Genomic DNA, 288,358 nt, shown 5'->3' with positions numbered 1-288,358 from the left:
AGGATGGTCCATAATTCACACTGCGCTCAAAGTGCTGGGACCGAGACTCCACTGCACGAACTCTGTGCTCAAGAGCTTCTTGAGCGGCTGGACCAAAAATCTGCCCAGGCACCAGTGGTAGTTGACGAAGATTGCTACGGCAAGCCTCTGGAAGTTTAGACTGTGCTAGCCAAACCTGCCACCTAGCCTGTGTAGTAAGCCCAAGAGCCTTTCCACTAGAGAAAGCGATTGAACCCAAGGCTTGTAAGGAAGCCTCAAGTAACTCTGATGCGGTATTATCTGGTGGGTTAGTACTCAAAGCAGAATGAAGTGCTAACAGAAGATGAGCCATGGAATTTCCCACACGACTCAAGCCTGAGACAGTATTATAGATCTTAACCAACAGATCATCTGTGCGTCTACACTCTGGGTTAGGACAGCGAAGATTGTGTCGAAGAGCCTCATCTGGTGACACTATCAGTGAAGAAATGCATGGCTCAACTGGAGGCATGTTACCAAGGCCCTTTTCGTCGGCTTCAGCCATTGCCGCTAGTGTACTAGCCACACGATCAGGTCTGGATAAAGGAGCTGACCAAAACGCAGAAAAAACAACATCTGTGACGTCAGGACAACTTGGCATTAGGAAATCCTCTTGCTGGGAAACTGAGCGACGCAAGAGGTTTGACTGGCCTGGTAGGGGAGGATCTGGATCCAAATTCCGCTTAGCGGGCGCCATCTTGAGTGTGTCCTGCAGAGAGAAAACCACTGAAGAAGGCGCATCCTGAAGACCAGAACCGTCGTCGCTATGGGAACGTTGGAACTGGGAATGTGAGGGTATCGTCTCCTCCATGGGCGTATAATAATACTGTTCCTCCCGGTCTAAGGAGTCAGAGGCCGCAATAGATAAAGTGTCTGGTTCTCCCCTGGAAAACCTGAACCGCGTTCGCAAGCTCAGCTACTTGCTGGGTCAATGTACTTGACTCCAAGGAGGTTTGCAGCTTCTTTGAAGGCCTTCCAGTCCCACTGGCCACACGCTTGCTACCCACATGCGACGCTGCCCCAGCTGATGGAGCAGAATTCTTAAACTCAGGATCTAATTCAGCCAGTTGATGTTGTCTCATCTCCAAGGACATCAAACCACATTCAGGACATGGGTCTACTAAAGCCTCTCAGAGGTGATCAATGCCTAGGCAAGTAGGACATTGAATATGAGCATCCATAAGATCCATTGGACCTGAGCAGAGGGAGCACGAAGCTGCCATAACTTCCAGACCAGTAGTTGAAAAAAACCCTGGTCAACCAATGGGGTTATAATAAAAAGGCGTTACAGTTGCCACGATAAGCCTTGTCAATGTATCACTCTGGTTAACCAATGAGCATACACATAAAGTAGTTGTTTCAGACAATAAACAATACTACACGCAGTCTGACAGAACCCTGGTTAACCACTGAGTTCACGTGAGTACTCACCTCAACACTGCTAGTAGCGATCGGTTCCAAACAAACCCTGGACAACCCGTGGGCATATGGTCCGATGCACGTCGATAATCCAATATTTCTCCCGAGACACAGCTGTAGCGGGGAGCAGTTGCTCACCAAAAACGCTGTGCACGCTCGAGCGAGATCTCTTCGCGAGAATGACAAAGAGACCGTGACATGAACGGAGCGGATATAGCTTCCGACACGTCATCGATCAGGGTCACAGGTGACAAATCAATGCGAGATTCTCGATATGGCTTGCGAGATGCGACTACTTCCACTATGTTCGACCGTCTCTGGCGGTCTGTAACAGTGAAATAGAACGACAAGCCAACATTGCCATTGCATTTACATTGATTTTTTTTAATCAGAGGCAGTAACGTTAGTTGTGCTGTGAGTAGGCTACACAACAGTTTTGTCAGTGGAAAAGTAATTTATATTTTTGTGCGTTTTCTCACATTTTGACATTTTGGATATTTATCGGTGAGGAAACTGACAGACACTAACCATCATTCACACGGCAAAAAATTAAAGAAATAGATATGCTAATACACGCTGACATATTCTTTTATTTATTATGCTGTGAGTAAACCACATATTTGTCAGTGGAAAATTTATATTTTTCTGTGTTTTCTCATTTTAGTGTATATAATCGTGTCCCGCGCAATTTTGGATATATCCGTGTGGAGACTATCATCCACCGACTGACATTCACCCGGCAAAAACTAAATAAAAAAGATAATACAAGCTGACCTATTTCTTCATTTTTAATGCTGTGAGTAAACTACTGTTTTTCAGTGGAAGATTAAAGGGATGGTTCGGAGTAAAATCAACCTAGAGTCCTTTGCACCATGACCTCGAGCCAAACCCCCCCCCCCATCCGCTAATGGATCCTATGATGTATCTCGTAAATGATCCCACTAATAATGCCCAGAATGGTACCAAACTTCTACAGTAGTACAAATAGGTTCTGTACTCATAAAACGAGGCATTGGCAAGTTTGTAAGTACATCAGGAGTTTATTTAAATAACACTTGCCTGATGGCTCCTGCTACTGCTAACCTGGACGTCGAGGTCACTTCCGTGATTTGGGAAAAGCCTGTAAAAGTCCTGGCTTAAAGCGATGCATAAGGATGTAGTGTAACGATGCCCAGTTCTAGGAATGCACTAATATTTTGTTGGTAGTACCAGTTTGCAACAATAATTAGTTAACACTAAGTTGTCAACACTTCGGAAAAAATAATAATTTGTCATTACACTACATCCTTATGCATCGCTTTCTGCCAGGACTTTTATGTGTTTGGGTAGGGTATGCATTTTCATCACTTTCCCGCTGGAACACACCCCCCTACGTCAGACTGAGTGGCAAAAGAGCTGCAGCGTGACTGGAGTTAACAGGGAAACTGAGAAAACGCGAGTAAAACAAACGATTATCAGTTTAAATTAAAGGTTTGACTCGATATAGTGTGCCTAATAACTTATCAAAGATCCAGTGATCCCTGGATATTGACATGCAGCCAGGAATCCTGTTTTCTGACATTTATATGTGCCTGGTTTCGATGCCGGGGAAATACGTAAAGCAAATTTGCCTGTGAAAGCTTTATATAAATACAATATATGTATGTCTAAATCCGGGTGATCACTTATATCAATGTTATATACTGTATCATCATATCATCTAGCCCTAAAACTTGTATAGTTTTTTGTCAGTTTTTATTTAAAAACGTCCAATTATTCAGAATATATGATGGTAAATATTTAATTGATCGAGTTGTCAATACAATTTATAACAATACAATAGGGTATGATTTTACCCCTAAATTCAGCATATTGACACAAATGATAACTGCAAATCCAGCGTTCGCTGCCTGGAGTCCCATTGTTTCAATGAATTACAGTGATCCATTTGCTTCTCTGTTCTGTAGCTTTCAGCAGTCTGTAAATTAATACCTCGGCTTTCTTGTCAGATCTAGTTGTACTGTCAATCTCAAAGCTCTTTCCCATTTTAGATGTGTTTTGTGTGTTTCTCAAAGCATTTACGCTGAAAACCAATGCTGCCGCTCAGTCTTTTTCCCACTTAATGGGCGTAACTGCAGTCACTCCGGCCGACGGTGATGTCACACGCATAACCTCTATTCTCGCATTTATGCTGTGAGTAAACCAGTTTTGTCAGTGGAAGATTAATTCAATTTCTTTTTTCTTTTTCACAGTTCGGCAGACAGACATCCTGTGCAATTTTGTATATTTGACAGTGAGGAGACTGACTGACCATCTTTCACAACATTCATGCCTGAGTACCTTTTGTAAAATAAATGATTTTTCAATAAATACTGTTAATAATTGCATCCTTTTCTTTCATCATTGCTTTATACCAATGTTTTTCCCTTGTCTTATATAACTTTATTAATTTGAGTATAATCAACTTAAATCAATCGGTTTCCTCAAACCATTTGAGTAGCTATATAGTTGTTTAGACTTGATTAGATTTATTAAATGAACTCAAACCAGTTAGTTTAAATTAATGGAATGAACTTAAAATATTAAAGTTACATATACTCAAAATGATTGACTAAACCAACACTAAATTATGAGTGAATGTGACGCAATAAGTTCACAATACTCATATGTATTTGTTTTTAAACTTAAATGGTTTGAAGCAATCAGTTTCCTCAGTCAGTTTGAGTTGAGTTAACTTATTGGGTTTTAGTGCCTTGTTTTGTGTCCTTTTTGTTTATTAGTTCATGATTGTTCCCAGGTGTGTCTTGTTTGCCAATCACCCCTTGTGTATATATACCTCAGTGTTCATGTTCTTTGTCTGGTGTTGTCCTATGTGTGCTCTGTTTACTTTTGTTTATCTCATGGTTGGAATCTTCTGTTTGTTGCATGTATTTACTTTTGTTTTAATAAAATAGTCTCTGCATTTTGATCCTTCTCTCTGTCATTTCTGAACTGCCTCATAACAACAGGTTTGTTGAACGGGGACAGCCTGACTGATGTTTTGGAGAATCGTGGCAGATTTGGCTTCAGCACAGACACAAAAGCAGTAGCAGTGCTGTTGGGTTCAATAAGACTTCACAGGATGACGCTGAAGCCAGCAATACAGCAGCGAGCACAAAATGAGTTTCTCTTCACTTCTGTGTTTTTCTGGAGTTGTTCTTTTTTTTGGTTATGAAGTATAACCAGATTTATTCTCAAATTTCCCAGGAAGATGGAGGTTATTTTAAACTAGCAGGCCTTGAAGTGAAACCTAACTTTAAAGGAATAGTTTACCCCCCCCCCCCCCCCCCCCCAAAAAAAAAAACTCATAATTTTCTCCAACATTCTGTGACACATGAAGTTCATTTGGTTTCAGATTAGCAGTCAGCTCTCTTCCACTTTGTTAACACTTTATTTTGATGGTCCCTTTTGAAAATTCTGTTGACTATAAGTAACTTTGCAACTACTTGTCAACTATATAGAGTAGCTATTAGTAGACTTTCTGCTTAATATCTGCCAACTCTTTATTGTGATGCTCAAAACAACTATACTGACTATAAGTAACTTTGCAACTACATGTCAACTTTATTCTAACCCTAACCCTTCCAGTCTAATACTATGAGAGTAAAAAAACATTGATCTTAATGGAACGGATGAAAACCATGCCCACTAATACAGATGTTGGCTGCAAATGTTGAAAATAAACAGCCTAGCCTAAATGAAGGGATACAGTTTTTAGGGACAGACATGAATAAGTGTAAAACTTATTAAGAAAAAAGAATAAGAAAGAAATAAGCTACTAGTATTGATGGCTTTTGTTCAGTAACGAGATGAGTGATTGTTTATACCGTGTTAGCATATGCTTGCTTTATTAACTTGTCTATATGAACAAAATGGGCACTATTTACCAGTTTGTTTAGTTTAGGCATTTCATTAATTGCTTCAGATTTATTTAAATTAAAATGAATAGCGAACATCAAATGCAGAAACACAGCTGTTCCCTACGAGGCAGTGTAATTACAAACCGCATCACATATCCCTACAAGGTGCCAGAAGACAACAAAAAAGAAAAAGAAAAAGACAACAGCGCAGTTATTTCCGTCGCCAGCAGATGACGCTAGAAGCACATGAGGACGCCTGGGTTTCTTTAGGTCCTTATTCAGTCTTCTGACAGCAGCTTACTGGTTCACCGCGGACGAGAATCAGGTACAGAAAGAGATGACGGAGGAAGAGAGATATGTAAAACTAACAAGATGTATCAGTCATCTGCGACGTTATTTATTCAAAGATGCGTCATTTTTCTTGTCACACTCCTGAATGGTTCATCAATGCTGAGCACTTAGCAAACAAATATCTAATTTTCACATGAAATTATGTCTTTCTCATAAATCACTGCATAGATGAATTTGCATAAGACTCTAAAGTACTGCGTGTACATTGGCATTGTTGGATTTATAAGCGATTAAAGCGGCAGCAAAGATGAATTTGTTTGTCTTGGTTTTAGGATGAAGGAAGTGCTGCGTTTGTAGAAAGTTGTTTATTCAATCCAAGTGCCTCTTTTATGGCAGGCTTTTCATGATAAAAGACAGAATAGGAGAGAACGAAAAGGGAAAGGAAACAGGCAGGAGGAGGAAAGAAATGCTTAAGAAATCATTTCTGCATAGATCCGTGTCAGACGCGACAGGCCTCGGTAGTTATTTGCTGCGAAACAAGGCATGTTTTGTTTAGTGATTCCTGCGTGTCTTATTGGATGTGTACCGCGGATGTACAATGAGCTGCAGCCTTCACATTCAGATTGAAAGGAATTCTTTTCTGCACTTTTCAATTACTGTGCTTGCAGCTCTGAGGCAGAGCCGAACGCCACCGGCCCCGTCCTCCCTCCTCTCGCCCGCCTGCTGAGACTCGTGTCGAAGAACGGAATAAAGGAATCCGTCATACAGAGGCTGAATGAGACATGTCATGCTAAATATTCTCCTAGACATCACGCTAATGAGGAAAGGGGCCGATACGGTGGTCCATACTGTGTAGGTGTTTTTCAAATGGAGTCTTTATTATACAGCTCTCTGGAATACTTGCTTCTCATTGGTCAATATATGTGTAGCCTATAATGGCAGCTAAATCTATTTTAACAAGGCTGAATCTGAATATGCACACTTTCCTACTAGATAATACAGTATAAGCTGCGTAAACTTAGCAACTACTAGGAATGTTCTCAGAACTTTGTCTAACGTTGTGGCAGTTCTGTCAAAGTTATGAACAAACATTATTCCAGTAATGTTAAAGTCCAATTCACACAGCACCGACAAACGCGGATAATCACCAGATTACAGCTCATCACTTCTAAGACATTCCATGACCAAACGAGCACCGATTTCTGCATGTTCAATCAGTGAAAACAAGCTCCGACAGACACCGACAGGGGAAACGCACTGAACCGTCAAAACCCGACGAAGTGTCTCTCAGTGCACTGTCATTTGGCTTTAATATGATATTTGTTCAAAGTTATCTGGTCTTTATTAATCTGGTCTTTTCTGAAATGTTTTAGTTGATGCCACGGGAGAGGAGTTGTGAATGCCAGTTACGCGACTGACACTGGTAGGTCACATGCAAGGGCGTAGATTTGGTTTGAACATTGGGGGGGTTGAAGTTTGGGTATGCCTCCTGATATTGTGATCATGGTATAAATATTGGGGGGGTTGTAATGCATAATTTAAATATTGGGGGGGTTATCTCCCCCCCAACCCCCCCACCCCCCCACAAACTACGCCCCTGGTCACATGACAGCATGATGAATGTAGTATGTCTGGATTGCATTCCTTCTACACATTCATACTATAGCCCAGTGATTCCCAACCCTGGTCCTGGAGAATCCTCAACACTGCACGTTTTTGATGTCTCTCTTATCTGACACACCCATAAGTCTTGGGCTATGTTCGAAATTGCCCCCTATACCCTCATTCACTATTCCCTATTAGTCCACTAATATAGTTCACTTGAGGAAGTGAATGAAAATGAGTGAGTGAATTCAGACACTGTTGTGCTTGCTGTTTAATAATCACTTGAAACTTATCTTTTTTTATCTTTTTATAAATTTATCTTGAACTCTGCGCCAGTTTGTGGAGTGTGACGTGGATCGTGACGTGGTTCTTGACGTTGAGCGTGAACGTGCAGACCCGTGTGGCGCATGAGTGTGGGCTACGGGTTGTTGTGTATGCGATCACCATTATAGTCTTAACTAAACTAGTCTCTCGTGTCAGTGACTTATTGTACCTCATCTACACACTGGCACTGTCATGAAAACTATGTATAAACCTTAATTAAACAATTTAAGAATCAGTTAAAAAGTAATTTATACCTGTATGATATTACACTGTACCCACATTGGACCAATGATTTGGAAAATGGATGGATGAATGAGTCATTTGCCGCGTGACTCTCACAGTGCATTGTGGGTATTCTCTAGCCATTGAGCGTACATCAGTTGTACACTCTTTATTATGGTGCATTGTGAGATTGAATGAGTGCACTCGATAATGTTCACTATGTTTTTGGACAGCACTACAATTGAATTGAATGCCTGAATTGAATGCCTTTATTGTCAGTGCACTGCGGTACAACAAAATTGTTAAGAGCAACTCCTTGTGGTAAAATTAACACACAAGCACAATACAAAACACTAAGTCAAGGTACATACAACTCAACAGAAATAGAAAATAAGCAGTAGAAAGTATATTGCACAATCCCATGTGTATAAACAGTCAATGTATTGCACAGTACCATAAGCAATTTATATTGCACAGTCCGGATACTTAGTTCATTGATGAGTTTAGTACTTTTATGGCACTTGGATAAAAACTGTTCGTAAGTCTAGAGGTGCGGGCCCGAATGGACCTGTAGCACCTCCCAGAAGGCAACAGTGTGAACATGTTTCCTGGGTGAGAACAGTCCTGGATTATGCGTGCTGCACGACACAGACATCTGGCTCTGTATATGTCAGTCAGTGAGGGAAGCTGTGTCCTTATAATGATCTGTGCTGACTTCCTGACTCTCTCCAGAGCCTTTTTATCAGCCACGGTGCAGCTTTTAAACCACACCAGGATGTCGTAGGTGATGATGCTCTCCACAGACCACTTGTAAAAAGACAGCAACAGTTCCTTGGACAGATTGACTCTCCCCAGTGTCCTCAAAAAGTACAGTCGCTGCTGTGCTTCTTTCACAAGGGCCATTATTAACAGACCATGTGAGGTCCTGTGAGATGTTTGTTCCCAGGATTTTAAAATCACTGACTCTCTCCACAATGTCCTCTTTGATGTAAAGAGGGGCAGGTTCCTCCCTCTTCCTCCTAAAATCTATCACCATCTCCTTTGTTTTTGAGGAGTTGAGTGCCAAATTGTTGTCAGAGCACAAGGCAGTGAGTTTTTGGACTTCATCTCTGTATGTAGACTCGCCATTATGATATATCAATCCAACTACAGTAGTGTTGTTAGCAAACTTAATGATAATGTTGCTATCATAGACTGGTGTACAGTCATGGGTGTATAGGGTGTATAGCAGAGGACTCAGTACACAGCCCTGGGGGACCCCAGCGCTGAGGCCCAGGACTGAGGAGTGATGAGACCCCAGCCTGACTGACTGTGGACGGTCTGTTAAAAAGTCCTTAATCCATCTGCAAGTGTGGTGGCTGACACCCAGACTGTGGAGTTTGGACACCATTCTGCTGGGAATGATAGTATTGAATGCCGAGCTAAAATCCAGAAATAGCATTCTCGCATATGTGCCAGGTTGTTCCAGATGTGTTAACACGGTGTGGAGAGCTGTGTTGATGGCATCTCCATTAGTGCTGTGGTTACTGCAGGACCAGGGTTGGGAACCACCACTGCTATAGCCTATAGAACATATTTACCAACCTATTACTTATTCAAAGTATATAATGACAATATACAGTACCATATATCTATTGACCATCTGCTTAGCCTCAAGTGTGTTATTGTACAAAGTGAAGCCCATTTATACTTCTCATGTCCTCTTATTCCTATTGTAAAACTTTTGATAGAAATAGAAGCTCACGAGTCTCCAAAGGACTCACTAAGTGACAAGGAGCTGGACAAAAGATAACTTAAAATAGAGTCATATTGTATTGTAGCTAAAGTTTTAGTTATATTATAGATTAAATTACATTATATTAACTATATTATATTTGTATCAGTAAACAAATATTATTGCTGCATTGTTCATCTTTTTAGGCTGATTGTTTTGTAACTATTAATGGACTGTTTTTTAGCATTAAGCTAATTTACTAATAAAGTCATTTAAAATGAAATCTTTTTTTTTTGGTTTTGTTACATCCATGTGTTTTATTTGGTATAGCTGTGAAATAAGTTAGGTAATGTATGGTCAATGATTCTGCTACAATGTAACCTTATGTGACTTGACAAGGTGAAATTGATATTGATGAGAATGTTCTCACTTAGATGGTGTTCATTCTGCTGCTCCAGTCTAAACTGTTTGATAGAGGAACAGGTGGACCTCAGTGGGCTTCTCTCTGTACAATAATACAGTCGAGGCCTAGCTGACTGGTCAATAGTTGTACGAATAAAAGTGATTTCAAACCCCAGATGGAGGTCCCCTCTGTGTCCTCACCAGTATCACTAACGGCAAACTGCCATTTCCCACAGATTGTGTGTGATTATGCATGTGTCTTGCTGTCTCTTCTTCATGGCAGCTCTTCACAAATGGCAACACTTTGCCTCATTTCCATCTGAGGGAATGAGTTTTCAGCTTTAACCTGTTCCAGTAAGTTTCTCCGACGTTTGGACCGCAGTAATCATTTGAGGAATGAATAAATACATTATGAATTTAATACATCAACCAAGAAATTGGATAGAAATAGACTATATTAATTCACAATTTGATAATCAAAAACAATCAGTTCGTAATAGGGCAGTTAAATAAGCAAATTGGATTTGGAGCAGTAGACAAATTAAAAATTGCATCTGTGTTTTTTTTTTATTTCCTTATTTATCTATGTTTCTATTAATTCATTATTTTTATTTTTCAAAAGATTTGAAGCCACAAACCTTGTATACTTTTAAAAACTTTACTTTTTTTTTTTCATCCTACAAAGTGCTGACTGTATTGTAGAAATAACTTTGTTTCCAAGCGGACTGATAGAAAACTGTCCTTAATTCTGGAATTTGTGTCAGCCAATCAGATTAGAGCTTGCCAGATGAAGAAAGTGCTGTACTTTTAGCAGCCTGTGAACCTGACATTTGAGGCAGAGACTAGCAATGACCCAGAGGGAGAAAGTAGTAGAAGAAAAAATCTCAGAAGGCATGAAGTTCCTCAAAGGAAATAAAAATGATGCTGCTAATAAACTCCCAAAAGCACTGCTAGGATGACTTTTGGTCCTGATATGGCTTAACTTTGCTTTTTAGCTTTATTTCCTGCGATATTGCGCCAGTTCTTCAAGATGCCTTTAACGACAGAGGATGTTCTGCTGGTGCTCTTCCTTTTATAGTCCTCTCTCTCCAAGACCATAATAATGTAATTTAAAGCTCTCCGGTGAAGTGGTACACATCCCACACCTTGGCTCCCTCGCTCTGGATTTCAGCCATTTGGATGGAGGATTGTACGTGAGCCTCTAAATGCACACATTTATAGATTTCAATTTCTACTACAGTCCTTCAAGAGTCAAAGGTGCCTCCATAAGCCTTTAAATCAGGGATGGCGAAGTGGATGGGAGCAGCTGTAGACGTATAATGCTGCTCGGAGGGGACGTTCAGTGACAGACTCCAGACTGCTCTCACTCCGCTGAGCTTCGGACTCTGAGATATAATTATGACAATCTGCCATCTGCTTTGAGCCAGGCTGAAGCCTGCCTGAGACAGCACAGTATGACACAGAGGAATAAGGGTCTCTAAGTGAAGGACCGTTTAGCACTCCATCAAAGGAAGGTGTCAGTAGTATAACTGAGAGATCAGGCAACATGGGTGAACAAGCAGTGGAAGTCTCACTATAGAGGCCAGAGCAAGGTGTTGAAGATGATGAGGATGAAGTCTGTTGTTGAATGGTTTGTGTCAGCTGAGGCTTCTCCCATGGCTGGCAAAGTTTAATACGACAAGAAACCCATTTTACTGATGGATGCATGAGTAAAACAGGGTATTCAGCGAGAATGTATATAGGACGAGAGTTGATTTTATCCATCAGGAATTAATTGGATCATGAAAACTGGGTGGTTGTTTGGAGGGCAGGGGAAAATGAATGAAATGTAAAGGGATTCATGATGTTGTTGTAATGGAAGTAATCTTAAAAGCAACAGCAAGTTATTACATTTTTATAAAAAAAGATTACGAAGAGAAATTTGGAATAATGTGCACCAATGAATAGCTCACAATAAGACCAGGAATGTGCATTAGGAAAATCTATTTTGATTTCATACTGAGTCGCGGACTTTACATTTAGCACTGTAAAGAGCTTTTGTCAAAATGGAAGAAGTGAATTTAAACTTGATTCAATAAAAGTTAGAAAGCTGTAAATGAGTTTTCCAGACATAAAAATACAATGTAGAATCAACTCGGTCCCAATAAAAGTGTCAAAGTGTTACATTTTAGCAAGGACGAAGAGAGGGATGAATCCACTTGAAGCAAAGTTTATTAAAAACCAAAAGCAAAGATAATCCAAACTGAGGCCTAAATCAGAACCAGGAGCATGGACATGGACATGGACAAACATGATTAAAAAATCAGGAACATTACAGCTTTAAAAATACACAAAGACAACATCCAACAAACCAAGACTGAAACACAGGGGTAAATATACACAGGATAAAAAGAGGGTAACGAGGAACACCTGAGATTAATCACTAAGGAAACAAACAAGGTATCAACAGAAACAAAGGCAAACAGGAAAGGGGAAGCATTGCAACAAAGTGAACGGAAAATACACTTCAAACTAAAAGTGCATAAATACAACAAAGGACCACGAGACAGGGATTGTGACACAAATCTTTCAAGCAGGGTTATTATAGTTAACTAAAACAATAAAAAAACATTTGCCGGACTCCCTCGCCACGTTGGCTCCACCTGGGTCAGACATCGCATCGCCTCCGCTGCTCTCTGGTCCTCCACCCCGTTGGCTGTGGCTTTCTCCGCCCTACCTCAGGCTCCACCTCTGCCCTCGGTCGCTCCATCTCGGCCTCAGACCTCCGGATGCCCATCTTTGCCATCTCTCCACCACTTCACCTCGGCTGCGCGTGGGCTTCATCCTCGCCGTCATTGTCTCCAGTCATCCTCATGGTGGCCCTCACCAGCATTCCTCCATGGCTCCTCCCTCCATCATCACCATGGACTTTGTTGTTCGTCCTCCTCCCTGTCGTCCATCCACCTCCAGAGCCTCCTCCTGCCTGCCATGCCATAGCCAGCCCTCTTCGCCATCCCTTAACCAGGACCCTTAAAGGACAATTCCGGTGAAAAATTCCGGTGAAAAAAAACCTAGGGGTAATTAACACATGGTTACCGAGTCGATCGTTCCCTGGGATGCGTTTTCATGAAAATCGAATGTAAAGAGTTTTATCTCTAAAAACAGATTAGCTTATAACACTAGTATATGGGGCACAGAGTAAGTAAAAGTAAATCACTAGTTAATACCACTAACAAGGCTCAAAATAGCCTCACACTAACACAGTAGCATAATGAGGGTCCTTACATACAAACCGAAGCATTGAGAACTTTGTAAGTGTACAGACAGTTTAATAAGAAGATACTTTATAAAGACAGAACATTACGCGTTTACAGGCAGGCGTCATCTTGGAAAACAGTCTCGACTAATCGAGTCACGAACGCCGTGCTAAGTGAGCTGGTCGATAGGAATTACGTTTGTGAAATATAACGTAGCGCGGCGTTCGTGACTCGATTAGTCGAGACTGTTTTCAAAGATGCCTGCTGCCTGTTAACGCGTAATGTACTGTCTTTATAAAGTCTCTTCTTATTAAACTGTCTGTACACTTACAAAGTTCTCAATGCTTCGGTTTGCATGTAGGGACCTTCATTATGCTACCGTGTTAGTGTGAGGCTATTTTGAGCCTTGTTAGTGGTATTAACTAGCGATTTACTTTTACTTACTCTGTGCCCCATATACTAGCGTTATAAGCTAATCTGTTTTTAGAGATAAAACTCTTTACATTCGATTTTCATGAAAACGCATCCCAGGGAACAATCGACTCGGTAACCATGTGTTAATTACCCCTAGGTTCATTTTTCACCGGAATTGTCCTTTAACCATCCCTTTGCCATCCTCTTCGTCTCCTCTTCTCCACAGCACGAGGTCACTGTCACAATCGCATTGGTTATGTTCTCGTCATGTTTCGTCATAGTCTGCCTTCATCACTCATTTGTTGTCACGGACACTAGTTACGTTCAGCTGTGCACTCATCAATCACCCTCATTATCACAGTTCAGTTCAGTGTCCGGTGTCATCAGTTTTGGATGTGTTGTGTTTGCTATGTTTTGTGGAATACCCTGTTGGATTGAGTAAATGTCTGATTGCCTTCATCTTCTTCGGTGGTTACTACAACCTCCACCGTGACAACACAAGGGTCCTATGGACTACTTTCATGTTTTTTTGTGTCCTTCTTGGCTGCCATAATTACTGCAAACTGTCATTGAATGGAAAACACCAAATGAATATACTTCTAAAAGGATTTTATGTACAATGGAAAAAAAAAACAGCAAACCTGTTTGGAACAACATGAGGGTGAATAAAAATAAAATGATTCATATTTTAATGGAGCATTTAAGCAGATACCAGAAAACTTGATTATCTGGTTCAGACACCAGTTACAAGGATAGACTGTTTCTCTTTGCAGCCTGCGCCTCCTTCCCCTTTTCACTCTTCTTCAAACCTCCTGCTTTGTTTTTTCTTCTTCTTCATCTTCAAATGCTGTAGCGTAATGAGGCATGCAGGGTAATTAGTAGCAACAGCAGTCACAACTGCTATACTCTTGTGTTCTTTCACAGATTTTCACTATTATTCATGCGGTCCAAGAGAGGGCACTGGTGACCCATACAGAAACCATCAACCCTCCACAAAGCACAATATGAGCTTAGTACACAAAGATGATGGGAGGTGGGGGGTAGATGGGCTCTGATGCTGATTGACTGACATGTAGAGGGAGAAGAGGGGGTGCTATTGTTGTGCACTAGATAAAAATGTTAGTAGAGATGGAAAATGCCAGTTGATAAGAACATGATGAAATCTGCCGTAATCTGGGCTATTGAAAAAAAGGGGGTTGACTCCCCTCATTGACACACAAAAACCAGAGATTTTTCTTAACCCTGCGAATACCAAATATTAAAACCTGTAAACCAATCAAACATGCTTGTAATGGCCCACATTCCAAGAAAAATGTCTCTTGCAAATATTAGATTTTCAATTTTCTATCGTGTGGGTTCATATGTCTTTCCAGGGAAGTGTGGCAGAATGGATGTCAGAGAACTCAAGAGTGTTGCGTCTGTCCCTCATTCCTCTCACCCTTGTGCAACCGGAGAGAAAGCCTCTACTTAAATTGGCTAACCTCACAGAAGGGGGATTTGCCTTTTACACCTGCATCCGTGCTGCCGAATCCATGGATTCTACTTCAGATCTACTTCAGAGTAGCAAGTCATTTCTGTAAACTGGTTCTTTGAAAAGTTTGTTTCAACGAACCAGTTCAAAACATTATTCAGTGGATTTGTACATCATCACAAAATCCATGACATCACAGCGTGACATATAACATGCACTTAAATGCCTCAATAATGTCATTTGTGGAAACATATTGATATTTATTATAGTTTTTTTTTTTTTTTTTTGTATTAATTGTATTAATAATATTAATTGTATTGTTTATTGTAATTCTGTGGATCAATACATTTAATACATTTTAAAATGCACAAAGTTCTTTAAAATGCATATATATATATATATATATATATATATGTGTGTGTGTGTGTGTGTGTGTGTGTGTGTGTGTGTGTATTTATTTAATGGGTCTTAATGAGATTTAAAGAGTGTGTATATTTAATTCATCTGTCATGTTAGTAAGTGACAGAACTTTGTTCAGTCAGTTGCTGATTTGAGAACCGATAATCTTAATCTGATTCATGAATAAATCCAGTTCAAATGATTAATTGAAAATGAATTCCACAAACATTAATGATAATACGAATATTGATAATAATAATAACCATAATAGAGCACCTATAAGTGATTCGTGATCGAATTGAACATCACTTCTTCAGAGCATATAGTACACTACCATTGAAAAGTATGGATTAATAATGTATAAATAATATGATAAATAATATGAATAATTATTGGGAAAAAAAAAAGTCTCTTACTCACAAAAGCTGCATATATTTGATCAGCATATTAGAATGATTTCTGAAGGATCATGTGACACTGAAGACTAGAGTAATGATGCTGATAATTTAGTTTTGATCACAGGAATAAATTACAGTTTAACATATAATAGAACTGAGTTCTTTAAAAATGTAATAATATTTCATAATATCACTGTTTTTACTTAAGTTTTGATCAAATCAATGCAGTCTTGATGAGCAGAAGAGACTCATCAAAACGTTAAAAAATCCTAATTATTCAAAACTTTTGATCGCTTGTGTATATCCGGCTGCATTTTTGGGTCTGTCTCCAATGGCCTACTTGATGTAGCTTTTCCATGAACCTAGCAGCAATTCTTCACTAAAATCTAATTCCACATCACATACCTGTGAGAATGGCTTTTGTGCCTGGATTTGTGCTTGAAGAGCAACTCTTTCTTTCCCTCTTCCTAAACCCAATCCTGACAGGCTCAACCCAATCCTGACAGGCTCAACCCAACCGCTTTTGACTTTACTAGTCACCGAGTGAATGACCGATATGAAATTGTGTGAACACGAACAGCAAATCCTGTCTCATATCCCACCAGACACTGACTCGTTCTCTCACCTCATAAAGGCCAGCGAGTGGATCAACACCGTGGGCCGGTTACTGACGACTTTAAATCTACATGCTTATTGGCAGATGAGCCTTCATCTCTCTGTTACAGACCTTTGCATTGACATATGTAGCACCTTACTCTGTCACGGGGCTTAAATCACGCTTTGTTGTTTCTCACCCAGGATTAAAACCACAGCCACAGTTTTTTAGATGCCACATGTCACTCTGTCAGCATATCCCATGATTCATTACTCGCAGGAAATGAGGCCTGTGTTCTTTCTGTGGTGTGATCAGCATGATGATGCGATCGGCGTGTGGGGTTGTCACACGATCAAATACACTTCATGAACTATAAGAGGAAAAAGTCAGTCGTTTCATTGAGGTCGTGCTGAGTTTGAAGCGCAAAGCATTGAACCTTTTCATAATGCTACAGAATAAATCACCTTATGTGTACTTTCTGAAAATGGAGATGTCAGAGAAGAGATAGACTGTAGAAAATTCAGTTTTGTGGATGCAGATGGAAAATGCATATAAGCTCTGTTCCAGAAACTAGCGAGCTTCCCAGGGTGCGTTTTATGTCACCGTGATGCTCCAAAAAGGACTGCCTTTTAAAGATACCTTGTTTTGCCGAATTTTTAAGACAGCATTGCATTTATCTTCTGTGATCAAGGCAATCCCAGAATGCATTCTGACATTTTTTCATCCAAGATGGCACGTTATAAAAAATGTTGACATCTTTCAAAGTGTATTTATATTTCATTCAACCAATATAGAATGAATAATTCAATATTTGTTGAATGAAATATACATATCATTTTAAATGTACTGTTTTATGCAGTATCTGTGTGCTATGTGATGCTTTTTAGAGTATTATGGAATATATTATGCAGATTTTTAACTAAATTAAAATCATTTATGAGTCAAGTTTCCTTTGAACTTCTCCAAATAAATACCTCAACCCTGTAAAGCCAGATATGTAAAATAATGGTCAGAAAAATCTAACTTAACAAAAAAGAAAGAAAAAAGGAACAGTTTAATTGTCACAAACACAGGAGGAGACAGACAGGTTTAGGTGCACACAGTGTTTATTAAAAGCGGAGTGGTGGTGGAACAACGGGAACCAGAGGATGGTAACTTGTAGAATGATGATGGTGACTTCGCTGGCGATGACTGAAGTGGATTCTCTGTGCAGGTGACGAGTGAACATGAAGACAGGCGATCTGGATTTGGATCAGGATGATGGACGGACGGACGGGATACAGGACGAGACGATCTCAGGTAAGTGGGCGGGTCCTGGTTATTGAGAGATGATTGAGAGATTGACTGTGACGGTGTGGCTGACTCAGTGACAGTATTGAAACTAATAATTAAAATATATATAAAGGTTTGCATATAGGTTTTTAGTATAGTTTCATATTTGATACATCAGGTTTTTATAGCTCATATAATATAGTAAGAACTTGTAGCTCACACTCAAAGCAAAAAAAAAAAAAATATATATTTAGAGACCCAAAATGAGCAAAAATATGCAAGTTGGTGAAGTTGTTGTTATTTATATGGCCAAAAAGTAAGATAATATTCTGATATATTGTAATGTAAATCAATGAAATCTTAGCAGACTACTTACATAAAATGCATGAGTTGTCAAATAACTACCAAAAATATGTCTTAGTAAGAAGATGTTTAAATGCTTAGTTTTATGATCAAAGGTCTGTAGTTTTTATTGTTGGAGAAAAACATATAATGCAAAGCAATACATTAATGACTGAGAGATGAATGAAGAAGCCTGATGGATCATGTTTGAAACTTACATTTTAACATGATTTTATGCTGTATGGATAATCAAGTAAACGTAAGTTCCTTCAGGGCAGTATCCTTAATTGTTTTTTTAAATATTACTAACAATGTAAATGTTATTTTTACGTTTACTTTATACAAATCAGTACTTTCAGAAAAGTTGAAACTCAAATACAGTTGTTTACAGCACGTGTAAAGTTAGGAATTATTTATGAAGCCAGCAGAGTCGAAAGAGAAAGAAGTGAGGAATATGATTTCAACATCAGATGCTGTAGCCTCCTGTAGGTCTGAACTGATAACTAACATTCTTTCATTCTGACAGAGCTTAGATGATCGCTGACAGTTTAAAGTGTTTCATGCGCTGAACAGGGCTAATGGAGCTCTTCAATATTTATTATTCATGAGTGGCAGTTTCATCATTGACAATTTCTTTTTTATTAAGTGTCTAAATAAGAGAGAAGTAGTTTCATTAGAACAAAAACACTTCAAGGAGTTTTATGATTAATAACGTGCGGATGTTCATTTCTCCCAAACATTAAATGAAAGAATAAAGCATTCCCTTCTGTCCAGACACACAGAAGTACAATTTATTAGGTATTCCATATCTGAGAAAAACAAACAAACAAACAAAAAAAAACTTTCCTCTCCCACCCACACTAAACGCCAACCATAAGGTCCTTTATCATTTTTATGTTATCGCTCATATATTTATCTTAAACAGTAATGACAGTGAAAAACAAAAACCTCCTCAGGCAGAGGTCTAAAGAGATGCTCTGTCGTTTTCTCTCTCACAAACAATGATATTGTCCTCCCTACTTGTGACCACAGATCTCTGGCTGTTTCTATTTATGATGGCCAGCACTCATCTTAAGAACACACACTCCTACACAAATGTCAGAGGGCCAGTGAGCATCTAAATAAAGTGTGCTTTAAAGGGAATAAGCATTAATTATTCCCTTCTCAGCAAGAACTTACTGTAGCTTGTGTGTGCTTGGTCAATATCTCCCTCTCCATCTCCTAAAAACAAAGTGTATTAAATGCAAAGTGTATTTCTTTTCTTTTCTTTTCTTTTCTTTTCTTTTCTTTTCTTTTCTTTTCTTTTCTTTTCTTTTCTTTTCTTTTTTGCTGCTGCAATTTGATTCCCAGGTTGTGTGGGGGGAACAAGGGCAAAAAGGGGGTTTCTTAATGAATTAAAATAAATGAACAAGATTGTACCATTCACACTCCAACTACGCCACCCTGGGTATTTCACCCAACGAATTAAAATGAGCCCCTACAAAAGGCATACACAGGTTCGTATCACCGATAAGAGTCAGAGACATGGTTCATCATACAAAAATAAACTTTATTGACAATTCTTAAAAGAGAACAATATTAAAATGGTTATGGACACTTTGTTCCAATTCAACAGACCACTAAGTGTTTAGGACAACGTCAAGGCCAGGGACGAGGGCTTACCAAGAGGCAGAAAGTCAGGCCACGCCACCCGCACGATCACTGCACTTCACTGTGCACACACACACACACACACACACACACACACACACACACACACACACACACACACACAGGTGTTAATACCAATCACAGCACACGGTGAGGAAGATACCACCACCCAAATAAACCAGTCCTCTGCCCCTGGTGCTCAGGCCCTGCCAACACACACAAAAAGATGTACATATAAAGCTCAATCAACTTAGTCGAATGGAAAACCAAAATAAAGAAAAATAAATGTTGCAGCTAATGAGTCAGAAAATAACCAGTTACTTAGAGCAAAGACAAATGGCAACAAAATACAAACAATTATATTTCAAGGGAAAAATCAATAAAGAAAACACCACAACTTAAACAAAATTACATCTCAAACAAACAAATCTAATGCAACTGGTAAGAGCAAGTAAAATAAAACTAAAGAAACCCACAAAGAAAAATGGTTAGAATTAAAGAAACAGCAATAGACAATTCAGACTTTAGAAATTATCCTAAAAGTCAAAAAGACCATTACAAATCAAAAACAACATAACAATCAGGAAACAAAAACATTCAACACAATTAACTGAAAACCCAAAATATTTTGGAAACAGAACAGCACTGCAGCCGTGAATGAACGCAAAGCACCCTGACTGCAATGCAGACGTATGCGCCTTCACGAACCTATAAACAAAATGAGACTGTTACTCTGCTAGATTCATTCTCTCCTAACCTAATGTATGTACACGTAAAACTAATACGTATCGATCATCGTGAAAATGAGTCAATGCCTTATCAAGAGACAGTGAAACCGTAGATTTCTCTGGCGAGGAACAGAGCAGCATCAGGTTCTCACAACTGAGAAAAGGAATAGATTAGGCAACGTTCTTAAATACAGACCAGCGCTTCGAGAACGCTTCGAACTGTGTCGATGACAACACTTTGTGGAACGCCCTTAGTGTAACGCATCTGAAGTATGAATGAAACTAATCCAATCCTGATTGGTGCTGCGTCATGACGTAACATGTGACGGCATACACGGAGGCTACAAAGGGACGCACAACAGAGTTAGCTTTTGCGATGAAGCAAGTCGCTCCCAGGCAGGGGAAGACATGGCGAAGGTACGCAGTGTCTCGTTCCCTTCTCAGGGAACAGGGGTTACAGATGTAACCCGAGACGTTCCCTTTCGAGGGAGCTCAAACTGCGTTGATGACGACGCTGGTACCACTGTGCCACAACGAACCCTGCCTGTCCCAGTGTGAAGCTGCGCACAGGCACACTTAGGACGAGAGCACTAGAGTGTCTGGCGTAGAAGGAATGTCCAGGCTATAGAATCTGATAAAAGTTTGAGGGGTGGCCCATCCTGCTGCATCGCACACTTCTTGAATCGGGTCCCCTGAAAGGATGGCTCTAGAGGATGCCATGCCTCTGGCTGAATGAGCCTTCACGGTCAAAGGTTAAGGCAAACTGCGCACCTGATAGGCCATAGAGATGGCCTGAATGATCCAGTTACTGATGGTCTGTTTGGATGCGGGAAGCCCCTTCTTGGGAGACCCGAAGCACACCAGCAACTGCTCCGCCATGAAGAAGACCTCTGGACATAAATCTTGAGAGCTCTGACAGGGCAGAGCAAATTAAGTCTTTCTTCATTTGCCGTCACGTGAGGTGGAGGATGAAAAGCCTGCAGAACTGTAGGCCATACCACATTAGATTGCACTTTAGGCACATAGCCCAGCCTTGGATGCAAGATAGCCTTAATGTCGCCTGGAGCAAACTCCACACAACCATGAGATGAAAAGAGCACCTGAAGGTCTAATAAAAAAGCTACCTTGAGGGAAAGGTTCTTGGCCTCAGCCGACTCCAGAGGTTCAAAGAGGACCTCAACCAGCCCTTCGAGAACCACTGCCAGGTCCCATGTGGGAACTCTGGAGCCGTAGGTCTCATCCTCTGAGCCTCACAGAGGAAACCTCAGAGACCGATTCAAGTGCCTTAGATCTAAAATTGGTGTAACTCCCCTTCCTTCTTGGGAACTATGAAGTAGCGGCTGTAGAACCCGGACTCCCTGTCCAGCAGAGGAACATGCTCTATGGCCTCCTTTACCAACAGGGAGTTTATTTCCTGTTCCAATACCCAACGCTGCACTGGGCCGACTGCAGTCCACACCACCCTGCTGAATTTCGATGGGCGGAATCGAACTGCAGCCTGTAACCCTTCTCTATTGTGCGTAGGACCCAAGGATAAATATTTAGCAGGTCTTGCCATGCTTTGAAATATTCTACTAAGGGAACCAGCCTCTCAAGACTGATTTCGGGTATTATTCGAGATTCGTTCTCGATCCCTTGATGCGGCTCTCCGGCAGGGTTTGGTCGAATTGATTCTCAATGTGCGGATGCGAGCGCTGCCTGGCTGCAAACCTGTGGGGTAGACAGAAACCGATGCGTCCCGAGTCTTGACAACGGGATACAGACATCGATTTCTTGAGGGCTCCCCAGAGGGGAGGCTCTTTCGGTTTCGTTCTCGACACCCTGAAGCGGAGGACCGGCAGGGAATAATGGAAAACAGTTTCTGATGTGCGGACGCAAACACTGCCTGGCCGCAAGCCTTTGGAAAATCGATATGTCCCAAAGCGCACTTGACACTGGATACAAATAATGCCCAGACAATACTGTTTTAATAATTATTTATACAGTCTCGTAATCTACACGCTGCCTCGGCAAACGCGACATTCGAGCTGTTACAATATATTTGGCTTTCATTCCTCAAGAAGACAGTCTACAGGTGCAAGGCTGAAACGTCTGACAGCGCACAGATGTACGCGTCGAGATATTTCTCAATGAACACTGCCAGCATGCTCAGGAGCTGACTGTGAATGCCTCACACCCAAACAGTATTATTTCAGAGATCGCATGTGTCCCTTTTATTGCAGACCCGTAATCTACGTGCTGCCTCAGCAAGCGTGAGATTCAAGTCATTCACAGTATATTTGGCTTTCATCTCTCAAGAAGAAAGTCAACAGGCGCGAGGCTGAAACACCCGAAAATGCACAGTTGTGCGCGTCGAGATATTTCTCAGTGAACACAGCCAGCACCCTCAGAAGCTGACTGCGCATGCCTCACACCCACACATAATTTTTATTGCAGAGTAGACCCATAATCTATGCGCTGCCTCGGCAAACGCGAGATCCGAGCCACTAGATTCTGTATTGGAATGCAGACCTTTAATCTACACGCTACCTCGGCAATGCGAGATCCGAGCCAGAGAATCTTAATTGCAATGCAAACCCTTTAATCTACGCGCTGCTTTGGCAAACGCGAGATCCCAGTCACAGAATCGTTATTGCAGAGTAGACCCGTAATCTACGCGCTGCCTCGGCAAACGCGAGATCCGAGCCACTAGTTTCTATATTGCAATGCAGACCTTAATTTGAAGTTCTTATGGGACACACAACACCAAATAGGACAGACACAGAGCACTTGCTGAAGAGCAAAAAGCTAACTCTGTCGTGTGCCGGCGTCCCTTTGTAGCTTCCGTGTATGCTGTCACATGTTACGTCATGACGCAGCACCAATCAGGATTGAATTAGTTTTATTCATACTTCAGATGCGTTACGCTAAGGGCGTTCCCCAAAGTGTCGCTAATCGACTCAGTTCGAGTTCCCTCGAAAGGGAACAAACTACATTGCTTCAGTTGAGATGACGGAATAGTAACAACTAAACACTCAATACTTCTTGTCTGAAGGGGAGGCGCCAATAGCTACCTGATCAGACGTGTTTGTTTGAGCTCTTGCACCAACTGCGTTTAGATTATAACTTTTAGTTATTTGTGCGCTGCGTTGATATTTTATTACGACTCTGTCTTTAAGTTTTCCACAGTTCTGTGTTAAAATGGGGCGTAAACGTGGTCATTTGAATTCCTCTTCGGCTGCTGCTAAATTGGCTGATGATAGCACGTGCTCTTTAGCCAGCGGTGGCCATAATTACGTGGTCACTTGCCCGACTGAGGAAGATTTAACTGAAGAGGAGTTCCCTGCACTGCCTATCACCCCGAGTAAATCGCCGATCATAAAGAAAAGAGCAAGTGACGATGGTCGAGCTGATGTCTCGTCACAACTGTTAGGCATAACGCAGTTGATCAACAGCCGCTCTGATGGCATTGAAAAAAGATCGCTGACATGTCCGCCGAATTGAAAGCTGTTGTTGATAAGGTTACACATCTTGAGCGGCGTTGAACGGCCCGTAGCGCAGATGCAACGAAGGATGGATGACATGGAAACGTATCTGAGAAGGCGTAATCTGAAGATTGGCGGGATTCCAGAATCTGCGCGCAAAGACATCCGCCTTGAAGTGGTCAAAATCTGCCAAAAAGTTCTTCCTAGTGCAAAGCGTCTGCACTAGGTTTGCAAACTAGGTTTGTCCCTGCGTTTCAAAGGACAAGCTCCCAGAAGTTATCGACGTGGTTCATCGTCTCGGGAAGATCCAACAAGGTACGACTAAAAGACCTAGGGCGACCATTATGGAGTTTTCTGTCCGCTCGTACAGAGACGCTGTCTGGAAGGCCGCGAAGAATTCGTCATTTCTGAAAGAGAACGGTCTGCGTTTCATGGAGGACTTTTCGGCTGGAGATCGTGAAAGAAGAAGGAAGCTGTGGCCAGAGGTCCAGAAGGCTCGTGCAGAGGGGAAGACGGCGTACTTCATCGGAGGCAGAGCTTTCATTCAAAGACAGGATGAAATCGTTCTTTCTACCTGAGATGGTTTCATCTTAATACCTGATGTTGCTAATTTTGATGTCACTGACATCATGTCAGGTATACTTTTAAGACAGTGATACGGATTTTGACGGGTACTTTTTAGAGGCTGTCTCTGGTTCGTTTGTTATAGTTCTTTTTGCACATTTTGAGGTATAATATGGTGCTGATGTTATCTGACCTTTTTCAGCACTTTTTGATTTTGTGACCTATTTTCAATAATTGTTTGTTTTCCTAGTTCTGTCTTTAAGCAGGTTATTAGTGTTTTTGTTCTTTAAATGTCTTTTTCTATTTTGACTATAAACGCCAGGGGTTTAAGAGAGGCTAAGCGCAAGGCCTTATTTTTGTTTACTAGACAGTTTGGTTCTGACTTTGTATTTTTTCAAGAGTCACATTCTTGATAGGAATAGGAATCCCTTGATAGGTGGCCACCTGGTCGACCAACAAATTCAAACTCTGCTTTGATAGCATTTATGAATAGGTTCGAGCTTATAGATATATGGAGGGTCAAGAACATAAATGATAGAGTGTACACATGGAGCAATAAAAATTCATCTAGGCTTTCGCGAATTGATTTTTGGTTAGTCTCCAGAAGTCTCGACAAAGACAATATTTGTGTGGATATCTCGGCGACTCCACTAACAGATCATAAGGCTGTTTGTATTAAAATTTTTCTTTCTTCTGAAGCTAGTTGTAACAGGGGCTCTTCTTATTGGAAGATGAATAGCTTGCTACTTAACCATAATGAGGTTAAGTCAGAGCTGGAAAGAATTATTGGGTATTATTGGAGTAAAGCTAAACAAGAAAATTCATTTGGTACCAATTGGGAACTGCTAAAGTTTGAAACTGGGAAATATTTAAGAAAATATAGTTCTAATTTGGCTAAAACAAAACGGCTTAAAGAATTGGAAGTTGTCAGTGAAATTTCGTCTATTACCAGGATTTTACCTGAAAATTTGTCAGATAGTCAAAGAGCATATTTAGTTGACTTGCAAATTAAGTTAGATGATTTGTATAAATTAAGAGCAGAAGGTGCTTTCATTAGGTCAAGGCAAAGGTGGCTAGAATTTGGAGAACAGATGTCATCTTATTTTTTCAAACTTAAGAAAACTAGGGCTAAATACAATTCTATTTATCAACTAAATATTGAGGGGTCTGTCTCAGAAAATCCTAAAGAAATTTCCCAATAATGTTATAAATTTTACTCAAAACTCAAGATTCAACAAGATTTAGATACTTTCTGTAAGCACCTTGGTTATGTTAATTCCATTAATCAGGATGAAAAAGTTTTTTGTGATTCACCAATTACTGTTGATGAGGTTAAGGAAGCAATTTCTCAACTAAAATGTAACAAGTCTCCTGGTAACGACGGGATAACGGCTGAATTTTACAAGTCTTATTCTGAGATTATTTCCCGTTCCTCCTCGAAGTGTATATAGAGAGCTTAAACTGCTCTGAGCTTACAGCAAGTATGAAGCAGGGTGTCATTTGCTAAATACCTAAGCCTAAAAAGGACACACTTTGCTTAGACAACTGGAGACCCATCAGCCTTCTTAATAATGATTATAAAGTGTTTGCCCTTGTTTTCTCAAGCCGTTTCAAGTCGATTTTATACTCAATTATTGACGAAAATCAATCAGGTTTTATGAAAGGCCGCCATATTTTCAATAATATTAGGCTTGTCTTCGACCTGATTGATTACTCTGATCTTATTGAGGATGACAGTTTAACTCTTTTTTTTTACTTTTTCAAGGCCTTTGACACTATTAAGCATCCTCTCATTTTTTTCTGTTTAGAGCGTTTTGGTTTCGGGCCCTATTTTTGTAATGCCATGGAAACTTTGTATGCAGGAGGAAATAGCTCCGTAAAGTTAGCACATGGCACAACCCAGAGATTTCTTCTAGAAAGAGGAATTCGACAGGGCTGTCCAGTTTCTGTATATCTTTTTTTCTTATTGTAGCACAGGCCTTCTGTCATTTCATTAAGGATAGTAAACTAGAAGGGATTCATATTACTGGTAGAAATATTTTAATTAGTCAGCTAGCGGACGACACAGCCTTATTTTTTTAAAAATCCAGCCAGGTTCATCAGGCTATTAAAAGTATTCAGCTCTTTTCAAATGCCTCAGGTCTATGCCTTAATATTAAAAAATGTGAAATATTAGCCTTGAAAAGCTCCTCCCTTGTACCTATAGACGGTATCCCTGTTAAAGAAGCTGTTAATTATTTGGGAGTTGTTGTCTCGAGAAATGAGCATAGATAGAGTTTCTCTGAATTTCAATCCTGCTTTTGAAAGGATTAAAAGTAAATTTAATCTCTGGTTATTAAGGGACTTGTCCCTTAGAGGTAGAGTCCTTCTGTCAAAGACTGATCTATGTTGCTTCATCTATACATTTGGACAATAAAACTATTAAAACTATTGATCAGATTTTATTTAATTTTCTATGGAAGAACCACGTGCACTATATTCGTAAATCTGTTGTTCTAAATTCACTTAAAAGTGGTGGCCTTGATTTTCTAGTTCCCTTTCAAGGGAACTCGCGCTGCGTCAAGCGCTGCGGGAACGCTCCTGCGTGATTGCGTCATGAAGCACTCGTGAAATCAGTCCAATGGCGTGACGGGACGTCATAGGCGGGTGACGTCATTGACCAGGAAACTATAAAGCACCCCCAGACCAAACAATGACAGCTTCTGTCTCTTCACAAGCGCTCTATGTGAAATCGTATCTGTCTATTTGATGTGTGTTTGTCTCTCTCTATATATATATATTATGGAAGGAAAGCAGCAATTTAAGCAGTGTGTCACTCCCTGCCCTCGTTTTATCATGGGTGGGGATACACACAAGCTTTGTGTGATGTGTTTGGGACTGGAACATGCCCAGTCAGCTCTCGAGGGGGCTGGCTGTGAGCATTGTGAGAGGTTGGCAATGAGAACTCTCCGGTCCCGCCGAGCACTCTTTGAGGAGGGTGCTTCGGCTCGCGTTCCCCAGGGCTCGGGTCCCGCTGCTGCTGAGGCATGGCGAAGACGCTCGTCCTGGGGTTCGCAGATGGATTTAACGGCGGGGTTAGAGACGGGTGATCCCCTATCTCTTCCTTTAACCGTTGAATCTGACGCTTCAGTTTGCGAGTCAGAAGCACACGCTGCGGTTTCTTCTGCTCGTGCTGAAGCGCAGGTGCAACAGCACTCCAGTTCCGAGGAACTGGATGTTGTGAGCCTGGGTGAAAATGAGGATTTTGCACAGTCACACACAATCACACACACACAAGAGGAGCTTTTGGAGGTTATCACTCGTGCTGTTGCTAGCTTAAATCTGGACTGGCCAGCCGGTGAGCAGGAATTATGTCAATCAAAAAGTAAATTAGATGAACGATTTCTGCCAGCTAGATCTCAACCTCCAAAGCGGGGCTTACCGTTCTTTCCTGACCTCCACACTGAGGTGTCGAGGTCATGGATTAGACCGGCATCATTCAGAGTTTTTAACCCAGCGACATCTGAATATTCAAATATAATAGGGTTAAAGAAACATGGTTATGCGGCGATGCCTCAGCTGGAAGAGACGCTTGCTAGCTATCTCTCCCCTGAGTCTGCATCATCGCTGAGAGCCCCGCAGCTGCCCACTAAACCAGTAAGAACGACATCGGCTTTAGTGGGTAGGGCATACTCAGCAGCAGGTCAGGCGGCCGCCAGTTTACACACTATGGCGGTCCTACAGGCATATCAAGCTGATTTATTAAAAGATATAGACGATGAATGTGAGGAAGTGGGGAGAGAAACGATAGCGGAGATCAGGAGGGCAGCTGATCTGTCTCTTCGGGCCACCAGGGAAGCGGCAAAATCTATCGGCCGCTCTATGGCAGCAATGGTGGCCACGGAGAGGCATCTCTGGTTAAACTTATCCGACATTAAAGAAAGGGATAAAAAGTTTTTGTTAGATGCTCCTGTCTCCTCTACCGGTCTTTTTGGCGACTCACTGAATTCGGTCGTCGAACGATTTCAGGAAGCGAAAAAGCAGGCAGCTGCATTTCAAAAGTTTCTTCCCCGAAAAGTCTATGTCTCTGGGGCTGCTGGGTGGGAGCAGCCCCAGTCGAGTATGTCCTCCTCCCATAGAGCTCAGCAGAAGGTGAGCGTGGCTGCCCGTGCTCCCCCACAGAGAGACTGGGGGCCGGGACAGCGCGCTCAGCCAAGGTCTTCCCGAGGTAAAGCAGATCTGAGGGCTGTTATTATCTCCAGGAAGGCCTCGGCGAAGAAGTCCTGATGCCAAGGGTGTCAGGATTTCGATGGCAGTCCCCTCCGAGGGGAATCGGTGTGTCGAGGCACCCGTTTCCTCTCGGTGCCATCAGGGGGCCGTGTTGCCAACCCTGCCACCTCCGGTGTTTCAGGGCGCAGCGGTCCTCAGCGAGTACTCATCTCTATGTCCGCCCGGAAACGTAGCGGCATGGGGAAGCTCGCACCCTCTGAGGAGGGTTCGAAGTGGGTCAGTTCGGTTGCTTCCTGCCGGTGCGCCGTTTCAGGTCACCGAGCTGGCCGCTCAAAGAACACCAGAGACCAGCCTCGAGAGGCTGGTTCCCTTAGTAGAGTATCTGGCAGCGTGGAAACTTCTGCCAAATGTCTCAGATTGGGTCCTGCGTACAGTGGAAAAAGGGTACAGAATTCAGTTCGGGTCATGCCCGCCCAGGTTCAATGGAGTAGTACACACGGTAGTAAACTCCGAGCAGGCTTTGGTGATGGAAGGAGAAGTACAGACACTTCTGCAAAAAGAGGCTATAGAGAGGGTTCCTCCCCACAGCAGAGAGTCAGGGTTTTACAGCCCGTACTTCATAGTTCCGAAGAAGGGTGGGGGGCTGCGGCCCATTCTAGATCTGCGCCAACTAAATCGGGCAGTCAAGAAATTAAAATTCAAAATGCTCACGTTGAAACAGATTGTGTGTCAGATCAGGTCCGAGGACTGGTGTGTCACAATAGACCTAAAAGACGCATACTTTCACGTCTCTATCCTTCCGCAACACAGGAAGTTCCTCAGGTTCGCTTTCGGGGGCGAAGCGTACCAGTATCGGGTTCTTCCGTTCGGCCTAGCACTGTCACCCCGCACGTTCACAAAGTGCGTGGATGCAGCTCTGGCTCCCTTGAGACTCCAGGGCATCCGCGTGCTGAATTATATAGACGACTGGCTCATTCTGGCACAGTCAGAACTTCAGGCGGCCCAGTATCGAGATGCTGTGCTAGCTTATATGAAGACGTTGGGGTTAAGGCTAAATGTAAAGAAAAGCGTGTTAGTTCCACAACAGAATACCACTTTTCTGGGCGTAGTATGGGACACAAAGACCATGAGAGCCCGTTTGGCGCCCGCCAGGATAAAATCGATCCTGGAAGCCGTTTGCAGGATAAGACTAGGCCAGTCACTCACTGTAGTACAGTTTCAGAGAATTTTGGGTTTGATGGCAGCAGCGTCCAATGTGATTCCTTTTGGCCTGCTGTACATGAGACCCTTACAGTGGTGGCTCAAGACCAGGGGGTTTTCCCCGAGGGGAAATCCATTTCGCATGATCAAGGTCACGCGGCGATGCCTATGTCTCTTAGTTATGTGGAAAGATCCTTGGTTCTTGTCCCAGAGTCCGGTGTTGGGAGCTCCTTGTCGTTGCTTAACGCTAACGTCGTATGCTTCCCTCACCGGTTGGGGGGCGACCATGAGTGGTCGCTCGGCTCGGGGTCTGTGTAGCGACCATCATCTTTCCTGGCACATAAACCAGCTGGAGATGATGGCCGTGTTTCTGGCATTTAGACACTTTCTCCCAGACCTCAGGGGCCACCATGTGCTGGTTCGCACGGACAACACAGCGGTGGTCTCCTATATAAATCGCCAGGGGGGTTTACGATCTCGCCGACTTTGGAAACTGGCACATCGAGTTCTGGTTTGGGCCCAGGGGAAGTTGCTATCAGTTCGAGCATTGTATATTCCGGGTTACATGAACAAGACGGCAGACTCTCTGTCAAGACAGGGAGTGGTGCCGGGGGAATGGAGACTCCACCCCGAGGTGGTGGAGCTCCTTTGGAGTCGATTCGGGCAAGCTCAGGTGGATCTGTTTGCGAGACGACAAGAGACAACACACTGTCCCCTATATTATTCCCTGACGCACCCAGCCCCCTTGGGGTTGGATGCCATGGTACAGACGTGGCCGAGGCTACGTCTGTATGCCTTTCCCCCCCTGGCATTACTGCCAGGAGTTCTGGAGAGAGTTCGCCGGGACGTGGTTCGGCTCTTATTGATAGCCCCGTTCTGGCCGGGCCGAGTGTGGCTGTCGGACATTGTGTCCCTCCTCGAGGGTCCTCCGTGGGAAATTCCGGTCAGGAGGGACCTTCTCTCCCAGGCGGCGGGGTCAGTGTTGCACCCGCGTCCGGAGCTGTGGAGACTGTGGGCCTGGCCTCTGAGGGGGATCAGCTCATAGACTCAGGTCTTTCTACTGAGGTAGTGGAGACCATGTTGCAATCCAGAGCTCCTTCCACGAGGAGGCTCTATGCCCTAAAATGGAGAGTTTTCGTTGCCTGGTGTACAGACCAGTCTGTGAATCCAGTTGACTGCCCAGTAGGTTCAGTGCTAGATTTTCTTCAAGAAAAATTTTCTTCGGCGTTGTCCCCCTCCACCTTGAAAGTATACGTGTCAGCTATATCTGTCTATCACGTTCCTCTAGAGGGTGCGTCACTGGGGAGACACCCATGGGTAACTCGCTTCCTCCGTGGTACTTTGAGGCTAAGGCCTGCGGCACACTCGAGGGTGCCAACTTGGGATTTGGCCATTGTATTAGAAGGCCTAGCCCTGGCCCCCTTTGAGCCCATTGAAGAGGTTCCAGAGAAGTTTCTCACATTAAAAACTCTGTTTCTTCTATCTATCTCTTCTCTTAAAAGGATCGGGGATTTACAAGCATTGTCAGTTGCTCCCTCGTGTCTTGAGTTTGCGCCTGGTATGGTGAAAGCGTTCCTGTTTCCAAAGGAGGGTTATGTGCCTAAGGTCCGACTAATGTGGCGGGTCCAATAATGCTGCAGGCCTTTTCTCCGCCTCCGTTTCAAGACCAGGACCAGGAGAAATTAAACTTACTTTGCCCAGTTAGGGCTTTAGATGCGTATGTCCACAGAGCTGCCCTGTGGTGCAAGTCTGATCAACTGTTTGTGTGTTTTGGGTCCCCGAGTAAAGGGAAGCCCGCATCTAAGCAGACTTTAAGTAAATGGATAATCGAGGCTATCTCACTTGCATATGAGTCGGCCGGTCATCCTTCACCACTAAAGGTCTGAGCCCACTCGACTAGGAGTATGGCTGCTTCTATGGCCCTATTGTCAGGGGTTTCACTTCAAGAGGTATGTGATGCAGCAGGATGGTCCTCTCCGTACACTTTTGTAAGGTTTTATAACCTGGATGTGGCTTCTACTCCGGGTTCTCGGGTGTTTTTAGTATAATGTGCATTACGATTTCACATATACAGGCACTTGAGGACTATGGCGACGTGGGTATTCAGTTCCCGCAGCGCTTGACGCAGCGCGAGTTCCCTTGAAAGGGAACGTCTCAGGTTACGTATGTAACCATGGTTCCCTGAGAGGGAACGAGACGCTGCGTCGCTTTGCCATACTCCCGGCATGCCTGTGACCAACTTGTTCGACCTACCAGAAGCTGTCATTGTTTGGTCTGGGGGTGCTTTATAGTTTCCTGGTCAATGACGTCACCCGCCTATGACGTCCTGTCACGCCATTGGACTGATTTCATGAGTGCTTCATGACGCAATCACGCAGGAGCATTCCCGCAGCGCTTGACGCAGCGTCTCGTTCCCTCTCAGGGAACCATGGTTACATACGTAACCTGAGACGATTTCTCTACTTTAAATAATACTTTCAAAATTAATTGGTTAAAATTTTGTTTGAAAAAAACCTTCTTTGTGGAATTTTATTCCTAATTTTGTTTTTGACCGACTTGGGGGCCTTTCTTTTTTTACAAATGTGTGATTATAAAATTGATAAATTGCCAGTGAAACTTTCTGCCTTTCATGCTCAAGCTTTATTGGCTTGGAAACTGATCTACAAGCACAACTTCTCTCCGCAGCGTTGTTTTATTTGGAATAACGGTTGTATTTTGTATAAGCACAAAAGTATTTTTTTTAAAAAGCTGGTTTGAAAAGAATATTGTTTTAGTTTGTCATTTGTTTAACGCTCAAGGATTCCTTATGACGTATGATGAGTTTCTTTTGCACTTTAATTTTCCTGTGACTCCTAAGGAATTTGCTCTTGTATTTTCTGCAATCAATTCAGGAATAATTTCCTTATGTAGAGGTGTGCTGTCATCAGTTGATGTACCCATAATTAACCCAACGGACACAGTATGTGGTAAAATTAGTTTTTTTGCAGTCCAAAAACAATAACAAATCTATTCGCGCACTATTTTTTAAAGGAAGTTGTTACCAAATATTGCTCTATTGCCTATTGGGCTAAATTTGTTAATGACCTTGATTGGGAAAGTGTTTGGTTATTACCTCATACATTCTTTGTTACAAACAAGGTCAAAGAAATCGCTTTCAAGATATTACACAAATTTTACCCTGTCAAGCATTTTCTTAGTAAGTTTAAGAAAGACATTGATGTAAGCTGCTCTTTTTGTTCTTTGTACTTGGAAACAGTACCCCATATTCTTTGGCATTGTAGTCATGTGAAAAAGTTATGGTATGAGCTGTCGTTGTTTATTAAGAAAAAGGTACTCTTTAATTTTGTTTTGCTTTTTGAAAATGTAATTTTTGGTTATTCAAAGTTTGATAACTGTGTGATAAAGGAGGCTTTTGTAATTAATCTATTAATATTATTAGTCAAATTTCACATCCATAAGTGTAAGTTTTCTAACAAAAAGCCACTTTTTTCTGTATTCCTTAAAGAATTTGAAAATTATTTTTCTACAATTCAATCTAGTACTAATAGAAAAGCTATTAAGACTGTTCATTTATGTACTGTCTTTAAAATCTTTGACTGATATAATGGTCTTGTATTTTTATGTATTGTATTTTATTTGATTTATTTTTTGTTTTTTATTGTATATATGTGTTGTCTTTGCTCCCCTGGCTCTAAAGTTGTATGTTGTATCATTCTGTTGTTTAAAGCAATAAAAAAAAAAAAAAAAATCTTGTCTGAATAGCATTCCACTGTCTTGCATACTGTTTGGTTTCTGATACCATCAGATTTGATTTCTGATACCATGGTAACAGCACACAATCAGGGTTATTACATAAAAATAATAATAATAAAAAAAAAAACATAACTTGAAATAATTTAAGCATTAACTGAAATAAATTAAAATATATATAAAAAAGATATATATTTCCAACCAGGTTCTGGGGGTCAGTGGAAATATTTTAATTTGTTAAACCTGCAAAAACAGAAAATATTGAAAAAATAATGCAAATGATATGTGCAATGTGTGCAAGTTTTATGGATGTGTGTGGATCTTTTTTTTTTTTTGCCCACATTATATTGTTATTTAATTATGTATTACATACTTTTTTATTACATTATATATATTTTATTTAAAGGGGTCATGACATTATAAATAATCTTTTCTTGATCTTTTGGCATAAGGTACCATTAAAACATCCTGCAAGTTTCATAGCTTAAAACATCCTCATTATAGAAAGCATTTATTTGATCAAGCTTGAAAAACAGCTTGTTTGGATATCGAGGGATTTGTGACATCACACAGGCAAATACATTGCATATGACTACCTCCAGAGCAAGACATTGATGTATAGTTATACATATGCATCACAGGACCCCCCTACTGCCGTTCAGTTGCTTAAAGCTTCATTCACACTGCGACATGATCCCATTCATTTCAATAGAGAGCTGGCTCAGGCCTCAGGTAGGCATGTTATGCCAAGAAATGTACTCACACAATGAGGCACCAGACTTTTGTCATGTCCTGCCAAACACATTGCAAAATGAGAAGAAATTTCAGTGACTGACTGACTTCAGAGTCCACATGCTGCCCTAAAGTGCATGTGAATTGACAGGGCTCAATGAATTTAACATAGGCTTGTGTGATGTTTTGGGTCACTGGATATCATGGGATATCTGGTCAATCAATCTTACAGAGCAGGACAAGCACACAGGGTGATGTAGAGGGAGTGAGGGGTCTTTCAAGCGCCACAGGCAAGATTCGTTTGACAGACTGCTTACAAGATATGTCAGTGGCCAGGGAGAGTGTTTGGCCAACATTCATATTTCATCTCCAGCTCACATCAATGTCAAATGTTGATTGCAATTGTTTTGTTCATTGTTGTGCATGAAATAAACTGCCTCTTTTTTCTCTCATGCTGGTAAATTAACAACCACAACTACTGACCCCCTCAGTTACACTATGAAATTACAACTAATCATCACATCCCCCTTTCTTTAAGACAAATATTTCAACAATAAACCAGACAAAGTACCAGTGTAAGCTGTCTTACCCAATTTCTTACTTTAACATTGTATTAGTTAATTACTATTATTATTATTATTTATTTATTTATTTATTTAGTTTGTACTTTTTACTGTCCCTTTAGTCACAGGTTCAGTCTTTCAGGCTTTCTACTTATTCTGGTAGATCTTCTCAGCACAAGTTCACCTGGAGTATGTGCATTGGTGTTACAGTCTGTGACAGGTGGAGAAATGGACTCAGATTCAGTATGGGCTTTGCCGAGTTCTGGGACAGTCTCTTGTGTTTTAAGAAGACTGCGACGATTACGTCTGAAGATTTGTCCTTCCTCAGTCCTCACAGTGAAAGATTTTGGAGCTACTTCCTGAAGAACAGTAGCTTTTGTCTTCCAACCATCAGGATTTTCGATCCTATCCTGACTGTGTCAGTAGGTAACAGAAGTGGAAGCTGCTTAACTGTCCTGTCATAGAATGACTTCTGCTTCATCTTTTGTTGTTGTAGTTTTTGTTCTAGCCTTGAATCTTTGTTTTGTTTCATGTAGCTTGGCAGTGTGGTGCGCAGTTTTCGATTCATCAACAATTCAGCAGGTGTCAGTCCGCACTCCAGTGGTGATGCTCTGTAGCTCAGTAGAGCAAGGTAAGGATCTGAGCCACTGTCAGCAGCTTTCTTCAGGAGCTGTTTGAGAATGTGGACTCCTTTTTCCACTTTTCCATTTGACTGTGCATACAGAGGACTGGATGTCACATGCTTGAAGTCATACTGTTCTGCAAAGTCACGTCATTCTTTACTACTGAAACATGGTCCATAATCACTCATTACAGTGTTTGGTATGCCATGCCTGGCAAAAATGGATTTTGCATGGGTTATGACACAGTTTGATGATGTGTTTGACAACAAAGCCATTTCAGGGAAGTTTGAGTAATAGTCATTGATCACCAAGTAGTCTTTTCCTTTAAGCTGAACCAGATCCATTCCAACCTTGTGCTTTGGCATTGTTGATACCTCAGTGACCACCATATGCTCTTTGGTTTGCTTGTTCCTGTGTTTCTGACATGTGTCACATATTCTTATCAATCTCTCAATGTCCAACTAGTGGACGATGATCTGTTTCCACTGTGAAGGAGGGTAGGCCATAAATGTAGCTGTGGAATCTCTCCAGGCCAAACACTAGCCCCAGGCATTCTTTTTCTATTTGAGCATATCGACACTCAGTCTCTGTCATGGACTTGGATGCATAGGCCACTAGTTTCCAATGCTCACCTTCAGCTTGTAGGAGCACTGCACCAATTCCGTTCTTTGAGGCATCTGTCGACACTTTGATCCTCTTTTTTTTTTTTTCTGGTCGTAGAATGCCAAAACTGGTGCAGTTGTTAGTGTTTCCTTGAGTTTTTGCCATTCATGCTCATGTCTACTTGTCCATTTAAACTCAGTCTCTTTGTGTAGGAGTTCACGGATGCAAGATGTTTTTGTGGATAAATTTGTAATAAATTTACCTATGAAATTGACCATCCCCATGATGCGTAACACTCCAGTCTTGTCTGTAGGCCTTGGCATTTCTTTTGTGGCATTGACTTTTTCTTGGTCGGGTTGAATGCCTTGTGCAGAGAGCTTGTCTCCCAGAGAGATCATTTCTTCAACTCCAAACTGGCATTTGCTCTTGTTTAGCTTGAATCCTGTAACGTTGCTGGCTGAATGATAGGAGGAAGCGGATCCACATGCAGCAAACTTTATTTAATGAACCTAAAACTAGACAAACTCAGACTCGGGAAACAGGACACAGGAACCAAACAGCCAACATACAAAAACAGTCAAACAAGAACTCACAAAGACAGGGCTGAAACACAGGGCTTAAATACAGGGGTAAACGAGCTAGACAGGATAACAAGGTGGCGTGGTTAATGGGAAACACCTGGGATGACTAATAGACAGACAGGGAACCACTAAACATGACAGGACACAAAACCACATCGTGACAAATCCATACTTGCGTACCTGCTCCAGCACTTTTGTCAGCCTCGCATTGTGTTCTTGGACTATGGAGCCCCATACGATGATGTCATCAACATATACCCGAACTCCACCTAGTCCCTCGATAATATGCTCCAAGGCTCTGTGAAATATCTCAGATGTTGAGATGATGCCAAAGGGAAGTCTGAGGAAGCAGTATCTGCCAAAAGGTGTATTAAATGTGCAATATTTGGTGCTGTTTTCATCCAATTTTAGCTGCCAGAAACCTTGTGATACATCAAGTTTTGCAAAATATTTGGCACCCGCCATCTCACTTGTGATTTCTTCACGCTTGGGTATCTGATAATGCTCATGCCTAATGTTCTCATTCAGATCCTTTGGGTCCATACATATTCTCAGGTCTTTTTCTTTGCGCACACCATGGAGTTGACCCAGTCGGTTGGTTCTGCGATGTTCTTTATCACACCCAGCATCGTCATCGTCTGTCTAGTTCCTTTTTTAAATGGTCTCTCTGCGGTGCTGGAACTCTTCGTGCAGCATGCACAACTGGTTGTGCATTTTCTTTTAACTAGGATTTATATGTGAAGGGCAGTGCACCAAGACCTGTAAAAAAATCTTCATAGTTCTGTGTTATAGAGTCAGTACATATGTTGATGCAATACACTCTTTTCACCAGCCCCATGCCCTCACAGGCTTTATCACCCAGTAGTGAATCAAGGTCCTCAGCAACGACATAGAAGAATAGGTGGTGTACTTTTTCTTTTACCATCACTTTCAGCCTGCATGTACATAAACACTATTTTCTGTCCATTGTAGTCTTTCAACTCTGTCATTTATTTGTGTATTTTTGGTTTCTCTTTCATCACTTTAATGTCAGATGTGCTGATCAGGTTTGCCTTTTCACCAGTGTCCAGTTTCATTGTTATTATAGTCCCATTTATCTCCAATGGTGCTGTCCACTTATCCTCTCTGACAGCATTGACTTGTTTTTCTGTTTCATCTTCATATGCCAACAAAGCATGTTTCACACAGATCTGTGTCCTCCACTGTGTTTATAGATTTTCTATTCTTCTCCTCTTTTCTTTTTGAGAAACACTGCTTTGCAAAATGGTTCTTGCCCCAGCACTTAGTGCATAGTTTACCATGAGCTGGACACTGTTTTGGCTTATGCTGCAAACCGCAGTGTTTGCAATTAAAAGCTTGTCCGTCTGTTCGCTGTGCAGGTCGGGTCTGCGTGCGTCTCCTTCCTTCACTGGAGACAGCACCGACAGCTGCGCCATCACTTTCTCTGACGCTCGCTGTCATCTCGCTGAATGTCCTCACATGCATTTGCGAGAGCTCACTTGCCTGGCAGATCTTGATAGCCTCTTCCAGCGTCAGCTCCGTTTCCCTCAGTAGCCTTTCTCTGACTTTTTTATCCTCCACATCAAACAAGATCTGGTCTCTGAGCATGGAGACCCTCAATGTAGCAAAATTGCATGACTGTGCTTTAAGCTTCAGATTGGTCAGAAAGCTATTAACAGGTTTGCGCTGTTGCTGCAGTCGTGAGCGAAAAACATATCTCTCATATGTCTCATTCTTTTTCTTAGAGCAGTGGGCATCAAACTTCTCAAGCACTTTATCCAGCTTACAGTATCTTTGTCATCAGCATTATCATATATGAAGGTATTGTACACTTCTATGGCTTGAGGGCGTGCTATAGTTAGCAGTAACGCTACCTTCCTTGTGTAGGCCCATGGCCGCGATATACAGCTGAAACTGCTGCTTGAAGGTGCGCCAATTGCTGTCGACATTCCCCGTTAGTTTTAAACTACCCGTTGGCTTCAAAGAATCCATGTCGCTTTTCACAATGCACTCCATTATAGTTTCACTCCTGGTACCATGTTTTGTTCATTGTTGTGGATGAAATAAACTGCATCTTATCTTGAACATTTCTCTGCTTATTTATTCCCTGATGCTGGTATAGGTTAACAACCACCACTACTGACTCTCTCTGTTACACTATAAAATTGCAACTAATCTTCACAGTAATCTGCTTCTAATTCAGTTTAACAGTTTAAAAACTATAATGCTTTAACTTGTGCAGCATGACTAACTTTGAATTGACGTTAACTCTACAGGAAGTTGAGTTTGAAGTTGAGTTGGTCTGAATGTAAATGTAATTTTGGTTGTACAGGGGCTTTGTTAATGTGTGTGCCGGTGTGCGAGTGTGTTTTGTGCAATCTTGTTTGGAGGGTACTTAACGGTAGTCTGCTCATCAACATACCAATTATTCTAATCACCCTCCTGGGGCAAATAGTGTGGGGTTTAAGCCTGATTTTCCACAGCAGGTCAAAGTGCCACTTCATAGTCATGGATACAAAGGAACGAGGCAGTGCTATGTCAAGATGTCAAGCAAAAACAGTGTTGCTTTGATCAGAAAGAATAAACGTTTACACATTACAACAGCTGTACAGTTGTGGTCAGAATTATCAACACCCCTGGTAAATCTGATCACAGATGGCTGTAAAAATAAATCTGCATTGTTTATCCTTTTGATCTTATATTCAAAAGTTTTGCAAAAATCGAACCTTTCATGAAAGTAAAATAATTGAAAGTGGGGGAAAATCACATTATGAAATAAATGTTTTTCTCTAAAACACGTTGGCCACAATTATTGGCACCCCTAGAATTTTTATGAGCAAAATATCTCTGAAGTATATTCACATTAATATTTACATTTTTAGCATACCGGGGTGACTAAGAACATGAAATTGTCTAGCTATGACTTCTTGTTTCACAGGAGTATAAAAATGAGAAAGCACAAAGGCCAAATTCTCTTAATCATCCATCACAATGAGTAAAACCAAAGAATATAGTTCTGATGTGCAGAAAAAGATTGTTGAGCTTCACAAAATGGAAAGTAGCTGTAAGAAAATATCTAAAGCATTGAAAATTCCCATTTCCACCATCAAGGCAATAATTAAGAAGTTCTAATCAACTAAAGATGTTACGATTCTGCCTGGAAGAGGATGTGTGTCTATATCTCCAAGGATCACAGATGGCAAATTGTAGAGATTAGTTGAGTCTTGGGGTCAGAAAATAATAATAAAAAACCCTATATTCAACCCCTATAGAAAGATCCTCCTCGCTCATCCAAAAACAAACTCCAGCATTTTCAGTTGTCAGACAAGACGAACTTCAAAGGGGACTGGATTTTATGGTCAGATGAGACTAAAAAAGAGCATATGGCAGCAAACCCACCAGATGGGTTTGCTGCAAACAGGGATGAAAAGTACCCCATGCCCACGGTTAAATACACTGCTGGGCCTATTTTTTTACATTTTTTTTGCTGGAGGTCCTGGACATCTTGTTCAGATATACTGTATGATATCTTGGATTCTAGCAAATACCAACAGATAAAAAAAAAAAAAATCTAAACCTGACTTCCTCTGCTAGAAATCGTATAATGGGTCATGGTTGGATCTTCCATCAGGACAACAATCTAAAACAAACATCAAAATCAACACAAAAATGTGTCACTGAGCTCAAAACCAAGCTTCTGCCATGACCGTCCCAGTCCCTGACCTGAACCCTATAGAATATGACTGGGCTGAACTGAAGAGAAGAAGCGCCAACATGGATCTGGGAATCTGAAGGATCTGGAGAGATTCTGTATGGAGGAATGGTCTCTGATCTCTTGTCAAGTGTCCTCTAAACTCATCAGGCATTATAGGAGAAGACTCAGAGCTGTTATCTTGGGAAAAGGAGGTTACAAAAAGTATTTTATAAAAGGCTGCCAATAATTATAGTCAAGTGTTTTTTTTAGAAAAACATTTATTTCATAATGTGATTTCCCCCTCACTTTCAATTATTTTACTTAAGTGAAAGGTTAGATTTTGATCTAGATTTTGCAATCTTTGATCATATTTACGAGGGATGCCAATAATTCTGAACACAATTGTAAGTTCCACTGATTGAGCAATAAGTCATAATAACATTTATTCATGGCAAACGTTTGGGGCAACGCATAAGAAGTCTGTGTAGTTTCTATAGGGTCACAAAAAATAAGGATTTCGGGTGAGCAGCTAATACGTTTCTTTTCAAGTCTTCTACTGCATTTTTTTTCCTTTTTTGTGAGACTTTATTTTTGTCTGAAAAAAAAAAAAAAAAGGTGAACTAGGTCACAAAGGTCTGAAAAGATGTGCTGTGCTATGGAGGGAGAAGTTCAAGCTTCAGGTTGAGGCGTGGGCAAACTCACTTTGTCTCACATAGAATGAGAAAGAAGCAGGGGCATCTTTTCACATAAGCTGAAAAGTATTTTTGCTCTCTTGTTTTCTCTTAAAGCACAATGCAAATAAGGTGAAAACAATGATCAAAACACTAGGTGAGGAGAGGCAATAGGTATGTTTATCTTCATGCAACACTGTGCTGACCGAATGACATCTGACTTGAAACAGGGCATGATGGGATATATACTTATGCATTTTTACATCTTTTATAAATAATCAAAATGATTAACTATTACAATACACATACAGTAACAACATATTTACCATAGCTTATTGAATGTATTACTACTAACTGTTTCTCAGTTAATATTAGTAGTAGAAGTCATCAGATTCTGTATAAATATTGATTGTGAGAGGCACAGATGTGAAAAATTCATTTATTCGCTAACAGCTGCATCACTCATGGACCAAAAGTGGTGATGTCTGAGTGGGCGAGTTGTTAACTTTGTAATTAGTCTTCATTTCCCTTTTATTTTCAAGTTGCACACCTTTTAGCGGCATGGTGAGAATTTCCCGCTGTGGTCGGGGAAGGAGTTAATAACGGAGCCGTCAAGTTGAAAAAGTGTTAAATATTTTTCTGAAATCATTTTAATTTTGCATGCACATTACATTTTTCATGGAATAGGGAACTTAGACGAATGACAAAATGAAGAAAGTTCAACATAAGCCTATTCAGGCTAATAACCTTTGTGAAAAAGAAGTGCACTTTATAGAATTCAGTTGCACACTTGTAGAATAACAAATAAGTGTTGTCTTTTAAAGTATATTGTTTATGAAATAAGTAAAAGGTGTAATAAAGTGTACTTCTTTTTCACAAGGGAATATATATAGTGCAAATGTTTCAGGCACGTTAGTATTAGGGGTGTTGTGTAGTGATACATAGAACCATAGATATCTGTATGTCTCGTGCGTGCTGCTGGCCAATGGAGGTCGACGTCCGCACGTGGCGGCCATCTTGCCACAGTGTGCTCGCTCACTCGTTTAATGGTGCATGTACTTTTAAATAACCTTAACTTGCTCAATTTTCTACCGATTTTCAAACGGTTTGGTTTGTTATAAACGATGTAGTTATGACACCGCATACATACACTGCATACATATGAATAATTATAACATACATGTTCAAGCATTCAGAATTATAGCCACGTTAATAACGTTTGTAAGAAACCAAACCGTTTGTAAATCCGTCAAGATTTCAGCGAGATAAGAGGATTTGTGTGCATGCTGATCACTCACCTTAATTCACAGCTTCACTGTGACAAGATGGCCGAACGGTGATGCCGGAAGTGACTGCGCCATAAGACATCTAGCGTTTATATATGATATCTATGCATAGAACCGTTGGGTGAAGCTGTCATAGCCGTGTTTTATCATGAATAAAACACAGCTATTGACCAATCAGAATCAAGGACTGACCTGGAACTAACCGTTTTATAAATACTGTATATATAGGGTTAATTTAGGATATTTGGGCCATATTTTCTTAGTCATCTTAATGGAAAAAAGTGTTGACATTTATTTGTTCATGCTATTCCCTACACATTTAACCTAGAAGCTGTGTAAACATCAAAAAGGACTGGAATATAAATGTTTTTAGTCATAGAAACCACAAACAAATGAAGAGAGAGGACTTTGCCTCCTCATTTCAGAAGCCCACTGCACACAACTGCTTGCAATGCATAATGAGAAGGCTACTTAAAAAAATAAAATAATTAATGGGAGTTCAGAATGTGACATGTTGTATTGATTTTACTCATTTATAAAAACACATTATGCATACCACTGTATAGTTTCACATCCCAAAATATGCATGCACAAACATTCATAGACAATTTCATGGTCATGACATTTCTCTTCTTATTATTGTTGCTGCACAAAGTAACAGCTCAAGGCAACTGTCAGGCATCCCACATAAATACAAACATCACAGAATGATAAAACAAATGTTTCAGGTCACGACATTTTTACTGGCACATTACTGTAGCCTTCAGGAATCCAATGCTTTAAAAAAATACACCATTTACAAATATCCCACGATATAAGAGTGTTAGCATTGTGATAGTAATTGTGATTGTACAGGTGTCACTTTAAATAGAGTTTCCCAGGTGCTTGTGTTGACTTAGAGATAGACAGACTTAGTGTTGACTTATATACACTCCTAGGAATGGAGTAAAAAAAAAAAAAAAATGGGCCAAGCCAAAAATGAAAGGTTAGATTTTGATCCAGATTTTGCCATCTTTGATAATATTTAGTTATCACCATGCAACTCGTGTTTCCACACAGCTCTTCTGAACCACTCTGAATCAAACTTCAGCCCAAAACTTCATTCTGTCTTTGATGTTTTTCTGAGACAGCAATGGGTTTTTAAGTAGTGCATTTGTTTAAATGTATCACTTTTATTCCACAGTAAATAACTTCTGGCCTGTACGTCCTTGTGAGAGAGTGAGGCAGCTCAACTCCTCTTCTCAGGTATCGATTACCCTCCTCTAACCTACGGTAAGACATGCACTCTGACCTTGCAAAGAGGATTCTACTGAGAGCCAACATTATTTTTATTCATTGGGTGAAGGTGAGGAAAAGTGAGTGCGAGACTCAGATGATCTGAGACTAAGAGATGATGACACAATTTCTTATGTCTGTTCCGTCCATTCCTTTGCGTGAACTGCACACGAGCATTGGCATAATTTTGTATCAAAAAGTGTTGGGGAATGTGTTACTTTTTGTCTGCTTATTCATGAAAACACCAAAAATGATTGTAACTCCATAGGCTATATAATATTCAAGAGCTTTTATAACAAAAGAGCAGCAGTGAGCGCATAAAGTTCACATGGCAACCAGATACATTGTACACTTGTGCTGAAAAGGTAGCTAGAAGAAAGAAATACATAAGTAGCTTAAATTGTAATGTTAGGGTATTATCAGATTTCAGCATCCGTTGTCAGCATTTGTTTTTTTGCACATATAGTAAGCAGATACATTACTTACTGTAATAAATAGCACATTTATCAGTCATTGCGATTGAAATGCATACAGTAGCCACAAAGCCATGATTCTCTTGATACTTCTGGATAATGATTAAATATAATTTGTGTGCCTAAATCCATTCGTGAGAGTGGTATATTTAATATAATTTGAAAATGGAAAGCATTCTGTTTTCTTCATCACTTCGATCCAGCGGAGCATTGAAGAAGTAACGAAAGGGGGTGATGATGTAACGTTGCTACAGTAGCCTATCCTACAAATCCTAAGCACTTGCCACTTTTTAGTCTATTCTGTTTCATCATTAAAATCCCCCCCCCCACCCCCCCCCCCCCCCACCCCACCGGCCACACAGTAAAAGTGTGCATATGCTGTATTGTTTATAAATCCCAATATGTGTGTGTGACAAGGTTTATAGATCAGGCCTGAATATGGCCACGTATGAATTCAGTAATGAAGAACGACGGATTGGAGATGCCTTTTCTTTGTATTGCACTTGTAAGCCTTCTGCATGTTTTTTTTTTTTTTTTTTTTTTTCAGTGGCGCAGAATCAGCTTTGGCAAAAATGTTGGGGACATGACAAAAATTCATAGGGATGATAAAAACAAGAAATAAATTGATAGGGAGAAGAAGGTTGGATCAGGAAACGGCACTAGCCATACTCAACTAAATACTACGCAATGGATCCAACAGCATCCCAGCAAGATAGATCGAGAGAGAAGGAATGCAATGTGTCTGTGAAAAACATAAAGGTCAGAAAAAAATATTTTTCTGCTGGCAAATGACATGACTCATACTTGATAGAATGGAGATATTTCTCTCATGTTCCGTAAAAAGCCAAACATGCAGCCAGAGAAACTCTCATGTGGGCATGAAAACTTGAGGGAAATGTCAACAAATGATCACTCTTCAGCTGATACATGCTAACAGTCTCGGTCTGAGACGGCACACTTACAAACACCCACAGTCCGTTTACTGACCGTCTGATGCATATTGCAGGCAAAAATCAGCAGTTCCAGTCTGACTAGCTGGCTTTATGCAATTCTAACGCTATCTCACGGCCAATTCGTACGTATTTTACAAGATGGCTAATTTGTACAAATTTTTACGATTTGTCTAAACCCCATTGACGGGAAGGTTTAGGGGCGGGTCATTCATACGAATTGGGCAACGCGTAAAATATGTACAATTTAGCAAAAGTATGTGGGAATTGCCTTGAGATCGGGTTGGCAATTCTTGAGAAAAAAAATAATCGGTTTGTTTGTGTCACCTAATATAATGCCTTAGTGCTTGCCCATTTTTTCAGCGGTGTTGGTTCCCAAAGTATTTTTTTCCATAAATTGTTTGCCATAGGGATTCATAAAAAGTCTTTGTTAAAGGGTCAAAGCCATGAACCAAGCCAACCAGCTATGAGGTGAATCACACCATTACAAACTTTATAGAAGCAAAAAAACACCACACAGCAGTCATTGCATATGCCTGATTGAGGCACAATGTCAGCCTCAACACAGTCCGCACATGCAGGCACACACATAGATAGGGACCCCTATTTCAGAACCTCTCCCTCTTTTACTCGATCTCGTTTGCTTTCTTCTCATTCACTTTCTCTCAGGAGATCAGAGAGTCCTTTTGCTGTATTGAATTTTTTGGAGCTCCCTCCTCACCTTTCAGTATTGGCTTCAGTTCATTCTGGACTGAATGAGTCACAAGGTTAGACTTTGATGGTGTCTCTTGTGGGATATTGGATTTTCTCCCAAGAAAACTACATTTTGTCATTGTAAAAAAGTACAATAAAACCTGATCAACTTTAGATTTTGTTTGAGTTTGCTATTTGAGAGCAAGTAACTCTTGATAAGAAGCTGAATGGTAAGCTCTTTCAAAGGTATACTCAGAGAAATTTTTGTTTAGGTTGCGCTTGCTGATATGGCAGCCGTTTCCCACACTGAAAATAAAATGGTGCAGGATTTACTCTTGAAACAATTATCACTCGGAAATTGCTAGTAAATAAAAAAAAATATATATATTAAGAAACAACAAATAACACATTTAATTACATGTAAAAAAAATTGCTATAGAAAAAAAAAACATCATTTGCAGTCTGCCATGAGTAATTTCATCATGGGTTACTGAGATTTTAAATTCACATGACTGTATTCAATGCAGACATTTGTTTACTTGTTTGTAGTTGCAGATTTTGATCTGATACAATTCAATTTGCAGGCTGAATAACAAGAGATGGATATTACTGCGTATTGACTGAACTCCAGTATAAATTTCACCATTTTTACCTTTGTGCTCTGTAAACGGGGAAAAAAATGGACGCTCAAATAGAATGTGAGCAGCCCCCGCTTCAGTCGGTGCAGCGCTATTGATGAGATTTCAGGTCAGGCTGACAAATCCATTTCACCAAAGGTCAAAATGGCAAATATAGTTCAGACATGGGCAACACAGATGGAAGGCAGACTTTTATTCCCACACATCAATCTTGACGAAGGCAGACCTTGTGTTGAGACTGGTTTGGTTACTGCCTCAATGCAGCAAAATGAAATCCTTTTAGAAAGTGTAAATGAAGATGTGAGATGTTAGAAACATTGCTCACAGTAACAGAAAACTGTTTGTGTACAGTTCGGATAAATACAAGACTAAAAACCGCATTTTACAACCAAACTGACTTAAAATGTGCATGCTAGAGTACAGATAAACAGTCACATTTGTTGGTGAATACAGTTGTCCATCCTGACAACCAACTGTGTGAATGTTGCAAAAGACTGATAGGAACATTTTGTGGACATAGAAATGAGAAGTTGTCCTTTTCTTTAGACAAAAGGAATGAGATATTGGGTTTTTACACCCAGCACTCAACCTTTCATTACTTTGCCAGTTCTGCCACGTGCAATGGTGCATATACCGATAAACTTCTCTCAAGCTTCAGTTTTTGGCAGAATAAAATAAGGTTGTCTTGCAGCAGGCAATTTCCTTGTGTATTCTTCCAGGCTTCCTTTTATTTTAAGAATACTGCCGGTCCCTGCTGATGAAAAGCAGATCCTCAGCATGGTGCTTCAACGCCGCCACATACTTCCCTGCAGCAATACTTCATTAGGTATGATTTTAGATTTGTTGCTCACATATCACTTTGAAATTTAGTTTAAAAGCTCCATTCCGGTCTCAAATCACCACAAAAATCTTCTCCCGCAACTGACTTCCAAGCATTTTCGGAAACTCCAGACATGTTTTAATAGTTCTTTCTGAGTAATGGCCTCATTTGTGTCACCCTTCCATGTGGCTTCACTCATAAGTCTTCTTCTTAGTGCGCACAGAAGGTTTTGAGGGATGACCTTGACTAGTCGATCTGGGTGGTTTGATGTAGCTTCCACTTCGTGGTAATTGAACCAATATTGTGCTGTGGGATATCCACAATTTTTATTTATTTTTTTCATTTTCTTTTGCTTCATTAAAGTGCCCCTATTATGTTTTTTGAATATTCTGTTTCATGCAGTGTGTAATATAGCTGTTTGTGAGTGTAAACGTTAAAGTCAAAAGTGCACAATAAAAAAAGTTATTGTCTCCCAAAAGAAATAATGGACTATGAACCACCTTTACGAGTCATCTGCAATTAGAATCCCACTGTGTTACGGTTATAGACCACTAGATAAGACATTTGCATAATTCCCACCTATGTTGTAGGTTGTCCGCCCACAAACAACTTGACCCGTCCAAAAACACGTCATTTTACTGACGACTGCTTCTCAAATCTCTGAGCTCAACGTGGGATTCGCAAAACGCTTGCTCTGGAAAGTTGGGTCAGTACCCAGTTTATTTGGACCAGCTTGCTCCTCAGAATCACAACCTGTAAGTATGAATAATTATTGATGTATATATTTTCTGCAGGGTTTTCAAAATACGTAGTTTTGTGTTTTATATTGTTTACTGTAAGTTTTCGGCTAACCGGCTAACTCACTTTATTACTGTCTTACTGAAATAGTTCTGCTAATCAGCTGTGGGCCACTATTACCTAAAACTGTGTCTATTAATGCAGATTGTCTGTCGTTTTTAGGATGGAGCAAGATTTGTTTTACAAACTTTAATGTTACATCAGTCATTCAAGTTAGTGTTCGGCTAACGCATGCACCGTTATTGATACAGTTAATGATACAGTTCCCTCATGTGCACCGCAATAAATTCGAAATATACAATATAAATATATATATATTGGTTTGTTGATGGATATACACTTGTTAATGCTGATGGTAAAGAATTACAGTTGCAACATCTCATTATGCATGTCAAACTGAGTAGCGTGTCACTGAGAAACGTCCTGCTCAAGTCGTCCTTGCGATGGAGGTTCTGGTTGAATAACTAATTCTTCCAATGTTTCATCATCGGATTGATATGGTAAAATCAACATCATCGTTACTGTCTTTACAGTGTGTACAATCGCTGAGGACTGAGGATGCCTCCTGAACTTAAATTTAGTTATGGTGATGGGTGTTTAACTTCCGACACACGCTGTATGCGGTAGACCAATCGTAACAGACTGGGCCATCTGACCAATCAGAGCAGAGTAGACCAATCACAGCAGACTGGGCCATCTGACCAATCAGAGCAGAGTAGACCAGGGCCATCTGACCAATCAGAGCAGAGTAGACCAATCACAGCAGACTGGGCCATCTGACCAATCAGAGCAGAGTAGGTTCATGTAAAGGTGGGATTTAGAGAGACTGATTCATCTGACGAGTCATTTGAGAATAATTGAAAAATGTGATGATGTGCAATGTATATTATGAGAAAATATAAGCCTTTTTTTTACCTTTGATGCATGGAAACCTGTTGTAACCTTTCACATCCCCCATTGCCCTGGGGGTGATACGGGGTGGTATGGGTCTTTCGGCACCCATACAGGCGACTCAGCTCTCGGATGACCTTAGATTCAAAGTTAGGGCCCTGATCCGAGTGAAGGGTCTCGGGGCATCCAAAGGGCTGGATTACTGTTCGCCACAACACATTTGCAGTTGTCACAGCTGTCTGATCTGAAGTAGGGGTGGCCCATGCGTACTTGGTAAACAAGTCCGTTACCACCAAGATGTTCTGAAACCGGTCCATCGGTCGACCCAGCGTCAAGAAATCCAACGCCACAATATGTAACGGCGCTCTAGGGCACATAGGGACCAACGGAGCTTTTGCCTCCCTCCTTCTCTTAACCCTCTGGAGTCTGAGCGGTTTTCTGGGCCCTTGAGATGTTCTGACATGCCCTGACATTTGTGCTTTTTTCAGTTGCTTATAAACATATTAATGGCAAAGGTGTAAATTCACTCTATAAAGCACAAACAGGGCTACCATAATATGTGAGCCACGTGTATGTACATGTTTTCATTTTTGAGAGAATAATGTTTATGCATGGTTATTGAAAAAACTAAAAACTAAAATTTCTGAAATAAGGCCACAAAACACATAGTAAATATGTGTCAATAAGACTTTTGACTAATGGATGTCCTCGCCTAGAGTTTTTTCTTCAAAATTATGTGAAAATAGTCTTGCTTTATCGTTCACATAAAACCATACATTGATTTAAATTGATGTAAAACAGGTTTTGCTTGGAAAGCCAATATGCGAGGGGGGCGTGAACGAGGAGTGGAACAGCTAACATCTTAGTTGATGACTTTATTTTTGACAAAAAATAGTATTTTATATATAGAAATTGCTAAACAAAAGCTTATTTGACGTGGCAGTATATTCTACAGTAAAAACTGTACCCAAATCTAGTCAACAAGATGTTGTCTTTCATATTTCGCCTGACTGTAACGTTGTTTTCATGAAATATTAGGGCATATTGTTAATTTGCAGTTTAATACGTTGCTTATACAAATAGCCTACATTTTATTTCACGCGTCCATAATGGAGAACTGTCACGTAATATTGTTTTTTCCTCATAAATGCGAACACGAAAAATAAAAGACAAAAGACTTTTAAGTAAAACTTACTCCGAAATTGTGTCCTCGGCGGAATTCCACTTCAAAATGCTGCCGTTCGTCGTCTGAGTTACAATCTTCCTCTGAGGAAACAACCCGGTATCATGCATTCTTCCTCGCTGTCCAGAATCATCTGAAGTGCGTCTTTATTACCGGAGAAGCGTGCCATACTCAAAACGCGATGAACTATCAGTAAGTCTTATGAAGAAACTGTGTTTTTATGGCATTGATCGGGGGGCGTATGCGATGCATTCTAGATCACCTAAACTATTTACATGTGAATCGCGCCGGGGGGCGGGGCGGCCTCAGCTCATTATAGAGATAATGAGGCAGAAGGAAAAACGGTACCTCTCCTTGCTTTCAAACAGATTACATGAGTTGAAAACATTTGTTTTTTATATAAATTACTTCATTTAAAAGAAGAGATTTCAAGCTTCATAAAGACATATCTCACGTGCCTGTGTGAGAAGTATTCGCTGAGTTATGATTCATTTTCGGACGCGTTTCAGAATGGACTACACGGACAGAGAGAAGGCAGAACTCGCTTCGTGTTTATTTTTCTTTATTTGGCGAAAAGCACAACACTTTGTTTTTATTGTGAGTATACACAAAAATAATACACATTTAACAGAATCGATTGATGTATGAAACTTCTATGGAAAATCAAAGTCAACAGAGTATTTATGAGTTTCTTTTACACTGATAAAAAAAAAGCGAGCTGGTATCGCCGGCGAGACCGCCGACTTCAGGGGGTTAAAGAGCATACATCGAGGACAGCTCTGTACAAATGCCTCAACCGTCGCTTCCATTCCAGACCAGTGGAAGTATCTCCTCAATAAGGACAACGTCCTCTCCTGTCCTTGATGTCCAGTGTATGTATGGTAAGCTTTCAACAAAATCGGTAAGCACTCCATCCAGTCGGGTTCCAGGAGCCTCTACTACCCCCACCATCAGTCCTTCCTCCGGCTCAAAAGAAGAGAGTAACATCTGACTATGCTCACCAGCCGCCGGAAATCGGGACAATACATCGGCATTAGTATGCTCTCTGCCAGGCCGGTACTGAAGCTGGTAATCATAGTTGGCTAACTGGGCCACCCAGCGTTGTTCCACTGCCCCCAACTTAGCGGTCCGTAGGTGGACCAGAGGATTATTATCGGTCACCACCGTCACTTTAGCTCCCCACAAGTAATCAAGTTTAAACTTCTCACTCATAGCCCATTTTACTGCCAGAAGCTCTATCTTGAAGGAACTGTAATTGGAGGCGTTTCGTTCTGCTCGATGAAGGCTCCGACTGGCATAGGCAATGACTCTCTCAACTCCTTGTTGTCGCTGCGCTAAAACTGCTCCCAATCCTGCATTGCTGGCGTCGGTGTACAAGACGAACGGTTGGGTGAAATCAGCGTAGGCTAGAATCGGGGCCTGCGAAAGCTCCTGCTTGAGGTGTTGAAATGCTGCTTCACATGCTGCATCCCAGTTCACGGATAGAGATCTTCGACCACGAGGGTGATCCGTGCCCTCGAGAAGGCGGTTTAGAGGTTTTGCGATCCCAGAGAAGCCTTTGATGAAGCGTCGATAGTACCCCACGAAGCCCAAAAAGGACCTTACTTGGCGGATAGTTCTCGGTGGTTCCCAACTCTGGACAGCGGACACTTTCTCTGGATCGGGGGAAACTCCTGCAGCACTGACTTTATGCCCCAGAAACATCACCTCTCGCCTAAACAGCTGGCATTTGTCTGGACGTAACTTCAACCCGTATTTTTCCATAGCCTGGAACACTCTCTCTAGATGGAGCAGGTGCGAGGCGAAATCTGGAGAGAAGACAATCACATCGTCCAGATAGACAAGAGTGGTATCGACTAACTGTCCCCCCAGGCACCGCTGCATCAGCCGCTGGAAGGTCGCGGAGGCGTTGCACAGCCCGAAAGGCATCCTGTCCCACTCAAAGAGCCCAAAGGGAGTGGTAAAGGCAGTCTTCTCTCGATCCCTCTCCTCCACCTGTACCTGCCAGTATCCACTGGCCAAATCCAACGTCGAGTACCAGGCAGCCTGCGTCAAACTGGTAAGAGAGTCCTCGATCCTCGGCAGTGGAAACGCATCCTTCTTGGTCACACTATTCAACTTCCTGTAGTCAACACAGAATCTCCAAGCACCGGTCTTTTTCCGTACTAGAACAATTGGAGCCGCCCAAGGGCTACTACTCTCCCGGATGATCCCTCCATCCAACATCTCCTTCAACAAAGTACGAACCTCAGAATAAAGAGTGGGGGGTACTGGTCGATATCGCTCTCTGCTGGGTGCTGCGTCACCCGTGGGGATCTGATGCTTCACAACCCCCGTACAACCATAATCCTCGTCATGAGTAGAGAATACATGCTGCCATTTCTTCAGGAAGTCCCGGAGCTGGAGTTGATGCCCCTCTTCCAAGCCCTCTTCTTTCAGGGAGTCCCCCATCAAATGGTCCGGCACCCCGTTCCCCCGGGGACCCATTCCCGGTCCCACCTGCCGAACAGCCACCTTCACGACCGCAGAGCTCACTTGACTAAAACAGACATCTTTACCCTCCCTCACTTGCTGGGGGTGCACTGCAGTGACTCGGGCCAGACGTTGATGGTGATAAAGCGTAACCGGATAAGGATTGACATTCCGCACTCGTACGGAGACTCTACCTCGATGGACTACAGTCAGCCCTCGGGCCACCTCAATGGACTGGCAGTCCAGATGGGGTTCAATAAAAACCCAGTCGTCAGGCCCATAAGTCCTCGTGGGCAGCCTGGCCCAGATAACTGTCTCACTCTGTGCCGGAACAGATAGAGCGTACCGGCAGGTCACTCGACCGACACTCTCCAGCTCCTCTTCGCGGCTCCTCATCCTACGGCAGTCAGTCAGAATACGCTCCCACTCTCGTTTTTCGGATGCCGGGGATGTCCGAGCCAGCCTGTTCCTGAAAAATTCATCCCAGCAGTTAGAGATGACATTCATACCGAGCAAAGCTCAATGAGTACCCAGGCGCTCCCCCCTGAAATCATGACCGTGCACAAAGGTTCTGCCCTTTCGAACAAAAGTTCCGCCTCTTCATTTGTCACCCGTGACAAGATATTTTAAAGAATGTTGGTAATCAGACAGTTGACGGTAGCCATCGACTTCCATAGTATATATATATTTTCCTACTATGGAAGTCAATGTGTGCCTTCAACTGTCTGGTTACCAACATTCTGTATAACTTCTTCTTTTGTGTTCAACTGTTTCTTTGGATTTGAGGGTAAGTAATGACACATTTTTCATTTTTTGGGAGAACTATCCCTTTAATAAATTTAATATAACTATTTTGGAATACTTAACGGAATGTTTTTGGTACAAGTTTTCAGATTTGTGAAACGGATCAATTGGTCCATTGAAAAGAATCATCTCAAAAGAACGATTTGTTTACTAATCCAGTTCCTGAGTTCAACTTACTGACTTTGTGAGCTGGCAGTGGATCTCTAGTCAAACAGTTCAATGAAGGAGAAAATGATCAGTGAATAATGATTACAATTTCAGCCTATTCCTAACAGAAAAGTATTGTATGACTTTGAAAACCTGGAATATACCACACAAGTCGAATGGGCTGCTTTATTGTGCTTTTTGGTGTGTTTGTGTGTTTTTTCTCATGTGCTCACTATGATGTGTCAAATGCATGGAGATGGTTCTCCTTTTGTGTTTCTTTTTAAGAACTGTGTCTTTAAGCTATTGACTATGGAAGCTTGTTTGCCACGGAATAAAACAATTTAAAAGTTTTTGTGACTTTTTATCTCGCAATTCTGACTTTTTATCTCGCAATTGCAACTTTTTATCATGCAAAACTTGCAATTGCGAATTTATATCACGCAATTCTGAGAAAAAAACTTCTCGCAGTCGAGAAGAAAAAGTAAGAATTGTGAGATAAAAAGCCGCAATTGCCCTTTATATTTTTTATTCTGTGGCGGAAACAAGCTTTCATAATTGACTGAAAATGTAAACAATAAAAAATGGCTTGTATCACCTCTAAGTATCTGAAGTCTCCATAAATTAGTATATATCATAACAGTGCTGGCCACATGAGGGCAATGATGACACATACTAAGCTTTTACCTCAAGGCCAAGAACAACTGTCTGGAATAATATTATTTTTTTATTATTTTTTTTTTTTATGCGTTTGTGTGATGTGGTATTAAGAGTGTCTGTCTCTGTGTGTCACTGGCCTCTCAAGCAAGAGTTTTAACACTGCTTTGAAAGGCTCCTCCACACATCAGTCACATTTAAGGCCCCTACAGTCACTGAACCTTGAAAGCAGCAGGACTAAAACACGTTGCAGAGAGAGAGAGAGAGAGAGAGAGAGAGAGAGAGAGAGAGAGAGAGAGAGAGAGAGAGAGAGAGAGAGAGAGAGAGAGAGAGAGAGAGAGATGTTGATATCTCAAGAGCCACAGAGGTGAGCAGCATCCACTGTTAAGTAATGAAAATTCTCAACTGTGCACCAGCTTCAGGTCTGTTGTAGCCTGCTGATGAACTGAACAAAGAGTTGTTGACACAATCCGTTTGAATTCAGATTAAATGTTTTCACTTCCTTTCACACTTCATTTAGACTATTCATGACCTATCAATGATAATAATTATTTGGGTGAGTGTTGTAGTTGAAATCAGTTAATTCGAGTCTAGGCTCTTGACTAGACCTTCTTAAGTCTCAGCTTGGACTTGAATATATTTACATTTAATCATTTAGCAGACGCTTTTATCCAAAGTGACTTACAAATGAAGAGAGCAATAGAAGCAGTCAAATCAACAATATGCAAATGTCGTAGTCTCAGCTAGCCCAGCGCAGTACACGTAGGAAGGATTTTTATAATAGATATAGAATAATAAGTGTTAGTATTATTGAGTCAAATGTTGGCAAAATAGATGCATCTTTAATAGATTCTTGAAGATGGCTATGGCCTCAGCAGCTCGGGTTGAGTTAGGCAGGTCAGTCCACCAGCTTGGAACAGTCAAGGTAAAGTTCTGTGAAAGTGATTTTGAGCCTTTTTGAGATGGCATCACAAGGCGCCGCTCACTTGCAGAAATCTAGTTTCTGTATGGCACATAGGTCTGAAGTAATGAGTAAAGATATAGGGGTGCAGAGCCAGTGTTTTTTTTCTGTAGGCAAACATCAGTGCCTTGAATTTGATGCGAGCGGCAATTGGCAACCAGTGCAATTTTTTTGAGGAGAGGTGTGATGTGCGCTCTTTTCAGCTCGTTAAAGACAACTCTTGCTGCAGCATCTGGATCAGTTGCAGAGGTTTGACAGTGATGCTGGAAGGCCTGCCAAGAGAGCATTACAATAGTCCAGTCTGGATAGAACAAACGCTTGGACAAGGAGTTGTGTAGCATACTCTGATAGAAGGGCCTGATCCTTCTAATGTTAATGCATATCTGTAGGACTGGGCAGTTCTAGCAATATGGTCTGTGAAGTTTAACTGATCGTCAATCACAACTCCTGGCTGTCCTAAATGGAGTTATGGTTGACGAACCCAGCTGAATGGAGAAGTTGTGATGAAGTTCTGGGTTGGTCGAGACCACAAGCAGCTCTGTCTATTTAAGGTTGAGTTGAAGGTGGTGGAACTTCATCCAGCAAGAAATGTCTGTCAGGCAAACCGAGATGCGAGTATCTACCGTTGGATCGTCTGGTTGGAATTAGAGGTAGAGTTGTGTGTCATCAACATAGCAGTGATAGGAAAAGCCATGTTTCTGAATGGCAGATTCTAGTGATGACGTGTGGATGGAGAAGAGAAGTGGCCCAAGCACCGAGCCTTGAGGCACCCCAGTAGTTATACATTGCGACGTAGACACCTCACCCCTCCATAACAACCTGAAGGACCTATCTGAGAGGTAAGACTTGAACCATTGGAGTGCTGTTCCTGAGATGCCTTTCATCTTGAGGGTTGATAGGAGGATCTGGTGGTTAACTGTGTCGAAAGCAGCAGACTTATCCAGCAAGATGAGTACTGAGGATTTATAATATACTATATAATTGGGTTTTATCATTGCTGAGTTCATGACAAGACCAAGGCCATGAAAGTATAAAAAACATGAGTCAGACTTGAGTCCGGATCTGGTCTCGAATACTACAACTCTGCTTCGGGGTAAATTGTCACATTGGGAAGGTTTTCAGTGAAATTTAAACTACAACTTTAGGGCTACATGAATTGGGGAAAAAAAACTTAATTCAGATTATTTATTTTTTATATATATATATTTTGATTTACTTAAAATGGGATTTTATAAATATGATTAAAACAATAAAAAAACAGTTTGCCATGCTTATTTGTAGGTAAACTTTTATATCAAAATGACAAAAAAATAATAATATATATATATATATAGCCATATTGCAATTTTGGTTTTATTTTTTTATTTAACATGTATTCCTAGCAACTTTATGAGTCACAAAACAATTCATGAAACAAGTAGAAGTATTTCATTGTGCTTGCTCATTTGTTTTTTATAGTACATTTAGATTAAATTTGCTGTCATTGTATGAATTTTTTTTTTTCATTTATTTAAACAAAAAAGTATGGTATTGTAACATTGATTGTTTGTCCGTTATCACCATAATTTGTATCAAAATTATCAAAATTACAAAGTATCAATTTTGTATCCCCAACCTTTACCTAGAAACATAATTCAACCTCTAACATTATCTTTCTGAGTCTGAATTGTGGTTTGTTTGCATCATCAATGTGAGTACCACTTTAAGCACTAACTATACAAAAGTAAATGAGTCTTTTCCACTCAGTACACAAAACCAACAAAAGGAATGAAATCCCTGTGCTCAGCTGCTGTAGAAAACATCCCTGTCCCTCTGGGAGCAGCTGTTCATGTCCCACAGCATTAGCGTTTGATGCTGTGGTTTTGATATCTTTGTTTGAGCATCTACACATGCTGATGTTGAGCAGGTTCGCCGTTAAAGGTTATTCTGTTTGTCAGCTTTGACTCATGCATTCTGGACTCATGCTGTCCTGTCCACTGACTCAGCCACACCTCTCCAGCCTCAGTGTCGATAAGTCGATAACATCGTTCAGGGGCGCAATTAAGACATTATTAAACTGTTCATCTGCCCCTTCTGAACTCCAGACTCACCCCGCAGCCTCACAGCGGTCTTCCCTTCCTCCATCTTCAGTGAAATCCCCCGTCTGTCTGTGAAACCTCGGCTGTGTTCCGTGCATCTGTGACCTTCTGTAACCCTGCACGTCTCCTCTCGCTAGGCTGTGCCCGTCGGTTGTGGAAGTGCCAGGGTAAGACAGCTGTAGGAGAGTAGTCATGTGGGCAGGCAGACCTCATCTGCCACCACTGAGGGGTGAAAACGTGGCCTATAGTGTGTGTGTGTGCAGAAACCCTTGAGAGTATCTACAAAGAGCACTCAATCGAACACATTTGGCTTCATGCCTGAGCTCATTTTATTATTTGGTTATGATGATTTTAATGATCGGAAATATCACTGCACTGGCCTCTGTGAGAGGAGATGGACATTAGGCGTGTGATGTCATAATCTGCCTTGTTTGGACAGTTGCTGACCTCTCTATACAATACTATACTATACTATACTATACTCTACTATACTATACTATACTATACTACACTATACTACATACGGTAACACTTTACAATAAGGATTCATTAGTTAACATTAGTTAACTAATGTTAAAAAATAGTAGTAATAAATACTGTAACAAATGTATTGCCCATTGTTACTTCATGTTAGTAAATACATTAACTAATGTTAACTAATGAACCTTACTGTAAAGTGTTACCTACTATACTATATATAATTAAAATGTAATATTTATTTAATTTCAGTTTTAGCTTTAGTCATCTATAATTACCCTGCTCTAAAAGCCACAAAACTATACTTGGCAATACAAATATTATGAAATATGAGCTGTAAGTGTGTAAATCAATCTTTTTTTTTCTTATTTCAAAAAAAAAAAAAAAAAAATATATATATTATTATTATAAAATATATATTGAAGTAACTCTGATACAAACAGGCAGTGTTTTCACCTCCTTTCAGCTCATTGCATTCTCACAGTTTTGGTCATGTCTGAATAGAAATGAAGAACAATTCTACGAGTGAGCTGTTTTTAAAGATCGATTATAGTCCCAACTTAGTGTAAGTTGTGTAACCGTGAAACCGTGCAAACATCAAATGAAACTGCAAAATGAGTTACATTGGACTAAGTAAAAAGCAAAGCACTGTTTTCTCTGCATCTGTACACATTCTTACTTATCTACTCACACAAAAACTCTTCCAGCAACCAATATAAACTTCAATCAAGGCGTCATGGAGCTGTTGTGTGAATGTCACGCTGTGATAAACACATATACGCTACAATAACTTTTTATTTGTTTTCTTGCAGCATCTCAGACAAGAGACTTTTAATCATAGTGGTGTTCAGAGAAGGTGATTATGAGAAAGGGAGGTAAGATTTATTCCACATCACAAAGGTGCTAAAAGGAGGGGTAATTTAAGAGTAATTTAGTCTTTGTCTCAGATTTGATGTGTTCAGAAAACTTCAGAGGACCTTACAGCTCAGATCCAAGACTATGTTGTTATTTATTTCACACAGCACTTGTTGAATCAAACTTCAGTGTTGAAGTTGAGAGAATCTAAAGGCTTGTTTTGATCACCCCTGATGTGACAATTCTATCCTGCCGATCCATTCATCACCATTCTCTTTGTCGTAATCATTGAGCCGAAGCGTTCCTGAACCGCATCACTTCTGGACTCGCTCAAATCAAGGCGTTCAAAGGATCTACTATTCCTCTGAAATTTCATTTCATTTCACTCTTCAAGTGAAAAAGCAATTTAGAGAAGCCAACATTTTGAAAGAAGCTTTCTTAGTTGAATTGCAAACGCAACCTTAATTAGCAAATGATAATTGTATGCAGCACACTTTACTTTGCAATCTGGAACTCTTCCTCATGGAAATTGCAAACGTCCTCCCCAACCCGCTCGCCACCGACATTTAGGAAATGTCAATACATTCACAAATGCTAAATTACAAGCAAATCCAGTTGAAGAGCTGTTTGTTACGTCAATAGTTGCAGTTCATTACCCGGGCAATATTTCCCGGGCTTCCATGAGACCACAGAGAGTAAATCTTTTAAAGGGGTCATATAATGGTACATGCACATTTACAAGTTGATTGTACTGAAATGTGTGTTGGCAGTGCCTGTACACAACCATCATATAATGATAAAAATCCATCCAGTGTTTTTTTTTTTAAAATCTCCTTATATGTTTTCCCCTGTCTCAAATCGAGCCGTCTGACGCCCCTCCCACGATTGTTAATTGACAGCAGCGTTTCAACACAGACCCGGCCTGAGCGAGCTGTCATCATAGTCCGCCATTACACGCTGGAGCAGAATGGCGTCTAAGCGATTGTGGTGTTCTGTTCTTGGGTGTAATAACGAACACATCAGTCATTTTGATGTTCCTAAATCCGAACCGCTGAAGACGCAGTGGCTGAGTTTTGTTTTCGAAGGGGATATTCCCCACGATCAACGTCAATGCTTTCATGTTTGCGCAAATCATCTCTCACCAGACTGCTTGTCAGTATAAAGGCCCTTTCACACTGGATGCGATTTTGACGCACGAATAATTCGTGCAATGGTTTTATTTTTTGATCAGCTGTTTGTGTAATGAGTGCTTCCACACCGAACGCGAATGTGCTGCGGCGAAAAAACGACTTTTATTTTATTCGCTTCGATGTCGATTTTTTTTTACTTCTGCGGTGACAGAAAAGGCTTCAGCCAATCACGTACTACAAGGACAACGATTTGAAAGACAAAGTGTGGCGTAGCATTGCCAACCAACTCAGTTATCACGACTGTGAGTATGTTGTGTGATAGTTTTAGTCATTGTAGTCCTGTGCTGTGTAGGCTAGCAGGCTAAACTACATTTTGGATAGAAAGCTAACACTATTATCGTCAAAGATAGAGACAGAGACCGTGTTTACTTTGAACATGTAACATTAACAAAATGTAGGGCTGCTTTTAGTATACTATACATTCTTTGTGTGATATCTAGTTTCTAGTCGAATGATTTTAACTTACTTTATTTTGTGTGTTACATGTAATGTGTAGTGACATTACAAAACGCACTGTGTTTAGTTGAAGACGCTAAAAAACTGCACATCCCCTTCAGACTCTCTGTTCTTAAGATTGTGTGCACCCAAAACCTTCTTTTCTGTCTTTTAAAGAAAATGAAAAGCTCGTCTTCACTGATGATGAAATGTCCATGTTTTCTCAGCTGTCGGCGCGAAAGTTTTGGAATGTTGAAGCTCTCTGAACGTCACAAATTTGCACATTTGCGCCGCGGCTGATGTGAATGGTTTTGACGCGAACTATTCGCACACGAACTATTCGCTTTTTCGTTACGCATCCGGTGTGAAAGGGCCTTAAAGCCAAAGTAAAAAGTTTTTCATGACCATTAGCTGTAACATCAAACTGTCAATGAACTAACGTATACATCAGTAAACACATAGCGTTCGTATCTCACTACCAGAGCTCTACCCTGCCAGTACATACAAAGATAGATCAAAGTGACATTACGTTAACCAACCATTCAGAAACATCCTGTTCAAGCCTTAATTGTCGAACTTCTTCGGGGCAGTCATCTTGTTCCGGGTCCGACTCCGGTTCAAATTGAGACGGTTGCACAGTGTCCTCAGAGACTCCCGCTGCCATTCTTTCTCCAAAATATACCCTCATCTGTTGTCAAGGCAACACTCCACATGTGTTGTGTCAGAACGCCCCACAGAACAGAGGGGCGGGGTGAGCAAAGCTCATTATCATTTAAAGACACATGCACTTAAATGGCGTGCTGAAAACAGAGCTGTTTTTGACCAGGTAAAATTAGTGTTTTCTTACAATACTAAAGAGAATTTTTAATTAAAGTATATTACAAACTTTCATATTAACTTGTACAAAAATGGCATTATATGGCCCCTTTAAAAGAGCTGATTTTAACATGGTTTCACAGATGTGGTTGTTTCTCAACACACTTTCTCTCTCCTTTTTTCTAACTCTTTTACCTTTACATCAGCATTGCAATGTTGTTAATTTGGTTGACTCTTGATTAATTCCTTGTATTGTTTCCTCATTTTAAGTTGGTTTGTAAAATTGCCTGCCAAATGATTAAATGTAAATATTTAAAAATCAAGCAATAAAAAAAGTCATATTACATCCATGCATAAAGGCAAATTTGAGTTTTATAGTTTTTGGGGAACTGTAGTAATATTTTCTCAGCCACAACCATGTGAACTTCATCACAAATAATACAAAAATACAAATGAACAGTTTTTTCATTAAAACATACATTTTAAGATGGTTTGTAAAATTGCCCACCAAATGATTAAATGTAAATATTTAAAAATCAAGCAATAAAAAAGCCATATTCATATTACATCCATGCATAAAGGCTAATTTGAGTTTTATATATATATATATATATATATATATATATATATATATATATTTCGTAAATACTGAAATAGCTGAAAATCAGTAAAAAAAAACATATTGTTCTTTCAGTACGTTCTTAATCTTATTTGGCCTTAATAAATATAAAGTAATACTAATAATAATTGATTTCAAAATATTTGATGAATAAGTACACATTCTTTTTTCTGTCTGACGTTAACATTTTTTATTTTTTTTTGCAAATAATGGAAAAAGTTGAAGAGTAAGAATTAAATCATTTAATCAAACAGAATAATTAATTTGTCTCAGTAAGAATCAGTGCTTGTCAAGTCACACATGATGTTTTTTTCTTGTCTAAAAATGTCAACAACAAAAAAATTGGAAAAAAAATATCGACTTATTTAGTTTTCTAATTTCAGATGTCAAGGACAATGTTTTATTATGTTCTTGAAAATGTCTCGTGAATCAATTTGGAAGTAAACACCAACATAATGGGATCAGTTCAATACAGTCCCCTCCAAAACTCAACAAAACAATTGCGATCATAATATTTCATAAGTTCTGAGGTTCCAGGGCCAGTGGAGGATTATTGCAGAAGGAATTAAGGTTCATGAGAGTTTGCATCCCTCCTTTCCTGCGTCACCTGTCTAAATTAGACAAACACGAGCAGGTTATTAACAGTCTAATATTGGAAGCTAGTGTTTGATCAATCACACTGTCTATAGTGTGAGTTTAGTCAACATTACCGAAGCAAACAAGAGAAAACCTTAAACTAAAGAAAGGTCATCAGATCAATAATCCATTTAAGATGCTCTGTTGGATTCTGACGGGCGACTGCCAGCAATCAAGAGGGAGGGATTTCTCTGTGCCCAACATTTAATCCTCAGTCCTGATGATGCTAGTGACTAAGACATTCGATTTTCAGTACCCCCTTTAAAACCAAGACCCATTGTAGGAAAACGTGATTTAGAAATCATGTTCGGTTTCACACCGTGTCGTTAAGATGGAAAACGAGTTGCATTTCTAAATGGGGAAAAAAAACTGCTGATTCTTTTGCAAGCAGAAAATGGAGGCACTAAATTACCTCTTTTGTGTGCAGTTTTTCTGGGAGGAGCCCTAATCTAAAATTCATATATTACCAAGACAGATGTTTAGCATCCTCAAGCTTTTGCTGAAACAGCTGTGTTTGAATAAATGACAACGAATCGGAGGGTTTTATGGCTGTTTGCTTCAGTAACATGCTCTTAGTGAGACATTATTACTGATGATGCGTGACTTGTTTTCTTACCCCTCTTTCAGCTTAATGTGAACAGACAACTGAATCTTTTTATAGGTTGATTTTGTCAAAAAGTATAAACACTTTGGCGCCGTAGCGCTATTAAAATGTTACGCAACATCGGCTCAACCAATGGTTGACTCTCTGTAAAACAGTCAATACTTTTGCAGTTATGGCACTAGTGCACTGAAACACACACACACACATGCTTGACTTTAAAGGGTCATGAAACCCACTGTTTCAGCACCAGTCAGTTCTCACCACAGTTTTGAAAAATATGCTACAAAAGTGCGTGTGTAACGTGCAGGGGTGCGTTTCCCAAAAGCATCGTTAGCCAACTATGTTCGCAAGTTCCGTCGTTATCAGCATCGTTCAACGAGTCTGTGTTTCCCGAAACCATCGTTCTAACAAACATTCGCAAACAGAATCGCAGAGTTGTGTGGCTGGAGTCGACCTGTGGTTAGAAGAAGAGTCTCTAGTTTGCATGATAAAATAAGCAAGCTGACATTCAGTACAACCTGTCTTTTATTTAGAATACATACAAATGTCATTTACGTCTTTTAGTTTGTCAAGAGATTTAAAGCACCGTTTTTGAAGAGTGTGCATGTGTGAATGTGCTCTACTATGTGAGAACGAGCCTATGACTGAATCTGGAAATAAAGCAAAATAACTGAGAAAAATGAGAAATAGTCCTCAGATGCCATGTCTGTAATTTATAGCAAAACATCCGGCGTTAATTCGATCTCAAACAGAATCATTAAAATAAGCAACGCATTCTCATCCTAGGGCGTCATATACTGACGCTTTTGAAATTTCTTCAATATCCGACGCAAAGGGCACCCTTTAGCGTCAATATGAGACGCCGGTTATGGGTAGGTTTAGGTCTGGGGTAGGTTTAGGGTTAGACCGCTAGGAGGCGCCTCCTAGACTCATATTTATCTGCGTCTCATATTGACGCCTAAGGGTGCCCTGTGCGTCGGATATTGAAGAAATTTCAAAAGCGTCAGTATATGACGCCTTGGGATGAGAACGGGCTGAAATAAGTTATTACTCCACCACGTGCGTGACGTCATAAACCAACGTGGTTGAACGACCACTTTGCGACAATACGGTTTCGGGAAACAGTCGTGACTAGCTAGTTGATTTCTTCAACGATGCATCGTACTATGGTAGTTAAGCAGCGAGTTACGTCGTTGTTCGGGAAACGCACCCCTGGCTATTTTAGTTTTATTGGGTTCTAATTGAGATAAAAGCATCAAAGCTTCCCACAAATGCACACTGTAATTTACCTTTACCCAACATACACATGGTTTTGTAAGCTCACTTTATATTACACAAATACATACATATCCTGTGACGGCTATAATTTAATCCACAAAAAAAATGCACAGCCTTTCACATTTATGCTGTGCATTGGAAATATATATGAACGCGCTGTTGCAGCTTTAATACCATTTGATGCTTATTTTTATAAGCCGTTTGATTGGTTAAGGGGGCGTAAAGACCGGTAACACTCACATGAATGGACGAATCAGATCAATGGATGAATGCACACAATGGATGAATCACATTTGTGTCAAAGACTCAGGATCTATTGAAGAGAACTTATGCAATGCAGAAATTCTTACTAAGCAAAAACAAACACTCATTTTGACCCATTACATTGCATCTCTTACTTGCATGCAATCTCAGTTTGAAGCACCTATCATAGGAAATCAATGTATGCTGTCTTTTCATAGGATAAGGACATGCAGTCTCATGAATAATTATGAGACACAGATGAGTCGTCGATGTAAACGGCACATCCTGTGACATTGACATGAAGATGAATTTAAACCCAGAAGTTAGAAATAGCACAAAAAAGATTAAAATTAAGTTTTCTCTTACTATCAAAACAAATGGATGGTAACATTTCTTATGATGTTTAACACACATTTACACATGGTAAAATCTCAGAAGATTTAGTTTAGGGTTTCATGACCCTTTAAATACAGATTTTTCATTACCTATGGAATATCAGGCCAGGGTATGTCCAGGTTTTATTATGATTGAAAAGTGTTTGGTTAAAATATTCAATCAAAGACCCTTTTGGCTGAAACACAAAAAAGATAATCATAAGTTAACTTATTATTAGCAAATGAAAAGTGATTGAACATGCAGCAACATCTCATAGTTTGATATGGAAATTATATGAAAGCCCTCATATATTCAGGGGCCTCTACAGATATTTTTATAATGGTGTGTCATAGGTCTACAGTCTCAGACTTCTGCAATTAATGTGTGCTTTTGGTCAAATTAAATTTGAAATCCAATTATCAGGCAAAGTCATTTTCAACAGAGGGGTGGGAGAAAGAAACAAAACAACTTGCATTTCCTCATTTAGATATTGCAAGTTTTCACATATGAGTCTTCTTAACTCAAACTAATTTAAGCAACTAAAACTGAACTGAACTGAAGATGCGTGGTCCATGGCCCTAAAAGTGAGCTCAGATCTCATTTTGAACTATTTTAGTTGTAAATTTCCCAGTCCATATTCATTTCACACTATTGAATTTTGCAATCTGGACTACTACACTTTATTTATTTATTAATGTGTGTGTTTGTTTGTTATGAACACTGTTATGAATAAAAATTATGTAAAATGTGTATATGTTTATTTTAAATGTATTTATATTTGTACAATTCAAATTCAATAAAATATTTGTTTTATACAACATCTCTTTATTTTTTATTTTTTTGAATAAACAACATTGCAAGTCTGCATGACTGCATGACCATGTTTAGATCCCTGAACTTTAGATCAGTGCCAATTACTGCATTTTGCCTTTGCAGACAAGTGCAGACAACATTGTATGTTTTATAATTTCCGGATTTTTATTTTAATGCACTGGCAACTTCTGAATGTTTTTAGTGATCCAATCCCAATGCATCTTGAGTGCAATTTGGATTGTAATATACTGTAGTCTGATCCAGTGTAACAGGATCCTACAAATTTAGTTTTTTTTTTTTTTTTTTTTTTTTTTTCAAACAAAAGAACAGAACATAAATTGAAAACATGAAAACACACTGTAGTCTACATTTACAAACCATTTTACCTGAGATGACGTCTCCTGGGGTTTCCAAAAATTACTTCTTTAGTGCTGGGCACAATTTACATTTTCTCCATACTGCAAGAGAGTAGTGATGTCATACGGGCTTATTAAAAGGCTCATGCAATTTCAGATGTCGCAGAAGAGGTGGGTGTACTTCATGTTTTGAATGTCAGATTAAGTCAGTAACTGTAATCTGATTACAGGAATTTCAGATCATTCATAATCATTCATTGCACAACATTAAAATGAAATCTCCATCCCAGAGGTCTTAGCGAGTAATCGTTTTCTCAAAAGAAATTAATAATGAAACATAAAAACTACACCAGGTTAATTTGTCCATCTGTCCAACTAGTAACAAGGCTACACAACTGAATCATCAAAATCTGAATGTTAATATTGACGATGATGCAGAAAGATAGAGAGAGCACATAATAAACCGTATATAAGACGTACACCCTCTAAATGAAGAAAAAAGAGGAAAAGCATTGCTACATGCAAATAACACAATGCAAGAACCATTTAGGGGAGATAGAAAATATAATAGGCTCAATATCCAAACAAAATAAATGTGTGACATTATTTTTAGCATTGAAATGCACTTTCATTAAAATGGGATGGGAAGTTTTACTTGTTAAATATAGATTTGATATAATCCATTTGCCTTTTGATTTATATATACTTTTTTTTATGATTTATATAGACTCTGATATACCACCCCTCCCCACACCCCCACACAAGCAAAAACACACATAGAGGTTTAAATAACGACATCAAGCACAACTTTTTGAAATGATTTTCAATTTTCTTTCAGAAATATACAGAGCCAAAGCATCATAAGATCACAGACCATTACAGGTAAAGTACATCTTTTTAATGCTTTTACTGATAGAGAGAGTCACTGCAAGAAAATAGTGGTTAACCTTCTTTCATAACTCCAGTACATTACAGTATAATAACTTCAGAACTGCTGGATTGATTTTCTCGACCTCTGTTTACACACCATCTTTGTTACGGCAGTAGCATGTCACATAAAGACTAACTAGATATTGTCTTGTGGAACTAAAAATTGAAATAAAAATCTGATGTAGAAAGTGCTTAAGACATGTAAAAAAAGAAAACACAACTGACACAAACCATTCGTTGAGAGCTGCCCATCACCGAACATAATCCGCTCTCTTACGTACTGTACATTTTACATATCATCGTTGCAATGCCTCCGCAGTGCTTACACAATAATATGCCTATGCAGCCTATACTGTGACCATCCTCAAACAAAACTCGCTCTGGGATCGTCATAATAGAGAGGCCTATATAAAACAGTATTGGCGAGAGAGGGGAATTCATAACATTCCATCAGCCAGTGGCCCGCCTGGCTGTGCTGAAATGTCAGGGGAGAAATGTAAAACCCATAAATGTGGTCTGCTGTCTGAAACTGGCAATGACCCTGTCCTATCATTCAGAGCGATATTTGTTCATCTGTTTGGTTTGGTTGTAAGTGCATGACCATCTGGTGCCTGAGTCAGGCAAGACTTGCGGTCCAGTGGGAGAAGGGATTGAAACTCACCAGGGCTGGGCGATAAGAAAAGTACACAGGCTACAAAAGAGTACGGAGAGCTACTCAAACAGAGCAACAGCCATAATCCAATATTTGCTTACAAGCACCATGTTCATTTTAGCACGTGCTAGCAGCTTCTTTACATGAATGGTGACCTGTTTTGGGAGATTTTGTGGCTCTTTTCCCATGTTTTAAGACTGAATCAACTAGTCCATATGGTATAAACTGTTAACACAAATGCTAATGTCAAATAATTAATACCCATATGGCTCTATTAGCATTGCAAAGTGGAAGTTAATGCAGTGGCAAAAGGGATGGTACAGTAGCTGCCCATTATTCGAAGTATGTCTTGGATAAGGTTGTTCAGCATTAATCCATTTAATTAAATGCATTAATATTAAGTTGTAGTGTGTAGTTTCTTTGCATGCAGTGTCACTAAACAGAATTGCAAAAATGATGGTTTACTAACAGGTTTCCTCTCTCTCTCATCTGTTATTGGACAAATTAACTGGTAGCCACACCCCAAACTAATGCCATGGTTAGAGAAAGTAATTTTACATGGAGAAATTACACACTTCAACTCCTTTTAAAGTCTGTATTTAAAACTGATAATAGTATGAATTGAGAATTAGGCTATAATTTGTTTGGAGTTTTTCATATTTGCAGGGTTCCCACAAATATATTCTATGCTGAACCTATTATTTCTTGTTATGCTCAGCTTTAAAGTATTTCATTTCACTCACAAAGTGCAGTTTCTGGCCAATGTCAATAAAACGATTTCTCCGAAACGGTCAAAAGGTGTAAAAACCCTGGATCTAAATTCATTGCACGTTGCAAGTTTGATTGTTGTGTGTTGCAAGATTTCTGTAGGTCTGTATTTTTTCATTTCACCTTGTGGGAAACATTTTTGTGCCCAGCTATCAATAGAGAAAGATAAGCAAAGTAAAGTAACATATAGATATTTCATTTTAAACACTTCTCTGCCTATGGGTATAGCACTGGCATCGCCATCAACTGAGAGGAAATTTTTTAATTAAAGATTGATCGTTTGTACAGTATCAATGGTGTGATTTGCTTTCTGCCCTTTACGAATGAAATTGACTAAAGAACAAAGCAAAATAACTGCAAATGTACACACAGAGAGCATGAAGGATTTATATACAGTGTAGGGAAGACTGAGCTATATTATCAGCACTGAAACAGGCCTTTTCCTGTTTAAGCCCCACAATGGGCACCAATCCATTTGTAAAATTAGACTCATCCAACAGCACTCATGTATGAAACCCATTGAAATGCCACAAACATAATCATACGTAAAGTGCTTACAGCACCGACTGACTCAGCGGCGTCACGCCTTGCAGTGTTTCTTGAATTCGGGTTGAAGGGAGGAACTGTCAGGTCTGTACAAATCAAAATGGTTCCTTTGGGTCAAAATCAGGATCTTTGCGTTTCAAGAGTGAGAACCACAGTTCCTTTCCTTGTTTATATGAGAGATCGCCTCTGGTCATTTATATCTTTATGAGCGAAGGGGAATGGGAGATAACTTGACGAGGAGATAAAAGAGTGGAGTGTCAGAAGCTTTGATAAGCAAAACACACTGATAGCTTTCATGCCCAATCTGTTTGTGCAGTCATAGGGCTTGGTAAGGATTCAGAGTGCCATAACCCAGGAAAACTTTGGCAGGGAGAGAGGTGTTGGTATCAGTGGATGTGAGCACAGTTGGCACACATACTGGGATGAGCCTCAACCTTGTTATAAGGAGTCAGTGGCAATTTCATACAATTATGCCACTTAATGTAACACCACATAGATAATGCTGTGCTCTTGTCTAGTACTAGAAAAACATGCTGCCATAATTTTGACCTTTTTTTTTTTTTTTGGTAGTCTGAATATTTCTCCCCAGTATAGCGATAACCAAAATGCTGAATGAATTAAGAAATAGAGCAGATAATGAAAGCAATTATATCCATTTCTAATGAATTGTGGCATAATACTTTTGTGAAGAGCACTGGATGATTTGTACTTTCAAAACAGCCAGAAATACATCTGTTTGGAGCTTGTACTCTTGCCTGTGGTTTAGTAACTATACAGTATTTGGCCAAATGCCTCTAGTTTCCAGCTTGCCATACACCACAGCTTTGGCTTCTGTTTGCATCTCTCTACACATTCTACATAGCATGCAATCCTAGCTCAATTGCTGTTAGCTTTATTTCAGTACCTTGATTCGGGACTAAGGGTGATATTACCTTGCAAGTGTTTTGAGTGAAGTGCTTGAGTTATCAGTAGTGCCATAGGTTGCAATTTCAGTTCTGTAGAGTAAAACATTTGGAAAAAACAACAACAACACACATTTACATTAAGTATGAAAGCCCACACTCCATTCAAAAAACATGAACACAAATTGCTCACTTATAACAGTGAGAGTACTCAATGCTGTACAGTCCAATGGCAGCCACATGAAGAGCAGACAGAAGATTCAGCCTGGAGCAGAATGTAAAGTACTTGGATCTCGATTTGTAAACTAAATTTGTGTTTTGCAAGAAACAAGCAATTTGAAAATATATCTAGCACATGTGTAACAAGCTCAGGCGATTTTTTTTTTTTTTTTTTTTATGAATCGAAAGGAAGATTTTTAAGCGTTATAATTTGACTTCACACAACAGGACACAGGACATAGTGCATCTTTTTAAAATCCAAACATCATTGTTCCCATCATCTGCACATTATTCACACCAAACCAGATCAACCCTTTTCGGAAAGAATAGTATTAAAAAAAAAAAAAAATGAAAAAAAAAAAAATTCTGGCTCAAATGGCCACACACCTTATATAGTCCTACTGAATGCTCTCAAGTAGACGAGATTACATAATCCACTTAGTTCCCAGTGCAAGTCCAATGAGTTTTGAAATCAAGTTGTTAAAACACTGAAAATAAAGAATGTTCAGAAAGAAAGAACAACAAAGTACACAAATATCTTATCTCTGAATGGTAAAAAAACAGCTCATGGCCATTTTCTATATGAGATTCTCACATTGGTATGTCAGACAAACTTTTGTCAGAAGGGCCAGAATCCAAAGATACTGACTGACATTAGTTTTGAATTCAGTTCATACATGTTTTTTTTTTTGTTGTTTTTTTGTCCTTTTATATTTTTTCTTTTGTTTAGCTAGCTGTAGTAGAGGCATTGAGAAATCTTACATACAACTTTGACAGTTGTGCTTGAATGTACAGGAGCAACAGAGTCCTCTAATGGTGCAGAGGAGTGGTAAGGAGTGTAGCCTTTATCGACTCTCCTCATCTGAGCAATGTTGCTATGCATTCTCAGAGGAGGCCATTCATTCAGAGCTGTGTCAATGTTACTGGAACTACAGCAAGGACACTGGTTTTGCTTCTTGTGTCTTTCTGTGTTGGCAAGTGACGTCACTGTGGCACATGGTTGTTTGGAGAAAGTTTTTGGCCCAGACATTAAGAGCATTGGGAAGGGTAGTCCATGAGCTCATGACAAGGATCTGAAAACGGTAAGGCTTTTCAGAGCTGTAAATAAGATTTGGACAAATGATGAATATCCACATATATCAAAGAATGTTAAAAGGGTAAAATTAAACTGGCGTGCTAGATGTGCTTGAACTGCTTCCTGATTCTTGTCTGGGGGGGTGGGGGGTAATCCCCTTTGGCCAAACCCATTGCTGGATTCCTCTGTCTTCTGTCCATCTCCTGCAGTCAGACATGGGTCTGCATGCGTTTCTGCAGGGGCCGCGTGAGGTCTGAGTTCTGGGACGATGATTGAGAGTAATGGGACGAGGAGGAGGCCGAGGCCTTGCTGTCCTTGTCGAACTGCACATAGCCGTCCTGCTTGCTGTAACTGCTGACGCTGCTGTCGCACTGTGTGTCCAGGAAAGAGCTGGAGTCACTCATCGATCCTCGCTGGAATTCTCGCTCGCAAAGCTCGATGGAACTGCTGCCCATGCCCAGCACAAACCGCTGGCTGTAGTCGTACAGGCGGTTGGGTCCAGCACCCAAGGTAGAGTAGATGTTGGTGAAAGACATTCCTGTGGGAACCCGCTGTTTGCCGGTGGTGGCTGTGGCAGGGTCTCGCCGGAGCTCTGTGGTCTGGTTTCCTGCCAGCGTGGTTGGGGTGCCATGATGCTCCTTAAAGGTGTTCACACTGTAGTATCCATTAGTGGGATCCTTTGAGGAACAATGCATTAACAAACATGTCATTGAATGAAAGGAGTTAAACGAAATGACTCTAGGCAACAGTAAATAGTTGTAAAGAGCATTTGCACTAACAGCGAAGCCATTCATTTTCAAGAGTTGCCATTATCTGAACAATTGACACTGAGCTCAACTTAATGCAAATAGGGATCAAAGCAATACTGTCTTGCACAGCTGCATACAGTTAAGCGGAATGACTACTAGAAACTAAATGCACTTAGAGTTGGTAACCTCCAGCAATTCAATCACTGTCAGTGTGAACGCCCTTTAAGTATGTCAAAAATTATCTTATACTCAAACATTTTGTACAATATCCGGAATTTTTGAAGACCCCACAGTATGTCAGCTTTTGGGAATGTGATCTTAATTATACTTGTAAAATTTTCGGAAAATCAAGTGCAGTGCTAGTTCTGCCCAGTCACGTCAGTCAGGCTCACATCAGCTGACTCTCAGCTGATACACGTCTACAGGAATACGACGCATATCACAGAATTCCTATATAAAGGTCCAAGCAGCTTTATCGTGTTGCTCAGGAGCTAATTACCCTCCTCCATCCCCAGCTCCTCTCTTCCACTCAGAACAGAACTGCTAACCATCGATAGTGGTCCTGACAGAAGTCTTAATACTATTATACCCTGTAAGTATACTGTAGCCCTATTCAGTTAACCGTGATGAGGTTAGCTTAATTTGTGTTTCAAATATTCATTTTGGGTTACACTTTATTTTGATAATCCACTTTAGATATTCTACTAACTATAAGTAACTTTGCAACTACATGTCAACATTGACATGTAGTTTGCAAATGAATGGGAGTTAGTTGACGTAGACTTGCAAAGTTACTTATAATCAGTTGGGGAGCATCGAAATAAAGTGTCAGCAGATATTAAGCAGACAGTCTACTAATACTCTAATGACTGCTAGTTGACATGTAGTTGCAAACTTACTTATAGTTAGAAGAATGTCTAAAGTGGACCATCAAAATTAAGAGTTAAGAGTTTTTCTCATGCAACCTTGGCAAAAATATTGTAGTACATTATCTGTTATTTTTTGACTAACTCTTCTTTTACTAATTTAACCAACCCGATCTCACGGGAAAACGTACAAATTCTACGAGGTGGCTAATTAGTACGAATTCATACGACCTCACTCGTACGAATTAGTACGATTTTGCAAAAGGTCGAATTCGTACGAATTGGTCGTGAGATAGTGTTTGAATTTAACCCTGTCAAAATCAGAATGTCTTTGATTGCAGTGTAATGTTTTATTCTAAATGCTTCTCATTTATTTCAACCATCATCTAACACTGTAAACTGAAGCTACATTTCTTGACAATTTGCTTGTGTGATGCATCTATTCTCTTTCTTTCTGTAGTGCCCTCACTTCTGTTTCAGAGCATTAAAAAGGCAAGAAACATGCATACTTCAAACAGAGGTAATAAAAATATGTTTGGATCAGTCACTGCAGTAAAGTGACCATCTTTAGCAGTACCCTCAAAACATCATTACAGGCTAATTAGACAAAACCTTGATACACAAACTGGTTGTCAGTCTGTACTTTTCAGCTTTAATTGGACTTCAGAATCAGGGCTTTTCAATCTGTCATGGAAAGAAAAAATCAAAGCGAAGGAACTTGATACCATGGCTGCTGTCGTTGTCGTGGTGCTTTATCAGCACAGTTGCTAAGAAGCAAAACAGGCACCAAAAGTGGACGTGGATGCCATTTTGAGCGAGTGCTCAGGCCAGATCCCGCGGGGGAGAGACGATAATCACCGGTAGGTGACTTCTCTATGACAACACGAGAAAGGCGTTGTCAGGCACGGTTTTATCAGGCAACAGGGATTGTGTGCACTCCATATCTGTTCACACTGCTCATTTTACACACTCATCTACATGTAGGGACGGAATCAGTCCCGCTGGGAGCAGGTAGAGGAGGCCATGAAACAGACTTTAGGAACACTGCGTTTGCACTCGGAAATAAGTACAAACGAGATAGCAAAATCTATGCAACTCTTGTCAGGAACTGCTGTCTGCTTAGGGTGGGATCATATGTTAATCACACTATAATTACAATAGTTATTCTTTGTGCTCACACAAAATGTAGCTAAATTAGTATCTTACTTAACATACTCGATGATCAGTGCAAATGCTTAAAGGATTTAATTGTGTATAAGACTTTAATTAGTTTTTTCCTTAAATATTGGTTTTGGCTGAACAAAATTTTAAATATCAATTTTCTAAGCAATTTCCTGGCATTAATGATGAACACTCATTATAAAGCCTTAGCATCCTTTTTTAATGCAGTTATCACATTCTTTCAGTTTCATATTAAAACTGCTTTATTTTGTTCTGTGTGACTTCTTAAGTGTTAGCAGTGCAGCAGTGCTCCCACACAACAGACCCCTAGCAGAGCTCTTGTTTGAGAAAATGATGGAGAAAGACCTTAATGGCTTATTTATTTATAAATCAAATAAAGATCATAATTAGCAGCAATTGTGTAGAGAAATGTAATTACCATTGCAGATCAACAAAGTATGACATATTATTTATGAGTAAGAACCATTATTTAAAAAATGAAAATGAAGATTATCTTTTTTATTTATTCAATCTATTTAAGCACATACACTCTTAAAAATAAATGTTCCAAAAGGGTGTTTTCACAGTGATGCCATGTCAGGGTTATGTCACTTCACATGGGATGAGAATTCACTCATTCTTGTGCGCTTTAGACTTGTTGTATGAGTGTGTGGCTTTGGGTGCGCTCGGGCCGCATGCTTTTTTAATGCACGGTTCATGTTTATAACGGCTTCATGCTTTCTACACAGCACAAGACAGCAATCTTGTTTTCTTTGGCCGCGTGCTTTAATGTCATGTTTTGTGTGGACACGCAGTCGGTGACGGTGCATTCACACGGGGCGTCGGCATTAACGCTTCTCATTTACTTTGAATGGGTGACGTCATGCATTGCCGAACTGAATTGTGGGTTCTGCTGCGTTGCGTCACTGGCGTTGCTTGTGGAAGAAGTTGAAAACGTTAAAAAAAAATCTACTAAACACAGGTGCAAAATGGGTTAAGACATGCTTATTGGGTGTTAAATAATGGCGCAAATACCAGTAAATTGACTAGCGCAAACCCTAGTAAATCACCTCGTATGATTCATTAAAATACTCTCCTCTCATAAATTTTGTGTCTGAAAGGGAAACTCCTACAAATTCATGTACAGTAAGGCCATCCACAAATATAACCCTGTCCACACCTTTTCAGCGCTATCTTTTCACTGCGCGTCTTTAGTAAATCCAGACAGTATTTTTTTAACACCAAAAGAGGGTTTGCACTGGCACAAGCAGTTAGTAAATCTGGCCCTCAAACTTGAGAACCTTTTTTGCAATGGAATGCAACTCCTCTCTTTCTTACATCACTTCCTTTAAATCCCATGGAGACGTACCTTGATGTGCTGATACTCTTTCTCCTCTTCCTGAAGAACCTCAAGTTGCTTCAGAACGGATTCCTGCTGAAACTCTCCCCGTTCAATCTGTAGCAAACAACAGACCCATCCTCATATTAATATCTGGGTTACTCTCTCCCTTTCCCACAAATCACTGTGCAGCTTTGGTACTCCAAAATGCTTCCAAATTCCAAAAGGAAAGCTACTTCAACTGGGGCAATTTCCTGTGAATATTCTGCATGTCATTAGCCGAAATTTGCAATGCAACACCATATTTGGGAGGTGTCCAAATTCCTTGTCTTGCTTTGTCATAAGTTTTGCATCCTTAACTCAAACATAGCTCTGATTCTAGGCCTTCCAAAGAAATTGAAATTTTGAAATTTCCAAAGAAGGGGGCAGCATGTTTTTTTGACACTTGATCACTGGCATCTCTATGATTACATATATGCCCATGTCCTCCCAGGAAATGCAGGCTAGGGGCTAAATATAGGCATCCAGGCCAGCAGGGTTCTCACACTTATGCTGCATTATTCATGGGTTTGACGTTAGCAGTGGCAAGTGAGATAGGCGCTATTAGTGCTGGGGTGGGGATGATTAGCATTCATTAGCTAAGGACGTGACAGGGACTAGTATAATGAACTAGCTTGTTGATTTGGGGGTGCTGATGGGGTAATGGCAAGCGGGATGTTTACTTCAGAATGTGACTCACCATGAGTTGCTTCATGGCGGAGTGTTCCTCGTTTTCTCTGGCTGCGTTGTGATCTTTGTGTACAATTTCCACTCGAATGTCGTTCTTGGCTGATACCACACCTTTGAGGTCTGAGAGGAAAGTTACACATGTTACTCCAGTCGTGCCATTTTGTGTAATGTACTGATGTGAAATATATTTAAAAAATGTTTTATCTCCATGCCACTTCACATTGCCTTAACATGTCCCTAAACACAAACACTGCCTTCAAGTCATATTTACGAACTAAGATGAATCCCAACTTTCTGACATTGGGGCATGTCAGTAATGATATAAGAATTTATACATTTATAGTTTTGACAATTAGCATATATTATATTATAATAATAATAATAAAAATAATAATAATAATAAATATATATATATATATATATATATAATTGATTATTATATTAATTTGATAATTCATTATGTAATTTATTATGGTAACACTTTAGTTTAGGGTCCAATTCTCACTATTAACTAGTTGCTTAATATCATGCATATTACTAAGATATTGGCTGTTTATTATTACTTATAAAGCACATGTTATTATCATAATAATAGCCTTATTCTGCATGACCATATTCTTCATCCCTTAATCCTACCCGATACCTAAAATTAACAACTACCTTACTAACTACAATTATTGTTTTTTGAGTTTATTGAGTGCAAAAGTTGTAGTTAATAGTGAGTTAATACTCACTATTAGTATGACATTAAACTAAAGCATCATATATCAAATACAAATATGATAAGCATCAAAGCATATATATATATAAAATGTTCTTCATTTTGATGCGCTAGCGTGTAAATAGTTTCCTGATTTGTCAGAAAGTGAATTAAATAGAGAGAAATGTTGGCAACATGTTTCAATAAGGTTCCATTAGTTAACATTAGTTCATGCATTAAGTAACATGATCTAACAATGAGCAATACATTTGTTGCAGTATTTATTAATCTTTGTTAATATTAGTTGTAACATTGTTACAGTAGGTCATGTTAGCTCAGGAAATAAAACGAACAGATACAACTTTTGATTTAATAATGTATTAGTAAATGTTAAACAATAACATTAACTAAAATTAATAAATGATTTATAATATTTTTCCATTGTTAGTTCATGTTACCTAATGCAGTTAACCAATGTAACCTTATATAAAGTCTAACTGAAATATTACATTTTATTCCAAATAAAACCACATTCCGTCATGTTTACAACATCCTAAATCTTCAGTAGGATGACTTGAAGGCAGCATAACACCACAGAACCAAGATAAGAGGAACCCAAGAGGAACCATTATACATCACATTAGAATCACACAGCTCATCTTGACGCATTGAAGAACAGTGTTTATAGATAATTGGTGACGGTCAGGTAACAGGTCTTACTTTCTGTCTTAATTTTGCTTGCAAGTTCTCTCTGCTGAGCACAGATGGAGGTGGGCAGTGTAGGCATAACCAGGTGAGCGTCTTCTGTGGCATACAACAACAACATGCTCAACGCTAGAAATGCCACCAACAATCATAAACTGCAAGCTCATTTTTCGCTGTCTGACGCTAACCTGTACATGGATGAGCTGTTTTCTCTTTTGATCATGTGAGAGAATGGAAGCGGTAAAAGGACAACAAATAAGAAACACAGAGATAAGGGTGGGCGGTATGACAAAAGCCTCATGAGTAGCAAAAAGATTTGTAAGACAAAAGCTTTTTACTGCCACATAAAAAAATGAATGTAAGATTTTGAGAATCATGATGTAAAATGATGATATTTAGGTAGTAGCATTTACATATAATAACATATAGTTATAGCATTACGAATGACATTTTTCAATTTTATTCATGACATATTACACCCTTTAATCAACATAAAAAACATGCACTAAAATGCACACGTAAATAACAAAAAAATCAGAACAGTAATACATAATAAGTATGACTGACTGATTTATGTACACAGCCTCACATGTGTTTGTATAAAAGCACTTCAGTTAAATATTTCAATTAATGCAAATCATGTTGCAATGATTCTAGATCACTGTAAGCAACCTACAATTAAACCTTACTAATGTACAGTTAGCGACACCAAAAACACATGGCGCACTTAAGCTAAATCCCCCACATTATAATCAAAGATGTTGTCTACATTGGAATAATACGAAAGTTCTATTTTTTTTATTTATTTTTTTTACCAAGGTTTTAACAGCATTGTAAAAAAAAATTACCGGCTGATGCATTTCTGGTCTATACCGTCATACCACCCAACCCTACACAAACACTCAACTAAAAGGAATATATAGAAATAAAGGCTTGGTTTCTGTGAAGTGACATGAACACCTTAACAACCTGCTCTTTTGTCTGACTGAGGAGCACTTGTTCTGGTGATGGACATGCAGGAAGCCAATTGGCTGAGAGGTACATACTTCTCTGAGAGCGTGTACAGCAGAACGCTCCGATGGTTCCCATGAGGACGATGAATGCAACGAAAGCGCCAACTGCCACGCCGATGATCACAGCAACAGGGAGGGATTCTGTTGGAAAACAAAACAGAGCCTTCTACAATAACATGGCATGGGCAGGACTGGTGGATCCAGCAACACAAACACCACCTCTCACTCCTGAACATGCTGTATTTCAAGACCCGCACCAGCATGGAACAAATGAGAGTCAAATGTGTCAAAGAGAGATTTGCACCTTCAAGGCATCTATTCAAAGGCAATTAACACTGCCATCACCTTCTAGAGAAAGCACAGGTATCCTCCGTTTACGAGAAAACCAGGCGTAACAATTTGCAGACATGCCAATTATTGCATATGTTTAGCACATGGCACGCACTTAACGTCTTGAATGTGAACTTTGCATCGGATTTTATCATTCACCTTGGATCATTTACATACTCTGATTGGACGTGGGTGTAATGTGAATTCCAACAGTCCCATGAGTGTTTGATAAGCTGTGCTTTGGCTAATTAGAGCCAAATCAACTGTTTTATTTGTTTTATTTTATACCAACTTTTGTTGGTATATTTATACCGAATGATAACCAGATTTTATGGCCAAATGATAATGAGAGTCAGACAATAAGCTGTACAATGCTAATTACTGTCTCACAGTAAATTAAGCATTATGACCCCTGTGTACTTACTAATTTGCATATTTAATGTCTGCATTACTGCATGCAAGTATTAAAAACCCAGAAATGCATTTTTCATTAAAGGACTAGTTTACCCAAAAATTTGGTTACACAAAGATATCGTATGGCTTTAGAAGAGTTGTATAATGATACTTTTGATGCATTTGCCTGCTTTTTTTGTAACCATTAATTGTAATTTCTCAGAAAAGAGCAACCAACACATTTTGTAAAATTTCTTCAACATTCCACTGGAAAACAAACAAAACAAAATTCATAAGGGTTTGAAATGAGTAAACAATGGCCAAATTCTCATTTTGTGGTGGAAACTAGTTCATTAAAGTGCCCTTATTATGCTATTTTAAAGGTTTCTAATTTTATTTTGGAGTCTCCTACAATAGGTTTACATGCATCCAAGGTCCGACTTTAGTTTTCTCATTATATACATTGCACATCACCTCACTTCTCAAAGAGTCTCAAAATGGTTCATTCGAAGATTCATTCTCTCTAAACCCCTCCTTTCTGAGAGCCTTCTCTGCTCTGATTGGTCAGATGGCTCAGTCTGTCATGATTGGTCGACTGTTTACAGCGCGTTTGGGAAACTAAACACTCATTACCATATCTGAATTTCAGCTCCGGAGGTTTCCTTAGCGCTGATAGTGATACGAAAAGTAACGATGGTGACGTTATCAAATCAAGCGCGAGTCTCAATCTTTTGAAGTGCATGGAAAGTGGATATCCTGTGCAGCGCTAAAAACAGTGTATTCTCGACAAGTCGACAACACGAACCAAACCCTTCCAAACCTCAGCTACAACTACAGTGTTTGAGAGCGGGGAAAAGCAGATGTTGTTCGCGGGCAGCCAATGAAGAGCGTAGGCTGGCATTATGCAAATTTGTTACGATTACTGATGACTCGTTTCGGCAAATCAGAATCGATTCTTCCTTTTAGGAGACAATAACTCTATCGTGCACTTTGATCTTTAAAACTTTGCAGACATTTTACATTCACAAACTGCTATATATTACACACTGCATGAAAGGCACTTTTCGAAATCAAGTGAGACAAAATAGGTCTAAAATGTATTACATGCAAATAAATCCAAACCATGAAATTGCTGGGGAGATACATTGTAAGAAATGCACAAGAGAGAAATAATATACTGTAGCAAGGCTGCAAATTAAATAGTGCTAAGTGTTGTTAATAGATTTACAAGAATTATTAAAGTTGCAGTTAAAAGCGCAATTACTTTTGCTGTTGCCATGAAATAATAATTTGCCGACTGCCGAATGAAAAGTAATCTAAAATTGGTAAATTAGGAAAAAGATATTAATATGATATTGATGTGACTTGCTAATCTCATATAAAGTGATACATAATGTATAAAGTGATAAATGGAAAGTAATGGAGAAAATACTGAATGTTTTTGGTCTATTCCAGTGTTTTCAAACACCATGGTTATGAAACACTGCATCACTATTCTACCGCAGACATGTTTTAAAGAAAAGAAGGTGGAACCTGGCGGACCTTGGATCCCACCTTGTTCCTTGAGGCGAATGATCTCCGTATCCGAGCCAAAGCTGTTCCAGGCGGTGCAGTTGTAGATGGTCTGAAAGTCGGCAGGTACGATGTTACTCATGGTGAGCGTGGACAGCACTCCGTCCTCTGTGCTCACGGTCTCCACCGTGTAGCGACCTGACGTCCCCGACTCCAGGACAGTCTCCTTCCAGGACCAGGCCTGATGAACAACAACAGAAACCATATTGAAAAGACCAATATACGTATGTTGTTCTTGATGCTGGTCTGTAGCATCACTGCAAAAATCATTTTTAAATAGCTTGTTTTCCCTTCTTCTTGTTTAGGCATACATCTAACAAATTTTATTGTGTTTTATGCTTAACTCTTTCCCACCATTGACGGATTTTTATGGCAATCCATGTTTTTACTGTTATATGGTAGGGGGCGCTATTACGCATCTTCTGAAAGAGTACAGAATCTCTGAATCAAACAAGCAATTGAAACGAGCAATAGAAGCATTGCTTACACGCATGTAAGCTAACACGATCATCAAACATTAAACAGTATATAAATAAAAAACGCCAATTGTTAAAGAATGAAATGTCGACCCAGGACAAGGTACAGGACTGTGAATCATTGATGGACTCAATCTACTCCATCTATGTTTTGGTCATCGTTCTGAATCTGATCCAGCTGTAGTTTTTGACAAAAATGCAATTTTCAAAATGTTGCTTTTTTAATGAAACTTACCCACATTCAAGCGTTGAAAAAAAAAAAAAAAAAAAAAAAAGTGCATGAAGCTTAGATAAAAGAATGCAATGTTTGTTTGTTTTTTTCTCTCAAAGAGGCTTTGTCTTTCTGTAGATAGATTCCATTTTAAGATATACATACAACAAAATATGCTGGGGGCTGAAAGTTTGTAAAAAACATCAAAAATACTAGTGGTGGATGGCAACTTTATAAAAAATTAATAAAAAAAAAACCTGGCAAAGAAAGTGTTAAAATCTGAAAAATGGGGCAGATGGGGTACAAAAATTATAGAAAAGTCTTATTATCTCAAGTAAATGTTCAAACTTCAAAATAATGCCTCATTTGTTAACAATATATTTTTTTTACAGCATTCATTAACCTTCATTAATGTTAAAATGATAAAAAAAACATGTCCATGTTCATTTTAGTTCACAGTGCATTAACAGATACAACATTAACTAAGATTAATAAATGCTGTAGATATATTGTTCATTGTTAGTTAATGATAACTAATGCAAACAAATTAATTCTTGTTGCAAAGTGTTACAATTTTAAAGATGCAAGACCCTCTTTTTAGCTTCACAACCATTTTTTTTTTTTTTTTCAGGTAAATAGCATGACTCTACCAGTTATACTAGCACTAAGCAACATTAACCAGCCTGAATCAGCCTACTGGTGCAAGCTGGTCTTTTGAGCATGCAAAGAGAGACTTACATTTGCTTTCACCTGCTTTATGGGCGTTATTACACTTCTAAAGTTATTACTGGTTGTTCCAGACCACAGGAGCAGTCTTTCCCATTCAACTGACATTTAGAAATAGCATGGCAATAAAAGCAAAGCCACACGAGTAAACATCGTACAGAGATTACCTATGCACTTCCATGCACACAGCCACAAACACACACACACACACACACACACACACACATGCACAGAGTGAGTAATGAATCAAAAATTGGCCCGGAGAGGAGACAGTTCATCTAAGAGTGGTAAATCCTAATTGGATCTGTGGTAACAGGGCATAAGAATGCATTAAATGAGAAATTAGGGTTGTAAGCCTGCCATGTCTAATACCCGTTCACTCATATAGAGGAAACAAATGATTTGAGATGCAATTTCATTTATTAAACAGATCGTAACTCATGAGTGCGTTATGCATTATTGGACTGTGTTTACTGAGTCTAATGGAGTCACACAAGCCATGTGACAACAGTAAGCGCCCACTCAACAGCTGTAGTCCTGTCTGAGCTGAGTCACTGGAAGGAGAAGAACTCACGATGCGGTCTGGGGGTGGCGTGCTGCGGATGAAACATTTGATCTGTCCCTTTTCCCCGTGTGGAGCCTGGTGTGTCTGAGTGCTGGAGATGGTCGGAGGTCCTGAGGAGAGAAAAGACACACATAGTCACTCGTCGCATACTCAGAACTGTGAGCTAACAGTTCCCTGTTCGCGAGAGAGTCCTAGGAATCTCTTCAAAACTGCTTAATGACTGAGGGACACTAGAGAAGACACAAGTGTGTCTAGGCTAAAATAGATGCATCGATTTAAACAATATTTGCTAATAATTTATCCATCTGTCAATTTATATTACATATATTTTCTGTATAACCTGTTCCTAAAGTACAAGATTAAAGCATAATATCTCTACCCCTACAGTTAGAGATATTATAAATACCTGTAGGTTGTTTGGATGTGGAAGATGCATCAGACTACATCAATTTGGCATGTTTCACTGTGACTCAAGTATCACTCCAGACACTTGAACTGGCTCTTTAAAAATGCTAAAAGTGCACTTGAATATACTCTGAGTCTGGATGTTTGCCAAGTTATAACATTCTTCATTCACAAGAAAATGTACACAAACCTCACTTTTAAATTAAATTCTGTTTACCACCCACTTTCTGTGTGCAGCAATAGCATATCTTCAGTTGCGTCGGTCAAGCCGTCTTGACATTTGTGAATCTGGTGCATTGTATAACGACCCTCATTTGTGCAGTTGGACTGCAGCTGGGATGTGAATAAGAGACACAGAGACGGTTGAATTTGCCCTGGAGATTTACAGAAGCACGTACCAAGGCTGACATGCACATTGCCAGTTCCAAGATCGACAAATTCTGCTGGCCCACGCTTCGAGAGAGGTGTAAAACTTTAACTGAAGAGGCTGAAGATCTCATCTGTAGGATCTGCCAATCAAGTGTGCAATACTGAGGCCTTGCAATGGCATGCTATAAATTTGGCATTAAAAGGAAAGAGCAGCATTGTATTGGGTTTGAATGGGCAGAATCTTAAAGGAGTCTCCTGTGGGCTGGTCTATTTAAGAGCTGTGTTAAGGGTGAGGCAGTGAGGGTCTGGTCTTCATTTTCAATCTTGAAAAGAACTGATTTATGGCAGGCCTCATGTCTCCCGAGGAGATAAGACTCAGCGTGCCAACTGCTAGTTTATTTCTATAGGCAGCAATCGGAAGAGTGCCAATGGTGGAAAACATTTATTTTGAAGAGATAACGGCACGCAGAGAGTCTCTTCATGTTCAGTTTTAACCCTGGGGTCTTGAACTTTGAACTCTGGCTTATGCTACAGCTCACCCTCTTTTTCCAAAATTGCACAAAACAAGCAAGGCACTGATGTAAAGGGTAAACACTGTTTCTCTAGGATAGATTTGGAGTAACTTCCCTGCTTAATGGATTACCGACCCTGCCAAAAACTGCACTTGCGTACACATGCACACAAATTCACACCAATCCACCAATCATGCATCTGCCAATCATCTGCGGCGGTGTCTCTCGGCTGATTCGTAATTGCAGTTTATTAACTGGCTCTTATTAGAATAAATTAGCATCTAGATGAGCATGAGGCAGATGGAGTGCTTTAGTGAGGGGAATATCAGGCTGGTGGAGAGGAATGTTACACTTCACACCCCTTCATTAGACACCAGTCCCGCAGCGATACCTTCCCGCTTGTAATGTACGCATGCTATGTGCATGCTACCCTTCGACTACAAAAATCATAATCCACATGATAGGATGCGTTAAAGGCTGGAGTGTGTGTGTAGTTGCAGGCGTAAGGTAAATCCATTCAGATCATTCCCTGCTGACAGAGGTAAGGCCAGCGCTCGGTGGCTCAGAAGAATCAGCCCATGGATCAGGCTGTAAATGAGGAATATAATTAGATAGCTTATCACTTATCCTCAGAATGCTGGGTTTAAGGAACTCCGTGGGGAGTGGGAAGGCTGGAGGCTGGGTGGAGAGAGAGAGAGAGAGAGAGAGAGAGCGAGAGAGAGAGAGAGAGAGAGAGAGAGCATTGGATTGCAGGGAATAGGTTTGTGACAGTAGGAGGCGTACAAGAGTCATAATGTACGGATCATCATGGGGTGTCCTGTAAAGTGTCGTCATCCCACAGAGTCCTATCCCAAACGTTTAATGATGATGTTCCGTTACTACAGAGAGAGAGAGGCACAGGCACACTGGACATTGTTTACCCTTTACATCAGTGCCTTGCTTGTTTTGTGCAATTTTGGAAAAAGAGGGTGAGCTGTAGCATAAGCCAGAGTTCAAAGTTCAAGACCCCAGGGTTAAAACTGAACATGAAGAGACTCTCTGGGTGCCGTTATCTCTTCAAAATAACATTTTTCCACCATTGGCACTCTTCCGATTGCTGCCTATAGAAATAAACTTGCAGTTGGCACGCTGAGTCTTATCTCCTTGGGAGACATGAGGCCTGCCATAAATCAGTTCTTTTCAAGATTGAAATGAAGACCAGACCCTCACTGCCTCACCCTTAACACAGCTCTTAAATAGACCAGCCCACAGGAGACTCCTTTAAGATTCTGCCCATTCAAACCCAATACAATGCTGCTCTTTCCTTTTAATGCCAAATTTATAGCATGAGAGAGAGAGAGAGAGAGAGAGAGAGAGAGAGAGAGAGAGAGAGAGAGAGAGAGAGAGAGAGAGAGAGAGAGAGAGAGAGAGAGAGAGAGAGAGAGAGAGAGAATTGGATTGCAGGGAATAGGTTTGTGACAGTAGGAGGCGTACAAGAGTCATAATGTATGGATCATCATGGGGTGGTGTAAAGTGTCGTCATCCCACAGAGTCCTATCCCAAACGTTTAATGATGACGTTCCATTACTACAGCTGACATACTGAGCATTGTCCCATTGGTCTCTCATGCTTCATATTCAGGAGTTGTGAGCAACCTAATCTTATCTGATGCATTTTTAACCATTTAATCATTTACAATTTATGCAAAAAAATCAGTTCATTACAAAAAAAAAGTTTGATAACACTTTAGTGAACGCATATCTTAACAGTGAATATGTGTTCCTTAATCTAAAGTGTTACCAAAAGTTTACACCATTCCACAGTGCGATTATCGTTTTTACAATTATTAGCCTTGCGCTAAGCACAACACATTTATCTTTGCACCACTGTCACCATTTATTTCACTAGCTTTCATTTGCCAAATCATTAATCTTTGGTGATTTCTCTCTTCTCCTATATATCTGTAAGTTGGCATGGAAGTGGAAAACAAATTTTCCTGGGGTATGGATATCAGGAGATGGAAAAAAAATATTTCCAAAAGGATGGACACTAAAATGGGCCCCATTTCAGCTTCCATTTTCTCCATTTTTTTTTTTTCTCTTTTATGTGTGTAAACACTCTTGTGCACACACATACACTTAGACAAGTATATATTTCCGTGTTTTTTTGGTCATCAAATGTGCACCAGTGCACTCATGCACACAAACCAGAAGTAGCAACCTTCCACAGAGATGCATATGTCCCATTTCTAAGCCGAGTTAATGTACTTTTCCCCGGGAACATAATGTAATCTTCCTGGCATACATACATGAACGCTTTCATGCACAAATATGTTCCATTAACCCAATAATGAGTACACATGCCATTGAAAACTACACATGTAAACACTGTGATTAAAAAAAAAAAAACATCATCCCAGCAATTACTGTACTCTCAGATTGCAGCTAACTGCAAGTGCTTGCTGAAAGAGTGCATGAACCTGTGTGCCGTAAGAGGTGATTCGCAGATTGTAGCATGTGAAAGGTTGAGTCTGGTTTGTTTCGCCTCATTTCCGCTGCCATATATTTTCATTACGGCACTCCAAGAGGGCTGAACCCAGTTCCGTGAATAGTGCACGCTCCGTGTGTCCTCTTGCCCGCAGATCCAGCAAATAAATGCAGGACCTGGACTCCTCTTACCTGCACACTGACCTTGGGCACACAACGCCCTATTTTTAAATGTCTTCCCTGAACTCACAGAAGTGCCTAGAAACTACTTCCCCCTTATTCCGTTCAACCTCATTTTTGTTATAGCATAAAATGTTCCCTAAGGCACTTCACCTCCAATAGATTGTGCCTTCACCCCATGGCAAAGCACACGTTTTCAACCATCCATCTATTAAGGAATTTCACACTTTCACAGATTCCACAATTGGTGACATTATATGAGCGAGTCAGTGGAGCTTGAGTGATCTGTCTCTGGAGTGTAGTCAAGACTAAAAGAGGAAAAGGTTAACGATCTCACTGTGAAATAGGATTTGTATCTGTTCACATACAACGATACAATTACGCATGGACAACTGTGTCAGAAATTGTCGCATGAGTGAGTTGATTGTCGCATTGATACTGCTGCATATTACAAACATTTTCCCCTGCATGATGTTAACAGTTAGCAGCAAGAAAACAGATGTCTTGTCAAAACAAAACAATTTCTTAATCCCACTTGCAATATGTCTAGTACACTACACTACTGTGCACTACTGTTTATAAGCCTGGAATCTTTAGGATTCTTTAAGGAGTCTCTTCTGCTAACCAAGGATGCATTTATTTGATCAAGAAATACAGTAAAAATAGTAATATTGTGAAATATTATTAAAATTTAAAATGTAATGTTTCAGCATCATTATTCCAGTCTTCAGTGTCATGTAGAGAGTTATAACTGCAAACAGTTATTGCTGCCACACTACTTTTTTATTTTTTTATTTTTTTAAGAAATTGATACTTTTATGCAGAAAGGACACATTCAATTGACCAGTAAAAGTAGTGGTGACAGTAAAAAACATTTATAATATTACAACATATTTATATTTGAAATAAAATCTTTTTTTTTTTTTTTTTACTTTCAGTTGATCAAAGAATCCTGGAAAAAAGTGTCCATGTTAAACTAAAAAAAAAAAAAAAAAGCAGCAAAAAGAGTTTGCAACATTGATACGTGTTTCTAGAGCAGCAAATCAGCATAAAAGAATGATTTCTGAAGGATCATGTAACACTGAAGACTGAAGTAATGATGCAGAAACATATATATATATATATATATATATATATATATATATATATATATATATATATATTTTTTTTTTTTTTTTTTATCTAATATTATAGAAAAATTATCTTTTCATTTGTAATATTTCACAATATTACTGTTTTTTTTTTACACATTTTTTTTTAAATGCAGCGATGGTGAGCAGGAAAAAAAAACAAAAAAAAAAACATTTATTTGAACAGTAGTGTATATATAACAAAACAAACAAATAGAATCCGCAAGCCATATCCACAAGCAACATCACAAATAAATGAACATAAGCCCATTAAGGCTCAAAATACACATGGATAAATGAGATCCCTATCTGAGGATCTAGGGAACAAAAAGCAGAAAGCAATGTGCATCCATTAGCGTGTTTTCTGCAAACGGTGTCCCCTGCTAGCTATTTGATTATAATTAAATTACATTGGCCCTGAGAGAACGCTGGAACTCTCTTGCCTATATTCTGAGTCTCAGTAGGAGCTCTGGGTTCCAGTGACAGGCAACGGGGAGGAAACATATATTGACGAATTCTAAACATGTGCATTTAATTGTTAGCATTAATTAGTTTTTATGTGACTCAGTGAGGATCAAGCTAGCATAGGTCAATTATTTTTTATTTGAGCTCTAGTTCCCCTCTCGCTTTCTCTCTTTTATTTTTCTCTTACTGATCAAGCCTTTGAAACACAAAGCTCTGGTCATCAATCATTCTTCACGTCAATGCTTTTGAATTTCACTCACTCGTCAGGAGCACATGTTGATGAGGAAGATGTGAAATGATCGGCTTCATCTCCCAAATGCACCATAACTTGAAACAATCAGCTCCGTGCAACAAGAGAGCCTGCGCCACATGTTGCCACATCAAAGACTGCGCTATAGGTGCTCGAGTCTAACATCCAGCACTCGTGTTCACTTCCAGAAATGAGTTGGAACACAGCTTGCAGTCCTCTTGAGGCTTTTAGAGCGAAAGGGCTCACTTATTGAAAAGAATCAAAAAAGTCTAGCTTTTTGATACCTAAAAGACAGATCCAGGTCAAGAGGTGTAAAATTATGCAAAACATAATAATAAACTAGGTAAATGGGTAATTAATAAAATAGCAATTCAGAGGAGGTAATCTTAGATACTCCATATACACGGCATCAACGAACAAATTAATGCTTTTTTTTTTTTTTTTTTTTTACCGCAGATGTGTCTTAAGAATTATTTGCATAATTGTTAACACATTCTCGTAGAATGTGAAACCACATTTGCTCCATTTCACTTCTGTAATGTGGTGGATTTTTGAGAGAAAAAATCAGCAGAGGAGAATTTGATTTTAACCATTGAGAATTGATCTGATTGTGAAAAAGTGACATACTAATATTGCCAGACCAGGGGTGTGAATCTTCAGGTCGACTGTGATTCAATTATTTTGATTCAAAAGTGATGTCTGAAAATTCTATTGCATTCAATACACAATTCTATTCTATTTGAATGGCCAGTCATTCCATATTCTATTTTTTTTATTTTAAGGGTTAAACACAGTATATTGTCAAAAGCTTTTGCTAAGGTTCCTCACTTTTATACCTGCTGTTTTTAGACACTATAGTCAACCCAAAAAAATATTCACAGATGGTAAAAGAGTGTCAGAGCCTTCGGCAACTTTAGTTGCCTGTGGGCTTAATGTTTTAATACTGAGAAACATGATGGCACAGTGTTTGATCTTTTCATAAACCTCCAGATATCTTTCTACTACCAGAAAAACAAACAACATGACTGCATTTATTAAGGATTCCATGCAATCCTGAACTCTCTAGTCAAGAATGAATGCAAAGCAGAGGTACTCCTCACTGTCCCCATAAAGAACAGAATGTACTTGATGAAAGTGGATGTCATCTGTAATTTCTATAATTCCTGCATTCTCTGTAGGTCTAGAATGAGTGTCTCACTTTGCATATTAATACTATCAGTCATAACAGTTCTTTATTGATTTTCTTTCATTTCACAGCACAAAACTGCATTAGTGATTCTAAACTTGCAGAGGAATCATTCAATGCAAACACAATTGACACTTTGGCTGAACTTCTCTTATTTTCCTCTCACGTCAAAGCCGTAGCCCATGGCAAATAGCTTCGGAGAGAAAGGAGCTTTTAAAAGACGTGTTGGATTTTGCGAATGAAAGCTGTTGTGCGGCTAATGCATGCCGCCTGAATTTCAAGCGGCCGTAATGAAGTCATTTATCTGAGAGTAGCCAGTCTCCCGCTATTCTCCTGTGTTCATTAGCCTGTCACAGCCTAAGAAACAGCTCCTCATGCAATTCTTACTGAATATAATCAGCATTAGTCCAGAGAAACAGCAGACCGAAGAGTAAACATCAAACTTCTGTCTCAGAGTCAACATGAATGCCAAAATAGGTCTAATTCATTTAGCTGTCACCTGGATTTTCAATTGCTTACACCTTATTTACTTACACATGTTCCAAACGGGGATGTTTGCAACCGTCAAACATAAAGTGACACACCTTATACCCGCTAGTCAAACTCTCATTAGCCATGCACCTTTTAGAAGAGAGTCAAACTTACCATTTACGGTGAGAGAGACTTCCTTCTCAGCCGCTCCAACGCGAGGCACCACCGCACGGCACACATACTTCCCAGCATCCTCTTGCCTGACGGATTTCAGTGTCAGGATGTTCTCATTGCTTAGCACCTGCAGTCAAAAGTCAAAGATCAAAACATTAAAAAGGATTGCAAAGGGAGCTGGCCAGAGTCAAAACGAATCAGGACGGATGGGCAGCTAAGCTTAGAAAAGGGCCTTCTTCTCAATTATTAAAATCCAATTTGGGTCAGATGAGGAGGACCATGTGAACATGGGAGATGGTAGGTGACAGTCAACCGGGAGAGAAATAAGACCGGTCGGTTTCCCCCAATGTCTGTGCCAGCATACGGACGTATCCCAAACTGAGGCACTGTCCGTCTGCGAGCAATAGGATTGCAGGGAATCTTAAAAATCCTGATGTTTGCCATCGGGGTACAGCTCTGAGAGTAAACACTGTACCATCATGACCTTGAAATATTAACGTCTTTTAAAAAAAAATTCAATGATTTTTTTCTATTCAGTTCCTGAGCTGTTCAGGAATAAAAGCCAATGTATTAATGGATCAAAAGGTTTTATATCAATAATATCATACTGAACTTTAAAATGAATGGATGAAAAGACAAAAACTAGATTTTTCATGTCTGCTTGATCTCTTCTTCTTTACAAAGATGAGATGTTGTCTGAACATCAATGTACTATTAATGTAGCTAGAATGAAAAATGGGATGGTTGCTGTAAGAGAACTGTGTGTTTGCTTCAAAAGATTAATCTTGCTGTAGGGTTAAAGGACAATGTCCAACAACAATGTCTAGCAACTTACCACCCCAGAGCCCCTTTTCATCCATACAATAGTTAAAGAGGGATTTCCGGTCCAGGCACAGTTAAACACAGCATCTGATCCTAGGTCAACCTGTAAAGACTGGGGCTCTGCAGCCATCCGAGGTCCAACTGGAGAAAAACAGACCAGGTTATAAGATCTACTCAGAGAGGTCGCATTTGCAAGCTTGTTTTAATATGATATGATTGAAGGAAGCTGAGAATTATAGTCTCTCATAATAATTATCCTGATATTTGTGGAGATACCTTCAAAAACTATAAACCAGAGGTGTCCAACTCTGCTCACGGTGGGTCAAATTCCTGCAGAGTTTTGATCCAACGCTAATTTAACACACCTAGACCTGCTAATCAAGGTGTTTAGGATTACCAGAAGTGTGCATGTATGTTGGAGAAAGTGGTAGCTCTGCAGAAACGTGGTCCTCCAGGATGGTTTGGACACCTCTGTTATGAACAAACAGAAAGAACTCACAGTAGACATCCACGTTCCGACTAATGTTGGTGCTCCCGAGTGGGTTAGTGACCTCACAGGAAACTGGCTCTGTGAAAAACGAGTGGTCCACTACGACCTCATAGGTGTCTCCTGAAACCTCCTTTATCACGCTTCCTCCTTTTGCCCACCTACAAGCAGTAGAAAGTGATTATTACAAGTATCAGTACAAAACAAAAGTTAATGATGAACCACACAAAAGTCAGTGTACTTGATGGTTTTCATATATTTCATTTAGCATTGAAAGACAAAATGTTGCAGGATGTCATTAATCTGTACACTTTGCAAACATTATATTAGGGGTACAACAGCTTGTCACTCGATCCTCAAAGGGAAATCTTTATTTTTTATTTCTGTCAGTGCTGGTACATGTAAGTGTTCCTTGATCAACGTCCTTATTTAGGGGTGTCCAATCCTGCTCCTGTTTAGAGTTTAGCTCCACTCAGTAGACATGAAACAGCCAATTAAGGTCTTCAGGGTTACTTTAAAAGTCCCATGTTGGGACAGGTTGTAGCTAAACTCTCAGGAAAGTAGCCATCTAGAACCAGGATCGGACACCCCTGTCCTTATTGGTCCTGGAACAAACCTTCTGTCAACTAGTCAGATTTAAGGCTTACGTTTAGAGCTGGGTTTGGTGAAACATTCTTATCAATCTAGCATTTCCTTTATAATTGTATAGGTAGTTAAGGGTTAAGAACTAGGTTAGGGCTATGTTTTATCAGAATGTTGTTCCAGGTCCAGCAAAAGATATTTATCTTTGAATATGTCGTAATTTGGTAAAACCATTTTAACTGATTCAAGTCATTACATCAAACTTCAGTCTTAAATTCCCTTACACTTTTAACCCACATTTATAAATTCAAAGCCTTGCTGTCTAAGATAATTTGATATGTCCTTAAACTCATTTGTAAAAGTGGTATTATATTTTTAACCCCTTTTAAGCCTAACTTTTTCCTTTAATGGAACAGAAAGCCATCATTACAAGTCCCTGCCAGATGTACGCTATCACAGGAAAAGAGAAACACAATTTAGAGGTTACCATGGCAATAACAGGAAAACCTGGTGTCTAATCCATTCGCTTCTATCATAGTCATCAATGAGACATGATAGCTGTCTGTCTGTAGGTGGATAGAGACCGACAGAAAGAAAGACAACCACCTTCAGTGGAAGCCATTGTATCCTGGTTTTGTTTGAGGAAATTACAACACTGTTATATGACAAACCATTGAAGTGAGATTTATCTTGCCTCAGCATGTTTTTTTGTTTGTTTTTTTTGTCTGGATATCAAGTTAACAACACTGAATGGAGCCAGACTGGCAAAAACAAATCCCAAGCCTCTCTCCACATGACACAAACCCCATATACTGTACCAATGAGACTAGATGTTAAGGAATTGTCAGCGCTCTGCATGAGGAACCATTCGTTTATGTAAGAGGAATGGACTTAGTTTCTCCCAAACTGACAAAGTAATGCATATCTATGTCACTTGCTTGGTCTAGTTTGTGGTTCCCTGTTGGCGACTAAGATGGGACACATTTGTACAAGCCAAAGCTAATGGAGAATGGGTGTCACAGCCTGACACCAGGGTACATATTTCAATAAACGAGTATATTCAATGCCAGTTAACTCCTCGCTGTTAAGAAGTATCGCTTTACCAAGCCAGTTTTACATCTCAGTACACTCAAAGCAGCCGGCACTGGTAGAACAGTGCCAAAACTTCACTATTCACCTGCTCTGTGGGAGTGAGCGCACAATTCATTACCTCTGCAACTAACTCATGCCATCTGTGGGGCCTGATAGAGTGTCATTTAAATCATAACAGTCTCCCTCTTGACTAAATTAAAGTAAGGAGGGAGAGCAGTTGTAATTGGCCTAGCTAGTGTGCTTGAGAAGCACTGTGCCATGTTGTTAACATAAGCAGCTTAGAACACAGTCTGCTAAATCTGCACAGGCACACCTGTGCTTCCAAAAATATTCAAATCAGTGTCGTCTCCGTCCTCGACGAAATTGTTCTAGGGGAAGTGAATATGCGTCACTGTGAAACTTTATATTTATGGGCAATTACAGAAGCAGTCACCTGCTATACGTCTACCAGAGTTTTTCTTTCTTGCAGTAACGTATAAATTACACTTGAAGCTTTTGAAGCTGCTGCTTTGTAATTAGATGAGAAGATTGACTTTGCCATAATTTAATTCAGCTTTAAATAGCCTGTTTATTACAGGAGCCTAGGAGGATGATTATCATCTTTTAAGTAACTAGCTTATATTTGTGCGTTAGCTACGTGCATCTTTCATTATAAACTTGTATTATTACAATGTTTTTTTTCTGTTTATTCAATCTTGGCTGTGGTCCCTTGTGACAACAGCACATCTTTCCTATTCATTTAAATGCAATTTCCTCAAGTCAGAAAAGGGGAAAGCAACTATTATGACACACAGTATTTATGGAGCGCTGCCCATACAAGCCTCTTAAATCTTTCTCCAGAACTGTGTCGTTGTAATGCTAACAGTTTACATTCAAGCTTGTGTGCTATAAGAATGCTAAGTGTACTTCTTTTTGGCTGTTCACTCAGAACATGTTTTTGTAAAAATATCTATAGTGTAACTTCTAAATTCACTTTTTGTAATGTCTATTTAATGATTTCTCCATCTTCCACAATAATGCAAAGTCTCACTTGGAAATAAAAAACAATATAGCCTATGCAAACAATGTTATTAATTAGATTTAATCAGTGACAAATTGCATATTTAATTCAGTCATTTTTATCCATTTACAGCTCTACCAATAATTCAAACTAGTATTCTGACAACACAAAACTATGGCAATGTAGAGCAAAGCAGGACTGCATGTTGGTTTTAATCCTATGGGGTGGCAGACTGGGAGGTTTGGCCGGTAGAGAAGACCCAAATGGTGGGTTAGCTTTGCCAGAGCTGAAGGATTCAGCGTTGCACATTGAAAGAGCCAAAACATCCATGAGCACAGTGGCTCTGCTGGGCTTCAGCCAGGGTCTTCAAAACAGAACAAACATGACCCAACTGAGTGCCTGTGTAAACTTTGGAAACTCAAAGACTCCTTTATTATTCTGGAGTAGAAGGGTACAGTATCAGGAGGAATCTATAAGTCAATGCTCTTAAAAAACCCACTAACAACTACAGCAGCAACAACAACAAAACACTTCTTGTGTTTGTTTGTAGGATCGTTTTTGATTGGTAGGAGAGGCATACCCTTGAGGAAAATAAGTACAGAAAAGAGTACTTATTCTGGAAATAATATACTTCAAAATAATATACTTACAGCAAGTGTGAACTGAATGTAATGTTTTTGGACACTTAATTCATTTATTTACAATTAAATGAAAATGCAAAATTTACATTAAATGCAATTAGTTAAAGAGCAGGACTTAAAGGGATAGTTCACCCAAAAATGCCTATATTATATATTTTAGTCATGAAAATGTGCTCTCTTTAAGTATACTTTAGTGGCCTTTCTTTAAATTAATATTATATTATCTGAAAATACAGTTGTTTTTTTGTTTTTTTCATATACATTCAGTACATCTAAGCACACTTTTTTTTCCACAAGGGTAGAATAATTGTGTGGTAAACAGCAACACAGATTGGATTTGATAGATCTAATGTTTCAGTTTTCATACTGGGCAAAACTATGTTTCAATATTCATCTGCATGCTGACAGGTGCCGGAGATGATGAGGCTGTCTTCTCCATCCTTCTCTCCCAGTCTGATAACGCCACACACACTTTCTAGGTTACAATCAAGATGCAGCTGTTCACTCCATTATGATACCATCACGACATGGACTCATATTGGCCAATCTAGCAGCCAGCAGGACAGATGCCCGGAGTTTAATTTTCTGTTTTGAGATATCGGCTGCATCTGTTGCTGTTGGTTAGTTTTCCATGTGCTGTTCCCTGGTTGATGAATCATGTCTGGCTGCTTCTGAGAGTCGCTGGGGAGCGCGGCCATGGAAAACAAACAACGAAACGGCCCGTATCTGTGTGTGCACATCAAACGCTTGATGAGCAAAGCAAGCAGCCCACCATGAAAACCTCTTCATCAGCTATGTCAAAGACATCACTGCAGAGACGCACAACATGGCTTACAGTAACTATCCCCAAAACAGACAACTAACAAGCACAACGCACCAAACATAATTGCTATTGTGATAAATGGGGAGTAAATCTGTTTGTTCGTTAGATCAATCAAAGGATATGTTTACTCTTTTGCTTTTTTTTTTTTTTTTTTGTCAAACATATTGTCAGGGATAGTAAAAGTAAAATAACTAACTAAATATTATTATTAAATTCGAAAAAGGTTTAAAAAATTGACAATACAACAGTAATACAACACAAATAGTAGAAACTAAAAACATAAACTAAACTGAAACATATTAGTTCCATAATATATCCCAACATGGTTTCAATATAAAGCACCATTTTACAAGTAGCAGATTACCCTTTTTACACAGATATAAAAGAGCCACCGTCAAAATATGTCATGTTCAAACTTAAGACACTGTTTTGGGGCAAATGAAGTCCACATCTTTCCTGACTCCCATATCATAAAATGAACCAGAGTGGTAATGATCCATCTCAGTGCACATGGCCACTCCTCCCCACACCACATTATGGTGACACCACAATAATAGCATTTCTACTTCTTTAGTCCCTTAATCAATGGCCGACAAAATTACCCCACGTTAATGTCAGGGGCATTTCAATGCAGCATGGTACATGAATCCTCCTCGGAAGGCTATCATTAATTCTAACACTCTCTGGCTCTGATATTTTTATTGCTCTCCCACAGTGAAAGTCATCAAAGCGAGCGTCAATCAAGACATTTATTAAATTCACAAGTGAGATGCCACTAAATTCCCTCAGATCAATGTCAGCACTTGCTACGGGGCCCGTAGACACGGACGTGAGGAAGAGGAAATCAGTGCACTGTCTGAGACGGATAGCATCATATAATTAGAAAGAATATTTCACAAATTCTGATCGCTAATAATATAACGTGTGGAATTCATGGGCCGTTAACATGTTATGCTCGTGATGGAGTGCTTTCAGAAACCCTGGAGTGAAAGAAAACACTGACGCTCTGACTCCTTGCTTCAAGCAAAATCATTCCTCGCTCCGCACAGCTCACATACTCGAAATATGTGCAAATATTGCAATAATGAAAAATATTTTCATGTACTGTCAGTGCTGTTTCACCACCCGATTCACTAAATTAACTGTGCATATTCTGTAAAATCTATTTATCTGTAAAAAATGATGTGGTAAATGCAATTTACTTGCAGGCTATGAAAGATGCAGCAGACTACAGCAAACTGGCATAGTTTATTAAGACTGTACAGCGTTACTCCACGACGGCAATCCAGACACATAAAACAGATTATTGGAGTATTTTTTACATACAAATACTTTTTCAGTCTTTCTGCTTAAAAAAATCATGTTTAATTCAATGTGTTACTTGCCATTTTTTTGTAATTATTTGTAAAATTTACCAGCAATTTCTGAGTGAAAATTTGATTATAAAACTTTTTTTTTTTTTCAGTGTACCAGATTGGATGCTTACCAAGGAAACATCCTAACAATGGTTACTGAAAGTTAACTTTGTGAAAATATGTATTTATTGCATAGAAGAAAAGAAAACCTCACATAAAACCTGACGCTATTACAACCTACTGAAGAAAAATAAATAAATAAAATGCCTAAATAAAATATGTCCTCTGCCTGGTGTTTTGTTTGTTTTCTTTTACAGCTTCACAGTCTCTTTCCTTTGCTCTTCCCTCTCCTTCACTTTGTCCCTCATCCGCTAGCTATCTTTTGTTTCCTCGAGCTGAATTGAGGATGAATATTACTCCTACATATATTATATTATCAACATCCAATGCCACATACATACCTCACAGGGATAAAGGAACAAAGAAATCTATCAGATAAAGGACTTGGTTTCAAGAAAAATACAAAATGTCCATGGACAACTGCATAACTAGAAATAGTTACACTGACTAAAGCTAGAGTTTATAGGTTCTGGAAAAAAACAAAAAAACATTGTCAGTACTTCAAACATATGTAAAGAGCAATAAATCCTATACTAAATGAAGAACATTACAGCTTAAGCTCATGTTATTGGTCCTGTCCTTTATAACTAAGATTCTAGCAGCAATATGCATATCCATGAAGATAAAATAACATGTACAACAGTGTAGGTGGAAAAACAACATACCATGGTAAGGTAACTTGACGTGCAGAAGTCTATACAGTCTGTAAATATTTCTGGCCTGAATTGTTAGACTCTGCCGTACTATTATGACATTCTTTCAGTGTAAATCGGTAAGTTATGCCATTTCTGGTCACCTCACTGATGCTCAGGTGTGAAAAACAAAACGGCCAAAGTGTGTTCATTCTGCCAAGGCTCTCCTCTGGCCTGATGGGTGATCAAACACAGGCATGTCTGATTCCAGCATCTGTCATTTCAAAAAAGGCTAGAAACAACTCGGTTTGCCCACCTACAGCTGTATCACACATCCGTTGTATTCCTCAGTACATCTAGAATCACCGCTGAGCAATTCCCTTCACTGCTGATTCTACTGCTCTTATTTTTCACCTCGTTTTAAAACCCACACAGAAACGTTCTAACTAATCGTCTCGCTATTGGCCCTCCGCAAGGCCGAGGCTACATCTCACGGAAATAAATAACTTGTATTCCAACCTCTTTCTCATCTGTTTGGAGAGGACAGGAAACATTATTCTTGGATATTGGATCAGTGTATCAGATCCCTGCTTTGATTTGAATGCCCGATGTGGCGCCCCGATCCTTGTCTTGGCTTAGACATACCGAACCGATGCCAGCCAGGATAGTGGATTTCAGTTTTGAGACGGCTCTAAAAATATTTGCAACTAAATGCCAGAGCGTTTCTCTGTGATGCAACACAGTGATGTGCCAGTCAGAAGATAAATGTGAATTATAGTTAGTTCTATTTGATCCTCATCACAGGGTGTGTTATTATGAAGCACCTACGGTAATGATTTGGCTGTCGTGTTTGGCGTCTTACTTGTATTGGGTGACTGGCGGATTAGCTTTTGCTGAGCAATGAAACTTCACCAGGTTTCCCTCCAGGACTGGTTGAGGCTCCACAGAGAGATTCACCAACGGCAAGTCTGCAAGAAGACAAAAGTAATAAAAGAAACTAATAAGAAAACATTACTTTTTCCACAAAAATGTTCAGTAATTTGAAAACAATAGGTGAAGATTTGCTTCAGCTATTATCTGGTCACGTAGGAGCGTCTGAAATAATTGTGAGAGTATTAACTGCGCATCATCAAAAGATGTGAAAATCAGGGAACAAAGCACTAACTAAAGCACCGTGTGTCGACTAATGAGAGGTATACCTTCTAATCTTTGCAAATGAGAACTAAGTGGAAAAACAGTTTATCATTCAATCATTACAGCTAAAAAAAAAAATAACACAGCGTAATGACATTTAAACTGGGATATTAATAACAAACACAGGTTATGCAAGCAATAACATTATACCTTTTTCATTTTCATTAACACTTTGCCTACTTTAAATGTTCTTTTTTTTTACCACAGTACATAATATTAATGCGCACAAATGAAATAGTTCAACTGATCTCTTTATGAACTTTTTGAGGCGTTAAAGTGGTAGTAGTGTATCTGTCAATGGAGGGACAAAAATATCTCAGATTTCATTAAAACATTTTTGTTTTTTGTTTTAAATATGAACGAAAGTGTTATGGGTTCGGAAACACAAACACATGGGGGTGAGTAAATGAGGATATATTTTTCATTATCCTAATCTTTGTTTAGCATATCTAAATTCAAAATATTACAATTAGATGCAGTAGATGTCCCTCATACGCCTCTAATGCCAAGCTGTATTTTGCACTGCACAACAAAAACAGATTTATGGATCTCCAGGGATGCAAAAAAAGAGACCTAATTGTTGTGCTTTTACCAAGAACGGACAGTGGCAAGCGCAGAAGCTAAGCAGCACACATCAGCGATTCAGCATCCACAGGGAGCACAGTCGGGAGAGATAAAGATAGATGAGTAGAGAGAGAAAGACAAACCGGATCGTCATGCACTTGAGAGCCAGCTATTCTACATACGTGTCCTATTACACTCAAGTTACACTAATTTAGTCTCTAACACAGATCAGTGGACCAAAAGAGAACAGGACTGCCTCAGCTGGAGTGCCATCGGGGCACTGCTGCAGTGTGAAGTGTGTGTGTCTCCTGAAGTACAGTGTGTGGCCCACAGGAGCACAGCTGGGCAGAGTGGCATCCCGGCGGTTGGTGCAGGTGCTGCCCTTTTTCCCCATCTGCCTTTTTTGACCACACACACCTGTGCCAGGTTGTTCACAGGCTGCACAACACTAACCGTCATTCGTGAGCCCGCGGGACACACCGGCGCGAGCAGGACAAACTGATTAGTGCTGTGTGCTGCCCGGGTACCAGCAGGATACGTGTAAAGCGTTTACTCTGGCTAATTGGGCATGCAGGTAGGTGGATATCAGAGGTAGGGGCGTTCAGGCTGGTTTATGGGTTGATACATATCATAAAACGGATAGTTCTCCCTCTAAATATTGACCGCAGATTGCATATTAATTGACATAAATTAGCCATTAGCCTAACTGTAGGCTGAATAATATTAACCATATAAAGCCTACTGTATTATATTTGATAGGCAATATATTTTATGGTCTCTAAATGTACTGCATGCCTTCTGTCGTCCGATTGATACTTTATGCTGTTTTAGCAAGTAAAAGGCATTCAGATCATGGTACACATGTCTTTTTGTTGGGGAATCTGATTTTTGTAAAGTAAATTTAAGATTAACTTATAATATTTGATGATGAACACTTACTGGACTGAAGCAACTTAGGTTTACTTGATTATCCATACATATTTTTTTTAGACAAATCATCTGTATGTACTGTATCATCAAATGTATGCATCAAATATTATACATCAGGCTTTTGAGGAATGTAAAGTATAACAACATATGTCTTTACATTGCTTTAACTCATCAAAATAGGTTAAGACATTTTCAACTTTTTTATACAAGATTCAACTCATTTTTTAAAGTCAGTTTAATGCAATTTTAGTTGAAATGACTTAAGCATCCAAGTAGATTTTTTTTACAGTGTAGTCTGCTATAGTGTTACAAAGATCTCATTGATTGATTACAAGTGATAAGAATTTAATCTTACTTTAAATATCAGCAATCATCAATGTACATATTGTTTTGCCTAGTTTGGGCTTCTGAATAAAATTGAGGTGTGTTTTCCTCCTTAAGTATGAGCTTCATATTCTCCTATCATAAGATAGGATAAGATATGATACTATTATTATGCAATAAGTTCAGGTCTTGTAAATTGATTGTTCTGAAAGCTTTCAAAAGTGCGTAGTGAGAGTATAAAAACATAAATGCAATAAGTCACCAGATTCCGTGCATTACAGTGAATTTACCATGATTAAGGTGGTTTCAGGCACTCCTTACCTGTGATAAAATCACTCTACCGAATAGCCTTCAGTGGCGTATTGATTGATTTTCATTATTTTTGGTATAACATTCATTTTGCTCCTTAGCTGTTTTGAAGCATATCATGATTGCCTTTGATGTCAGTTCAAGTCTTTTGAGAGTAACCCTTGAGGGAGATGAAAGCCATCAAAAGTGTCCTCTGCTTACAACAAAACTGAAGTGTGACATTAACTTTCTGTCTTAAATAATGAAATAAGCATTTTTAGATGGACGTTCATCCCCGGAGGAACGACTAGCTCCTCTCAAAGGCCCCGGCTCGAGAGGCAGACTGGCAGAAGCTCACAAAGACCCTCGTGACCCGCAAATCTATCGACAGACAGTCTCTTAATAAAGTAGTCTGTTTGTCACTTTGATGTATAAATGCATGAGTCTCTCTGGCCTGAGAAACACGCGGCAAGCCATCAATATGCAGCTCCGATAATTCCTCCGCTTCATCAACAGGGAGAACACGAAGGCAACAATGACAGCCCACAAAACAATGGGATTGGAGGAGAGGAGTGATCTAAAAAAAATAATTATATAAAATAAAATGGTGGGGGGGACAGTGGTGAGATGACAGCTTTTGATCGGAAGTTCAAAGCAAAGAGCAGATGGTGGTTTTGAACAATCGGCCAACTTCCCCAGAGTTGGGAGGAAGGTGCCAAAGAAAATGGCTTCTGTCTTTCTTAAAGCTTGATTTCCATTCTCCCTGGGTCACTGTGGCCAGCTGTTCTCGGAGAGGGCCGATAGCCTCGTATCAGCAGGAGGAGGGCGATTTAATCTCTTTATAACTCAACTGAATCTGTGCCACAGTGTGGGTTTCACTGACACTGAGATCTCACAGCAACTTTTGTTCTCTCTCCAAACACAGTTCATTCGTCTATATAGGAGACTGAGGCTAGTACTTTCAAAGGCTCTTTGTGGTGAGTCACTGTTGTAATCAATGCATTTTAGCACCAAAAACATGCAGTACTCTATAGCTTACACTGATGTAGTGCTCTTGATCGAGAGTTTTGTGCAACACATGTAAACATTGTGCAGTTTTTTGCCCTGTGGAGTTATCTGTCAAGCTCTCTACATGAATAATGTATTGCTAAAGCATATATTCATGCACACAAAATGTGTTATTTTTTCTCTAATCTAATTATAGCCCATCTGTGCATCTAATTCTGTTTAAGGCATGCCGTTAAATTAAATCCTTAAAAATCTTAAATTAAACTAAATGCCGTGAAGAGGTTGTGTTGTACATTTCCCCCCTTCAGAAAATACTGTAAAACTGTACTATATTTTTCTGACCATTTTTCCATTTAGGCTTCTTCTCATTTCAAATGAGACACATGGATTTGCGTTGCGGGATCAGCGGGTTTTGCTGTCAAATGATGTGACCCTCTGAGGCCAATGCAATGTGAAGTTTGGGTTTTTCTAATTTTAAAAGAAATTAGATTTTTTTTTTGTAAATTTCATATTTAGATGCTAATTCGCTGAACCTCGGGTCAAATTATCCTAAGAGGGCTTATGTTTAGCAACATTTCTGAAGTAAATCTAATTCCTGCATTTAAATGATTACAGGAAAAATAAAGTCAGGGAAATGCATTGAACTGGACAGGTTTAAGTCGTGAAGTAATGCAGTGGATAATGTTTGGACTCGTCTCAGTTAGGCCTCATTTTGACTGAAAGCGAGCGGCTGTCTCAGAGGCCTGCGCTGATCAGAATGAGAATTATCTGAGCAGAGGAAAAATCCAGAAAGCCTTTAATTACTTTTGTTGCTGATGACATTATCACATCGAACCAAGTGGTCAATAAGTGGACTCTGAATGAGGGCTGACAAAAGCTAGAAGATTAGAAGGCATATTAGAAGATGGACGCGATGAAATGCACACACATCCTTCATGAGTTTGATTTTTTCTTCTTTTTTTTATCCAGTGAAGCTGTCAGTCTTAAGGCTGTGACACACCAAGCTGACATCAGAGAACTAGGGGTGACAAAAGCCGATGTTGTCTCCTCGCGTCGGCAGCGTCTGAGCCGAAAAGCTGCGCTTGAACACCACAAAGACTACAGGGGCCGGTTGCACCAGCTGTGCATAAGTTACAACTTAGCCTAGTTTTGACGTAAATGGCCACTACCTTTCAACTTACGCACTACTAAATGTTTTTTTGTTGCACCATTAAACTTAGTTGAACTTTAACTCTACATATAAACTAAATATTTATGGAAGCCTCCAATCAGGAGTAACGGTTGGAATAAAATAGCAGACTGACTGAACTGTATCAATAAGCTCTTGTTTTGCCAGACAGACTTCAATTCTTTAGATTATGATAATGCTGACATTTACACTCGCTTACATTTTAAGAGCGAGAACATTATGTGAAAAGATTAACTTTGTTAGCGGCTCTTCAACACGAACCCATCCTAAACAGTGCACCGTTGTGTGCATCGATCTGTGTTGTGAATGTCCAATAAAATCAGTCATAATCGATTTTTTTTTATTATCAGTATTTATGTATTGATCTTTATTAATTTTGTTTCAAATACAGTTTCTGAATGTTATAAAAACACTTATCGTATTTCATGGAAACTTATTTTTATCATTAGTCATGTGAGGCAAAAGAAGTTAGAATGAAGGATGAACTGACATTCACTGCATTCCAACACAACTTCTGCTCACTGATTTGAAGGCTGCCATCTAAACATTGAGGGTAAACATCAAATTATGCGACTACGTATTCCTTTAACGGAGAGTTACTTTACGACCTACAGGCTATGTTCTGCCTTCAGAGTAAATGGTGCAACTGGATAAAGTACAGAGTTAGTTACAACTAGCTAGTAGTTACTCAGCCTCTAGTGTGGACTATACGTTCCAATATAAGAAAGAACTTACGAACAGCTGGTGCAACCCTACCCAGATGACTGCCAACTAGCATGTGCTTTCTGTGCCTGCGTGTAAGGAAATAACTGTCTATACAGCAGGTATAGTCTATATTCATCATTCATCAAAAAGGAGAACAAAACTAGGGCTGCATACTGTATATACAAACCATTAAACAAAGCAGCACTTGCCATTTTGAATATCAATCATGTCGACCAATTTATTGATTCCAGGCGCCTCATGTTGTTATGAAAATATTTGCACATTGGAAAGCTCAGGTAAGATGGTTAAAAATTAGAACAGCCTTGACTTCTTTGTACGCTCTCATGACTTTCGCGTTTATTCTCGTGCACTGATTTGCTCGCTAAACTGAACAGCCAATCAGGGGTCACGATGTAACTTGGTGTTAACTATAATAGCATGATGCATCGTCAAGGAAATCAACTAGCTAGTCATGACTGTTTCATGAAACCGTATTGTCGTTCAACCACGCTGGTTAATGATGTCACGCAGGTGGTGGAGTAATAACTTCTTTTAATGAATCCATTATTTTGCTATAAATTACGGACATGGCATCTGATGATTAATTCTCATTTTTTGCAGTTATTTTGCTTCATTTCCAGATTCAATCATAGGCTCGTTGTTATTTACTAGAGCACGTACACACATGCACACTTTTTAAAAATGGTGCTTTAAATCTCTTGACAAACTAAAATATGTAAATGGCATTTATATATATATATATATATATATATATATATATATATATATATATACTGTATTATATTCGAAATAAAAGATATAGATTGCAATGAATCTATATCTATAGATGCAGTTTTAACATAATGAATGGGGTGAAAAGCCGCAGGTGAGAGAACGTCTAGATGACGTGTGGAACACCACAAAAACCAGCCCGACAGACGCTCACCAACTCTAGCGCTTGGAAAATGGCAGCCATCAGCTCGGTGTGTCACGACCCTTAAAGTCTTAGTAAGTGTCTTTCATTTGGCTAAAGTAATTTATCAAAGTCTTCCCTCCTTCCTTCAAGGTTCTCATCTTAACCTTTTGTCACTCCCTTTAAACAGGCAGACGGGAAGAATATCTGTTGTTCACCTGGGGTCACCCATCGATTCTCTGTCTTTCTGCCTGTATAGGGTACATGGCAACATGTTCACTGCACTGCACTCACAACATCGATCCAGCTACACACATACACATGGACAAAAAAGTAAAATAAAGCATATTGATTTTTCTTTTTCATTCTCATTACTCTTGCTAAAGCGGAGTCTGGGCACTGCGTTGCTGTCCTCGCCTACACTTTTCTTATTGCGATTTTCAGGGAGTATGGCAAATATGTTCTTTATCTATAATTGTTTATTTTCTTAGAAAAGCCATAAGAGCTAGTAGAGGGGATCTGATGCATACCATTGACTCAAATAATTTGATTTACTTCACCGAAAAGATTCATTAACTGATTTACTTGATGGCTCTTTCTGTTGGCGGTGAGTGGCGACGAGTGACGGGTGTCTTTTTGAGCGTTAAGTGATTCTTTCAATCCCTGCATCCAAATATGCATACTATAAAGTAGGCGAAAAACAGTATGTGAAAGTCAGAATTCATAGTATTCATAAACCAGCAGGCAAAAAGTACACAGATAACAGATTCTGTGTACTTTTTCACAGATTCTGAAATGGACATCCAATGGGCACTTTCCTATCCCATGAGGCCACAAGAGAGGGGTTGTGAAGGGCAGTGAAGCGATGCAACTGACGCTGTTGGCCACGTGACAATGACAACATGATAAACGTAGTACATCCGGATTTCATTCTACCCTTTGTGAAAAAAAAAAGAGTTCTTAATATTGAAATAATAAACTTTAAAACTTTAAAACTTTTAATATTCTTAACTGATTGTGATGTTTTTTAGACACTTAATTATGTTATTTGCAATTGAATGAAAATGCATTATAGTTTAAATTTATATTAAATGTAATCTTAAATGTAAACTCAAAAGGTTTATATGTTAAAGGTTAAACTCTAAGGCACATATTTATATGTAATGTCATAATATTGTCTTTGAAATATGGTCTAGTGTACTGCTGAATGTACTGATAAGCATTTATGGTTTACTTTAATGTCATTTCTATTGAACATTGTGTTTCATGCATTTAAATATATTTCTTATTTCACATGTACAGTAAAAAGGATTTCACAATTTAGAACATTGCAAATATATTTACTTGAAATATTGAATTACACACTGCAGTTAAAATTATAATCAAGTACATGTGCTTTAAAATGTTAGTCAACACATAAAATAAGTGTCCTTTAAAGCACAACAAAAGATGATTAAAACAAAATGTAAATTAAAGTAAAATTTTACATTATAAAATGCACTTTTTAAAAGTGTACTTAAGTTTGTAAAGAAACAGTCATTAAAGTGTATAATTATTAATATTCTATTATCTGCAAGGTTGTTTTATTTAAAATATACTTTTAAGATTTAAAATACACTACAAGTGCTCATTTTTTAACAAGTGCAACTTTTTTTGTAAAAAATACCGTTTTTGTGTGCACACAAGTTACTTTGGCCTTAAACGTACTCATAATCGAACAGCTGAGGGAACGCTTGTGAGAACGCACTTTTCCACGTAGTTACCCATTGGCTTCATTCATTCATATTAAATGCTTAAACGGTATTTTCCACTGGAATGATCTCGTGAGTTTAGCGGTTGGGCATGTTGCAGTAGTGTGCGAGGTGCTCAATTCTACCCTGAATAATTTGTGCTGTGCATCAGCAGACAGCTGTCCTTCATCAATATTAACTGATTTGCATGGCTACACACCCCCCCTGTGGCCTGGAGGATGCCCCTGTGGAAACACTCGTACCCTTCTGCATCGGGTTTGCATCCTTAGCTTTGTCCCACCTGCTGATACCATCATAACTTATTCATTAAACACCTGCTAGTGTTTGATCCTCAGAGGGGGAGCTTGCCGTCATTGCTTACTATTCACCGTCTTTATTTGTTCCCTTCGTCTGACTTAATGTCTCATACTTTGCAGAGCTCCAGCTCAGGAGGGTGATGTAAATGTATCCCACTCAGACGGGTATTCATTTAGTCATTCAAAAGCGGACTGGGCTGCATGTAATTCTGAAAACCTCATTATCCTCTTTGCACGACTCCCGTTGCACATTCACCTGCCTCTCTCCCAGGGATGTTCCTTTCAACCGCGTAGAATTTTGCAACAAGATGGCTCGCCTCTGTGATACATCTGAAATATTTCCATCTTTCCAAGGAGAGGTGGTGAGAGTGGTGTAATGAAATTAGAGAGTGCAGAGACTTGACAAATTTGTCAGCGCTGTGCCGGAGTTCAATTACAGTAGGTCTGATTTCTCGTGTGGTTTAATTAAAACACAGATGGTGGAATGGGGAGCAGATCTGGAGAGGGATATCTGTAGGTCGGATAAATGGGCATGCCAAAAGATGGGGCGTGCTGAAAGGTTTCTCATTGGTGAAAGGAGCTTTTTGTTGGCCAATCATCTTTAACCATACATATATGTCCACTGCTTTGCATAAACAAATCTATGCTGGTGCAACACAAATGCTAATCATCTTAATGCCTTCTTTGCTCCACAACGCCTCACCCTGCACCCAGCTCCCTTTTGTGCTACGAAGTACTTCTTATGTCACGCATGAAGTTGCACAATGGAGCTGTCACCGGCAATGAGTCTCTAAATAGCATGTTCTGCTTTATTAGTCATAGTTAACATCACTGATGAGGGTTTGCGCTATGCAAGTAGAACCGCATTGTTCTCTGAAACTTCCAGAGAAGAGACTTAAACGGCCAGCCAGAAGGAACTAGAACGAGTGGGTGAGATGTAAACAATTTAATGTCAAAGTGATTTTTTTTGTTTTCTGAAAGAAACAGGATGTTCAAAGGGAGAAAATACACGATTTTATCCATTAGTAATAAATTGGGTAGAGATTAAATTTCCACGTGGTTTGTGATGTGAGTTTTTGTGCTTTCTAAATTTAAATTGTGAACAATATCAGAAAAACTGCATTCACCGCTAGACGATTCACAAATTGGTGTCATTTTTACAACGCAAACGATGGCTCATCTTGATATCACTCTCAGAACGAGCAATTCTAAATTAATTATGAGACTCCATCAGACAGCCATCCCATTAATAGTGAAAAATTAAGTGCCCTTAGATTAGTATCACAATGTATTTAGAGGTTTTAATTCAGTAAAACTGGCTTCTTGCAAGTACAATAAAAAGAGGAAAAATCGGAGTGTGGCGTCACTTACGTTGGATGTCAATAGTGACACTGGTCTCTTTCCCGTTGGGCACGGCCTTGTTGGACGCCCGACAGATGATCTTCTGTCCAGATTCGATGTTGGAGGCTGAGATGTAGAGGGTGCTTACGGTGCTCTCCCTTCGCCCATCTCGAACAAAAGCCTACATGAAGAGAATGAAGTAGTTAGGAACGATCCACACTCTTAAACACAACCTATATGCAACCTTTTAGGGGTTTCCATCATGGCATCATTTTATGGATTTAGTTTTAATTAATTACGTTTGTTTTAATTCATATTTTATTTGAGAATAAGAATTGAACATACCTTTTTATTTTTTAAATTGAAATAACCCATAAAACATTAAAAAAGTATGAACAATCATTGAAAACATTTCTCCTTGTATAGAATCTTTTTAAACATGGAGGGTTCTTAAAAATGTTGTCAAGAACACTAGGGTTCCAGAAAGAACCCCACTGAAGAGTACAGAACAGCATTTCAGTGCCTTTATTTATTTTTGAAATAATTACACATTTATTTATTTGATTTGTATAGTAATTATAAAACTTAATATAATTATAATACATTATTTAATAATTAAATCATTTTAACCCTTGTATGGTGTTCGGGTCTGTTGGACCCGTTTTCATTTTTTATCAAAAGAAAAATTATACAATTAATTATTTTTTCAAACTGAGACTCATTGGCCTTGGCTCATTTTCTGTGAGGAATATATATCAGAACACATTTTCAATGAAAACACACTGTACACCCCCCCTACACATTTATATTACACACAGGATGTTCGGGTCCACTGGACCCGGGGCTAATAAAAGTGTGGAAATTGTAGGTCCTGTGTACCTTTACTCTGTCCTCCTCCTGTCAGGGCCTGCTGTTAGTGTGTGTATGTTCTTGTATATGGTTTATGAGGACACAAATGTGTATAATGACATGGGTATTACAATGTAAACATGGTTTATGACGACATCTGTGTCCTCATACTAAAACTTACTAAATGGTGTTTTTTGAAATTCAAAAAATGCCAAAAGTTTTCTGTGATTGGTAGGTTTAGGGGTAGGGTTAGTGTAGGGGGATAGATTATACAGTTTGTACATTAGAAAAACCATTATGCCTATGGAGAGTGACCGTACACCACATATCCAAGTGTGTGTGTGTGTGTGTGTGTGTGTGTGTGTGCATGTGTATGTGTGTGTGTTTTGTGTGTGTCTGTGTTGTGGGTGTGTGTGTTGTGGGTGTGTGTATGTGTGTGCATAAGTGTGTGTGTGCGTGCGTGTGAGAGAGAGATTGTGTGTAAGTGTGAAAGAGTGCAAGAGTGAGTTTTGTGTTTCTACTCCTGCCATTCCCACACAAGGTTGCAATTCTTAAATGTGATCTAACAAAGCTAAAGGGAAAATATTAACCATATATGCTGTTTATATTACTTGTTATTGGGATGAAGTAAACATCTGTTGAGTATTTTAACATAACATTTTTGATTGTGTTGAATTAAAAAACCCAAAATGCAGCGGGTCCACCAGACCCACGAACACTGGCTGAGTAACAAAAATATGAACACCACACAAGGGTTAAATAAATTATTTTTGTTTATTGATGCTATTGTATGGAAAGTTAAGGAAAAGCTAAACTGGGGATTTTTTCAGTTGCAGTCATGGGCGTTGAGGGTGAAAGACAGCACAAAACAACATCATTCAAAATCAATCCCAAGGCTGGGATGAAAAAAATAAAAATACTTTCCCACCCAGCTGTCCACAGGAAATGGAGACAAACAGGACTGTGCTCGTGGTGTCTCTGCACATGGACCGATTGCTTTTTGGGAGAAAACAACATGTTTGTGGGCTCCTTTGTGCAGTTTGAGAGTGAAGCTTTGGTGCGTGGCATGTTGTACACCACAGAAGAAATCAATCTTCTTTTCCAGTGGTCATAGTCTGTGCTAGGCCTTGCCTGCCCAGCGTAGAGCTCCATCTGGAAGCGCTCGACAGAATCCACACTCTCTGTCACATAGCAATGACTCACGTAGAGGCAGAGAGAAAGAGCGATGCTAACCAGCATGGCCAACACAACAGTCACTCACCAGAATAAATTGGCCATTGCAGCAGGCCTTCTTCCTGGCTTGTGTTGCAGACATGAGAGATGCACCATGATATTCACTATTTCTTCACCTCTTACTTTGTCTTTCTTTGTCAAAGCTGCTGGTTCCAAGGTCAAGGTCAAATTAATTTTTACAAGATTTTTACAAGTCTCAGTTGTCCCCAGAATGTGTCTGTGAAGTTTCAGCTCAAAATATCCCACAAATAATGTATTATACCATGTTGTAAATGCCCATTTTTGAGTGGAAGGTAAAACATGCTGTTCATGCATGTATCTTTAAATGCAAATGAGCTTCAGGTCCCCGCCTCGCTTTCCAGAAGAGGTCGGAGCCTTTACAGCTCGTGCCTCAGATGCTCTGCCAAAAACTAAAACATCTGGGCTGCGTTTCCAAAAAGCACTGTAAGCCTAAGTTGGTCGTAGAGACCATTGGTGGCAATTGTTTTACGATCAACTTACGATACTTTTGGGAAAAGTACCCCAGTTTGGTTTTGATTATCATCTCTATCGCAATCATACTCACGTGACATGGCAGTTCTTCTTCATCATGAAAGTTTATTATCTGCATGCGTTTTAAAGCCATATCAGTCTAAACTTCTGATATATGGTTTTCTGAGCACACACACCCGAAGCACGCATAACCGTGAGTATTAAACTAAGTTCTCTTCCACGTCTTATTGCGCTTAAACTTCCAAATACACGTCAAAAACACACAAAGTTCACATAAACCCAGTTGGTTATGTATGTGAACATGAACAGCAAGTAAAGAAATCACATGTGTATATTAGATCTGTGCATTAAAGCGTAATATACAGTCCCTACAGTAGCTGTTTATGCTGTTAATATGAAACAAACAACAAAATAAAAACAGAAAACCATTCACTGCTCTTGACTGAATAACTTTATAGTTTTAACAAGAATACATTTCTTACTTGAATGCTGCTGTTAAATGCTCTGGTGAAGAGATAAACATGGCGGACTGTGTACAGCTCACTGTGGGCGGGGTCTATGCTAATATGGCAGAGTCTGTCAGCAGTCGTGGGTGCGTTTGTGACGTCACATTGCATAGAAACTGCAATCAGCTTATTTTCAGACACTGCTTATGATTTATGGGAATTAAAAATAGGAGTGGGTGGATTTTCACCAGTACAGGGTGGTTGTGTACACACAATGCCGACACACATTTATGTACAAACGTGATTTAGAAAATTCTATCAAAAATTCGGGTGCTTAAATTAAATAAAATACATCATATCCTATATGTAAACAAGAAATTGTTAATTAGGCTATTACTTTATTGCAGTCATGTTATCAACGCATGTGTGGATGATACTACAAAAGACCATTTTTCAAAAATAAACAAACAAAAATAAATAAATAAACCTCAAAAGGGAGCATCTGGACCCTGTTAAACGGTTCACACTTCAAACCAATACGCCCTTGTATATATGTGCAAGGAATAACTGACGACGGGCTGCATATTCCATGCCTCCAATTGCTAATTAATTTGCTTAATTATGTAAGGTTTGAGGGCGAACCAAACACAAATGAATCTTCCAGGTGATTTGTTCAAACATAATTCCACACAGAACTCAACACTCCAGACCCCAAAACACCAATCCAGAGCCATAAAATCCAGGCTCCAGCCAGTCTACGCTAAGAACTTTATGGCCATGCATCCAACTAAAGTAAGAACGTTGTCAGTGTTAGATGGTTTGGAAAAGACTGATTGGTTCAGAGATGGCAAAGCTCAGGGTCCGATCAAGATAACGGCAGAGGTTGCTTGATCCCACGACAGATATACAAAACAGACCTCCTTCTTCTTAAGGAACTCTGAACGACCCCAAGGTTGAAATCTCTTAAAACTAAAGAGACTGAGACTTTACCTATATAAATACATAAAATCATCCCAAAACAATTCTTGATGGACTTATAATCAAACATCGTTCAACTACATAATTCTATATTGTGTCTACAACCTATATGTGTGTCTAATATGCTTAGATCCCATATAAGTCATGTAATTGTTATAACTATTAGATGTTTGAATGAAAGTGTGTCTTGTTTCCTATAAGTACGATCGTATGTTCTTAATTCAAAAGATGGCTTGATTGAATCTGTGTAAAATGTTTCATATTCTTATAATAGTAATGATGTCTAAACTGTGGCCTCTTTTCTCTCTGCTAAAGCTGGAGAGTAAAGGAGATCACAGATAACGCATGATTTACGATGAGAAGTGAAGAAAATGCCACCTCTCAAATAAAGACAGAAAACGATCATGGAGAAGCCATGACGGAGTGACTAGACAGACTCAGAAGAACATGGGTTAAACAGCTACATTCAAGCCATCTAACTACTCTCGTCTCAATTTTCTATCTTTTCTTAGTTTTCTTTTCTTTTCCGTTGTGAGTCTCGGTCTAAGTTAAGTTTTGCGGCAAAGTTTCGGTCCACGATTCGACTGCAAAGCCTGCTTCCAGCTTCAAAGACTTTCCATCCCTCCGCCAGCACACCACGTGATTGGCCGCCCCAGACATCTATATCCCGGCACGAGGAGACGCCAGCCAACGAACCTGGGAAACCCCTTTCACGCCGATGAAGGGAATCCCCAAAAGCAAAGACAAGCAAGTAGCCTCCAGACTCTTAAACTGAACTGGTGCATTGATATAGATTTAATAACCCGCCTAAGTAACGATAGAAGGGTTAAATTAATGATTGATGGTTCGTTCAGGTCATGTCTTATAAGTGCATAGAAACTTGGGATTTCATCATCTCTTAAAACTCATTCTTTCCTCACTCTCTTTCTTTCTGCAACTCGTATGAATGTGTGTGCATGTGTTAGATATTAGTTTTATGTGTTAGAATAATCAATAAAGTCTTCTTTGTATTTTAAAGAGAAGTGTTACTTGTTATGTGCTTACGAATTTAATGTCTTAAACTGCTGATCTAAGTTACCTTGCTAATAAATAGTGTTTCACTACAGTTTGGATATTTATATCCGCTGCAGAGCTGATATTTGCGGCCGGTTCAAATGAACCCTGGATGAGTCATTTGCTCGGCCGTAATAAGTGATTCTTTCGAATTCCCTATAAATTAATTAATAATTCCTTTTGAGCTAAATTGACCTGTCAGAATCACTACAAATTACATTACAATTATATATATATATATATATATATATATATATATATATATATATATATATATATATATATATATATATATATATACACATACATGCATACATACATACATACATATACATACATATACATATACACACACGCCAAAATCTAGCTGTGCACATTGTTTCATGAAAGTGCAATTGCCAGCATGTGAGTGTTCCAGCAAAATGTCCCTTCAGCCAAACCCCCACAGAAGCTTGTGGCCTTTTAACGCCAAAAGCACTGACTTGCGTGGGTGGCCAGTCAAGACCCAATCTGTGTCTCTATAAGACCATGTATTAATGTCATCAGCTCTCCCAAGGAATCCAGAAGAATAATGTACTTTTGAACCATAATAGTCACTCGCTAATAATTAGTCATGTCATTGCAGAGGCCAGTGATAGGGAGCTTGCTAATAGTAGTAATTACTAACTCATTTTTTTCTTTTTGCTACCCATTTGAAATATAGCAATGAAACCTCACAATCCCACCAACAGAGAGAAAAAAGTGAAAGAGTGTAGAGAGGAGAAGAGAGGGGGAGAAAGGGAAGCATCAAGACACACCAAAAATGTGCTAAAAGACAGACTAAAAATGTGTTATTTCAGGTGCCACAAAGGCCTTGATGAAGAATCTGTGAGCAAAACCATACATTTCTCACCTTTCTCACAACTGAAAAGCCTTTTTGGGTAGTCAGATAATCTTTAGTAAAATACATAGTACATTTCTAAGTGTACTAAGAATTAACAAAAAAATATTCCAATTCACCTTGAAATATGTCAAGATTATGCACTTCCTCTACTAGCCATCATATCCTGTCCCCTCTCCACCCTCCATTCCACACGGCAGCCATTTTGAATTTGAAGTTGAGGAAAACCTCAAAGATTAAAGTAAACAACAATGTTCATGCGGCAGCCATTTTGAAATTGAAAGTTGGAAACTTAGATGACCAAAATGGAGCTTCTACCATGATTTACTGTGTTTTTTGTAACAAAATCATCACACAGCACTGTTCTTTATAGGATACAGCAATTTTACATGAGATTACATTGGCATGTCTGCCTTGCCAATTGAAATGCATTTGTTCAAGCTATAGGCAAGTGTGAATGTGTAAGTGTATTTGTAACGGCAGAACTGTTTTAACATTTTGATGTTTTGTTGGCTCATTAGTTATTCTTTGTGTTTCACCTTGATTGATCACAACTGTTAGTTGTGCGCATTAAGTATTTGTTTATTGTGAGGTTTACAAAAAGCAGGTGCGCTTGCTATTTCATTTGTCAAGCTGTTGTTTTGTTGCTTCTGCCACATGTTGTCATGAGTTTATTATTGTAGGCACTTTTCTCAATGAAAGTGCTTCTCTGTGTGATGCTAGCTTCTGTTTTGTTATTGCTGTTTTAAGACAGTTTGAACTTGTGTTGTCTGCTTGGTCTGCCTCTTTTGGCCTTTAATATACGTTCATGTGGCGACATTTTCTGCAAAATTATATCACGTTGCTTCTTGCAGATTTTGTGACATTTTCAAAGTGATATGTCCAGTGAGTGGCACTATGCATTCAGTTTGATCAGAAAAAGATGAACGAGAATCTGGCAATGTTTTAGTAAAATGGTTATTGTACAGTACATATCATGACAGTTTGAAAATTAAATGTCTGGTGAGTGGCACTAAAAGGTTAATGCTTTGTTGTGCTTGAAACTTGGTACCACCTACACTAAACCCGACCCTAAACCTAACCTACAGTTAGTGTTAACAAAATAAAACGTGTGATTAAAAACTCATGTACTGAACCAACCATGGTGTTTTACCTTGCTTCTATGAGGCTTGAGCTCTTTTATTGTGACTCATGTTTCATGGGTCTCGAACTTGAGTGCTTTGTATCACATGCAACGCTGTACCAGGTGAGCTACCGAGCAAGTTTACTACATCAGAAAAGCTGTACATATGGTTATGCTGGTTATGTGATGCACTATGGTAAAAGTGTTTTGAGATCATTACGTTGTGCAAGAAACCATGCAAAAGTTCTTTACAGCCACTAGTGGAAATTTCAGCTGATAAATGCAGTGAATTTGAGTTTGTTGGTGGAGGCACATTTGCATCATTCCAGTGAGCTTAAAACATTTATGGGTAACACTACCTATGTTAAAACTAGCTACAGTATATTAATACTTCACCCTTCCCTCCCCTCCCCTCCCCTTTATATGGTTCTACTGAAGGGGTTTCACCTAATTTTGGCCGTTCTATACTGTACTGCATATTGTGTTTGTCAGAGAGTCGAGCAATGAGCGTGACGACTGTTGCTCCAGCAGACTAGGTGCTCACCTCACTAGCTGAAAGACACAAGCTGTCAGCTGCAGGATGTGTCAATGTAATATCCTGCCTGACACAGTCCGGATTGTTTCCCTCATTGCTCAGGGCCTGTCTGAAGTCATTAATCTTGAATGGGGCCTGAAACAGCCAAGGACTCAACACTTAACCAGGACCGGGCCAAAAATAGCTCCAAATTACAAATAGATAATTTCTGGTGGCGCAGCCTGGAGCATGTCAGTTCTTCCTACAGGAAGTGAAGGGTGGACATCAGAAGTGGAGAATACAGCGTAAGAATGAGGCCTGAGACAGAATTAGAAATGTCAAAACTAGATGTGTTTTAAGGCACAATGCCTCAGCTTGCATGTGCATGTCAAATGGGCCTGTCCCTTGTCAAATGTCAAAATCTGAAAATAAAGTGTCTGTGTTGGCCTCATCTAGCCGTTCACTCTGTTTAAAGGTTAGCAAATGTCAGTAAACATCCCTTTGAAGTGCTCAGACAAAATTTGTGTGAAATTAAGGTTGACGTCTGGAAAAAAGCAGCAGCGATTTGCTGATTAGACCTCAAGGCACACTAATACTATAATTTAGGCAACATTAGCATGTCATCGCAAAGTCCCTTAACGCGTTTTCAAACGAGAACCGTCGCTGGAAGGTGTGTCGAATCAGCCACAATAATTGAAGACCAGCACGGCCACACATTTCGCCGCCTATTACCACATATTAATTTCACTTTAAGAGAGATAAGTGTTCTGCGGCTTTGTTTTTCCATCTCCCTCAAAAAGAGTGTATAGTTCTGTCTCTGTTCCTGGGGTTAAAAGCCATTCTTTGATTAACTAATTTAATCTTGCACCTCCAGTTCTGATTAATTTCCACCATTTTACGGTGCAATTAATTAGATGCCTTTTTACTTCTCTCCTCTCCCACTTTTAATTTCAGTGGCAAAACCGCAAGAAGGTTAATTAAGAGGAGGGTGCGGTGGGGAGGGAAGAGAAGTGGTGGGGTGGAGGCAGAGACTGATGCTTCAAGCATTAGCAGAAGAGGCGTGAAGGCAACGGTCGGGCTTGTGTTTCTGTGGAGCTGCACTGTGTGCAACCGGCTTCAGCAGCATGAAACATTTTGCCACTTTCAGTTTGATACCAAAGTTAATTAGAACTCTATCTGAAATTTTGAAATATTCTCTCATGGTGAGCATTACTATTTAAAAGCCTTCACTAATTATACAGAAATCTAAGCAGGGATGAAGTCTTAGGGGTAAAATTAAATTTACGGGAAAGGGGAGGTTTTGAGCAGTTGTGGAGGAGGGAGAAAGAAATAGTGTATATATACAGTATATATATAAAAAGTATATACAGTATAAAAAAACTATAGATTTGAAATCATTTAAAGGGGCTTTATGTAGAATTCAGAAACCCTTGTTATTAGTTACACTGGCAGCCATTAATTGAACTGCAGCCAGCAACGTATTGCTCATGCACACTAATGCACACTTTACATATAAGAGACTGACTGTGATTTAATGCCCCGATATACTCACAGCAAAATTCTTTCTCATTATTTGCTTAGAAGTAAAACACAATTTGGAAATTCCTTTGCAGCAATATACTGTTAACGAACATCCTGACGTTGTCCACACTGCTGAGAGAAACGTTTAGATGAATATAGAAATATGTGCTGCTCATTTTCCTCTCAGTAACAAAATAAACACAACATAAATGACAGCGTTGACACCGGCATCATGTCGACAGAAATGGTAATTAAAATTACACTTATGACAGTTTGATTATAAAGTATACTTGAGAATATAGACTACATAGATCTGGTTATGTGAGACTATTCATAGTTTGTCTTTGCATGACACATTGACATTGAACAGAATGGCTATTTTAGCATTATCCTGAACTTTGTATAAAAATTCATTTCAAGTGTCATAGAATGGAAGAGAGAGGTCAAGGTCACATCATTTTATTTTTCCCGGCAAAAACTTTGAGTCCTTCACATACAAATCAGTCAATCAGGCTTTCATAGATAACCTAGGAAGTTGGAGAAGGTCTCATTTTTTAAATTTTCATTGCAAGCTGTTCTCACATTGGCAATAATTCAATGGCAAGCGAGTAATACATTAATGTTCTTACATATAGACCCTTTAAAAATGTGCACACTAGGCAAAGTCTTCAAATCGCTGACCTGATTTAGATTTCCTCTACTCCATCATGTGCCTTTGTTGTGCCTTATCGCCTTATCTACAACACCTCTATCTGTGTTTTACTGCAGCTCATCAAGTAATGACATTCAGAGGCCATTACAAAACTAGTAATGGAAGAATGACACATAGTCATTTGAATTATTAAGTCTCTCCGATAGCAGAAATGCCAGTCCTATAGAAAGATATATTCGCTGCATACTTCATACAGACATTGGCCTTCATTTGTCTCGATTATGAGCCTGATGAAGGGGGAGTATGAGAATGTTTCCGCTCATCCCATTCTCCATTATTCAGACCAAGTGATTGTGTCTTAATTGACTGCATTGCTTTTTAATAGCATGAATAGAGATATTAGAAAGCTCAACTGCCTACATCCATCACAATGCCCTGTCTCTCACACCCGTCACCACACCAACCGCAAAAGAAACGAGCACTCGTCCTTCGATTAGTGATGCCTCCCTTAGCGAGTGTGCTGATGGGCAATGTGGCATTCACTTACACCTGCTAAATCAATGGTGTTTATCTGCTCTTTAGAAACAGCCAATAATCAGATCAGCTAGAAAGAGGGGGTAGCGTTAGCATCAGCCAAGAGGATCTTGCAAACACTCTTTATTTGTATGGCTGTGCTGATTACTCGGGTGCTGACCCCAGCAGAAGATTGGAAAAGCAAGTTGAGCTGAAATATTATTAGCTTTGATTGCAGTGGAGGGGATTATTAACAGCATTATGACACAAGGAAGGCTTGATCACATTTAATAATCAAACATCAGACTTATAGGAGAGGGGGACCTTTTTATAAGAGGAATGTTCAAAGAAAAAATGATTCGGGGGAAACAATATGGCTTTGCCTTATCTTGCCATCTGTTTGTTTGTGTTGACACATTTCGCAGGGTAAGGAGGACAAACATGTCTCTGTCATTTCAGTTAGAGGCTGGATTTCCAGGGATTTTCTTCCAATCAAACGGAGCTAAAGGCTAAAGCGAAGGAGTGCAGATGGTGCAAGCAATCATGACCACAGATGGGTCTCACTACAAGTGGTCATTTCATATGAAATGGAAGAAATCCGCCTCTATATATATTGCCTCAAAAAGAATATAATGAAACTAAATGTAAAATGTATTGATAGATGCACAAACTAGCTGTATACAATGCTGTAACTTTTGTTTTGGGGAAGGAATTTATTAAATGTAAAGTCATAGATCTGCCATGTATAGGTTTCATTTAAAAGAAAGAAAAAAAGAGAAGAAAGAAAGAAAGAAAGAAAGAAAGAAAGAAAGAAAGAAAGAAAGAAAGAAAGAAAGAAAGAAAGAAAGAAAGAAAAGGGCCTTGCAATTTTTAATCAAAATGTCATAACTATGAACTTTTGCCTTTACATTTGAGTACCTCGCTGACATTTCAACATCCAATCAACAACCAATGAATAGAACCAAGTCTCCACCCTACATTTATTTCTTCTTCGACAACCTTTTACTCTTGGAAGTACATCAAAATACAGAAGAAATTATCTGACGCTATTCTGGTTATTATAAAACATTTGCAGTTACAGTGAGCAGAAGGGGACATGTTCGTTTCACTTAGTTTTGTCGAGGCCACAGGATTTTAATTCGTGGAAATGTCATATTAACTTGTGGGAACGTGATAATATGTCGTGGTCTCGAAATCACATACTTATGTTGTGTCTCGAGATTCTACATTGATATATATTCAATGTGCAAAGTTGTACAAAGTGACCAATTTTCCAAGTCACTGAAGTTATGGCTATATCTGACCAACTTTATTCCCATGGTGGACTTTGAATTTCTTACCTACCTTTGATGTGGTAAACCAGTGGCAAATCATATATGTTTCAACTTATCATGATTAGTACACATCCCTCAATCCTTACCTTATTGTACATGGCTCCATTCAGCACCTCCCCATTTCGGATCCAGATGATTGAGGCCGCGGGTTTGGCATTGTCCGCGTGACATGTCAGATTGAGGGGGTCACCCGCTCTCAGGCTCACCACAGGTCCTCCGGTGATGACTGGGTCTTCAGGTGGAACTACACAAGAAGGAAAAGGAAAATGATGTTGGGAGATCTGCCAAGATACCAGGTCTGCACTCAAGATTTTGAGATTTCGATATGAACTTGTGCTACAACATGAACCCCTGTGCTGTAAGATTTTCTTCTGGGAAACGCTAGACGTACACAACATATAAAGGTTAGTGAGTCACTTCCAGTGCCTGCACATTAATTGCAACCTGGGCTCATTGGAAAACATGCCTCTACCTATATTTTTGCAAAACTCCAAAAAAATCAAATGTGTCTACCTGAAATAAACACAAGAGGAAGTAAAACCACAATGTTTATTGCTTTTCACACATATTATGATTACGGTGCAGATTATCAATTAATGAAGACTCATTGTTTGCAGTTCCTTGCACAGTACTGTTATGATCTGAAAACACATTTGCCATAGTGTACGATTTGTAAACTAGTACATCTTGACATCTGCATCACATAATATATACATAGCTAATAGATACCAGCTCAATATGTTTGGCTTTTCTGACATTGTAGGGCATTTTTTATCTCATGTTTGCTTTTGTTAACTATCGGTTAGGTTTATAGGTATTGGGCCCTATCTTACACCCGGCGCAATGCAGCGCCAAGCGTGTAAGTGCTTTTTGCTAGTTTCAGTCTGATGCAGTTTTCATTTTCACGTCCTGCGCCACCTTGTTTAAATAGCAAATGCATTTGCGCCCATTTGTGTGCCTATGGGTGTGCTGGTCTGAGAACGAGGTGTGTTCTGGCGCATTGTTGGCGCATTGTTGGCACGTTGCTATTTTGAGGCAACAGAAATAGACTGTGCCATTGACCAACTGAAACCTGGTCTAAAGTCAATGGCGCAATATTTTTCTTTTTTTCTTTGTTATTTAATGAGCGCGTTAAGTAATGTGCGCCTATAGGCGGGTCCACAATGCGCGTACACTCTGCTTATTAAACACAGGGACGCACAGCAGCACACAAACATGCAGGATTACAATATAAAAGATTATTATTGTGTACATAAAGATATGGTGGAATCCGGCTTGTCCCGTAGATGTTCTGCTTGCACACTTTTACCTCGCGGAGGAGCAGATCTGTTTGCGCTCTGGAGACGCGTTCGGCTTTTCCACTATCAAATTCCGTCGTGTAAATAGCGAATCCGTCATGGCGCGAGTGCAACTGGCATTTAAAGGGAATGGGAGATGAAAACTCTGATTAGCAATTTTTTTTTAATAAGCCTGGGTTGTTTAATTTAGATCATTTCATATCAAGTACACATGGAGAGAAAAGCTGCAACTGAAAAACAACTTTCTAACATCTTACGGTATTCTGAACAACGTTGTGGGCCAAGCATCAAGGAACAAGGTTTGATCATAGTAGAGTGGTTTAATTTAATCGGCATTTAAAGAGAGCAGGTGTGATTTGTATGTACTGTATGTGGAAACCATCATCGCAGTGTGACTCATCGCAGTGTGTATGTGGAGCGTACGTAATGGCAGCATGGAAGCGAAAAAGCGAGTGAGGACTGAGGGGGCGTAGAGGCAATCTAAGAGCAGCCAGGAGACATTGTGTGAGGACCGTTAAGACCAGCAGAAAACAACTTCATGAATGGCACTGATTACTCTCTCTGTTTAACACACACCCAAACCTGATCATCCTGGGTTTTATTCAAACTCCAGTGAATTATTGATTGCCCTGCATGCTCATTACTGAACAGATCTGGGGCAAGAGAAAATCAAAGTTAGTAAGCAGCTGGTGGAGAGAAGTATAGAGAGAGAAAGAAAGAGAAAAGGACACAATAAGAGGAGGTCACTGCAAAGAGAAAGATAATTACAGTCAAGAAGAGGTTGTTCAGAATTGTACGGCGCTGAGGTCTTTAATTAGGCTCAAAAAAGAAAGCTGTTCAGTCTTTGCTTACTCTATTAAAACTATTCAATGAGTTTGTTCAGCTGTGCACACAAACAATATAAATTATTCCCACAGATGAAAGTTTAAAGATCTGGATCTGTAGAAAATCTCTGGGAGGATGAAAAAGCCACTTGTGCGATGTGCAGTTTTTTAATGATCTGTGTGAACGTTGATGGTCAGGTTGTACGATGTGACCCCATGTGTGATCCTGGGTAAGGTAAAACTGAAACATCAATAGGACTGACAGTGTTGACTGGGCATTTCAAGTTACAGCCGGTTTCTGAGCGAGCCTCAGTTCTCTGATATAGTTGATGGGTGATGTGTTGTAGGTTAGGGAATGCTAGATCTGGCACCACTGAGCCACAGTAGCTAAGTTTCTATCCAAGTTACGAGTGCAATTTAATTAAAAATGGAAATATCACTACTAAACTGTTTCCATTCCATTTGCTAAAAAACAAAACAAAATGGCCCATTATGGGAAAATTGTTGTAGCAATAGTTGTAGCAACAGTGGCTCTTTATTAAATGCAATAAATTGCTTGATGCGTATTTAGGGATTTACACAGCTTTTCCACTGTATGGACATGTTTTAAATCAAGTGAGTTCATAAATCTAATCAATGGAGCATGCATGTGCATTTAATCCAGCATTTGTTTTAATGCAGTATCCCAAAATGCACATCCAAATTTGTGAAATGGAAAGCTATACTGACTTATACCAGTACATTCAGATGTTTATGTGCCATTCTACAGAACTGGTGCAAACTGCTGTCCGACAACCAAAAAACACATTTAAAAAGCATTCAAATTTTAGATGTTTACTAAGATCCTTCTATTATATTTTAAATATTATTGTGGGATTCTATAGATAAGTAAGCTTAATATAAAATCATGATTTATTGGGTACTTTCATTTGGGAGGTGGCTGTCCCAAACCAGAACCCGAACCCCTAAATTTCAACTTGTGAAAATGATATTGAAATATTTTTTTACATTTATTCCATTGTTGTTTTAAAAATATATTTTTGATTTACGAAAAAACAAACAAAAAAAAAACATTTTTATTTTATATTTTATTTTTAAATTATGAAACTTCATGTAAAAAAAATGTTTTTCATGTCACTACCAAAAACAGTGTGTGTTTTAGTCCATTGGCTGAGACTGATTTGAACTACACCCCTACATTTTTGATCAGGAAATATTCCTGTGTCCCTCTCTCTCATAGCCTCTCTTTCATTATAGGTAGGTTCCATCATATTGAGGGAAATGTGTTCAAAAATCTAAAAATCTGTGTGCACCTTTAAGGGATGTCACTACCAAACACTTTTTTTCAGCAATTAAGCAAACCTTTTTGGGTGTAATTCCATAAAATTAAGTTTTTATGTGTGTGCAACTGTTCAGAACTGTGCTAGGTAATCATATTTGAGTTAGTCTCAAAAGTATCTTTAATTGTCATTACCGAAACAGTCATGACCGAAACATGCCATCATTGTTTTGGTAGTGACAAAAGGGAACACATAATCATTTATTTGGGGGAAATAAACAATTTTCTTTGTACAGATATGCAGATCATTAGTATTTTATTATGTTTTAGTAGTGTTTTATTATGCAAGTTAAAATCCTGTAATGTGATGTGGTCGCTACCAAAACATTACTGTCACTACCGAAAATGTGCCGCCACGACCGAAACATGGATGTTTTGTCTAAAATAAAGTATACTGAATTATCAACTAAGAGGTTATTATAGTGTTTGATTCAATGCCTGTTCAAACTAATGAATCATTAACTTTGAAATCAGTATGATTAACTTAATTAATGCCTTTTACAAAGAAAGATTGGGTTCAAAATACAATAAATCTCATAAATTACACTTGAAATATTGTTGATATTGTAATTGTTATTGATATACCTGTGATTTTTTTTTTTTTTTTTTTTTTTTTTAATAGCAAAACATATATTTACAAGGTAGATGTAAACAAAATATTAATAGGTCAATATAAGCCTTCTTATCAAATTATTTATTATTGTGTTTCGGTAGTGACAAATTTGGGGAGAGGAAAAATATTCTGAAAATACAATATGAAAATTAACTGCACAATTACTAGAAATGTGTACCTTGGATATTATATAATTTGCATACATAAACAATTTGTGGAAAAATACACCTTTTTTTCAAACGTTTCCAACTCTGACTTTGAACCAATTCTGTAGAATGGCCCTTACCAACCACATCCTCCTTATTCCCTCCCCCAAAACTAAAAAGACAGATAATAGAATGAGGACTGATAACAGAGATTCATCTTTTCTTTAAACTTCTACGTAATTATATATATATATATATATATATATATATATTTTTTTTTTTTTTTTTTTTTTTTTTTTTTTTTTGGCCTATGAAAGTAGTAATTGGCAGTTTTCAAATAATGCTAATGTGAGACTCTGGTCATAATAACAATTAAATGAAATAGGCTACAATTTATTTTTTCAATTTTTAAAACTTCAGATCTAATAGATATCTTGTTTGCCAGTTGGAGGTCTTATTTTTCCATTGCAGGCTCAAGTACAGATCTCTCAGTAGATACAAATGCACAGTAGGATTGCTCCACTTCAGGCTTTTTACAGGCAGTCTTGACTCTTTCTTGACCTGCGAAGATGGTTATTGCGGATATTTATTAGCTTTCTCATGCGGATCCATTTTAAATGTGACAGAAAAAATGAAAATTGTATTTCTGAGTTAGATGTCCTTGCTAGAAATATTTAATTTAATGTGTTTAAGGGCATTTGGATTAAGTGACTTTTTATTAGTAACTTTCTGAGTGTGGCTGATCATAGCAGAGCAGGGCAAAGATGGAGAAACACTTTTTTAAAATCATATCAGTTAAATCTCAGCTCCACTTGACTGCTTTTAGCAGAAAAAAAAAAAAATGATTAAAGAATATCTTAGTATTATTTTTTCTGGTAGATTTTGCTATGAATATAATCTTGCACAATTACTAAAAGAAAGATTGTCCATCTCAAAGGGGGTATTTGAGCTCCTTATATGGAGACAATATATATATATATATAGATATATATAGATATATATATATATAGATATATATATATATATATATATATATCTATATATATATATATATATATATATATATAATTTTCTAAAAGACAGCTTTGGGAATCAAGACAAGTCGATTTTGCAGAGTTAAGGCTACATTCCAGGGTCATCATTTTTTGTTGATACTGGAACAACATTCCTGTCTGAAAATGTTGTCCTAACCAGAGGTGTAAAGTCCAGGGGTCAGAAAGTAAAAGTCATGCAATATGTTAATTCCACCCATAAACTCATCTTCTGGCTGAAAACCTCTGCTAATTAGCAAATCCAGGTGATTGGAACAAAATACTGAGGAGGACTTTTACTTTCTGAACCTGGACTTTACACCTCTGGTCCTAACCTTATCCCTACCCCTAAAACTAACCCTACCCATAAGTAATCCCTACAATCAGATAGAAATGATGGGTGAATAACACTGATGTAGAAGCACCTAACTCTGGTTTTAAGCCTAAATTTGATATAAACTGTAAACATTTTCCTTAAATTTGATTGGTTGATTGGAATGTTCTTCCAGGGTCAACAAAGATGTTGATTCAGGAACATGTTGCTCTTGCTGAGATCAGGTTCTGCATTTCTCTTCGCAGACCTCAGCATCCCAGAGCCGTTCACTGTTCCTCTGCCATAGGCCTGTCTCTACTGATGGCTGTGCCCATGCACTACAAATGGCACTGGTCATTAAAGGAAGGAGCTGTTATTTCGGGCTGTGGCGCTGAGGTTTTGTGTCAGACATTCCTTACCTAATTTTAACTCTCCCAGACACTCTTAGTCTGACAGCAGTACAAAGGGCAACCCTGTAGCCATGCAAGCCATCATCATTACCGGCCTGTTTGCAAACTCTGCATCCTCTAATGGCTTCAAATTAGCGCTTTACCGCAGTCACTCGATAGATTTCTCATGAGTCAGTCAGCAGCGCGGATTGATCGCTCCTTTTTAATTACTGGCCAGTGGGCTGCAATTCTTCCACCCTCCACTTGGCTGGGAAAACCTCAATCCATAATTCTGTCTTTCTGTCCTGCATGTCCTGATATATTGCCTGTTAGCAATCTCTCAGTTGCTTTTACAGTTAAATTCTGTCATTTACTCACCATCATTTCTTTCCTTGAAGCACTAATAATTTGAGATTTCTCTAGGTGACTGAAGACTAGCTGAAGACTTGATTCTGTCAAGCTCCAAAAATGACAAAAAAGCAGCATAGAACTACATTAAAACTAGTATACGACAAATGTTCTAGGTCTTCTGAAGCCATATGATGGCTTTATATGAGAAACGAACACGTCAAATCATTGATGTAAAACCTGCCACAACATATGCATTGTGGCTGAGTTACATCGGAAGAGATTTTCAAGCAAATAATGACCTAAATGATGGTCTTTCCATCACACAAAGCTATCATATGGCTTGAGCAATCTTGTGGAAAGCACAGTGTTTTATGTGTTTGTGCCTTCATTTACTGTCATTGTGTGGGAAGGACCTTTTTTCTTTTTTTTTGCTGCACGGAAGAAAGAGAATCTTGGAACAAGGCAAACTATCCCTTTAATGTGCACTGATTTATTGGTTGTATGTATTTGTAATTTACTACTGTACTGAACTGAGAGTTGAGAGAGCAAAAATATCACTGAACAGAGGAGCAATTTCACTGTGAAAGTTTGTTGTTGTTGTTGTTGTTGTTTTTTTGTACAATATATAAGACCATATTTTCAAAAAACATTATTAAACAATAAATGATCTGTAGCCAGAGACAAGACCTGGCTCAAGGTGACAAGACTTTTAACTTGTAGCATGTGTCTGAAGAAAACAATAAATAACATGCAGGCAAATGGATTTGCAATTAACCAAATGGACTGAAACATTGGCTCAATCAACTGGGGACCTTGGATGTCAGCGACAAGCTTTTTAAATCAACTGGATGGGCGATGTTTCAGTTCCAGGAACTAAAAGGAAGGGCATGTGAGAGAGCAAGAGAGCGATCTCTTTTATTCTCCAGAGTGGGTTTGATGCAATAGTAATTGCAGGGGAGGAAATTTCACTTCATTTACAGTGGGCTTCTATAGCAGTGGCTTCGCAGGTTGAGTTATTGACATCAAAAACAAGATTGTGGAAGAGTGAGGTGATATGGCCTGTAATCCAGCTTCTGGGACGGGGGGGAAAGCAATCTGTTGGGAACCGAATGGGTGAGGTGGTGTTTTGCCTCTCCTGACGTGTCTGGCACAACAATGAGGCCCGTCTGTTTCAGCAACGGCTCCAGTCACCTGCTCACGTGGCTGCTGCGGGCTGTGATAGATGGATCGGCAACGAAACAAGAAAGAAGAGGAAGTGTAATCGAAAACATGCCAGGAATGGAGACAAGTGACATACGTGGCTCACTGGCCCAAATCAAATCTCCCTTCACAGCGCTGTCACTAATGTGTTGCTTTGCGGGAGGCAGAATTCAACGGTAAACACTCTGCGTTCCATATTCTAACTCTCCATCTCTTGCTCTCCCCATTTCTTTCACTCCTCTCCATTTGGCAGAGTCTTTACGGGTATGGTTTCAACGGCTCGATGCATGAGTGATGCCCGGCCAGATTGCCAGTGTTATAGCAGAGTGGAGTCAGGGGTTGGGAAACCAAAGGTGATGGAAAGAAAATAAGATATACCTTTGAATAAGCATCAAAGTGTGCAGGAAATAGAGGTGCTGGGGCACTGGCAGTGAGCGTGGGCTGGGTTTTGGCGTGACCACTACAAGCAGACTCATTTTGTTTTCTGAGAGCATTGTCATGGCCTCTGACTATGCAGTAGGTTGGAAAAGAGAAGAAGTTGTTATGAGAAACGGTTGGGTACCTCTATTTGAAGAGGCGTGGTGGGGTCAGATTGTGAATAGGTGGTGGTTGGAAGCTGGTGAAGTGTTTACGATGGGTGGAGATGACAATGAAGCAGTAAAAATACCATCATAAGGTGCACTTAGGAATCGGCTATTGGGGTTCCTGCAACGTTAGTAACTGCTTGTTTGGTCAATCAGCAACACTAGAAAGTGAACTTCACCAACAGGCAGAAGGCACCAAAAAAGCATATGGATCAGTTATTTATAATAACTACATAACAGTCTATAATAACTAAAAGGAAACGTCTTTTCAAAATCAATTTTTTTAAATGTCCTTTCACTGTTTGTATTTATGGTTTCATTTAGTTGAAAAACATTTCCATCACAGAAGTATGTGTACAGTAAATTGCAATTTGCATGTAGCTTAATAGATCCAGGGGAAACAAGCCTAGATGCTGATCAAAGCTCAAAAGTGTTTCTTACTCAACATGTCAAAGTGAATTACACCACAGAAACGCTGACAACTTGACGTTTGTAAGTAACAGAACATCTGTAAAGAGTCTCATCTGTCATTCAGGCTATAGGAGTGTGTTTGCAGATGTGTCTTAGGGTCACAGCCCAGCAGGGTGGAATTGCAAGCAAAGCTAATCGTCCGTTTAAATAACATCTGCATCAGTGTTGTGCACAGTTAAATGTGCAATAGTTCAAACACAATGCTACATAAACCAGCTATTTAATCAATTTTGTCTCTAATATTTAATTTAGTAAAAATCATCTTTTAGCAAACACAGACTGGGTTTATGGGATTTGGAAAGCTCTGAATGTTTGCCAGCAACTGTTGGTCCAAAATAGTTGCGAAAAGTTGCATTGGCTTTCAATAATGGGACTTTATTGTTGTTAATTTCTTTCTTAAATTATTTTACTTGCAATTCAGGTCAAATTTCCAACTTAAAGTCTATAAGAATTGTTTGTGGCTCTAAGGGGTGACAAATTGTACATCTAGGTTTGGCATGTTTGTTTGCATTTGATTCATAATAAGTCAATTTAAAAGGATCCTATCTTGTGAAAAAAGAGATTAAATGAAGTTCGGTGTTTTTCAGGGCATTGCACTTGTGTGGAACTGAAATCTGGAGTCGAATTGATGACCTTTGTTTATCTTCATAAGACTATAAGCAGGACGTTTTCAAAACATCTTGCATCTTGTAATTTGCAATTAAAAGTTAATAATCTCCATGCCTTGAAGCTGTTTATCAAATGATAGGCTAAGACTTTGAGACTTCCAAATGCGAAGTAATACACATTCCAAGTGTCTTCACCTATTTATTTTTTCCCGCAAGGACACTTGATCTTCCATTAGTTGTGAAATCATAATTATACATTTTTGCAAAAGGGAAGGATAAATGAGTGGGGTAGATTTAGCCCTTGCATCTTCCAAGGATTTAATCCCTAGAAAAGCAAATATTTTCTAATGGGCAATTTCAGCACTTGCAAGATAACAGAATATAAGATCATCTGACTGCTTATGCTATCACTTTGCATACTTACTTTTTATTGTAGGGAAGAGCAATGAGAACCATTAGAAGCAAAATTGAGATTCAAAATCTTTAAGAGTATGGTGGCAGTGAGTAACCATTTGATAGTTTCAGTTTTAGACGATCTCTGTCCATTCATTACTCTGCTGTCCATCTTCACGTGGTCTGAGATTAATGTTGAGTGGACACGTAAAAAGACAAGGATGGCGATGTTTTAGAGAGTATATAATTAGCCCACAGGGCTAGGTAGAAACTGCTAAAACAATAATTCTGAAAAAGTGACCTCTTGAGGTTAACCCACTAAATCCCAGAGTTCTGCAAAGGTAGAGTTCAAAATTCAGGAGTCTGGCTATAGTGAGCAGATTTTACCATCTCGTGTCATGGCGGACATGATGATGCAGGTTTTTCTTTGATGAAGGAAAGTTTTTTTTTTTTTTTTTTTTTTCTTAAGCTTTTTCCAAGTTTTTCAAGCAAGTAACCATAAGTGGTTCAGAAATTTTGTATTCAGGATAATTCACAGTTGGGATTCAGTTTTCTCCACTTTCAAACGCTTGATCAGATATCAAAGCCTCTAGCGGGATTGGCTGAGCCAGGCTATATGTGGAAGTCTGTAGAGAGTACACCTGCCCTAACCTCAGCCTTCAGGCGGTGTGTGAGGGAAGGCTGAGTCATGAAGCGAGGGGTTGAGGGACCACTTCAGCTGTCAGGTAAGAAATACTGGGAAGAGCTGGAGTCACACTCCCATTCCTGTCATCACTACTGCTCAGACCAGGCTTCTTGACATTGTAAAAGACAGCCAAGAGATCACTCTGCTACAGAGCTTGCATATATTACAAGCACAGGTTAGAAGATCTGGTCACCTATTTTTTTCCCCAAAACATTGAGGCTTAAGTGGATAGCTACTGTTTAGTTAGTCAAGTTTTTTCATTTTCTTATTATTTTCAGCCACTCATTATTAACATTTGGGTCCGTCAGGAGGATCTGCAGAGTCGCAGGTGCTACACACCCAGGAACAGCATATGATTTGAAAGACATATTTTTATTATATCATTATTTTTTTCTCTTTTTTTTCTTAGTTTCTTTACCTCTGTGACTAAGCCACATTATAGGCATTACTGATGTCTACATATTGTTGTTCAAATATATTCTTTTGACTGACATCTAAAAGTCTTGGAAGTTAAGAATGAGTTTTTCCAGCTTAGTTTGTTAGTTTTTATTGGGGAGGATATTTTGAGTTCCGGAGGTTACACTATGTTTTCATAATACAATGGGTAGCACTTTAATTTACAGTCCTGTTTCGCATGAACATACTATGTACTTATTGTAGTAATGCCACTAACTAGGTACTAACCGAGAACCTACCCCTAAACCTTAACATAACCCATGTAGATATCTTACACTTCTCAGTACTTTTGTGGGTAGGTACACAGTAAGTGCAATGAAAGTGCATGTACTGTACACATAAAGTGCAACCATACAATGACACGATCCTTGTCTAGGCCCATGAAATTAATCATTGAATAGCCACAATGATCACAAAGCCACTAGCCCCCTGGTGTCCAACTTGACAGGAAATTAAACTAGACTGGGATGAACTTGAGGTTCTTGGTTTTAAGTTTGTGGGGGATAATTAGCGTTATCAGTGCCCATTGAGGCAGTTCTAAAGCAGAACTAATTAAGGCCCAATTAATAATGACCACAGCAGGAGAGAATCATGATAAACAAAACAGCCTGTGCATCATCGCTTTCAAATCATTTCCTCCAGTCAATTCACCAATCAAACATATTTGCAAGTTGACAGTGGTGAATGATGTTCCGGTCATAAGGTGGTTGTGATACTTGTAGCAGTGGGATTTAGGCGACTATTTTGTCTATGCTAAGTGCAAATAAGTCATTTGCAGAGGGGAGCAGCAGAGAGAAACCACAGACCACGTAATTTGTCTTCTTTCTTCCTCTAATTTCCCTCACTACATCCTCCCATGCAGGTCATTATTTTAACTTTTCATTAGTGGAGATCAATAAAGCAAATCACATTCCGGCTTGCGAGCACATGTGCTCCATGGCTTACCCCACCAGTTATATAACACCTCCCCAATCTTGAGCCCACTCAGTGCTTTCACAGTAACCCACAGTTTTGCCTACTGGTGCGGGGAAGAGCTATAACTTGGTGGGTGTGGGTGGTCTTTTTTTTTTTTTTTTTGAGCAGATAAACCTACCAGGTGGTTGATTACAACCTCAGCACAGATAACACTGTTGCTGCCCAATATCGCAGATACAGCAACACTGAATAATAACCCAATAAAACTTAATTAAGATTCAATGACCTCTCTGGTTTAATAATGAAGACAGTGGGATTTGCAGCAGGAAATTAAAAGTGAGAACTTATGGTACTGCAGGGGAGTTTGGTCAGTGAAAAATCTATTTTTAATACTGTACATTATTTTTCGCTGATCTCATTCTCAAGGATAGTTTGAGATCACCGTAATCAGTCTATGTGCATATTTTGATTTAATTTGAGAATGCTATATGGAAGATAATTAGAAATAAAATAAATTAGAAAATGTAATTTGTAATCTGAATGTTAAGAAAGGGACATTTGAGATTGCAAATAAGCTTTTGATAAAAGTATGCAAGTAAGCTATCGGCAGGACTTCTTCGTCAGTCTTAATTTTTACCCGCAGTTGTGACTAACCTAGGACAGTAAGTCGAGCGGGACGGGACCTCATGGCGGCCTGGATGGCCTGGCACTCAAACACAGCATCATCCATCAGCTCCACCCTCTGGATTCGCAGGTGGTGTTCGCCAGTTCCATGATCCCCAACCACAGCATAGCGAGGATAACCTGGAAAACAGGGAAGTTGACTGGTTAATGCCCCAAGACCAGCAGAGACTGCTTTAAAAATGCATTTTGTGTGTTTTTAAACGTTTCTAATTAGATAAAATCCAGAAAAATTTTAGCTTGTCAGTTTCAGAGTCGCACTAACCGCGCACCTAAATTAAAGAGTTTTTCATGACAGTGTAAGGTAATCATCAAATGCCACAGGGAGTAAGTGTTAGAGGCTGATGCAACAGTGGCTGTTTGTTAGCAACCACTGCGATATCAAAGGACATCAGTTGAATTTATTGTATATTATTTGCATTTGAGATACAGGAGATTTCGTCTGCTTTCATGGATGTGTGGAAAACAATGAAAATAGTCATTTCTTGTAGCCTATTTCTTACGTTCAAGTCCAAACCAAGGGCTTTCAACCCCTTCTTCTGCAAAGTTAAAATACTGATGACTTGTTTCCCTCAGGACAATAAAAACACCCAATGTGAGACAAGAATCTGCACATCTGTGACCTTTCTAAAATAAACGAAAGATGAGTAGATGTGTGAGTCTTTCTGCCGTTTGGGGTGACACTTTCTGCCGGTTAGGGTGAGACTTTCTGAAGGTTGGGGTGTGATTTTGTGCTGGTTGGAGTGAGACTTTGTGCTGGTTGAAGTGAGCCGCACTGATGATTGAGGTGAGATGATGGTTGATTGAGGTGAGGCAATCTGCTGGTTTTGCTATAATATGTTCAGCTGCTCCTCAGGCGTCCTGCTGTAGGTGTGGTACTTAGTAAGCAGCACACAGAGCCAAGAAGATTGAGATGTGTTCTACTGATGCAGAGGAATTGTGATTTGCAGTTTAATAATACATTCAGCAGGATGTATTTCAGGGAAAACTGACTGTTTTACAACAGCAAGCAGATCCGAGGGCCTTTAAAACCCATCAGCAGACTATTTCCTGGGCATTTGCATAAGGAGCGAATGCAGAAGCTTGGTTTGTCACTATAGGAAATGTAAATTGGGGAGGAGACGTTTGATTGTGTCATACTTTACGGTACATTTCACAAGCTCTCCGTGTGAATGTCTTTAATGTCTCTCAGGAGGCAAATACTTCTAATTATGAGAGATCTGCAATTTCCAATGAGACCCCTAAAAAGTGCTGTCATTGCTGTTAGTGCAGCCTCTCTTTCCAAGGCAAGACAGTAATTGATGGCTGATGGGTGATACGGATTTAATAGCATCAGAAGCTGATCTCAGCGTATTTCTCTACAGAACGGAGCGCTGTGCATTTTCCCCTCAATTTAATTCAATATTGCTTTTTATGTGGCTAAATTTACACCTTCAGAAGTGATCTCGCTTCAAGTTCCTGCTTCCAGTCTCCACAGAGCAGCCATTTGAATCTTTGCCAGTGAATGACCTGTGGCAGAATATTGATTTTTACAGCATCCATCGATATGATTCATGTTCGCTCCAGAGAATTCTCTGTGACATAATCGTCATGCACCCTCATGCTCTCGGGGCACTCAACACCAGCAAGTCCGTTTTCTATTTAAAGTGTTGTTGGCTCCGAAAAGCATATGTGTTTCAAACTGAAAGGATTAAAAACAGCATGTGCTTTTGTGGTTGATTGGGTTTATATAACTGAATCCACTTGTTTAGAGATGTATCACCCATTGTCAATTTGAAAGGGCATCCCGATATCACCTATATCTTTTCGAGTGCTGTGTGGTACGAAGTCCGACCTATTCCTAAGCTCTACCACGGGGCTATTACTGCAGCCATCACTGTAATCTACAGCAATGAGGCTTGAAAGAGGGATGTGCTTTAACATATTGCTGAAGAAAGGAGTGAAAAATAGACTGGACTGGACTAATGGCTTTTAAGTCCTTGAGCCTGCCTGTTGAAATCACTGTGCCAGAAAATGCCAATTATTGCCTGTTGCCTCATTGGATCCCATTCACTTTTAATAGACCATGAAGTGTCTCTCATTTCCCCTATTGAGGAGAGAGCAGCAGACGATTATGGTGCAATGTGTTTTATCTGCCCACATACAGCTTTTAATTTCTCTAAGTGAGTGGGAGACAGAAAATGGGCAGGATGAACCAAAAAAACAAACATTTAATAAGCCATCAAAAACAGTCTGTGCCCAAATCAGCTGGACTACATTGGAAAGTTGTTTTGAAGGTCTTACCAAAAAGATGATGAGATATGTTATGTAAAAGGAACAGCCTATGTTGACACTACATGATATAAGTGGCCAGTTATTTACCTATTTTTGACCTAATTTGTTTTCTGTTTGAGATTGCAGACTTTGTGTTGAGAGTAAATAAATTGGAAATAAACCCCCCAGATTATATGTTTAATATCTCTGTTGTTTATTTTAGATGTCACAGAGATTAAATGGAGAGCAAACAGAGACTTTTGTTTAAATCTCCTGCTCTCAAAATAATCTCATGCTGGATGTCTACTTGAGAGATTCAGAAGATCATACTGTGATCCCAAAAGTCTGCAATCAGAAATATCTCATCAAATTCATTCAAAATACAAAATAATAGTTATCCTATCCCACATTAATTGTACTCTTACTGTATGTTACAATTGTCAGTGGCAGTCTGAGAAATCGTTCAGACTCGTACTGAAAACCCCATTAAGTCAACCTCTGGGCAATACAATTAACCTTGACAACTGCCAGGTTACAATTTAAGGCCTGTAATGTGAACATAGCCAAATCAAGTAGTGTTTATGGTGTCCGCCAGTCAAAGCAAATGAAGCTTACAGAGTCATTTTAATGGCCATTGACTTGGTTCGATACTGTGTTTATTCCTGATGAGAGATTGATGGGTTTGTTGCAAGCGGCATCTATTGCCACTTAATGCCTAGCTGCAAATCTTGAGGTCTTATTTTTCAGATGGATGCAGAATATATGCACTGGCTTCTGAAGACATTACTGCTTTATCAAGCACTATGAATACACAGTCATTTGCAAACGCTACTTAGCAACATAGACTCTACCGCAATGCATTGCTTTGACCTAGGCAGGCTCTTATTTTACATACGTCATATCATAATACAATATAATGTGCTATTTATTTGTTTGTTTGTTCACTGAGTGGGGCACACTTAAAAGTCACACACACACACAAACCCTCAATAAAGCAAGTAGGCTTTGAATGTGTGAGTTTGAAATCAGCAGGGATTTACTTCCTACAGTGATCCTGTAATAAAGTGAAGGAGCAATCCTAGCTAGTATTTATGCAAGCTGACGCCAGTCAAATAACAAACAATGATTAACTGTGATCTAGAGATTCAATCCACCCACCTGTATCATTATCTGAGCTTGGCTGGCCCATACAAATGCAGTTCTTTATGAACCCAGATTTGTGTATTCTATCAGTATGTTCGGTATGATACACATTTCATCTCTCATCTGGACACCTCTTAGATTAATATATCATTATATAAATCATGCATGGTTCACCCAAGAAATGCACAACAGAGGATGTCAGAGAGAAGAATGAAATAATTCTGTCATTGATCACAATGAATCCCTAAGACAACCCACGTCAACCAAAGCAAACAATATAAAATAGCCCCATTAGAGTTAATGAATCCATCAGGACAGGAAAGGATTAGTCTGTATGTCGGATCGATGGAAGGGGGAAAGGGCCGTGAATGGAGACGTGACGCAGTGATTAATGGTTTGAGGGAACAAGTGAGTGTATCTGCCTGTCGGCTCAAACAGAGCAAATGATTGAGAGAGAATGTGATAATTACATACATAACTGTTATTTTCCTCCATTAGGTTTGATTCTGGTAACCAAAATAGATTCAAGGAACCAAAATATGGATATATTTTGTAGATAGCAGGGATGGTACTTGAGTATTTAGATTCTAGATTTTAAAAACATTTGATTTTGATAGTCCGCACATCAACTAGCGTATTCATTAGTGTATTAGTAGACTGTCAGCTTAATATCTGCTATCACTTTATTTTGATGCTCCTCAACTGACTAACTAACTTTGCAAAAAAATGATTCATTGACTTAGTTGAATTTGCAAAAAAAAAATATGTTAATTGGTTCCACATAATTAATTTTAGCTACATTTAAACAAATGCATTACGTTGAACTAAGTTCAACATAATGCATTTGTTAAAATGTAGCTAAAATCAATTGTGTGGAACCACTTACGATAAAAACATTTAGGAAATTCAATGAATTTACTGAAATCATTGAATTTACTAAAAAAAATTATCGTAAGTGGTTCCACACAATTGATTTTAGCTACATTTAAACAAATGCATTAAGCTGAACTTAGTTCAACGTAATGCATTTGTTTAAATGTAGCTAAAATCAATTATGTGGATCCAATTAACATAATTTTTTTTTGTAAATTCAACTAGTCAATGAATAATTTTTTTCAGTATACATGTCAAATCATTCTACTAACCTGAACTCTAACCCAACAATCTACTAATACTGTTTACATGTACTTGCAAATTAATGAGAGTTAGTTGACATGTAGTTGTGGACTATTGAAATAAACCAATAACTAAATTTAATGAGACTAGCCCTTTTAAGTTTCAATAGTACTGACTTGGTACCCGCAAGATCTCTGACTGTCATGTCGCTGCTTTCAAACCTTTACATGTGTATTTGTATATGTATGGTCTAATCATGTAGTGGAGACCATTTTATTTTATTTATATATTTGATTTAAGCACTTGAATTTTAATTATATGTGTTTAAAATTATTTTAGTTTTTTAATTACATATATATATATATAAAAGAAGAGATTTATTTACTAATAGTGTAATGTATAATGTGGCAGCAAAACTGGATTAGTATCAGCTACTGAAATTTTGATGTAAAAATCTTAGTAGAAAAGGACATTTGACATTGCTCTTTGAGTGTTGCTTTCTATGGATTTTTTCTTTTTTGCTCTCCCACAAAACGTTGGCTTTGAAGTGAACAGCGCAAATCCGAAAGCTACTGTTTGGATTACTGATGTGCCAAGTGTAAATAAAACAATGCATCAAAATCGGAATCAGCATTCTGCTGTGCTCTTTATGTCCAAGCATGCTTGCGCAGTCTCCCTGTCTGGTTATGTTTGGATATTCACGTTTACACCAGCAATCCACACAATGCATATTCATGACTTTTATTTGTTTGTTTGTGGCAGCATTGAACTGATGTCTTTAATTAGAAGCAGGAGCAAAAGGACCTCCACGAAGAATGTGGGGACCGATACGAATCAGCCTCTTTTGTCTGCTGATTTATTAAACATATTGTTTGCGATTTCTCATTTTAATCAATGTTCTCCCAAATTGAAACAGCACTGAATGAGAGAAGCCTCTTCCATGAATAGCTGAGTAGGCTGATATTGAAATGTGGAGCTTTGAGCTGTTGTAGTCGCCTCTTTTTTTATGTGTGCAGCTGCTAGCTTGGAGTACGTAGTCGTAGATGTGTCAATTTTCTTTATTGGACGCAGTGTTACTTGTTGACGCAGGCAAGACTGATAAAAGGAGCAGCTGTGCAGTTTTATTCTGTAAAGTGTCATTCATGTAAAAGCAATGCACCTCCGCCCTTGTACCCGAAGCTTGCTTTTAAAGTGCTCTTTTGTCTAAAGCACGGGCTCTCGGCAACTCGAAAAAAATTACATGCCATAAAAAAAGAGAGACGGAGAGAGCGCAGGACTTCATTGAAATTCTTCATGGCCCTCTGAGCGCTGGCCCGCCATTGATCCGCATAAAGAGCTAGATGGGGCTGGCTCGTCTCGGATTGGGTCGGCCCTCGGCTCCCGGCCGTGACTGTTAAACTGCAGCTGATGTGCCGTTAAGTGCCGCTCTCTGTCTCTCTTCTCATAATCGTGAGTCCCGCAAGCGCAGAACCTCTTCTCACCTCCCAACCCCCACCCCGGCTTCAATTCACCCTCTCTTCCTCTTTGACCACTTTTAAAGCTCTTCTCCCAGTGTTTACACTGCCAGGGCCCAGCTCCCAGGAGCCTGATAATGACAAACTCGGGAGCGGAATGGATTTATCAGGGCTCAGTTGCCTATTGGGGTCTAATTAAAGGCCACTATCAGTGCCAAAAAGGCACAGAGCAGCAGCCACCAAAGGTCAGAGGCAAAAAGACCTGTGATCTCCAGCGGAATACATATTTAATTGTAAGGATAAGCCCAGCAACTGTTTTTAAAGAGGCCAACTGGGCTTTACGTCATGCTTGACACTGGAAATATCCCAGGACGCTTGGCAGAGCTGCATCTGTGAGAGAAAAATGGAGTAAAAGGTTGAGTTCCCCTTTATGCGACCCATCGAGTTTAGGGAATCGTGCTAGAGTCTCTAGGCCTTTGTTAATCTACACTTTTTAAAACTGATGCTTGCACCTGCTCTTTCCAAACAGTAATTGCATGCGCTGTAATCCAGGAAATCCAATGTAAATGTCATAAAGAGGGACCAACTGTTTCTGATCAACCTGACTATGAATAAGTTCATGATGTTCAAAGTCTGTAGGTGGAAGGAATGAGAATCCAATGGTTGTTAGCTTAAGCAATTAACCAAACAAGTAGCTCTTTGCTAGTCTAGAAGAGCCTCACACTTCACAAGCTATTAACAGTTAAAAGTACTTAAGAGGTTATATTTTAGTTGCTCTTGTCCTTCTGCGCCTGACACCAATTCGACAGTTTTTAAAAAGCAATCACACCCTCTGGCTTAAACTTGTGTACCAAAGTCAGCTTTAATTACAAAAGCCTTGTTTAAAACCAATTTGGTTATTTGAGAGGCAGATGAAGACCGGCTGCTAGTTGAAGTATAAAATGTATTAAAATTAGCTGGAGCTGTGGACACGTTTGCCTCTTGTTCAGTCACTGGGGTAAATTGTTTGCATTTTAAAACAAGCTTATTTGACCATAAAAAGACTGTTATGAATGCTGACATTGGCTGGCTTATGCAGGTTAAGTGCTAGTGTAGCAGATGACGCTTAGTAGGTTTGGATGATCGACTGGCATGATCTTTCCTGTAAAGATGGCTAAGCAAGCAGAACCTGATTTCACCAAGTGCAATATGTTCCTGGATCAACATTCCAATCAACCAATCATATTTGAAGGATAGATTTACAGTATGTGTCAAGTTTAGGCTTACAACCAGGGTTAGGTGCTTCTACATTAGAATAATTCACCTATAATTTCCGTCTGATTTTAGGGATAATTTATGGGCGTGGTTAGGTTTAGGGGTAGGGATATGGTTATGATTACATTTTCGGACAGGATTGTTGTTCCAGGATCAACACAAATCAGAACATGCATCTTTTGGGGATGGTGAAGCTTGTCAACTGGCATTGTTTTATGTAAACCTGGTAAGGATCATGATCCAGCATGACCGTTCTTGTTAAGTTAGTAAAGTTGCTTGATTAGCACAGCCTTTCCTGTAAAGTGGTAAGCAACGTGGTGTTCAGGCCCATTCTCAGGTTATGTGTTTCCTTTAGGTCTTTCCTGTTAAGCTACCAGTGAGGCTAGTTAAGTTGGTCTTTCTTGAGGAGACAGTGAAGCTTGTCACCTGTCGTTTGTATGTACCTGGTTAAGCTTTTTTTGTTAAGCTAGTTAAGTTGATCGACTAGGGCAGTCTTTCTTGTAAAGTTGTAAAACTAGATGACCAGCATGGTCGTTTTTGTAAAGATGTTTAAGTTAATCAAGCAGGATGGTCTTACAAGTGAAGATGAATGGTTAAGAAAATCTACCATGATGTTCTTTATTTTATATTGATGATTGTTAAAACTACTTAAGAATAGAGTTCTCAACGGGTCGGGTCGAAAATATGATCAAATGACTCGGGTCGGGTCGGACCTCAGGCTTAATTTTTTCCGCTCAGTGAAAAAAAACAAAAAAACATTTATTAATCATCGCTGCTGTTCACCGTAAAGAAAGTCTGGCTGCTGCGTGCAACGTGCATCATGGAGAGGGGCGGGGGCAGACCTGACGCCGCTGCGTGCACGCCTTTAGCCTGGAGAGAAGAAGATGGAGTTGGTGAAAAGTAAACTTGCCGCAGGTGAATTCACCGTCGCTACTACAGCCTATTTATATATTTAAAGTTTATTGTTTCAGTTGTTTGTATTGTTTGTATTGTTAAAAGGCGTGAACAATAAAGGTTGATTTGAATTCCAGTCTGCTGGTCATGATAATACGTGTATGATAAAAAAACATTTTTTCGTGCCGGGTTCGGGCAGATAATTCATGTTGATGTGTCGGGTTACATCGGGTCCGGGCTTTAAAAGCCACGGGCCGGGTCGGGTTGTAATTTTCAGGCCCGTTGAGAACTCTACTTAAGAAGCTCAATGGGTAGATTAGCATCAAAATCATAACATAAACTGGTAACATTTTCAGTAGAGTTTGTTAAATACTAAACTGTTTGCGACTTTATTACCTGCAAGATCTCTTCCGACGCCCAAAGCGAGGCCATCTTTGATCCACAGCACAACACCATGGTATCCAGGGATGGAGCAGGGTAGCGTCACAGGCTGACCAGCCACAACTACCAAGTCCTGAGGCTGCTGTGAGAACACGGCATTCACTCCTGAAACAAACGAGACAGAAAGAAAGAGTTAAACATTAATGTTTTAACTACAGCCTTCTACTTTTGCAGCTCTTGTCTCACACTGAGGTGTCTTAAACACATCAGATACATTATGAAATGGTTAATGTTACATGACCTCATTTGAAAAATGTATGCAATGAATAACTCTCAAGTACTCAAGTATGATTAACACGCAATGTTGAAGTGCACTAAAGGCCTCTCTTCAGCCTGTCAACATTGCATCTTTCACACATAGAAAAGTACATGAAGCAAATGAAGTTAAACTCCATTAGAGATGAGTGGTCTGAGAAGGCTGTCAGCAATAACGCAAGACGCCTCTTAAAGAAAGGTTTCACGGATACGAGAACAAGCGTCATAGAAGGAGTAAGAGAAGGAAAATAGCTGCTGTGTTCCTGTATCTTTCCACTGGTGGGCACAAAGATACCAGCACCTGTCACTCGGGCAGTCCAGGTTTGACTGGTTAGCATTGTCAGTTGGCCCCAAAGATTTCTGTCTCCAAAGGGAATCTAGTTAGAAGACAAATGTCTTGTATTTCAAACTCCAGTGTTACATATTGCATGTGTAGTCACAAACACGCACTTTCAAAAATACAATGGTTGACATCAGCTATCAATATTGCAATGAGTTGTCTCACCGGAGAGATGACGAGTTTCTTGCTGGCAGTACTGATAATAATGGGAGTCACACTGGCAGTCATGCTGAACTCTGCAGCTGTCCCTGATGTGTGCCTATCTACAATTGAAGAAGATGGCTCATATTTCTCATTCCACTTTAAATCTCAGTGTATGTCTTAATCAATACTCATTTCTGTGGAATACATACCACCCTCTGTTTCTTGATGTACTGTATGTGTGTGTGTTTCTAACTTAGTTATACTTTACTAAAAAGAAATGTCCCCAGAAATAAGCAAAATATATGACAAAACAGCCTTTGGAGGATGTTTATCCCTTACAAAAAAAAAAGTACTGTGGCCAAAACCACTGTACAGAGATGGAATCAGATGGTAATATTATGTTGCTCCATATTATTCACAAAATATTATTAATATTCCCAAATACAGGGCCAAAAACGGTACACAAATAGTAAAGTGGTTCTTAAAAAAATCCAATACATTAATAAAATAAGCTTTGCTTTTTTCCCCCACCAAATTTTAATATTCAATTCATATTTGTATAGCACTTTTCACAATACACATCGTTTCAAAGCAGCTTTACAGAAAATACATGGGTCCACATTATAATTTAGAGTGATCTGTTATCTGTTATAATAAGAGGCAATGTTAGAGTTTAGTAATGGATATTTTCATTTTCTTCTCTATTTTTTTTTTTTTTTTTTGCTTTACCTTTGCATGTCAAATAAAAAAGTTTATCTTTTAAAATAATTGAGAACATTTTCTTTTCCGCTCTGTCGAGCAGTTAATAAACACAAGAACCTGCCGTATGTGAACGCACACTTCTGATCGGTGTGTTGTGGACATGAAGCTAATTATACAAGGTTGAGACTGACTCATTCAGACGCATATGAAAATATGTAATTTTGCACGTCTCTATCGGAGTTAGGGTCAGCCTGTACTCTGTAGTAACCAATTACCTTTATTTGAAAACAGTTGGAGTCTATATGCAAATTCTCTGCTAGAGACACATCTGTGTGCGAATCTGTAAGAAATGTGCTAATACCTATAAAACATGACATTTTCTAGATTAATGTTAAATTAAACACACAGGGAGGAGATAATTAATTGCCAGAATCCAGCAGGATGTCTTTAATGCTGTGAATTCCATGGATTAGTAAACAAATCAGTCATACAGTACCTCTGTCCTGCCTCCAGTATAATGTGATGAATGGCTTGTTAAAAGCTAAACATGAGTCCACAGATTGATTTATACAAATTCTCCCTGGCGAAACCCAACGTCTGCTGCTCCAACAAGCCATTATTAAATCAACAACTGCAAAGATGCACTATGAATTCTTGTAAATATATTGGGCTGTTCATCCTTGAAGGCTAGCAGGCTTGCCTGGACACTTCAGCGTTTCTCATTCTGAGCTGTAAGCTGGTTTATTTGTTTGAGCGTGTTTGTGTGTGTTTGCTGTGAAGGTCCTCTGTTGATTACTCAGGTACGCTTGCAGAGACTGTAGATGTAGGAACTGTGAATCGCAGCGGACCTGCTTCCAGGCTGCCGAGAGACATCAGGTTTCTGCTTGTCTTGTCACATTATAGGAATACTGAGTGCAGATGAATGCTTCATTGTTCTTCTTTCTTTTTTGCTGTCTCTTCCACTGCGAGATGTGCATTATCGTATCGCCCATTCTGTGCAGTAGCCGATTGACCCCTCTGCTGTTATTGCGCTCAGTGCACTTGTTAACCTCCGACATCTTAACTTCCCTCAAATACCCACTGCACAAATGAGTTTGATTAGGAGAAGATTGACCCTCTCTGGACTTAGATTCCAACACATTGCTAGTTATTATGATGAACGCTGATTATTTTTAATATGGCTAACTAGAATAACAAAGTAAAAATGTAGAGATTGCTTTTTTTTATGAAACCCATGACCTCTGTCTTTAATCCACAATCACAGACGTGCTTCCATTTTAGAAATGCCAGAGAGGTGGAAAATAGTGATTTGCCACTGGATGAAACAGAGAAAAGAGGTTTCCTCACCCAAAGTATTTATAGCAGAGAGTTCATTATGGGGTTAGATGGATAAAATAGGAAAGTGCACAGTTCTAGCATATTTAATTGTTAGCCAACAATGCTTACCGTTAGTGCTCTGAATCCTTTAGTCCTAACAGTAGTGGCATAGCCTTTTCTTTGGTTAAGAAATGCCTGTTTTAGTAGTCAGAACATGACTGTTTGGAAATGTTCAAAAACAGGCAATTTTAAAGTATGTGTTTCTCTTTGAACTGACTAATTCATGAACACAAGTAATACTATGTTGACGAATGAGCAAAAGAGAGATCTACATTTGGTTTTTAACATTAATGTTAATATTTAGTTGTATCATGGGCATGCTGTTATATAGTATGTGGCAATATTCAAAGTGGATGGCAAATTATTAATAAATGCAAATTATTGCCTTTGATGTTGTGATCACAATTATTAATGTTGATTAACATAGTCTTTGGCAAAACCTCAAAAAGAATATCCATTTTCGTTTTGTACATTATAATGTCACAATGGCTAAACTGACATGCAGAAACTTGCACTTTATCCGTTATTGGCAATAACATGAAAAGAATTATCCTGTCGATCAAAATTTTAATAATGGTGCATCCCTAATCATTATCATTATTATACTGTACTACATCAATTCATCCCCTCAGTTTATAAACCTTACTCACAGATTCTTAAATTGTTCCCTCAGTTTAACAAAACACGCACAGATTAATAAACCATACCCCCAAATTTCCAATCTGTGCCCTCAGATTTTTAAACCATAATAATAATGTACTAATAATAAAGAACAGTTGTATTTTTATAAGCAAATGTTAACAAATATTAATATATTGTAACAAATGTAATAACTAAACTGTACTAATGGGACCTTATTTAATTTCAGAAACATTGCACTGCATGGTCCACCATTAACTGTCTTTTTCTATCTCAAGTAATAAAAAAAGGGGTCTGCTACCATGACTATCAGTGTTTTCACTAATGGGAGTGGGAAGTCTGGTCAGGGAGGTTAACATATCCTTCTTAGTGATCTATTTGCAGCACTGCACCACCTGGTTCATCCACTCGGACAGCAAAACACCGACCTGTTTTATTTCCTCCAAACCACCTCAAGCGGCAGGGAAACATATGTAGGTCAGTGAAGAGGAGGATGTAGAAAAATGGGTGATGAATAGGGAGGGTTGAACTGGGGGGCTTAAGTTCACCCACTCCGGTGGAGGAATTCACAGGCGTTTTTCAGCGACGCTTCGGTCGCATCTGGCAGCATTCCGCTTCGATGCTCATGTAGCCGTCCTCAGAGCAGACCCTTCCTCTTCTCCCTCATCTTCTCGCCGTTCGAGGCCGCCAGCTGCACAGCCAGCCGTGCGTGGAGGAGAGTGAAGCGGAGGAAACAGATTCTACTGCTTTATAACACCTTACTGAACTAAAACTATTCTTGCTGATTATGAACGATTAATGCTAATTTTCGAAGTAGCTGGTAAAGCAGTACCGGAGTGGGCGGGAGTGACACTAATCCACTTTATAAATGCTTTATTTAGAGAATAATCCTGATAAGATGCAGTCTTTTTGAGATGTATGAGCTGGTCAGGTGTAGCATGTGTGTGTTGATACACTGTAAAAAAAAAATCCTAATTTTACAGAAAATAACTGTGATTTTTTGACGATCATTTTCTTTAATTTTAAATTGTACTCAAAACACTGTAAAATTACAAATAATATCTGTAAAATAAAAATTCAGCTGTTATTTTAGGTATTGTGACATTAATGACAAATTACAGTAATTCACATTTTTTATACAGAAAATTTATTGTATTTTTCATACAGTATTTTTTCTGTTTTCTTAAGTTACATAAAAATGTATGTAAAATTACAAATATAATCTGTAATTTAACAGAAATAAAACAGTTAAATGATAAAATGGTCAAATGACTGTCAGCCTCCCAAAAAACTGTAAAACATCCTAAATTAAATAAACTGAAAAACACTGTTATTTTACAGGTATTCCTGAATAATCACGATCAAATACCTTCATTGTAAAAAAAAATGTAAAAAAAGGGTCAAATGACTGTCAGCTACGGCTGCCAAACAAAAACCTTAAAATTAAAGTAAAATATGCTAATTTAAATAAACCGAAAAAACACTGTTATTTCACAGGTATTTCCTGCATTATTATGATCATATACCTTCATTGTTAAAAAATCTTAAAAAAATGGTCAAATGACTGGCAGCTGCGGCTGCCAAACAAAAACCCTAAAATTAAAGTGTAAAAAACTTTAAAATAAATTTGATGTCACCATGATTGAGATCAGTGTCTGCTTTAGTTGGGCTCATGACCCTTGAGTTTATAACTTTTGTTTTTCTCTGGCTGCTTTAACTGTGTATTTGATATACATCTGTTATAGCAATAAATGCAGGAGAAAATATCAGATGATCTTGGTCATTCATTGGTGATGTTAAAGTCATCATATGATGATCTGATTCACTGATGTGTCAGTCAAATCTCTGAATATGTTAGCTTAGCTTACATAATATGTAGATGGAATTTAGCTTTATACAAAGTCTATAAATGTTATAATTTTTCACATAACCCTTGCAATATTGTGGCGTCAGTATTATAACAATCTGAAAAAAAAAGAAAAAAAAAAGATATATATTGTACAGAAAAAAGTTTTGAGCTGGTTCATTATTTTAGTAGTATAGAGACATCAAAAATCAACATATGAATCTCAACAATGGTGACAACCAACAAAGCCTTTTTGTGACTATAGTAATTCAGATTTTTTTTCATTGTCACCATTGTTGCGATTCATACGCTGATTCTTGATGTCTGAGTGAGTCTATGTGATCCTGTCAAAGCATTTTCTGTATAATGACTTCATAAAATCTGAGTATCACAGCACTGCAGGTTTAGCAGTTTTGTTATGCAAAACGAACAACTAATATTTAGCGACTTAATCAGATATTTCACTTCAGGTGGTATTAATAAAGCAGGACACTACATGATGACTATTATCACTAAAAAGTGACCAACATCATCTGATCTGACTTTCTCTTGGATTGCTACAATTACAAACATGCATCAGAGACACACAGTTAATGCAGCCAGAAAAACATTAAAGTTAAACACTAAAAGGTCAAGAGCCCAACTAAAGCAAACACTGATCTCCATCATGGTGACATCAAACTTTATTCTTTTCAATAAAACTTCAACTTCTAAACCTCTGTTAATTCTCAATAAGAATGTTAGTATGAAATAAATAAAGTCTGGATTGTAATAAGTGAAGATGCTGAGATCCTGAGAGATCTGGTAGTGTTTAATGTTCTGTTGGGGTTTAAAGTGTTTCTGTATGGTGTGTTTTGTGTGTCATCATTGTGTTGAAGAGTAGAGCCTGTGCTTCAGTCCAGGATGAGCAGAGAAACACTGATGATATGCTGCATGTTGCTTTATTTAACAGACAGTAACTGTGTAGTTACTGATGCAGTGACGTATAGTCACAACAAATCATGCATGTAATTAACTGCGTGCTTTTCAGTAAAAAAATCAGAAAATAAATGTGAAATAATTGTGTTTTAACTGTGTGTTTCTGTTAAAAAAGATTAATGAAGATTTCTGTAAAAGTATTTTGCACTTATTTAAATTAGGATATTTTACATTAATTTTAAGGTTTTTGTATGGCAGCCATTGCTGACAGTCATTTGACTTATTTTATGGGATTTTTTTTTACAATGAAGGTGTTTGATCGTAATAATTCAGGAAATAGCTGTAAAATAACAGTGTTTTTCTGTAAAACATTTAAGGAAAATTTCTGTAAAAGTTTTTTGCACTTCATTTAAATTAGGATATTTTACTTTATTTTTACGGTTTTTGTTTGGCAGCCGCAGCTGACAGTCATTGACGGTTTTTTTAAGATTTTATTTTTTACAGTATATTCCGGGCATGAATCCGGGCGGATCTGTCAGTGGGGTCTGTTACGACTGCAGGCAGTGCCTTGAGGGGCTCTCCTCCCTCCAGCTGCGTACACACACACTTCAAATTGACCATGGCGTGTTAGACCTGAATGCTCTTAAACCTGAATCTCTTCATTTGCAGGTACAACTACACCATTCAGGTTAACAAGTTCTGTGTGAATGGAGTGTCTGGACAGGAGTGTCCTTGTTTTTAAACAAATTGCAACAAATTTCATCCTCGCCCTTCCAGGCTACATCTGAGTTGTACCATGCGTGGTTGGGTCGGGAATGTCTTCAAGTGCTAAATGGAGGTCATGTCGCTTCGAATGGTAGGAGTTTCTCCAGCCAGACTTCATGATGTTGCATAAAGCCAGTGAGTCAGAGTAAAGCCTACTATACGGTTTCCCAAACGGGAGTTCGCAAACTCCTGGGGGTTCGTGAGGGAACTGCAGGGGGTTTGTGAGTTCATAAAAAGCTAATAATGAATTACATCTAATGTAAAATTAAACTGAATGGGGCTGTGATTTAATTAAATAACTGTATAGTCTGATTCTCTGCGTGTTAGAGAGAGAAGCGCTCAAGGGTTCGAATGTTGAAGAAATTAAGACATAATTAGTATTGTAACTTAGTAGTCTATTATTATAATTTACAAATATTTTTTTTTATTCTATAGTGTAATTATTCATTTATAAATGTATTATTATTATTATTAATACATTTAATTGGGTTCCTACCACACTATGTGAATGTAATGTGGACTGAGACACATGTAATGTGTAAATTTAACTGTAACATGTAACTGAGAAAAATGTAAATGTGAAAAGAGTCGACTTTAGAGTCCAGATACAAAATCAAGATAAAACACGTACTAAAAAAGATAAAATAATATATGTTAGTAAAATATTAACTAAAATGTCTATACTTAAAGTAAATATTTCACGTCTAAGGGATTTTCGGCTGACCCCTGCCCCACTAGATTGAGAGTTTTTTTTTTTCTGAAATGTGTCAGTCGGTCAGAGAACAGGTGATAAATTATAAATGATAGTTTTTCATGTACATGTATGTCTTCTAAAGAAAGGAGACAAACTCTGAGCATGTGATTGCAGTACATATAGCTAATCAACAACCCTTCTGTCAGTAAAACATTTAGGATATATAATGTTATATTAAGCATTTTTTAATGAAAATATGGTGATGAAACTATTTAATGTTGAATTAATGTGTGAATATCATTACTTTCTTAAATGCAAAGTAAGTGCTAGAAAATGACGCAATAGCTTGAAAAGGCTATTTAGGTTTTTTTCTTTTTTTCTTTTTTTTTCAGACTAAATTTGTCAGGAATCCAATTAAAAAAGTTATTTTGTCCTTGTAGAGTGTATTTTGTTTTTCACTGATAACATTTGTAGGACACTTTTAACATTTTTTTCAGGAGAAATTAGGTAGTGGTGCATTTTGATTTATCAAACCTGACAGTTGGATTTTGACAAACTTGGAAAATGTATAACAGCGGCATTTAACCAGGCACTATTATTAATACCACACTTTAACAGTGTGAATGGATTGCCACCCATTTACATCATTAGGCCATAAAGAGTGCTATCCCTTTAAGAAAATAACAGCGAGGTTGATTGTTATTCCCCAGCAGGGAGTTAATTTGCATTTATGCCTCCTGTAATATTTGTGATATGCCGTTAAGAGTGTAAAAAAATAAAAAAATAAAAAAATAAATACCCAACTGTCATATCCCCTTAACCACCAAAACAACATTATCTGAGTGTCAATGCATCAAGATTGAGTTGATTTACTGTTGGCTCTTATAATGATGATGTGGAACAGATGGCATGATGCCACAGCAGGGGTGTTATTATTACCTTGCAGGTTAGTTGGCTATCAAAAATGCTGTTTGAAAAATCATTTATGCAATTAAATATCTGTTGTAATTGGATAATTATGAAGATAATTGCTGCTTGTGTATGTATGTGAGCTGTTGCACATGGGAGAGCAACAAATCCATCCATCCATCCTGATGATTGTCACCATTGAGATTTTCTAGGAATAGGAATTCAACATTTCCTGTTCCCAAACTGTTTTATTACGATACTTGTAGTCCACCCATACTTGTAGTCAGTCCATCCATCCATCCATCCATCCATCCATCCATCCATCCATCCATCCATCCATCCATCCTGCTGTCCATCCATCCATCCATCCATCCATCCTTCTGTCTGTCCGTCCATCCATCCATCCTTCTGTCCGTCCATCCATCCATCCATCCATTCATCCATTCATCCATCCATCCATCCATCCATCCATCCATCCTTCTGTCCGTCCATCCATCCATCCATCCATCCATCCATCCATCCATCCTGCTGTCCATCCATCCTGCTGTCCATCCATCCATCCATCCATCCATCCATCCTTCTGTCTGTCTGTCCATCCATCCATCCATCCATCCATCCTTCTGTCCGTCCATCCATCCATCCATCCATTCATCCATTCATCCATTCATCCATTCATCCATTCATCCATCCATCCATCCTTCTGTCCATCCATCCATCCATCCATCCATCCATCCATCCATCCATCCATCCATCCATCCATCCTTCTGTCCGTCCATCCATCCATCCATCCATCCATCCATCCTGCTGTCCATCCATCCTGCTGTCCATCCATCCATCCATCCATCCATCCATCCATCCTGCTGTCCATCCATCCATCCATCCATCCATCCATCCATCCATCCATCCATTCATCCATCCATCCATCCATCCTGCTGTCCATCCATCCATCCATCCATCCATCCATCCATCCATCCATCCTGCTGTCCATCCATCCATCCATCCATCCATCCATCCATCCATCCATCCATCCATTCATCCATCCATCCATCCATCCTTCTGTCCATCCATCCATCCAACCATCCGTCCGTCCGTCCATCAATCCATCCATCCATCCGTCCATCCATCCATTTTTACAGTGTACCTGAGGCAGAGTATTCACATTTACAAAATGATATTCCAAAAATCTACCCAGATGGATCAATATAAAACCCTCAGATGACCTTTGTTATCATATGCATGTTTTCCCTGACTATAAAGTAAATCTGTTTAGCCAAACCCATCAGCATCCTCCCTCATTCTCACTCTCCTTCTTCTGTTTGCACTTGTTCTTCACACCTTGACAAGGTTCAGCAGTCCCTTTAGACGGATTGGATTATGGGTATGCTTGTTTAAGTGAGGGGAATAGACAGACTCAAACTGATGAGCCAGGGATCATTATGGTCTCTGTAATGTTTTCATTTCACTCTGTGGTAATTTGTTTACCCTCCAACAGCACTGGCAGTCCACAAACCCCTGCTCTATTTCATCTGGCAATAACAGAGATGTGACGGCCCGACGCTCTCAAAACTCACCCTCTGTGAATCATGACAAAAATTACTCTCAGGGCAGTATGGCATAGCCACTCGAAGAGACTAATCAGTGGCTCTACAGCACCTTGGATGGGAACACACACGCGCACACGCACACTCCTAATCAGAGAATATTACCTCTCTCCATCCATTTCCCATATTCCCATTTCCTTCTAGTGAGGAAGAGTGTGTGTGTGTGTGTGTGTGTGTGTGTGTTTAGAGGATGCACCACTGGAGTACTGCATCGGTGAGAGTCTTTGGCTAATGTCGCAGCCACAGATGTTCGTCTCCATTAAGATGCTCTGTAATTAGGAATAGGAATTCAACGACTCCGGTTCTCAAACTGTTTTGTTTACGATTCTTTTAGTACTTTTAAGGAATGAATATTTGGCAATAAATAAATGCAATTCCATTGAGATAAATATGAGATCAATTAAAACAATTCTTGCAAAAGGTGTGATTACACAGACTGTCACAGTCCTTTTTGATACGCCATAAATGCTGTAACTATATATTAAACAACAATGCTAAACAAACAAACACTGCATATTTTAATTTATTAATATAAAATACTACTGGCAAAATGTGTAATGTGTATCTTTATCCCAGTGTTATTTGTAAGCTGCATCTATTTGATTCACTAAAACAAACCGGCTTATAAGATTCATTTAATCAGGAACTGGTTGGACAAAACTGGTAGCACTGCAAGTTTTTGATTCCCTAAAAATAACTGGATCATAAGAGTAATTTTATTAGGAACTGGTTGGACAGCGCTGCTTTTGTTGTACATTTCAGATTCACTAACATGACACTGTATGTTTGTGATTTACTAAAAATAAATGTTTCATAAAACTCATTCGTTCAAGAATCGGATTACAGTGGTTACATTTTATGTTTTATGATTCTCTTAAAATAACTGGCTCATTAAAATAATTGGTCACACTTTAGTTTAGGAAACAAATATAAACTATTAACTATGACTTTTGCCTCAATAAACCCATAATTACAGCTTATTTAGTAAGGATGTTAAGTTTAGGTATTGGGTAGGATTAGGGATGTAGAATATGGCCATGCAGAATAAGGCATTAATATGTGTTTTTTAAGTATTAATACACAGCAAATACCCTAGCAATATGCAGGCTAGTAAGATTTGGTCCCCAAACAAAAGTGTTGCCTAGTATTTTTTATTTTTTTATTTTTTTTTCAGGATTCAGACTACGCTGGTTGCGCTGTATATTTTTGATTCACTAAAAATAACTAATTCATAAAAGTCACTAATTCAAGAATTGGATTAGAGTGGTTGCACTGAATATTTTTGGATTTACTAAAAAGAAGTAAAAGTAATTTTACGGCTCATTAAAGTAATTAATCACAATTATACTACACTGGTTGTGCTGTGTGTTTTAAATTGACTATAAACAACTGAACGGCGTCAATGGAGAAACAGTATTAAGCCTGCATAAAGCTGCAGTAGTCACGGCCTCCACCAACAGGGACTGACTTCCCATCCATATCTCCATATATAGCTCATATGGATGCACAGCATGGTAAAAGCTCCCCCCTCCATCCATCAGCGCCCACGGGCATGTGTTGCACTGGAAGCCTTCATTTAGCCAGTGGCGTGAGAAGACCGCTTCCTAATCCTGGCTGTTTACTACCGGGACAGTGTGCCGTATTGCCCCTAGACTAATTAGAGAAGGATAGAAATGAATAAATCTCCCCATTATTGTGTTTTCTCTCTGTGCTGTCACACTGAACCTGGCTGAAATTAGAAAATCGCCGTACACACTGCATTTGTAGGCTTTGTGTCATTTGGCTCAAAGATGAAAAGCCCATCATGGAAGACAGATAGACAAATTAGACCAGCGGCAGACACGGTTTCAGTATGTACCTGCTGGCTCAGACTCACTGTTATTTGAAGGCATAATAACAGGGACAGCCCTGCTGGAGCTCAGCTAATCCAGACCTGGGGACCCAGACGAATGCAAACACAAATGGTGTCTGAGCCAAATGATGCTTAATTGAATTCTGCCTATTGGGCCGGAGCTGATGGCCAGATCAATCAACGCCCCGCATCTCCATAGCTGTAGCCGCTGAATCCTGCGTTTATGCCAGCATCGTCCTGCCGGAATAAAGCCAATCACTTTAAGCTTAAAGAGACTTGTGGATGAGCTAATGGTTTTGACCTGTGAAACCACTTCCGACTGACCAGTGCCTCAGTTTTCTAAATGTTAATAAACCTCTCACCTCAGGGATTATGAGAAAATATTGGTAACACTTCACAATAAGGTTCATTAGTTAACATTAGTTAATGTATTTACTAACATGAACTAACAATGAGCAATACATTTGTTACAGTATGTATTAATCTTTGTTAATGTTAGCTGTTCATTGTTTGTTCATGTTAGTTCACAGTGCCTTAACTAATGTTAACTAATACAACCTTTGATTTTAATGGCGTATTTTTAAGTGTTGAAATTAATATTAACTACGATTAATAAATGCTGTAGAAGTATTGTTCATTCTTAGTTCATATTAACTAAGGTTGTTAACTAATGTTAACTAATTAACCTTATTGTAAAGTGTTACCAACATATTATACTTGGGATTACTGTTGCTAGCCTGAAATAAATAAATATATGAACACAGGCTTTCTATGGTATAACCAAATTTATTTAAAATAATAACACTATAAGTAATGGCTGTTTCCATTTTTTTAAACATGATTAACACAACTTTTTAAGTTTTAAGATTTATGCTTTTAAAAAGGAATTAATGTCTTTTGTTATTTTTATTGGAAAATAAGACTATTTACCTATTTATTTCAGTGTATAGTGAAAAATTTAAAAGTGTGTTTTAAGCCTTGAATAAGACTATACATCACACACAAGACGTGAATGAAAACATCTCATCAATCTAAACGTCATACACGTGGCTTATAGACTTAACCCCTCATATTCTACAGATCCAGAGCCTCCTTACATTTCATTAATCTCAAACCGTATGCACATTATCCTGTCATGTATTTTTATTTACTGCCACCCAGCGCTTCTTTATTCATCTCTCTTAAATCACTCTCCCAACCTTGACCTGGATGTGTTTGCGAGGAAGAGCTTTATGTGATTGACAGGTTAGATTTATGCCTGCGTCCTTCCCCGCGGGGGCCAGAGTTGTGCTTCTGGCCTTAGACGGTACCCGCCAATCACTCGTGGCTCTCGCTAATCTGCGCACGGCATTCAGATCCAAGGTGCAGGGCCTGAGTGACGCTCTTAATTATCTGCTGTGCAATCACTAATTGGACAGTGCAACAGAAGACTGTGGAGAGGATCAACAATTAATCAGCTGAACTGTGCTTTGAAAGCTTGAGCTATTATTGCCCACAGTTAGGATATATTTATTTTTCAAAAAAACAGAGATTGGCAGGTTTGAGCAGTTTGAGGCTGATTTTAACTGCTGGTGATGGTCATATGAGACTATTTTCTGATAAATTAAGGATGAGAGATGTCTCTATTCCTGAGCTGAAAGGAATAAAGGCCCATTTACACAATGGTCGATAACCTACAAAGATATCGTTTTAAAAATAATCCTGAATATAAAATAATTGCAACCGTTGGAAAAACTTTCAGAATGATGATGAATGATAAAAACATTGACAGCCAATCAAAATCCATCCTGCTTTAAAGAGCTTGAGCATTTAAAGCGGTAGACGACAAAAGTGTACTTATAATAAACAGAGCGCTATCATTCGTTGGTGTGGATGCTAATGTAGTTATCGTTATGTTATTTTTATAGTTAACGTTCGTTGTGTGAAAAGGCCTTAATTCTGTCTTTTACTCATGTTCCAACTCTAAATAATTTACTTTCTTTTGTGGAAAAGACAAAAAAAGAACAAACATAATTTGAATAAATCTACATCTCTATCCAATGATTTAATTGTAATAAAAAATTATTACAATTACCCCCCCCCCCCCCCCCCCCATAAAAATGCACCATAAAAGTGGTCCAGACTACTCAGGCACTATATTACAACTCTACTGAAGTCATTTGATACCTTTGTTTGAAGAACAGAGCAAAATGTTTATCATTATCCAATAATAATCTTCTCAGTGAGCGGTTAACATGAGAACTGCTGTTACCGGATCATTGAGTCAGTGAGTTGTCAGTAGTTTTGAAAAAATTGATTAATCCATTTAGTGAACCAGATTCAAAACTGATTCAAAAGAATGATTGATTTCATGATCTGGTGCTTAAGTTCTTTTGAGTTAACTCGGCCTGGTCAAAGTGATTCTCAACATAACCGCTCACTGGAAGGGAGGAACATCTGTTTGTAATGCGTCGAGTTTCAGTCTTATGTTCATGACAAGTTGCATTATGACTTTAGAAAACTCATAGTACAAACTACATTTGTGGTGCTTTTTTTTAGCTTAACATACTTTGTCATTATGAACACTGCATGGTAAATATCAGATTTTTGAAAAACTGTTATGTTGGTCTCCACAGCAAAAATCAACAAATTGATTTGGAATGACATGGGGGCGAGTAAATGATGGCAGAATTTATTTCTGGGTGAACTTTTCCTTGAAGCGAAGCGTTTTAGTATCCAACTATTTATAATGATTCTTACGATGACGCACAGAGTTTTCATCTTCGTTAATCGTCTTCTCAAAGTAGCACCTACAGTAAGCGCCACATGCACATTCAATACTTCTTAAACACTTTGACTTCACACCCACTCCGTGAAAATCTGCCAGCGATCATTCCAGATTGATGAATGCATAATTCATATTGAATTTGGGGTCAGTGCTAAATGAATTGGTCGATAAGAGCTCAATCATTTCAGAGAAGGTGAGGGTTTATAGCTGGGTCACTGCCACCACTACAGATACGAATCCAATAAGATGCTCATTCTATGATTAGCAAATATAATTTTGACTCTGCACTTATGTAGAAAGATGGCATTTCAAGATGGAAGAACATTCCTGCCATTTTCATGAGGTCAAAAACACATAGAATTGCATAAAACGCTTCTAAAACTTAAATATTGCAGCTGTAAATTGCTGTTCTGTTTATTAAAAGCTAGTGCCTTTACTCTTGCATTGATAATTAGGAATCAGAGGAGATGGACACGAGATTAAGAATAAAAACTTGTTTGATTTGCCAAATGAAGGCCTATTGCACTTGCACCTGAACATGATGGAAGTGAGCTGCTCAGAAATCCAAATGGTGCCGACAGTAAAAAGCAGATGGTAAGTGCTTTCATCTCCATACGTCCACTGACGTTTCTGGAACGTGTAAATTGCATTTGATAGCGCAGAAGTGTTTTGAAAAGGATGCCCATTAGGGCCCTTTACATGACGGTAAAAACCAGGAGAAATCATAACGATGAAAATTGCTAAGTGTGGAACAACCTGCTTGAAAGCATGGGCTTCATAGTCCGACTACACAGGCTATGAATGTCGTGCAGATTTTGTCCCTTTGAATTACAGAGAGGTGGGTGTAGTTTATGAGAGGGCTTAAAAGACCTGGATGAGCCCCTTGTCCTCCTGCAAATCATTAGATGAATCGTAGAGATGAAATTTCAAGTTCTGGACGCATAAGTCTCCCCCATAACAACTTGGCACGCTTTATCAGCATGTACACACAAGATCCTTCAGGCTCAGCTGGCTACCGCAGATTAATAGTCAAATAAACATTGTATACCAAGAGTGGATAATGATAAAGACGAGGCTTCGGTGTGTGTGTGTGTGTGTGCGCTTGCTTGTATCTGTTTGTGTCAGTGGGGATTGGGAGGGGGATTGTGCTCATCTTTCCCCCAATCTGAATGTACAAACTCATTTCCTGTCATGCATTCTCGAGTAAAAACAAATAAGCCAACACATGATGGGGCCGGCCTGGCTACAGAGCGATGGCTCACGTTCTAATGAAGATTTGTCGTCTCTCCCTCAAACACATAGAGCAGAAGGAATAAACATCAGCAATGAAGCCAGCATATTTATACCCCAGTTGCACAAGGCATTAGACACATCAGGACAGCTGCGGTGTGAAATAAAGATGGATCGCCTGTGATGATGGGCTCTAAAAATTATAAATGGCAGTTAGAAGAGGCCTGGGGGTGTTGTGCTTTTCCCATAAGCCATTCTGAAACAGACATGGGGGCATTCGCAGTGGCATCAACTATCATAAGGCTTTATTGAATCTTTTTTCTTTCTTTCTTTTTGGTTTTTCTTACCTCCTGATCTCATCAAATCTCTCCAAAGACTGCTTCTAGGCTTCATAACCAGAGAATGGCATAGTGTCAAATGGCATCCGCACTTTTATTAATCCTGGTTTGTTCACTCTTGATTGTAAAGCTGAATTTGGTGTTTCTTGTAGCAAAGCAGCTGGCCTTTATTTTTGCTGTCTGGTGGGTCAGTTTCATTTCAGTGCAATAAGTATAGTTTGGTATGAAGAAAAATATTAAGTGACCTTTTATAAAATAAAGCATCTATTTTTGTTTCCAAGATAACTCATACAGTTGTACAAGTAAAAGATTTGTATATTCAGATCCGCTTGGCAAAGCATAGGCCTATATAATGAAAGTTAGTGGAATGATGTTAACATAAAGCCCATTTGCTGTAAAATATGGTTTTATGTTGCAATGTGGAAAAAAAAGAGAGTTCAAAAAGCAAATTTGACCTGCTCACAAATGAATGACACTTTCTTCACTCCCAGTTAACAAGATAAAAGAGCATGTTTGATGTTCACAGAACTGAACTTTGAACAATGTATCCCCATTGCTTTGACGAAGATTAAATATAAAGATAGATCAAAGCTGTTGAAATAAAAGCCCTAAAGGGTAGTTGATGTGCTTGGGAAAGTGATATTTTAATATTTTTAGAATATTTTAATATTTTTTTTTTATCTATTACAATGTAACCAGATGCTTTATTTAAATAAATTGGCAGTTGGTTTTGTTTTATTAACAGTTGTATGATCCTAAGAGATGAAATCTGTGTAACAGACACATTTACAACAAAACGTAAATATTCCAATGGAAAACAAGAAAGCAGAAGGATTTATCTTAAATGTCTGGTTTATTTAGGGACTCCGACAGCTGCGCCACAGAAATCTGACATAAACACTGAAGTAAAGAGCCGAGGCTATGGAAATGATGCAACTTCTTGTCTAGTAAGAGTGGTGTGGAAGGCGGCTTTTACACCCGAGCGGCACAGCCTACATATGACAGTACTGCTCCTTTCTGCCACTCACTGAACCAAGTGGTCAAAGAGAAAGATGTGCCCGTATAGGGGCTGAAAGGAGAAAAACTTGCTGAAGTTGGCAACTTTATGTAACTGGTCCTACTCAACCGGTCCGAGCGGACCTTGAACCGGCGTCTTCGGCGTGTGATGTGGGCAAGCTAACAAGGACGCTAAATAACGTAGCCTCTATAAACCCCTTGAGATCAGGGAAGTGAGGTTTACACGCACAGCTCTTATTGGCCTACATTACACTCACCTCCTAAACCTCACTCCCATCCAGTTCACGGCACTAAATGTAACCAGTCCTTCTCGACCCGATCCGAGCAGGTTCAAACCGGGGTGTCCTGCGTGGGAGGCAGGCAAGCTAACAAGGGCGCTACAGACCGCAATCTCTAGCGTCAGTCGCTAGCGTGCCTCTTGAGGCTAGGGGAGTGAGGTTTACATTACATTTAACAATAAGACGCTTAAGTCGGCAACATTCTTTCCACTGATTTCCTTACATGTGCATGCAAATTTGGGGGACTGGAAACATAAGCTCATGCAAAGAAGTTCCGAATTTCTTGTCTTGAGCTTGTCCGAACTCGATGGACACTAAAGTTCTCTGAACGCCCCTGATGGGAAACACTGGTCTAGTGATGGTCCAAATGCGAAATATTATTATATTTTACCTTATTTTACAGGGTTAAAGTTTAATTTGGTGTATGGTTGATGACAGAATTTTCAGTTTAAAGCTAATTGACCATGGACTGGACTGAGTGTGAATGACTCATTTCTTCCTCAGGGATTTGGTTAAACACCTCGTTTTTCCTACAGTATAATAATTGGTAACACTTTAGAATACTGGTACCTTCACTAATGAATAACTTCACAGGAACACGAGTAACACACTATTAACATTCTAGTAACTACTATTAACTAACAAGAAACTCTGATTAACAAATATATATATATATATATATATATATCTTCCAGAGAACTACTACTATATACAGGTTCATAATTAACATGAATAATGCACAATTTATAATAAAAGGTAACGGTAACCCACTAGTAATGTCTCAAGTTTTACTATATCCTTCTAAAGGAACTACTAATTTTGGATCAGTATTCTAAAGTGAAAAACATAACTACCTAATATTGACTGAAGTCAATGTAACCTTTTGAGATTTTAGTAATTCCTTCCGGTGGATTTGGTAACAATTTAGTCACTACTAGTGTGTTCCCATGATCTTCACTTTAGAATACTGTAGTAATTAGTAGTTCCTTTAGAAAGATGTAGTAACACTTGAGTCATTTCTATCCAAATCCTTACAAAAACCTCAAAAGCTTTCAGTGACTTCAGTCAATGTTAGCTATCAAGCTTTTCACTTTAGAATACAGATCCAAATTATTAGTAGTTCCTTTAGAAGGATGTAGTAACACTTGCTTCATTACTCATGGGTTACCATTACCTTATATTATATATTATACATTATACACTATTAATATTAATTATGAACCTGTATATAGTAGTTCTTCATAGTCTTTAGTGAGGTATGAAAAATAGTAGTTACTGATTAGCTAATAGTGAACTACCACATTCGACTGATCGCTATTACTTACTAATTCGTTAATCAGAGTTTCTTGTTAGTTAATAGCAGTTACTAGAATGTTAATAGTGTGTTACTCCTTTGTTCCTATGTAGTTATTCATTAATGAAGGAACAGTATTCTAAAGTGTTACCCAGTAATTATGTAACTACTTGCAAATAAGATGCAAATAATTGACAAATGATGTTTAGGTACACATATTTTCATCAGCCACTTACAAGGCGTGTTGTTTCAGTGAGATGTGAATCATCAAAAAGGAGAGTGTTTCAGTATTCCCTTCATCATTACTAAGGGAAATTAAGATGTGGTGTGTAAACCGGGCCTCACTGATCCCCAGCCACTCTGAGCAGAGAAGTGTAATCTTTTTTTGCCTTCATTTAATTGTTACAGTAGAGAAGAAGAGCTGCATAGGGAAATCGACGAGATGAATAGTGTCAGCAATTAAGTGTAAGTGTTGATGATGGCTCTTAAGTTGCCTCTCAACAAAGCCGTGCTAATGCAGTCCATCATGGCGTCTTTTTAACGCCAGGGAGGCCATTTTATCTTTGAAATTAATCAGTTTAAAACATTGTTATTAGAAAGTGTCTGTGGTAAAGCAACCAGATATTCAAACTCCCAAAACATCTGCTGGGGAAAGAAGGCACGGCCCACAGGTGTGTTGTTTGATTTACAACTGAGCAGCGTGGAATGAATGAATGGGGGTCTGCTTACGTTGCTCATATATTGAGAGTGCCGGAAGATGACAATCCATCTCTCAGCAGGGAAGATGAAAGAAAAAGCGGAAAAAGAATAGGGAGAAATTCTCACAAAAACAAGTGGCAGCGTCGACAAACAGTGAGATAAAGATGGGAACTATGTTGTCTTGTCATTACTGTGAGATCCACAGCTTAATGACTCAGAATATTGTTTATTCTGTCTCAGGATATAGTTGTATGAATAAGGAGCCATCACCATTAACTTTCCTGTTTAACCAGTTTTATAAGCGAATGACTAATATTAAGTGATTTTTTGGAAATCTAGAAGGGACATTGAAAAAATGATTTAGTTAATCTGGTGCTGAATGCAGCAGATTCATAATGCACAAAGCAGACAACTTGTGCATATTTACTTTTGCTATCGTTTGTGTGAAACCCAAACACTTGTCTTCCAGCATTTGAGCTGTTACTGAACAGCTGTGAGGACAACTCTTTAGCAGGAACAACCTGAAGGTGAGACGGAGACTTAGCCACTTTGATATCAGAGCGATTCTCTCAGAGAGAACTGAAAAGACACTAAAAAGAGCCCAAGGCAGACATCAAAAAAAAAAAAAAAAAAGAAGCGGAAAAGATGGGGAGAGAAGAAGACAGCGAGAAAGTGCTAAAGATGGCCCTTGAAAAAGTCCATGAAACATTACAAATCAAAATAAATTTCACTCTTTGAGACACCTCTTCATAGGAACAAAGCTTACCGGAGAAGACCCGAGTCAATCCATCTGTACGGTGGTACGGAGTGCCTCAGGACCGCGTCCATTAGGATCCATGTGCGGAATGATAATAAGCTTTTGTGTGGCCGACTCTATGCCGTCTGACTCCTGTGACTGATTGGCTGGGATTGAAAGCATGCGAACGCTCTGCTTCTAATGTCGGCCTAGTGAAATAAAACGACTAATACAGGCAGCAGTGGAAGTAATAGGATTCCAATCCCAGCGTCTTCATCTGATCAAACGACAGTAAGACAGAGTAATTGACAGCTCGCTCCAGAAAGAGAAGATGGGAAATGAAAAGAAAGTCTGATGGCACACACAAAATCCTCATTATAGAAAACACTTGGTGCGTACCAAGTGATGACTTTTGTATGGTTAATGACTTTGTAGACATTGCATTAAATGCAAATGATAAGTAGGATTTGTTTTTTTTCTTTTACATTTTCTGTGCATATTTTCAAGGAAAGTGTAGTATGTTTTAAAACATACAGCTAAAATGTGTTAAAACTGCAACTGAAAGCTAATCAAATGAGTCACCTGATGAAGCCAGTCATTTTTAAATCACATGACCTATAGTCAAAGATAAACGTCTTTTAGCAACATAATTAATGAATGCACCTTTCATAAACAGAATTTGCTTTATTTTATGAATTATAGGCATTCCAATTCGGCTGAAATTTGTTCTGTGTGCCTTTACTTGGGTCTAAAGAGCTTGCATTGTTCACACTTGTATTTTCAAGTTTCTATGTGTTCTGTCTTGCACTAAAAAAACTGTACGTGAGCAGAGATGCGTCCATTACAACAATCTCTCAACTTTTCGCAGCTCTAGACGAGACCTCTTCAAATCACTCAGACACGCATCTGTCTGCTCCTCCCACCGCTGGCTGTTTCTGCCGTGATGGGAACGTCTCATTTTAAACTGCCAGTCTGGTGACATTGAGAGGGACCTCTAATCAAAACATTTGTCTCTCTTCCAGAAGCATTCAGATCAGTGAATGGGACCTGACACCGGAGGGAGAAAAGGATTTGTCCCAATCAGTCCTCGCCGACGTGACGGGAAGAAGATGCGTGTGGTCCCGGTTGGTCTCTGATGAATCCTCCACTTAGCCTTGATTTCTGAGGAGCGTGTGCATCAACCAGAGCACCAGGTTAAATCACAGCTCCGGCTACAGAATATGCGGTGGCATTAATACAATCAGGGCAGGATTACGGAGCAGGCATGTAGTGCACAGACGGCCCTTCTACACAGGTTGCTGATGTCACAGACAGCCGATTTCCAATAAAGGCTCAAATCATTGCACAAAAAAAATTGCTTTAATTCAGGGGAGGTCTTGTGATGTGTGTGGCCCTGAAAGTAATGACACCACGCAATAATAATCCTTATTTATTTCTTCACAGTCTTGTAAATACAAATTTCATTTAGTCCAATTATTTCTTTGCGCTTTGTGACAATAACTGCTCTTGGATTGCCTCCTTCAGCAGGTCTCAGTGTTGTCGGAGGGATAACGTTCTCTAGCATGGCATTAAGATAAGAACCGTGTTTAGACGGCAGGCTCTCTTGGTGCATCGGACAAAGAGACGCATTACAAGGTGTCACCGTGTTACTGACGTCTGCTATGTCAGCAGCCACACAGAGAAGCTGAGAAATGCAAATGCTATCCAGAGACTCCTTACTAGATTCACCTCTTAAAGCCTTTGTCGATCTTGAATAATGGGCAAGACTTTCATGCAATCATAGGGATCCAATGGATGGGGTCAGAGTTCAGTGCCGCCTCTTTCATGTTGCTCTAATGGGTCTGGCAGAGATGGCCATTAGCAGACGGTGATAAAGAGTTCCACTTCCAACATGTGCTGATGCAGTATCTGAGTTTAATGAAGCACTGCCCCTAACATGCACCCTTCTACACAACACCTCCTAAAAAAAGCTTCCAGCTCCGAGGACAACTCGCAAGAGCGGGGCCGTCAGTGGCACCCTGCCACGGAGCATGATGTTATTACTGAGCCACAGAACAGAAGAGTCTCTGTCAGAGAGCTGTGGGTGATCGAGAACATGAAATTGCTGTACTAAAGGCAGAGAGGTGTTACGGCACACTTCCAGGGCGAGCTGTCTGTTAAGACAGATGTGAAGGGAATCCTTCTTACGTGACTGAGGGGGTCATTACTTTTACTCTGCAGTATCTATGAAGAGAAGTTGGGTCTCACGACTGAATAGTGAATTCAAATATATTGGTGTCCATTTTCGTGAAGGGCTATGTGTGTCATGACTATGCAGAGATGTATTCAGTGCACAGTTATACAGTATCACCTCTTCATTTGCACCTTAAACCAATATAGCAGTTTGTTTGTCTATCAATTTTGTTTTTTTAATGCTCAAATCCAGATTTAGTTTGATCTGGTACGCACTTTCCTTCTTATTAAGCAAGTGTGCTGCTCAAAAGAAGTGCAAGTTAAATTATTAGTTCTCTAAAAAAAAATTCAGGATCGATTGTCTAAAATAATTACCAGCAACCCATTGTAGAAACCAAGCAGGCTCACAGTAAAATTGCCTTGATTCAAACTGCCACAATCGGCAAGTTACAAGCAACGTATCATTACACAAGTTTCCCAAATGCCACTTGATCAAACGCACATTTGCATTTCAAAGTGCCACATTTTTTGTGCCTCATAAAAGAACATAAAATCACATCTGCCTTCAGATAAATAAACGCCAGTATAAAAGCACAGCAGAAACGAGATAGAAGAGAGACAGCGAGAGAACGAGTAGGCTGAAAATGCAGCTATTCATATTTTATATCCTTTACAGTGCATTCCCAAACACTTTAAACAGTGCACAGCTGTGCAGTATTGAACACTGCAAATTTAGAGTTTAAACTTAAACTACAGAGAGTGTGTAAAAGCTTCATACAGCACACTGCAGAACGTAGGCAATTCCGGCTTCCAGTTTACATTTTTACTAAATAAAAATACAGACATTTAGGTGACAAGATTTCTGAAATAAAAACATTTCTTGTTCAGCGGTCAATATATACAGTATCATTGACAATTCCAAAGCTATTATCTATGAATGAATAAAGGGAGATAATTCAGGTTCTGTGCATTGTAGCCATAGTAAATATAGTACACTACTGTGGTGAACCATGGCATATCATACTGCGTCAAACTAAGGAACTCTAAATACTGTCTACAAATGATGACATCAGAATACATCTGAGCAGTGACCGCTATACAATGAATTGCTATATATATTTAAACAATGCATAAATGCTGACATTTTGCATAAAACAGCTCCAGTCACAAAACATGGGGACTGTCCTGAGGAAACTTTACACTTTATTTTGATGGTCCACTTTAGACATTCTGTTGACTATAAGTAACTTTGCACCTACATGGCAATTAACTCTCATTACATTATTAGTTGAGTATTAGTAGACTTTTAGGAGTAGGAGTAGAGTTAGTAGAATAAGAGTTTGCTAAGTTACTAGTCAGTATAATAATAATAATAATAATAATAATATGTTTATTTTTTATAGCGCCTTTCAAGAACCCAAGGTCGCTTCACAGAATATCTGTTGAGGAGCATCACAATAAAGTGTTAGCAGATATTAAGAACACAGTCGACCAATATTCTTCTAATACTAGAGTTAGTTGATATGTAGGCACTACTTATAGTCAACAAAATGTCTAAAGGGGACCATCAAAATAAAGAGTTTCCAAATACTGATTTATATATTAAAAATCTGGATAACTTAAATGAAAAAAAAAAAAAAAAATGAAAAAAAAAAAAACTGCTTTTACCTACTCCTGTACTCTTGACCATGCCACTGTTTTGTAAGCTTCAAACATCTGATTACATTTTTATTTTAAAAGGAAGCTTTTAAAAAAAATACCCAATGGATAAGTGTGAAAGTGAATAAATCAGCCTGATTATTTCACAGTAGGAATCAGGAAAGTTGTCACATTTTGTACATGTGAAGGCATTTCACTCCTCTTGAACACAGCATGAAAACCATACATGAAGGACTAAATAAAACTATGTGAATGGATGTAACAGCCAATACAACACCTGTAGTAAAAAAAAAAAAAAAAAAAAAAAGACAGACAGACAGAAAAAGGAAACATAGACTGTGTTTTGATGGGAGTAAGCAGCTTCCTCTATCTTTATACTCTGCTCTGCTAGACGGGAACCAGCAGAGCTCTATGATTCCCACTGCTCTGTAGGTGTAGTCTTCAGGAAACTTTTCCCTTTTGGATTATTTTTCCCAACCCATTTTCTTTCAGGCTATTGAACTTTTGTTGCCTTGAGCCACACTTCAGGCGATAGCTCCGCTTCAAAAAATAGTTGTGCTTTGAACACATCTACTGTCTTTGCCTCGTGGCGCTCTGCTGTGCTATCATCCGCCGTTGTCCGCAGAAACCCTGTTATTAACAGTAACTCTCAATAGCCGAACTTCACATGTGCACACAAACTGGGATTATCGGCCTCGCCCATTGTTCGCAAATTGACAGCAACTTGTTATAAAAGTACTCGTTTGTACTATTGTAACTATTGTGTGGTAGTAAAGGCATTCTGGGTTGTGCGGAGATCGGCTTGTACCTCGCTCAGACGGAGGCCTTTCCGCATTCTTCCGCGGGCCACAGGGGTCTAGCAGCCGTCTCCCTCAGCCACAACTAGCGATAATTAAAGTCTGAACAACAGTGAGAAACCTGTGCAACAAAGAACGGCTGCGCTGCTCCAATCTCATTACCAGCAGTCCCTGCCCGTGACCCCCACGGCATCGACGCTGATTTGAAGAGAGCGGGGGAAGCGTGGGGAGCTGCCATTAGAGTGGGAAGCCATGTTTGCCGAATGGCAGGGCTTTAATAAGAGCGTGTTGGGAATATTGGGATGCCAAGAAGCGAAATTAGGTGAGTTGCTTGGTGGAAAACAGATGAAACAATACGCCATCAGATTTCCTCTCCGGAGGGCTCCTGTACTTCATTATAACAGCGAAGGCTCGGGTTCAAACCACATTACATGAGTATTGAAAACCCTTCCAAGTGCTAGGCTTGCCTACTTTTATGTACAGAGATTCTGGGAATCTCCATTATCATTGAGTTTAATCCACGCACTCCTAAAAATAAAGGTTCCAGTGTTCTTTATGGTGGAAAAAGGTTCTAAAATGTTCTTCATGCTAAGAAAAAAAAAAATGGTAACACTTTATTTTGATGGTCCCTTTTGAACATTCTGTTGACTATAAGTAACTTTGCAACTACATGTCAACCAGGGATGGGCAGTATTTCAGATACATGTATTTAAAATACGTATTTGAAATACAAAATACTATTTTGTATTTTGTATTTTAACGCCTTTGGAAAAAATCAAATGTAATTTGTATTTAAATACATTTAAGTTGAGTATTTTTGTATTTTCAAAATACATAAAATACTTTTTGCCAGTCAACCTCTTTATCGGGGTATTGATTTTGTGCATGAAATAGTTCAGACATTCACTAGCTCAACATTGGGTCAGCGATTTTCTTTGGAATAAGGTGAGAATGTCATGATCAATTCTACTTGTTGATTAAAGTTAAAATAGTGCATTATTCACTTCAGTTAACATGAAAGAATAAAAGAGCACAGACAAGTGAGAAAATAGCGTTAGCCAATCATTCTTGACCGGTTGTTATGGAAGCTTGTTTCCGCCACAAAATAAAACATTTTAAAAGATAATTTTGACTTTATTTCTCAGAATTGCGAGATATAGCCTAAAGTCAGAATTGCATGAAATAAAAGTCGCAATTGCGTTTTATAAAGTCAGAATTGCGAGATATAAAGTCAGAATTGCGTGAAATAAAGTCGCAATTGCGTGTTATAAAGTCAGAATTGCGAGATATAAAGTCAGAATTGACTTTTTTTCTCGCAATTGCGACTTTATATTACGCAATTCTGATTTTTATAACACATAATTGCGAGTTTATATCTCGCAATTCTGACATCTTTTCTCAGAATTGTGAGATATAAACTCACAATTGTGAGATTTAAAGTCCAATTCTAAGGGAAAAAAAGACAGATTTTTTATTATTTTTTTTACCTCAGAATAGTTTATATCTCACAATTCTGACTTTATAACACGCAATTGCGACTTTATATCATGCAATTCTGACTTTATTTCTCAGAATTGCGACTTTATATCTCGCAATTGCGACTTTATTTCTCAGAATTGCGACTTTATTTCTCACAATTCTGACTTCATATCTCGCAATTCTGAGAAAAAAAGTCAATTCTGACTTGATATATCGCAATTGTGAGATAAAAAGTCGCAATTATTATTATTTATTTATTATTCAGTGGCGGAAACAAGCTTCCATAGGTTGTTGATTTTGATCAACTAGCTTGTCAAATGTGTTTAAAGCATTACTGCATGTTAGGGGCTGGGTGATATGACACTACATATCATAGTGATATAAAGTGTGAATTGATGGAACTTCTTCTAAATCGTTAGATAGGCCTATTTGTGGGGTAAGCAAATTTATCCGTGCAGCTTTTAGTGGGCAGGAATAATTGGAACGTTGGAGTGGAAAAAGAAGCACTGATGAATGATACTCCACAAAAATCTTCAGCTTTTAATTTTATTGTACATAAAAAATAATAATAAAAAAGTGGTAAATAGTGTCAAATTAATGTAAATTAATTCTAATTTTAAATTTTAGATACACTTTCTAATTTTAATAAACTTATAGAAACAAATAAACTTTACATAAAATAAACAAAATTACTTAAAAAGCATTGGACTACCTGCAAAAAAAAAAAAAAATTGAAGATTTGAAATTCAGTTTATTCTGTGGAATCAAAACTGATATTGAGAATTGTGAAACCATGATTTTGTTACTGTGAAGTAAAATTGAGATTTTGGTCATATCGCCCATCCATATTATTTGCTAGATAGCAGAAAAGGTTCCCACAGTTTTACATACAGTATGAACATACAGTATTTTACATTGTAACCAGAAATAAGTAGCCATATAAATGGCTGCTATTTTGCATAAGTTTATTTGTAATTGAAAGAAAGAAAGAAAGAAAGAAAGAAAGAAAGAAAGAAAGAAAGAAAGAAAGAAAGAAAGAAAGAAAGAAAGAAAGAAAGAAAGAAAGAAAGAAAGGGCAGAGATGTGGTTAGGAATGAAAAGTCAGTAGGCCTATGTAGTTTCTTCATTCACTGTGACCTGTACCTGCACTGGATGGCCAATTTCGCATGTATTTTGTGTATTTTCAAAATACAAAATAGTGTATTTGTATTTAAATACATTTTTTTCACACAGTATTTTGTATTTGTATTTAAATACATTTTTCCACACAGTATTTTGTATTTGTATTTTAAATACATTTCCATGTATTTATGCCCATCTCTGATGTCAACTAACTTTCATTAGAGTATTAGTAGAGTGTCTGCTTAATATCTGCTAACTCTTTATTGTGATGGTCCTCCAACAGACATTCTACTGACTATAAGTAACTTTGCAACTACATGTCAACTTATTCTAACCCTAACCCTACCAGTCTACTAATACTTAACTAACACTCTAATGAGAGTTAGTAGACATGTAGGTGCGACGCTACTTATAGTCAACAGAATGTGTTAAAGGGACCATCAAAATAAAGTGAAACCAAAATATATATATATATATATATATATATATATATATATATATATATATATATATATATATATATATATATATATATATTTAGAATAGAACCTTTGGAACCTTTATTTTTTTTAAGAGTGCATCAAAATAAACTGTTAGTAGATATCAAGCAGAATAATAAATGTATCTACTAATACTAATCTAAAGTGAACTATCGGAATAACGTGTTGGCTAATCTTATACTGAGAATTTGAAAATCTAATTACAAACACTTCATTTTTGTAATCAGATTACGTGATCCAGATCACATGTAATCAGTTACTACCCAGCACTGACTCTTTTTGGTGCGACAAGGCGTACTGTATCTCGTCCCTGTGAGAGTAGACTGAGGTGGGTGGTGATATTCGCTCTTGTATTAATGTTCTGCATTCAGGCTAACGTTATTTTATAAAGGTCATTGGAGTCGCATTAGGACACGGGGCCGCTCTTACGGCATGACCTTTTAACCAGCACATCCCTGCAGTCGTGCTCACACCATCTCAGCCTCTTCTGTCCCCTGGCACCGTGTCTACAGCCCTCTTGACAGTTGACCAGACTGAGCCAGGCCTGGGTGTGAATGTGAGCTAGCCTGAGGATGGAAGGACTATACCTGTGACCACACTGTCACAATGATTTAAGAGAAGGGGACAGAAAACTCTGGTTACTCCTCTGGGTTACAGACCTCCAGATTTTCCTGCAGGGTTTGTTTAACATCACCACACATATGTGATCCCTCTGTGCCTTCTGTATGAGTAAATGTAACAACTCGGACCTTAACTTTAACTGTTTTTAACTGAGATGATTATGCTAAATTTCTGACACTGTCAGAAAATTATCGCAGGCTATCTTTGGTCTCAAGACCGTGGATTTTAACCTCTCTCACTGTATGACGTACGACCACCGTTTAGGAGCAACGACTACAGAAATCGCCACAATTGGTCATCTTTCGTCTCGGACAGCCCAAAATCGTATAATGTGTAACAGGCATAACTTTTGTTTTCTTTGAGGTTGTTTGTTTTGCTATTGGGATGTTTGCCTCTTGTATCTTGTATACAGAAACTTAATAGGGACAATGAGATTAGGGAATTGAGAGAGGCTGCAGGCAAGACTCAAACCGGCATCATCCACATGAGCACCACATTTCATCACACGTTTCAGAAGCACATGTGGTGTCCTCTAGGGCTCTGACCAGTTTGAAATGGTTAGCTTATTTTACAGTTTACTGAATTCAAGAATAATTAAAAACTTTTCACCATTTGAACTCACTCTGATATGCCAGCATGACCTTTGGGTTGGCATTACAGAGCTGTAGCACAATCCTTTTATGGGCTGTAAATACAACTCAGAATTTTTTTTCTTTTCTTTGTGCCTTCTTAAATGTGATTTTATGTGCGATGTTAGAAAAGGCCGGGGGGAAAAAAAAGTTCTTCAACATTGTACTCCTACTCGATTCTCTCTTTCACACCTGACACCACTGGACTAGCCTTTCTCTGGTAATTAAAATGTCACAACTGCAGCCGACCTGTCCCCACCTTTGCTAGTGACCCAACCAGCCCTTGCCAGCCTGACAGGAGGTGCCATAACCACACCGCTCAGCCTCCAATTAACACAGCTTACCCTGAGCCAACAAGAGCCTGCCGCACAGGGACAGAAGTGTAAAATTAAGCTGTCTACCCACTGCAACTCATTGTAAAAGCCACCTTGGCCTTGTGAAGGGTATGTGTTTTTTTATGTCTTAAGAGAGGAAAGGGAGAGACAGCCAGTTGAGTCAGAGAAAGAAAAATAAAAAGGTAGTCTGCGTGTGCTTGTGAGACTCTGTTTTATTCTGTTCTCACATTCAAATATTTTCATGCCACTGCCAGAGCTGGGGTTTTAATGACTGCGTGTTCATTTTAATATGGAAAACATAATATTATAGGTCACAGTGTCAATTTGGCATTTTCCAGCTTGACCTGACTGGGAGACCAGCTTAAACCAGGTAAGAACTGCTAACCTGATTAGGGGGGGAAGGTTGTTTTGACACATTTGTCATGATCATTAGCATACCATACACTCCTAACAACAATGGATCTGAATTAACTAGCATCAAAACCTCAAACTGAGTAAGAAAAGCATTTATACTGTGTTTGCATATGGACAAAAAATGTATTGGCTGGTCCCTGGCTGAGGTCTGTCTGCCTAAAAGGGATGCTCTGTGAAGAAAACAGGCCTCTATTCTCAGCGCTAACTGGTTGTTGATAAGACAGCAAAGTTCTTGCAGTGGCCAGATATTCTCAAGATTTTAATTACAGATGAGGCATGATTAATTGGAGTGAAATAGTGCGTTCATTTCTAAACTGCTGCTCTGATGTGCCTTTTTGATTCCTGTGGGTTTTTTTTTTCCCATCCAGTTTAGTGCTGCCCTTCTTTCTCTTTTTAGCTTGTTAGTATATATTAGTTGAAACAGATAGCATAGAATCTGTGAAAACAAGTGCTGTTACCATTTGTAAATAAAATTCTTACTAGCTGTCAAACATCACTGACATAGGCGACTTGAGAAAGAGAGGCATCCACCTTTTAAGCCAATCAGAAAACTATACAAACAGTCATTTTGTTTGTTCGGGTTTGCTGACATCGGATTGGCTGATTTGGCTTGGTGGCCCGGACAGCAACATAGTGTCGGCCCAGATCCGGCCCACATGTACCAGATGTGGCCCGGATCTGGGCTGACACAATGTTGCTGTTTTGGGGGTGAGTGAGAAGACAGATGGCAAAACAGCTGAGATCACTCACAACACCTTTAAGAAATTAACCACAACTCAAGAGTTGCATGACAATTAACTCCAATTAGTTTTAGTGTTGTGTTAGTGTTGACTCAATTAGTCAATTAACTCCAGATTTAAATGCTTAGAAATGAACATTTACTCACCTATTGTGTTCGGAAGATAACCAATGGATAAGCATGAAAGAAAAAAAAAAAAGAGAAGAGAAATTGAAGTTAGTTCAAATTCGCATTTAAAGTTGGCAGATCACATTTACGTCCAACATGCAAACTTAGGAAATGATCTTGCACACAGACGCTAAACAATCTCATTCGCACATTACACACAAACCCATTTATATTTCCAAAAACGCAAACATCTCGATCCCAGCAGTGCCTCGAAGAAACAGCAGTGATTTAAACCTCTCTCTTTTCCAGGCTATTGAGTTGGAGGCTACAGCCCGCTGTGTAAAGAGTGTGGAAATGAGGATCTCACATCCTGTTCCCTGTGCATCAGGCCTTGTTTGTTTGTGCAGAACCACAGAGCATTGAATCCTCACAGAGGGAGAAAGGAAGAAAAAGTGAGATCTTGCGGGGAAGCCGCTATGGTGAGTGGGAGCACGCCAACAGCTGGAAACAGCGTGGGCCTCGATAGAATCACATTAACATGGTCAGACCAGATTGGGAGTTAGAGGAAGCACCCTATGGTTGTTCAGAGCCGTGGCAGAATGCTGCACTCCTAACTCAATCAGTCATACATCGAGTACGTGTAGCGCAGATACATTGGCCTGTGGGTGGGATGTTGTGCCGTCCCCTGTCAGCGTGCACAGACGTGGCCCCGCAGAGGCTGATGGGAAGGCGAGTGTGTGGTAGATTAATTTGACTGAAGGTTAATGGAGTGACGCACGCTATTGCTGATGGCTGTTTGACACTGGGCGCAAAGGGCATCATATCCCAGCATGCACGCTTGTGAGGAACACACATACACAGCTGTACCCAATATAAACGAGCCTCTGCGGAGCATTAATCTTGAATCTCCCCATACATTAGATGGAGGTGTCAAATGCAGTGGCAATGCAATGCAACTGTTCATTTTATACAATGCTCGTATTTTGGATGCACATTCTTCTAGCCTCTTCACCTTTTTCTTGCTGAAATGCAATTTAACACACTTCCGTTTCTCCCATTAGAGCTTCATGGCTGATGCATCAACGCGTTATGAGATGTTAATAAGAAATCCATTATACAGGGATAACTTGTAAGCCAGTCATCGCACAATATTTCAAAAGAAAGCTGAAGGTTGTTGAAATGCCAATTAAAAGACAGGACAGAGAAGTTTCTGCTACACACATTGTCACTCTTTAAAGGATTTACAATCAGTGGGGTGATAATCTTCTTTTACACGTTTAGAGATTCCAAAATATGGGCTAATTAGGTGAGAAATCCTACTATTCACAAGCTGAGCTTGGTGGATTTAACCAAAACAAATGATTAGATCAAATGTCACCCCTAGTGAAAAAAACTGTATACTCAAGCACAATTTATTCGTATGTACTTTAGTATAACTAAACATATGTCTGGAAAACTATAAATTGGTATATTTAAAGTAACTGGAACTACTAATTCCAACTTTGTAATTTGTACTAAATGCATTTTAGTTGTCCAAAAGCAGTGCTGAAGTTCAACTAAAGTTGTATTAAATATACTTGTTTGTGCCAAAGTGGAACTATTCCAAGTATACTTAAAACACTTAGTATACTTTAATTCCCTATTGTCACTGTAAAGCCGCTTTGGAACAATCTACGTTGTTAAAAGCACCATATAAATGAAGATGACTTGACTTGACTGAAAACAGAAGAATAGAATATAAACGCCTGGCAGAACATAATGCAGGAATTTGTACACTTTAAATATCTATTCTTGTATTTATGTTTTGAAATGCAGAAGCTTCAAATTTATTTTGGTGACATTACAATTGCAATTTAATTACACTGTAACAGTGTACAGTTATATTATACTGATAACAAAGTGAGGTCATACTTTTAGTGATTTTAAAACACATTGCAATGACATTCCAAGTAAACTTGATGTGTGCTAATGACATCATTACTGTGTGCTTCAAATACAATAAAGCAATCTTTATAAATAATGGCACAGCATTTGCCTCTTACATACTGACCCCCAATATAGCAGTAACTCACTAATCCAGAGCACATCAGCGAGGCAATGGGAACAGACATATGTACATTGAATGTCACTACGGACTGGATTCAGATCACGGGAGTAAAACCATCCGTAACAACTCTCAATGTACTGCACAAATGCTCCTTATGTACAACGTAATGAAATTATTTGCGGTTTGACGGTCTCGCATTACGCTGTGGATTTAAATGTTACGCATTAATTGAAATTATTTGAATACATTTTACGTTGTTACTTTTCATGCAGCTAATGTTTCTGAATTTATTTGACATTTTTTACTTTTTGTGTAATTTTCGAGGACTGGTCAGGATAATTTTAATAATTTGTTTAATAATTCATAATATTTTGACAGTCCACGTTTCACATTTCCAAAGTGCAACGTGTTAGTACAGTAGGTGCATTGGAGTGTATTAGAAATATACTAAAGTAATAAAACTTCTGATCAGGTATGTGTCACATTCACCGTCTGTCTTCGTCCTGTTCACTACAGTTCCCAGAATCCTCCTTGTCTCCACACCTGAACTCACTCCCTCAATTACCCACCTGTTCATCATTATCATCATTTGCATCACCTGTCTTGTGTTTATCTGTGTCTGTATATAGTTCCCCTTGTCACTCATGTCTTGGTCGGTTATTGTTTGTGTACAGCACACTGTTACATGTTTTGTTTGGCGTTACCTCTTGTAAATAAACTTTTGTTTTTTTTGTACTTCGCTTAGCATTGTCTTTTTCCTCACCCGTCAACGTGAGAGTATGTGCATTTCTTTCACCCTTTCAAACTGACTATATGTTGTTTCAGTTCATACCAGTTCAAACTTGGTGGAAAAAGTTCTAGACTCTAAAGGTTTCCTTCTGACAAATGTACCAAATGTGCAACACAGATTCCCAATAGTGTGGATTCTAGTGAGTTTGGTTGTTTAGCAAAAGTACAGCAAACACGATTATTGGTGAATTCAATTTCACAGCCCGTGAAAGTAAGGAGAGAAGAGACTGACTCATATATAAAAACTGCCCCCGTAACTGAATAGACATACTGTAGCCTATATTTAGGCCTTTGTTGAAATCACATTATTACATTACTTCAGACACTTTTAAGTGGCAAAGGAACAAACAAATATCAATACACAGAATGTGATATTGTCTCTTGGTGCCATAGTCTTAGGTGAGAACTCATACTGCGGCCTTGTTTACTTTAATGAGATGACAACATACAAACAATCTTCAAGGACAAACATTAATTTGGCCTTCATACATCTACAGGATCATAAGATCATGCCTCATTCATCCCTTACCGAGAATGGCTGAACATGGACATGTCAGTGGGGTTGTGAAGTGGGCAATCCTCTTTCAAAGGTTTTGTCCAGTTAGTTCATACTGTACAATGGGTGGGTATATATTATATATACATATGGGTGTACAGAATGCTGTAATACAGCTGTCATAGTCCTTTGAAGCCTGAAAAGTCACTTTGTTGGATCTGAGATAAGCAGGATTTTTTATGTTTTATGATAAGCAGCATCTTCACCCTTTCACCAATTTTCTCTCGCTGGATCTCTTTCAGTCACCATGCATATATTTATGCAAAATGTTTTATTAGAACATGGCTGTACTATAAGTCTTATGATCTAGGATCACAGAATTTGGTTCTGCTTTAAAATGCAGCTGATTATGAATAGTTCTAGGCCTATAAAATGTGTTTATTTAATTTGAATGTGCCATTGTCAAAACCGAAGGTCTTGCTGTATTGTCAATATAAAAATGAATTTTATTTTCTTAGCCTATTAGCAAGCTTTCTTTTTTCCTCATTATTTGAAGTATACACTTTAAACATTTTTTTGTTTTTGTTTTAAATGTCAATGTGTTAAAAAAACATTTTTATTCAAAAACAAATAATGTGTTTAATTGAACAACAACAACAACAAAAAACATCTTGTAAGGACAGGAAAAAGAAGCTTAATTCAAAATATTTGTATCTTTTTATGCGCAAGTAAAATTTAGCGTAAGGTTTTAAAAATATTTACTGAAGATAAAAAAAAAAAAAAAAAACATTTTTGGCAGTGTATGTCCAATGTGTGTGTGTAAAGATGATATCTCCTTATTTAAAGGGACAGCACAACACCCTTTTTAATCAGCCCCTAATGGGCCTTTTGGAAATAGAGACAGAGATGCTTCATCCCGGGAGTGATTGTCAGTCTTTCTTCTGAAACTCTTACCTCACTAATGCTGTTAATGCCACTCAGATCTCATTTACTGCCTAATGACATCTTAAAGAACACAGATTTCTCTTTGGAGTCCATTAAAGAACCGACAGGCTGGTCTTTGCAGAACAAAGAAAGGAACTGGCAAAGGGAAGGTTCAGCGCTGGTTTGATGCCTGAGGAGAGTGAGCTGACAGTCAAGTTTACATTATCAAAGGCTTGTTTCTGGAGCGTGTGTTAGCACAGAAAACTCCACACAGCACACTCAGTTCAGTCATTAAGAGGAAGACTTGCGTTCGTCAGACCGTGTGTCTAAGACAGATGAGGAAGAGAGATGGAGAGGAGGGAAGAGAGTGCTCCTGGGTAATGCGAGTGCCTCGTGCCTGTCTTCATTCAGTGAGGGGCTTAATTAGAGCCTGAGCTTTTCATTATGGCTACCATTAATGTCAAGTCTGGTTAACCTTCACCCAACGCGCTGATGCCGCAACGCAGAGATGCATCAGTATACGTACACACACACACACACACAGTCTTCCCCTACACTGGCCCACTAGCGAGTCTGACAAGTCTGGGATACAGTTGTCTCGCCGTAATTAGGAAATGCCTTCTGACTTTCTGTATGTTTATGCATGAGTGTGTGCGTGCGCTCAAGTGGGGTGAAGAGGGATATTGTTTATGATGGCCTTAATGCGATGTGTGGCAGGCATGAGGAAATGGATTTTGTAGAGTATTCGATTAAAGGAATAGTTTGCCCAAAACACCTATTTACTCACACTAATGTTGTTACAAATCTTAATGACTTTCTTTCTTCTGTATGCCATTTTGTATTATCCTTTATACATGTTTATTAGGTAATAAATCACACAAATGTTCCACTGCTTTCCGCCAAAAACATCATATGGTGCATGCATAAATAAATAGATAAATAACCGAAAGAACCCCTGCAGCCGGTCAGTTTCTGAAAATAATTATTCATATGCGTGTACTAATGTATTTAATGTATTTAAATATGCTATTATGCTTTACTTAGTCACCGTACATACATTTTTTTTGATGTTTTATTTGTCTTGAAAATGCTACAAAATCTTCTTCCTTTTATTAATAAAACCAACCTCAATTGAAACCTCTTTTAAAGCTAGATTTTCAAAGATTTTTCAAAGATTATGCATGCCTGAAATCACCACAACCAGAAAGTTCTTCCAAATTTCACCTTTTGTGTTGCACAGAAGAAAGAAAGCCACGTGGGTTTGGAACAACATGAGGGTGAGCATTTGATTTACGGCTGAACTATTTTATTAAATAGACATAGAAACTAAATAGAAATAGAAATAGAATTCTATTCTTATAGAAAGTAAGGCAGCACATATCAAAACACACGTTTTGTTTTTCTTCTTCTCCCTAGAAGACTCCTGCCCTGCGTTCTAAAGTTGGAAACTACTATTTATCTTCTCAGAAGTTTCACCAAGCAACACAAATTCAATAACGCACACTCACTTCTTGCGTCTGGCTAATTGCATTGTATTGAATTGAACCACATTTGTGTCTGTGTTTATCAACGGGCAGAAATCTCAGCCACGATCCGGGATGCGCTTAATAGGAAATTTGAATTTATACCCACAATCTCAAGCTCTCAGCCTGCAGCAAACTGCTACAAATTGACTAAATGAATTTGTTCATTTCTGTGTCATTTGCAATCAATGGTTTCAATTTGTTAAGTTTACATCGAAGCATAATTCCCCAGCATAATTCTCCGAGATTTGCAAAAGACACAACGTTTAGACTCTTGCCTGCCAGACTGTGTTATGTTATTTCCAAGTAAATGGCTCCTAAAAGGTTTCGTGCAGCAGTGCTGGCGGAGCGTTTGAGTGACATGGAGTCGAGACGGGAGACAGAGCAACACAGACGCGTCAGCGCTTCTAAAGTGACAATTTGCTCGGGCATCATGCCAGCAATGAAAAGTCTCCATAAATAAAGCATGCTGGGGAAAAAAAAGACAACAACAGGCTAAGAGACCAAAGCAGACAGAGAGCGATGCAGTGAGACAGAGGGACTAAAATAACTTAAAGGGATAGTTCACCCCAAAATGAAAATGATGTCATCACTTAATGACTGTCATGTCAGTCCAAACCTACAGTATACGACTTTCTTTCTATTCTTTCTACTGTTACATAAAAAAGTAGCCCAAAAAGCCCATTGTTTTTTCGCCCTAATTCAGCCAAAAAAAAAAAAAAAAAAAAAGGTTATTGTGATGTTTTGGAGAAATCAAATGACAAAAGCATTGAATTGAATTATTGAAATTGTATACTCAATTGACCCACACATGAAGAAAGATAGTCATACAGGTTTGGAACGACATGAAGGTGAGTTATTGATGAGTTATTGATATACAGTTTTTTTAGTCTTTTTTTATTTATGTGAACTAAAGGAGCCAAACAATTTTGTAGTATTTTTTTTTTTTTGTGTGTGTGTGTGATTGTTTCTAATGTACTTTTATATGTAAATGACCCTTGTTACGATTTGCTATATTCCTTCAGCATAGTTTACATTGTCGTTCTTGAGTGTGGGTCACTAACATTATCATGAAAATAATTTATCTATTGTCAAAGTCTCATACTATTTAGATGTACACTATATAATTGCACAATATAGTGAAGAAGAGCACAGTTGGTAGAGAGGAAACCTGGGGCACATTTACACATAACTATAGTCTGTATAGATCCTCAGAAGCCATTAGGGGCTGTGTAAATCAGTAATTAGAAACACAAATGATGAAATGTCAGCCATGACCCAGGGCATTAAAGGCGGCCAGGCCTCATTAAGGCAAATCTCCATTTGCTCAGACTAACTCATACGAAAGACGCAATCAGATCTATAAACCTGACAATTATCTGAAATGAGCCAGAAGTCTAGGGTAAAGACCAACTTTAGGGCTCCACATATTGGATTTACTAATACATGCACCTCAGGTGAACTTTGACCGTTGTTTCAATACTTCAAAGGAGAAAGCATTTGGTTTATATGATAAAAAATAAAAATAAAAACTTGGATGCTTTTTTTTGTTCTCCATTGGGGTGATTATGCAGGCAAACGAACACACTGTGGAGCCAACCAGAAAACAGCACGGCAGCCTTTCCACACTCCTCGTGCCAAGCAGTGGAGCAAAGAACACTTTCTTTAGTCTATTTCTCACTGTCTGTCTCATAGACACACACACAAAGGGCAGCTACTAAACCAGATAGCGCTGGTGCAAGTCTATAACCTTGTGGGATTGCTGGAGCGAGTGGATTGAAGAAAGGATGGCTACAGAAAGCATTTCAACCCTTTGAGGGTATAGTGCTGACTCCAACACAAGTACACAAGAGCCAGAGGCCGGGTCCCGCCTCGTGGTGTCATGCCACTATAGCGGCGAAGCAGAGTGAGAATGAAGAGAATCGCGCCTAACCGTGACACACCATTTAACACACAGCACACAGCCCAGGAGGAGATCTGCCCCGTACGGAGCTGAAGCACATCAATCTGTGGTAAACTACACCTACATATCATCCTTATGCAGATCAGTTGAATAGCTGAAAACTTAGATAGATGGGATAGACTAGCAGGGAAAAAAATAATAACTCTACAGAAGGACGCTAGCGCTGTTATTATATGTGGTTGTGTAGTCTTTTGCCCACACAAAACTGGCTAACCTGACCTGTCTTGACCAATTACTGGGAAGACAATTAGAATCTGGCCTTCTAAGTCGCAGGTGAGAGAGAGCACAGATGTGTCTGAGACAGGTTCTCTTTCCCTCAGGAGAGGGACACTTTATTAGGTCAGATTGCTGATTTACGGCGAGGCTGCTTTTGCATGCAGCGGACTGAGAGTCACAAAGAGCTAATGAAGCCTGACTTATGGGAAACAAATTAAATTTCCTTCCACGGGCCTCTCATTGACACTTCAGATTTGCCTCTGCCTGTTTAACCTCTTGATGGAGTCTGCAGTTGCAGCCTTTGAGGATGTGTATGAATGAGGAAGCAATGTGTAATTTGTAAAATTTTGTACATACATTTTGTAAACTCAATTTGCAAACTCATAGTCAACAACTATGAGTTTCAGACATGCCTGACTTGAGTTGAATTATGTGTCAGTTTTATTAACACACAAATGAAGACATTTTTTTTTTATTTGCTTTATTTTTAATAGGGATGAATTCAGGCCAATTGTGTTTAGTATGGTTTGCTGTAAATGCAGAATATGTTTATGAATAACAGAATATGAATATGTTAACACTTCCTAAACTTTTCTTAAAGCATTGGGTATCATGAACTTAAAATGAACAACAATTTATTAATCTAGGTTAATGTTAATTTATAAATGTAATAATGTTCATTGTTAATTCATGTTTGTTCAGTAATGTACATTTATACAGCTATACAAAAAAAAAAAAAGAAGTATTTTAAAAAAATGTATCTGTTCATGTACAATTTAACATTTACTGTACAGCATCAATAAATCCAGGTTAAAATATTGTTAATTTTTAATTCAAGATGCATAACTCATTAGCCAATGTTACCAAATTTATTGTAAAACGTTTCTAATATATTTAGATTTTCAATTAAATTGTTTTGAGTTATTCATTAATTTATTTGGATTCATTGAAACACACTTAAAAGAACAGGATAAAAAGGATTAGCAAAAATGAGTCTGACTAGAGTGACGACAGGAGAGCTTTTTTTAAACGGAAACTTTTCTTCTCATCATCTAAGATTGAGTTCTGTTTACCTGCTTTAGATGTTTCTTTTTTTTTTTTTACCTTGATTTTTTTTTTTTAAGCAGCTCATTTTTCATATTTCCACCTTCAGATTTTTGTAGTGCATCCACCCCCACCCCCCTCTCTCTCTTCTTCCTCATTTATATGTATACTTGGCTATGAATCAGTCAATGTGTGTAGAAAAGGATCTGTGTCACTCAAAAAAAAAAAAAAAAAAACTCAAAGCCTCCCGTAGTGGCATCATCTGCTCGCCTCACAGGTAACACCAAAATCTCTCCTGCTGCTGGACCCTCCTTCATCCCCTTTCTCTCTCAAACTCTCTCTCTCTCACACACACACACTTAATGTATGCATGAAAACCCTGGCCAGCACAGATCCACAATGTTTGGCATGCTAATGAAATGCTCGAGATAAGCTTGAAAAAGACTAAGCTTCAAATGAGGTAGTTCGCTGGATTCAAGAATAAAAATAATGGCTTAATGTTCTGTAGTGTGTTTTCATAACCCGGTTATAGCTTAGGGGGCCGTGAGACAGAGCTCCATTCATAGTTATCAATGTCTGTTTTATGATAGCATGCCCAGAAACTGACAAGGATGCTAATGCCTGCCCCTCGGCATCCTGGGAGGACGCATACAAGCAAATGTTCATCTATTTGCATAAGAGAGCCAAAGTGAGCAGAGTCGAAAATCGCATACTTTAATAACAGCAAAATCCTTTTTTTTTTTTCACTTATGAAGATATAATAGTGAATATCAGGAAAACAAATGGCACCAGGTAAACATTTTACAAATGGCTTCTGTATGCTGTTTGTAGGTGCTGGTTTCACGAATGTAAGTTTTATAGAACTGAATAGTATCAATCTGGGATAATTTCCTTATCGAAATATTCCGCTGATTTCCTTTTCTCTGTTCCATCCAACCTGATCTGCCCTGATTATGGTCTGGGGAAGCAAATGTCTGAGCCAGAATGTTATGGCACAAATACTCCAATGAGTACAGACCATTTGCTGCCCCTCTGACATCATTTTACCTCCATATGCTGGAAACAGCAGGTCCAGTGAGGCCCAGCGTGGGCCATTCCTCTGAGAGGTGTTAAAATAATCCCTGGGCCTTGAGAGGAAAGCTCATCCCTTTCCATGCTCGAAAGTTCCCACATTCTCAGGAAGGTTCATACAGGCTCTTTTCCCATGTAGATTCCACCTTAAACCCGAGTCCTTCCCCAACTAGACCATTGAGACGAGTCTTTTCTGTGCTACTTTCAAACATGCACACATAAAATAACACAGCAGTCAGACAGTGTTTACATTGCGTAGGCAGGCGACGCTTAACACCCATCCAAAAAGACCAAGAAGTCTCCTGCAAAGTTCAGCTTTTATGTTCCCACCCTTTGCCACTTTGTGTGAGTAATACGCATTTGTAAAGCTCTCCAGCTTCTTTTAGCTGACTGTGGTGGGTGGGCCTGTCGCTCTCTCTGATATTTCATGGAGGCTGAAGTCGAAAAGCGGCACAACTGTGACAGATTGCTCAACCGGTGGGTCAAAAAGCCCTAATTGGTAGCGGGGAGAAGCAGTGGAACCGTAATGCATCCAATCGCCTGTTTTACAACCGACAGCCAGTAATGGGGTTACTGAGGTTAGCGTGCTGCCATTGTAAAACAATATAGCCGTGCACTCTTGTTGTCGTGGTGCCTGGTGGATTCTTAATATTCATTGTCACAGATTGTAAAAGACGGCTGGAACAGGACATTTACCAGCCCATTGTTCTTAATTTGGCCATCTCTGGAAGAGAATGGGGAGCTTGGAGACGTCAGATGGACAAGGGTAGACGGGGCAGCTGTAACTTAATGACAGACTGTGCGTCCCGTCCATGTTTGTACCTATGTCTGGAGTCACAAGACGGCTGTGTACCCTTTGAGGATAAGGGATTTGCTGTAATTAATCGGAGAGGACATGATGACTCTTGAAGTACAGGCCAGTCTAATTGTATCTCAGACAAAGTGTCACAGGGACATGTAGAGATGGAAGGACAACCGCCCGAAACGTCCCTGACTAAGTGAAAGTGACCCCGGCGTCTGAGCCTGACAGACACGAGGTGAGTGTGATGAAGACGAGACGTCTTGTGTCCTTCATGGCGCCTCGCAGACCTTGGGTGAGTCATGAATGTTATCACAACCTCGAACGGACACCATCCATCCTCTCCAGAACCGCTCGAGCTCAGAGAAAATTAACATTACAGTCTCGCTGAGAGACAGAGAAAAGACTGCCCGAGCCTTTCCCTGTTGAGAGCTCTTTCAAAAAGTGCTTACCGAGCACACCCAATAATTTGCAGGTATGCCTAATTTGACACCTGTCTCATCATTTACAATTAGGCATTATGAGGTCTAATTGGCCATCTGCTGGTGCCATCTTATGCTCTTGGAGTGCGGCCACATTGCTGTCCAGCTGTTTCGAGAGGCCACACGCAACAATTGGACACACCAGGATGGCCTGGCATATAATAACCATCAAAATCCTTCCTAAAACAAGAAATATCGAAGACATTAGCATATCTAGTAAGCAGGCTTGTGAACTGAAAATATTTCTTATTCAGAACTGTATTTGAACAGGACACTAAAATACGCTTACAGTTGCACTACTAATTCTCGGTCACCGTTAAATCTACAGTGTGATTATTAGACCGATCCCAGAACAAATGACTCTTATGATGCGGTTATTTTTAGTGAATCAAAAATTGACAGCTCCCAGATAAAAAAAATAAAAACAACACTTGTATGATTTAGTTATTTTTAACAAATCTAAAACGATCGTGAATCAGTCAGAGCTCTTTCTGAAATCTGCAAGTCATATTTTGAGTGTCTATTTACACTAACTCCGCCCACTGACGTCTGGGGTGAGGCGCATTCATTTTTTCATTTGAATCCACCTTTTCCCGAACACGCTCTATCCCCTTTTCACATCGCATATCAGATCGGAAAGGAAATATTTGAAAAGTGGAAATAAAGTGTCTAACGTGTGTTTAATAGTACAGTGTTATTCGGTTAGGATAAGGGGTAGGTGTAGGTTTAAGGAGGGCTTTATTGTCCCAATAAGGCGGCTTCCATTTATTAATTTGAATGAATATAATCATTTACACTATATGTTATTATTACATACCGTTCAATGTACAACAACACTGAGGTGCAAATAGTAGGCCTATCTGCCACTATTTAAGTATTTATTCTATTAAATGCTATTTACACAGTGCAAATAGCCGCTGCCTTAATTTGATCATGTTCAATTTGAAATTAACTGTTAATGTGTTATGTACTTCGGAGAATTAGTGTTACCGTGGTTAAACATGCACACTGTTGTAATCAATGGTATTATAGCATGCATTACACCATGTTTTTTTTGTTTTTTGTTTTTTAAACCATTTTACTAAGAAGTAAAGTCATTTTAAGATCTATGTAAACATCTTTTGCAAACATTGTATTCACTTTTTTTCTGGTTTCTGTTTTGCTGAAATTTAAAATGATCTCATCATTTGACTATAGACTGACAAAGTGCTATAGTAATTGCACTTCTTATATCCAAATATGTATTTTTCAAATATACAAAATGAATTGTTAAAGTAGCCTTTTTAGTATTGGATCATTAAGTGGAAGCGGAAACCAAAATCATTAAATGCCTTGCAATTCCTATCCCCACAATATAATCCAAAGAACTGTCACAGGTGTTTCAGACTGTCACAGACTGCCTTGAATACCGTGTAATCACAGGGCAAATAAACTCCGCCTCCCTCAGAAGCCAACAAAGGGAAGAACTGTCGGGCCTGTTCTTGACAAGGATTAAAGCTGAAGCTCAGGTGATTGAGATTTGGGAAGAAAAAGAGACAAACAAACCAATAACATTGCGTTTACTGCCTCCATCCTGCCGCCATAATTGTCATTCCTCAACGGGTAATTGTTCTCTACACTCTGTCAATCAACCCTCAACTTGTCAACGCTAAAGCTGCATTTGCTGTTAGCAGAGGTTCCCCTGAGAGAGGGTCACCACGCTCTTAATGAAAGAAGATGAGTCCTCCGCTGAAGTTCTCTTTCTCTAACTCTATATTTATGAATACAGATTCTGACCTACAGAAAGCAGAGAAAGCGAAGACCCTCATACATAAGTTCATGTATTTATGCATAGCTACAACCTTATTTCCCTTCCTTTCTTAGACTTTGAGGTAAATTAAGCCTGAGGTAAAAAAAAATTAAAAAAAATCCTTTGTGTGCTTTGTTTTTACAGAAACGAGAAGCACCAGGGTTGGTGCCATTAAAAGTTTAAAGCTAAAGCTATTCGGATGTTTATCTCTACAATTAAAAACTCCCCACTGACGAGTTGGCGCAAACCCGAAACAATGCTCTGGAAAATGCTGTTTCCGCGCTCCCGCTGTGTAGAGGAACTGTTGAACAGTTAGTCCACCCCTGCCCAGTATGCTAGGCCTGTCTCCCACGGGACGGCAACATTTACCCCTTAGCATGAGTCACTATTGATCTATTGTTGTGTTTCTCTCATATGTAGGTTCTCCCCTCAGGTTCGTTTATTTGTGTGTGTGTGTGCAGACACACGTACACACACAAAACAGTTTGCTTTTGTTTTTCTTTTCAGGCTTTTTTTTTTTTTTTTTTTTTTTTTTCATTACATAGACTTTCCTTTATAGCCACTTATTATTAAAGTGGTCTAAACGAACATAACACAGCAATACAATGTATTGTTTGTCCTTTAGTACACTGTGATTCCACACAAAAATGAAACAATATGATTTGGAGTCTTATAAAATGTTATACCAAGACTCAGCACAAACAAAATCATTGCATGTTGTGATTTTGCATCTACGTGCAGTACGAGATGGCGACCGTTGTTTATCATAGAGTTCTTCTCATTTCTCTAGTAGTGCATATGTCTTATTATCTATCATAATCCCATAAAGCAGTCTTTAGGCAGACGGTCAGATGTGTATTTCTGGGAGGCTGTGAGAACTGAGAGGGTAAGTCTAATCAAATTATTCAGTTTAACACAGACTACAATGCATTGGAGACTAAATACAGTGAGTAAAATATTATGAATTATAAAGATGTCTTTCTTCACTAAGATTACTGTTCACTGGGAAAATACAAGCCCCAACACAAAGTTATGCTTAAATCTTTGATGTCCAAACACAAAGTTTGTCTCCGCAAGGATTGCATGTGTAAACAGAATGCTAGAGCAACACAAATGGAGCCCTGGGCTCATATCTACATATATCAAGTCCAAAAGGGTTGGGAAAGCGCAAACACATTGGTTTCTACTTGAACCCCTTGTTTCTTTTTCTTCATATCTGTGATGTTTTTCCCATGGTTGTTTACAGAGCATACTCACGGTTGAATTCATCTAAGAAATTGTGTTCAGAGATGCGAATGACATTAGTGAACTGGCTATTTGATTTCAACCATATCAACAAGAACAAACTAAAGCATGAGTAAACTCTTTCGGGTTTTCTTTATTGGGGCTTCAGGCTGCAATGGATTCATGTTCGATGCATCTTGTGATTTTGGCCAAGTTGTTTGTGCAGGAATCATTTTTATTCAAGGAAAAATTGATCAGGTAATATTGATCATACAAAACAAATATACTACACAGAAGGTAAATTGCTTTTACAATGGTAGATATTTATGAGCTCTTGAATTGTAAGCAACAGAATATATGTGTTTGTGTGTGTGTGTGCGGCCTTCTTCGAAGAACAGGAAAAGGATGCTGGCAGGTTGTGGTGTCAGGATGATGGGATGTGATGGATGTGTTTGGACAGAGGAGTGCCAACTCTGCCCTGTTGCATTACCATCATCCAGTCAGCCAGTTACACTCACAAACACACACTGGGGTATTCCCATTAACGCATTACACATCCGAAACCAATCATGGATGAACCGCTGCTTTAATTACCTTCCTTTCTGCGTTACACTATTCCTTGTCTTCAGTCCTTTCTCATTCTACACTGTCTGCAATAGTACATTTACAAGAGCAACTTTTAATTTGTACAATTTAGGTACTGCATCTACACTTTAGGTACAAAGATACACACTTTAGTACAGTGGTGTACCTTTGGTGCTATTTTCCAGCATTGGCTGCACAACCAATTGGAAAGACAAATATTTTATTTTATTTTATTGCATTTGTGTACTTTAATAGATTAATATGACCCTAAATGGCATGTACAAATATTAATTGAGGTGTTCCACATTAAATATTGAATATTTAATAAAATTAATGAATGATAACCAAGTATATACATACTGTATACATACTACTATATTGGCACACATACATACAGTAAAAAAAAAAAGATTAGATCAAATAGAGATAGGCTGCACGAAACAACATCACACACAGCTAAACCTCTGAAACTTATGCAAATGTTCCATGGATAATGACATAATGTTAATTAACTATGTGTTTAATTAGAGCAAGAGCATGTCATTACTTTAAATGCCATTGTTCTTTAATTGCTCTATGGCTTGTTATTTATCGTTAATGCTCTGAATCCACCGTGCTGATTGTCAGATCAGTTGAGGGATGTGAGTTTAACAGACTGCTGTGCATTTGGCAGTCAGGCTCCATTTGACAGTATTTCCTGTATTCCCGTTTCCTCCTGTTCAACCCGATGCGAGGAAAATGAATCTGCATTAGAGGCCAAATTACATAGACTTCATGTTTAAATCCATTCGGCAGAATCTCACAGATTTTCCTCCAAAATCAGTGCGGAAAATCTGGAAAGAGTCCATGGATTCTGTCTGGACCTGCTGATTGTCCACGCCGTACACAAACAAATATATAGGCACTGCAGGGGATGAATTATGGAGGTGTGAAGAAGCGTTTCGGAATCTCTCATTGCGCCATCGGACACACAGAGAACACAGTCGTCTGTCCCCATTACCGGATCAGCTACCGGTCCCCCGAGCCCAACGTGTGCGCCGCAGCCGCAGCAATTAGAATTGCAGCAGCTAAAAAGACAGGGCATGGATATAACCTTGGGAAAATGGGCGCCTGATTATCATAGAATTAATGCGCACATTTATTACATAATATTCTCATAGCTGTTTATTGGAGCTAGGGGAAACCTTTGCTCTTTGCAGAGAGGAATATGATTATGTGTGACTTAATTATCATATATGAATTAATATAGCTACCGTGGTACCTGCTACCTTTTAAAATGCACAGTAAAATTAATGGAAGCTTAGATGTTTATGTTTGCTTTTGTTGCTATTGTCATCCATTTAATGTGTGTTTTTGAGTGTCCTGTATTAGGTATAGAGCGACGCTGTGTCAGATCCATCCATCCATCCATCAGTATCCAATCTATTTTGCACATGAAGACTGTTTGATCAGCTGGGCTGTAAATGTGACTAATAACTCCAAAGCCGCAGAGAAATGACATCATTCCAGTACAGAACGAACACAGTCTCAAACCCTTAAGCACAGACTGTCTGTGTCCTCACCAGTGACGTCAAAGGCAGAAATATAGAAATAGCATGACAGCAACCGAATGACATGGTGCCCAAATTCTTAGTCTGTCTCTCTAAATGTCTCTGACCAGGTTTATGTGGAGAGAAGCGATATTATCTGTTTGACTAAGAGGCTTGGATGTCCACCTATCTCAATAAACACAGACCCAAGTCACGAATGGACAAATAAGCCTGTTAAAATTGGCACATGTTCCCTGCTCTACCTTTCTATCTCTATTTGCTAAGGTGAGAAGTGCTGAGTACAATAAGGAGAGTGTGTTTGCCCGTCAAACACAGCTCTCCAACTGCCGAGACTGAGACTCAACATTAGAGTAATGCAGCACATTACCCACCTCTGTCCTGGGGCCAGTTGCAAAAACATGGTCATTATGTTAAGACTGTGTCTTAAGCACTAGTGCGACCAACTAGCGGTTAGTCAAAGGGCGATCAGTCTTACTATTTATTATCAAATTAGACCAGTTTTTATGTAACTGACTTTGTGAAAAAAATGTGATGACTAACTTGTAAGACTAGTCTTAGGACTTTATGCAAAGTGCCCCAAAAGATGCTTGTACTAATATATACCACATGGCCTTTTTTATTTTTGGTGAAAGATTATGAAAATGAGTATTTTCTAAGAATAAAATGAATTTGTTTTATGAATCCAGTGACATTAAGTAAGCAAATAGGGTCCACGCTAATTCCATGTTGTCTTTAAAGGTTTGTAAATAATGTCAGTCATATTTTGTGTTATTGTCTTCCTAATATGACTGCAATTCCCCTCGGATTTTTGTGTCAAGTGGTGTGAACAGTCCTATATTATTAAAATGATAATAGCAGTAATAATTTGGTGAATTTCATTGTTTTTTATTGAAAGAAGCTTCAAGGGGAGATAAAGCCTACAGCTGTAGACATCCTCCCTCTGGCTTTCCTCTGCTGCGCTGGAATCTCGCCCAGAGTAGCGGCATGAAAAAGCAGCCACGTCGATTTCCATTATTAGGCATCAGGTGCTGCGGCTGGACTGGACCCATGCTCCATTGCTCCTACCCTCCTGCACTGCGCCTTTTAACCCTAATTGACAGTCTTACGTCCTCCCTCTGCCTGCTGCCCAGAGCATTCGCCAGGCAGAGATAGAGAGGCAGGGGGCACTATGCACATATGCTTTCTGTCTGTGCTGGCGCGTGTGTGCCGGCTGCGTTTGATATCTCTGAAGGCTACATTGGATGAGAGTTAGAAGGAGTCAGCACCTCTGCAGCTGTGCCAGCTCTTCTTCTCTAATAGATAGAAAAATACGCTGCTTTTGAGACTGCTCACGTTAATGATACACGACACTTAAAAGAAATAGCAGGAGTGCAGAGTTTCAGCTTCATGTGACCAATGAGACGCACTCAGCAAACCCAGACGGGCATATCCAGAACACCAAAGAACTTTGTTAGAGCCGTGCTGTAATTTAGTGCACGTTGTTCTCAGGTTAGTTCTCAAGTGTGCTGTAAGGACTTTTTTAATAGCATGCATACAATTCCCTAATATCTGACAGATATCACTGAAATAGGTGTCCTGAGTAACTATTCCTGATTGTGACAACCCACAACTCAAAAACAGCAATTAGAGCCAGGGGAGTATCCTGCACCTTTCATCCAATCAGAAATGATTCAGTAAGAAACACGAGCCGCTATCCTGATCTGTGATGCCAAAGGTAACAGACAAAGAGAAATGTAAGTCAGTTTCATGCTTTTAAGGGCACTTAAAAATTTGGTCAATATGTATTATTTGTATGTTGCTTCCAAAACAAAGCGTACTAGGCAACTGTTTGTCAATAGAGCGCTGCAGTGATGGCATATTTTTGGTTCTCTTGACAAAAACCCAATGGGATTTTATCTATTGGCTTTTTGATTATTGCAGAAAATAAGTGACTTGGCAGCCACATCTTTCAATGCAAGAAAAAGTGCATTTTATGTTGTAGAATAAAATGTGAAAGTGTCTTCACCACAGATTTTATTTCAAGTATTTAACCAAAAACCCATTCAAATTACCCACTGACCTCAAACCGATGGAACCGGAAGTGCAGAAATGCTAACTCGCTTCTGGGATTTGGCCGGCAAAATTAAAGCATCCCTCCTGCACTCGATGGATAAACATTATTTTAGTTTCCAGATGGTGTAGATGCAACATATAACAGCAGGGGCTAACTAGGCCATGATAACCAGCCAAACCTAGACCCCTTTAGCAAAACAACTAAATTTTCCAACAGCACCTTTCAAGGTAAGCTTTATTCCTGGAGTCAAAAGCTTCATAATTAGAGAAGGAACATTTTTTTAGACAGAAGTCAAACCGAGACGCTACGCTAATGTGTGAGCACAGCTGAGTAAAAGCCTCACTTATCCAGACTGGAATTAAGGGGGAGAACACATTAAGAAGATTCAACTCATTAGCGGAGCTTTAAAGTGACGCCCCTCCCTGACTAATCCTTGTGCTGTGGCACCCTGGGTAATAATGCTACAACCGCGAGCACAAGACACACGCTACCGTCTGCTATTCTCACAAGCTGCCGTTGCTGAAGGAGAAAGCAGGAGCACGTTCTTCCGTACGACATCACAACATGGATGCACGCACAAACATTCCTCATCTATTTTGAAACAGACAAAATGAGCAGACATGAAATAACCTTTATTTAGGCAGTGCTGCTCAGACAGTCTGCCTCATATGTATGTGGTACAAAGTCTTGATTCACTGGCCTCTGTTCATGTATTTTTCACTTACTAAAGAAAATCCAACATCTTTGAAGAATATTATTGGGGTTTTTTTTTTTTTTTTTTTCTCACATGCCTTCTTTAGTGCTTTCAGGTACACTCAAGGACCCTTCATCTCTGGGACAAATGTAGTCCTCTCTGTCTCCTTCTTATGTACTCTCTATTTTAGATGAGGCAAAAACACAATTCAAAAGCAGTGTTTCATCCCATCTCTCGAGCAGGTGTGACATGCTCAATGACTCGAAGTGACGCTTTATGCCTCTCTGAAATTTTATTAAGATGCAGCTTGTGCTAATATGACCAAAGAACATATTAGACCCAGGATTTGATAGGCTGTGACACTATATTTTTTCTAGTCGACTAGTCAGTGCTGTGCAGCATTAGTGGGCTTTGCTGTTCAAAGAAAGAATGTCCATGCAACTGAGATACAAAAGCTTGTGTGTCTCCACCAACAGATTCATGCTGCTTTCAGTGTCATAAATGGTGCAAAAAAAGTCGCTTATAGTTTCAGTCAGCCATTTGATTATACTTGGTTGTTTTCAGGGTAGTTTGTATGAATTTTTACTTGAATGTGAATGCTCCATTTAAACTCCACCGTGGTTCATTAATAACGTGTTTTGTGCTTTTTCACAATTCTAATTATTTTTGCACACAAATACAGTTTCTTACAAATAAATTTCTCTCCTGTTTTCACCAGATATAATAAGTGACTAGTTGACAGACTAAGGGTCGTTTAAATGACGCCATTTTCAACTAAAAACAGAAAACTATGTGTTTTGTCCGTTCATTTACACGACAATGGCGTTTTGGGGTGCGATACTGAAAACGATATTGTTGTGGTCTCCGTGTAAACAACAAAAACGTGAATGGTGTCGTCATATGCATAGATATCATATAATAAATGCTAGATGTCTTACGGCGGAGTCTCTTCCGGCATCACCGTTCGGCCATCTTGTCACAGGCAGGCTCTGATGTAAGGTGAGTGATCAGCACGAACACAAATACTCTTATCTCGCTGAAATCTTGACGGATTTACAAACGGTTTGGTTTCTTACAAACGTTATTAACGTGGCTATAATTCCGAATGCTTGAACATGTATGTTATAATTATTCATATGTATGCAGTGTCATAACTACATCTCTGATGTTTATAACAAACCAAACCGTTTGAAAATCGGTAGAAAATTGAGCAAGTTATGGTTATTTAAAAGTACATGCACCATTAAAACACAATGTTACGAGTGAGCGAGCTGTCTGTGGCAAGATGGCCGCCACGTGCGGACGTCGACCTCCATTGACCAGCAGCGCGCACGAAACATCTAGCCTTTATTATATGATATCTATGGCCATATGCATGCATATTACTTGTTAAGTCTATAGGAGTGTAATGTAAAGTGACATCGCCATCTACTGGTCTGGCAGCAGAATACAGTGATTTTAGTCGTTTTTTTCTTGTGAACAGGGATTGTTTTGACAACATTGTCGTCTGTGCACGAAAAAAGCAAAGGTAAAACTTTTCCGTTTTTAGTACATCATTGTTGTGTAAACATACATGCATCAACTAATAGTGGCAGAACCAATTGGTTCTTGGTACAGCAACCTAATTTCAAGCATACTGATTTATCCCAGTCACAGATCAGCGTTTATTGATTGAGTCGATCTTCGATTGTCCCAGTTCCATAATGTCCTGAGGTGTTGTGGAGAACATTCTGAAGGCTTTATGATTTACTCTGTTTGGGCATTTCTCTTGCAGGTTCCATTCCAGTGTCATGACCTCAATATATACAAGTGTAGTTGCGCTGCACAGACCCTTTTCTTCCCCTCTGGATAAATGAAAGTGACTCACAAAGAATGGGTTTCCTGATACCATTTTCAATTACCATAGGAACAACTAGGGCAGCACCACTCCATAAAACATGGATACTTAAGCAATCTGCTCTTCACACAACATCACTCTTATCAGAAAATCCCTCTGTGTGTTGAAAGCGATCAGTCCGGGGCCACTGAAGTCCTGTGGGCCCCAGTTAATGGCTCTCATCAACTATATTTATAAAATGCCCCTTGGCCCTAGAACAGAAACAAAGCTATGTCATGAGGGAAATGTGGCCAAGCTCTTGAAACTCGTTTTTTTTTTTTTTTTTTTTTCAGTCTGATTTGTCATTATGCTGTGTACTAATCTAGCGTTTGTCATTTTGATGGATAAGTGGGTAAAGAGAGAGGGCGGGCGAGCTACGGTCTATACTTTTAAAACCCTTCATGCACTTACAGATGTAATCAGAACGATCCTTCCTCAACAGCCAGTTGGGGTTTGTTTATTTCCTGCCACAATTTGTCTTTATATGCTCGCTTCACAAGTGGAAATGTAGGCAGTCATCATCACACCGGCAGATATTAACCCCTCAGGGCTGCTGTGGAGGTGGAGTTACTTCAGGAACTAGTTTTGTTTTTCTTTTGTATTTTGATTTTTAATATCAGCTTATGCATCAGTTAGTTGTAATGGTGCATAAATGATTATTTTGTCACCAAAGTTCGCAAAGTTTATAGCATTCAATTTTAATTTAAGGCTGTTTGGTTCAGCTCAGCCAGACTGTAATTTAATTTGTGTGGCCATTTCAACATTTTACTGAGACTTGTATTTGATGTAATTACTTTATGTTTTTAGATTTACCTGCATTTTTTTCTGTACAATAACAGCCATAAATCATACTTCGGATATTAATTAAAACATACCATCAAGCATTTATTAAAAATATATGAGGTAAAGCAAAATTTACTGCAAGTTTGTTCATACTGTAATGCATTTTTAAATTGTAGTTTAAGTTTAGTTTCTGTTCTTTCACAAACTTGCATATATATATATATATATATATATATATATATATATATATATATATATATATATATATATATATATATATATATATATATTACATTGGTTTGTCTTAGTCATAGGTTTCACTACCAATAAGTCCATGGCTTGCAGTGTTCAGAATAGTGCAGAACATTTACATTTCAGCTCAGCGTGCCCGCAGGTAAGCACAGAATCCTGTCAGAAACGGCATCTAAAAAACAATGATTGGTGACTCAGTGCTGATCTGTATGATGAGGAATCTTTCCCTGTTGTTGAAGGCACATTTTGCTCCTTGTGTCACTCAGCTCCATTCAGTCAATAAAACTTATATAAACAAGAAAAGCAAAAGAAAGACACAAAAAATACAGACTTGATGACAAAAGAGATGGATGGGGATGCGGCTGTGAATATTCTATGAAGGCTGCGGACAGTGCTGCACTAATGGAACGCGCTACACCTGTTTTCAGTCCACTAATTGGAAATTTCAGCTGAATAGAAACATAAAACATGCTTTGCTCATGGTTGTATTTTCTTTGTTTTGTGTCTATTTGATTAATTTCATGTGCAGGTAAAATAATGGGCAAAAATAAGCCTCAAGTTATGCATGCACATACACATGCATCGTCAGGTTCTGAAACCTATTTTGAGAGAACGACATGTTTCTCGTGGCCACGTAGTTATGTAGTTCTCGTAGTTATGTTGAGGGAACCACACCGGTCAATACTGTAACCATAGCCATACAGCAGTCGGAGATGGAGATGACTGATGAAATAACATTTTACTTTGAATTAGGAATGTCATATAAATATATAGTGCGCTCTCTGGCATTAAGACATGGGTACGTTATAAGTGAAAGACACCTGAAGCACATTCTTAAGTTGAATGGGCTTTTTAGTCGGAGATTTGCTGGCTTGAATTAAATACTCGGGTCACGAATAAAGTCCCGTTTAAGGCAATAAACAAAAACTAATTATGAGAAACTTAAATTAACAAATAATAAAGTAAATTATGCCCGGGGTAAAAGGACGGGTCGCGTGTGAAGATTCAGTTCCCACATGTTATAAAACTCGGATCCACGAGAAACGGATGTCGTTCCCTCAACATACGATCTCGTGCCCACGAGATATTATGACGTTCCCACGACTTAATATCACATTCCCACGAGTTTATATGTTGTGGCCACGACAAAACTAAGTGAACCGAACATGTCCCCTCCCGGTCACCGTAGTCACTCCAGTACCTGCATGCAGTCGTTCTTCCCACCAAGCATTAATTAGTCGATGGTGGTTAACAGAGTTTCCGTGTGTGTATGGTAAATTAGTCTAGGGCTGTTATGTTCCCCACCTAGTTTTTATCTTTGTAGAAACCTTTCTGCAAAAAAGGTTTTTTTTTTTTTTTCTTTTTTTTTTTTACCTCAGAAACTATTATCCGGATACCCTTGGGAGCTTTCAGTTTAACAGCAATGTTCAGTGGAGGTTTGCCGACAGTGTCTCACATTCACAATGTTTCCTCATGCACATTTATTCAGTGTAGCATTTCAACAAAAAAAACACAAAAAAAAGCATTGTATGCACCTACATTTAGCATATTGACTGGATCTTGGGGTTAAGGTGTTCATCAGGAGAAATCATTAACCATAAGTACTAAACTTAGCATTACTTGTGCTGTACCCTTTGTGCTACATATATTAATGATACCTCAAACCTACACTTGTTAAGGAGACGTGCTGTTTCTTTTCTGAGCACAACTATTTAATAAGTCTGGTGGGCATTATTATATACAGTATAATGACATAGAATTAGGGGCATGACCAAAGCTAGGGACTATATAATCAAATAATTGCAAGCCAGTGAACACCTTAGCAACCACACGATATTGCACATAAAGCAGTCGAAATATCTCAGGAACCACGCAGCACCCTGGTATCTACCCATCTTCCCTAGTTTTCATGGTGGAGTGATATGCATGAACAAACACACGTTAGCTTCAGAAAATGTAAAGAAATCTTTCTCTCTCTCTCTCTCTCTCTCTCTCTCTCTCTCTCTCTCTCTCTCTTTGTACTGTATCTTTTTTTTTTTATATATATATTTTTTGCAACACATATGCACTCAAGCTCCTGCCATGAAAAGGTCAGTGTTGTGCGCAGTGATAAGAAGCTGGTTATCTTTTGCATGCTTTCTGTTTGTGATGCACTAATGAGCCAAAGGTATTTGGGGACTGCAACATCTGTCACACAGACTTCCTGATGCAGTCACTGCAAGCAGGGCCGTCGCTAGTGGAGTGAAAGGTGGTGACAATTATAGGGGCCACCGCTGCCCAGAGGGCCCCACAAAATGAATAAATCTAATATTTATATTAGTTGTATGCCTGAGATTTAAATGAAAACCACAAAAACATGCAATTTTTTTTTTTTTTCAAATATCTGCTTCTCTTACCTCCCTAAAAATGGTTTAGTCCGATCTAAAGTATTTATTAATTATTCAGTCAGTGACAAACATCAGATGGACCCAATAAAATTGTAAGTCCCACCCTAACTCTTGAACAGAGCCAATCAGAGTTGAGGCGGCAGTGCCTGAAGTTAACGATGAACTTGGAGGAAGAGCAGGAGACTGACTGACTGACAAAATGTCGGGGAAAAGAAAACATAAATCAGGGTATCAGAAACGCCATGAAAAGAAGGAGAGGGAGGCCAGGAGAGTTGATGTATCCCAGTCGATCAATAAGTTCTTAAAGACAGGTTGTATTGTTATTTCGCAGGGAATAAGAAAACTACCATCTACAGCCTGCCGGGTTCTGTCACTCTTCATTATTGGTGCGCGCCACAGTCGACCGAATGATTATGTGGTCAAAATTCCTGTTTTTTTTTTACAGTATTGTAAATAGAGTTGACACTAGTCACGACGCATTGCATGTATTTATTACATCAAGAAAACACGAATACAACACACTGCACTTGGATGAATACATTTATTAGCTTTATTTAATAATATTACCAGTTCCATATTATATTTATAAAAAAAATAAGACAATGCATGATTTTATTTTTAAAATGTTTACTTTTTGATTTATGAATTATAACAAAGCTGGGGGGAAAAAATGGTTTTATTATTATTTAACAATTTCTTGCTTTTTGTTAGTTTTTATTAGTTGTAATTTTTATATAAACATTTAACTTTTAAAATAAAGTTAAATGACATTTTACGTTTTACAACAACATCACCATCTGCTGTTATATGTGGGCCTCCATGCTCATCTTTTGTACAGTATATGATATTGGTGGAGGAGGGTGGTGGGGGCCCACATCAATATTTTTCAGGGAGCCCTGAATCCTCAGGCTATGGCCCTTGTTACAGTTGTGCTGGCTTCAAAGTGCATGCCATCACCTTTCTTTTTTTTCTTTCTTTGTTTTTTTTTTCAAACTCTGCCTCTTGCTCATTTAATTGCCATTAACAAACAATTATATTGTGCAAATTGAACAATAAGAGACTCTGGCAAAAATACTAAACAACAGAAACAATAATTACAGCAGCTATAAATGATAAATGCACACCCGTGACTATACATTTTATATGAATGCGCTAAGTTGCTACATAGCTTGGCAGCCGTAAACAGCCTACAGTTAAACTATTTATTGAACATTGATGTACCATACTGCTTCTGTCTTTTCCATTTCTGTGCGTTTGTGTCAGAAGGCTTGCTGCTTTCATAGAATACATGCAAAGCTACAAGAGGTCAATGATTTTACCACAGTGTTTATCATGGTAACACTCTACGGAAGCAGAGTGCTTGCCAACAGACACACAGATACACATTCAACTGTCCTGTGTTCACACATCTATCAAAATGAAAGGCTGCCAGGTTTCATCTGCAAGCACGCTTTCTTGACAAACGAGCCACCACAAGGCTGAGAGAGAGAGAGAGAGAGAGAGAGAGAGAGAGAGAGAGAGAGAGAGAGAGAGAGAGAGAGAGAGAGAGAGAGAGAGAGAGAGAGAGAGAGAGAGAGAGAGAGAGAGAGAGAGAGAGAGAGAGAGAGAGAGAGAGAGAGAGAGAGAGAGAGAGGGAGGGGAATGTGCACGCAAGCAAATAGCAACAGATTGGACAGTCCCTCGTTTTAAGGACACAACACCCATGCGCTATGACAGGCCTCTGTCTCTGACCTATCAAAAGCCGACGGCTTGTTGTGACCACCTGTGCTTGTTGCTCAGGTCTAAAAGTGTGACGGGCCTTTCAGCTTCAGTTAGGCTCACTTCACAGCCAGGGTTGTGGGAAGACTAATGGCTTCTCCCTTCACTTTTGAAGGGCCTACCGCTGTGTAGCTAAGGCCCGGTTCTTTTCACCTTGTCTGATGCTTGTCTGCGAAACCCTTTGCCCGCAGGGCCCTTAATGAGCAGGCCGCAAGGAGCAGCGGGCTAAAATGGAACCTGTCTGCTATTCCTAGCCTTTTGTGTTTTTCCTTCTCTAATGGGCTTTCAAGCAGTCTGCCTTTGTGTGTTCTCTTTCTCACTCACACTTTCTTTCACTTCCTCTATCGCTATCTCTATTCCTCGTTGCTTAAAAAAATACCCCCTTAGCGCCGTTCTGTAGCGAGCAGCTGAATGCAATTTATTATGTCTCTGGACACAGTGTGCCTGTACATATGTTTGCGTTAGAGTGTATTCACTAACGTAGGCGTGAGCGTTAGCATTAATGGTGAGGTGCGCATGTGAGAGAGCTGTTGATAGCATCGGATGTGCAGGCGTGTTTGTGTAGTCCCAGAGTGGATCGTTATCGCTTTTCATCAATATTGCTTCTTCATCATTACTGAGAGACAGAAGAACGAGAAATAAAGACACCAAGTGGGATAAAAGATTGCTGTTATTGTAGATTTACTGTTCCTAAGAGCTTGAGACCAAGCGCCAGGTCCAGGGTTGAGAACCACTGAAGGTGGCATGGGTGTAGCACTGTCGCATCACATTAGGAAAGTCCCCGGTTTGAGTCACGGCTGTGTGGAGTTTGCATGATATCCCTGTTTTGGTGTGAGTTTCCTCTGGTTTCTCTCATAATCCAAAGAATGGAGCATACAGCTGTAGACAGTAAATTGACCATTGGCATGTGTATGTCTGTGTTTGCAACCGTCCAGGTTGTTCCCATGCCTTCAGCTCGGATGCTACACCAGCTGAGCCATTGAGATGAATAGGAATGCTAACAGATTGTATTATGGACCTCTTTTTTCTTCTTCAGAATTTCTTGCAAATCGCATGCAGGCGTGTAAGAACAGGTTTGGAACTAAACTATGGAGGACAGTAGCCCTCCAGAAGCGGAGCTGAATAGCTTTGCCGCCTGTCCTCTGTTGGGGACAAAATGGCCAAGGGAATTTGTCTGTAGAGGTAAAAATGTGAAGAAGTGTATAGAACGAATTTGCTATCCCCATTTTCTCACCCTCATTCCTGAGACCCCTGGACAGCAGCGTTGTGCCAAGTGACAATATTGAACTGCTCATCAAGTCAGTCTGAGGACTCAAGAGGCTGATTGGAAGACAGGAAAGTCGATCACACCTCTCATTTTGGTCTCATCTCAGCTCTATATTGTGAGACTGAGGTGTAGGTGATGTAAGTCTGGTCTCAAGGGGCATTAGAAGCTCAGACAGGAAGAATATGTAGAATGATGAGGGCTTTAGGAGATGCACACTAATCTATCGACATTGTGTCGGGGACAGATTATTTCAAGGATAGATCTGCCACATGAATCACTAAGAGGAGGAAGTGTACAAACCCTTAGATTCATTATTATGTTTATGCCCGCTTTAAAGGAGCTACACAACCAAACCATAACAAACCTGCTTTTATTGCATTTTATTGTACAGTTCTGAAGCTCAGTGAGCTGTGGCTAAACAGCAACCCACAGATCAGATTAATGCACTGCTTTCCCCACAGTGTCCACCTACTGTAAAAAATATGTTCGTGATCAACTTTTTTTTTAGTGTCAGAAAGGCTTTAGAAAAGCAATTTTGCGCTCAATATTAGATACTGATCTTAAAGAGAAAACTGCTAGAAAAGTCATGATTCTTCTGTGTGGCTGCTTCAAGTGCACACCATTGCAAGATGACACATGTCCCCAAACTCCCATAATTTAAAATCCGCTCTGCAGTCTGTATGTATGCGAGTGTGTATAGACACACATCCAGAGTTCATTTACAGATCTGAAAGGGGATGATGAATGAAGCTCATATGAACGAAACATAAAAATCATATATTACACCTGACACCTGAGCTGCGTGACCACCGAGGGTTGCCTTTACTATGATGCACTAATAATTAATCTATGCTTATCTCCTGTCATGGATGCTGGTCACAGGAGCACCACCTTTCCCATTTGTTGTCTTGGAAGCATCTCTCACTTCCTCCTGCAGTTTGACATATCTCCTTCTCTCTCTCTCTCTCTCTCTCTCTCTCTCTCTCTCTCTGTCTTCAAGTTTCAGGAAGAGCTTACTAAAGGTTAGATAATCAGCTACATCTGACATCTTTATCAAAAGCACCACATTCAGTCACATGCACACACGCACAAACACCCACACCTGTCAGATTCTCAGCCATCAGGACAGATCAACAAGATTAGGTCTCCTTTCTTCACAGCGTAACTCACAATATAGTGGTGTATATGTGTGTGTAGTCAGTGAAAGCATGTGCGGCTGAAAGTGGTCCACACCACAAAACCAGAGACTCTTTCTCCTTTCCAGTCACTTTTCACAGTGATTACTGTGTTCGATAGTGGGGTAACGTGAAATTACTTATTGACTAGAGGTGAGAAAGTTATTTACGAGGTCGATGGCTAATTCCCCCTTGGCTACTTCACAGGGCTGAGGTGTTTATGCACTGCAGGAGGAGGGACAACACAATAAAACACACCAGGCCTCTGCTGCCTATCCTGCTGATTTCTACGGTTGTGTATTTGTAAGAGAAGAGGGAAATCCTGAGTGCTTTTTAAAGCAGAATGAACTAGTGTAATTAGCAGTGAAAGCTAACTGAGTAATATTCTCACAATATGACATCTTTGAAGGTCGTGGGCAACATACTTCACACTAGACACCATTGTTTGCATCCATGATCCTTTAATAATATGTCCATTATATACACAAGGAATTGGCACGAGAAAGCTAACATTAACAATTCAGTTCTCTTTAGTGTGGCCTTTTATTTGAAAATATTAAATGATACCGAAGCCGTGCATTACCTGATCAAGGTCTTAATGACAGAAAATGCCTAGGCCCTTGTGGCAATAGCATTCACACACACACTGCCTGACATATGTTTTCAGCAAGAGATCACACCTTTGCACCTGCCATAGAGACAGTAGCATAACACATACCTCATTAATCCGATCCAGGGCACAGCCCGTTATAGATTAGCTCTCAAGTCCTCAGCCAAGACAAACGAGGCAAATGATCAGAACAGAAAACGATAAGCTTAGATTGTGAAGATGAACAGAAAATAAGGCAGGGGTAAACAGCCGGACCAATTACAGGGGTGCACTGTACGAATCAAAGCAGTTTTTGAGAAATAAATCAAATTGATTGGTTTTACCTTAGATAAAATCTCATCTGGAACTAGGTAGACTTAAAAAAAAACAACAACAACAAAAAAACAAAACAGATTTCAGGTCTCGCCACACACAGTGGTTTGTAAGCACAGGGATCATCTAAAGGAGGTCTGCTCTTGATGGATAAGCTATTGAGCTTACATCAGTAGCTCCCTATGACAGCTCCTTGCTTAGCACCCTTCACCACCAACGATGTTGTCTTGTACTATTCAGCAACATTTGCCAGACAAATAATAGTCAAGTAAAATTTATTTGCAAAGCACTTTTCACAATACACATCATTTCAAAGCAGATTTAGAGAAGGTCATACTGTTACAGTCAGCTACTGCCAGCATTTTTGATCATTTCACAAAACTTTCATGGCCCCCATAATATTTTGTTGTCTGAATATCTAAACATGCAATATACCAAAATAGCAAAGCCTCTGCTTAAAAAAATAATAATAATTTAGTTTCATGCATTCTTTTTTTTTTTTTTATCAACACTTTTTTTATTATTATTGAATGTGGATAAGTGATGGCAAGAAATACAATTTTGGTGGTTGGAGAAAAAAAAAAAACTTAGAAAAAAAACAACAACAATAAACAACAACAGTGTGCTTACAATGGATGCTTCTATTCTAGCACCAGCACACAAGTTTACACATTCTTAAATAATGACAGATTGACCTTTTTCACCAATGTCACCCGTCAGATGCATTTTGACTTTGCGGTGACTTGTGACCTGTACATATTTTTGTAAGACTCACCCTTATACTCTTAAGTTGCTTAAAATTGATTATGATGTTTTCAGCGATGTACATGTGCATCAGCTCCTATTCAGAGGGGAGCATTTGAGGGCAGTTGCGGTAGTGTAACCTCCACAACACAAGCTCTTGATTTACCACAGTATTCTGTCCTAACTGCTCTGGCAGGGCCAGGCCACTTTTACACAGCTGGGTATCAGCCTAAGAGCAGCTGCTGAGCGCCTGAAGCGAGCATAATTTTAGTCAGTCTGCTACCCGCTCTCTCTCGTCCCAGTTTCTTTTCCTGCTGCTCCCCCGGTGACTCACATCACACCCCTCTCACAACGAACACACGAAGGCTCTTCATTTTGAGTCAGCCTGAACTCTGCCACCAACAATGAACCTAGCACTTACTTCAGCTTCTGGGTTCATGAATGGCTGCAATTACAACCATTAGCATGCTTAATTAACAGATTCACTGGCAGCCAGCAAAGAGCATGGCACCTTCTTTGAGTGCGCGGCCAAGCACCGGCCCCCAGCACTGCACACTCCCACGTCAGCTCAGCAAGGTGTGTAATTTGAAAGAAAGTGATACAATTGCTACTGTTCACTAACATTTTCTTTCTATTCATCCACTTTCTTTCTTCTTGCACCTCTCCTTTCTCACTCTTTCTTCGCTCTCCTCACCATGACGATGACCTGGGATGATGTTAATGACAATATTTTCATACACCATTCTGTGGTGTTGACAGCATTGCCAAAAAAACAAGCTAGTAAACAAACATAATCAGAAAGAAGCACAATGACTTTTCCTCACAGGGCCACTGAGGAACGATTGGCAGAAGCAGGCACTGGCACCAGCCCCAGTGCAAACAATTGGCACTGCCAGTCCCCCTTTTTCTTCACCCCGTTCTGGAATGCTACGTCACACAACTCGTAATATTTCTTTGTTCATCTCTCTCTCTTCACTGGATTCAGGGACTGTCTCATTATAGGTAAACACTATTGTTTTGGTGTCCCCGACGTACTTCCGTGGACGTTGCTCCCCTATCAGACTCAGGGCTAATCACATTTTAATGAACTGCAGATTACTACTTCATGTGAAAACCATTATTGCAAGAGCAATGTGAAGTGTTTTGTGTAAACTAGATATTTTCAATTGCATAGCCCTCTATCAGTAAGTCCGCCTGATCATTGATGCTGTGTACAGTAGTTTCCTTCTTATCTACCTTTCTCTCTTCTTCGGATGTGTTTTTGATTTCTCCAATTTATCCCTCCAATTTACCACTCCTTTTCTCTACATTTGATTGGAAATTTTTCATGGGTTAGATCACCCTGTGTATGCACCACAAAGATACGAGACCAATAGAGGAGGCAGAGTGCATTTGCCTCTTCAGAATGTGAATTTTCTCACTACACTGCAAAAACTCAAAATCTTGCCAAGTATATTTTTCTAATTACTAGTCAAAATATCTCATCACACTTAATATAAGACAAAATTGCCTAAAGACCAAGATTTAAGTGAGATAAAGGAGCTTGTTTTTAGACAGTGCATCTTGAATATCTTGTTAAGTGAATCTGTCTTGAAAATATCTTGTTTTGAGCCATATCTCAGATGAAACAAGCTTTTTTGACATGTCATAAGGTTTTTAAGCTGCTGTGTTAATTGTAAAAGATGAATCGTCTTATTTCAAGAAATAGACTTGACTTGAATTGAGACAACAAATCTGCTTTATTGAAAACTGTAGGTCAACATGCCAAACTCACAACTCACAATGCAGTACAGTGAGTATGTATAATATTTACATATAGACAGCAAAAAAACTTAATTTATTTACGTATAAACAGCTTTACCGACGTACAAATTTGTACATATTCCTATTTAACTTAAAATCGTGGCATTAATGTTTTTACTCTATTGCATTCAATTGTCTTATTAATTAAATTTTCAGTCACATTTATTAATAGTTTAACGTTACTCATAAATAATAACAGCTCTGTTCGTGCTTCTGCTGCAATCTCGTTTAGGAGGATTAATAGCCTACATGGTGTTAAACAAGAATACACTTTAAAACCTTAAAAATACCTTTTTTATCGTTTAACCATTTTGTAATATTTGGTTTATTTACCGCGTGAGACACAAAAAAACACAACATAAATTCACAAAAGACATCCATTTTATTAGATTGGTGTAATCCAAATCTTTAGAATCCATGTGTTGTTTGCAAGAAACAGATCCAAATTCAGCCCTTTATCCAGCGATCTTCATCATTTCTCTCAGCAGAGACCGTTAACGTCAAATCCCAGCATCCCGCGCTCGATTGAATTCAAATTCAAAAATTGCGCCTGAAGCGTTACGACATGTTTTACGGCAGCGATATCAAACGCTCATTGGCTCTCGCATGCTTCGTCACAGATTGCAACATGCCGTGTTTAAGTTTGTGTTCTACATTTGAAACAGAGAAGCGCGCGCGCCTTTACAGAGCGAACAGCGAACCGAAACCGGATTAACATTTTCATGGATTAAGAATTTAAATTCTGCTCTATAACGTTACAAAACTATTATACTGCACTGCCAGAGAGGACTGCGACACATCGTCATGTGAACGACTTTTGGTACCGGTTTTGACATTTTCTCACTAAATAAATTATTGTGATTAAACTTGTAACGTTATGTCTGTTGTCTTTCTTTATAATTGTAGCCTAACCTTACGTACAGTAGTTTTAAGAAATGGTTAGGTTTAGGGGTAGGATTAGTGGCTCAAACTATCATTTAATGCTATATTGTTAATAAAACTGCCATTTCCCTAACGTTACACATGTCCATTACTTTTTATCCTTTTAATATTGTCTATAAAAATGGCTATGTTTAGGTGGAGTAGGGTTAAGGGATCTTACATTTATAATCTATAAAATGTTCTACTATGTTTTCATATTGCAGTTCCATACTGTGAGCCAAAATGTTGAGAAAAATGAAGCTGTTTCCCTTTTATGCAGTCCTCTGGGACTTTTTGCTGTTTAAATAAAAACAATGGTTAAATGCAAGTCTATTTTTCACTTTTTCTGTCTAGTAAACAGTAGTTAATGTCTTGAATCTAGTAGGTAAAATGTCTTGAATCTAGAACAGTATTATTTTTGTTGAGCTTACAATAAGGTAAATACACTTGAGATAATGACAGGATGGTAAATTATGGCTTATTATGGCAAAAGAGCACTGCCTAATACGAGTCAGGAATGCTAACTTCAAGACATTTTGTCTCAAAATGCCAGTTTCCAATCTTATTTCAAGTTGGTGGTGACTTAAATCTAGAACAGTGTAACAATTATAGAACTAAAAATTAGTTAAATACACTTGAAACAAACAGGATGACCGAAAAAAAAAAATTGCTACTTTTGAGGGGAAAATACTATTTTTGAGCATGACAAGCTTATTATGAGACACAAAACATGACAAATACTAGTAAAATATAGCTAAAAATGAGTTTTCCCAGCTAATTTCAAGATCACTCATATCTTGTAAGGCTTAAATATAATGTCTTATTTCAAGAAATCTTACCAAGAGAATTTTCACTTGTTCCATTGGCAGATTTTTTTGCTTATTACAAGCAAAAATATCTTGTATTAATTTTTTTTTGCTTATTTTTGGAGAGGCCTTTTTTCCAGTGTAGAAGGTAAATGATAATAGGCTTTCTGTGGGTTTCGGTGTATCTGAAATAAACTTACCTTACCTACCCTCTTGTAAGAGGTTCAAGTAGTCTTTTAGGAGGAGAAGGTAATTAGACGTAGATGAATTGATTGCGTGTTTTGGAGTGTTTAGCTCTGACTGACCTACCTCTACTTAAGTACGTAGCTGTGTTTTACGGCGATGGCCTCATTAAGACGCGTGTATAGTAGCAGTTTTTGTTTTTTTTTCAGTAAAATGGCCTGATAACTTATTCTTCCTCCCTCTCTTTGACTGCTTTTTTCCCACTTGCTTTCTTTCTCTCTGCGTGCTTATGCTGTTGCTCTTTAGCTGTCGATGGCTCTTTAGTGCCTGTCAGGAGCTGCGCTGAGCGCATCCCAAACATATTGTGCTTTTTCACATAATTAGGCAGGAGGGATTTCATTAACAACACTAGAGTGCAGGCTTCCATTCTTACACCAGTGAGTTTGCGCCGTCCCAAAAGGTTTTTAGCTCTCTCTCTCTCTCTCTCTCTCTCTCTCTCTCTCTCTCTTCTGCTCTCAAACCATTTTCAAACACTCAAAGACAAAAGAAAGCCAAAGGTCTCCATTCAACGAGAGGCGTATATATTGCACTGCAAACAATATTTTACAAATCAGTATTTTTGTCTTGATTCTAGTGGAAATAAATGTAAAAATCCATAAAACAAAGATTCTTCATGTTCTAAGCATTGTACATAACTTAGTGAAACCAAAAACATGCTCATGCATTAATATTAATATGAAATATACAATTATAAATACACCAAATACAATTTATGTATGCATATAGTACATTCAATTCAACGCTCATCCATGTTTAATGCTAGGGCTGTAGAGATGTGTGGGTCAAGATATGGACCGGTTCACACGACTATGTAATAAGACAGTTTATTGAACATTGCCAACAATGTGTGTTTAGAGGAATTCAATAGTGGGGCTGTGTGTTCATTGATGCAAATTAATTATTGTGGGTTGATATATAGGTTTTCAGGACGCATACACACACACACAACCACACACCCCTGCTCTGTGGGCCAAGTGACAGCTGTGTTTGGTGCAAGTGGAAGAGCAGCTAATGAACCAAACACAAGGCTTGACAATTCACATCTGCTGCTACTCTCCTGCCTCTGCCAGACCCAGCAACACCCACCCAGTCTCACAGGGCCACAACAGCAGCCGGCGTCTCACCTGGGATGCACAAGCTCCTGTGAAAACTTAAACACACACACCAACATTCACATAGACATGAACACATGGTCGCACTCAAGTTGTCCGCAGTAAGGCAGGCGCATGTGTGCCTACTCCAGTGATGTGCACAGATGCTAGGCATGCATACAAAAATAAACAAAACTCACACCTGGCCATCAATGGTGGAGTTAGCTGGTGTAACAGCTAGCAACCCTTGCTTACATCTCTTCTGGAAATTAAACCTTGTCTTTCACATCAGTGTTAGGGTTGTCAATATAGCAGTGCTTTGGCAGCTTTTTTCTTAGCTTTTTAAGGAGCTTAGGTGAGAAACATGCGGAGCAGTTGGCCGACTCCTTGCTGTGCTTTCCTGCTCCTCTCACCTTTAAAGTTTTCTCCATCGTTACAGTCTGACTATCCTTTGTAACTGCACAGCGGGGTAAGACTGAGAGAGAATGGAAAGTTCTAGGGAGTTTTAGTGATGGTCATAAGTCTACGGCTGGCTAAGCACCAGGCCTTCCTTCCTACTCAGCCATCTGCTAATGCAGGGACGACTGATCCATGTGTTTATGGGGATATCTGCTTAAAACTTGGACTTGCATAACTTTTGTATTTGTCAACTAGTCGTCCAGAAATAGTCAGCGAGTTATTATTTAGCACATGTACAGTAAATGACTCTCCACACAGCATACGCATCAGCGGTCTGACAACCAATTCTACAAAAGCAGAAATGATGTGGGTATGAAACGAATGCTTGCATAGCTTGTGTTGTCGTCAGTGCTGCAAAAACATTCATAATTTTAGATTTATATCTTAATTCTCAAAAATGTTCTTCTTGCTGTTGCTATATAGAGCTTTGTTTGTTGGCTTGTGGGTTTGGATTGTTTCTCACCACAAGTTAACCACTAAGTACTTACCACTCCGGAGTTCATTTTCAACCGGGCCGAGGCCACCTCATTTATTGCACTGATTGTTTTGGTGTGAATCTGAGCATGCTATGGTTGCTGTTTTCATACAGGCCGACAATCACCAAATTAAGGGACGAAAACGCGCCAGATTTCCGAAACAAATGGAAAAACCCACAAGTTCTATATGCTAACAGTTTATATAGGCTACCTGAGATAACATACACTCTAAGCTCTTCACAGGTGTGTATGCACACATTCACACATACGCTATTTTCAGAGCTAGCCTGGGGTTCTTTGTCTCAGAAAAAACTGCCTGTCTTCCTCTAATTGCGTTTGATAACAATTTTGTCAAGCCTCCTCTGGCAGCGTCCACACCACGCTCCCATCAGCAGCTGCTGCTAATTAGCTGCTATCGCTAGCTCTTCTGGCACACTCCCTGCTGATCCCTCTGGCCCCCTAGATCCTAAGTATAAATCATCAGGTTGGGAGAAAAAGGAGTAGAGGTAGGAAGTTGATTGGATGTTTGGTTGGATGACAAAATACTAAATAAGAATATTAAAGTCAATGTAAAACGTCATTTGCAACTCTCTTTTTTTTTTTTTTTTGAGTGAAATTTTGAGTATTTTGTGAGGAATAAATGAAGTGTGGGGCTGGATTTAATGCACTTGGAATTTACTGGATTGTGAAAAGTGGGCATTGTGTACCAGAATTTTGTTTTCCTGCAATTGCCTTTAGAACAATGTTATGTGTTATGAAAGTGCAGATCAACTTTAATCAAGTTTATGACACAACTTCCACCCTCCCCCTGAGTATAGTCTACTCAAAGTTCTAAAGCTTGTTGCCTCATGTTTTTTGAGTTTTCTCAACTTTTTTTTTTTTTTTTTACAGTTTTCAACTCCTGATGCAAGAATTTCCCCCTACTTTTTACTGACCATTTTGCTTCTCGAAAATTAGACTGAGAAAAGTGGCTGTTACATATCAGAATGGAGACAGGTGGTTGAAGGCAGCTGAAACCCATTCAGTCAAACACTACAAGATACTGCAATAAAAAATAAACTGGGTCCATTGTGGTTCCATTGTGGTTTTAAACTGAATTTCAGTGATACACTATTTTGTTCCATCTCAGCTAATGTGAAGTTAAACTTTTATAGCTTTTTGCCCCTGATTTTGGCCTAAGGCAAACTCTGTACAAAATCAGGGCAGTCCATTCAACCCCACTGGTAATGATGAAGTTATGGTTTCTCTAATGGTGTACAGAAGTTGAAGGCAAGAGGTCAAAGCAATAGAGAAAAGTCGAACATGCACCTGAGTCTCTCTCTCTCTCTCTCTCTCTCTCTCTCTCTCTCTCTCTCTCTCTCTCTCTCTCTCTATGTGTGTGTGTGCGTGTGCGTGTGTCCGTGTGTGTGGTAGAAGGGGCAGGAGAGAGAGAGGCGGGGAGCATTGGAGGGAGGACAGGTGGTGAATTACCTGGATGAAAAATTGCACCAGATTAGACACATGGAGAGGGAAGAAAAAGAAAGGAAGAGTAAGTGAGAACAAGAGAGCAAGCCCTTTTTCAAGGACAACGTGTGTGATCTCTCCTGATTAATAAGTGTTATTTTGATCAGCGCTCCTGTGTCTCAGTGCGGCCCTGCGCTAATGGAACACTCAGCTGGGTCTCGCCGCAAAGCCTCATGGGAGTATCGAGAAGAGCATGTAAACAATCTGACCCGTCCAACCCACAGAGTAATTCTCACCTGTCTCGAGCGCTTCTCATCTCTCAGTCTGTTCCGCAACAGTTATACACACTCTCATCCCAGAGCAATCAACCTAACATCACTTTTTTAACATTAAACATTATGGAGGCTTTTGGTACTGAGAAGAAATGCCATTATCACACACTGTTGTCAGTTACCGTCCCCAATGCTGGAGGTGTTGGCATTGGCTGTGAAACTGCTCCAGTAATGGCTTAACGGGGCATGCGCCAGGCTGACACAGAACACATGTTTCTGGACAAATAGTTCCAGACAGGTTTGGAGCCCAGTCTCAAGGGAACGGCACATTTGCCTGGCAAGCACTCGGCTGCCTCCCGTTAATTAAATAGCTGCCTGTGAGTAAATACCAAGTCAGTGAGGGGTAAAAGGAAACCGTATCAAGCCAAATTCGCCTTTCAAATGAAATGGCATCAGTTTTCAAGAGATGTTTTTTCATGCTGAAATGCCTGTTAGTTGAGATTTATGCTGCCAGTTTTTTTTTGTTTTTTTTATAACAACTCTAATTGAGGCGTAAAAAAGTAAGGAATTTCCCAGTTCTCACATACCCAAACCATATTTGACGTAGAGCAAGATAAGGATGTCAGAGTGAGTTTGAAAATGCGGTTTTAGTGGTCACCCTTCTCTCAATTCAGAAGGTTTAGTCTGACTCGCTCTCAACTGGCCCTCTAGTGGACATCGGTGATTTTTCAAACAGGAATGCCTAGTACAGATGTGTTGCACTCTTATACACTAAAGGTCAGTTTATAATCGAGCTTGGCATTAAAATCCTTCGTAACATAAAGAAAATAATCAACAAAAGCTTAAAGCAGATACTACATATACTGTAGCTGTGTTGTCTATATTTATATTTAATTGAAATAGACTTTTTGTCATGCTAGATACACTGATCAGTCAGAGTGTGTAGACTGAAATATCATATAAGCATGTTCACCGTGTTCAGGTGATCCTGGGCATGTCCTATATGCATCTATGCACTATATTCTGCATTAATACTTTCCTGATCAGTGAAGCAGCACAGCATCTCACTTGGACCTGATCCATCCGAAACAGCAGTAAATCTGACAGGATAAAACTGTAAGAGCAAACAGGTGCGTTACTATGCTGTGAAAGGCTCCCAGCTCAGAGAAGGATTCCTGATGAGGGTGTCGGAGGTTCGCGGAGAAGTGAGAGAGATGGCAATAAAATAAAAAAATAAAAAAAACAAGATGGATGATTTGAATGTGTGAGGCTGTAGCATCTGTTGGCACCTCTTCCAGACACCCACACTTACACCCTTCTGCGCTGCCAGCCAGTGTGTGTATGTGTGTGTGTGTGCGCTGGTTCACCTGGGGCTTGACAGGAGGAGAAATGCATAAAAATTGGACGCATCACTCACTGCACTTCCTGAGAACATTTGCATTCGCATTGAGTTTGCATCTGAGTTTGGATATTTAAATATACTTGCTGAAGCCCTCAGCACACAGAAACAGTTGATGCCTCGGTTCATCTTGCCAGAATTAGAATCACTTCATTTACTAACTCATGTAGACATTGGAGTTGTTAATTGTCACATGCATGTGTTCAAGTGGGGAAAACTTTAAATACAAAAAAATAACACAAGCTAATACTATTTATAAATTATGACATAGGTGTCATGTATGATTTGCAAGAAATATTCACAGTTGTGAGATTTTGTTATAGACTACTGTATGTCTCACCTATTTAAACATTTTCTCATTTCACATTTATGTCACAATTACTTTATGTTTAAAGCTGTTATGTGCATATAATTTACACCAATATTTTTGTCATTGTTTAATGAATGTACTGTAGAATATGTGGTGTCATGGATGGAATATATCACAAAATATATATAAAAAAGCAAGATTTATTTTAAAGAAAGCTAGCACAAAAACACTTTAAGCTAAATATTTCACACACACACAAAAAAGTTTGTTAGGTTTCAAATTATTAAAAAAATGTGCATCAACTAATGAGTAATTGTTGAATTAAAGGGATACTTCACCGATTAGCATTAAGCTTTGCATCAGTAGAAACCCGGTAGTATTTTTGAATGACCGTGCTTCCCTCCCTCATGCCCCCCTGAGACGAGAGATTTCTGTATTGTGTGTCTGGAAAAAAACCTCAGATGACGCAAAAATCGTAATTTTGCGTCATCAGAGGCTTTTTTGTCCAGAGGCGAGAGACTACAGCCAGTAGGAGGAGCTCGTTCCGCATGTCTTCAACCCGCCCATAGGGGGATCTCACGATAAAACGGCATCTTTTCAGTTTCGAGTCGACTAGTAGCCTAGCTGTATCATTTCTTCCGATACTGCCCTCTGTAACCGGTAGGCGTGGCTTGGGAGTGGCCTTGTAGGGCAGCGAAGCAAGTGCATTCTGGGAGTTGTTGTCTTTCATCCACATCAGCCAAAAATACATTTTCTGGCTTTCGTCAGTCTAGAAGGCACCAACTTCTAAAATAATTTCACATTTCTACTACATAAATGACCCAATTTAAATACACATTCATCTTTCCAGCGGAGAAATATCCCTTTAAAAGTCATGGCACAGATGAGACTTGCATTGATATTTTGTCTAATGCTATGGCATTCAAACCTTTTGCGGCTACGTTATGTAAAAAGATTAAGGAAAAAAAAAAAACAAGTGCTGCCTGTAGCATGGAAATTTAATTGATTTGACAATAGTATTGTATAAATGCATTTGATTTCTCTTGATGTGCAAAATTTGTGAACATGGTAGCCACTGTGAAGGCAGATGGCCTCAGGACAGAAGCTGTCACTGTGACGAGATGTTCTGGTGCCGAGTGGTGACGTCCAGGGAGGGTCGAGTCAGAGCCAATCTCACCAGCTCTGCTCAAGGCACTGAGTTCATAAAGCTTCTAGATGGATGGAGGGTGACAGCTGACCGGATCATCCTCCTCTACCTGGATTTGTATTGAGAAGATGTTGGAAGAACCAAATGTAGTCGAGGAAGTGCTTTCAAAGGACAGACTATGATGGGAGAGACAGTAACATGGATCTTCTGCCTACAGCTCCCAATGCATACTTATTTCCCGCCTTTCTTAATTTCCCTTTGTCGCTCAACATTCTCTCCATCCGTCCTACTTCTAGCATGGATCCGGATGCTATAGCGTTGTAGACTGTGATTGTCGGATTCCTGTGAATGACAAACTGCCCCGTCTGTGATGCTCTCTATAAATCACCCAAACAATGGCACACGGCCCTTCTCTCCAACTGACGGACAGGTGATGGATTGTCAGCACAACGGGGGAAAACAAAATGACGCACCCCATTAGCTCACAGGTTGGCTTATTCAAATCGATAAGACTCTCTCCCATGAAACGCCCTTCTCTTCGTATCTTTTCACGTCTTTCTGTCTCTTTAAAACTCTCTCTCAATCTTTCTGGACCAGGCACAGGAGCATAAATAATGCCTGCCACATTTTAATAGTTTGATGTTTTCAAATGCCACTCAACCCTACCCAAGCACCTAAAACAACTCGGATGTGATGAGATTTACTGAGCCCATAAATCACAGGCAGTCTCGCTCACTTCTGAGACACAAGTTTCACACACAGAATGAATGGTTTTAGTCAATATAAAGTGTCACATACATTGCTGACCAGTTCGTTTGGACAGTTCATGTGGATCTTTTTAAAAAAATTATTCACAAATGTGATTCAGTTGAAAATAATGAAGAGCATTTTATGTCCAAAGTAACAGTGTAGTGTGAAAAAAGTTGGTATATGTGAACAGTTTACTTAATCAGTTCAAAAATTATTTATTTGAATGGGTGTGCAGCATTTTAGACCTTAATTTTTTTATATAATATAAAATGTCATTAACTGCTGATGTTGTATATATATATTTCCATTATAGGTGCAATAACTGATGATGAATGACACATTTGCTTTCATGCTGAGAAATGAATGAGTATTGCATCAGAGAAAATAAACTCTAGTTGGATATAATTGGTCTTTAAATACACAAAAGCTCCAACATAAGATCGACTAGAGAAAAGAACACCATGGAGGAAAGGTCCCTGTCCTAGAGGCAGGTCATAGCTGAACAATAAGTCAGTGTGCTGTGCTAACATCTCTGTATCCTGTCCTCTCCCATGCAGAGGAAGGCTTCCTTAATCCCGTGTGACAGAGGAAGACGAGGGTAGCAGGGAAGGTCTGAGCCTCAGGCGAGCCACACTGCTGCTGCCTCCGTGGGGCAAACCTTTCCTGAAATCTGCCGCTGTGTCAAACTTCATCAGCCTCAACTCCATAACGCCGACGCCTGCCATCCCAACTACGCAACATCAGCTAACACGTCTCAAACCGCCCGGTTAAACGTCCTCCTCTCTCAGCCTCACTGTTATTAGCTCTGTGCTATTATTCGCGTGGCTTGGCAGAGCGACAGCATACGAGTGAGGACTTCGACAATTCACATGACCCAAGTGCGTGTGAGGTGGAACTACACTAAAAGTCATGCTACTAAGTTTGCATCTTTCAGTAGCATGACAACAGAATAGTGTAGCCTTTTCGGCATTTTAGGTCTTTACATTTTGTGTAATAAAAATATTACATATTTTGTAGTGTACACTTATCTGTTCAAGTCACCCTTATTGAGCTGTAACATTCACTCTGAATATGATACTAGTCCCTCAGGATTAGCGATGAGTGATGTTAGATATCCTCTTGTGATGTCTGTTGGGTCCTGTCATTCCTGTGGGATGTGCTGAATAAAAGAGTCATCTCTCTGTCTGAATTGCCTCTTCTTCTTTTCTGAACAATTTTCAAACAGTCTTTTTTTTTCCTACCATTGCACTTTGTCTATCTTTCCATAAATGTGGATCTTGTTTATTTTGAGGCTGTGTCTCATTCTACTCCCTAGTTCCCTATGTTGTGAATCTTCGTGAAAAATAAAAGTATTTAATTATATTGAATGTGCACTGTTTAGTGTACTTCAAATCTTAAAAAGTATATTTAAAACAAAACTGTTTTTGCAGATATAAAAGGCCATTTAAGAGCACTTAAAGAGAGGACACTTGACTATATTTCACATTAGTGCAGTTTTACCGCTTTGTAATTAAAAATAAAGTGCATCTTCAAAAAAATAACACTTTAAATTTATATTAAATGCAATTAGCTGAACTTTACTAGTCATTTTCATTTAATTGCAGTTTACATGCAATCAAGTGTCTATTTGCTCTTAAGTATGTATTTGTAAAGGGGTCCTATTATGCTTTTCCAATTTTTCAACTTATTAGCGTGTAATGTTGCTGTTTGAGCATAAAAAAAAAAAAAAGATCTGCAAGGTTACAATGCTCAAAGCCCACTCTAAGATATTTAGGACCACTAAAGATATTTTATCTTTTCAAGAACTACAACGAATGGCTCGTTTGGACTACAACGCAATTTTTCCAGATCTTATGAAGTCATAATGTTACACATTTACCACACCCACAGGATACACAAAAAAAAGGGGTGAGGCTGAGATGCATTAAAGAAGACAATTGTCGTCATCTGCAACGTGATCTCATGAGAATACGTGTGTATTTTTACATAAAGTGTAATTCTACCATACGTACATTTACTTACGTTTTATACACACAGAAACGTATAATACTGACGTATTTACAGCTCTAAAACGTAAAATATTTACGTATTAACAGCACAAAAACGTAAATTATTTACGTATGAACAACTCTACCGACGTACATATTTGTACGTATTCTTATTTATGCATATTAAAATCGTGGCATTAATGTTTTGACTCTATTGCATTCAAATGTCTTATCAATTACGTTTTTCGGTCGCATTTATTATTATTAAATGCAGTTTACTCAAGAAATAGGCTAATAACCATTCGCTCTGTTCGTGCCTTCTGCTGCAAACTCGTTTCGGAGGATTAGCCTACATGCAGTTACACAAGATTAGAATACACTTTAAAACCTTAAAAATACCTTATTTAATCGTTTAACCATTTTGTAATATTTAGTTTATTTACAGTGAGACACAAAATGCATTTTCTCCAATAGAACAATAATACACCAAAACCCAACATATATTCACAAAAGACATCAATTTTATTAGCTTGATAATACAAATCTTTAGAATCCATACATTTGCAAGAAAGAGATCCAAATTCAGCCCTTTATCCAGTGAGTGATCTTCATCTCCATTTCACAGGCTATCAGCAGCGCAGTCCGTAACCGTCAAATTCCGCGCTCGTGATGAATTCAAATTCAAAAATTGCGCCCTCAAGAAGCGTTACGACATGTTTTACGGCAGTGATATCAAACGCTCATTGGCTCTCGCCACAGATTGCGACATGCCGTATTTCAGTCGGTAAACTACATTTGAAATGGAGAAGCGCGCGTGCCTTCACACAGAGCGAAGCCGGATTAACATTTTCTTGGATTAATAACTTAAATTCTGCTCTGTACCTCATTCAGAACTATTATACTGAAAGAGAGGACTGTGACTGCAACACATCGTCATGTGAACGACTTTTGGTACCGGTTTTGACATGTTCGCAATAAATAAATTATTGTGATTACACGTATGTTGTAATTTTTCTTCATAATTGTAGCCTATGTAGTTTTAAGAAATTGTTATGGGTAGGTTTAGGGGTAGGAGTAGGATTAGCTGCTAAAAAAAATCTTTTAATGCTATATTGTTAATAAAATTGCCATTTCCCACACATCTCTGTACGTTTTGTCCTTTTTATATTCTGTATAAAATGGGTAACGTTATGTTTAGGTTTGGGAGTGGGGTTAAGGGATCTTCCATTTATCTATAAAACGTACGTTTTCTATCTTTGAAAATTACGTATTAATACGTATTAACAATGAGACCAGGCTGTCATGCATTTATGGATATACGTTGAATCTATACGTATTTTAAGTTGTAATACGTAAATATAGATACGTATCGAACCTGAAATAACGTCCATATGATACGTAAAAGTCACTATAATACGTAAATATATATATGAATTGGATCGTTTTTATTTACGTCTAAATATGTACGTTTCGTGTGTGAGATCAGGCTGTCATGTCAAATAGCCGTTTTTTCCCACGTTCCCAAAACTCATTTGCTTCACCTTCCAAAGACTGACGAACTTAGAGTGGTTAAAAATAATTTTAATCACTGTTCCTGAACATTACAACCCCAACGTTTATCTGTGCGCTGCACACTTTATGGAGAACAGCTTGTTTTCTGTTGCTTTTGTTAGCTCTCACTTTTGTAAAATGGTTCGCCGCTCCTTAGGAAAATTAACCATGGCTTTGTGATTGATTAGCGTTTGAATTACCTTAGTTTTCCGTCAAATATCACGATTAAATGGTGGATAACATCGTATATATATAATGTATAAGAATATTACAAAAAACATACCACTCTGAAATGTCCTGTGAAACCCGTGCTTGCAAAGTCTGTGCATGAAATCCATTCTGAATCATGTTCGAATTGGTTTGAAATAACATTAATATTTATACTCGACAAGAACTTGCAGTTATGGAGGGGCAGGACATTTTCCAAACACGCACTAAACAATGCCAATCACAACACACTGGGCCAGCCAACCAATCACAGCACATTTCATATTTCGGAAGGAGGGGCTTCATCGAAATGGTGTGTTCGAGCCAGACTGGGGAGAGCAGAGCTGTAATAATGTAAAATATGTGAAAAATAATGTGAAATGACATAATAGGACCCCTTAAGGGGGTACATTATTTCATTATATGTACTTTTTTATGCTAAAATGTTCTTCTTTTTCACAAGGGTATCATCAACAAAAATTTTGACAAAAGGTTTCAATGGCCTTGATCCACTAAACACTAGGACACTGATGACTCTTTTACCTGCTTCATGGTTATGCCATAAAATGTAGCTGGTATTGATCAGCAAGGCCCGTTCACAACAAGGACAATAACTATAACGATAACAATATAGTTCTGAAAATCGTTATAAATAGAAAAGAATAGCAGAGTCCAAACCACAACTATAATGATAATGGCACAAAGAAACAATATCATTGGAATCACTTTCAGATTTTTTTTTTCTTCTAGCTGGTGAACAATAAAAATCAGAATCCATCAGGCTCTAAAGAAACAGACGACAAAAAGCAATTACACTGTGCTGTTGTATTTCAGTAAAACAGGGAATTCACTGGGTTACTTGTGATAGAGTCTCAAGTTTGGTATTGCAAAAGACAGATGCTTCTCGACGGCTTGACGTCCCATAGTCAGCCAACATAACCAACATATCTGTGAGAATAATGGAGTTGAGAAGAGAGGATGAAACTAGAGGAAGATGCATGGCAGACAGAGAGTAAAGAATAGGCCACAGAGCCAAAGATCTTTTATCAAGCACCCACCCCATCTGAGCTTTGAACGGGGCGGCATGAGAGAATAATGAATTAATTAAAAAAGAGAATAGATAGGGATTAGAGAGGCACACCTTGCTCTCCATGTCCAGGGAAAAAAGCCAATCACTGCGCAGTGAGGTGTGAGTACCATCCATTATGTGGCGACTGACAAGTTAGCAGCAGTCAGAGAAAGAGCTGCACTTAATAAATCAAATCTGACACCTCCTCCCCAGAACCCTTCTCAACTACAGTTCTTGCTTCTTCTTCATGCTCTTCTTCATGTCTGTCATGCCTCCATCCTCCCATCCAGGAGGCTTCAGGATGTGTTCACACTTCAACCCTCCACTCTACACACATCACAAATGTTTTAACAAGCCCTCAGTGACAAAAAGCCTCCTGCAAATGTGCCGTTGTTCGTGGATGTAGCTGTTCAGAAATAGCACTAATGCCATTAATCAGTATGTCGCAATCTATGGGCCAATTACTTGCATTCTGCAGCTTAATGGGAAAAGATTTCCTTGATACCTCTGTTTTAATTAAAAGAAGGTTTGCACATCTAACGGCGAAGCATTTTTTATAAAGTACAGGGAGAAAAAAAAAGTTCCACTATTTGCACAATTAGCACCTATTAGAGAGGCAAATATTACACACAAGTAACATATAAACAACATTTTCCTCCATCCTTTATTCTTAGCTAGGCTATGTTTGCTTGAACCTCAGGTAACACGGAAAATAACTGTAGTCAGATTATTTAAAGAGATAGAGTAAAGACATACTCTTATTTCAAAAGTCAAAGGCAACATAATGCAATTCTGTTACCAACTGTCTTAATATCTGTGCTTCGTTGAGTCAATTTAAATGTAATGATTGATTGACAAATTATCTCTAAGCAACAGAATAGATACACCATGTATGTGTAAATGTGTAAGATAACATGTATAATTGCTATATACAGATGCACAGAATTTTCCCATTCATTTTTTTGTAACAGTGCAAGTATTTTTTTTTTTTTTTCTGCACAACAATAATTGGATCTTTGATCACTGAATAACTACAATTCACCTTTGAATGTCTGATACACAATGTCTGATACACAATGATGAAGTGACGAGTGATGAGTTTCACTCATAGTTACCGCAGGCAGAAAACAAAAGAATAGGAAGTATCATCAGCAAAACTTGAAATGGCTGTGCGATTTACAGCAGAGCAAGTACTGAACACAGTCAAATATTAGTGTCATTGTCACTTGATGGTGGATCTGGTGAAGAAGCTGTCAGCGATCAATATATTGATTTTAAAGATGCTGAAAATTATTGTTATGAGAATATGTTTGAGATCACGAACATGAGCCAGATGCTGAATGTACTGGGAAATGAGCTCTGACGAGGACAGTAATGATGGTATAAAACATCTGCTCAAACTGAGCCCTTCCAAGCTCCAAAGGGTAACAAAATATGCTTTATTTTATTCTTCAGTAATTGTTACTCTAATATCAGGAGAGTTTTATATTATCGCGACGAGTAGAAATCTATCCATGTTAGATATAGATCCGGGTCGCTAAAGACCTGAAAATGTAAAATTGATTGGCGAAACATTCATGCATTTAAGGCTTACAACCTTTACAGCTAACATCAACAAACATTTGAGCTCTTAACATCACCACTGAACAAATAACAGTGATGACAACAACTTTAAGATGGCAAACAGTACATCATAAGTCTTATAACAGCTACTGCATATTTTATTCATGCTGCAGTGCATGCTGGGAGATGTCAGCAAATTTGTTTCATTTGAAATTGCTTGATCCGAAAACACTTGTTGGGCTATTGTTGGTTGAATGCATTTTTATGTATATTCAAACTAATTCACATTTCTTCTGTGACTCAAAAAACCTTGTATTTTGGATGAAATGTAATTAGTTTTTGTGCTGTGTGTGTGTGTGTGTGTGTGTGTGAAATAGGGACAATTCTGCTGGCCTACCGCTAAACAAATCTGCCTTGAAATGTGATCAGAAACATAATCAGCTCCTTCGTTTGATGTCCTGATTAAAAATGGATATCAAGGCGATGGTCAAAATAAGCGGAGAAATCTTTGAACTTCTAAAGGTCGAGGAACAGCCAATTTTCCCATCTTCCATCACAAGCAACTCACAACCCGGAGACCCTGTGAAACTGATTCGATTCTGTGCACCCTATTCCTAGAGAATGATAGAGGGCGACTTTCGAAAGGACACACACATGCATACAGTATACACGTACACACACCGCAATGCACAAAATCTGTTTTTCAGCCTCACGGCTCCAAATTCACATGAGATCTTCTCCCTCTAATCATAATGTATCCCCTACGGCATTCACACTCCGAGCCATCTTATATTTCATCTGCCAAAGCTATTTCAAGAAGTATGTGACAGAGAAAACTCCCTTCATATCTCAAACCACCGTGAGCTGCCTCCCACTGTACCATTGACACATTTCTGCGATGTCACCTTTAAAAATGCAAGCAAATATATAAACGGATATTAATAAATAAACCCGCTACTGCTGTTCTCTCCGGAGCTTCACATGATTTCAACCTTCGCTCAGTAGGTTTTTTTGAGTTAGGTAATTGGGTTGCGTGTCCCATGGCCTGAGAGTGGGGAGGGTGTTGGGAAGTTGGATGCAGCATGGTAATGGCGTAGTGCCAGCAGGTAGGCCTCTCCCAGAGCTGACTTGATGAGGTCCCGTGAGCACTCTGCATCTGTTTGCCCTGATAAGCCGACCCGAGGCTCATGCTAGGGAAGACAGCATTCCCTCGTTCCACTAGTCCCCCCCCCCCCATCCCCCCCTCATCCCCCCCTTTGAGTCGTTGAGGAACGGAAAAAAAGTTCTCCCGGACTAATACATGGAAATCTAGCGGCGGTTCTGTCCTAACCCTGCCCAATCCCTAGCTGCTCTGCACCAACCAGGAGAAGTCTGGTTAAGGCTAGAGGAAAGAAATGAGTGCGGACGCCTTAATCCCACTCTCTCTTTCCTCTTCACAGAGTTTCAGGGATTTCCTTCCTCAGCGCGGAGAGCTGTGCGCTCAGGCCCGGCTTAGGCGGAGACCATGAAAATCGAAATCAGAAAAAAAGAAGAAAATTTTCGCAAGTACGAACCGATATGAATACAAGTTTAAATCCCCTTAGAAAGCAGGAAAGTTACAAGGCGTGGGATCTGTGTGCCTACATCTCAAAGAAATCTTTCATGTCTCAGTGTGTGTGTTTTTTTTTTTTTTTTTTTTTTTGTGTACCATATGTTAAATGAATGACGATGAGGCACGGGACCCATCTTTTTGATGTGAGTGTGCAATAGACACCTCAAGATGCACCCGTTTTCCTCAGCCCTTTTTTACTTAAAAAAAAAAAATAATAATAATAATAACTTAACCAAGTGATATCTCAATCTATGAATTTCTATTGCTCGGCAGTTCTGAGCAGTTCACTGTCCCCTTGTGGGCTTTTGTGCATATATATATGTATATAATGCATGCAAAGGTGTGTTGTGGAGTGCATTTATGTGATGTCTATTGAAAGACACCTTTTAGATATGGAGAGTGGGTACAGACTTTGTCATTCACCCATCCATTACTAGCTTCTAAATACACCAATATGTGGACACCCATACGCAAATGTGATTTTTAGCCATTTATTTTTAAACCCATCTGGATTAATTCTGCCCTTTGCTTCCTAACAGGTTATTTTCTTCTGGGGAAGGTTTTCCACTAGATGATGAATCCTGAATGCAGGGATTTTTTAGGTGCAGAAGCGCAAGTAATGGTGTCTAGCTTACAATCAGTGTTGCTATTCCTCCCAAAGTTGTTGGGGTCTGGGCTTTGTATTAAACCAAGGGCATTGTCATGCTGGATCAGAAAAGACACTGTTATGATCAAATTAATTCTCTAGAATGTCCTTGCATGGAGTATTAACATTTCTCATTGGAATTATCGGAATAGCCAAACCTGTTATTTGAACTAGGGTGTCCACATACTTATGATCTCTTTCACAGTACACACACATTCACACTTGCTCACTTACAGCCAATATCTTCAAGCAAGGAAAGCCAAAAGATTAGTGCATTTAATATCTTCAGCATACATATCAAGTCATACAGCTCCTTCAGTGTTAGTCTTGTTTTTTCTGTCTCTCACCCTCTTTCTCTCCTTTGAGGCACCATTTCCTTTTTAGCCTCAGGGTTAACATAAAACTGATTATTTTCGTAGGGGGGACATCGTAGGGGGTGTGATCAATGGACATTAAAGAAGAGAATAACATGATGGGGCCTTTAGCATCATGTTAATGGGAAACTCTGTAGGGGCAACACTAATGATGGCTATGGTCTGACGTGAGGTCTTCCTCATATTAACCCCACATGCACCCGCGAGCATGTATATACCAGAATATGAAGCTTACTTGCCTGAAGGATCCGACAAAAGCCCACACACTTGAAATATGTCCATAGACTTTAGAATCCAGCTGAAAACACAAGCTCATTTGCCTACTAGCTGGTTTCCAAGCAATGAAAACCAAGTTGCAGTTGTTTCAGCAGAAGCGGAAAAAAAACCCCCAAAAAACAACAACAAAAAAACAAGACGAATCCCGTGCATCACTTTCATGTATGTTTACAAACCTTTGAAACTTTATATTTTTGGCATTTGAAGTTAAGGGATGAGATTAATTAAACGTTTTTAACGCCATGAATAATTTGACCACCACCCACGCCTCTGTCTAAATTGATACTAATGTAGCCTAATTTATGCCATACAATTTCAAGTATTTTAATATGCTCGGCATTTGTGGTGAAGATTTTTGTAGTAATTATATGATACATATATTTATATATATTTAATCTACAGGGCATAGAGCTACACGATTCTGGAGAAATTGACAATCACAATTTGCTTTTTATAGAGATCACAATTCTGAATAGACATCCAAAAAAATTACATGTATGTTAATTTCAGCAGTCTATTTAAAAATGTCTAATTCATTTAAAATAATATATATATATATATATATATATATAAACAACATCAGCAGTTAATGACATTTTATATTATATAAAAAAAATAAGATCTAAAATGCTGCACACCCATTCAAATAAATTATTATTATTTTTTTTTTTAAATGGTGAATAAATGATTGAATTATAAAGACTTCACTTGATGCATTATTATTAGCAGATTTTTTAACAAATCTCTTGAATGACAAATACATCGTACGTAAGTACGATTTTGATGCTCCAACACCCCCAAAACATCACTCAGACGCACAAATCCAGTGGCGAATTAGGCCGCCCGATGAAAAAAAAAGCCGATGGGCTTTTTGGGCTACTTTTTTTGCACAGACCTGGCAACCCTGGATCATACTTGTCAAAGGTTTTAATAGACACATCTAAAACGTTGTCATTAAGGAATAAGATCACATGGCTGTTTGAATTGAGATCAATAATAAATCTGCAGCTCTAATGGGGCCAATGCCTACAGTGTTTTCTTCTCAGTAAATTATTATTTGAATGAACAAAAACGGCTTAATCTCATTTTGAGTGATTACTGACTGCTTGAGAGTGTTTTTTAAAGCTCATTAAAGTTCTATTTTGACCCCACTGTAATTGTGGGGTGAGTTGGGGTGACACAACAATACAATTCTGCTTAGGGCACCCATTTAGCCAGCAGCGGCCAAGATTAATCTTGCTGGTTAAGTCTGGTGGAAACACCTGTAACACAGTGGCTTCCTCCTTCATACAACTGCCAGTCATTTTTGACACATAAGGTAAAATTTGCTATTTCTCTGAAGGGTAAACTGTTTGCTGTGAGATACCAAAAATATTGTTGAGGTCTAGTAAGAGCACATGCTCTATTGTCTATGTGGAATGATAGAGTATTCACTTTTGCAAATGAATTCAGTTATCACTCCCAAAACATTGCAGTTTGCACATGGCCTTAGTAGAACAATTGTTGTGTTTTTTTATGGATCTTGTGCTGCCTCTTTATTATGCTTGGATTAACTTTACTCATAAACAGGCCATTGCAGACTATAAAGTAGGCTGGCTTGTCACTTTTAATTGGACTCATTCTTTTAAAGTTATATTGAGGATTTTAAAGCCATGGCTTGTATCTTGGGCTGCAGTCATAACAGCACAATTCATTTGGTCATGCAGGAAGATAGGGTTGCGGGTGTGAAAAGAAATAAACCTTCATTATCAGACCAGATGCTACCTCCTTAATAATAAAGCTGCGTTCGAAACCATTCTTTCCAAATGGAGTGACAATGTGCTGCATTTGAGATATGGCACAAACCGAAAAAATGGAGGGTAGAGAGAAAGGGAGGGAGGGAATGACTTTCACCATAGATCCAGAGACTTTATTTCACCTTTTGGACTTTGAGAGACTGCATGCATACACACAAACTCAGTCTTTTACCCTCCGTGGCAGTGCGAGTATGGATCTGTACGGCACGGTTGTGGTCGAAAGTGGTAGAGACAATCATTACACCCAAGGTCAACCACTACAAGAGCAGTACATCAGACTTCTGTAATCGACAACAAATTAGTTTCTCAGCCCCAACACAACAACAGCCGAAATCTTTTCACTGAGTGGATTACTTCAGGTTGTTGGCTAATTGAAAGCTTGAGTAAAGCTGCCTTTTAGCTGACCTCTGCATTATGAGTTATTAAAAAGGTTTTTTTTTTTTTTTTTTTTTTTTTTTTTAGTTTGCTTCCCAATCATGAGCTATGAGCCGTGATCTGTTGACATTTATCTCAGTAAAAACATTTTAAATGAAGATATGTAGACATAATTTTAAGCATTGCTTTGATAATCTAAGGAAAGTTAGTCATTGATCAACACTCTGTGTTGTGGTTTTGGAGAAAGAAATCATAAATACAATGCATGAAAATATTTTATTTCAATGCCACTTTAAAGACAAACAACAACAAAAGGCTTTTACTCTGTAAACTTAACTATTTGTATTTTCACAACCATAGTTTCAATTAATGAGTATGCATACTTGTATTTGGTGCAATACCCATACCCTCATGCCTTTCTCTCGGTTCCTGACCCCTCCGTCACAGAAATGTCAAGGCTTTGAGTGACAGCAGCAGTGGATCCTCTAACCTGCTTTAATCAACCTGTCAGACCACATCACCCTAAAACACAAACAGCCTGGCGCAGGTAAACTATCTGCATGCGCCTGTGAAGGTGGACGTGGTCTCCTTGAGAATCCAGGCAGATTCATCACTGTGATGGAGTGAGCGAGCACACACTTAAGAAAGAAAGAAAAAAAAGGAAAGAGGGGGATGCTAACTATAGACACAAGGAGAGAAACAAGCCCCACTAACCTTTTGTCAGCTACTTTGAAACTCCAGCTTGTAAAGATACAAGCTTCTCATAATGTATACTTAACTACAGTCAATCTGCTCTATTTGAAAAACTAGTTAGCTACATTAATCTTAAATTGTGTCAGCATAGCTGATTCTATTTATTTATTTATTTATTTTTTATGTAGCTTGACTATAAATTATGAGTAGGCTGTAGCTATAAAATCTGTACTTTTATAGTGTCTTAAAATATATAACACAAATTAATCAATAGTTCAAATATTTCTGCAATATATTTCTCATTAAAAATAATGAATGTTTTTTTTTTTTTATGACAGAATTTCAATCGAGGTGAGGGCGTTACATTTGAATTTTAATATAAAACTGAAGAAAGTTTAACAGTCAAAAACAAAGTGATGAACAGCAAGTTGTGCTAATAATAAAAGACACAACATTCTGCACCAACTACAATCTGTGAACTGTTTCTTTGTGAATATAACTTTCAAAGTACGAGGTATACTATTCCGACTGTGAAGTCAGACAAAAATAGGTCTTTTCACGTTACATTTAACCCTGGGTTATCATCATTCTAAACCCTGCTTTTAACCCCGGGTAAGCAGGGTTAGCACCATTTTATAAAACCCTGCTCCAGTCAGCACTGCTTTTGCGGTGTTAAGCCCGCATTGCTGTGCCAAACTTGTATAGTGTGAAATGTTGCAGTGTCAGAATGTTATGATTAGATGCTTGGGAACCGACAACCAATGGCGTGCCTCATATTCATTTGCTCTCGACAGGCACGGAAACACTGCACGTTGAATATACAGCAGTTTCAGTGTTTGAGGGGGAAAATGTCAAACGGCGAGAGAAAACGCAATAATTGGAGTGAAGAAGATGCCATTTTATTCTTACCTTTATAGTCAGTATAAACTTGATAGTACAGTCGCCAAATTCGCCAATATATAATATGAGGATGCGTAATGCTAGAGCCCTTATGTGCAATAAGCATGGCCTGCGCCGCTCGTCCAATCAGTGACACTGACACCACAAACATGCAAATAAGTACGTTAACCTAGGGTTTAGGAATGTACAGCGTGAAACAGCAGCATAACCAGGATTAATTGTTAACCCCGGGTAAATTATGAGCAATGTGAAACATGAATCAAGATAACAGGAATTCCATTTACCCTGGTTTAGAATGACCCAGGGTTAGCTGATGCGACTGATTGTCCATTTATATCGGCACTTGTTGGAAAAAGTAGCTAAGTAGTAGCATTACTACATTTATGTAGTTACTCTCCAACACTGCATTTTGTACACTGCAGTAGTTCGGTCACCTTGCAAAACTAAGAATTGTTTTAGTACATGTGAGTGTTTGTGTATAAAGCCTTTACTCGCTGAGGCCCGTGTTTAAGGAGAGACTAGTCAATAGTGTGGTGAAGAAATGTGTGTGTAGACGATAGAAACTGAATCTCTGTGCTCTGCTCAGCAAGGCTGTTATCAATGTATCGATGAGTTTTTTGGCTTCATCATCCCAAAGCATAGTGTGCTTCAGCAAAATCAATAATGGACAAATGCTCTATCATGTATACATCAGTTAACTAGCAGAAATATTGAAAATCTTGCTTACCAGAGTTGCATGGAGACCAATAATGCAGGAACAACGGGGTAATCAACCTTCAGAGAATATTTTAATTACGTTTAAACATTGATTACATTTTTGCATGCATGTGTTAATTAAGCCACGTGGGGTGAGAGGTAACCATTTCATACAAACATGAATACGCTTAAAGCCCTGCTATTTGTGAATAGGTACTTTACATTAAATATTACTAAATAATGTCATTAAAAAAAAAAAAAAAAAAGATATATTGTGAATGTACACCCAAATTAAAAGCTTTGTAAGGCACAATGATGTGCCATTATTAAATTTACATATTCACATACGCACCATATTTTCACTTGAGTGTCTTATTGTTTTTACATATTATAATATATCATTTTATTTATACTTTTATTAAAAATTATGGACAGAATTTTTAATAACCAAATTAATGAAATGAATTTAGCTTCAGCTAGAAGATATAGTTCTTCACATGTAAGGCTTTTGGGTGTTTTATAGCTGTTTATAAAGTATGTATTTTAGCATGACTGAAGCATTGTATTGACCAATCAACATCCAGGACTGGAAGTATCCAACTCGCAAATGTGAGAGTGCAAAGTTCTAGATGTTCTAGTCATTGTCTGTACCTGCTACAGTGTGTGGTTGTAAAGATGTTGAGCTTTACCCTGTGTGTGTGTGTGTATTTGTCTGCCTGTGTGAAGCAGAGGATTCGTAATGTAGACTGCTGCTCTTTCGATTCCTGCCCTGTGTTCTAGAAAAATAAGAATAGAAACTGAAGATGGCTTTTGCAGAGCCCTCTGCCAAAACATGCATCTGAATGAGTCATTCTCTGACAACACACTCACACACACACACACACACACACACACACACACACACACACACACACACACACACACACACACACACATATGCACCTCCCTAATGAAAGTGATTTGCAGCAATTAGAGTGAAATCTGTCCCTCAGTGCATTAGAATGGCTCAGGGTCGAAAGACGGTGTCTCGCTTAAAAGGTTTGGGCTCAGAGGGGAGCACGATGAGGTCTTTCATCTGAGGTCAGTTTTTCATCATTCCACAGACAACAACATGGAAAGAGGGGTGCTATGTCTTTCCCTCATCCCTCACTTGCTGCCTCGCTTTCTACCACTTAAGCTCATCAAGAGGGACTTGACATTAAGTAAAAATCATTTTGTCTCGCATGCTCAATATCTTTTTCTCCCCCTCTGCCTTTTATTACAGTTTTTTTTCGATTGCTAAACGACAGTGGGCTCAACTGGAGTCACATGTGCAGAATTCTAACTACAGTCTGCACAGCAGCAGTTCATGTGGACCAAACTCTAGTTCGTTTTTCATTGCTTGAACACAGTTTCCTCTACACACTCTACACACTTATCCCATGACTTTAACCACAATCTGCACAACACTGTGGATTTACAGCACTTTGTTCAAATGCTAACACACTGCTGTCAAAACTGTTAACCACACATTCAAAACAGAATAGATTTCAGCCTTGTGCCTTTCAAACACTGCTGATTGTGGCCTGATGCTAGAGAGAGGCAGGATTAGCCCCTCAATTATTTGTTCGAATTACAGTATGTACTTTTAGTTTCTACCTTTTTTTTTCTCATTACTGTAATTCCGTAAATTACTACAGACTATTGAAGCAAACTGCTAATTTTAATGTACCTTAAAGAATTGTTATGTTCTAAAAATTTAAATAAATCATGTGAAAGAATGTCACTTTTTTCTTTGAAGAAAATATTACTTTGTATGAAGTCACTGAAATTGTTCAAACTGTAAAGATGAAAAGTTTGTATTTTCTGTATTGGTGTTTGATGCTAGTGTTTTTACTCTCAGTGTGTTCTGAGTGACAGTGTGTGTTATCTCAGTGAGGGTTGTGCATAGTGTTTGGCTGCACTGAGCCTGTTTTGAGCCATGTGTTAAGAGTTGTGTTGCTTGGAATGAGTTTTGCAGGTGATGTGAACTGTTTAGCTCAGGTGACTGTTGGTAGTGCAGACTGTAGTTAGAGTTTTGCACATGTAGCTCCAGTTGTGCTCACTGTCGTTTAGCAATCGAAAAAAACTGTAAAAATAAAATAGACTTTTTCTAAATTGGCAGAATGAATTAGGCTTTTATTGTGAGCTTGCTTACAGCCTAGAAATTATGAGATGAGAGCTTACAGACTGAAAAGGAGAAAATGAAACTTTACAGCCAATGCAAAACACCAGCGTAGACACTACTAGTTATCTTCAAGCCAAGTACATCTATAATGCCTGGAGAAAGCTGTCTGTTTGCATTCGCATTCATCTCTATGGCACTTTCGCTGCTGATACAAGACCCCCTGAAAAGCATGTGGTTTGAAATCTGCCATCAGCGTATTTCGGCTGTGACGTCAAAGGCAGCAGACAGTGAAAATGTCCATCTCACACTTATACACGAAATCATATAAAATGTATCCATTGGCAAAACGTCTACTATATCGATCACTTTTATATTTGTTTTATTGTTTTTGACCGCATTCACTTTTGTCTTATATAGAAGAGCAGCTTAGATATTCTGCTAAAAATTGTCTTTTGTGCTCCACATATGGGGTTCAGAGGTAATGATGAGAAAATTTTCATTTCTGAATGAATTAATCCTTTAAAATTCAAGGACACACTCTCCTTATAATTCCCGAGTATCATAACTGTCCTCTTTCATCCTGGTGAGGATACCCAAGTGGGAGCTAATCATTAAAGTGGAAATATTTGCAGGACCTCTGGCTCGCAAGCATTCACCTTTCGCTCTGATAATCTGGCTGGGCACTAATTGATTACCTGCTGCGGCTAAAAGGCCCAGAAAGGTCAGAATTCGGCACCTCCGAAAGGACACGCGGGGTGGACGCCTCGGAAAGGTCACCGGCCGACCTGTGAGAAAATGGGAGATGAAGAGTGGGCAGAGCTCGAGCCCAGGGGAGGCCTGTCGTGGGTAATTTTGGGGCAGACGGACAAAGGAGCGAGCTATATATAAGCACACAGACACAGACTTTTGGCTGACAGAGTCGGTCTATCTCTCTGCCAGCTCGGTAATCCAGGTCAGAGTCCAGCAGGAGAGGTGCTCAAGAACCCAGCCAGGTTTGGCTCAAGGAAACCTCACATCCCCTTGCCAAACGGTGTTGAATCTATTTTTCAGGAATTTTTGCCGTTTAGATTAGAAATGCTTCTCTTATAAACAACATTCTGTGGGGATAAAGTATGATAAACTAATAAAAGACTGTAGATAGAAGTGTTCCAAGCTTTTAATTGCCCTCAAGGGCTTTATCTTCACATATAAACAGGCGCATGCACTCTTTGAATCTGATTCAAAATGGCGATTATCTCACGACACCGCTGCTCCTCCTAGAGGTGCTTGTACTCATGGGACCTGCACGATTCAAAGGCTACGAATCAATTACTAGCTATTAAACACCGAATATGCATTTCTAAGGGATTCAGCCCCATTTGGGGACAGTTCCTACTGATTAATTACCTTTGGCTTGGTTTTAGCTTCTGCCAGCATGTATCCTATCTGCCTCACTCTCCTGCTCTTTTTAAGCTCCATCTCTTTTTTCTCCAGCTCTCTCTCTCTCACTCTCTCTAATTAAATCAGCTTGAGCTTCATTTTGTCAATTACCAGTCCCTCCAAACACCATCATCATCTCCCACAGCACTCATCAACAAACAGCGGACAATCTCTCTTCTTTCCTTCCCTCACTCTGCTTTTACTGCCCTAAGAGTGAGGCTGTGAAGAAAGCACACACACAGGGAACATCAACGGCTGCTTTTAGCTGACACACACCGAGCTCTCGGGGTCTGAATCCAGTCCAATTCTCAAAAGCAAAAGCAGGGGTGACAGTTCGGCTTGTGTTTTGAGTATTTAAAGAGACAAGGCCATTTCTGAAGGCAGACAAAAGAAGCAAGTCTAACGTGTGTCTGAAGGCCACAGTAAGATTAAATAATTGAACACTCGTTGCGAAAGAAAGGTGATAAAAGTGACTGGTATCGCAGACTGTCTTCCTTAGTAAGCAGCCGGGGCATCATCCATTAAATGTGACGGCCCTTTTTGTGGCAACAAAACACAGGCTGCGTTCTGACGAACTTAGAAAGTAGATAGTGTTGACCGCCTTTGATGCACACCTTGAATGACTGAATGGTTGCCATTGTGGAGAGCAGTTCACCGTGAGCGATCCCTCAGGACAGCGTACCGCCTGTCAGGCTGATGAAGGAGCTGGAGGTAAAGAATGGAATACCCCTGGAAAGGTGGACGGATGAAGAAAGAGATTTCGGAGGACCGTGGGGATACAAGCGAGAAGGAGGAGAGCTGACTCTCAGCAGAAATGACAAACACACTGAAACACAAACAGTGCCGGTCAGTCACCTCTCCTCAGAGGTTTAATATTGTTCCATTTCACTGCATTGTACTCTTTTCCAATTTTTTAACTGTAAGCTGACTCCTCTTGCTTTGCTTGCAACTTTTTCTTCTTTCTTTTTGTTAGCTTCATTCTCTCAGCAGGGCTATAAGATACAGGTAGTCTTGCTGACGGCAGGACATTTGCCACATCATTGATGCTAATGGAGAGCGATACGGGGCTGTTGTCTTGCGTCTGCTCTTGCATACAGACGCACAAGCCGCTATCGCAAGATGCTGAGCAGAGTTTTTTTACGCGGCCATTTGAGTCAGTCACCTTTCTGATGGATGGTAGGTCATTCATTCTTTGCTAAACTCATTTGGAAGAACAAACTCATAAAAATGACAGTTGAGAATGAGGATACTTTTCAAGTTGTTAAAAGCAAAATGGAAATGCAAAATGGAGTCGTTTTTTACTCACCTTCATGTCCCTCCAAACCTGTGTGACATTGTTTCTTCTGTGGAACACAAAATATGATATTTTGAAGAATGGCGAGCTCCATAAACATTGACTTTCTCCATATGGGCAGATAAATAAACAAACAAACTAACTCATTCTTCAAAATATATTCTTTAATGTTCCAGAAAGATTGGAACAACATTAGGGTGAGCAAATGATGGCAGCATTTTCATACTAAAAATGGAGAATTGTATGAAAAAAATAGTTTACCTATAGGTAAACTATCATTTTAAGAGGTATTTTTTTCTAAACAGATTTTTTTTTTTATGAGCATTATTTTCTTAGCGCTTCATTCAGTGTTTTCATTTATCAAGATAAACAGCTGACCTTAAGAAAGCTTCTGCTCTGAAAAGATGCAGAACAGGTGATTCTCATAGTCTCCAAACTTCATTAACTTATTCAGCCCATTATCACAAATGGTAAATGATATCAGTGCAGGAATAGAAATTGAATTTTAGCTGTACGGGCTTCAGTGACTCCTTTAAACTCCATTCTGTGCGCATTGAGATTACCTTTATGAAGCCTCTGAGAATCCATTTACCCAAGGTCTCAGCACATTGGTTCATTCTCACTATCTCAGTGGTATTTCCTGGTTTTGAATACGCTTTTATTTCCTTAGCCTCTGCGCATCGCTACGTTTTATATCTCCGGCTCTGTGCGCTTTCAAAACCTCTCTTTCTCTTTGAAAAGCAAAACAGTGGGCTGGGTTTACGATCTCCACTGAGATAGAACCACATTCAGCAAGCCTGGGAAAGGGTGCTCACTTTATTAAAGTTATCAGTCATACTAAGGCAGCATTACAGTCCTTTAAATTATGTACAAATTGATCTCATAGAGTTATTATCAGCTGCTTTTGTACAAATGGCATCAAACTTGAAGGGGGGGGGGGGGGGGGGGGGGGGGGGGGCGGTTTGGGCAGATATGCTTAACCGCATAAATCCATATGGAAAGAAAAAGTGCAAATGCTCAGCCTCTTGGCTAACCAAGAATCGTGGGGCTGCAATAAAACGCACACATAGAAATCCACCCCAAACTCAGACATGCACGCATATTCTTACCACTCTGAGACAGAAGAATGATGGTGTGTAATTATTTTTTCAATGGTGGACCATGTGTTTATCGGAATGTTAATGTTCGCATAATAACAGTCTCCGCCGCACGGCTGAGAATGTCAAGCCTGTCCGGCTGTCAATCACTGCTCAAAATAGCAGGGCAAATAAGCATGCGCTGCTGTCACAGCGACTGACAGACAGAATCTGCTGCAGCCTTTCGGCTGACAAATATCAGGGTCGTGCACGGGAGGAATTACTCTATCAAGGAAAGAACAGAAAAAGGGTGGCCATTCCATTCCTAGTGAGAGAAAGAAAGAGACTGCAGGGCCTTCTGATACAACTCGCAAGTTAGACTAGATGGAGAAAGGCTGTGAGAGGGAGAGAGAGAAAAGAGAGCGATAAAAAAAGAGAGTGAGACTGTAAGATAGCTCACAATGAAGTTTTACATAACACACATCTGATTGGTCTTCCCTTCACCATAAATAACAAGCGAAAGTTGCCTGGGAGGAAACAGCCCGCTTCATTTCATATCATCTGAATATTATCTGAGTGTCTCACTGAAGCTGGCGTGGAGATGGGAGAGTCATGGGAGAGTGTGTGAGATTTGCATGGAGATGGGTTCTTGCTTTATTTGTATGCAACTTGATAGAGATTATTTACTAAATCTGGGCTTAAAACAGCCTACCGTAGTTTGCTAGTCTTAGCTGGTTTAATCTAGTCCGCCAACTGGTAAACTAAACTCTAAAGTTCCACCAAACACAACTGTAGAGCATGACTTTATTTCCTGACCAGATTCAACAGGATAAATCAACTTAACCCCTCTCTTCTTTGTTTTTGTTCTTGCCAGTCAACCCTGTGATGAGCAACGAATCATTGTGTTAATAACGTCTGTGGTAGCCCTGTCCATTGGGATTGTATTGGTCTAAAATTAACACATACCACACATTAAATATCAAGTTTTGTAGTTATGTGCAGCAGTTTTCCATTCAGTGATTTTGCTCGTCGCTGGAACTACTTGCATTTTACTTGATTGGTACCTGGTGTTACACATATAGAAAATAAACAATGCAACTGCCTTCAAGAGCACAATGCTGACATCTTAATCACACTTGTATCTGAATTGAAGTCTAGCAGCTTTTTCATCTAAACTAAAACCCAAAGTAAACTTTGTTTTCTGCAGTTTTTTCTGCAGCATTGCCATATCAGATGACCCGACAGATACCCCTCATGCAATATGGCGTTGCGATTCCAGGCCAAGAGTACAATGGTGATGGTTTGAGGTTTGCTCTTTTTAGAAACATGCAATCTTTTAGTTACAAGATTCTGAGATCTTTACCCACTGTAGGATATCCCCATGGGATGGCATTGCCAAGAGTAGAAAGACATGAAAGAGTTAACTAGGAAATGTGAAGGTTTAATTCTGCTTGCCAGCACCTCAGAGTATGCACTCCTCACTAAACCTCACACCCCATAGCGACACCCCACACACTGTCTGCCACCTCTTGTCTGTAATCAGATGTAACCCCATCGGTTGTTATCTGCTTTTTTTATAAATAAAGGCCGTAAGCTGATTATCAGCACCCCCAAATGCTGGCTTTGCTTTGCTGAGCTGTTTTGGCTTATAACCTATTCTGAACTCTTCCAGGATCTGTCCTTCACCCTTTATTCCCCAAGATTCCTTGCTGAGGCTGATTCAAGGTGCTTGAGAAACACACATGCACAGGCTGTCCTTCCTTTACATGCTGTTCATTAAAGCACTTCTTTTCCAAAGAGGGATGAAATTCCTTTTCAAGAGGCTTGCCCACACCGAACCTCCCTGAAACCCATTCCATTCTCTCTTCTTTCTTTATTCGTCACAGCTTTTTCCCTCTTTCCTCAGGGTCATTTCAAAGACTCCACTTATTGCAAAGTATATTGGCTTCGTGCCACACAATGTTGTTTCTGAAGCCTGAGCAATTGCTTTGAAGTTGGAAATAGCTTGACGTGTTAAGAGCATGCGCTGCCCTGCTACATTAGAAATGGGAAAACTGGCAGATGCAGGTTGAGGTATCACATACACCACTTACATCCTGAACCAAGATGAGTCTTTAACACTTATTTGATTGTGACATACTTAGAGCTTGCATGCTGTTACCGCCTTCAGTATATTACGACGATGCCTAAGATGGGCTTTTCATACAGCTTTTCCACACTTTGTTAACAATGATTAAGGGAACAGCATTCCGGATTAAGTAACCTGCTCACTTTGAGACTGTAACAGTGTACTGGTATTCGTCTGAACTCTAACTGGAGGGATTAACTGCAAAGAGGTTGCTCTTTCATAGCACAGGAGACTAAATGGAAGACTTCTCAGTTGTGTTTAACCTAAGTATCATGTTTCTTCAAATAAACATACCCGAAACTCTCATGTTGGACCAGACCAAAGCTAAACTCTACTGGAAGGTGGAACTCCAGGAGCACTAAGGGACACCCTTGCTCTAGGAGAAACAATTGGCTTTAAAGAGATCTCTTTCCTATGATGATCCGGTCAGAGTCATTGGAGATTCTCCTGTCGTCTTCTTTCATTTATCTTTCGGAGCTCATAGTCACTTACGGGCAGAGAGAGAACAGATACCCTTAATGTTGATTTAAAAAGGAGAACAGTTTCACCTCTGTCAGTTCTTGTGCTCACAAAGTCTTTGGGGTCTCCGGTACAATCACGGTAAATCTTTAAACAGAGGTGTCACCTGCTCGGATTTAAAGGAATTAATGGGTAACCTGGGGCGCAGTGTTTGCGCCCTTAAAGAATTACACACACACAGTGTTGAAGAAGGTTAACCAAGCACATAGGACTTGCAATAATCGATTCCTAATTTCATGCTGAGTGCCTCTGTTTAATCTTTGCAAAAAGGAGAGAGAGAGAGAGAGAGAGAGAGAGAGAGAGAGAGAGAGAGAGAGAGAGAGAGAGAGAGAGAGAGAGAGAGAGAGAGAGAGAGAGAGAGAGAGAGAGAGAGAGAGAGAGAGAGAGAGCGAGAGAGAGCTCTTTCATCAGTTGTCTGGCAGATTAGTAAAGTGGAGAGCGCTGTATGAAAGAAAGAGAGGAAAACTGTGAATCTATACCTCCTAGTATTGAATACCGAATAACGTTGGTATGGCTCTTATGATATTCTGTTTGAATGTTTAGCAGGTGAAGCAGAACAATATCCCATTAGGCAGCACAAGACTGTTCATTACAGTCCAATTACTGTTCACCTGCCAAACCATCAGAATACCAAACTCAGGGCTGAGGCGGTGAGGCTGTTCATACATTTTGTAGATTCCAGGTTCAACAATGTTTCCTGTCTGGCAGGGAGAGGTTAGATGGAGCACATCTCATGTGGAAAAAAAATTGTGGGAACAGATCCATTTGTCCATCCTCTGGTACTATCTTTGATATACACTCTGCTTTTAGGAAAATCTCTCTCTCTCTCTCTCTCTCTCTCTCTCTCTCTCTCTCTCTCTCTCTCTCTCTCTCTCTCTCTTTCTCTCTCTCTCTCTGATCCCTCTACAAAGCACAAACACACGGCACGGCTCCTTCATGAAACAGTTCATGCACTCGTGTATAAATATGTGCATTTCAGTCAGCTGCCAGTTGCCCTTTTCCTAGAAGTGGTGCTGCTCTTTCGTGCCGAAACTCAACTGGATCTTGGATCTGAAAAGCGCTTTCAGAAACAATCAGTTTTATGTAATCTAGTTTTGTTCAAGTTGTTGTTTTTAGATTTACCTCTGATTTGAGACCAGTCTGAAGCCAATATTTCCTGACCAGAACTGCCTCTGAATGCTTCCAGATTGAGCTCCAGCTCTCAGAGCCGGCAATCTGTTGTGGGAAAAGGGGCTAGTGTGAACCTGAGTCATGATTTGTCTGCAACAGTACGCATTTTAGGGTGACTTGAAAGCTACTTGTAAGAGCCGAGGTACTGACCCAGATAAATAATGTCTGCAAAGATACTATGTGATTGCAGGGTGTGTGTGCGCATGTACACTTAGTTGAGGTACTGTATAAGATTACAAAAGAAACACATTAGAGTCTCCTTTAACTTGACCTCCATTAGCTTCCTGTTTCAAACCATTTTCCACTCCCACACACATACACCCTTCTTTTCATTCACTGATAGGCTGACTAATCATGCGCCTCAATCCAGTGAAAACAATCGGTGTCTTAATTGAGAGCAGCAGTTACACAGGAGAACAGGGGAGAGTATCCCCTGAAAGCCAATCTGCTGGATGTCTTTGTTATTTACCAAGTCATTTCTCTCATCATTAGGAATTTGTAAACAGATATGCAGCGAATGTAATCTCATGTGCTGTTCAGTCTTCACTGGCGAGCAAACGTAGACTAGTGAGGCACAGGCAACCTATCTAGAACGCTGACTAGAAGTATCAACACTGCTACATTTCTTGCGTGACAGTAGTTAAGCAGTAGTTAAGCTATTTTCAAAATAATTTTGCTTTTTCAGACACAAGCTTCTTTTACTAACAAGACAGAATGTAGCTTTGCAATCATTTTATAAACTCATATCACATATCACAGTTTATTGAACCCACAACTGTACAGTAGAGTGAGTTTAGGCAATAAACATACATGCTATTTACTCTCTCTCATATGTAGTGTTGGGACATCTAGTTAATTTTAGTAAACTGGTTAATTCAGTTCAATCAATTCACCAATCAAATAAAATTAAATAATTCAATGTTTAACCCATGCATTTTATGAAGTAAAATATGGCTGTTTTCATTGTGTTCGAATGCTATTCATGTTTTTGTTTTATTGTAAAATTAAGTTTATTTATATTTTTATTACATAATGAATTACAATGAATTTTCAAGTCGATCACAACTAGTGACGACTGTTTAAAAAAAAAAACAAATCTAACAAAAAATCCTACTTATAAAGCCAATGATGTCTTACCCCGTTCAAACAAACATTGCAATTCCATTTGGTCCCACCAATGAAGTACAAATTTTAATTTTTGTTAGTAATTTGTAGTGTAGCTCCATTTTTAAAGGGGCAACACAACACTTTTTGAACTACTTGTAAATGTGAGTAGCTTGACAAATTACATTTTCAAAGTAGCTTCATGAACAGACAACTCGACTACTCTAATGAAGACATGGGTATGAGATGTCTTTATCAAACTGTACCAGCTTTGTACCTGGCTGCATTGTGGTTGTTATAACAGCCTGAAGCACAGAGATCTGCCGAGCACGTTTCCTGTTTTGGTTCTGATGAGCACCTTAAAACACAATTCCCTGAGAGACTGATGAACAGGTTATCAAGCCTGTTGACCTTGTTTAATTGAATGATAATTAACTGTAATATGTAATCAATGGGTCCACCCACTCACTAACGAGGCACATGCAATGTGCAAGGAGGCTAGATTATACATCTCGCCAACGCACTCCTCTCTGATGAGCTGACGCTGCCTCTAATGGCGGTCCCAGACCCTCAGAAAGAGACAAAGGAGAGAGTAGAATGAGCCTAATGCAAATTGTATCTGAAATGACAGGCCACAGAACAGTAACAAAGTGTCTAGAGAAGATGAAACAACAATGCATTTGTTAAAGGGATAGATCACAAAAAACAAAAAAAACAGTGTGTTCATTCCATAGACTATATAAGTAACTATTTGTAACTTAATTTACATTTGGTTCCTCACACAGAGTTGTCATAAAGATTCAGAAGATTTGGAAAATAGTGTATGGCCTACTTTTAATGGTAAACTTAATGGTGACAGCCACTGGTCGCCTTTCACTTACATTCTATGGCAAAGAACACTGTGAACATTCTTCAAACCATTTTTTTTGTTCCATGGTAGTCTCACTGAAAAAAAAATATATTTTTTTCATTTTTGGATTATTTCTTAAAATTTTAGATTTGGGAAGTTGTGTCAACTACACTTGTTAGCCACTAGACCGTGGCACCAACAACAATGGTTTTAATAGTCAGATTTACAGCCTTTTTTTAAAGTATAATATTATTTAACCACCAAAGAATTTCAAAACAATCTGAAACAAAAAAAAATGAATGATCTTTTTACTCTGCTCTAAAAACCTCACCAAAGCTCTTAAAACTGATGGAATCTGTCTCTGTGTTTCACCTCTGTGTGTTAGAGATGATAAGATGAAGGGAAATTGTAGATCAGCGGTGGACATTTGGAGAGTTTATCAGCCGGCCTAAAAAACCAGAGTTAGCTGATAGCTGATAGCTCTTAGGTCTCAAACGGCCATTAGCATTGAGAGTAGTGTAGGGTCAGCGATGATTTGTTACATAAAACTACAGTGCTTTTCCAATCACATACCAGCAACACACAACACACACTCCAAATCTGCACTCAAATCTTTGAAAATGACTCCTTTTCACATAATACTGAGATAAGTATGCTGTCTCGCTCCAGTATCTGTCAAGTGTTATTACTATCACCGCAATCCCATTTCCTACTGTGAATTCATTCGTTCTCTTCACTCAGCGATGACAGTCTCTTAAACACATGCCACTTCTTCCCTCCTACATCACATGGACATATCTGTTGAGCGATGCGGCCAGCCCCGTCATTTCAGGACGTTACCTTGGGGGTATTTGCGGTGTAATCTCATCCGCTATGTTCCTTTGATGGTCTTTTCAGGGATGTAGCACAGTATCGGAGCATTAATTTCCGCATAATCTCTGATCTACGATTACAGACAAGCCCCCAGAAAATGACTGAAAATTATTTTTCAAAGATTGTTTGAAATGGCATCTTTTTCAAAAGCAAAATAAGCTTCTCAGTCAGCATCTAAATTAAATATTTTAAGATCTTTGGATCAAAGCAGGGAAAATGGCCAACAAAAGAAGATTAAAGATGGAAAACATGTTTTAGCTAATTGCAGTATATGAGATAATTGGCACAAGAGCATTCCATTCTGGGTCCTACTGACGCATGCCATCACTTTTAGTGTCCATTAAGCCGCCCTGAAGAAAGAGCCGTAAACCTTCTCTCTCCCTCACTTGTGTACATTTATTGGCAGAATTAGAGTTTGCCGCCGTCAGCTTGCTTCTAAAGTGCTGCTTCAGTCATTTTTCCTTTGATACGCATAAGGTCTCTCACATAAATTTGGTCTCAAATCTCACTACTCAAGGATTCATGCAGATTTAGCCTTCTTTACCCTGCCATCAAGACTCTTCTCTTGCAATGTTGTCTCCTCTGAAGATGCATGTCTGCTATCTGATTAGTGAACGATTGAAAGTCAGCTAAAAGCTGCCGGTTCCAACCCTGGACTCCATTCACACTCAAAGCCTCTCGTTCTCTCCAGCAAGGCTTACTAAAAAGCATTATAGCCTCTGCATTAGCCAGAGGCAGTAGAAAATAAAATAATACATTTATCAGAGGGACGTTAGCACTTACGTTCATCCTCTCTTCCCATTTGTGGAGCCCAAGCTGCTTATCATAAAAAAAAAGCCACACATAATCATGTGGCTGGCTATAACTACACCAGTAAATCCAGGCCAAAAATGCAGGCTGGGGCTCTGCCATCTTTTACATATAGCAGTTAAGTGGGTCTGATCCTTTCATCCAGCTCAGAGTGGTGGATTGGTTTAAGAGGTGCACAGCATCTGGCCACATCAAGCCCTGGAAGGGAGATGTCAAATAACAACTCGCTGTTGTTGATCTGTTTTTCAGATCGGTGTCAAAGAGCCGCACTGTTTATAGTCGTTTGGACCTTTAGTTGATTAGCGCAGTGTCTGTTTAATCTCATATTGTTATATTAAGGTCGTTTGGGTGTCATTTGTTGTTTATCTCCCCTCAGCTTTTCGTTTCACAGCTCCCATCTGGGAACACAAGACGTGCTGTGTTATTAGCATTAACGTAAATGAAAATGAAAAAGAAATACAAATATTTTAGAATTAACTAAATAAAACTAACAAAAAATAGTGAAATAAATTAATGCCTGATAAAGTAAGCAAAAAAAAAAAAAAAAAAGTTTGGGAAGAAAAACATGAATTGCATGATTAAGTAAGCAAGCAAACACATATATAAATGGGTTTTAAAGCAAAACAGGCAATGATCCAGATCAGTCCAAAATGGTTGTGTTTTCCTAAACCTTGGAGTGTGGATGAGTCGACTCTTGAAACGCATGAAGGTATGCAACGTGAGGAATTAAGTGCTGTGTCAAAACATAAATAAATGTCTTTAGTTGAGCTTCGTCTAGGAGCATTAATGTTTCCTACTTCTCTCTCCAAGACAAACACTCTAAGCATACAAAAGGAGAATCGGGACATCCGTAAACAAATATGGCTCATTCCGTTAATCCCACTTAAGTTCAAACCTCCTGGGCTACTTCTGTTAAAAACATAGGCTCCAGTCTCTTTCACATCTCTGTCATACATGAGGTCGATGAAAAGAATGGTTTCTCTCTCGCTGCTTTGTCAGGAAAGGACGAGTTCTTTACAAGAGCTTATAGGACATCGTCTTCAACTTTGTTTTGCCCTGAATGAAGATGAGGCATTGTAATTCCTTTTTTTTTTTTTTTTTCTCATAGCTTTTAAACCCCCTGAGAACAATTACCCAGAATGCATAGATTTATTCCGTCCAACAGTCCATACTGAAAAAGACAAGAAGAAATGATGAACAGCATTCATCCAGTATATTATGAGTCAAGGACAGGATCAAGATCACTTTAGTGAAAAAATCCTTTCTTCAGAAAAAGTTTTGCAGTCGTTCCTTTAGTCAACTTACTTTCATCTAACACAATTAATGAGCATTAGAGTTCTTGATAAGCATTCAGATGGGTATACATCAAACTATTATGTGTCAACTGTCAAACCAACATCATGAATAATATATGTCATATGAATCAGAGATGACATTAAAGGCACACTATGCAGAAATTGTGTTTTTGTCAAACAGCGACCCCTAGAGTCGCTGTGGAATATTGCACTGTCGTAAATACCCACCCCCACGCTTACACCGGTACCTGTTCGGTAGGATAGAAGCGTCAGGCATGGAACAGGCACAGATAGACTCCGAAGATATTGACCAGGTAATGTTTCACGATTTCATACAAATATTAGGCTACTGCATATTGCATAGTCTACTGAACGACTGATGATGGTAATAGGATAATAATAAGTTTATGTCAAGTGTTAGACTACTTTATAATAATAAAGTAACCTACCGCGTTTGCTGGCTTATAACGTTTTTACATGATTACAGCTAAATCACAAGTAAATAGCCTATAGTCTAGGCCTACTGTATAATTTCATTTGTGTTTTTTGATTGTAATGTAAACATTACAAAATGCCAGATGACATCAATAAAGTTAAATGTACGTCGCATTATTTCATAACATTGGCCGTTATGATGTCATTAGACATGATTATTGCAATTTATCATAATAGTTTGTAAATTGTGCTCGTTTACACTATTTACAACCTTAATAATTGAGAATCAATAATTGTGTGAGATATTGACAACTGTTCTCATGATAATCGCAGGAATCAACGTCAACAGCGTCGTTTACAAATAAGAGATTTACTTACTAGTCCATCAACAAGATCACCAGGTCAGCATCGCTGTTGCATCCAGTGCTGCTTTTTAGATCGGTTCCTCACACGGTCAGATTCTCTCTTCCTTATCCTACACTCTTCCAGTGTCTTCGTGCTTCATGTTGTTGTTGATGTGTGTGACGTCGTTGCAGTAAAGCAAGTCGTGATTCTCGCGAGATTTGTTGGGGGCGCCCCTCTCAAACTTGCATTGCTGGTTTTTCCAGCGGCGTCCCCCCAAGCTTTACTACCAGGATGATTCGCCCTACTATGAGTTTGTTTACCACTGAAATGACTTTGAAGCTGTTATATTAAGGTACAATTCTTGCATAGTGTGCCTTTAAACAAACATGTTCAAAGTAAACTAGGACTCTCATGATGCAACAAGCCCGTTATGCTTCAGAGAAAAAAAAAAAGAAAAAAAAATCAATACTTTTACATCAGTTAGGTGTTAAAAGCTTGAACAAACAAGCTCCCTAGACCCAGCATGGTGACTGGTTAAAAGAAGCATGCATTAAACTAAGGCTCTGATTGAAACGGTACTAATTTGCTTGTGTAAGTGAACAAATTGCGTGTGTGCTTGTGGGATTATCATGCGTGATTTACTAAGAACTATTGCACAAATAGCTACGCATGCAAATAGGTTGGACATACACATATTTAAAAGAGATCGTATAAGGCAATTGTACCAGGTGTGTGTCATTTTGTGCATACTAAGTTTGCACATTTTTAAACACACAGACCTTTGATAAATCACGGTCTATCAGGTTAAATAATGGCCATTATAGTGAGCTGTTCTTGATTGAATGGGTTGCAGGGAAGAATAGCTATATTTTGAAATAAACTGTCAAAATGAATCCGACTGCTTCAGTGAACAAATTAACTTAATTATGAACAAATGTAAACAAGAGCAGCCGATGAAAAGGGCTTCTGGTAGAGAAAATGAAGGACTGGGCATACAAAGCATTCCCTGAGAGCCTCTCACACATGCAAAACTCCAGAGCCCTGGCCTCGAGCTGCCCGCCAGGCCATCAAACTGCCTCCAGGTCCCTGGAGAAACAACAAAGAGATCCAACTGTGAAGAGATTTGGCATGAGAGTGTTTTTAGCGAGAAGAAAGTCTCACTTAAAACATGCCATTTTGAAAGGGGAGGGTCTGACACTATTCATCCAGTGCCAAGTGCAAAAAGTATTGTATTGTATGGCTGTGACATCAAAAAGACAAACAAACAAGAAAGAAACAACAGTGAATTCAGATGCTAAGATACCAAAGGACCAAAGGTGAAGGCAAAATTGTTTTGTTGTCCTTGAAATCATTCTCCAGGCTTCTGCCTCAAACCTCTCTGCTGGTGCAGAGCCAAAGAAAATTGCTTTTTTTTCTCTCTCTTCCATTTTCTCAGGTTTTAGTGGTTTATTTTGTAAGCTGGGTGTAGTAGAGGAGATCGGTCATTGACCTTACCCTCGGTCACAACATCCCACAGTAGGCTCTGGTTAATAATAAGTTGGGGGTCTTGTTCGCTGATTGGATTCATCAGACTGGTGTCCTGGAGCATTTCTCTTATTCTGATTTCCAATCCAATCCGAAGCAACAGCACTAGCAGAAAGAATCCCTGAGAGAAACCCTCCATGACTAAATTAGATCTTGCATGTTGCAATTTGAAAGGAATGTCTTCCACATTCATTTAGGAAGTATGACAGGGAATCAAACTAAACTGAATTCTTGATATGCCATTTGAAGTCGAACTGATTTGGACTCTTGAGTTGCGAGTCACATTGAATCTGTTGAATTGATCAGGATGAGAATTACTCAGTGTGTGACTCACTAAATCGAACATTTGCTCATATTTTAACTACAAATAAGTTGAAAACCTGCATGAGCCTATTCCAAGGACACTGGTGGTATTTCTAGAGGATTGTTGACTAATGAAGCACTTTACTTTTTGTAACTTACTATTCTTAAGATGGCTGTAAATTATGAATTGGTAGTTCAAATTTGTACACATCTGAACTATGTAAACAAGAGCAATGAAAACAACAACACTCATCATACTAACTGTTGGTAACGTAACGTTTATTATAATTCACCCTACGTTGTTAGTTCAATATCCTATTTACAACAGATTACAAATCATCAACTAACAACATGCCTGAATAGGGTTTCTGATCCCACATCCAGTCTAATCAACATGGGAAGATATGCGTAAAAGTAATGGGATAACAGTCTTTGAGGTTCTGGTGGGCTGGATGAGGGGGATTTGGGTTAAGTGCTTGATAGGTGGTGGTAGTGTTGGGGGGTGCTCTTCAGTAATGGTTGGTGTATGGATTATGACGGCCCGCCACAGATTGTAGGGATTATGGGATTGATGGTTGTCTTGCGCATGGATGGCATGGGAGATTGAGAGCAGATGGCTGTGATTTGAGCGTGATTATCCCGCTGCATTGTCACCGATCTTCGTCATCCTGTTTCATTTCCCCGGGATGGCGTGTTCATCTTGGACACTGAATCAAACTCCAATCCCCCTGCAACCCAGCCAGCAGCCATTGCATTCGGCCATCTCGTTTTCTCTCTCTTTGTCTGTCATGCATTTCCTTCCCTCTATTTTATCACCTTTCTAGCCTCTACAAATTCATCAGTATGTCCTGTTTTTTATTCTTTATCTAGACTTACATTAAGTCCTTGTCACATTAGCCAAAGGTCATGTCCTTTATACTTGCAATACTCACTCTACCCATATAATAGTACAATTTAGGAAAATACAGAACACCTAGACGTTTTTTCTGGTCTTGTCAAGAGCTAATGAATGAGTCTGTCACATACAATATTGCACTCCAAAACAAGGTAAAAAAATGCCACCAAACTGATCCCAGACCAGCAGTTATAGGCTGCTCTATCCTCTGGATTGAATGAAATACTTCCACTGTAAATTCCCCAGCACTTTTTTGAACCTGATTTCAAGTACAACGTGTTCCATCTTTGTTGACCCTGGAACAACATTCCAATCAACGCTTATTTCTTTTGAGAAGGTTGCAGGGTTTTAATGTAAGACAGACTATCTTGACAGCAGTGTATTATTCTCTTGTTGAATCAGTTATGACCTTTAATATTGCATCCTGGTTTAATTTTCTTTCTGCTGAAAACTAGAAAAAAATATCCAGAGTAATCAAACAGGCATCTAAAATAATCAGGGCCCTGCAGATTCAACTTGTAGATCTCTATAACTGTGCAGTGAAGAGGAACGCAGTCTCCATCATTACTGACCCCTCTCATTCTCTGTACCCCTCTTTTCAGTTACTGCCATCAGGTTGCCGCTTTAGAGCTCCTTTGGCCAAAAAGAAAGCTTACAGGAACTTTTTTATTCCTACTGCCATTTCTATTTTAAATAAGACCAAATAGATTTATTAGTATATTGTATTTAAGCCTTTGTTTATTTATTTACATATTAGTAAGGTACTTTCTTTGGATTAATTGTGTTTTGTGATGTGTGTTGTGGTAGATTTTTACCTAAACCTAACTACGTCCTTGGGTCTCGTCTACAATCTACGTCCCCTAACGTCTGCAGTCGACGTTTAGTCTATACTCCAGCGAGTCTACAGTCGACTTCAGCTGAGTCTAATCCTGTACCCTAGCGCGTCTACACATCGACGTCGGCTGGGTGCTAATACCTGTTCCCCTAACTAGCTTACATCCTGCGCAGGAATAATCGACAAACAGACTTCAGCAAATGTCCTCTAAATGCTTTAATCACGGCCGGAGGATCTCTTGAGCAGTTCTCAGAGAATCTCCCCCAAGAAGAAGCACGGCCGGAGGATCTCAGACAAATTCCATTGAGAATCCCACCAGCTAACATGAATACAACAGTTTTTATAGAATAAGGGGTATGGCAAAATGACATGAAACATTATATAATTCCCCACAGTTGGATTGGTTCTTTTTAGACAAGCCCTTCTGTTACTAGATAGGAGCAAATTATGTTGTAGTGATTACTTTTGAAATCACAAGGTTTGAAACCTAGTCATCTGTCTAGTTTACTTTCCCCTATTTATTATTTTTACAGTCACAAGTTTTCCCTTGGTTTTGAACAGTATATTTCATTTTGTTCAAATGTTAGATGTTACAGTTTACTATTTTTTAATAAAAAAAAATCCATCACAGTGTGATTGTACTGTGTATATGGGAGCTTTTTAACCTAAGACAAATTTATATCACTGGTTGATATATAATACATTTTTTTGAATTTGAATTTGAACCAATCTGATTTGAAGTTAACAGTTTGTGTCAAGTTTAGGCTTAAAACCTTAGGCTTAGGTGCTTCTACATCAGTGTAATTCACCTATAATATCCCTCTGATTTTAGGAAAAAGGTTTACCATGCATCATCTTGCTCTGAGCGACATTATAAATGCTTGGAAATAAAGCTTAATGTCTTTAAATCCATACGCAGTCAGCGCCATTTCTCTGAATAAGTTGTAAAGCGTGTATATTATTTCCTGATGTCTTTTTGTTGATGCCTTACAAAGCACAAATCTGAATCAATCAATTCATCAATGAAGATGAACATAACTTTTAAAAAACAGGGGAAATTCCAAACTCTATTTAAGTGTTTAGGATGTACAAGAATGTAATCAAAGAGATTTCAGATATAAAATCAGATGATTTCCTATTAATTCAATAGAATATGAGGGAATACTAGGGAATACCAGTACGGCAGCACGCTGGCTTCACTTTTTTATGACATCATGAGCAATCCAGACATTTATATAGATCAGTGATCTCCCCATATTTTGTCAGGATTGTATTTTGTTACAGTTATTTTAAATTGTAATAATATTTCACAATATTGCACAATGCAGCCTTGGTGAGCATACGAGAATTCTTTCTAAAACATATAAAAAATTAAAAAAAAGAAGAAAAAAATAATATTCTACACTTTTGACCGGTAGTGTACTATACTGAAATGCTGGTGATGTTAATGTGCACTGAATCATCCCACTGGAGGCTGTTAAAACAAGGCTAATCTGCTCTCTGTCCTTTCTATATATGGGTTCTGTTAATCTCTTTTTAAAAGCTGTGTGAGGTTAATTTTAAACCTATAAGGTAGACACCTTCGAAAAGAATGTTTTAAAAGTGATAGAAAAGCACATCATTTCTTCCTGTTTGTATCTAACTTCAAGACATGCAGCAGATGGCTAATGGACAAGTGCAGGTCAGTCGGTGCCATCAACGCCATCTCGAAACTCATCAGTGAATGCTGTTTACTTAATGATCACCAGAAATGATCCCTAATGATCACTAGAAAGCAGTGGCAAGTGAACATTATCACCAAATGCAACTGGAAATGTTAATCACATCTTATATACACATCTTATAAGATGATGCTCGTGCTTATTTAAACTGGTTAATTAGCAAAAAAATATGAGCGAGTGGATATGTTATCCCTGCTGACAGGAAACATTGCTTTTGTGTAGTGAGTGATGAATACCACATAAACACATTCTGACATGTTGGATACATTGTTTACCGACACACTGTACAGTCCCTTAGTTTGAAAACCATGACAGGTGGAAAGTAAATAGATTTTTCCACTGTCTGACACAGAATGACAGACCACAAACAAGCTCTAACTTAGCTCCATACACAGGCCCGGCTATGCTTGGCTCCTCTGATCTCGAGATTCGAGCGCAGGACAGAGTTGCAGTGACACTTGTTTGATTGATGTGTGGACCGTCGTCTTGACAGGCATCTCCTTACAGGGGCTGTAACTTTCACAGTAGTGTGTGCTTGTACGAGTTTGTCTGTGTGCTTGTGATAAAATGGGATTATAACCTGTCTCTGGCAGGGTGGACGGATGCGGGGTCTTGTGATGAATCTATAAAGCTGAAATATTCGACATATCAGTAATAGCAGGACAGAAGGAGGATGCTACGTTGCGATTGGGGAACAGAATAATGGAGTACTGCAGGCGTTTTGTTTCTGGAAATGTGAAATGATCTGGTGCAAAAAGTTGACAACTTATGTTTTTACATTGCTTTAACTCATCAAGATAAGTTAAGCAATGTTCAACATTTTTTATAAGTTATACAAGATTCAACACAGATTAAGTTGAAATTACTTAACCATCCAAGTTGATTGTACTTAAAAATACATAGTTTTACTTTAAAGTACATTTCAAGTCATAATGTTTTAATAATCTTTTCTAATGTTTTAAAAAGTACACTTAAACTGAAAAAACTAACTAAAGCACATGTAAAGTACTTGATTATAATTTGAACTGTACTATAATGTGTTATTGGATATTGCATTTACAGTTAATATTGCAACTTCATCATTACAAATGTGTAATTGGAAATATAATTAAAGTGTGACATACAATAGAAATTATATTAAGGTCTATTTTAAAATACACATTAGGTCCTAATTAAATGGGTCAACACTTTTTATGTTTGACTAAGGGCCAGATTTACTACCAGCTTGTGCCAGCGCAAACAGTCTTTTGGCATTATAAAGCAGGATTTATTAAAGACACGCAGTGACAAATTTGCGCTGAAAGGTGTGGATACAGCGATTTTTGCGGCTGACCTTATTGCATATGCATTTGTAGAAGTTTCCCTTTCAGACACAATATTTTTGGAAGGAGAGAATTTAAATGAATTGCAATGATTTGCGCTTGTCAGTTTAATGGTATTTGCGCCATTATTTAACGCCCAAAAAAGAATGTCTTAAATCCGACGCTGATTTGCGCTGCTCCTGGTAGATTGTGTTGGTCATTATGGAAATAATCCGGCTGTGTCTGTGTTCTTTAATTTGCGAGTCGTCAGTAGATCACGCACAGAACTTTTGTGGGATTATAGCACTCTCACGTTAATTTACCCTATTTAGTTAATCTGGCCCGAACTGTATTTAATATAAATTTAAACTATAATACATTTCCATTTAATTGCAAATATCATGCTATTGAAAACTTTACATTCAGTTCATACATAAAATGTTCTGCCATAATTGTTATTTCTGTAATAAGCATAATTTTTGTACTTAAGAATGCTAAAGTGTACTCTTTTTTTTTTTTTCTTTAGTAACTCTACTTGTCCACTGGCATGACAGGTCTATATACCTTTTATAGTAAATGTACTGTTCCTTAACAAAAGCTAAGGAACATACAGTGAAGGTTTTTACACTTCTTTCACCACATACCACAAGAGACAAATGGGGCCTTGGGGCCTTTTTATCAAGTGAATGCATTAAAAATGTTCTGAATTCCTCAGAAAAAAAAGAAGATGTTCTTTCATCTAAAGCCTGAAGTCTCCAGTCAGGCATCGTACAAAGAATCTTTGTCAGTGTACACGGCTGCATGATTTTTACATTCACTCCGGCATTCTGAACAATTAAAAAAATATTCCTAGATTTCAATAATATTTAGCCAGTGATCACAGTACGATATATCTGACTCATAAAATTTCAGGAATGGTCTTTTTAAAGCAGTCGAATCCTTAATTGGTCCCATTTTGGTTAGTTTACAGCACTAGAGTTTGGTGTTTATTCACAAGGCAGCCTGTAATAAGCAAGAACATCACAGAGGTGGCCGTCTCCTCGTGTCTCATGTCCTCCGGTGACCCTCTTGTTGACTGCTGGCTCCCTCTTGAACACAGACAACACAAACAAACACATTAAGATGTCACCGACCTTGTTTCAACCACCCAGCGCCATCTCTGGTCACTGTGACACAGATATCCAGCCTCGAGGTATTTTCTCTGACCCTAGCTTTGGCATTAGGCTTGATGCTCACTGCTAGTTACAAGCCATCGGAAGCATTTTGTTCGAGGGTTATGATGAGGAGGTTGTCACAGAAGGCCTTTAGAAAGAATAAGACAGAAAGTGGTGATATTTGTCCCCCTGAAGACTATACCTGGACTGAAGAGGTTTGGAAGGAATTTAACAGTCATTTCTTGGTTTGTAGATGCTTCCGCAGAGTATGTGTGCATTCCAGATGAGATATAAAATATACATTTAAATTCCATATTGATTTTCTAGCTCCCACTCATCCTCTCTGCCAGCAGATTTGTCCAGTGGGTCATTACTTATCATAAGTTCACCAGGACGCTGAACCGATGTGAAAGCGTTATTTTCATAGCAACCCAAAGGGAATCTCAAATGTTGCTCTTTCATAGCTCAGAATATCGGACCATTTTAGAGCTATTTTTTTGCAAATAAACACAAATGTCTTCATATTTGTTAACATGCAATATGGGTAGAAAAATCTGAGAAGCAGAAAATTCAACAAAAGACACACCATAAATGTCTCTCTTTGGGATTTAGAAAAACCTGAGCACGGTTTGAGACATTGACGAGGCTTTCTCTGAAACTCTTGAAGAGACGAACATGAGATTTCTTTGTGTCTTTTCTATAATGAAAAATCTCAGAAGCAGAAAACTTCAGCAAACGTCTCCTTTGGTTTCCATTGAATCTCATTGCTGATTAGGAGAAACAATTTAAAGAAATATATATACAGTGCAATGCATAAGTGAATACACCCATGCTAAAGTTGACTAAAAAGAGGAATAAAAAATCATATTTTGGAAATTGAACTTAATGCCTTAATTTAAAAAATTAGGAAAAATCCAACCTTTAAGGACACCAATTTTCTTTGTGAATGAATAATGTATCGTAAATAAATAAATGTTCTTCCTTAAAATACATGGTGCATAAGTGAGTACACCCCTATGTTAAATTCCCATAGAGGCAGGCAGATTTTTATTTTTAAGTATTTTTTTTTAAATTTTTTTTAGGATACTATGCATCCTGATAAAGTTCCCTTGGCCTTTGGAATTAAAATAGCCCCACATCATCACATAGCCTTCACCATACCTAGAGATTGGCATGGTTTTATTTCAGTTAGCCTAATAGCTAGTTTGATTTGCATTGAGAGATGATCTTATGGAAAGTACCCCATGCCAATCTCTAGGTATGGTGAAGGCTATGTGATGATGTGGGGCTATTTTAATTCCAAAGGCCAAGGGAACTTTATCAGGATGCATAGTATCCTAAATTTTTTTTTTAAAAAATACTTAAAAATAAAAATCTGCCTGCCTCTATGGGAATTTAACATAGGGGTGTACTCACTTATGCACCATGTATTTTAAGGAAGAACATTTATTTATTTACGATACATTATTCATTCACAAAGAAAATTGGTGTCCTTAAAGGTTGGATTTTTCCTAATTTTTTAAATTAAGGCATTAAGTTCAATTTCCAAAATATGATTTTTTATTCCTCTTTTTAGTCAACTTTAGCATGGGTGTATTCACTTATGCATTGCACTGTATATATATATTTTTTTCTTTCATGAGAGAAATCTGAGAAGCAGGTCATCTTTTTACTCTCCATGTAATCTCATCGCTGGGAGAAACAATCGAGACATTAAATAGATCTAATTTGAGATGTATCTTTCCTGTGGGAAGCTTCTTCATCCCATATCTTCTTGTCCAATAAAGAGACAAGAACAAAATGTGTCCCTACAGAGGAGAACAACTGATGAATGGGTTATTTATTTGTTTTTCAGTTTGTTTGCGTGTGCATCTCTTTTATTAAATATTTATCCATTACTGCCTCTTGTCTCACACAAAGAATACGGTATAAAGACAAAAGACGTGTCTGTTCTGATCTAAATGTATCGTGTTCACGTCAAAAGCCGGAGGAAATATTCACCATCAAAGTCGCACGAGTTCGACTTAAAACAGCTCAATTTGAATGCTCGCTGTGTGTGTCTGCCTCAAAGAATATATCAAAGTGCTACTGTTCTTCAGAAAGGCTCAATGTTCTACAACAACCGTCCCTATGTAAACTGCGACATTACCTGAAGCGATCACAAAGCATTGTTGCCCGGATTCGTGAGTCCAAGATTTGAAAGAGAAGTATTTTGATCTTTGCTTGAGGCCATTAGCACCCTCACAAACTCTGTTTCAGCTTAAAAACTTTACATTCAAGACTAGTTGACAAGAGCTGGAATTTTGGGTCCGTGCATATATTAGGGCTTAGGTTTTAACTAAAGATATTAATATTGACTTATTAAAAAAATTTAACACAAAAAGTTGTAAGACAAAGACAAACTTAACTGCTAAATAAACTGCTTTGAAACAGCATGATACATTTAAATTCAATTGATGTTTTTTTGTTTTGTTTTTTTTCACATGATTTATTAACAGTAGCCTACTCTAATATGTAAAAAAAATGCACTGTTAACTTAATACAAAGTAAATATTTTTCAGATAATATTTTAATCATTTGGTTTGATGTTAATGTGGTAGCAAAAGCCAATAAGCTGATTTTGGAAACATGTTCAATAATGTAATACTGCATTTATTTGTATTTTTTTCTCACACAGCAGATATTGGCTTTTATGCCTGGAAAAAATGAAATCTGTAAAATGTCTGAATTGTGAGTAATTTACATCCCACAAGATATATACCATGTATCATATATATATATATATATATATATATATATATATATATATATATATATATATATATATATATATATATATATATATATATACACATAGTTACTTAATTTAACCAGAAATGTGCAAGGAGATTCAGTAGAGCTTTATCCACCATTACATTTCTGGGAAGTCTTTTGAAAGTGTTAGACAGGCGTCTGACAGCTGAAGGTGAAAGTCAGGTTATAGGGCAAGACAACGACAGTCTGCAGAGACCTCAGCAAGACCTCCTATATGACAGAAGTCCATATCTGTGCACTGACTCGGTGGTGTTGGTTTCATCCTTTTATCTCCCTTTCCGCGGTTGTTTTTTCCATGTTTCGCCACATGCGTTCTGCGGTGTTGCACTGATTTGATTTCCCAGCTCTCCTTTTCTGCTCTGCGTGACTTAATCAGAATGACAGTGTCTCAGAGCCCCGGGAAATTCTCTCTCTCTTTCTCTCTCTCCCTCTTTTCTTTTCTCCCTCACTCCACAAGTTTACGCTGTCCGTGACAAACTCACAGTGGCACCTTTCCTCGTGTTGTGTTTCCGCAGAGAGCCTTGTCATACACACGCGTACAAACCCTGTTTCTGCTTCTGCTCCTTCCCATCAGCTCATTCACTCTCTCTTTTATCACCCCTCGCTCTTCGTTCCTCTCAATTTAACATAGCGTTAATGCAAATATAAGAAATGATTCAGTAAGCAGAGATTTATTGGGAATATCTTCAATTGTTCCACCATCAGTTCTCACATAAAGGTCTTTTAAAGCACCTTGAGGTTCTTTGCTGTGGAGTTGGTTGTTTTACAGCCTGGATTATTTCCAGTAATTGAAATTCAAAAAGAGCATCCAGAGACGGAAAAGTTCCGTAAACCCACCCAGCGAGTCCTGTTTTTCTCTCTGTGATGTATCAAAGCACTTGCCTAAAGCTGAAATACGTGCTTTCGCCGTTTACTATGTACACTTCTCGTTTTCCTGCTACCAAATGATGCTATCTGGACTTTTACTGTTGAGGTCAAAGCACTCGTGATGCTTGTTTTTAGCGCACAATCCTGACGCAAGTCATGTGAAAGGCTTAAAACCGCAGCCTACAACTAAAGTACAGTCACATGACACATTATTGCCCATTGTAAAATCACAAATAATCACTTGATTTTCCCAGACAAAAGACTTGCTGAGGTATTTTGCATCAGATGTTTCTCCTGAGAAAAAAAAAAAAAAAAAAAAGGATAAGGATAAGGAACTCAGTAATCTTACATGCAACTCTACTAGAGTTTCAGAGGAATCCATGTCTCAAACTGTGCTTGGATTTGCCAGGATACGGTCTGCAGTCAAAAGTCAGTGATCTCTACATTTTTCATCAAATTCTTCTAAGATAAATATATTCAACTGTACTAGTTGGAACCGTTTTGCATATGTCTGCATATTTTCTGATTTTGTTTATGTTACAACATTTGATCATACATAATATTTAGCCGGAAGAGGACTTTTATTTTGGAATACATGATGATGGATTTTCCTTTTCTTGATCAGAAGTGTTTCTCCTGCTATTCATCTGATAGCTCTGTACTCTTATGCCAACAACTGTCTCGTTTGTGTCTACTTTTATTTTTTACAAAGGAATTGCAGGAGAAACAACTGAGAAAAAAAAGAGCTACGGACAATAACGTTTTCCATCGAGTGAGCTGATATTGTTTTAGAAGACGTTAATATGTCCTTAAAATATCCTTGTCATTGTGCATCCCATCCCGTTGGATCCATGATCTGTTGTTCCAAAACACAATGCGTTCAATTACACGCAGCTGCACTGCAGTAAATGTAAGGTCATTAAATATTAAAACAGACCCCTGGAGACCCTTTAGTCATTGCATTTAGGTGAACAATTATTTGCGCCTAATTGTCCGGCGTTCACAGCTAAAGCGCTTGACCCGTCGACACTGGCAGCGAGCGACAGGTGTATCTCTGACCCGTTTCACCCGCAGCCCGTCTCTCATTCAATTAGAGTACATTCAACAATACTCACACCTGTCAGTGGCAAGTTGGCCAGCTCTTTTCCTGTCCTCCCCTGTTCTATCCATCTTTCTCTCTCATCTTAGGAGAAGCTTGTGTTGCACATGTGGGGGTCCCTCTCCTCTTCTGACCTGTAAATACTGCAGGAGGTCTGGAGACTGATTCTGTCTGACAGCCCCTCACCGACGTAATGTCTTCTGCCCTCCCTTTCACTGCCATCTCCCCTGCTCTCTTCCACTTGTCTAAGCATTTTAATGACATATGCTCGCAGGCTTTCTCCAGCCGCAGTCATACTAGTGGAGCGTGCCTTCCTCTGAGCGAGGGATGTTTGCGGAGGAAAGCAGGGGATGAGTTATGTGGACTGATTTTTGCTCCATTTTCATTATAAGCATTGTCGGGAACAAAAATGCATTTCCCTTGAACAAAGTGGTTAATTTTCCTCTGTGATAGTCGAGTCTCCAACACCCGATCTTTTCATCTCTCACTTCCCCATGCTATATCCCCCTGACTTTTTCATCATGTTCATTTATTTCCCCTGCTTTATCTTCCCAGAGTCTGTGTCTCACTGCGGTCTATTGTACTAATTTATTGAACTTTTTTTTTTTTTTTAGAATGATGGAACATTCTGCCTCTTTTGTGAGGTGAGCTGCCTACCTAGACTGCATTTTAAGACACTATAGGTGCATATCTGATGTGGAATAAAAAAGTTGGCAGAATAATTATATTCCTTCTTTCAGCCCAATTATAAAACTCCCAGAATGCACTGTTCTCAGTTATAATAATAATACTAATACAAATATTAAAAAGGCTTGTGATTGTTTTTGTTGAGAGGATACTATGTTCTAATATTTCTTTTTTATTTTGTATTTGTTGTATTTTAACATGTTGTCTAACTGTATGGCTGCTACCTTGGCCAGGTCTCTCTTGTAAAAGAGTTTAATCTCAATGAGACTTCCTGGTAAAATAAAGGTAAATAATAAATAATAATATGGTGGCTGAGACCAAAGACTGTATAATTCCCAAGATGGTTCACTCGTGTTGCTATGAATGGTGGCTCTAGTATTTGAATAATCTCATTATATGTTCTCGTACGATCTGCTTACAGGCCACTGATGGTTAGGTTTTAGGGATGGATCTTTATTCTTACTTTTTATTGTATGTTTCCACACAAATCACATTGTACAAATTCATACAGAAGCTCCACCTTGTAAAATAGTTCTCATGAGAGTGGGTTGGAAGTTATTAGATTTATCTACATGCTAATGCAAAACTAATTGTGAGATGAGTCTCAGTCACTTATGAGGTTTGACTCTTAGAAGGCAGCTGTCTATGTTAGCAGACTAAACAACTCACTAGGTTTTGGAACAGAGCCATTTCCAGCTGAGATTATTTACCCATATTTGCATACATCAAACAGTTGATGTGTCCCATTGACAAATGGGGGTCCCATAAACTGTTCGATTACAAACATTGTTCAGAATATCTTTGTTTGTGTTCAGCAGAGGAAATAAATCCATAAAGGTTTGGAACAACTTTATTGTAGGCAAATGCTGACAGAATTAAAAATTGTTGGGTGAACTATCCCTTTAAGGTTCTAATCCAGTCAGGATGCTGCCTATAAAGACCGTAGACAACAAAGCAGTTCACTAGGCTTTGGAACAGAGTCACCTCTAGCTAAGATAAATGCCAGCTACCCAAACACACACACACACTCTGTTCTGTCCCCATCCATGTCCTACATAATTTTGGAGCAGGGGAGCACTAGAGCAAGCGCGGGGATGAAAAGGGTCCCGGCGGTCCCGCTCAGGGCTAGTTTATGACGCCGCGGCCCATTCCTCTGTCGTGCTGAGTGGCTCCCAGCTCCAGGGACCTCAGGTTGAAATCTGGTTCAGGTCTCCACTGGGCCTGGCTCTTCTGTTGCCACATCATTAATTCAGCTCAGAGAATTCCACCAGCCATAGATACCAGTCCATCTCTCTTTCTCTCTCTGTTTTCCTCTTGCCTACTTTCATCTCTTTGTTGCCTCATCCCTCCGCAAACCTACGTCTTTCAAAAGCTAAATCTTAAACTGTTGATCTTCCTTGTTTATTTTGTTTATCTCTTTGCTCTCTGGTTTAAGGATTGTCACTTGGTTATACCCAAAAGGATAATCAATTCAGGATTGTCCTATACAATTTTTCAGGTGACAAGTGATTGGTCTGTTGACACTGAAGTATTTCTACTTGATGTATCACAATCGAATCCGGTATGAACATATTTGATGTTTAATATCCAGTTCAATGGAGCAGGATTTTGGATCAATGGGTGAGGCATTGAAAACCAAGTAAAATTGTTGCGTGTCACAAAAAAGACATTGCAACAGATAAAAACACCCTTTTCTCACTTTGTATTGACTGGTACAGCAGAGGGAGGACAGGAAATGATGCAATCATCACTCAAACTCATGCCGCCCGCATTGCAATAACCGCTAGGCCACGACTCTGACAGCCAGACATCAAATTACAAGGAATACATTTTCAAACTCTGAGTGCTTTACTTTCTCAGTTGAGAGAATTGAGGCTCAGTTTGCTCATATTTTCTATTCATCATCACCTCTCATTAGAGCTGAGGAACATCAGGGTGCCGCCCCTGTCCTGCACGTGGCCGGTTCTCTTGCCCCCTTAATTGCACCCGAGGCCTTTGATGGAGTCGGTTTTTCCATTTTCACCTCAGCGGAGGCAGAGTGATGAGCGAGACAGAGGTGATGGAAAGGACTATGAAGTAGATGGCATTTTCACTGAGGACACCATAAAGGGCTCGGGCATGAAAAGACCCCATAATTCTGTCTGTCTCTCTCATTCGTTTTCCTTCTCTTTTCCCCTCTCATCCCACATGCATGATGCTAGAAGTGTTCTCTGCCTTTGTTGGCCTTGTCTGCTGGTTTACAAGATGAAAGTCACTTGTTTGGCAACCTTCAAACGCAGGAGGCAGAAGGCCTGAAAGTCGCTTTTGTCTCTGACACTTCAATGTGCTCTCTAGCACTTCAAGAGTGTGTGTCTTTATCTGTGTATGTATAGTATATTCTGCCTGAGAGGCAGAAAGGTCTGATTCGTTTAACACAATATAATAGAGAAGGACATGGTTGTTGTCTAAGGTGATATGTGTTTTTATATGCCATTTATGCGGTTGGTACTGATAATTAAGTATCACTGTAAATTCTATGTCAAGTTCTTTATATAATAAAGCTATAAATAGGAGTATACATAGATTCAGATGGCATTTCAGAGAGAAAGGGTGGAATGGCTTGACTTGGTGGACAAATATATTACATCGCAAACCATTAACACTTGCTTCGTCCATTGATGAAACCTGAGATGGTATTGAGCCAATCCAGACCTTCCAATATACTACAGCCAGACAGTCCATCAAAACATCAGAGATAGACAAGCTTTGTGTTATGAAAGTACTTCTTTCCTTATATAAAGTCTTTACAAATTCTCAATATCAGCACAAAGATGACATGAAATGTCATTTTGAGAACTTGGGGTTGCTGGTCACTGACAACTTTCTCATTACTTTCTCATAAAAACATGACTCCTGGATCCATTATACTGTTACACATGCGTTTTCTTTCTCAACTGTTTCATTTCACTTAAAACATAGTAGACTGTGTTTATGTGAATACTTGCCAAGAGTGGCATTTTGTCATTGTTTTGTGTGAATTTGACTGTTTATGAGCAATACGCGCAATCCCATACCCAAACACAAGCCCTGTACCACCAACAATATTCATCCAGAGCAAATAAAACAAGTGAGTGAGGGGAGGCAGGTTTGTGTGCCACTTGCGGTCGGACAGATGAGAGAGCGAGAATCCATGCATCCATCCTGAGGAAAATGAGAATTGGAAGCAAATCAGATATTTCACTTAGTTTATTTAAGATACTATATTGTTTTATTATTTCAGATGCCTTTTAAAAGACTGCAATTTAAAAATGGATACATTATATAGAATTCAAGCTGCCAAAGTGGCTAGTAGGAGTGACACCACTGCTGAAATCCAGCCGCATTTGGCAGGTTGGAAGGTTGACGGGTGTTAATGTCAAGCCCTGCTTACAGTATACAGTCTCTAGAGGCTTTTTTGTATTAAGATTGAATATGAGAGAAAAAAATAATCTTAGTAATATAAATACCATACGATGAACTGGCACACAAACAGACAGGCATGTCGGCGGTAAGGATTACCTAGGCAGTTTACAGTTACCTTTCATTTGTAGCAACAATCCCATTCCTTTTGAGCATTTCCAGCTTTCTGAGGCAATAACTTTGTTTACCTTCTGAGGTATTGTGAGTTGATGTTCCTAATCAGACAACAATTAGATAACACAGGATGTGAATGGGAATAAATCCCCCTGAGTCTTACTTGAAAACAGGAATGCTTTACTTTCCTAAACATCTCAAAACAATGCGTTCTTTTTCACCTAAAATACTTTTTATTTTGTTTTCTTTCTTTACCCCCATCTCCTTCCCTCTTGTCTTTCCTCCGCAGTCCAGAGAAAGGCTTACAGATGGAAAGTAGTTGGCCATATGCATTTACTATCACATATTATCCACAGTATTCATACTCATGCAATGGCAATATAAAAAGTTTTAATGGTAGTCAGATTTCAGAAAAAAAAAAAATGTCCCCCCCCCCCCCAGTAGTGATGTCTTGAGATGTTCTTCTGAGTATTGCACTGAGTCCCAGTGTTCTGGTGAAGGATGAGAGTTTATTTTATCACCAAGGAACAAAAAGTGACCTTGTACACACACTGGACATCATTCATTCACTGGCGGCAGGAGATGGGAGAAAACGTAAATCTGATTGGAAGAGATTGGAAGCGTAGGTGCTGAATGCCAGTGGTCGTGCCTTAAATTTGTTGTTGGCAGTGTGACGTGGCTCCTCTTTCACTCTCGTTCAAGGAAATGTGAGTTAAACTGAAGTCTTAATCATTGATGGGGAGCTTCCTGTGACCCTACATCCTCTCTCTCTCTCTCAACATCCTCATAAAAACACCCTAACCCAGCAGTCCTCCGGGCTTGGGTGCATAATGTGTGGACCGTACACACTTACAGGCTATCATCTCTCTCTCTCTCTCTGCCTCAGTCCTATATCTTTTATATGGCTGCAGTCCACTTTGCTGCTATTATACTGCTCTTCATGGTAACATTATCACTTAAGATAAGGGGTTCAATAAACTGCACTCTCTTTTAGGGGCACTCTGCTCTTAATCCAATCTCTGAATATAAGCACCTTTATCACTGGCCTTACTGTAGACCCTCACCTCACCTCCAGCCCCCATTTCCAATAAGAGACACACCAAGTCGGCCGTCAGCCAACAGCAGGCCGTTGTAGAGTGTCTGTCAGCTTAGTTTTTGCTGTGTGTCAGAGCCCGTCTGTTGTGTTCATGAGTGAATTATGTTATGACTACTATTTTGAACTGTTGTGTAATGACGTAAAGTGTGTAGAGAACGGAAGTGATGAGTAAACAAGATGGAGGGAGTTCGCTACTCCTGTCTCGTGTGCTTTATTGCTGCTGACTAACTCCTGACAGACACCACACCGTCTGTGTTTTTTTGGCCGATTGAGGATTTTGAATAGCCATCGGGCAGTCGGTGAGACAGATCACTCTGATTGGCTGTTCAGCTCAGCGAATCAGTGCATGAGAATTATAGCGGAAGGGATGAACGAGAACAAAGTGCACAAAGATAAGGCTGTTTTATTTTTACATATTCATCTTACATGAGCAAAACTTTTCTTAATGACATGGCCGTCTGGAATGAAGAAAGTGAGGACCAACTGATCCGGATGATTCATATTAAAAAGGCTAAACGAGAGCTGCTTTTGTTTATGGTTTGTATATTTGCAGTCCTAGTTTCGGTTTCCTTTGTTAAATGACGAATATAGACTACTGCCACCAGCTGATATAGACAGTTACGGAGCAGTCGTGGCCTAATGGTTAGAGAGTCAGACTGGTAATTTGAAGGTTGTGGGTTTTATTCTCAATACAGGCAGTAAATGACTGAGGTGCCCTTGAGCAAGGCACCTAACCAGGTGTGTGTGTCCACGGTTTGCAATGTGTGTATTCACTACTCATTACTCCTAATGTGTGTGCACTAACTTGGATGGAAGAGGGACATAAAATGTAGAGGACAATTCCGAGTTTACCATACTTGGCCTTCACATTTTTTTTTTATTTTTATTTCTCTCATAAAGGTGCATTGGCTGTCGTCTGTGGTGTTTCAAGCTCAACTTGTTGGCCTAGATGCAGGTGACGACACGCTGCTAGGCCATGGCCTTTAACCCCTTTCTGTTCAGCCAAGCTCCAAAAGAGCCATAGAGGAGTTGATTAAATCCATTCTAAGTGGTGATTCCTAAATGGAGAGGTAGGTTTCTCTCCCGGGCGGGCAAGGGCAGGGCTGTGGGGAGCTGGGTCGTGGCCAAGTGGTGGCACAGCACGCTAGTGCCTCCTGGCCGACTCTCTGATTTGCACTAATGTCCTCAGGAGACCGAGCCGAGACCACTGTCAACTGGCCAGGGAGGCCGGCCAGATTGAAACCCCTGCCAGCATGTTTGAAAGGATGGCAAATCATTTAGCCACCCTGATGGCACATTAGCATTTTTTCAGGCGACGTACTGGCATGAAATAACTGCACACTATTAAACTCCCTTTGAAGTCGACGCTCGCAGGATACCACTGTAAATACGTATAAATAAATAGGAGAGCCCATAATGCACAAAAAAGCGTTGGCTAATTACAGCGTGGCTAACATTGTTTGCACTCTCTCACAGGGAAGCACTCTGACACTCAAAGCACAAAGCAGAATCTGAGGTGAAAAATATTCAGCACAACAATGCTGAGAACACAGAGGCTGAAAGCTTGGAAATAAAAGAATGAAGGACACGTAGGTGTTTGGAGAGCCAAGTCCCTTGTTCACTGAATTCAGCATTGAAAAAAAAGAAAGAAAAAAAAACCTCTTTTGCTCTATGGGAGCAGTCAATAACCAGATAGTTCGAACGATCATGTATCAAATTAAACATAAACGTATACGTTTGATAGGATGTTTGAGGTGAATGCGTGTTCTCACATTCAAGGCTGAATGTCTTTAGATGGGCAGAATATGTTGATGGCAGATTATTTACTGGTCACATGTACTGTCAATGAATAAATGTCATGACCTCAAGTCTAAGTGTCAATATATAAGACATTATACTAGCAACTGTAAAAACATAATCACACATATATATATGTGTGTGTGTTTTAGCTAACTGGATTCACTCCACAGCTCCCTCTGTAGGTTGTAAGCATAATGCAGTCAGGACAACAGAACATTTATTTTAGGGATTCACATCATGCTCCAAACAGAACGATTCCTCTGACACAAGCATCAAACATTCCTCCATTTCCATTGACCAACATTCTAATTTGCCTGCCAGAAATATGAAATAACGCCCATATAGACAAATGCAAAGTGAGGAAATAGTCAAAAAGAAGGAGAGAGAGAACAAGAAAAAGAGGCATAGCTGCTGTCTCTTCTGCTGTCTGGGTTGTAATCCCTCCTTTGGCACGCTAATTAGCAGCATTAGCATGGCTGAGAGCTGAAAACTTGTTTGAGTTCTGCTTGGAGGAACTAGACATAACATAGCAGCTATTAGTATTCCTGCAAACAGACCCAAAAAAGTGACGAAAGCTTTCAGAAACTTGCTTTAACTTTTAAAGATTCCACTGCACATTTTCACTTTTAATGTTGTTTTGCGAATAGAATATTTGTCTGGAACAGATCAAAACCAAAGTACAATGTCCATCAATAATCTACACAGATAGCATGCCATATCGGTCATCTGCATGAAAGCTTCTTCTGACTATCTGTAGCATCTTATAGGCACTATTGTACATGTTTGTTTGTTTTTTGCAATGTGACAGTGCTGTTTGATAAGCGAAATATCAGGTACACACCTTGCATTCAATTCCCTTGTCTTTCTATGATTTCCGGTGTACACGTTTAAAGACTGATTAGCATTTATATTGCTAGGGCTCACTACTGTATCTGGTGTTGCACGGCAGCCCACCACCAATACCACCACGCACATTTACTCACATACAGTATACACACAAAAAGCTGGCATGTCACTCAACTGTCCGTGTAAAACACTGAAGTGAAACTGCCAGACTGGCAGGGCTGGAGAGTGAGGGATCGAGACAAAGACTGAGTCCGTCAGATTTATTCAGGTGTAATATTGCGCCATCCCAGAAACTCCCAACAAAGCGATTGCAAGCCATTGTCAGATTGGCAACCCAATTCCTCCACACTGCCACACTACACACCTCTGTGAGTCTCTACACTCCTGTTAGCCTTTTACTCTTATTTACCACCAAGCCAGCACAGGATACACTATAGAAGATATGAGAGGGAGAACCAGGGATTTATAGCCTGAGATATTATTTAAAAAAAAACTATTTTTGCCCTTTCCAACCAAAGAGGTCCATATTACAGATTAAAGGCTTGATCCGTTAGCATTCCCGTTCATCTCAAAGGCATTCATGCTAACAAGCCAAACTAACCAGCCAGCCAATCTGTTATGACAAAGTATTGCGCTTAATTTAATTACATTAAATGTTCACTTAATTAAAAGTATATTTTTACAATATCTGTATTTGCGGATCATATAATATTATAATAATAATAATACAAACTTACGTGACTATATTTCTTACACTTTTTTAGAACTTCACATTTTAAATCATATATCATTTCACATTTTGATGTATTGACTAACACACTAAAGAACATGCACATGATTATAATTTTAACTATAATGTGTTGTTTAATATTACATTTAAAGATAATGTATTTTAAATGTAATATATTGCATTTTCATTTTTACAAATATCAATTACAAATACATGACATACAAGGTTCAATAGAAATCACATTAAAGTATATTTTAGCTTACCAAAAATGCTTGTCAGTAAATGTGTCAGTACATTTTAAAAATATTTCAAATAAATGAAATTACATATAAAGATGTACTTTTTAGGGTTGTACTGTTCAGGGTTGACCCACAAAGTTTGACCCACTGACCCAACAACGAGTTTAGTTTACCTCTCAAAATAATGATATCAAATGTGACATGTGATTTCTTTATTTCAATGTGAGTAGTCTCAGTACAGAGTATAGCCAGCTAAAGCAGGAACAAGATCTCTCCTGCTGTTGATTCCATGTATTAGATCGCAATTTAGACGCCATTAATCTCGGCCATAATCTGTAGCAAAATCCTTGTGGTTTTCCTGGGAGGCTGACCCTCCGTTCCCTTATGAAGCTCTCTCTGCCTAACATAGGTCCATGGAGAGATACGTTTCCCATCCCGGCTCTCTGCTCATCCTTACTGAATAAACAGAAAGAGCTGAGTGGAAGCCCCACAGGTGACCTCATGATCGCCGCAGCATCTGGTTAAATTACTCAACATCACGCTCAGCAGACATGTAATCCCACATAATGCCCATTTCTCAAAAAGTGCACCAATTTGGATAAATCCAGCAATTCAGCTCTATAGCCCTGAGATTTCCGCAGGGATGGTTTCATAAGCACGGAGGGCGCAGGGTGGGCACAGGTCAGGGGTGTGGGAGAGGATGATGGAGATGAAGGGTGGGGGGTGGCGGGATTGGTTTCTGCTACTGTGGTTAAAAGCACAGATTTCATTGGTTCAGCTTAATAAAGTCCAGTAAACACATCTTGTTTATGCACAGAGCTTGTCAGCAAAGCTGCTCTCACTGGATTTCAAGAATCAAGGCCAAATTAACGGCCATCTTCTCTTGACCTGAATCTGAGGAGATACAAACAACCTCTCTCTCGATTTCCAATGAATTCTGTTTTAAACATGAAAAAAAAATATACACATATTCTACAGCAGATCATATTTCTTAGATTTTGGATTTTCTCCCACTCTTTTGGACCAATGTTTTTTTGTTACTTTTCCAGTTGTTCATGCTTATTACATATAAAAAAAGAAAATCCTGACATTTAATGTTAACTACTATGATATTATAATAACAACTATAATGTAAATACAATTATATTCACTTCAGACATTTCAATGATTTTTTTCTCTCAGGCCTGCATGGAAATCAATTTTTTTTAAATTCCTCGATTTTAACAGTTTTTCCATATTCGTGAAACCCCTACAATCTAATACCCTTTCTGATCAGTGAAACCTTAAATGAAAAAAGAAACAAAAACATGAATGTATGAAATATAAAATGTGTTCTATCTCTATTTCCATCCGGAATACTGTACTATTACTTCTAGAAAATAACCTCCCTCTCTCTGGGAAATGCAGTCGTCAGTGTTCACTTGAGAGTGGGAGTGGGCTAATGTGGCCAGGGAAGGTGTTACCGCCTTGTGGACCACATTAAAGGGGTCGGACGTCACAGACAAAATAACAGTAGGTGGTCACAGCTCAGCGACTCACACTTGTATCCGTAGGCAGAGCCGGTGTCAGCTCTTTAGCTTTGGTTGTCGATAAAGAATGACAGCAAGAAGGACAGAAGAATACTGATACGTGTTTACTGTCCGTGATGACTGTGCGTTTATGTCGTTTATGTTAACCATCGCTGGCACACAAAACGGCTTAATCCAAGGATTAAAAAAATGGTCCGCCAAAGAAGAAACCGGAATGTCATGTAGAAATTTGAAATTAATTAAACCTGAAATATTACTGAGATGTAAAAATCCATTACATTTGATCGGATTTGGTCCACATCCATGTTGAAAAAGGATTTGTGATGATTTGCAAAGTCTGACCAGGGAAAAAATTGTTCCACATTTTAAAATGAAACACACTGAGATTCCTTTTATGCGTGTATAAGGCAGCCGAGATTTGGCCTGAAAACAGCCAAAAGTGACATTTTAATTACCAGCCTGGTGAGGTGCGGCTTAGTGAACGAGAGAGAGAGAGAGAGAGAGACACTAAGACCTGCTTTCTAGGGTTAAGACACAGCTTACGCCCTTGGCTGCGTGGGGACTTAACACCAGACGCTCCTGAAGAGCATTTGCCTCATCTATCAGAACAAGACGGCAGCGGTTAGGAGAGGATGGCGGGGGAGGGAGAGAGTGATGGAGGACAAGAGGAATATGGATAGACATAGACGGTCCACAGATCTATGTCACACTGCCCCCAGTGGACTTGAGCACGACAGGGGAAGAGGAAAGCTGAATAATGTGTAATGAGACACTCTATAACGTTGAGTCCTGCAACAGAGTATTGGATGGGAGAGACGAGCGTATATTAAAAGACCTTTTTTATGATGTTTTGCTGAAATGCCATTAAAAAAACACTGATTTCCCTTGTGACACAGGCAGTGACAGAATACAGTTACTGAGAAAAGTATCGGATGGAATAAAAGTGGACAGATGCAAGAGAATTCCACGGTGTGTGAACATATATACTTATGAACATATGAACATATATACTTGTTTTAAATAAATCTATCTATAATTAAGTTTAGTTACTTTTCTTAACCCACTGGAAATAGTTGTTGTTTTCTAAACATAAATCTAATATCATATCTGGAGGTTTATGATTAAAACAATGCGAATGGGGGTGAGATAAACTCAATTCAAAGTATTCTTTCAAAAAGTCTCACAACATTTTGATCAAGTAATTTATCTTCTAGAAATATTTACTTTAGATGAAAAGTGCAATTTCACATATATATAGCATTGTTTCACAAGATAATAAGTCATGTTTTCAGAAAATATATATAGAAGTAAGTTTAGACACTTTTCTTAACCCTCTGGCAATTTTCTTTTTCTTGTTTTAAGCATAAATATAATAACACATTTATGAGGTTTATGATTAAAACAAGAAATGAATGCCAGTGGGGTAAGATAAATTAACCCAGTTCAAGATATATTCTCCAAAAAACAAGTCTCATCATCTCAAGCAATTTAGATTTTCAAGCAATTTCATCTTGTTCTAAGGATTTTTGCATATTTTTAATGAGAAATGAGACGAAAATACTGATTAAGTAGAGGACTTTTCAGTGATGAAACGTGCTTTTCCACAAAAATTCCATGAAAAACCCTGATTTCCCTTCTGACACGGCCAGTGAAGGAAAACAGATATGGCGAGAAGCAACATTTTCATCCGAGGGACGTGTTAGAAAAGAGAAATGGAACAAAAGTGGACAGATAGAGAAGCTAGAAAAAGTGCTGTCTCTCAGAAAATGAACAAACTATGACTAAGAGAGCAAGAAAAAAAGATGTAGAGAGAGAGAGAAGCTCTTGGACAGAAGGTTTGCCTGTGGTGCGACAGCTTTCTGTGCTGCACAAGGGTGAGCTTCTGCCCGACTGTGTGCCATCAGTTAGGGCTTGTCACCTGGTGTGTGTGTGTGTGTGTGTGTGTGTGTGAGGGAGGGAAAGTGCCCTACATATACCCTCAACTCTTGACAAAAACTCAATACAGACTTTCTAAGCTCCAAGCGCCGCTATTGGACTTTTTGTCAACCTCTCACACACGCATACGTCTCTCCTCATCCTTCTTTTTCTCCCCTAAATAAAAGACTTGTTTTTCTCCAGGACCTTTTCTAATATATTTATTTCTGCTGACACTGGTTAGCTCCATAAACAGCAATAATGTGTAGAACACAATCTAGCTTTGGGGAACCTGCCATCCCCAGGGGCAGAGCGGGGCGACAAGAACGCCTGTTGTTATCTTGTTTACCTGCCTGTTTTGCTTTTATTTTTTACAACCACAATACCTAGCTCAGCTCAACTGCACAGCAAAGCAAAACAAGCCGACTTTGCCTGGTGCGTGATGCTTTATGTGCTGAGAGCTTTAAAGAGTTAGACGGGAAGGAGATCAGACAGACTGTCTGACTGCATTTCTATTGGCGGTAACTGTGTATTGTTAGCATGTTGCATTAAGACCTCCATAATTATGATCTTTTTAATGATGATTTCAAAGGGTTATGAGCTTTTCTTTTCATAAATTCATTAAAAAAAATCAATTCATCATAATAATTTAACATGTTTGATACATGGACAGTTTGTTATGCCAACTTTCTGACAAGAACAGCATGAGGATTTTAAGTGTTTTCATGAAAGATGTCATCAAATGATGAACGCTAGTGTTGCCCCATCTTCTAAAACCATCCACAATGAAAAAAAAAGAAAGCCTATTCGCTGGACACATAGCTAACGCTGCTATAAAACTAGATCATAAAGCTGACAGCCTCCCGAGGCATGATCTACTAAACAAGAAACGGAGCGCTGTTACTTCACTCCCACTGTCATCCTCAAAGCAGTTCCACACTCTCTCCCTGTTTTCATGTGTGAAGTTATATATTAACACTGTGGGTTATGTGAACATGCTGCTCTTGCCATCAGATCGTGAGTGAAGGGTACAGTATTTGCAACAATTTAATGAGGGTTGGAGTGAGGAAACAAGTTGAGTGATAAGCAGGTCATTAAGTTTGCTCTGCTAACTCGGCTCGGCTTTGATTTGCGTACGCTGTGTGATAACCGTGAAGGGCAAAAAAGAGACTTTGAGGGAGAGAGAGAGAGAGACAGCTTAGGAGATGCAGAAGAAATTCTCTAGTTGTACTTAAAAATAACTGAAACTCTGTAGCCTAAGATGATTCCATTAAAGTCCGAGGACTTTGTGCTTTCTAAACCCAAACAAACTCTTTGTGATGCAGCCAGTGCTGGTAGTTTCCCGCACAAGGGGCTTCAAATAAAGTCCCGGGGCTTTCGGCTTTATTTGAACTTCCTTTTCTGGGTCACCGGTCGCTGCAGAGGAAGACAATCAACTCAATCTATCTAGCGCTGGCGAGTCACTGCCTCCCCTCTCAGCTGCTCGCGGAGGACGCGTACGAGAGAGCCCGGGAAACGCTCTGAGGGGTCTCCGCGGCAGTCTCCAATTCAATCCAATTGTTTTTCAAAGACAACCACCTGGCGGCAAGCAGCGGAAACATCCGTCAGCCGATGCTAAGCCGACTGTTTACAGACTCCGAGACCGTCTAAGAATAATCAAGTGCGATGTGTTTGCTCGCCGGTGCACGAGTTGAACATCCTTTGACGTGCCTTCGGTCAATAGCCTGACCTCACAAGCAACCAAGATCTGGGTGTTCAATGAAACTTGTATGACAGACAAACAAGATGCCATGCAACTACTTCAAACTGTTAGACACAAACTCTGGGTTTCACAGCCGAAACCTCCGAGCTCAAGACTCCAGTTCAACTCCCAGACATTCCCATCTCGCAACACTGACACAGGACACAACACAGCGGAGACGAGGAGACCAGGCAGCTTACCGTGACCCGTCAGCCACAAGATCAGAAAGACCTCCGGGATCATCTCGGCACTTCGCAGGGGTGGTGACCTCTTGGGCACCGAGTGGAAGTCAGGCTGGGAAAGTTCACGCACACACACACCGGCGCACCACTCTTCTGGCTGGCTGCTATTGTCAGTCCCCCGATGTGCTCTCTTAATGAAGAAAGGCTCTCTGTCAATCTCTTTCTTCTTGTGTTCCCTTGTTCGCTCTCTTTCTCAGTGGGCTGTGATAACAATCTGCTGTGTTGTCCTACGGTAACTGAAGTGACTCTGTTCTGATGATGCGTGTGCAGGCGCTCTCATAAACTCAGAGTACTCATGCTCTCTCTCTCTCTGTTGCTCTCACACACACACACTGCTCTTCCATTCTCCGGCTCAAAGAGTCAGTCTGCCTCTCTCTCTCTTTCTCACTCCTCCCTCCTCCTCCCTTGCTCTTTCTCTCAGTGGAGGAGGGGGCCGGCTGCACACAAGGCCCGCCCACCCGATCAAGCGGAGCAGCGCTGGTCTAGCAAGAGGCTGGGAATCAGAGCTAACCTTTGGGAACTGGGACAGAAAGAAAGAAAGAAAGAAAGAAAGAAAGAAAGAAAGAAAGAAAGAAAGAAAGAAAGAAAGAAAGGACATCCTGAGTGAAAAGGGACCATCCACATGTCTAATAATCAAATGAGCTGTGATTGGTTGCTTTGCATGTCAATCATCTCGTTCTGTCTAAATGCTGGTTCTGGCCAGAATAAAAGATTTCAAGTTGAACCAGACTTGCAGAGTCAAGAGTCTGTTTGCACTTGTCTAAAAGAACACAGAGATGGAACCTTATTAGCTCCTCTTTTCTAAATGAGTAAAACAGAATTCAGACTCATCATTTATTGCCCACTAATGTAGAAGTTGTTAATCTCACTAATGCATGGCTTGCTAACAAGACTGTTTTACACATTAAATATTGCATGATGCATTTCCCCTCTACTCCCTCTCTTCTCTTCTACAGAAAAGAAGGCCTGGTGCATTTATTCAGTAAAACAACAGGAAAAGAACAAAATGGTCAAGGAATAGCCTACATAGTTTGTGTGAATTATTTAGAGGTAATAATTTTAGTTTATGGCAGCCACTAAGTGAAACTAAGTGTGTGTGTGTGTGTGTGTGTGTGTGTGTGTGTGTGTGTGTGTGTGTGTGTGTGTGTGTGTGTGTGTGTGTGTGTGTGAGTGTGTGTGTGCGTGTGAGTGTTTAGCCAATTATAAAAGTGGTTCTATGTTCTATCTTTTAAACAAACTTGTTTTACAACTACAAAAACAACTATATATCTTTCTTTTTGATACACTCATGAAATATGCAAGGCGATGACAATCTGGCAGTTAAGTAAAAGATGTGCTGTTTGAGTCAAGTTGAACGTTTACTTTGTAAGATCTTGTTAGCTTAAACAATCAATCATTTTATTTGAGCAGGTTTCAAACCAGAAAATGCCCATGGATTGCTCCATCTGACTGAAGCACAAAAAGCCGAGGATCAATATTTCATGAGAATACTTTTAATCACCTGATTTCTCGATAATTCCTCTCTTTTGAAGTCTTTCAGTGGTATTTTAGAATAACTAAACTAAAACAAGTAGAACGGTTCCCTGTGTCTAATTCTGTTTAGCTGAAAACCGGGACTGTGTGTGCACATGGAGCACGTGTTCTCATACATATACATTCAACCACTTGTTTTGCAAGCTACAGTACACAAATACATACGTATTAGGGGTGTAACGGTACACAAACATGGCGGTTCGGTACGTACCTCGGTATCGAAGTCACGTTCGGTACAGCAGGGAGAAAAAAAACTGAAAACAGTTTTTTTTTTTTTTTTTTTACAAAAAAATGCTTATATGTGTTTAAATGAATTATAATTAAAGTGTTCTTAATGATAAAAAAAACAAATAAACAAAATAAAAAATCTACAGTTAGCTAATGCTGTACACTTTATGGGGAGCCCTTAATTACACATTACTTTAATATTAAAGGTTACAATTAACAACAAATTATTAAATTTAGTTGTTTTATTCTTAGATATAACAATCAACACTTTGATTTTTTAACAATCAAAACAAACAAACAAACAAAAAATGTACTGTAAATTTCACATAAGGCAGGTTTTGTATTAACTTCAAAATCTAATTATAAAATGAATTTTCTACTCCAATTCATTTTTGAAATATAATAATTTACACAGTTTGTAAACTGTACGCTGTCATAACTTATTTTCTTGACAAATTTATTTAAACACATTAAATAATCAAGACATTACTAACAGGTTAAGTAAATATAATGAATAGGCTAATATAATGCACACACGAAATGCTTCTCTCTGGAGTTCATTTCTCTAGTGAACTAACCTGCTGTCAACACTAAATGCAAATGAGGTAAATGTAATACCAAGTGAGATATTATTCTCAAGCTGTTTATCTTTCCACAGTGTTTTAAAACACTGGTTGAGAGATGTAAACATATTGAGTGATCGTCTCTTCTTCTGCGCTTTTTACTGGTAGACTGGTTTGAAAGTCTGCACCAAGGTCCGAACCAAAGTTCATGTTTTGATGCATTTTATACATTCGGTTAATTTTGGTTTGGTTTAACATTGCAATTATGCGAGCGCACTAAAGAACGTTACATGACGTACTTGCGTCCTGTCGTCATCATCTGTGTGGGCTGCATCTTGACATTGATTGGTTTGTAAACGGACGTGCGTCTGACGTCAGCGTGTTGTCAATTCGGCGGGTAACTTTGACAAGAATGAATGAACAGATGCATATCGTTGCCACTATACTGTTATTATTACGGCATTACTCCCTGCAGCAACAACTATACTCGAGACTATATTCGCCAAATTAACGTCTTCGTTGTGCGAACATTTTATGGTCACCGGCAGGAAAGGAGGAGAACACTGCAAGCAATCCTGCGAGCAGTGGTGGTAAGTAACGAAGTAAAAATACTTTGTTACTTTACTTAAGTATTTTTTTTCGGGTATCTGTACTTTACCTGAGTATGTTTTATTTGCATCTACTTTCACTCTTACTCCACTACAATATTAAAGACAAAGTTTACTTTAAAGGGATACTTCAGGATTTAGCATTAAGCTTTGTATTAGGGTGGCTGACGTGAACTCAAATCCAAAGTGGAAAAAAAAAAAATTCTAAAATGTATGTCAAATGTCTTATAATTATATTGCTTAATATGTGAATAACTCAAAACTGAATGTGTCCCTTTCTAATTCCTTATTTATTTAGCATTTTATTAACTTTTTTTGTGTGGTAGTCCCAAATATTGTCCACCGGTGTGACAACATTTTTTATGTTAATATTTAATTCAGAGATTGTGTGACAGATCAGACAAATATGCACAATCTGAAAACCTGTAGTGTTTTCGAATTACCGTGCTTTCCACCCTCATATCCCCCTGAGACAAGCGATTTATGTATTTTTTGTCTGGAAAAAATCCTCCGATGACGCAAAAATCGTCATATTGCGTCATCGGAGGATTTTCTGGCCAGAGGCTAAAGACTACAGCCAGTAGTAGGAGCTGTCCCGCATGTTTTCAGCCCGCCCATAGGGGGTGGGATCTCACTCACAGAATGCACACAGTGTCAGCCGTCTTTCTTTGGAAGCTAAGCTAGCAGGCTCTTGTTCTGTGGAGAAAGCTGAGTAGTAGGAGAAAGCTGAATGAGTTACCATCCTCTTTTTCCCGGACTTGTCCGGCGGGCGAGATCGTTCAAAATGTCCGGGATCCGGGATTTGCTTTCTGCTTTCTGCAGTCGCCATTCATTGTTTACATGCACACCTTTTGTTTCAATCTAACTGAATTCATTCCGATCGGTGAATCTAAATGTAGTGTTTACATGAACGCTAAACAAGTGATCGGTTGATGTGCGTTTTACCATTGCTAAGAAAATTCCCGCTCCTCCGTGAGAGATATGAGACCGGCGCGTCTCAGTAATGACGCCATTGGCCTCGCGCCGTTCTCCCGCGGCCGTCAGCCTCGTCCTGCTCGCCACAGTAAACATGATGAATGGCGACTGTAGAACGCAAAAGCCGAATCCCGGACATTTTTGGCGATCTCGAAATCCCTGGCAAACTCATCACGGAGTCTCAATAGTAGCCTAGCCTTGTTGTTTTCAACTGCGCTCTCTAACCGGTAGGTGTGGCCTCCTAGGGCAGCGAAGCAAGTGCATTCTGGGAGTTGTTGTCTTTCATCCACATAAGCCAAAAATACATTTTCTGGCTTTTCTCAGTCTAGAAAGCTCCAAATTAAAAAATTTCTTCACATTTCTTCTACATGAATGACCTATTTTAAATACACATTCATCTTTCCAGAGGTGAAGTATCCCTTTAAGGTACTTCATTGTCTCTTATGATTGCAAATCTAACAAATTCTTAATTGCAGTATCTAATCTTATCATCTGTTCAAATAAACATTGCATATCACTCCCAAAACAATTGATCTGCTTAATTATTGATATTTTACAGTTAATTTGAATATTTACTTTTTACTTTCTGTACTTAAGTACGTTTTAAATACGTTTGTACTTTTACTCAAGTGATGTTTGAACTGAGGACTTTCTGCTTTTACTGGAGACATTTTTTATTTAGGTATATATATTTTTACTCGAGTATAACTTTTGAGTACTTTTACCACCCCTGCCTCCGAGAACCATTACTTCCTGTAAATGGTCTGAAAGTCCGAACCAAACAGAAAATGCTTTCACACTAGAAACGAACCAAACCTTTGTTCAGTTTGATCCAGACCAAGACTACATCTTTTCGTCGGACCAAATTTCATCTGTTTGGTCCGGACCGTGGTCCAGGGGAGGTTTCACACCTGTAATTTTGATTCGGATCAAACTGAAAAGTCAGAAAATCCGGACCAAACAAGGTAGGTGTGAAAGAGCCCTAAATGTATTCATCGTGCGACTGCATGAACATGTAACGCCCATACCCTATTGTTCGTGACGAATACATACCAGTAAACATCCCTAATATATATTTATCCAGCAAGGCTGTGAGGGCTGAAGGTCAATGCTAATGCGTCCTCTCTTGACCTCGGCCATTGATTCAATCTGACAGCACACTATATAATGGCATAGAGAAGCAAGCATTTGCAAATTACTATATTGATAGGAAGTGTAACATGGACATAGTTTAAAAACTGATATTAACATCTGCCTTGGGGATGTTATTACAAGTGGACACTACTAAATAGAGATGTTATCCGATCACGCAAACCACACTCAAGGGTAGTCAAAAATGCATGTGACGGCATCACATTTGATGTGTAAATGCTAACGCATTCTGATGTGTCCTGGGCACCATCCCAGGAGTGCCTTGCTCGCCTGTCAATCATCCATTTAGTGGAGAGGGGTTTAAACTTGCTGGATAGTTACACTCATATTCAAAAGAATAACCATCCAATTAAAATAAAAATGCAGAAGTGCATACATATGATGCACATGAACTCCATGGAACATCTTTGGTTTGACTGTGAAATCAACATGTATTGATACAAATCATGTAAAGTTGAGATATTACAGAAGCCTTGATTTGAATTGCATTGAATCTTGGATCTGCGGCCTGGTGTTTGCTCCAGAACCATTGAGCTATTGTGCTCATTTGGGAGATCCAGGTTTCAATCTAGCCTGTGTCTTGCCACCCCCTCTACTCTCCTGTCATCTTTATACTTTTGCTATCAATAAATGGGCTAAAACCTTGAAATAATTGAAATAACAATAACAATCCTGAGATTGCAAACGTGTTGAGTCATAATTGATGGAAAATTCCATCAATGGCGGGGAAATAGTTAGTATAAATGTATTGTGAACAAACATTAATTAACAACAAACAATAGAATAGTTATGCATTAACATTAAACTAGATTAAAAAGCTGCAAAGATGGTTGTCCATGATACCTAATGCATTTACCAATGATAACTAATTGAACATTGTAGACACAAATGGAAATCACCACAACACACACACACTGGCTTCTGCGGTACATAATGGATATGTAGGCGCAAGCTACATAAACAGACATGTCACTTTTTATTTGACTCAATGTGTGACTGGCCTGTCAGTCATATTTAAATCTTTCCTTCTGGTGTGGAAGGTTCCACAACAGGCTTCACTTCATTTAACGTCTAATAGAAAGACAGTATTACCATTTGGACCGTCAGGTACGGGAGCCACAAGCCAAGGCTCAGATGGCACTTCCCAACCACTTTATTCAATCTATTTCATGTATTCGTCATGGTTTTCATGCTCTGTGGAATATCTGGAATCCGTATGTATTAGCTTACGTCGCTCTGACGTTTGTTTCTCTGCAATAAACAAGTTCAACATTTATATTATTTCTTTGAGACTATGTGATTGACACCTCCGGGTCGTCCACCTCACCTGCTCAGAATTACACTTCTGACTCGCACTTTCCTTTCCTCACTCGCTCTGTTCTTTCTTATAGATTAATGCTTACTTTGTTCCAGGTAATTTTTAAGGGTGTAGGTTTCAAAAGGTCACTTTGCAGCTCTCAGTCATTAAGTCAGTGAGTGTAGAGAGAGGGAACAATGTAAGCGTTGAGATGAAGGCGTGAGAAAGTTCAGCATAAATGAGATTGATTGCCTTTCCTTCCCCATGTGAAAACACTTCAGCTAGCATTGAGATCAATCTCTTGCGGCTTTGCGCAAAGCTTTTGGTTTAAAGAAACTCCACATGTAGAGCTTGTATATTTCCTTTTGACACATTTATGTGGCTGTTAGAATTTCAATGTAGAAAGGAACTTAACTCAAAATTTTCAGTGTTCTTCGCAATACCATTTGCTGAAAAGAAAAACAGTGCCCCACCATTGACGGAAATTTGCGGCAATTCATGTTTTCACTGTTATACTGTAGGGGGCGCTGTTGCACATCTTCTGAAAGAGTTCTGAATCTCCAGATCAAAACACAGGCGAAGAAGAAGCAGAAACAAGCGGTAGAAACATTGCTTATGCACATGTAAAATAACACGACCATCAAACATTAAACAGCATATAAATAAAAAAACAAATGAAATGTCGAGCAATAGGACTGTGAAGCTTTGGGTGTGTTGATGGACCCGATCTACTCCATCTCTTTTGATCATCGTTCTGAATCTGATCTGGACACAAAAATGTGATTTTCTCAGCTTTTTGTTCAAAATGTTGCTTTTTTAATGAAACTCACACATCGTTAAGTGTTCATTTTGATTCATGCACTCTTGATATATACATACTTCATACACTTTTGATATATTGCATGTTCAGTTATTCATACGACAAAATATTCTGGGCGCCCTGAAAGTTTTCTGAAAATTATCAAAAATCCTGGCGGTGGCTGGTAACTTTTTTCAAAAACTCTGGTGAGGAAAGAGTTAATTTGTTTCATTTAGAAGTGTTACAATAAGATCCAATATAAATTTGAAATATGAGCTTCCGCTTGAAGTCGGTATTATGCATGTTTCATCTATTGATCTGTTTGCAATCCTAAATGAATGTATTTTGGATATTTCGACGATTATGGAAGTTAAAGGAGCTGTATGTAAGAAATGTATTTCAATTAATCATAAAATGGCCCTGATATGTCACTAGACATTAATAAATCATGTCCATTTCAAATACTTATCACTGACAACAGTAGTCCGGCCAGGATATTGTCATTTAAAAAGTGATGTTGCAGCCCTCAACTGATGTTGATGTTGTCATGTTGTGTTTTGGCCTGATGCTCCACCCTCCACCTATCTACCAATCACGAAGTCAGTAGTGTTTCGGCATCCGGGTTGCCAGCTCAGCTCTAGTTACCGCAGCCAAAGAGTATAGAAGTACCAAGAGGCGAAACTCAATAGAACGTTCCATTGCAACAAACTCACCCATGCGCAGAGCTGCAGCTCCGCCATCTTGGACTGAACGCAACACAGCTGTCATAGAATTGAATGATACCGGTTCAAATTCAAAAGCGGTTAAAGAGCAGACATCCCATGTCTCCCGGAAGATCCGGGAGTCTCCCGCATATTGATAGCGGCTCCCTGATGCCCACAAATTAGCTAAAATCACCCGGAATCTAGAGCGAGCGAGCAAGAGCGTGCAGCTCCAAACCGTGTAACGTTAGAGCACACGGCAGAAAGGGCGAGGAAGCGAAATATCAACATATAAACCTAAAATGTGTAACACAACTTGTTTAGATTTTTTGCTTTCATTTTCTTGCAGTTCTAGAGTAAAATATATTTTGTAATATATATATTTTATATAAAATATAAATAATTATATTTTAAATTTGTACATTTTAATAAACTCAAATTTATATAACTTTTTTCTTTTTTCACTTTCATAATTTATTTCACTTCAACAATAATCTGACAAATTAAAACAAGACCAACCATAGGTCTAAATTCCAAAGCATTCTTGAATTACAACCATTTAAGTTTGGATAGTGATTTTCATGTTTATGCGAAAAAAAAGGTGACACTAGTTAAAGGGTTAATTTAGTGATAACAATGAATTAATAAAGCGATCATTTGCCAGGTTAGGTGTTCATATATCTCTGAAAGTATGCGATTTAAAAAGCCCATTTCGAGTCTTGACAATTTCGACCAAATACATAACATTAGCAAACTGTTACTGCGGTTATGGGATAGCTTACATTAACGTTACAGCACCTGTTATCGTTGACGTTAGCTCACTTTAAAGTTAATAAAAACCTTTTCTACTTTACCTCTCTGGATCTTTGGGGAATCTATGAAATGCTAGTTGATTGGTTGTACACAGGTAGTTGTTGCAGTTGATGGCAGAACACTGTTTTCTTTGTTTCCAATTATTTCCAGACATAATGTTAATGCTGTACAGTAGTTGTGCTAACGGTAAAGCCGTTGGTTCAGTCCAAAATGGCGGCCGCGCTACCGAAGCGCCACCTAGTGGCTGTTGTCAAAACTGCAACGGAGTTTCGCCTCTTGTTACTTCTATACTCTTTGCCGCAGCTACAGCTACAAACGTTCCTGCTGGATCCTGCAGCCTATCTGGCAACCTCGAGTCAGGGGGGAGGGGGAGGGGATACACCGCTCTACAGTAATTTGAAAGTGATTGCAGTACCAGTTTTGGCCACAATCTTACATACGGCTCCTTTAACATCAGATAACTCTCCTTGAAGTGATGTCTTAAAACTACAAGTGCAGGTGGCCTTTAACTAAGTTTGTCAGTATTTAGCTTAATTTGACTAACATTTCCATTCAACCATGGGAACAAATGGAGACAAAACAGGCCCTGAGCATGCAAAGGTTGTATAGATTTGCCTTTTCCCTGATCCACCTATACGCAAACTAATGGCACTGTAAGCAAAATGCAACTGGACAAATTCTGACACAAAGGTCAAAGGGCTTTTACATCATTTGTTTTTACTCTGCCCCTTTGGACTAGGAAAAGTCCTTCAATGCTGGTTCAACTGCATTGCATATGTATCAGATGCCTTATTTCGCATGCAAATTCCAGCGATGGTGTCTCCATGATAAACTTCCCCTATATTAACTTCATCGCAGCACATTTATTTTCCTCAATAGGCACTCTTCCAGCAGAATTGAATCATTGGATTGTCTAGAACCTGCATGACTGACCAACTTGCACAAACTGCACACAGACCAGGTAGGAAGTAACTCCCCACAGGTGGAGCGGTGTATTAAACGCATGCTTGGTTCCCAGTGAGCCATATCCTGTTAGAGGTGCTGCTAATTTGATTTTTGCAGTAAGATGTGATTACTCTGTCTTAAAGTTCCTCTGGTTAATGGTGTGCAAAAGATAAGATAATCTTGTTGAAGTGGGGAAATGAGAGCTTTTTTTTTTTCTGTGGATATGACATAAGTTATTTGGCAGGTGTAAATGAATGCTGCTTCTTTCCTGCAAAATCATAGAATATATTTTCAAAATGAACTCGCTGAGTGGGAAGACTGCAAGTAGTGCTTATTGGTCTAATACATTTTAAATAGAATTTGAAGAAAAAAATCAACAAAGAACAACTATAAATAAACAAACCTTCTAGAAATATATTTAGAATGAGGTTAAAGTGGTTGCATCTTCAAATAAATAAATAAATACATAAGTCAATAAAAAGATGGTCTGTGTATGTGTGCATGTGTTATAGGTTATACTGGTAGTGGGTAGGAATCCTGAAAAAAAAAAAAAAAAAAAAAAAAAAATGCTGATGTTTGCACAGTATGCCATCAAAGCAAAACATAGTCAAATTTGATGATTCAGCTTGATATTAACATACATTAATATTCACTTCAGAAGTATTTTGCCGTCGGTCCCAATTGAAAATGCAAAGAGAGCAGTCTGTATGCTGGATTTCTGAACCCCACTGCACCTTGAGCCCTGAATCCCACTCATGGTAAATATAGCTGTAAATACATGCAAAAAGTGGTCCAGTACCACATTTCAATAAGGTCCTTTTAGTTAATGCATTAACTGAAATATATATATATATATATTTTTTTTCACATAGTTTATCAATGTTAGTTAACATTGATTAATACAAATACAATTGCTCTTTGTTAGTTCATAATAACTCAGGTCTACTACTATTAACAGATACAAACTTTTGACTTAAATCATGTAATGCTAAATGTTGAACTTAACATTAACTGAGATGTCAAAAGTTTTCAAAGTTTTTTTTCATTATTAGTTCATGTTAACTAGTTAACTAATGTTAACTAGTTTATAATTCAAAGAGAAAAGATATTTGATGCTTAACTGGACATTTTCTTTCTTTTTTTTTCTCTTAACTCTTGCTTTTAATTTGCTAAGAAATCAATACACAGCTGAACAAAAAACAATCAACTGTATTCTATTCTATCATATTTCCCTACGTTGTCCTAATGACAATTTTATAATTTGTTTATGTACAGTACTACAAACACTTGATGACGTGCATTAAGTCATCATGGATTTTATACAATGACAAAAAAATAAATTTTAATCACACAAGGCAACAAATATATATATATTAAAGTTTTTATATTGTAAAAAGTATTATACTTTATTCATACATTTGATTGTTATGGAAATACCCTGAGATGGCTTGAAAAACAAACATAAACAAACCATATATTGTCTGTACGTTTCATCAGTCAAAACATTTCTGCTTTTATTTAGCTACAGAAATAGCTGCCTTTGTCCAGTATGTGATTTCCTGGAACATCATAAGTTATTACTTCTATGAGTCCGCTTTGGACTGTTTGCGTGAGAACGCCCTCCAGCTTCGAATTTGATTTTAACATACTGTACATTGCATAAGAGAGCCTAGTGCTCCGTAATGCTCACATTGTCTTGTTTTGGATAAGAAAACTGGTATTACTCTTGGTATTTCTGTCCCCCTCACTTCTGAAATGCTGGCTACATTAGTAGACTCTAAACAGATAAGGAAGTTAGCAATACAAACTTTGCTGCACATTCCATAAGAACCGTAAATGCATTCTCAGAATTTGCTGAACAAAATTCAATGTGACAAATCCAATAACACCACTAGTGACATATTTTCTAAGATTTTCCCTTAAAATGTACGCATTTTCTACCATTTTCCTTACAAATTTGGCATTGGTCTACATGATGTAAAATAATAATATATAATTCCTTTCCTTTTAATTTATGGTCTTTTCTTAGAATGTGCTAAAAATATGGGCTTTTTAAAAAAATAAAAAATAAATGTGTGAATAAATAATTTATGGAAAGTAGGTCTGTTTGCATATGGCTAAATGAGGAGATTATTATTTTATATTATTGTATATGTTTATCTGTACAAATGCAATTAGGTTAGTCATATATTTTCTGAAGAGATCAAATAATAAACCTCGTTGCTGGAAGGATAATTGTGTCCCTTTTCACATTGGCATCAAAGCATTTACTCGAAACACACTTTTTAAAGCAATTTCTCCTCCTCTCTTCATCTCGCTTGACTAAAATCACACTTGCAGTCATCTGTGGACTAATTGCAGCTTGTTATTTGCTGCTATCACGGCAAAGTATGTATATGTTTTTTACATTTTTTATTTTATTTGTGCTATAAAGATTTTAATGCCCTATATAAGAACAATGAGGGCATCCCATTAGAATTATCTGACACGGCCCTTTACATTTTGGGGTCACCAGCATGAGTAACTAGCTTTTTCATGATTTTATACAAAGTATCTTTTGTTTTCAAATATGTCATTCAGACAATGGAATGTATGTCATCTCACATGCTGTAATAAACAGGCACTCTTTTTTTAACGTTTTCTCTTTTTTCAACATTTCATTTGCATTTTATAACAGACAGTGGTAGAAAGAAGCCCAAACAATCATTTACAAAAGAAAAAATAGAACGTGGGGAAGAAAAAAAAAATGTGTTCTTACTTTTCATTAAAATTGCATCGCGTTCAGACACTGGACGGTATTACTGTGAAAATGTGTCTATATAATGAGCCACCAAAATAAGTTTCAGGCATGAGTGAAGTTGAAGATTTGATTACACTTTATTTCGATGGTCTATTTTAGCTATTTGCATCTGCATGTCAACAAACTCTCTTTAGAACATTAGTAGACTGTTTGGTTAGGGTTGTAAGAAAACAATTGACATGTAAGTTACTTAAATCAGTAGAATATCTGTTGAGGATCATCAAAATAAAGTGTTGTCAGATATTAAGCAGACAGTCTACTAATACTCTAATGACTGTATAGTTCTAATGTCTATATAGTTGTAATGTTCATTATGTCTAATGAGCATATTAGTAGAATGTCTAAAGTTGACCATTAAAATACAGTGTTACCGACAGTTTCAGCGTACTCATAATTTGTAAGATAATTAGTAACTCAATTTAAGGAGACTAGCTATGTTTCCATTCACCTATTTGTATGTGGATTTTGGGATATTGCATAAAAATACGTGAATGGAAATGCCAAGATGCACATAAATTCTAAAAATGCGCATACAAACACATGCACTCAATTGAGGTGATACATTTTTTATCGGATAAGAAGGCATGCAAATAAACTACGATGGAAACACATTTACCGAATAAATCCTTCAATGCACAACAAAAAACTCACACGACTTTGCCTCAACAGAGGATGTGATTGGATAACTGGACTAACCAGCGGACCAATCGTATCACAGCATCTCAAATGTTGGTTTGGTGGTCCTGAATCACCTGAGCCAAAGTCTGTGATCAGAATGATTTGGTTTAATTCCCTCCAGAAGCGTCTCACACGATTGCGTTCCCAAACACCAGCATCCAAACACAAGAGAACACAACAGTGTTGATTGCGTTTCGTCTGCGCGCTCTGAGGTTTAGAATCCATTATTCCTGTAATTCTTTTGTCTTATATGGATGTAATAAAGAGCTCTGTCTCGTATTCTGTCCAAACACACCGCGTCATCTACGTCAGGTGACCATTGCAGTTTTGCGAAATATTTATTTTTCGAATTGCCTGAAAAACCACCTCATGCGAGCGTAAAAACTTTTTCGCGATAAATGGGAGTTTTTGCGAAACTGACGTGTTTCCATTGGGCATATTTTCAATTCGCAATTTCAATTTGCGCAATTTGAAGGGTAATGGAAACGCAGCTACAGTTCCTCAAATGCAGCAACTTTTTTATTATAGATATTTTGAACCAATTTTCCAAGAAGCTCTCTTGAACACATGGGATGGAAATGCTGCTTTCATTGCAATATTCTAATTTTACTATGTTCAAAACATGTTTTGGCGCGCTCTGCTTGTTTCGACTCTCTGATTGGTGAACTTTTTTGTTCAGCATCAATGGGTAGTTTTTCACCACAAATTCTGCTGTTCAACACAATACTGTAAAAAAAATCTGTAGAAATTACAGTATTACTGGCAGCTGCTTGCCAGTAACTTACTGTAGATTTAAATTGATGTTATTTACTGGCAACAGTTTGTTCAAAGTTAAATGAACATTAAACATTAACAAGTCTTTATCTTTACAGAATAAAACTAAAATAACAGCCTCATGCAAAGCATTCTGGGAACCAAAATCTGAAGGAAAAAAAAAAAACAGAAAAAGGTTGATGAAGATTTCTGGTTCCCAGAATGCTTTGCATTAGATTGTTATTTTATAGTTTTATTCTGTAAAGACAAAGACTTGTTAATGTTTAATGTTCATTTAACTTTGAACAAACTGTTGCCAGTAAATAACATCAATTTAAATCTACAGTAAGTTACTGGCAAACAGCTGCAAAACTACAGCAATTTTTTTACAGTGAAGTATTTTTAATTGTGCACAACCACCAGCTAACATCGCACAGTTAGTGTGAACAGGGCTTTGTGCATAATACTTTATAATGTAATGCCATTTGTTTCTGTGAGGCACCAAAAAATGTATTATTTTAGAATAAACATTCATTTCTCTTTGAGCCACCTTGCACCAGAAATAATAATAACATTATTATTTTTACATTTGTAATAAAGAAATGTCCCGAGTCTTTTTCAGATTAGACTGAAGAGGAAACAGTCGTCTCAATCTTTGGAAGATATTAAGCAGTTGGCGGCATTGTGCATCTTGACAGTTTATTATTTCCCCCCGTTTTCACAGTTGTTTATTTTGGATCGTATACACAGGGAAATAATATTACTCTCTTCCTGCATGTGTCCTTATTGTGTGGATTATGCCTTTGTTGTTTCGCCTGGCTATGTTAATCACATTTTCAGAGAAGAAACCTCTCTTCTCGTCTGAAGGACACCGCTGCTTTTTGCGGGCAGGTGTGAACAATCGCATTACGATGCTGGGAAAGAGCTCCATCTTAGCATTCCCAATATGAAGTTTATGAATATTTGAGAGTAACCACACAATGAGTGTCATTGCTGAAGGAGAAGTAAATGACCTTGACTATGTGGACTCTCATTGCTGGTGTAAGTTATTAAAACACACTAACTGTTTTGTATTTTGGCATTTAAGCTCTGTTATAAAAGCCTGAGTAATACTGCCCTGAAATGTAAAAGATGCAATCAGATTCAAAGCATTTGATCGACCATAAGAGGGTTCAGTTCAAGTTCTTACTTTTCAACTTTTGGGCCTCAAGCATTAATTTACCCATGATGCTAAGAACTTGTGCATTGCCTGAGTTCAGTGATGCCTAAAATGTTTTATGTTATTAATTAATGCAACAGAAAAACGTCTGTAAGGGTTTTCTGCTATCCAGCTCATTTTAAATGCCTGGTACCATGAGGTCTGGACTGTAGACGTCCACGTAAAGAAGGATGTAAAAATCCAACTTGAAACAACAGTGTAGAACAAACGTCTAACACAGTGTCCAACTGACACTGCTCTTCATAGGATGTATACACAAAATCTGTCTTAGGTCAAAAGTGACATGGTCTTTGAAATGGCATGGATTCACTTGGTCGGGTGTTATATGTGATGTTGTAGATGCTGGTGTCCCCATCAGGCTTTTTATATATCTTAACCAGCAACTTTCTTGGTCAACTAGCTTCATTAGAAAGAACATGATCAACAGCTTCTCCAGATGATGTACGTTTGGCACGGTTGTTTTGTTACGCTGACAAGACCAGCACCAAACCAGCATTATCCAGCCTGGTAGGTCACATAAACTACTACTCAAAAGGGTTTTTTTTTTTTTTTTTTTTTTCAAGACCTGAATAGAGTAATGAAGGTAAAGACATTTATAATGTTACAAAATATGTTTTATTTCAAATAAATGATGTTCCTTTTCTTCCTGTGCTGCTTCTCTCTGCGATATCGTGTGTGTGTGTGTGTGTGTGTGTTTATGGTCTTTCTGTTTCTCATTGAGTGTGTGTGTCTGCCTTTAGTCCTCCACCACAGTGTCTAAGTATTCATCTCCATCCATTTATTCTCCTTCCTCCTGGAGAAAATGACCTTAATGTAAGTGGCTTTCTGTTTGCAAATATATCGGTTACTTTCAGCTGACTGTAATCCTGAGGGATTACAGGGGGCTCTTCTGGATCAATGAGGGCTTTATTTGGGTCAGCGCCATGTGGTGGTGAGACAGACCCGAGGTACAGCGCGTGCTTTTGTCTCTGGGCTGATTAATGGCCCAAAAGACCCTTCTGCCCTCCACTGGAATGTCTTCATTTGCTTTGTCTGCAGAGCCACATACAACTGACAAATATTATTTTCTTACTTGCAGTTTTTCATGTTGTTTTGGTCTCATCTTCTGTCTGAGGCACTTCTGTGGAAGAAAGAAATGCCACTAGCTGTGTGAAGCCCAGTTCACTCTCACTGAGCACTGAGGATGAGTTTTATTTAGCCTACCATAGTCGGCAACCTAAGGCACATGTGCCAGTGAGGGTTAATCGCTGGCATGCAAGCCAACGCGAGAGAGGTGTATGTATTTCATTCAGATAAAGTAGCTCCCACCTGCATACAGATCTACATTTTGATGTAATGATTCCTAGTAGTAACAGCTTGTTTTAAGTTAGGAGTTATAAATACTATTAAAGTGTGAGAATTAAACTGTGCAAGTCAATAAAAGCTTGCAGCTCTATAACAAACCATTATCACAACCACTGTGCATCAGCGCACACAAGTTACAGACTGACAGCTTGTTTCTGCTGTACATAGTCAATGCTATAAATTTCAACCAAGTATAGAGTCCTTATTAAACATTCCACACATATTAGAATGACTGTGATGCATGTGGAAACTCCGTCCATGCGTACCTGGTCACTTAATGGGCCCTATCTTACACCCGGCGCAATGCAGAGACAAGCGCGACGCAAGTGTTTTTTGCTAGTTTCAGCCCAACGCAGTTATCATTTTCACGTCCTGCGCCACATTGTTTAAATAGCAAATGCATTTGCGCCCATTTGTGCACCCATGGTCTAAAGTCAATGGCGGAATATTTTTTTTTGTTATTTAAAGAGGGGGGTAAGGCACAGTGATGAACTCGGAAACTTAAAAATGGGACTTTATGACAAAAAGGTTGTCGACCCCTGGTCTAACACATGAAACACATGTGAACTCCTTCATATGCGAATCATCCTCAAAATGGTTTGGTTAAAAAAATCAATCGTAAAAAAAAAAAAAAAAAAGCATAGATATCATATGTGAATAACAGTTGTGCTTTTCATGATTTTCAGGAGAGAAAGTTCACTCACTGGTCTCAAATTACCATATGCCTCATGGTCACCATGATTTTGCCAAGAAAGACAAGTTTTGTTGATCCTGGAGCAACATACCTGTCCAAAAATTTTGTGCTAACCCTATCCCTACCTTTAAAACTAACCCTACCCATAACTTATCCTTACAATCAGAGTGTAAATGATAACCCTGGTTGTAAGCCCAAACTTGACACAAACTGTAAATTTGTCCCTCAAATCTGATTGGTTGATTGAAATGTGGATCCAGATGGAGATGAAGATCTGAAGATGTTGTACTTGGTGAACTCATGTTTACCCATGCGTCATGCACTGGAAAATAAATGCTTTAGACCAACTTAAAAAAAAAAAAAAAAACTAAAAAAAAAAAACCTTGCAGACAAATTAGTTAGTTAATTAGTTTTTCTCAAATTATATTTATGGTTTTATTCAGAAGATATTAAAGACCATACTTAATTAATATATTTTATTTAGACATAAGCCAAAATGTTACTTAATGTAGGTCAAAATAAGCACTTCTTTTTAGAATGGTCCATAATAAATGTTGAATTTAGTTGACTTAATTAACCCATTTAAGCCCACCGGCAACTATAGTTGCCGCAGTGCATAGTTGTCATTTTCCTTTTGTAAATATTTTTCTAGATGTTGTCCATGTTTTATTTCTCAATGAAATGCAAGCAAACAACCAAATAAAGGATTTCAAGAAAAAAAAAAAGGTATTCACTTCCTCCCTGTCACATGAGGCTGTCAACTTCCTACCCCTACTTCCAGGAAGCATGGCGAAGGCAAACCCTCCCAAAGAAAGGTTATTTTCATGTTACTAATAAGTATTTTTTGTTGACATATATATATCTACATAATCATGAAGGTCTCTAGAATCATCCAAACAAAACAAATCTTACAAGAGATCTATAGTTTTTTGTATACTTAGTCAAAAGTCCAAGCGGCAACTATAGTATATATCATGGGGAAATGGGATATACTGTGTTAATAGGTTAATAAATCAAGTTTATTGGTCTTGTTTAGTGCATAAACATAACTTAACCCTTTAAATTACATCTCTATATAGATTTTTTTTTTTTCTTCATTCTATTTATTTGTATTTATTTATTTTCATTTAACTTTTTGATACACAATGCCCTGTTATGGCTGCACTTTGTTCTGCACTATGTTCCATAACTTTAACCCTTGTGCACTGTTCGTTTGCGGTTTACAGTCAGGCTGTTTGGGGTCTGAGAGACCCCAGGCAACAAAATGTAATTTTGTAACAATATATATATTTTAAACAAATGTAATTTTACTCAGTTTATTAATGTTTTTACTCTACATTTGGACATTTTTACTCCATAAAATGTTCAAAAAAAGAAAAGAAAAATTCTCAAAAAAAAGAAAGAAAAATTGCCTTATAAAATACCCACATTTCTAACTTTCATTCATGGGGATAACATGGATAATTTGACATATCTTGGAAAATGCAGTTTTAAAAGTAAAAAAAAAAAATCACTTTAACCAGTAGATGGCTGCAGAGCTCTAAAAGTACTAAAAGTTTCAAACTAAAAGACATCTTTTCGCAAGTTTTTCCAGTTAGATTCATATCTACATATAATGAAATCACAATTATAACAATAAAAGTTACTTTTTGTCAAAGTTTGGCAGTTTCTGTACTGAAAAAAAAAAAAAATCAGTTTTTCAATAATGTTACATTATGATTAGAATCAAACCTAATCAGGATGTTACAAAGAGAAAAGTTGGAGTTTTTAGAGTTTATCATTTATTTCAAACATCTGTTTTTTATATAATTCTACAAATTTAAAGTGTGCCACTTCATTTCTGTCTATGTGTGTTCTGTGTTGTTTCTGATTTTGAGGATGAATTTTGTCCATTGATCAAATTCATTTGATTCTAATCATAATATAACATTACTGAAAAACAGATTTCTTTTTTCAATACAAAAAGTGCCTAAACTTTGACAAAAAGTAACTTTTATTATTATAATTGTGATTTCATTATGTATATTATTTTTATTGGGGTTTTCAAACATCAAAACCAAAAAATAACAGACAAAAAGACCCTTTA

General features: G+C 38.9%; 1 protein-coding gene across 5 annotated transcripts; it reads right to left on the bottom strand.

The window, feature by feature from the left end:
• Positions 1-70,046: 70,046 nt before the first annotated feature.
• kirrel3b (kirre like nephrin family adhesion molecule 3b) lies at positions 70,047-269,556 on the bottom strand. Of its 5 annotated transcripts, XM_084123889.1 has the most exons (17): positions 269,129-269,504; positions 140,539-140,688; positions 132,002-132,151; positions 119,818-119,975; positions 108,174-108,324; positions 98,503-98,608; positions 91,408-91,556; positions 90,922-91,049; positions 90,087-90,213; positions 82,489-82,589; positions 80,484-80,682; positions 78,240-78,347; positions 77,382-77,405; positions 77,209-77,292; positions 75,799-75,908; positions 75,090-75,176; positions 70,049-71,621 (listed from the first exon to the last, which is right to left on the bottom strand). In XM_084123889.1, the coding sequence occupies exons 1-17, from the start codon at positions 269,169-269,171 to the stop codon at positions 71,154-71,156; spliced, it is 2,343 nt and encodes a 780-aa protein (XP_083980015.1). In that variant the 5' UTR covers positions 269,172-269,504; the 3' UTR covers positions 70,049-71,153. The 5 variants fall into 5 exon arrangements, with proteins under 5 accessions (XP_083980017.1, XP_083980019.1, XP_083980015.1 ...); XM_084123891.1 differs by lacking the exon at positions 77,382-77,405 and having other exon boundaries at positions 70,047-71,621; positions 269,129-269,556; XM_084123890.1 differs by lacking the exon at positions 77,382-77,405 and having other exon boundaries at positions 80,472-80,682.
• Between the last annotated feature and the right edge of the window lie 18,802 nt (positions 269,557-288,358).

The sequence above is a fragment of the Abramis brama genome (assembly GCF_963993115.1).
Source record: "Abramis brama genome assembly, chromosome: 9".
NCBI lineage: Eukaryota > Metazoa > Chordata > Actinopteri > Cypriniformes > Leuciscidae > Abramis > Abramis brama.
This window is presented reverse-complemented; position numbering and strand designations above follow the sequence as displayed.

Bases quoted from the DNA above. Each gene is read 5' to 3' on its own strand.
- kirrel3b (XM_084123889.1), bottom strand. From the start codon at position 269,171: ATGATCCCGGAGGTCTTTCTGATCTTGTGGCTGACGGGTCACG. The intron at 108,325-119,817 runs GTAAGGATTGAG...CTCTTCATGTAG, and splicing joins ATGGAGCCATGTACAATAAG to GCTTTTGTTCGAGATGGGCG. The intron at 75,909-77,208 runs GTAAGACCTGTT...CTTTCCTCTCAG, and splicing joins AAGCAAAATTAAGACAGAAA to ACCTCAAAGGTGTGGTATCA.